This window comes from Pinus tabuliformis, chromosome 2_1, assembly GCF_031772625.1.
Source record: "Pinus tabuliformis cultivar Carrire ecotype Pingquan chromosome 2_1, CPIR1, whole genome shotgun sequence".
NCBI classification, from domain to species: domain Eukaryota; kingdom Viridiplantae; phylum Streptophyta; class Pinopsida; order Pinales; family Pinaceae; genus Pinus; species Pinus tabuliformis.
Genome location: NC_142299.1, coordinates 649,342,002 through 649,630,359, shown reverse-complemented (window position 1 = coordinate 649,630,359; position 288,358 = coordinate 649,342,002). Strand labels below are relative to the sequence as shown.

General features: G+C 38.3%; 1 protein-coding gene across 1 annotated transcript; it reads right to left on the bottom strand.

Annotated features, from left to right (window-relative positions):
• Nucleotides 1–65,975: 65,975 nt before the first annotated feature.
• Nucleotides 65,976–172,019, bottom strand: LOC149202256 (uncharacterized). The gene is made up of 6 exons (XM_089399924.1): nucleotides 171,494–172,019; nucleotides 119,573–119,831; nucleotides 119,334–119,370; nucleotides 119,107–119,212; nucleotides 91,169–91,279; nucleotides 65,976–66,356 (listed from the first exon to the last, which is right to left on the bottom strand). Exons 1-6 carry the CDS (start codon nucleotides 171,644–171,646, stop codon nucleotides 66,207–66,209), a joined length of 816 nt encoding a protein of 271 aa, XP_089256050.1. The 5' UTR covers nucleotides 171,647–172,019; the 3' UTR covers nucleotides 65,976–66,206.
• Nucleotides 172,020–288,358: the final 116,339 nt, after the last annotated feature.

Here is a 288,358-nt window from a genome sequence, read left to right as displayed (position 1 = left end):
ATGAGAGAACATCAAAACTCAAGGAAACAAGGGTTTCATGAACCTGGGGAAGTGCTTGAAGCACAGGGATTCTTCAGACTTGATCAGGGGATAATCTCAGTATAGTAATTCTATCATTTCTCTCCTCCTTAAGGCCTTCCCATTGAAGTCTTTTTATACTTCTCCCAAAGTAGTTTTTTAGTTGGGAAATAGTTGGGAATAGTTGGGCCACGGCCACTAATAGGTAATCAACAGATAAAACCTGTGATCTCTGCCCATAATTAAGGAAATTTAATTTTTTTAAGTGTTTTAAGACATATATGCGGGTTGGGTATATACTGGCCCGCGTGTACACATGTTTAATGCAGGGCAAAGTCGCGTACAGGGAGTAAAACACTATTTTTTAAATATTTGGACCAAGTCTAGAAGGAGAGGTTGCCCTAGGCCATAAACCAAGCATCACAAATACCAAGGGTGATATTTGGAGCTATAACACTACCCAAGTTGTACAGGGCTCCAAGAACTAGTATCTCATCCCACAGCTAAATCAGGGCTCGAGAGCCTTTGTGCCAACCGGCGAGCTCCAGGAACTAGTAACTCAACCCAAGTTGTTCCAAGGCTCTAGAGCATTTCTTCCAACCCACAACCATAGGGAACCTGAGCCCTAATCAATAAAACAATTGGGAAACCCACAACACCATGGCTATCCAGGAAATGGCAAGGTAGGGATGAAACCATTGTCAATGATAACATATAACCAAGGAACCACATGCATATACCATGCATCAAAAAACCATCAAGGAAATCACACATTCAACCTATTACCTGCAAAGCAATCTAGTTGTAGTTGTTGATCTAACTATCTCCTTGCGCTCCCTTGCTCTCATTTTCTTTTTTTCTGCAATCCAACTTAATGCTAGAGTGCTCCAAGCATGCTCCTAGAATGCTCTAAGTGTGCAAGAGTATGAGAGAATGAGAAAATGAAAGGATAGAGCCAAAACTGAACTAAAAAAAGCTAGAACGGACAAAAATTGTAATGACCAAAAGCTGTGAACTGATTCTCTGATGCCTTTTTATCATTGATGCCTCATTTTTCTTCATTTTCCTTCATTTTTTCTCTAATTTCCCTTGCATGCAAATTTGTGTCTCTTCAACTTCCTTTTCTCCTATTTTCCTTTATTTTCATAATTAAAAGCCAATTATTGCCTCTTTCTTTTCCTTTGTCAATGTATTTACCAATTTCCATAGTTATTAAAAAACCACAAGTGATGCCCACTATAATGTTTTACCTACCATTCAACTTGGAATATGTGTTCCTTGACCTTGGAATTATTTTATTTACATGGAAAATCAACCAAGGGTTGTTACAAACCCCTCCCCCTTGGGGGAACACCATCCTCAATGTTCAATAATTCTTATAACCAACAAAATATGTTTCTCATGAGATTTATAACACAACTCGATGCAACATTTACATCATACCAAATTGCTGAACCCACGAACACCATACTGCTTATTGGAACTTTATAACACAACTCAATGAAATATTTACAACATATTCCTTATTGGAGCTTTATAACACAACTCATTGTAGTATATACAATATGAATATACATATATAAACATAAACCAAAACACATAAATCAAACACATCTTCTCAACCAACAAATAAATAAGGATACAAATCCCACATATAATCAACCATCTCCCATGTAGCTTCATTGGGCTCAGTTATGGAGCATGAGTTGTTTCCGTTGTAAAATGCACTAAGGTTCCGTTTGAAATTATCCCTCTGGTTCCACCTGCAATACAAACCAATCAATTTCATGATCAACATCCTAGGCATATCTCTTAATCAATGAAACATGGAAAACATCATGGACTTTCATTGTTGGCACCAGTGCAATTCTATAAGCCACTGGTCCAATCTTCTCAAGGATCTCAAAAGGCCCACAATATTGAGGTACCAGCTTGGCACATGACCCGATCCTCAAGGAGATCCTCTTGGGCATGATGTGCAAGTACACATGTTGCCCAACATGAAACTCCTTGAATGTTCTATGTTGATATGCATAACTCTTCTTCCTGTCCTTTTCTTCCTTTAAGTTCCTTTTGATAACATGCATCTCCTGCTCCATCTCAACCAACATATTTGGTCCAATTAGGACCCTTTTCACTAGATCACTCTAGCTGATAGGAGCATTACAACTCTTCCCATAAAGTGCCTCAGATGGACTCATCCTCAAGGAGTCTTGATACCCATTATTATATGAAAACTCCACTAGTGGAAGATACTACTCCCACTTCCTCTACTGATGCATGACATACATCCTCATCATATCCTCAAGAATCATGTTAACCCTCTATGTCTGTCCATTTGTCTACATAGGATAAGTTGTATTGAAAGTTAAGTTTGTCCCCAATCCTGCAAAAAACTCCTTCCAAAACCTGGAAGTGAACTTCACATCTTTGTCTGATATAATCTTCCTGGGAACACCATCAAATGTCACTATCTCCCTAATGAATATTTGAGCAACCTCACTCGCTGAATTTGTAGACTTCACTGCAATGAAGTGAGCTACCTTACTTAAACTATCACCACAACCATGATGTAATCATGTTGCTTCGATGTTTTTGGCAAACTTGTAATGAATTCCATAGAAATGACATCCCATTTCCATTATGGAATCGGAATCGGTTGTAATAAAACAGTTGGGTGCTTACACTCAACTTTCACCTGTTGACAGTCCAAACATCTTGCAACAAAGTCAACCACTTCTTTCTTCAAGTTCGATCAATGATAGAACTTCTTAATTGTTGTCAAATTATTTTGATATCCACGGTGACCTAAATACGACTTGACATGAAACTCCCTCAATATAAGCTTCTTGAGCTCATTGTTATCTGGCACATAAATCTTATTCTTGAATTTGATCAAGCCATCTATCATGAGGTGATAGTCCTCATCTCTATCACCTTCACCTTGTTGTTGCAACCTATGCTTCAGTTGTTGGTACTTGTCATCATGTTTCCCTGCATACAAGATCCACTCCTATAAATTTGTCCCATATGAACTCACAGCTGAAATGTGATTCACCTACACTCTCCTACTAAGAACATCTACAACCTTATTCTCCCTACCCTTGATGTACCTAATCTCAAAGTCAAACTCACTGAGGGTCTCAAACCATCTAGCTTGCTTGGGATTCAAATTGGGTTGGTCATCAGGTACCTTACCCTACTATGATCACTCAACAAGATGAATCTCTTTCCAAGAAGATATTGTCTCCACATTTTCAATGGATGAATGATAGCTGCCAACTCAATATCATGAGTCACACAGTTCTGCTCGTCCCCATTTAGCTTCCATGACTCATAGCATGCCACCTACCCTTCCTGCATCGAGACTCCACCAAGTCCTTCCTTGAAAGCATTTGTACATACCACAAAATTCTTATCAGGATCCACAATCTTCAAGACTAGAGCATTCATAAGCAAATGCTTCAACTTCTCAAAGCTAGTTGCACACTCCTCAGTCCATTCAAACTTCTTTCCCTTTCTTTACAAAGATGTAGTAGGATAACTAATATGTGATAAGTTCTTGATGAAACTCTTGTAATAACCTACTAATCCCATAAATGATTTGACATCATCCACATTCCTACGAGTTTTACACTCCATGATAGATTTAATATTTTCTAGGTCCACAGCTATCCCTTCATTGGAAACAACATGTCCCAAGTAATAAACTTCAATCTGAAATAAACTGCACTTACTAAACTTGGCATACAACTAATGCTCTCATAGAAATCTCAATATTGTTGCCAGGTGCTCCACATGCTCTTCCTCATTCTTAGAGTATATCAATATATCATCAATAAACACTATCACAAACTTTTCCAGATAAGGACACAACACATTGTTCATCAAACACATGAATGTAGCTAGAGCATTAGTAAGACCAAATAGAACCACCACAAACTCATAATGCCCATACCTGGTATGAAATGTAGCCTTGTAAATGTCTTCTTCTTTGATGTGCAACTAATGATATCCTCATCTCATATCAATCTTCGAAAACATTGTTGCTCCCTTCAGTTGATCAAACAAATCAACATTTTGTGGCAATGGACACATGTTCTTGATAGTCACCTTGTTCAACTGTTTATAATCAATGCACAATATGAGAGTACCATATTTCTTATTTACAAACAATATTGGTGCACCCCAAGGAAATACACTTAGCCAAATTTATCCCTTATCAAGCATTTCCTTAAGTTGCAACTTCAATTCCACCAACTCTGGAGTGATCATCCTGTACAGTGCCTTAGATTTTGGTGTTGCTTCTAACATCAACTCAATAGAAAAGTACACCTCTTTATGAGGAGACAACTTTGAAATATTTGTAGGAAACACATCCTGAAACTAAAGCAAACAGGATACTTCTTCAAGTATTCATCATCCTCAACATCCTTCCCTTTATAACTGGAAATATAAGTTGCAAACAATACACATCCCTTCTTGTAACTGCGCTTTGCCTGCATAACTGTAACCATTCTCGCTAACAAAGGCTTCTTCTTTCCTGCAAGAATATTATTTCCCCATCATTATCCAGTCACTCAATAACCTTATCATAGCAGTCCACTTAAGTCATGTGAATGTACAACCTAGCCATGCCCAAAAGCATAATGTATGAACCCAAAGTGTTAGAAATTAATTAACGGCACAATGAAATACACAATATTACAGAAACACAAATACAAAATGTATAAAACAGGGGAGACACAGACATACGTGGTTCACCCAATTTGGGTTACATCCATGGAGAAGTTGTCAATCCTTCATTTTATATTATCTAGCAAAATGAAGAGATACAACCTAGAGCAGATCCGTTGTAATTTCCTCTTCGCTCTCACACAGTCTCTTCTCTCTCTTTCGCTCAGAAAAATGATCCACAATTGTAATATAATTCTCTCATAAAAATGAGGGGGTGCCTTCTAGGGAAAAAACCCTAAATTAACATAACTTATACAGTCAGATAATCCTCCTAATGAATGGCCCAGATTGACTACGAAATTACAATATTTTACAAGGTAATTTTTCATCTATTTTTAGCTTTGGAGGCACTGCCCCCAAACCACCACCAAGGGGGGATCATAAAATTAACGTCACCCCCTCTAACACCGATTAAATGAGCATTTTTTCCACCTCGTTAGGAACAGGGATCCAACATGGCTAAAACAAAAAACCTCTGAACAATCAAGAAGATAATCAGGCTTCACACCCAACAATATCCTACTTGGAGACTGATTATATAAACTCTATCATTGCTTCACTTGCTAGACAATGACTCCACTTGGACCTCGTTGTTTCTCATCTTCACCGTCATACTAGAAGACCGATTGAAAGTTAAAAAAATTTCATTTTCTCCCTGGTTACAACTTTTGTTAACATATCTATAGGATTTTGGCTAGTGTGTATCTTTTCTAACCTCAACTGTCCATCTTCCAACACTGAGCGTATGAAATGGTACTTCAGTTGTACATGTTTAGTCTTGGAATGAAATGTTGAGCTCTTTGCAAGATGGATGGCACTCTAGCTATCACTGTATAATTGGCCCATCTCCTGCTTCTTGCCCAATTCATCCATAAACCTTCGTAACCAAATCATATCTTTACTAGCCTTTGTAGCAACAACATAATCTGCTTCCGTTGTTGAAAGTGCAACAATGTTTTACAATTTTGAAACCTAATTGAACGATGTTCCACCTACAGTAAACACATACCATGTGGTTCTCCTCATGTTATATTTATCACCTGCCATATATGCATCAACATATCCCTGTAAAGCAATGCTTGAACCTCCAAAGCATAATGATTTATTTGTGGTGCCTCTCAAATACCTGAGAATCCACTTCATTTCCATCTAATGCTCTTTTCCTGGATTGTTCATATACCTTCTTACAACTCCCAATAAATATGAAATATAAAGCCTTTTGCATACCATTGCATACATTAAGCTTCCAATTGCTAATGCATATGGAACTTTAGACATATAATCCATCTCTACCTGGGTCTCGAGATACATCTCCTTACTCAGTTTGAAATGGCTAGCCAAAGGTGTACTAATTGGTTTTTCATTCTTCATATTAAATTTGTCCAACACCTTTTGTATGTACTCACTCTAAGACAACATTAATTTGCGATTTTTCTTGTCTCTAGTTTTTCTCATACCAAGGATTTGTTTTGCAACACCCAAATCCTTCATTGCAAATGAATTTGTGAATTTTCCTTTGAGCACATTTATTTTTTGCATGTTAGACCCTGCAATAAGCATGTCATCTACATACAATAACAATATAATATAGCTAGCATCATTTTGGTTTTTAATATAAACACAATGGTCAGAGTAACATCTCATATAAACTTGTTTAGACATAAACCTGTCAAATTTTAGATACCACTGCCTTGGAGCTTGTTTTATTAGGACATACAAGCTCTTCTTCAACCTGCACACTAATTTCTCCTTCCCTTTGACTTCATATCCTTGTGGTTGTTGAATATAGATATGTTCCTCCAAAACCACATGGAGAAAGGTTATCTTGACATCTAACTGCTCAAGATGCAAAACTTCTGCTACCACAATACTTAAAATAGTTTTGATTGAAGTCATTTTAACAAAAGGAGAAAATATTTCATTAAAGTCTATACCTTTCTTTTGTGAAAAACCCTTCACAACAAGTCTAGCCTTGTACCTTTGTTTACCTCCATCTTCTTCCTTCAACTTGTAAACCCATTTATTCTGCAATGTTGTTTTACCTACAGGCAACCTAACTAAGTCCCAAGTCTGGTTATGTATCAAGGATTCCATCTCTTCTTTCATGGCTAGCTCCCACTTCTTCTTGGTTTCTACCTGCATTGCTTCTTCATAACATTCTAGTTTGCCATAATCAACCAACAATACCTGATATAATGAAGGAGAGTATCATTTAAGGGGTCTACTTATCCTGGTAGATATTCTAACACCACTTTCAAGTGTTTGAGTTGTTTGTTGTTGTTGTGGTTGTTTTTGTTGTTGTGGCTACTAATCATTATGATTTTCAGACACCTTTACTTTTTTTGTGATCTCATCAAGCACTGTGTATTCTTTGTTTTATTTTATTTTTCTTTCCCTGCATCTGATCCTGATACAAGACCTTTTCGTTGAAGATGACATCTCTACTCCTAATGCTTTTTTTATTTTCATAATCATATAAGTGATAACCAAAATCATTTACACCATATCCAATAAAGGTAAATTTCTTTTATTTTGCCTCAAGCTTTGTTCTATTTTCTTTATTTATGTGGAAAAAAGTTTCGCAACCGAAAGTCTTTAAAAATGAGTAGTTTACCTTTTTACCTATCCATGCCTCCTATGGAATACCACCATCCAACAACAATATCTACAACATCTGCCCAAAATTGTAAATGAAATCCCTTATGCAATCTCATACATCTTGCACACTCCATGGTTGTCCTATTCATCCTTTCTGACACAACGTTTCCCTGTGGTGTTCCTGGAACTGTCTTCTCTCTACGAATTCCATGCTCTAAAGAGTACTTATCAAACTCTTTTTTGCAGTATTCACCTCCATTGTCTGGTCTAAGACACTTCAACTTCTTTCGTGTCTCATTCTCAACCAAAGCTTTCCATTTCTTGAAAATATCAAATACATCATATTTACTATGAATACAATAAATCTAGGTTTTCCTAGTTGCATCATCAATAAAAGTAACATAATAGTGAGATCCACCGAGAGATGACACTTGAGCAAGTCCCCATACATCTGTATGCACAATATCTAATCTTTTGCTCTTCTTTTTCTTCCCAGCTCTGATAAAGCTGACTCTATTTTGTTTTCCATAAACACAATTCTCACAAAAATCCAAATCAACATGCTTCAAACATGGAAACAAATTTCTTGAGTGAAGAATTTGCATCCCTTTCTCACTCATGTGCCTAATCCTATGATGCCACAATGTTGTATCTTCTCCTATGGAGGTTAAAGCATTAACATAATTAGAAATACCATTGCATAAATACAATGTACCAACCTTTTCTCCTTTTGCTATTATCAACGCTCTTTTACTGACCTTCCAGGTTTTGTCTATAAATGTAGTTACACAGCCTTCACCACCTAAATACTCCGTTGAAATTATATTTTTATTTAGATATGGAACATGCCTTGCCTCCTTCAATATCCATTGTTTTCCATTCTATTGCTTTATAAAAACCTTACCCATTCCAATGATTTTACAGGGTTTATCATCAACTAGATGAACCTATCCAAAATCTCCTTAAACATAGTCATGAAAATGTTTCATATCAGGTGTGGCATGGAATGAGGCCCTTGAATCTACCACCTAGGCATCAATAATATTCTCTAATGAAATAATCAAAGCATATTGAAACACATCACCTATCACATCCACTTCATAATTGTTCTCTTGTTGTCCATCTCCTTCTTTTCCCTTCTGATATTTGCAGTCTTTCTTTAGGTTTCCTTTCTTCCCACATTTCCAACACACTATCCCTAATATGGATTTGGATCTACCTTTTCTTGAATTACTGTGATTTCCTAGGCTCCTTCCTCTTTCCATTTTTCTTCCCCTAGTCTCTGCAGTCAAAACATTTCCTGATGTCTCACTGGAGATATTCTGTCTCATTTCCTCGCTATGGATGACACCAAAAATATCATTAAACTTTAAGGTACTAGATCCAAAGACAAAGTTATTGATAGAAATAACTAAGCCATTCCAACTTTCTAGCAATGAACACAGAAATAAGAGAGTCCTAACTTCATCATCAAAATTTACACTTACAGAACTTAGCTGACTGATAACCATGTTAAATTCATTTAAATGATCAACAACAGATCCACCTTCTCGCATCTTCATATTAAATAGATGCTTCATAAGAAATACCTTATTTGAGGCTGAGGGTTTTTCATATAGTTTCTCCAAGCCCTCATTAGACCTTTCGTTGTTGTTTCCTTCGAAATGTTGAAAGCTATTGATCCTGTTAGGCACAGTCATATTGTTCCTAGTGCTTTTCTATCAAGAATTTCCCATTTTTTCTCTGACATACTTGTCAGCTTCTTTGTCTTTTTGGTCAATGGTAGGTACATATATTTTTGATACAAATAATCTTCCATTTGCATCTTCCATAGCTAATAGTTTTGGTCGTTAAATTTCTCAACCCAAAACCTACCATATTCTGCCAATGCTCCCACTCGAACCAGGAACCCTTCTCTCCTACGAGTTTAACAGCCAAATAAACCTTTGGATCTAATACCAGTTGTTAGAAATTAATTAACGGAACAATGAAATACATAAAGTATTGCAGAAACAAAAATACATAAATGCATAAAACAGGAGAGACATGGATATACGTGGTTCACCCAATTTGGGTTGTGTCCATGGAGAAACAGACAATCCTTTTATACTATCTAGCAAAATGAAGAGATACAACCTAAAGAAAATCTGTTGTAATTTCCTCTTCGCTCTCACACAGTCTCCTCTCTCTCTCGCGCGTAGAATAATGATTCACAACCACAATAAAATTCCCTCACATAAACTGAGGGGGTGCCTTCTAGGGCCAAAAACTCTAAATTAACACAACTTCTACCATCATATCATCTACCTAATGAACGACCAAAATTGACTACAAAAATTACAATATTTTACAAGGCAAATTTTCATCTATTTTTAACTTCGAGGGCGGTACCACTGAACCCCCGCCAAGGGGGGTCTCATAAAATCATCGTTGCCCTCCCCCCCTCCTTACAAATATTAAATGGGCAACGTTGCCACCCCATTAGAAATAGGGATCCAACACGGATGAAACAAAAAACCTCTGAACAATCAGGAAGATAATCAGGTTCCACACCCAACACAAAGGAAGCACATTTAGATGTGTTGATGTATGCATACCATTCAACTTAAATGCACAAGATCTCACCCAATGATGAACTCTTCTCTTAGTCTCTATAGCCAACTGCGCCAACAAAAACTATGCATGCGCTTCTTTATTCAAGCAACACTTATCCACCAGGTCATGACTGATATAACTATAGTTAGATCCAAGATCAATCAAAATATAAACAAATTGATCACAAAGCTTACCTTCCATCTCAATAATGGATGTATGATGATCAGCCTTCCTATTATCCACTACTGCATAAATCCGAGGAATACTTCGCCCAACATCTCCAACTATATGTGCCTCCTTAACATTGTAAATTTGAGGCCTGCCACCCTAGTGCAACGGACAATCTCTCCTGCGATGCTCTCCACCACAAGTCCAACACTGCAAAGGCTCTTGCCATCAACCTTATTATGCTCCTCATCCTGAAATACATTTCGTCTATCAACTGCATTGAACTTCTTATAAGGTTCCACATTCTCCTTATCACTTGCATCCTGAGGTATTCCTCGCTTCCTAGCCCACGTTTTTGTAGTCTTTTCATTACCTTTCCAATCCCTCTTAGGCTTGACTTATGCTTGGACTGGTCATAACAATGCTTCAGATTCCCAATGACTTCCTCCAATGACCAAGGCTCATCATACTAAATTTTATCTTTAAATTCTAAAGGAAATCCATTGATGAACTTTTGAACCTTTGTCTTTTCATCCTTGAGATATGGCACATACCTCAACAACTCTAGAAACTTAGTCATTTACACTTCATTTGTCATGGAATCCATCTTATGCTCATAGAATTCCTTGGAATTTCCATCATAATACCTCTCAGATAGGTAATTCTTCCTAAATAGTATCTTAAACTCATGCCAACTCAACTTTTCTATCTTGATGCCTCTAACATGCTTCATATTTCCCACCAGAAATATGTTTTTTTCCCTTGAGACTGAAGATCGCTATCATGGATTTTATATTATCTGAATAATAATGCAATTTGAAGAACCTCTTCATCCCAAGTATCCATGCTTCTTCATCTTCTGGTTTCTTCACATCCCCATCAAAAGTAGGAGGCTTGACATTCTTGAACTCTTCTGGAAAATACTACTTCTCACTTCTCCTATAAGGATGCTGGTAGTAATTATGGTGATGTCTCTAATAACCGAAACTATAATAAAATCCATGAACACTACCTCTCATGTCAAGTGTATCCAACCATCTACCACCTATGACTATATCATATTTGTCCAACCTATATCCTAATCAAGCCCTGCTACTATATGCCCCATTAGTCATTTCCTCTTGTCCATGCATAATCCTCAGTTGTCCCTGCTTATGCAAATCTAAAAGACTCTGAAGGATCACTGTATTAACTTCTTCTTGCTTTTCCTAAGCTCTGGAAAGTCTTTCCTATGCCTCAACCAACCTGCTATTATCTGCCTTACAACCTCTTATCTATCCCTTCAAAATTATCAGTGTATCTGTTATATGAGGAGAGTACTCATCTCCTTGCTACTTAACAGATCTATAAGGAGAGTCACATTAGTTGTAATCCACCATTCTACTTGTCATATACGATCTTCTATCTCCTGCAAACATGTCATTTTAGATAAAATAAATATAGACATAATCGTAATCATACCTCAGTGAAGTTCAGGGGAGGTTATCTCGTTTGCACAATCAATTCAAATTAGCACAATATATATATATATATATATATATATATATATATATATATATATATATATATATATATATATATATATATATATATATATATATATATATATATATATATATATATATATATATATATATATATATATACATAATGACACCAACATCATCATGATGGTACAAACTTCAATAATGACCACCACGATGCATGTCTGACCTACTATACATGATAACCATAATAATCACGATTCATTCACAACAACCACGTCTAGCCCATCCAATCCAAGTGTCTGAACCTAGAAGCTCTGATACCACCCTATAACGCCTCCCACATCTACCCACTTTCACAAGCTCATCAAGGTAAATAGGGTATGAGTGTCACTATGATATGACCTGACCTCCAAGTTCCAGTTATGGAAGTGGGTCCGACACACCGACAACTCACATACATCCCTCAGGGACTACAAGCCACCCAAGAGTCTACAAACCACCCCAAGTGATCAATCCCTAAGTTGTACTTTTTTTCACAGGGAAACTCCCCAACTGCATGCAAAACATAATGTTAGTGCAGTTATGACGTCCCAACTGTGCACATAGACCTGCTTCCATGCGGTTATGACCCAAAAACAATATTTGTGTGCCAACGATACAAGATCTGAGCCACTTTTTTAGGCTAGCCTCCAAACCGTTGCCCAAAACTGCTTGTAACTTTCTAGAAACATATCAATATGATGACAAGGCCAACAAATCAAAACTTAAGCAATAACTTGACCTGGATGTGCCTAATCCATGATAGACATTTCATCAAACATAAACGTGAAAGCTATAGGTAATGATGCATATCATGATCATAAACCTCTAAATTTCATTTGAGAATCACCAAGAAGGCTCCAAGCCCTCTCTAGCTAGCTACAATAGCACTTGTTAGACCATGTACTCATCAACCATTCAATAACTTATCAAAACATGTCAAGAGCCATAGATAGAATGCATCATATAACCTGCATATAGCCAACAAATTAACATAATGGAAACCATGGAAAATCAACCATGAAATCACTAGCATAATCACTACAAATGCTCATAGTTCACAATAGGAAAATATCTCATATTAACATATGAAAATGCCAACCAAGTCAGGGACTTCCATGTACCACCCGACCATAGATTGGTCTGAACTAAATCTCTCTTTCATCCAACCACCCTTGCGCCATATTCAAAGCTTGAATGTGGGATCATAAGGGTTAAACAAAAACAAAACAACCCAAGGCTTCCAGAGGCCAAACCACCTCAACCCTCAACCACAGTGATCTCACCTATGCGGTCCAAAAATCACTAACATAAACCAGATCAGTCCCTACCCAAACTGACCAAGGCTCTAGGAACTAGTAACTCAACCCACAACTAAATCAGGCCTCCAGAGCATTTGTTCCAACATGTGGCTCCAGGGACTAGTAACTCAACCAACAAGGCTCCAAAGTGTTTGTCCCAACTAATAGGCTCCAGGAACTAGTAACTCAACCCAAGTTGTTCCATGGTTCCAAAGTGTTTATTCCAACCCACAACCATGGGGAACCTAAGCACCAATCAGAAAAACAAGTGGGAAACCCACAACACCATGACTATCAAGGAAATGGTAAGGCAAGGTTGAAATCATTTTCAATCTAGGCAAATATTCATGTCAATGACAACACATAACCAAGGAACCACATGCATATACCATGCATCCAAAACCAATAAGGTAATCACACGTGCAACTTGTTACCTGCAAAGCGATCCAGCTATAGATGTTGATCTAATTATCTCCTTGCGCTCCCTTTCTCTCCTTTGCTTTCTTTCTCCAATCCAATTGAATGCTAGAGTGCTCCAAGAATGCTCTAAGTGTGCAAGAGTATGAGAGAATGAGAGAATGAAAGGAGAGAGCCAAAATTGAACTAACGAAAGCTAGAACAAACAAAATCTGTAATGACCAAAAGTTGTGAACTAGTTCTCTGATTCTTCTTTATCATTGATGTCTCATTTTTCTTCATTTTTCCTCTAATTTCCCTTGCATGCAAATTTGTGTCTCTTCACCTTCCTTTTCTCCAATTTTTCCTTCATTTTCATAATTAAAATCCAATTATTATGTCTTTGTCTTTACCAATGCCTTTTCCAATTCCCATAGCCATTAATAAACCACAAGTGATGCCCACTATAATTTTTTACCCACCATTCAACTTGGAATACGTATCCCATGACTTTGGTATTATTTTATTTACATGGAAAATCAACTAAAGGTTGTTATACTTTAGTACAATTTGTAGAATATTTATTGTTCTTTTATTCATGACTTTTTATAACACTATTGGGAAGTCCTCTAAGGAACAATCACCAACTCTACATATATAAAAAAACATTATATTGGTTATTTCCTTCAAGGGACAATCAAGACTTATTGGTCAAATAGACAAGTATAAAAATATGTTCTTCCTTCAATACCCCATCCCCATCCTATATCAACCATTATATCCACCTCTATAGCCTCCTCTACCTTAATAGCCACCACTTTATCCTTGATACCCATTACCTTTACCTTGGTATCATTCTCCCCTATTACCTTACTCCACATTTTGGTTGATGTATCTTTATGGAAAATTGTATGATAATTTTACTTATTTCTACCAATAATTTATAATTCCTAAGTAGAGTGACTCACCTCTCATAGACCTTAAAATTACAACAATAATGTTATCCTCATGTTGTTCTCAAATTTAAATTTCACCCTAGGGTCCGTATAAACTTAAGAATTTTCGTGCACCATATGTGTAATCCACACTTTCCTATACCTCTAATTCAGCTATTGATCCAAACTAATGAAGGATAATTCCACTTCAATGGATTAGGTGAAAGGAAATGAATCCATGATTGGTTACCTCAATTCATTCAAAGAAAATCATATTAAGTCAGCTTTATACTAATCGTGCTTGCGGTTAAAGAAAGAAGCTAACACTAAGTTGCATAATTGGAAATACTACCACTATCTTGCAAAAATAGAAATATTATCACTAATTGTATAAGTAAAGATATTATTGCTATACTATAGAAATAGAACCATATAATTTGCAAAATTCATAAATTTATGAAAAAACATCCACAACTAAATTCAAACAAGGATTGTCTAATTTTTATTCATTTCCCATCAAACCATGTTTCCATGTGCCATTAATATGCAATGAAATGAAGAAAAACACAAAAGGAAGAATTGGGGATTGTTCAACAGGTAAATTAGTAGAGCTATGAGAAAGCTTGTGGGATGACAGGAAAGTCCTCCAAAAGATTCTAGATTGTAATTTTAAAAAGCAACTTGTTATTCTATAGAAAAATATTTATCACAGATCCTAGATATTACGTGTAAAAGCATAAGAATCACTGAAAAAAAAACCAACACTAAGCTTATCATCTACAAGAATGTGAAAAACACATCATTTATTACTCTACTGCAATAAAGAGAAATGTTATGAACAATTTAACATAACAAACATGTAAATGACAAGGAAAGAGATACACAAGAGTATTTAGAACTCCTATGGATGGACCCTCCAAAAGGTGCTTAGAGACCTTCAAATATTCAACACTAACTAGTCAGAAAACATGATTGCTTCTTCATTAAATTGTTGAATGAAAATATGTAGGCTCTTGATACAAAACTTTGAAAGTCTGCAAATAAAAAGGAAAATGATAGCAAAAAAAATTCTTACAAAATTGAGGCATACCCTTGATTTATATTTATACACTAGTATGGGGGAACAGTCTCCTTGATATGAGAGATGATTTCCTTTCGAAAATCCTAAAAATATTGGGTGGTTTGTCTCCTGAGATTAGTTGCACAGGGAAACTCAAGTCTTCTACTATTAACTTGTCTTGGAACTTGAGCAGCCTTAAATTCCATGCTAGTGTGTAGGGAATAAGGCTCCTAACTTCCTTCAAAGTTATTGGTGGGCTATCAGTAGGATATTCCTTGTACAAAGCCTATCATATAAGTGTGTTATATTTCCAAATATCACAAAAGAACACAAGTATGATCATATTACCTAGGAAACTTACTTAACTTTAGATTTAACACATAAAATATAAAAAATGTTTTCTAAAAAATATTAACTCCTTATGGTTGAATGATTTTGACTTAATGGCCAAAGGATTTCATTTATGTATAATTTGACACATTCATGCAATATTTCAAAATACATTGGTGCTCACCATTAATCTGACAATAGCAATTAAATCCACATTTAAACTCTTGTAGTGCATTTGTTGGGTGGAAAAATGTGTAGTATTTGAATGTATCTAGGGTACACCAAATGTCAATTTTGTTGAATTTTGTAAGTAGGGTTGGTCTTCAAAAAAATTATTTTTTTCCCTTGATGTATTTATATTGATTATTATAAAGCACGTTCTTCATGATGCTAGAGTCAAAGAAAAATATATTTTTGAGTCATGTCTAGTTGGACTTCTTAAAAGAAGAAAATTTGAAATTTTGAATTTGAAATTTTCACTCCAATGTTATTCAAGTTGGCCTCCCTCCAAGTCAATTCGGCCCAGGCATAAGACACACCCATTCGACCTAGAAGAACACTATATAAAGACAGTTTGACCTCCTCTACAAGGAAGCAATTTGATCTCTCTCATCAAGAATCTTTTGGGCATCCAAGCAAAGGACAAGGAGGATAAAAAGAAGGATGAAATTCAGCTCTTTATCTCTCTATGTAGATTGCACATGTGGAAAGATTCTCTCTCTCCAATTTGCACTATTTTCTAGGTAGTTGCATTGCAGGGGCCAAAATTTCTGGGAAGTTGTAGGGCAATGAAATTTTAGGATTTTGGTAGTTTTTGGGAGGTCAAAATTTGGCCTAGGGTAGAGCTAGAGGGTCAAGTTGCTGGATCAATTTGAAGGCTTGACTTGGAGAGTGAATACTAGGTTTGACTATAGAATTATCGAAGGTCAATTTGACCTAGTTGTTGACTAGAGGTCTTGGTGTGTCTCTTATTGAACAGAAGAATTTCTCTATTGAAAAGGTTGTTGGGTTTTTCCCCTTAGTGGGTTTTCTCAGGGTAAATCTTGTGCTCTCTTTGTGCATTGTGATCTCTATTGTTCTACTTCTTTTATATTGTTGAATTTCTGAAGTATAATTGCTTAATGATATACTAGAAAATTAAAAGAAGATCAATATCATTAGAAGTAATTATCAGTTTTCAAAAATATTGTGCTTGTATCTATTGCACTTGAAAAATCAGTATTCAGATTTAGATATGATATATGGGAAATTTCACTTGGTATCCAAGAATTCATAAAGATTAAGAAGAAGGATTTTTAAGAGTTTATCTGGATGTGAATATAAGGAGTATAACAAGTGAAACACAACTAGCATCCAGGTACCATTACTATTATAACTTGTTTAAAGATCTAAATCCAAATATACTTAAAAATTTATCATGGAACCAAATCCACAATCTAGATTTCTAGGATGTTAATATTGTGCACACTTGTGCTTCTCCAAGATCTACAAGACATCTAAATGTGTCCTTGAGTTGGAAATGTATCTAGGCAATTGGTATTTGGGTAGTCATGTAGTGCACACTAACTGCTTTCTCTTGAATCTAGATATATAGTCAAATATCCAAGTCTGACATAATATTTAATTTAGAACATGCTTTTGAATTAAAGTTTAATTCTTTCGAGGAAAAGCCATTTGGGTATCCTGCATCTAGAAGTTAACGATGTAAAAGTTCTAGGTCCAAAATATAAGATATAAGAGTGGGGAGAATTCTATTTGAGATCTGGACATTCAAGATATTTATAAAAGGTACACGCCACATTCTCTCATTCTCATATATGCTTTAGATAAAGAGATGATATAATAAATAAATTTTAAATAATATATTTTTACTTAAGGTTTTGTGTTTTTGACAAAGTGATCTGATTATTTGGCATTTAGGTATGAACAGTGGATTGCATGTATAACATGTTTTGCATAATGGATACAATTGTGAGATTGAGATGAAAAATACATTTAGTTCTATATATCCATGATCCTAATGTATTAAAACATATATTTTTTCTGATAAGCATGTATTTAGTTATGGCATACCAATTTCTTTAAAATATATATATATATATGGTGAAATAACTTCACTAAATGAAAGATTTATCAAACAAAACATTTTGATGATTAGGTTATATGATCAAAGACATATGAAGCCATATTTATTTTAAATGTACAATTGAAAATAAACTCCAAAATAAAAACGTTAAAGTTCAATAAAATGAAATAAAAACAAAAAAAAGGAAAAAATTGTTAGTGGATCCATTATTTTATGAAAATTTGATAAAATAATGGGGGTTGTTATTCAGTGACAGCACCAACATTCCAACTCACCGATGCATAGAATTTTAATATTATTTTATGAAACCTTATGTGTCAGAATCTTTCTTCCTTAACCATACCCTGTTTGGGTATTCAATATATGTATTGAATTGAAAATATATCAGAAAACTATGAACTCAACATGAAGGAATTCTTACTGAATTCTTTCAACTTACCAATTGTTGTAATATGGTTGATTTCCTTAGATAGCTTCCATTACCTTATATACTCAATAGATGGTTCCTCAAGGAGTCCATTTGGATTCCTCTTAAGCCTTCCTTGACAAGCATTCTCTTGTCATTGTCCTCAGGGTCCTTTTGAAGACTAAATGCACTTCTACATCCTCAAATTTCATTTCCAATAAGGGATATTTTAATATCAAATTTCTAAGAATAGTCTGCACTCTTTTTTCCCAATGCATAACCTCATTCACACATTAGTTGTTAGTCAAATTAAATAAAGCATTTGTCACAACATTTCTCATTTAGCAGTCAATTTTATTTTAATCATTTACTTATTTTAAATATATTTTCACCATCGTCCATGGGGTCTTGGATAGACGGTGATCGGGTGCTCTGTTAAGGCATTCCTTGATGTGAAGTCACCGGTTCAATTCCCTGCCCTGATCGGGGTGATATATTGGACATGTTGAAGATGTAGTCCTGCCAATATATATATATATATATATATATATATATATATATATATATATATATATATATATATATATATATATATATATATATATATATATATATATATAGATATATGATGATGATGATGATGATGATGGTTAACGTCCACTGAGACCAAATTGGTCTATCGGACCTACAATTTTCTTAATTTTTACTTGTCTGGCTCCTCGTCTTTCTTGGCGAGATTGGTGTTGTAGCTTTCTTTCTTTTCTCTACGGTCTTCCAACTTCCTTTGTCTTGCATCTCCTTCATCTCTTCTGGTTCTTGGGACATTGGTGTCTTAGCTTCGCGATCTATAGTCGGAGAAGTTTGGTTCAGGAGATCTGCTTTGCTGTTAAATGAAGATTTATTTTCTGCGGTATTCAAATCCTCATAACTGTTGATTTGTTGGGGCGGGCTTTCTCCTTGCTTGCTTTGAGAGTTGTTTCCTTCTTCCTTGATTTCTTGTGACTCAGAGTTTTCTCTAGAATATTCTTCTTTGATGACGGTGTAGTGTTCTTTTTGTGCTCCTTCCCACCATGTAGATCTGTGGTGGTTTTTTCTAGCAAAATTTTTCTCAGAGGCTTTTGGGCAATTTTTGGCTAGATGCCCCGTCTCAAAGCACGATCGACATCTAAAGAGGACACTTTCATAATCAAGCTTTTGGTTCCACACATAGTCTTTACTTGTTAGGTTTATTTCAGCTGGGAATCCGGCGCTGAAATCCATTTCCACACAGATGCGTGCATAGGTGGTTCTGGCATATTCCTCTGTTTCTGGGCACCTGCAGTAAAATTTCCCAATTGCATTTCCGATGGCTTTTAGCGAGGAGAGATTCCAGAGATGCAAGGGTAGGCTTGGCAATCTCACCCAAACTGGTGCTGAGGTTATCACTGCTGTAGAGGGATCGAATGATGGGTTCCATGGCTTCATGAATAGGCCTGATTTTTCCCAAAACCAAGGGCCGGAATCTAGAATACATTGTCTGCTTTTAGGATTTTCAAAATCTACTATAAAGAAACCTCTAGCACAGGGGTAGATATTAATTTCATCAGAAATGATAGGCTTCCATACCTCCGAGATCTAATTGTGGAGTGCTATCAGCCGCGGCCAAAAACCATTGAATCGGCAAATTAGGGCACTTTCGGAGAACTTCAAAGCTTCATCGAGTGAGTCCTGGACCACTTGGATAGTGGGAGCTGGGGCTTCACTCACGATATGGGCAGGAGATTGCCCTCCAGAGGCGGATGAGCCACCAGTTATTTTTGCGAAGCTCGGAGCCATATTTTATGCAGATCTGCACCAGATCGTGCCCACCACAGAGATGAGAAGATATCGAGCCACCGCAAAGACGAGAAGATATCGAGCCACCGCAGATCTATCGAGCCACCGCAGATCTAGGGGCTTAAGAAATTTTAACGTGAAAAAGACAGCTGGAAAATACAACCTCGAGCCACCGCAGATCTGAAGATATCGAGCCACCGCATAGACGAGAAGATATCGAGCCACCGCAGATCTATCGAGCCATCGCAGATCTAGGGGCTTAAGAAATTTTAACGTGAAAAAGACAGCTGGAAAATACAACCTCGAGCCACCGCAGATCTGAAGATATCGAGCCACCGATCTGAAGATGAGAAGATATACTGAGAGGGAGTTACATAAAATGATTCTCTCGGGCCGCAGATGAGCCGCAGAGAGCCGCAGAAGAACTCGACCCAAGAACTCGGGCCATCAGAGAGCCGCAGAGAGCCGAGTCAAGTCCATCTTGTTTCATTCTTAAATATTCAAATATGTCCTCTTAGCAATCAATTTTTACTCAACAAAGGCACTTGAAAATTTCATCTAAAACTTAGCACATTAAACATATGCAACAAAATTTAATTAAAGTTTCCTTAATCAATCTATGGGAACCCTCTCCATGCACACATATACATATAGATTGCCTGAATATACATTATATAAATGCCATTGATTGTCATCAAGTTTCCTAATCATATCATGGGCCTTCTTTTAAGTATCCAATCATATTAGAGAGCTTCGTCATTTCTCGCTCTCTTTTTTTAACCTCGCCACCAAAGGTAGGTGACTTTTCCTTTTTGAGTTCCTCAAGCAAGTAATTATTTGAATTCCTTTTCCTACTTTCCTTAAGCAACCACAACCTAGTTGCATCATCAAAAAGTGTGTCTAAACTATCTATCTCCTCACAAGAGGTATCTGCTAAGGTATCATCACTAAGTGTCTATTTCTTGACACCCTTATGCCTCTTCCTTGAAGAGATTTTTCTTGTGAGTTGGTAGCTATCCCATATTTCTAAATTTCTCATAGGCTTAGCATCCTCTTTAACATATGCTTATTCACATTGTTAGTCATTGGTCCATGTTGCTTCTACCTTTGTAAATCTAATATGCTCTATAGTAGCACCACATTTATCTCATTCTACTCATCTTGGGCTCTAAGGATCACCTTATATTAGCCTTGTAACTCTCATGGTCATCTTTAAAGATTTTCGAATCCTCCACCAAATTTTGAGGAATTTCAACAACCTTCCTTGTATCTGATTTATCATTCCTAACGTGTGAAGTTTCCTCAATATTGTATTGTGCCATTTTTCTAAACCTTCCTTATTTCCTTATTGTTTTATGTCTTCTTACATGTTGAAACAAAGCACCAACATTATTTTATTAAAAGGATTAATTTCAATCATAACCAATTGCCATGACAATATATGCATTTGCCTATAATGCCCCGAAGATGTAATTCAATTCCAATTTCAAGTCACACATTGGTTAGTATTCCAATCAGTAAAACTAAGTTCTCGAAACTAGATTAATTTAACTTAACAAATTATTACAACAACCGCGTAGGCACATCCATGGATGAATTTTCCTCTTTCATAAGGAAATCTAATATACACATCAACATTACTCACCTTCCAAGTGATTACTTACAACCATTAATTTAAGGATATTATTTTCTTCATTAAACATACATCCTCAACAAGACCAACATTTCACAACTTGACGTTATTAGCAATAGGCTTACATCCTACTCCACACAAGCATCAACATTCATATTATTGTAATGTATCCATACTATGCATCATATGAGGTTCTCTAGGCACCTTTAGGTTTTCCTTACATAACCTTACATGCACATACAAACCCCATACGCATCATCTTACACATGATATCTAACTCAAACTTCAAAACAAATATGATTTGTAGGGATCCACCTTCCTGCTTACTCATTTAACAATCCTCAAGGATACATTTCCAACATCATGACTCTCTTTGCGCTAAGAGTTTTCCCTTTCACACTTGCTCCTGTGAGAACCATGTGCACCTGGCCTCACATTGAAGCAACCTAGGGAATACTACCCCTTCCCAAAGTATAACAACCAACCTCATGATTACTCCTCAATTTAGCAAATCCATTCTTCTATCTGCATGCAACTCAATCAATACAAATAGACACATTCCTTTCTAGGTGTAATCTTCCTCATCAGCTCAGAGGTGCCCATCATACACATATCCACATGCATTCAATGTCATCCACTACACCTTCCAGCTTTAATTATACCTATATGACCCCTAGATCATCATAATCCATAGGAGATAAACTCCTTAAAATATCCTTCTTCAAGGTGCAACTCTTCCAAGCATGCCTCTCTTTTCCTAGAGAGCACTCTTTCATTATTCAGTTGCTCAAATCCAAGCAACCAAACCAATCCAAGGTCATCGTAGGTAGTGCTAATGTCACCAAAACATACCCAAAAATCTCTTTGACTTGCTTCATACTCATCTCTATGGTGTACCTCTAGCTCTCTTGGCCTATTGCTTAAACCACAACTCTAATACCATTGTGTAACATATCCAACCCCATAAGCCATCTTAAGGAGGTAGGGTTATCAAAAATCATCTTCCTTTAACCACCTTAAACTCATTTTTAATTTTACCATTGTATTTTTCTCATCGAGAGATGTCCAATAATACCAATTTCATCCAAATCCAAGCTTTGGACACAAAGTTATGCCCAATTAAATATTTTACCTTCAAAGCACCACGCCAACATCCATACTAGTGCTACATGGCAGGCATTTTGCAATCCTTTACCACCATGTCCCTATCGTACAATGCTATGTTGTCAATACAAGGATGAAATGTGTTAGTCCTCTTCCCATTTGATCCCACTATGTTAGTCCATGTCCTTACCAAACACATTAGAAACACTCCCCTTTAACACCTTGTTGACAGTGTTAAACCCGCCAACATTTAGGGGATCTCCTCAGTATGAAGCTCCAATTAGACCTCGCACCGTTTGGTGTAGGAGTCCCATCCGGAATACGAACTGGTTGTTGATGCAATGGGTGCTAATGATATGCCTTGGATGCAATTATGCATAGAGTGATGTATAGTGAATTTGGTGAGAACAAGTGTGTGACCCTATGAAGAGTCAAGTGTGGTGCATGAAAGTTTTGCCACACGGAAGGGAAAATAAGTGAGTCCCATAAAATCCTATAATAGTACGCAGCTTGAAAGGAACACACGGGCATAATGACATCACAAGATAATATGTGGAATAGTTCACAAGTTAATAGTGATGAATTAATACAACATCACGCATTCAACAAGATTTGTACCAATGCAAACGAAATAATTCATAAGCATAAGCATAAGTTAAATAACATACATTGCAAACATAACAAGAATAGTCCTACTACATTTACAACATATGCATGAAAACATGTCAGCTCTGAGCTTTTTATTAACTAAAAGTTCCAATCATACATACACCATTGACGGACCACTAGCCCCAATAGTTGAACGTGAAGTTAAAATCACCTGTTCCTCCAAAGAAACATACTTCCTCTATGCTATGGAGAAGCCAAGGCTCTCACAAAACTCCCACGCTCCCGACTCTAAGCCTAAGCCTAGCCAAAAGCTTGGCTCCCCAAAACCCCCTCACATGAGTTATGAGGTTCTATTTATAACAAGAGGGAGTGACTCTTCAACTCCCCTTTGTGACTTTTGGACTACCCTCGTGACTCTTCAACTTCTTTATAAAATAACTCATTACAATACATCATGACTTTTCACGTTCCAATATTGACACTTCAAATTCAACTAACAAATTAATTACAAATAATATTACAATTTACACTCATAACCATATAAGTTAAAATAAGGTAGATCCAACTAGACAACCTAACAAGACAAAACACTATCATGCTTGAGTTTGGGAGAACTCAAGCTCAGCAACTTCCACTTGATGTTTCTTAGTCACATATCGGTGCCAAGATTAGTATTGCACAATGACATCCCCAAAATATGTGATGGTGTCTGGCTGGAAGCATGCTCTAGCCTCATGGCATCTGGGTAACGATTTGGAACCCGTTTCAACTTCCTTCTAAATCATGAGCAACATTATCTGCACTTGGATAGGGCCACCAATGTAGTTGTGCATGTTCTGTCTATTCACTTCCAAGTCCTCCTTTGTGGAAATCTATCCCATTTGTTCCAAGTATTCTTGTATCTCCTTTCTGACCTAGTTCTGTGTTTTGGCCTCAGTGAGTGAGCCAACTAATGGGATCCTGTGGCTCTTCACCAAGAAATCCAGACTGTTGTATAACTGTGCATACAAGGCCTGAATGTTACCAGTGAATGAGGCGAGTTGTTTATTGTTTTGGATCGACATCTACAATCCTTCCTTCTCCATCTCTTCCTATGGCTTCATTTTCTTACACAAGTCAAGTGGTGCCCCTTTGCATCACATTGTCCATTCATGCACAACAACGATTGCAGCTTGAACATTTCTAATAGTTTTGACAAAGTATTTACACTGTTGTTGCAAGCTATGCAGGGGGACAGCTACCTTATGCACGGTAACAAGCTCCTCATAGATATTTTGCATGGTCTCTCCAAGTGTCGATATTTCACTAAGTATCAATACCCTCATTTCCTGCAGATGGACCTGTGCGGAAGTTGCGTTATGAGCTACTGCATGGAGTTTTTTAAGCTCTTTCCTGGTAGCCTATAATTTCTTTTCCAATTGCTTATTCTCGAGCATCAGATACTGAGTGTTTTACTTTGTTACACCTATGAAGGCCAAGTTAGCTGAGGCAACCGCTACGGGATTCCTCCTGGTGTCGGACACAATCACACTTTCTCTAATAAATGTAGGAGATGCAAGATCATCTAGAAAATGCTTCTTACGCGCTTGTACAATATTTTTTTGGAGTTCATCATATGAAAAATTGTACGTGTCCATAACTGGATCATGGTCAAGAGGAACAACTTCCCCTTCCTCGCCTAGAGCTAGCTTTGCTGCTAGAGGTGGTGGAGGTTGAATAGTGACATGTTGTGTGCTAGGCATCAGGTCAAAATCTTGATTTTGCGGCTCTGGTTTCGCCTCTGTGTCATTAATCTCTATCAACTCTTCAATTTACTGAGCTAGCCCCTGATCCTGCATCTGTCCGCTCTCCTCCTTTGTTGATTTTTGATTATGTTCTTTCTCTTCAACTTGTTTCTGAATTGTTTCTTCTCCTATTTCTCTCTACCTTCTCTTCTTATTCTTTCTTCTGCTTTTCCTCCTCCAATCTCCTCTACTCTTCCCTCTTCCTCCATTCTTCTCTCTGCATTCTATATTTTTTCTTTGCCTCTGTTGCTAAATCCCCTTTCATAATAGTTGGATTCGCTTTCATCTTGTAGCTTCGTTCTCCCCCTAGACTGTAAGCAACCTTTCTCTTTCCCTTATCCTGCGCAGGGTTTCTCCCTTCTATTGGCACTGCTTCCGAAGTAGCTTCCTTCTGCAGAGTCACCTGTGAAGTTCCAGCAAAACTAACCACCTCGTGGGTCTTGGAAGCATTATAGCAATTCTTCCATGGATCCTCCTCTTGCCAATTAAATGTATTGCAGAGCCACTGAAAGTGAATTCTCGCACAGTGGTCTTTGTAAATACTACGAGGATCGTATAGATTAAAGTCTCGAGTACCGAATATAAACTTCTTTATCACCTTTCCTTCGGTATCCGTGAATTTTAGGTTCTTTATCTCGTACAATCCAATTTGCATAAGAAGAGTTGGCCAAGGTGCTTTCTTCCTCCTATGCAAAATTGCTGACAACCCTGTGCTGAGATGATATGACACTTATTGCATGACAAGCTCGTCAGTGGCATACCTTGGCAAAAGATGTAATGACTTTTGACCGTCGAACACTCTGAGGAATGTGCCATCTAGTGAGGCAAACAAATCTACGATATATAATACTGATTCCATTGCCCCACGTGACATGCAAGGTGGTTCTTCCTCAAAGATCATCTTGTATAGCAGAAAGAGGAAGTGGTCAGTTATCTTCTCGAGAATTCCTTGATGGCTGCAATCTGAGAGCGGCTTGCAATGGATGTGCACGACAGGGTCTCAAGGTGTCCAAGCCCAATTCCTGCCAAGGAATGCGTTATGTGCATAGATTGCATCTAGTAAATATGAAGACATATAAAATCTTGCTTGTCCTCCCTTGGGAAGATTCAGGGAATTACCTACATGGATATTTAATTGTCGAGCCAACAAGTCTGACTAGTTGAATGGCTTCCCCTCATTCACAACCTGGTTCAATAAGATTTACCACCCTTTCAAAAAGGTCTCTATGCTCTACTGACCGTAGATTCTGCAAGCTAATATTATCAACAACTGATATGCCCTCCTGAGAGACCTTTTCTTATATGTGTTGGTGGGTGTCTCTCAAAACTTTGATGGCTCTTTCACCTAGCTCTTAATAACATCCTTCGTGCCCAAATAACTATTGATGGCATAAAAGTATGAATCCATCAATGCTTTTGGTTCAGGAAAATGGTACATACGTCGATAATCTATTGCCAAAAAAGTAGCAAGCCTCCATCCGCTGGAACTGATCAAATTCATGGTCTTCACATCAATATGTGAGACAATCCAACTAATCACATCTGCACATGGGAAGGTTGGATATCTGCATGCAACCCTGTGTAGCCCTTATTTATGTACATTAATGTATCCCTGTCGGTCCTCTAGATCTACTTCGAAGCTCTTTACTGAAAAATATTTGTTCACTTTTTACCATGTAAGATTTGATTCCTTTTGCACATACAGTTGAGTGTCTGAGTGTACTGGCAAGTTTACTGGTGTGCTCTCAACGGCTTCCCTGGTACTACTTTATGTGGTATCTTTTGAAGCAGCTCTCTTGGGTGCCATGGTAACAGTGACTGTTGGAGAGAAGTGTTCAACAACTATGGTACCTATGGGAAAAACCCTCATGGAAAGTATAAATTAGCTTTTGCAAAACCACTTTCAAATCAAGATTAGGCAGCAAACTAGTGCATTGATGATCAAGATTGCGCAATTTTGATGAACAAGGGAGGGAGACTAGCTGAGGGAACTATGCATTGCACAGTCTTAGCAGCGAGTGAGGCAGCCTGAGGCTTGAGACTACGCAATGCACAATTCAGCCTGGGCAGTGACAGGGAGAGACTGTGCATTGCACAGTCTCAGTGGCAAAGGGGACAGGACTGAGCCCTGGAACTGCACACTATGCAATTGGTCCAGCATGTACTACGCATTACACAGCCTCAGAGGCTAAGCCTTAGCTTGAGCTTTAGACTTGCGCAATGCCCAACTGGGCAAGGAAATGCATGGCCACTAGAAGTGTAGATCTGCCTAGTGAAGGTGTGGGAAACAAGCAGATATAAGAGATAATGTAAGTTAAAACATGGATCTTACTAATTATGGATAGATCAATGTGAATCAAGTGCAGAAAATCAACAAACGGAAGGAAAAACAAATATGTGAGGGGAGTTGTCGAAACGACGTTTGTCGGAGTGCAAAAAAAAGAAAATCGATGCGATACTTATGAAAGGCGAACTAAAAACTAAATCAACACTTCTACAAGCTAATATAAGTTAAGATTCCAACAACCATAAAGATAAACAAGAAAAACAACACTCATGAAAGTGAAACAACAAAAAGCGACAAAAAAAATGGCAAAAGAAAACAAAAGCAAACTCACCCGGAAAAGCGACGCAAACTCTACCAAAGGCTCCTTGCTCTCCTTGGGAATACTAGGGCTCCAATATATAATGTAAAAATGATCTCTAGAGGCATCTATTAAATATATTTGGGCGGATTGGGGTTTATGACGCGCATGCCTAAAATCAAGGAAAAAGTGACACTTGGCGGAAATTTCTAAAAATAGGAACTGTGCCACCTTCAGGAAACTAATGATGAATCCCTATTTTCTAGGGATTGCTTTTTCATTTTTTTCCTTTTTTCTTTTTCGGGAAACTTGTCATGCACACTACCAAGGAAGATTGCACAATTCTGGGGAATGGGAAACTTCCCAATGTAGTGCATTTCACAATTTCTAAGCTCAAGGAATGGATTTCACAATTTCTGAGCTCAAGGAATGGATTGAGCAGTTTCTAAGCTCAAGGAATGGATTGCGTAGTTTTTGAGCTTAATGTTAGGCTGTCATCCATGACTACGCATTTCTTATGCTCAAGGTTGAGCTGCCTGTTAGGATTGCACAATTTCCATCATCAAGGCTAGCTTTCCTTCATGCATTGCGCAGTTTCTGGTGGCAAGCCCAGAACTGCTGCAAGGTCAAGTCGGAAGGTTAGCTTGTGACTCAAAAGATCAGAGAAGTACAAACAAACACAAGAACAACATAAAAAAATTAAGTCAATCAAATCATGAATACTCGACGATAGTCAAAGATAAGCTCGTGTAAACATAAAGGAAGGCTCAAAAATCAAAGCATAGGCAAAATTTTGGAGGGTGGTTGTAATCGCTAGAACGCATCTCGATATGAGATTTGTGTTATCTTATTTATAAAAAATTATTTATTTTCATATTTTTTATGCATCTAGGATATCCAAAACATCTAAATTGATTAAAATTTGAGCTTTCATTTACTCACAATTATCGATGGGTTGAGTTTACAACATCCAGATCTTGGAATTCCCAAAAGTCTCATTCAATTTCATCTCTATATTTTTGGACTTTCACTAAATGAGCTTCACTCTCCATGTCACCTATAGAGCGTTTCCACCTAGTTTCCACATTAGTGCCAAAGCACCTCAACTCCAATTCACCTCAGGGCACATCACAATAATCAATGTGAATCAAATCCTGACCTATTTGGATATTTGACTTTTTATTTTTATGGATTCATTTGGATCCATCCATATCTGATAAAAAAAAAAAAGGTCCCATTCATAATTTATTTATATTTCCATACTTTTGAATTCCACCTCACATGCCATGTCAGCTGCCACATCAACTCCTCCATACTAAGTTCACCACATCACCACCCCACACTAGCATGCCATGACCGTGATAGCTCAACATGCTACATAACCATGACATGTCAGTGTTTTCCTATTCATAAGGCCTGGAGTGCTCATGTGGACTCCACATATCCCCCATGCGGCCTATTGTGTTAGCATTTGGATCCATTTTTTTCAAATGGTAGACCTTGTAACTAATCCCTCAAGGTTTTTCCTCATAGTGTTCCAATGCCTTGGATTCCACCATCCGGCCCATATCAACCATAAAACCTTACTTAATAGAGGGCTTGTTGATGGTGATGGATACTGCCAACATACATGGGATCTCCCCGATATAAGGTCCCAATTAGACCTCACACCATTTGGTGCAGGATTCCCATCTCGAATACGGTCTGGCTGTCATTTACTTAAAGATCTACCTTAGCTTTAGTTTTCAGCATGAGAGAGAAGCATGTATGTTCTTTTGAATGAGCAATCGAGTGTGACTTGTGACTGTTTGCTTGCATACGTATCAAGGTTCTTTCAATGTGGAGGGGAAACAAAGTGAGCGTCCAAGAGAGAAGTAATAGTACTACCCTAATGGAGGCACACAAAGAAAGAGAAAGACTCATCTAACATCAAGTGAAATAGTTCACATACATGTGACAATCATTATAAACATTACAACACAGTTCCAATAAGTTAAGAACTGAAGTCACCGAAAAAGTTCAATTACTCTAGTACAGGTACAAACAAATAGTTTAATTACTCTAGTACAGGTGCAAACAAACATGAACCATAAACATTCAAAGAATAGTATTAGAAACATTCACAATCCATGTGTGAAACTGTGTTGGCCTAAAAAGGCTTCAATATTAAGCAAAAGTTCCAAGATACATAAATACAATGGACATCATTAGCTCCAATAGTGGAGTGTTAGAGCCACTACTTGCTCCCCAAAAGTACTAACTCTATCTCTCTAATGCCTTGGGGAAGAAGCCAAGGTTAAAAAGTCCTTTACGTGAGAAATGAGGATCATTTTATAACTTGAGGTATGACTTTTCACATCCCCATGACTCTTGACTTTCCAACTCCTAATGACATTTGGAATTCTAAACCTTTGGACTTGCAAACGGATTTTGGAATTACCTATGACTTTTGGTATTACATGTCTTTTGGACTTCCATGACTCTTTTGTCCATACATGACTCTTGGACTTCCACTTATTTGTCCTTATAATGATTACAACATTACATCATAACTTCTATATCATCATATGATGAAGACGTGATGTATCACTTTCCTTGGTGACTGGGACTAATAATGACTGATGACATGGACTTTATTCAATGGTGACATGGCTACCACTCTTGTTTTTGTTCTTCGTACGACTTCTAATCATTAATGACTTCACCCTCCAAAGGGTATTTGATCTTTGAGTCTTTAGGGTGCTTCAATCATTAAGATTTCATTGTGTTCTTTATCCTTTGAATTCTTCCTTTATTTGTATTCTTTGCCAGATCTTCCTCATGTGTGCTTTCCATGTTGTTTCTGAGATTCCTATGGTTGCAATCACTCATGACAAGCAACCATCAACCTGAAAATCTCCTATTGTAACATGTTTTATGCAAATTTTATGTTCATTCCTTTTCAATGAGCTTAAAAGGGACAAGGAGAGATTTTGGGCACATTGGCGAAATTTGAAGGATTGAAGGGCTAAAGAGGGAAAGCTTTAAGGCTTCAGCATATACTCATGTGCTCAAGGGAATGAGAAGGACAAGTTAGGGAGCATGGAGCAAGTCCAAAGGGCGAAGGAGAAGGCTTCGAGCTTCCCAAGTGTATTGTGTGCCCAAGGGAGAGAGGGAGGGCACAAGGTGCATTCTTTAAGGTTGAAGGAAGAAGGCTTCAAGGATTCGGGGTGCAATCATGCGCTCAAGAGGCCCCGGGGGGTGCATGGCACAAGTCTAAAAGCTAAAGGTTGATGCTTTGTGCCTTCGAAGTGTGCTCATGCGCTCAAAGGGTCCAAGAGGGCACATGGCACATTATGGAAGGCTGAAGGGTTGAGCTTAAGGCCTTTAGGGTGCACTCATGTACTCAAGGAGGGCATACTTCTTTGATTTGAAGTAGTGTGCTCAAAGGAAGACTTAGTCTCTTGAAGGGTGAAGTTCAGAAAAAGGAAGGGGAAAGGGCTTAAGGAGTATGCTTTGCGCTCCTGGAGGCACATGGTGCACTTCTGAACAACAAAGGATTCTTGATCAAGGCCTTAAAGTGCGTTCATGTGCTCTTGGCCTCAATGGGTTTGCTTTGAAACCAAAGATTTGTCTAAGTTAGGATGATAGGACGAGGGGTGAACAGCATGAGTTTAGACATAAAACCATGTACAACTCATACCAACTCATCGATAAAACTTATACAAGCTTGAAAAATCATAAATATACATCAAAACTCCACTTTATACACATTCCCTAAGTACAACGAGTGAATTGTGTGCAACTGTGACCAAAAAGTGTCGTTTTACAACAACAAAGATTTTACGACAATGAAGTGCATCTAAAGATGTTCTAACCAATGCGATGACACTTGAGACAATTCAAGGACATTTGAAACACATAGAATAACATGAGATGACACTTGATGATCAAGGTGACGGTGATAGTAGGATCCAAAATTCAAATGTAGTGAAATTTTGGAGGGTGTTGTAACAACACACTAGGCGGACTTCAGCTTCTTTGTCTAGGAATAGCTTTCAATTAAAGTTTATACCTTCAGGAAGTATTGATTGCCTCAATTTCCCCCTTTCGACCTAATTTTATACATACCATCTCACTTTTCTCTACTTGGTTGAACACACACAAAGATACACCATATCACAATCATTTCAATCCAGGAAACGGTAATATACGCAGCGAATTTATGATATTCAGAGTATGAGTTTTCATCTCTGGTGTTGCTTCGTTGCCAGCAGGCCTGGATAGTACCCCGATGGAGTCACTCTAGGAGCACAAATGTTTCTTCACTGCTAGCGAGCCTAGACAGTACCTCAGCAAAGTCACTTGCTTCACCTCCCTACGCAAGAAGCCTTTCTCTTCTTTCACCCTTTATTTATTTATTTAATAGGATTGTGCATCAACACTTATTATTTTCAACAAGTGAAAGAGGGATCCTGACATATTGAGAGCATAGGAGGTTGCCCCTTCATAGAAGTATTTTTAGACCTTTGATATCAGTTTGCTCGCTTTAGATTTTCCCCTTATCCCTTCTCTACTAGATTGGACAAGCATTAACACATAAGAAGATTTTCACCAAGTTGAGTAGTTTAGCTACTAGCATAGGTGTGTACATAATAGGTTCCCTCAAGGTTCTCCTATTGGACGAATTGTATTTTCCTTCTGGACTTAACTCAACCTATCGAAATTTCCCTAACAAAGAAGGAGAATAACAAAAATCCAAGCATTATGGTTGTCACGCTTCTCCTTTATTATGCCACAAAGTATTTTGAGCCATGCACTTTTACATAAGGTCTTATTTATGTACAATGACCAACAAACATGACAGGACAAGACACGTATGAATAACACAAACAAAAGGAAACAAAACAAAACAACTATAAAGGAAGTGCAACTTGTAAATGTTATTGAAAGTAATGTTTCAAATCTCAGTTATTTATGGGAAGGGGGTTAATCCTCTCGTCTAAGGATTTCAGCTTGAAAGTATTATGACAGATCTTTTCTTCAACAGTGAATGGTCAAATCCACAAAGTTTGGAACTTCGTGTGTTTGTCCTTTTCTTCGTGGGGTTTATCCCACTTTAGTATTAGGTCACCCACATCTTTGTCCCTGTGGACTTCTTATCAGACCAACGCTTTACATGGTTTCGATGCACAACAAATCTATCCTTAACTTTGAGCCTTTCTTCCTTGAGTTTGAGTAAAGTGTTTATCCTGCTCTGAACCAGAAGGAAAGGTCTACCTTGTGACTCTTGGGAGAGTTACAAGGCTGAAAGATATAGGTTTGAGGGCAAGATAGCTTCTTTACCATAAACTAGAAAGTATGGCGAGTGCTTCAAGTAAGGCTTAGGAGTTACACGGTTAGCCCATAATGCATTAGTCAAAGAAGTATTCCACTTCTTCTACTAGGAGAAAACGGTTTTCTTGATTATGCGGATAATATTTTTATTTGTCGATTTAGCTAAACCATTTCCCTATGGGTAATAATTAGATACATGTTTTAAAACAATCCCATATTCTAATGCGAATTCATAAAGTTTTAAAGATGAAAAGTAAGTTGCATTATCAAATACAAGTGATGTAGGAACACCAAACCTGGTTATAATGTTATGTTGTAAGAAGTGGATGACTTACTGGTCATTTACTTGTCTGAGGGGAACTGCTTATGACCACCAAGTAAAATAATATGTCGTTGTTAGGATATATCGGTGTTTCTTTGATGAGTGAGGAAATATTTCTTTGATAACATCCAGGCCCCACTGTTGAAATGATTCCTCAAATGCTACTGGTAGCAGTGGGGCGGCTAATCTTTGTTCACAACTAACGCATCTCGAATGAGCTTGGCACTTATGAATGTAGGTGTGAGCATCCCTGAATAGAGTAGGCCAATAATAACTGGGCCTCATAACTTTATGTGTTGTAGTGTTGCCCGCATAGTGACCACCTACCAGTCCAGTGTGCAAGTCTCTGAGTACCTTCTTTGTATCTTGCAGCTCAAGGCATCTTAGCAAGACACCATTTTGGTGCTTCCAGAAAAGCACTCCATGAACTAATTGATAATATATGGCTTTTAAATAGATTGACCTCTTTTGTTTATTCGATAAGTGTGTGGGAAAGGTGTCATGCTCTAGAAATTGTCGTAAATATGGATACCACGGCATTGTATACATGGATTAAGGAACATGTTCAATATTGTACATTTCTATCTCCTGCTCCCAACCTAAAATATCTTGCTCAAGAGAGTCTCTTGCTTTGGTTACTAGCTTATAGAGGCCATGACCCTTTATGGTATGAACTGGTTTGAATTCTAGATCATATTCTTGTAAACAAATCATCTAGTTAGCCCTCTTCTGACCCAATTCTTGTTGCGCGAGCAGTGTTATTACTACTAGATGAGGTACAAAAATGATTGTGTGAGCTTTTAATAGATAGGGCCTGAAATACTTAACTTCCTTGTATATAGCATATGCTTGTTTGTCAATGGCAGGGTAATCTAATTATGGACCTTGCAAACTAGCGCTCATAAAATAAATAGGATTCTCATTTCCTTCAATATCCTTCTGAGTCAATATGGCCACTATCAATGAATTTGAAGCAAATATATAGAGCAAGAAATATTTGCCATTGTTTGGATTTAATAATGTGGGTGCATTAACAATAACATGCTTAATCTGAGCAAAAGTGTCCTTCTCCCGTTTATCCCATTTGTATATTGCATCTTTCTTAATCATCTCCTATATGGGCTTGACTATCTAAGCATAATCAAAGATGATTTTTCTCAAGAAATTATGTTTCCCTAAGAAAGACTACATGACCTTCTTATTCACTAGAAACGGGATTTGTGTGATAGATTCGACCCTCTCGGGGTCAATTTTAATTCTTCTTTTACAAAGATGTGCTCCAAGAGAATCCCTCTAGACACACCAAAGACACTCTTTTTGGGATTAAGAGAAATCCCATACTTCCGACACCACTTGAATATTTGTTTCAAATGACGTATGTGATCTAATCTTTTCTTTGAAAACATAGTAATATCATCCAAATATACAACCATGCTCTAACCTATAAGGCCATGAAAGGCGATGTCCATCGCTCTTTGAAAAGTTGCACAAGTGTTGATAAACCCAAATGGCATCCTCTTGAAGGCAAATGTTCCCCATTTGGTCTTGAAGGTAGTCTTCAATATGTTTGGTTCCGCTACTAGCACTTGATTATAACCAGAGAAATCATCTAATAGCAAAAACATCTCAAACTTAGATACTCTCTGCAAGATATGTTCCATGGATGGCACTGGGTAATTGTCTTAATCAGAAGCCTAGTTGAGATTGTGAAAATCTACACATAGTCGTATTTCATTAGACTTCTTTCTAACTGGGACCAAATTGGAGACCCAAGTGGAATGTTTGACTTTAAAAATGATCTAATCATCCAGCAACTTTCTCAATTCCTTTTGGATAAGGGGTTCTAGTGTTGGATGAACTTTTTGTAATTTCTGTTGGAAAGGCTTTGCCCCTTCTTTTATAGGAATAACATGTTGGATAATACGAGTGTCATATGTATTTAAATCATCGTATGTCCATGAAAATACATCACGGTACTATTTGAATAAGAAAATAAATGCATGTCGCTCCTGTGGAGAAAAGCACGTACCAAGATTTACATACTTTGGATCTTCTTGTGTTCACAGATTGACTTGTTCAGATGATAACTTTGAGCTTTGAGTCTTTGTGTTGGTTGGTCCTCTAAACCAGTTTTGTAGGTCATATAACTTCTCCAGGGACACCACACCCTTAAGCATAGTGTTTCCTTTCATTGTGTTGGATGCATCCTGCAGATTCTGATCGTGCTCATCCTCAAAATGATTTATATATAATTTCAATAGAAAAACTATTTTTCAATGGCGACATCCTAGCAACTGCATTTGCTAATGCATATACTACAACATTTCTAACTCTAGGAACATAAATAATATTGAAAGTTTTGAAATGATTAATTAAACACCATACCTGCTACTGGTAGTTTTTTAGATTCGGGGAAACATGGTGTATAGTATCTCGTACCTGACGAGTGACCACCTCTGAGTCGTTGATTACCTTAAGAATATCTACCTATAGGTCAATAGCTTTCTTTAATTTGAGTATGAGTGCTTCATATTAAACAGTATTATTAGTACACTCGAACTCCGGATGGCATGAATGGATATGCTTCTTGTTGCATTGGTTTATAAGTATGCAACCAGCTCCAAATCCATCCTGTGTCTTTGAACCATCAAAATATAGATTCCAAATATTATTAGCTACTAGGTTGCTCCCTATACTACTATTGCTACTAGTATTATGTACATCTATTTTACATGATTCATTTGCATCGACTAGAGAATAAGGAAGGAGCTTCAGTTGTATATTTGGTGGAACGGGTGATGGTTGTGCCTGATAATATCCGAGGTCAATTTTTAGGAAACAATTCCCAAAGATCAGATAAGCAAAAGCAACAAGCTCATTGTGGCCCTCAAGTGGTGTCACGATGTGTTTTATATATGGCACACTTTCCACCCGAATTTGGATATTCTTGCACCTATAGTGAAGCGATAAATGTGACCTGTCTATCGCAAAATACCCTTGTAATTTGCTAGACCAGTCTCTACTGAAAATAATATACAACCATCATAAAATATTCATAGTATGTGAATGAGGTTTCTCCACAATAATGATATGATGCACATCCACATCATGATGTATCTAGAAAGGGTCTTGACATGGAGGATTTAATGCCAAACAAACTTATTAGTAGGCATGTCATAATGGGGTTGTTTGGATTGTTTTTGGAATATGGGAATAGAGATAAAACAGACATTAACAACCTATTACCTCAAAAGCAGTACATGGAGAACCAAAATAATTTGAGTAAAATAATGAGTTTGGAAATTCATGTTACCACAAGGTCAAATTAGTAGATGTAATTGCAATCTCATAAGTTGTACGAATGTGCGATGTGATCTCATTTTATAGTATGGAAAAATGTTAGGAATTCCATGGTAATTCATAGTCAATCAATGATTAGATTATGGGAAATGGAGAGCTAGTTCAAATGCAAAAAGAAACACAATTTGACTTATGAGATATGTGGATGAAACACGTGATTTTAAGCATTCTCATCAATGTCCTAACACACTATCATTTGAGTAATTCATATAGATATGAAGAAAAATCTAATATTATAATAAAGAACTAAAAGTCGCCTCCTTTGCAAGTTTTCATGAATGGGAGGGTTCATTCATGTCCGTGGTAGCATTCACATTCTTCCTTTTTCCTTTTAACCTATTAACCTCTTAAAGAAAATCATATGAACTTAGGAAACAACCACAATGAATGCACGTTCAATTGAAGCTTGGCCTTATCTCAACATCAAATCCAATCCTAAACATATAAGCCAAGATTAGTATTCCTCCTCGCTAAAATTTATGTCAATGGGACTAAAATTTGGTCATTATTATATGTTTAATAGACCCTGAAGATATAGAGTATCATGTTGAACCATGCCATAAAATGAATGGAAACGAACAATGATTCACAAGTCTTTTTGTTTTGTTTTTTAACCCTGGGATCATATTAATGGCTACAATATTTTCCATATTTTGAGCATTCAGGCCCAATTGTGCTAATGTCAATCCATTTCCATTTTCCTTTTCTCATATTTAATTTATTTTCATTGCATCAATTAAATACATGGTTGAATGATGATTTTTGTATATCAAGGAACCATCTAGAGTTACCTTGAAAATGACATCTAGACCATGTATATGTTTATTCTAGGATTAAAGCTCCTAGTAAATATGCAACCAATCCTCTTGTTAATGATCGAGTTTTATCTATCATAAGAGTTCATATTGCAATCTGCATTGTAGTACCATAATTGCACTTCACCATTATAAAAACTAATAAAATTGTTTGTTAACTATGCAATTACACAAAGCATCAAACATTTATGAATTAGATAAATATATGTTAGACATGAAATAATTGCCAACCAATGTGAATGTAATCATACATATCCAAATATCATAGGTTTATTAGGAAAAATATATGTTAACTTACTTCAAGTGCTCTTAATACACACGAGGAGGTTACCCTACAACCTAATGGGTGGTTTGGATTAGATAATTGTGACTTGAAATGGAATTGAATATTTAACGCTTTAAAAGTATCTCCAAAAAAATTATCTAGCTTTTTCATTCATTATAGAATTTCACTATTGTATGTATGTATGTTGATTAGTTTTTAATCCAACAATTTATTACTAGCTTTTCAAGTGGCTAAATAAACTTAGCCACTTGAAAAGCTTTACTTAGCCACTTGAAAAGCTATTATGATACTTGGATTACAAAAATTATATAATTTCAACAAATTTAGATTAAAAAAAACATTAAACTCTTACCTTATCAAAGATTACTTATAATACGTGTAAACTTCAACTAAATAAATAACTAACATTAATAATAATCTCTTATTATTAATAAAGACTAAACATTTTTTTAATTTTAAGTTAAAACAATTTCAACCTGAATAATATATATTATACAGTTTTCCAAAATCTTATTTGATATGTAGAAAAAACTTGAACTCTATAAATAACATTAAGAATGATCTCTCTTATTATCAATATATATAAAAAACTTATATTAATGTTTACCTAGTTGAAAACTCTATAACTTAAATTATTATTATTATTATTATTATTATTATTATTATCCAATTTTAAGGTCACTAATAATATATATTATACAGTTTTCCGAAATCTTATTTGATATTTAGAAAAAAACTTGAACTAAATAAATAACATTCTATCTCTCTTATTATTAATATATATAAAAAAAACTTCTATTAATGTTTACCTAGTTGAAAACCCTATAACTCAAATAATTATTATTATTATTATTATTATGGAGTTTTAAGGTCACGGCCAAGCCAAATAGCAAATTGGGATGGAATGTGGGACAAGGGACCCACCTCTGCGTGGTGATTTCCCTCTAGTTTTGAACTTGTGGCCTCTTAGGAGGAAACACATGCTCTTAACCATGATTTCCCTCTAGTTTTGAACTTCTGACCTCTTAGGAAGAAACACATGCTCTTAACCATTAGACTCACTCAAGTTGTATTTTTTTTTGTGGGATTACATCTTCATCATGTCTAATATATCACCCCGATCAAGGTGGGGAATTGAACTTGTGACTTTACATCAAGGAGTACCTTAACAGAGCACCCGATCACCATCTATCCAAGACCCCATAAATAGTCTGAAAATATATATCATACAATCCAATATCTTCTTAATCCTCATAACATATTAGAACAACTCCTACTTGAATATATGATACAGTTTTTGAAAATCTTGTTTACAACATTAAAATGATAATATTAACACAGCTCATATATATCATACAGTTTTTTTAAATCTTGTTTAGAAAATTAAAATGATAAGTGGGATATTATGAACATTTATGTAATAACTTTTTCTGCTTTGAACTTTCACATAGCCCCTAGGATATGTGACACGCATATAATGTTGGCCAATATTATGACTCATTTACATAAACACTTATTAAAGGAAACACTTATTTAAATAGATTGAGTAAATGCATCCTGAACTGGATTTGAGCCCTGCAGGAGCACTTTGTTGGGTTTAGTTTTGTGCGTGCAACTTGTGGTTATTGGTACTTACCAAAGTGCATACAAAATCGGTGAAATCGGTGAATGTGTACATACAAACCGTATGAAGACCAGACAGCTGCAGGCTTTTTGCTTTCGGTATCTTGTCTCGTCTCACTCATCTGACTCTACTCCGCCTTTCGATAAAATTCCCCTAGTGACAATTGATATCAAATTTCAATGAGAGAGATTTCATATAAAATTTAGTTCAAGGCAAGGGGCCGTATATAGTAAAGGACGTAAGGGAGACAGTTTGAAGGGACTCGACGCCTGGAGTCTGGTTTCTGGCCGCAGAAACAGAAGACAATTAAACAAATTGCAAGTGCATGCAGTGTCACATCACCTTGCGTCAAATCACACCCGTCACCTAACGTCTAATCTGTCGCACTTACATGCATATGATTGGATGTTTTACTGTTTTGGATTTGATTTCGTTGGAGAGCAGTCTGTGTGTGCAGAGAAAGCAGGAGCATGCCTTGCATTAGTAGCTAATAACGCAGGGGCATCTTACTCTATCGACTAAGATGTGGCCACAGGTGCTGCCTCTGCCACAGTACTCTTTTTAGGTAGTAAATGAGAAATGTACGCTTCTCAAGGGTGGTACAAACGCGATATCGCACTAAAACCTAACGTAAGGTTAACGATGACAGAAACGAGCAAGTATGCCAGTTGGCCTACTGATCACAAATTGATAACGAGTAATGAATCATGTCAGGTCTCTCTGTTAAGGATAGATACGACGATCAATCTTTGTAATTTTTAATCTAGTGTTTTAAGGCATGCAGTAGTTTACTCAGTTTTCATCTCTGTTAAGGATAAATACGACGATCAATCTCTGTAATTTTTAATCTAGTGTTTTAAGGCATGCAGTAGTTTACTCAGTTTTCAAATTTGTTGGAAAAATTATAAAAATTCTAGTAATATTTTGATCAAATTTAGTAGGAATTTTTGTAAATCTAGATTATAGCTGTCAAATTTTAAGATTTTGGATGTTCAAGGGTTTTTGATGATATTGAATCCATTTCAACCATTAAAAACTTGATTCAAGCATTTTTACTACGAGATTTATTTATTTTTAAATTGTAGGCACCTACCATTTTGGATAGAAGACTCTGTAAAGCATTAATAGGTCATGACAAAATACAAGGAGGCACTGTGACAAAGTCATGACAAAATACAAGGAGACATTGCCACAAGTTGGTACACTCAATTCAAGAGTACAAGTTGGTTGTAATAAACATTACTGAGATTTCAATTTTCTAATTATATATATATATATATATATATCAATGAAAAAAATTAAAAAACAAAGTAATGTAAGTTGTATTATTTGTTATAATTGGCATAAATTTATTTGATAATTATCTTGTTATCAAAAACAAATTTGTAGTGGAGTTTCCAAAAGAATTACAAAGCAAAAACTCTTTAGTTGTTCCAAGTACTAACAAAGGAATCCTAGATCACCAATATGGAATTATCAAACAAAAATACTTGCTAGTGTGAATGTCCTTTAAGGATTTTGTCATCTAAGAGTGAATTTGAGCCCAACAAGATCTCACAAAGGAGCATTCCTACATGATTTGCTTCATTAATTATGACTTCAAGCAAAAGGGGAAAAGACCATCAGAAATACCATTTTTTACTAGTTGGACTTTGGATGGAAGACTTTGATAGATCACCACCCAAGCAAAATCCCAAAGGTTATAGGAAACTCAAATGGACTAGACACCATCCAACCAACAAGTCCAATAACTTTTCGCATCCTATGAAATCCAATTAGCATTCAGAATAGGACCTAACTCATGTCGTTGATGCATAATGGAGTATAGCTTATGGGAATCACAGTAATTCAAGGGATATCCAAAACTCCATTCCCAATCTCGTGAAAAGGGACTAGTCATATCAACATTAATCTTAAAAAGTTCTTCCTAGTGTATGAACCTAATAATCTCTATAAAGGTAAGTCGATCTCTATAAGACAATGCAAAATCCCTAGTCACTGAATACTAGTTCTTCTACGAACGAGAATGGAATCTCAAATATCTCTATAGAAGAAAATATTGTTTCTATTAAGCCTCCTTACCTAAAAATGAGGGAGGTTAAAAATGTAAGTACCCTCTTACTTCCAACTCCAAATTGGTCTCCTAGCCAAATCCCAAGTTGATTAACTATGTGTACACTACCAGTGGACCAAGCCTACCACACTCCTCCATGTGACACAAATACTCCTGAAGATGAAGGGCCCTAAAATCTAGAAATTATAAGCAGAAATAATATCAAATAAAATGAGTTACCCCCTTATTTTTCCAAAATGCTAAGCTAAAATCAATATGTGCCACATCAAGTCTTATCAAGGGGATGAGCCCTCCAAACATCTAACCTCCCATTTAGTAGCCAAAATGTTTCCTTGGGTCACCACATCAATTAGACCATCCCATCCCCACCCACTCGTTCCTTGGGCATGATGCAGAGCACACATAGGACCATGGGAAGACCATGAGCCCCACCATACTTGGCCCACAAGTACATGTGCAAAATCTATTCCAATCAATAAAATCATGTCATACCAACAAGCCAACAAGACACATAGTACATGTGGGAAGTTTGAAGTATCTTGCTCACAACTGTCAACCTCACAACAAAGTGAAGATCCTTATATTGCCAAAAAAGTAACTTATTTTGCAATTTTTCCAAGCATCAATCCCACATAGAAACTAGTGAAAGGTCTACACCAAATGGTATACCAAGATAGCACACAATTACCCTTAGATAGATAAACCTCCAAGTAGCTAACAACCACATTGGTTGATCCTCAAGGCCAGATAACTAATAGTTTTCCTTATGATCACTAACAATCACACCCAAAGGCTCACAAAGTATAGCGAGATAATACCTAGTAGCTTAGACTAAACTCTTGATCAACAAAAAAGAATCATCTACAAAATGATTGTTAACCATCCCGTCACCCCTAGGGAGATAAATAACTCTTAACCGACACTAAATATGGGTCATCTCTAGTGAATAACTAAGAGCATCAATTATCGAAAGACAAAGGGACCAAAGCATACCCTTTGTCTAGTAGACCTATGGAGATGGATGTAGGGAGGTGACACATTATTCATTGGAAACAAAAGCAAAGACACATGTAAACATGGTGTTAATCATAATAGCACAATGTTAGCCAAGCCTAGGGAAAGTCATCATATTAGTGATAATTGTCTAGTCAATATGATCTTATGCTTGGTCAAGATCAATTTTTAGGAAGAGTCCCCACCAAACTCTTGGGCCCAATCCATAGCCTCCCAAGAGAACAATATTATATCCAAAATAAACTGTCCCTATAGAAAGTCTGTTTGCTCTCAACAAACACTTTTTCTTGGACTCTCTTAACTACGAACATAGATCCATCTTAACTCGGATCTATGAAGTGCCAAGAGGGATCAAATCTCACAATATGCAAAAACCTAAGTTTGAGTGCAAAACTTGAGGAAAGGTTTACACCTGCTCAAGATATTTGATTCCTCTCAATGCTTGGTAGATCTGGAGTTAAGATAGATTTATGTTGGTTCTCAATAATATTATTTATATTTATATAAAAAATACATCTTTATGTATAGAAATATTCTTATTTTTAAATTCATTAAAATCTTGATACGTACGAGTTACATGTATATGAGTTTGGCATTTTTCTTTGACACGTTTTGTAATTTTTTGAGAGATTTTTCAGCGTAAATCACATGATATTTCATTTGTCGACGCGTTTCGAACCAACCAGTGTGGTTCATCGTCTAGACAAGTTGAAGAATCAGATCTAGATTGCATGTTAAATAAGCATAGCAGAACCTCCAACAGCTATATTTTTTTACTAGGCAACGACTATATTAACTAACGGCTATATTTGACCAGGAAACGGCTAGTAGGACCAAACCTAGGAAAAAAGGGGGGCAAAACTACATTTAGAGACACTACCTTCAACGAAGGAATTTTGATCTTAGGACTGACCATTGTGGGCGACAACACATATTCACTCAAGACCACTTAAATGCAAGGCAAAGACGATTGTCTGAGCTAATTATTGAATATGATTTTGATATTACTTACATAAAAGGAACGGTAAATAGGGTGGTTGATGCTTTAAGTAGGAGGCCTCAGATATTTTCAATGATTCCCTTAAAGACAAATTTGAGGGAGAAACTGTTTGACTTACAATTTAAAGACACCTGGTACCAGGAGGTTAGCAAAAGCTTGAGGGAGAATGAAATGAGGGTCCCAAAATATGAAGAATAATCCCTTGATAATGATGGGCTACTACGATTTTAGGGAAGGATATATGTACCACCGAATGAAGATATATGCCACTTAATCTTGAATGAAGCACATTGCGCAGTGTACATGGCACACCCTGGTGTTAAGAACATGAGTGTGGACCTAAAACCACTCTTCTTTTGGAAAGGGATGAAGAAGGACATCGTAAACTTGGTAGCAAGATGCTTAGAGTGTCAACAAGTAAAAGTTGAACACAGACATCCAGCAGGGTTATTGCAACCCCATGAGATACCAAAATCTAAATGGGAAGTTATATCAATGGACTTCATTGTGGGACTACCAATGACCTCAAGAAGACATGATTCCATATTTGTAGTGGTGGACACATTGACCAAGAGCACCCATTTCATACCAGTTAAGACTACATATAAGGCACCAGAAATAGCCAGATTTTTTATTGATGAGATTAAGAGATTACATGAAGTGCCTAGGAAGATCATATCAGATAAGGGAGTAATGTTTATGGGAAGGTTTTGGACTAGTTTCCAAGAAGCCTTGGGAACCCAGTTGAACTTCAGCACTGCTTATCACCCTGAGATAGATGGGCAGACAGGGAGGACTAATCAAATCCCTGAGGACATGCTTCGGATGTATGTGATGGACCAAAAAAAGAGATGGGAGGAGTTTCTACCCCTCATGGAATTTTCTTACAATAATAATTATCAGAATTCCATCAAGATGGCACCTTTTGACTTCTTGTACAGAAGACCTTGTAGAACACCTCTCAGTTGGGACCAACTAGAGGACCAGCTATTAATAGGACCATAAGTAGTGCAAGAGATGGAAGAAAAAATGACTATGATTAGGGGGAGGCTAAAAGAAGCACAAGATCGACAAAAGAGCTATGTTAATGCTCATCGGGTAGACCAAAGTTATGAAATGGGAGATAGGGTGTTGTTGAGAGTAAGGCCCCAAAAAATCTCTATAAGATTTGGAAAGGGAGAAAAATTATCTCCACAGTTTGTGAGACCTTATGAAATCTTAGAAAGGAAAGAGTCGATGGCACATAGGCTTTCCTTACCTCCATCTTTAGCGGGTATGCATGATGTGTTTCATGTTTCTGTTTTGCGTCATTATATTTCATATCCTTCGCATGTTATTGACTTAGGTCATTTGCAGGCTTTGGACAAGGAAACTGTAATGGTCGAACCAGTTCACATACTAGACCAACGAACTTTGCAGCTTAGATGACGGTTAGTGGACCAGGTTAAGGTCCAGTGGGACAATTAGAGTCCTAGTTCAGCTACTTGGGAGGACGCGGAGGAGATGCGTCACCATTTTCCTTAACTATTCCAAGGACTTCGAGACAAAGTCTATTATTAAGAAGGGGTGTATGTAGTGCCCCACTCTAGTTGACTGACAGCGATATGAAATTAACATGTATTTATCCCTAAGGCCCACACTTTATTCTTTGAGGACTTCAAGTTGAGGATCCAGACACATGACTCTATTATTAGTGGTTGTGATATTAGTGGTTGTGATGTTTATGTATGTTCTCCATTGATATTATGATGATTGTAGCATTAATGGTTATGCATGTTCTCTATTGATATTATGATGATTGTAGCATAAATAGTTATGTTCGTCTCTATTGAATTTATGATGATGATAGTAGTAAAGGACATGTATGCTCTCTATTGATATCATGATGATGATAGCTTTGATGGATAGTTATGTTTTCTATTGATGTTACGATGATCATAGCTTTGATGGATATGTATGTTTCCATTGATGTTATGATGATGATAGCCATGATGGGTGTGTCACCTATGTTAGCTACTTACATTAGTTCTAGTTCACAATTGACAATGATGTGAACGATTAGGTGATGTTGATGATGTTATTATGACAATGACTAACACTGAAAAACCTTGTTACTGATGATTATTGAGTATGGAAAGAAACCACCAGAGGCACTCACATATGATGAGTTGACAACACCTGGTTTTATGAAAATTAATATTTTGTCTTTAAAATTCTAAGTCAGTTTTGAAACTTGTTTTATGTGTATATCTATATTCTGATGATATGTTAGTGGTTGCAAACACATATTAGTTGCTTGGCCGAATGACTCACATATAGGTGATGGAGTTGTACAATTGGATGGAACTACATAGGAGGGGTGAGACAGTGTCCCTGATCTCACCCACTAGCACTCTCGCTGTGACTTGGGTTGGAAAGGTTGAAACACCTTCGCCTTAAAGATCACGATGTCGTGGGGCCAAGTCCCAAAGTTGGGTCACTCATGAGGATTTTTACTGGGGGCGCACATCAAGGCGGATTCCCTGATCCCCGACACCATTAGTCTCACTATAGTAGGCAACATAAGAGATGATAGTGGTCTTTGTCATTGCACCTTTACTTTCCCCTCGTAGCCACTGAATGCTTGAAGGGCAAGTGGCGTGGCACCCTTGGAACTTCAAGGGAATTTCTTGAAGTGCACGACCAATTTGGCACGCTTGGCATCACAGATAAATTGTTAGGCGTGACACCCTTGGAACTTCAAGGCAAGTTATTGAAGGGAAAGACCAAACTTGGCACCCTTGGAATCATTAAAAATATATAAATTAATAAATATAATCAAGATATGAAAACCGTGTAAATTCACATCAAGTGGTAAATGATGTTAGAACCAAGGTAATTAAATCAAGAATAAAACTTGGGTTAAGGGGATCATAGGAAGAAATAAAATATTTTACCTTAAAAACTCTACCCTTCCCATGTTGGAAAATATTAGGTAAATAATGTAACTTAATTAGGTAAAAAATGGGAAAGAGGGACATAAATGTAAGTATAAATATTAATCCTAAAATAGTTAAACCTAATTAAGAGAAGAGGGTGGTGAATTAAAATAAGATTAATAAATTAAATTTTAGAGAAATTTAGAGAACCTCCATGTGGCAACAACCAACATAAGAATATCCATCTAAGAGGCAACTTGAGTTAAATTAGGGAGTAGATAGGGGATCAAATCTGTGACTTATCAATTGACTTTAGTAATGAACACAAATTAAGGAGTAGAAAAGGGGGATCAAGAGACAACTAGGAGAAGAAATAGGAAGTCTTGTTGAAGTGAGGAAAATTATTATTTTTAAATTAAAAATTAAGTAAACAATTTTGGAGATATTTGATGAGAGAGTGACACATGGGTGGGTGAATAATCAAACTATTGGATTAACAAAAATAGTGAATTATGCATGAAAGGCCAAGTGTCACCTATGAGGACTCCTATAAAAGAAGGGGCGGGCCATGGGAGAAAGGACTTTTTCTTTACCCTATTGTTGGATGGATGAAACTATGTCAAAGTAGTGACTATGAGCTATAGTGAGTTTGGTGAGGTCGAGGAATTTAGGGAGGGGACTCTTGAGCCAAAGAGTGATCTCCTCTACCAGTTAATACATTCCTCCATTGTACAACCCCATTGCAACTCAGGGGTCCGCGGGGAAGGAGAGTACCTAAGGAGTAGGTTGGGAGTTCAATCGGTGGGTCATTGTATTTGGATTAAGCACATCGACATTCACACTTGGAGGCGACCGACAACAAAGGAGGGTAAGTAGAGGCAAGTCAAGATAGAGTCTCGTCTCCTAGTGAACAGTACCGATGTTATTATAATATTTTTTTATATGAATTCAATATGGATTTAGTTAAAAACATGTAAAATAGATGATATGTTCAATGCAGTGAAATTCAGGGAAGTTCTATATAGTACTTAATAATTTTTGAGTTCCCATTGCTAGTTTTTTTTTAACTATAGGGTTGGTCCCTACAACACGTAGCAAAACTATCGGGATAACGAGGACCAGAATGACGTCTTGAGACGGGTGACGTGTAGAAACTAACAAGTTAATATAGTGGGGACTCAGGTCACAAGAGTTGGTCGCGTCATATTATAAAAAAGGAAGCTTAACCATCAAGTGTTAAATGAATAGGGTTGTGCTAGTGCATATATATGTGTGTGTGTGTGTGTGTGTGTGTGTGTGTGTTGGTCTCGGTGGCTATTGTTAAACAGATCTCAGCTGTGGTGGTTCTTTTATTTTGGAAGGACCTATGAGTTTTGGGTGGTATTCCCATTCCTTTTGGGTTATATATATTTTATATATTTGGTTGAGGCTATGGTGGTTCTACCCAAAATTAGGGTTGCATTATTATTTTATTTATACAGGTTTTGGACCAGTGACTACTTAATGGTTAAGTTGGGGTTAAGGAAACACCTTTTTGGCCATAAGGTTGGATTGTGGGAATATTAGATTGGCATATTGGTACAGCGAGTATTAGGCCAACATCAAATCCAATGTACCTTCCTCAATTCCACCATGAAATGGTTCAAGGTATTCACAACAAAGCATATATTCGGCCTAGTGTTGACTGGACACATAAAATAATCAATCAATCCCTATATAAGGTGGTATCCACCAACTCTAAATCTGAAGCACTCAACTTCTCTAGATTACTCATCATAGTGTGTTGTCATAGGCCTACATTCCAACATCCCAGACCTCCTTTGAATATTAATTGCATATTTCCCTTGCCCAAATAAAATCACACATAAACGTTGTCACACCTCCAACACCAAGAAGTAATGCATCATGGTGATGTCCTTCATCTCAAACTCTAAAGCCAAATCCTATTTTTCACATCTTAATGAGCTTCTATAACCCTAAGCGAAATAAACCGTCGACATAAAGTATTAAGATGAGTGTACCATCACCAACAAGTATGTGTACATGTTGGGATCTGCCTCACTCTTCATGGAGTCCATGCTCATCAATTACCCAACAATCCTTGAGTACCATGCTTTAGGTGCTTACTTGAGTCTATATAAATCTTTCTTCAACCTGCACACATGAGAATCCCTCCCATATCTCAAATCCATGAGGTTGCTCAATGAAAAACTCCTCCTCAATAACTCCATTTAGGAAGGTTTTCTTTGCATCCATATGGTATAACAACCCAAATAGAAGTATACTTGGTGATTGGAGAAAAATTTTCCTCATATTCCATTCCCTCTTTCTGGGAGAACCTTCTCACCACAATCCTCACCTTGTACTTCTCTATGTTACGATCTGCAACATGATTGATCACATAGATCTATCTAGAGCTCACAACAAATTTCCCCTCTAGCCTCGATACAACATCCCACACATCATTCTTCATGATGGAGTTATACTCCTCCATCACAACATCCCTCCAAACCTACTTGTATGTTTCCTCCTTAATTGGTAGTCTTTATATCAATGATGCTACTCATGAGAGAAATGTAATTAGGAAACTTCTTTGCAAACATTCTCTCCCTGAAAGTACTCCTAAGAGCCTCCGCATGCTCCTGAGTGTCTCTTAGTGTCTACTCTAGCCATCTCAACCTCCTGCTGAAAAAAGTGGAAGGAGCCTCCAACTATTCCTCCTGAATTGAAGACTAAGTCCTTGCTACAGGTAGTGATAATACCTCCTTATCTTGAAATCCTCCTGCTCCTTATCGTCTATCACTGGTAGAAGGGGCTCATGCAACTTCTTAAATGCCCAGCATTCCTTAAACCTCACATCCTAACTCACCACATGCTTCCTCTGTTTTGGAATATGCCCTATGTGCCTTTGAAATCTTGTTATACACCACAAAGATGCTCTTCTCTACAAAGGGATCTAGCTTCATCCTCTTCTCCAAAGGTACATGGACATATATTAGACAATTGAAGATGTGAAAATGGGCAACCTTTGGTTTCACTCTAATGAATTCCTCCTTAGGAGTACTATCACCCAAGACCTTACGAGGACTCATGTTATGCACATACATTTTCGTATTGTGTGCCTCTACCCATAGGAACATGAACAACTCCTAGTCATGAATCATTGCCTTGGTAGCTCAAACAATGGTCATGCTCTTCCTCTTAGCAATGCCATTCTATTGTGGGTTGTAAATAACTATCAACTGCCTCTTAATTCCTCCATCATTGCAAAAATTATTTAAGTCATTGGAGGTATACTCACCCCCATTATTCGAGCTCAAAACTTTGATCTTCCTTCCTATTTGATTCTCCAAGAGAGCCTTAAACTATTGTAACTAACTGGAGACCTCTTCCTTGGTCATCATGAAGTAGATCCACATACTCCTATAGAAATCATTGATGAAGGTCACCTAGTAACTGCAAGCACTCAATGATGCCAATAGAATAAGAGCACACACATATGTATGTACCAAATCCAAGATCCCCTTGGACCTATTCTCAATGATTGGAAAAGCATCCTCGACATACATGCTTAGTGCACATCTTTTGCACAACCCCCCTAGTACTCACACTAAATTCCAATAGACCAGTGGCAATCTCTCTCAACATCGGTACAGCTCTGTGATGCAAGTTACTTATCAACCTATGTCACAACTCACACAGGTTGTCACTATCATGAACTAGGGCTTGCATAGGTTGATCCTTCCGCATGTACAAGTTAGCCTTTATACCTCTAATCACTCATCCTTAGTCAAGGTTATCTTCTCTTGCTCTGACAAGTACCACTCCATCCCGGAAATAGACCACATAACCCTTATCCTCCATGGATGATATTGAGAGTAAACTCTTGGTTAGTCATGGAACATACAATACATTTGTCACCTTTAGCGGGCATCCTAACTCTAGTTGACACCGGATGGTCCTAACTTTGTAGAAATTATGGTGTAGAATTGCAACTGCTCATGAAATTTTAATTGAAATCACAAGACATGATCCTACTCTATTATTCTGTGGAATTCAATTCAAAATTTAGAACATCAATCACAAACATGCAATGAGAAATAACACACATGCACACAGTATTTTTCCAATGGAAAGTAATCTACTAAAAACCCCTTTGCCTACTTGCATTAATTTGATGAATAGAGATGTACTACAATTGCTTTCTCAATTTCCTCTCTACTCACTAAGAAGATCTGACCCAGACTTAGTCAATTTTTGCCTCTGCTTGAGCCCCTATTTCCTTGTGCAATTCTTGAGGAAATTAGGCCCCCATTATTTAGGAATTTCCTCCAAAATGCGTGCGTGATTCCCAAGGTTGATCAATTGATTGCATGCAATACCTGTGCACTCAAGACTAGTCTACAAATGATGTTACACTACCTTGGAATCTCGACCACAATTGGAGAACTCAAATCCTCTACATGAACTAGCTATTTTGGGTTGATTGATCAGTTAAGTGGATGGTCACTGAGTTAGACTGTTGTCCCACTGCAAAACTGACCTTCCACTAGTTCCTCCAACAGTTAGAACTAGTTTAACTGAAAACACCTTGAAATAACTAACCTTTATTGCTACAAATTAGCAATCACACATGCTTAACTGAACTCTAACTCCTCTAACTCGAATTTACTAAACTAACTGAGTGGCAAGATCCATGTCACACAAATTAATTGTATCCAAGTTGTCTACTGATGTGGAAATTCAAAATTTCTCAATTTGACCAAGGAAAAATCAAATTGAATCTTTCTTGTTGCACTTCTCAACACTCCCTCTCAGCAAGAAAGGGATTATCAACCACTCGTATCTTGCACTCGTGGAACTCAAACTTCCCTCTTGACAATCCTTCATCAAAATGTCAACATCTTGTTCCTCTATTGGAATGTATTGTAGTAACATTATCTGCCTCTGCGCACAGTCTCATAAATGGTGATACCTGATATGTATATGCTTGGATCAATCGTGAAATGCAGGATTCTCAAAGATTTTGATGCAACTCTAATTATCACAATAGCTCACAATTAGATCCATCATCTAACCAAACATTCCCATAAGCATATTTCTCATCCAGATCCCTCACATGTTGCTTGACTAGCAACCATGTATTATGTTTTTGTCGAGCTAAGTGCCACAAATATTTGCTTCTTGTTGTACTAGGAAACAACTCCGGACCCAATACTGAAAATTCCACCTTATGTACTCTTTCAATCAAATGGACTCCTTGCCTAATCTGCATCTATGAAGCCACCCAGCTTCAATCCCTCTGTCATCTTGTACCATAGTCCAAACTAGGTAGTGCCTTTGAGGTACCATAAAACATGCTTAGCTTCCTTCCAAAATAGTTTGGTTGGTCTAAACATAGCTTGGCTCAACTGGTTGACTGCATAGCACATATATAGTCATGTGTTCACAAGATACATTAGTGAACCCACTAGTTGTCAATAAATGGTAGCATCCACTTCCTCACCTGAAGTGGCATCCTCCTTCCTCTAGTTGGTCATTAGAGGTGTCTCCATGGGTTTACAACTCTCCACGCGGAATCTATGTAGTATCTTGTTTGCATACTTTCCTTGAGACACAAGCAGTTTCCCATTACCTTTGCCATACTTCCAACCCAAGGAATTAGTGCATGAGACCCATGTCCTTCATTTAAAATTTCCTTGCAAGATTTGATCAATTGCTCATCACCAGTTAATATCAAATCATCAACATATAAGACAATAATAAGAAATTTACCTTCTTTCAAGATATGATAGAGGTTCGCGTCCACTTCATTTTTGGTGAAGCCCAAACCAGTGAGATAGCTATTAATCTTGGTGTACCGAGCACGGGGTGCTTATTTGAGACTGTACAATGCTCGCTTGAGTCTACACACATGAGACTCTCGATCAAATGTCTCAAAACCTTATGGTCGCTTAATGTACACCTCCTCCTCAATAACTCAAATTTATTGAGCTAACTGAGTGACAAGAGTCATGTCACACAACTTAATTGCATTCAAGTTGTCTGCTGACTTGGAAATTCGAATTTTCTAAATTTGACCAAGGAAAAACCAAATAAACTTTCTCTGCACCAACTTGACATTGCTTCCAATATCCAGATATAGATTTGAGTCATCCTCTCCCAAATTGGTGAAAATCTCTTTTCCTCCCAGCACCAATGTCCACAAACCAAGCACCCTTTGGCTATAGTGCCAAAAAGGCAAGACACCAATGAGAACTTCTTGAATTTTGTAGCATACTCATTGACTTGAGTATCTGCAGAAGCTATAGCCTATTGCACCTTTCCCTTACCCTTTCTCTTGTTCGAAAATTATGAAGCATAATGATTGTGTGAAAATTTCTCTATTGAAATTCTACTGCAGCAACTGGAATTAATTCTTGTAACTGTTAATTTATTTAGCAATTTATTGCTATGAAAACAACAAATTAATCACACTACAATCTTCACAAATCAAATTATTGTGGAAGATAAACTAGAAACTGAGAAAATATTGGCACCCACACAAAAATTATGACACAGTTATTTTGGACTAAAGTCCCCAGGAAAACCCAACTTGGGAAAACCGATGCAGCAGCTAAGGGTTTTTTTATTATTAAGCAATAGTGAGAAATTCTGAGTACAATTGGATGTCGAAATCTAGCAATCCTACACAGAAAACACTGCCAAAAATATTATGAGGAATTTTCGTCACCCCACAAGGAATCTGGTCTCTAACTGCCAACTCCAAGTGAGGTGTCCAAACTGATATGCATAGACCCTGCATCACCCTATCACAAAACTAGTATACGCACTGCCTAGAACAACTGCTCCTCAAGCCATCATATATGTTGCTGGATGAGAAATCATCTCTTTGGTACTCAATAAAATATTCCCGACTCTGGAACTGAAAACGAGCTTCTCTCCAGAAAAATCAAATTGCCCTCTAGACTTCTATGTCAACCTCTCTATGGATATATCTGCCTCTCTGCAAGCTACTCGTTGGATCTAGAAAACTTTCTCCGAACTCATTGTCTTTGCCCCTCTTTATCGTTGCTTCCCTTCTCTGGCTCGAACTCTTCTGGCAACTGTTGCTGCTCTCTATAGAAATCAAACTACCCAAGGAAATCATCTTAAGTGTATTTCTCCATCTACCCATCGACTTCTTCTTATAATCTCATTGTGGGACTCCAATGGCCAAGATTAAATCTTCAACAATGGACAAGATTATTTCCTATTTGATATGTGTAAGCTTTTAGAGAAATCTCATCTTCCTCAATTAATTCCTGTTAATTAATATTTTTCCTAACTTGAACTTAGGAAAAATTTAATTATTGATTAATTAACTTAATTAAGGCGTCTCTAGGTTGATTTTCATGAAAACTTTTCTGGGTTCCATGGTCCTAGTGTTTCTTAGCCTCTCTAACAACTGTTGAGACTAAAACACCATTTGATGCTACAAAAACTTACACTCTCTCTTAGCAAGGAAGGTGTTCTAGTGTTGCACTACTCCAACACCCTGTCTTTGCACCATCCTTTATACGTTGTTGATCTCTGGACACTGTGAATGCCTGCCACTGCCCAACAAATACAGCAAAACTTTGATGTTGCATCTATGTTGTTGTTGACACTGCTATGTTACTGCCACTCTGCATTTGTACTGCAAATCCTCTCATAGGTTATTGTTGCTACTACAACTTTTGCAACTAAGAAGCATCTGAAAAATTGAATCTATTGTGTCTCTATATTTAATTTGTCCCCTAAGCATCTAATTGCTATTGCCTCTGCACTATCCACTAGGGAATTTGCGCTGCTACTAAATCTTCCACTAAGACTCTTGCTTTATTGTCAACATTGCATCTGCACTCCTTAGTACCTAACTACAACTAGTCTGCAAATGTCACTCTGGAATCTGACTACATCAATTGACATTGATCCATCCTGCTATTAAATATTGTGGGCCCCTGTAGCAAGGTAATGACCCATGAGGAGGACACCTCAATGGACCCTGCCCAAATATTTGTGATGCTCTAGGACTATAGCTCCATACTGCCCCACCTCACCCCTAGAGGTATAGTTGCAAACATGGTAAATTCCATAGTTCAATGCCAAACATACAAGCTCTGTGTCTCGAGGTGCCTCCCCAACTACTGCAAGTTGAACCCGAATTTCTTGAATTTTGGTGACAAAGGGATCAATGCCTTCACTCTTGTACATCCTGAGGTTTCTCAGCTTTTCCCTCAGGAACATCTTTCGTTGCTCTGAACAATTCTAATATAGTTGAGCGAGAATATTCCACAACTCCTTGGCAGTATTCTTGCCAGATATATCTGAGACTATATGGTCTCGGACTCCATCCAAGTTCATCCACTTCGCATTAGCCATTTCTTTTCATGTCTTCTTACAGTTGACCTACATCATTCAGTACTAGCACAACATTCTCTGCATAGCTCTTCAGGCCAAATTCATCTAGAAAGAAAGACACCCAAGCCTTCCAAATGACATAGTTGGAGCTCCCTCCAACCTATCCTAATCTCTAAGCCCAATTGTGGCCATCTCTGAAACTGGAATGGAAAATTTCCTCTTTCACTTGCTCAGTTGTTGAATCTGTGATTCGCACTCCCTTCTAGAATGAGACAATCTGCTTGCAGATGCCGCTGACTACAATTAGAAATTTGGATTTCTGGGCTAGAAACCCTCTTACAAAAATTTCCCTCTGTGTGTGCACTTTCTCTTCCACCCAGCGTTGATTATGCTCAAGCAACTATTGCAAAACCCTTATGTGCCCAAACAAGGAATCTGCTTAGCGAAAATCTAAGCTACAGTTAACCCTCTTCCTACTGGAATCGCTCACACTAGTGAGACAAATTTTTCTACCAATCTGCACTGAAAAATTGAGTTGCCCAGCAATTCGTACTGGCTAGCTTAGGCACTACACAACCCCTATAAATTCGTCCTAATACTCCCTCTGAATAGCGAATTTATTCTTCCACTTCTGAGCTTCCCCGTCTAATCAAAATTGCTTTGATTGCATGTGAAAATTTCTCTATTGAAATTCTATTGCGGCAACTGGAATTAATTCTTCTAACTATTAATTTATTTAGCTGTTTATTGCTACAGAAACAACAAATTAATCACACTACAATCTTCACCAATAAAAATATTGCGGAAGATAAATAGGAAACTGAGAAAACACTGGCACATACACAAAAAAATTATGACAGTTATTTTGGACTAAGCTCCCTGGAAAAACCCAACTTGGGAAAACCAGTGCAGCAATTGAGGGATTTTTATTATTAAGCAGTAGTGATAAATTCCTATTACAATTGGATGTCGAAATCTGGCAATCCTACAGAGAAAATACTAGCAAAAATATTATGAGGGATTTTCCTCACCCCACAGGGAATCAGTTCTCTCACTGCCAGCGCTAAGTGAGTCGTCCAAATTGGCTTGCACAGACCTTGTGTCACCCTAGCATAGAACTGGAATACGTACCGCCTGGAACAATTTCTCCTCAAGTTACCATGTCTGTTGTTGACTGAGAAATTGTATCTTCGGCACTTTGGAAAATATTCCCAGCCTCTAGAATTAAAAACGAGCTTCTCTCCAGCAAAATCAAATTTCCTTCTAAAGACTTCTGCGTAGCCCCTGTGTCAACCTCTCTATGTTTATCTCTGCCTAAGCTACTCTCTGGATCTGGAAAACTTCCTCCAGACTTACTGTCTTTGTCCCTCTCTGTCTCTGCTTGCCTTCTATGGCTCGAACTCTTTTGGCAACTGTTGCTGCTCTCTAGAAAAATTGAACTGCCCAAGGAAATCAATCTCAAGTGTATTTCTCCATCTACCCATTGACTTCTTCTTATAATCTCAGTGTGCGACTCCAACGGCCAAGATTAAATCTTAATCAATGGCTGAGATTATTTCCTAGTCAATCTATGTGAGTTTCTAAAGAAATCTCACATTCCTAAATTAATTCCTGTTAATTAATCATTTTTCCTAAGTTAGACTTAGGAAAAATTTAATTATTAATTAATTAACTTAATTAAAGCTCTTAATTAATCATTTTCCCTAAGTTAGACTTAGAAAAATTTTAATTATTAATTAATTATATTAAAGCATCTCTAGGTGCATTTTCTTGAAACCTTTTCTGGGTTCCAGAGTCCTAGTGCTTCTTAGCCTCTCTGACAACTGTCAAGACTAGAACACCATATGATACTACAAAAACTAACATATTGTTGAGAAATGTAACTAGTTTTGGTCTTCATAATTGTTGTATTCATTTCAATATGTATCCTATGTAACAAACAAGAAAAGAAAAAGTTATTATTATTAAAGCATGGGTTTCATGTTCATTATTGATGATATTCTAGGTAAAAGCATGTTCTTCATGCTTCTAGGGTTTGTTGGGTCCTATGATTTATTGTCTCGAGTTAAAGAAGTCAACACTGTGTTTGTAAGACCCTTCTAGGAAAAATATCTTTGTAAAAAGAATTACTATTGAGACTAGAAATTCCTGGAAGCTCCAATAGTACAAGTTGGCCCTGGGAACATCAAGTCAACCTGAAGGAGGGACTTCGACCCCTTGGCTATATAAATGAGAAACTCAACCTCATTTGGGACACACTCACTACACAAGTTCGATCTATCAAGAAGGAGTTTGATCTGACAATTGGAAGCAGGAAGAAGAAGAGTGAGGGTCTAAGAGAAGCTAGAAGGATGAAATTTCTTGTTTTTGGGCTCTATCTCTCTCACACATCTGAAATTATAGGGTCTCTGGGTTGCAGGAAGAGGTCAAAGTTGCATGTTCGAGTTGCAGGAGGACGAAGTGTGGTAACTTGTAGTTGGAAGAGAGAATACTATGTCTAGACCTCGTTGACCTTGGGAAGAATTGTCTTGCTCTAGGAGGGTCTCAACATAAGGTTCGGTTAGGGTTTTTGAGGAAGCTGCAAGTCTGACATTCCAAGGTTGAAGTTGTAGGACGAGTTAGAGTATTGAAGCTGGCAAGTCAAAGTTGTAAGACGAGTTACAATATTGAAGCTAGCAGGTAGAAGTTGCAGCGTTGAAGTTGGTTGGTGCAAGCAGCTAGAAGAACTTGAGGAAGGGGCGACTTTGTACTAGGAGAAGAACTTGAGATAGGGCTTGGGTCTTTCTATCTCATTTGAAGTAGATTCTAAGAAGAGAAGAGTTTTCAGGTTTTTCCCCTTATGGGGGTTTTTCCCTATCTAAGATCCTAATATTTGTGTCCTCAATTGTTACTAATATTGTTGATATTATTTGATGAAAATATCTAACTAAAGAACTAAAGAAGATAAGTAAGATTCAAAAGCAAATATCAAGGTTAAAGAAAAATAAGATTAATAGTTGCCACTTTCCATTTTCCAACATGGTATCAAAGCTAAGGTGAAAAAGGAAGGCAGCAGGAAGGACACTAAAAGGAGTTACTTGTCAAGGGGAAAGGAAAATGAAACTCTCAAGAAAAGACTAAAGAAGAAGAGTTCGAGAAGGATTGAAGACTAATTGGTAAAAGACCTAGAAGTATGGTTTCTACTGAAGAAGATTGAGACTACATCAAAGGAAAAGTACAAGAAGGGTGTTGATCTCTCTTAAAAGAAAATATATTTGGAAAACATCTTTGAAGAAGGCATCAAGGATCTTGGAAGTTGTTGTTCGAAGAATCTTAGGAAACATCTAAAAACATTGACGTTGAAGACTCTTCATCTTGAAGGCATCAAGAAGGTTGAAAACATCATCAAGGAGAATCTTGGTCATCAAGTAAGTATCATATTATTACATTATGTCTGAATATTCAAGTCATATGGGTTCTTTCTACAAGGAGAGCAATAAGCTCGTTGGGACATCAAATTATCTATCATAGAAGAAAATAATTGACTTGATACTCACAGAACAAAAAGTAATGGAATTAGTTACTGGGGAAATTATTGAACCAGAGAAAGATAAGACACAAGAACTGGAAAAAAAAAAAGGGGGAATTAAGGGCACAGAGGATCATAGTGGAATCCACTAAAGATTATCTTGTTCCATTCGTTGCAAATTTGATGACTTCCAAGGCTATGTATGACAAGCTAGTGAATTTGTACTCAGTAAGTACAACAGGACAAAAGATGTCGTTGAGAAACAAGTTGTATAGAATGAAGAAATCAAAGGATGATGATGTGGCATCCTTTCTCATGATAGTCTCTCAACTAAGAGAGCATCTGCAAGGATTTGGGGAACCAATTATTGATTCTGAAGTAACCATCTATGTACTAAATGCATTGCCACTAGAATGGAGTAGCTTTGCAACAAGCATCTACTCCAAGAAGGATTCAACTCCCTTCGATGAGTTGTGCGATTAGTGCATATTGGAAGAATGAAGAATCAAAGTAAAATATGATATTGGAACAGATGAGAAATGTCAAGCCTTTCTAGCCCAAGTCAAGAAGTTGAAGAAGGGAAAGTTTGGTAAGTCCAAGAAGAAAGACATGTCTAAGGTTCAATGCTTCAAGTGCAAAGAGTTTGGACACTTTAAATGGGATTGTCCAAACCAACAAAACAACAAGAGAAAGGAAAGGAGTGAAGCTCATGTAGCCAAAGCAATGGGAGAACCTAAGAAGAATGCAAAGAAGGAAGAAGAGAAGGATATTTATTACTAAAGAAGGTTCACTAGCTGTCAGGTTCTTTATGAAGGTAAATGTTTTAGGATAGTATGGTTTTCATAGCATCAATGAAAGAAGCATATGATAGTAGCATGTCTAGAATTTACATGATTAAGTTTCTTTGAAGAGATCATCTAGATAGATGGCTAGATAGACCATTTTGAATATTGATCATCCAAGCATTAGCTAACATCATATTGGAAGAAGTCACCTTGCTTGGGTGGATCATCATGATCCAGGAAGAACCATAATTATGAAAGGTTCTTGAAAGAAGCACTATGACAAAGGTTAGTAGACATTTCATGTAATGTGGAATCAATACTAGTAAAGGGATGAAAGAATGCAATGGGTCAAGATGCAGGCTCTTTGTGAGATATATAATAGCTAGATGATCGGATAAAAGCATAGGAATGCATGTTGGATATAAAACTTTGGATAACATTCATATGTATAGAATCTTGTGGAGAAAAAGTTGGTCATAAAATATGCTTAGGTATATGGATATATGATGCTTGAAAAGAATAAGATTTGACTTACTTAAGGATGTATAAAGATTAAGACTTTCTCTAGAATGTGTAAGATAAAGATTAACATCTAGTATAGTCTTCGAAATAAAAAGTTGTAACTTGCTAATCAAGTTCGATCCTTAGGCCTTCATATGCATAAAGGAATATTCATATGGAGATGGACCTTGAGGATGTTGATGGAACAAGAAGGTCATCATAATGAGGTAAGTTTGATTTTCATTATTGTTGGTTATCTGATTAACATATTATTTTGCTACCTGGTAGAATGTTGCAGGGATACATGATGACAATTGAGGCAAGTTCAACTGTATGGATGAAAATGTATGAGGATTATTGAGGGAAGCTCAATATCTAGTACCTAGCAACTGTGAAGTCAAGATGTGGACATCTTGGGATTAAAAGGTAGCAATGCAAGAAGATAACTTGAAGGTCAAAGGAAGATCACTTTCAAGAAGAAGTTATGATCAGCTTGAAGTTTGGAAAGGCTCAATGTAATGCCTTCATATTGAAGAAGAAAGTGATGAGAAAGAAGATTGGCCTAGAACCTATCACAAGAGAGAAGGTGGCTCCATGATACCTCGAAAGAAAGAAAGCTCGATGATGCAGAGGAAAGAGGGAGTCGAGCAACTATGAATAACTGGTAGTTGAACTCTTATGAATACAAGTTGTAAGGATTGTGATCGTGACTTCCCACATAGAAAGGAATTTTAAATCTCCTCTGATTTTTTAGAGGGAGTAAAGGAATCTCCTTGTGCAACGTTATATTCTCAAAGGAGAATAGGGATGTCCTCTCTGGTTGAGAGGGAGTGATATGGGACATCACATGTGCATTCACCTCTTTAGGTGATGAAGAGAGAATGGCAGAGGATTGGATAAGCATTTGCGGTATCCTTGAGGATAAAACATCCAAGAAAGGAAAGGTATCGACACTCTTTGAGGATGTGATAGGTATCTAAGAGAATAGTGGTCAAAGAGCACCGATATTCTTTGAGGACTCAAGATTGGAGATCCAAGATAAGAATAGTCCTAAAAGGACATATCTTGTAGACATTCAGATGGGCTATGTACCATGTAGAGGTAGTGCGGTATCACACGTAAAGCCTCCCAACATAATTCTCTTGATAAAAGAAAAGTTTGTCCAGTTAGACCTCAGAGACAATGCTAGTCATGATGATGATGCTTGCAGTATGGCTTACCAATCTGACTCTTCTTATGATAACTCTTTAGTTTGAGATATGATGTTGTATTGGTTATACAATTATGAATACCTCCTTAGTTAAGAGGAAGTGTGAGAAATGTTACTAGTTTTAGTCTTCATAATTGTTGTACTCATTTCAATATGTATCCTATGTAACAAACAAGAAAAGAAAAGAAAAAATTATTATTATTAAAGCATGGGTTTCATGCTCATTATTGATGGTCTTCTAGGTAAAAGCATGTTCTTCATGCTTCTAGGGTTTGTTAAGTCTAAATAGTCATTGTCTTGAGTCAAAGAAGTCAACATCATGTTTATAAGATCCTTTCAGAAAAAAAATATTTGTAAAAAGAATTATTTTCTAGTCTAGAAAGTCCCAAAAGCTCCAACAATCCAAGTAGACCTTGGGAACATCAAGTCGGCCTAAAGGAGGGAATTTGACCCCTTGAGAAGGTTATATAAAGGAGCAGTTCGACCTCATTTGGGACACACTCACTACATAAGTTCGATCTATCAAGAAGGAGTTCAATCTAAAGTTGGGAAGCAACACGAATAAGAGTGAAGGTCTAGGAAAAGCTATAAGGGCAAAATTTATTATTTTTAGACTCTATCTATCTCACACATGCGAAATTCTAAGGTTTTTGGGCTGTGGAAAGAAGCAAAAATTGCAGGTTCGAGTTGCAAGAGAATGAAGTGCAGTAACTTGTAGTTGGAAGAGAGAATACTATGCGTATACCTCATTGACCTTGGAAGAGTTGTCTTTCTCTAGGAATATCTCAAGAGGAGGTTGGATTAGGGTTTCTGAGGAAGCTGCAAATCTGAAATTGTTGAGTCGAAGCTGCAGGACGAGCTAAAATATTGAAGCTGGCAAGTCGAAGTTGTAGTATTGAAGCTGGCAAGTCGAAGTTGTAGTATTGAAGCTGGCAAGTCGAAGTTGCAGTATTGAAGTTGGTTGGTGCGGGTGGTTGGAAGAACTTGAGGAAGGGCCGACTTGTTACTAGGAGAAGGACTTGATCTAGGATTTGGGTCTTTGTATCTCATTTGAAGCAGATTCTAAGCAGAGAAGAGTTTCCAGGTTTTTCCCCCTGGAGGGGTTTTGTCCTGGCTGAGAGCCTAATATCTGTGTCCTTTGTTGTTACTATTATTGTTCTTGATATTGTTTGTTGAAAAGATCTAACTAAAGAACAAAAGAAGATAATTAATATTCACAAGCAAATATCAAGGTTAAAGAAAAATAAGATTAATAGTCGTCGTTATCCATTTTCTAACAATTACCACTCTTATGGCTTGCAACGTATTTCACTTTCCTTAGATATTCCTTCTTTCCAGCCTCTAAAGTATACTCTTTACCTGTATCCTTCTTGACCTTCCCCTTGCCCTTCCTTGCCTGACTAGCAAAAGCAATATTGTCATCATCACCCTTATATTGGTCTCCTAACAGAGATTCCTCCCGAATATGAACTTAACTCACAACTTATTCCAATCAAGAAGATGATCTCATGCAATGATACCTTTCATTAAATGAGCCCATCGCTTGGTGAAGCCTTTCAAGTTCATCCTTACCATCTCCTCATCTATCACATCTCCCCAACTATAACCAATCATCATGAACTTGTGTGATCTTGGTGAGATAAAAGGTCACAATATATGATCTAGTCATTTTGGTACCCCTAGGTTTTCAAGTTTATCGCTCTAGTATAGCTTCATCTCCAACATCTCCCTTGCTATTTTATTTTTAGATAGGTGAGGAATCACATGATCCTTCACCATATCCAAAATAATCCTTCTAGATTTCATGCCCTTTTGGATAAAGGTGGTCAGTTCTATAGCGTCAATAGGTTGGGTGAATCTGCTTTAGAAAACTCCCATATGCCATTCTCCATGAGAATCAATGAAACCCTAGCCTTCCAGCAAATGAATTTTGATGCACCCTTCAACATGTCTTCAAATCTTAACCCAATTGTAGTAATCTCCCAAACCATAAATTTTACCTTTACAAAAAATGATTGTTATTGGAAATATAGATTTGTTGCAAACTTGTATAAAATCTTGTTTCCCCTTCTTCAGAGTTGATGCTCTAATATCATGTTAATTTCTTAATTCAGGTCTGGGTTTAGTTCCTAGAAAAAATTTATACCCATAAAAATATTTCTACAATTATTGAATGAAAAACACATTGGAATTTTTGATAGAAAAAGTCAATAACAAAATCACCCACAGAGTAAATATTTTACACAACAAATAACCCTCCAATTACTCTTCATTTTCATTATCTAAATAATGAGGGCTCCCTTACAAGGAAAATGGACCACAAAAAAATACATTTTTTTTACAGTAACAGAACCTGGAAAAATTAGTTTCTTGAAAACCTTGGTCTGCACCTAGCTAAATTTTCCTCCACTCATGCAACCTAGCTCTTGATACCCTTGCATGTGTGGTCCACCTCACGTGAAGCCTCCACATGTGTGGCTTGTACACTATTCTCCTCACTGATGTGGCCTCTGTGTAGCTCAATTCGCTCACGTGTGGCCTTCAATAATTTATGGTGCTCAGAAAATTAATTTGACCTTTGCCACTAGTTGATCCTCTCTTCGAAATTCTTCGTCACGACTGCAACACGTTTTTCCTCTTCGACCTTGAGCATCACTCTCTCTTGTTGTCTTTCTCCTCTCCTTAACCTTGCTTTCATAACTCCTCATTGAGATAAGTCCCTAGCCCTAATCCCTAAAGTGATCGATGGCTAAGATTAAATCCTAACCCACTTGAGATCAACAATTAACATTAAAACAAATTCATTAAAGTAAATATTTTATTTTTCCTTAGTTTATTTAGCTCAATAGCCAACATAATTAATTATGTGATTTTCCTAAGTCAAACTTAGACTAATCACAAAAGAAACTTAATAAATTGAGCAAGTATCTTAGGGAGGCTTTAGATGACTCCTACATGCTTGACGCTTAGCCAATGCATAAGTACCTATTCACTGCTACAATGATCAACAAATATTATGACATCAAATCTAAGAATAGTCATTTATAGATAAATATTGATTAATTCCACATTGAAAATATCTTGGGATAACAAACTGAGTTGGACTATTATGGTACATTATTTCTCATAATGGGAAATTTCAAACACATTAGATCCCAAGAATGAAAATCATTATGACCTATATATCATTTATTATAATTATATGGTTTTATAGAAGTTAACCCATGTTATTTCCTTACATGTGCTTAACATGTGTCCAAGTAGTAGAAAATCCAACTAATAAGGGAGGATGTATCATTATTTCTTATACCTTAAGGAGCTTCAAGGTGTAAATGTGTGCATTATGCTAAATATTGGAGTGGAATGATACAGAAACCATTAGGTTAGATTTTGATTTATGGTGGGAGATCATAATACTATGACCAATCCTGGGTGAAAAAGTGAGTCCATAACAAGCTCAATTTTCCATATAGCATGACCCTAGATGTAGGATCATTCACTATGCAAATGATAAAGAATTTAATCATTAAAATACTCTAGTGACTTAATAGACCCTGCAACCATCTAACTCTCTCTCACACACACATCAAAGATATGGTGAACATCTCTAACCACCAACACCAAAGAGGAGAGAAACCATTATGACTTGTATATTACTAGTTATTACTAATATGAGTTTATAGGCATTATCTTGTATTATTTCATTCTTTGTGCTTGCCACATGTTGAGGTAATAAAAAAATCCAAATAAAAAGAGAGATGTAAAGTGTTTCTCTTATCTTCTAGATTATCTTGGAAGGGGATTCTGAAGTGTAGTTATGGACATCATGTTATATATTTAAGGGGTAGAATATATATTTAAGGGGTAGAATGTTATAGAAGCTATCAAGATATGGTTTAACTATCCATAGAGCATGTCCCTATGTGTAGGATCATTCACTATGCAAATGATTAAAAACTTCAATCATCAGAAAACCCTAACAATTGAATAGACGTACATCCACATTGGCTATCTAACTTTCCCCCTCTCACACACATAAGATATGGAGAATGTCTCTAATAACCAATAATAAAGAGAGAAAATTCCATTTCATGAGCATTGAAATGAAATCACTCAAAATCTTAAAATGTAATATAACAATCATCAGTTGTTATGATAATTTCTACTCCAACAAAGTCTATAAAGAAAAACAAGTGATAGATAAATTAAATTGAAAAATAGAATCATGCTAATTATGGTGGATAGACTCTCACGCAACAAGATAATTGTCTCACTCAAGGTGACTAAAGAATATTACAAGAGATAAATGTAGTAAAATTGCTTCTAGAAAGGTAAAGAAGCATGTTAATTATGGTGGATAGACTCTCATGCAACAAGAAAATTGTCTAACTCAAGGTGACTAATGAATATTACAAGAGATAATAAAATTGCTTCTAGAAAGGTAAAGAAATATGTTGGTCATTGCTACACCTTAATTCCATTACCAATAAATGAGATTAAACTTTAAAATTGCTCAAAATTTGACTTGTTTCCCTACATTATAACTATATGGCTATCATCATTTGCACGAAATCTATGTACTTCAACGAGAGCAGATGAAGTCAAGGGTGAATTGATATGAGTCGAATAAAAGTTTTCTAATGCTCATAGTAAGCTAAATGGGAATTTATTATATTATTCTATGGTCATGTGCCTTGCTAATGATCGAAATTTACACTACCATAAACATTAACATTATTGTATATGCCAAAGTGATGTCCGGAAGCTCTAGTATTAGTCTAGTGCATTGACATTAAATTTCTATGCTCGTGATGACACAACATAGATTTCTATATCCATTGTAATGAAAAGATTGTAGACCAAAAATATGCCAAAGGGATGTGTAGTTGATCTAATTGGTCCAATGTATTGCCATTATAGCTCTAAGTTCATTATAACAACACAACTTAGATATACAAAATAAAAATTTTAAAAATAATAATAAAATAAAAAACGATTTATGTTTCCAACATCACTAAGAATTAAATTAGTATATAATTTGCGACAGAATCAAAATAAAATCATTTATCACTGACAAATAACCAACTCTAATCTCATTTCTAAACATTTTCTTTCATTTTTAGAAGTCAAGCATGTCTTCTCATTGGAATAAGAGAGAGGAAGAATGTTCCCAATAAAGGAAAAAATATGTTACATACAAGATCATTTGCTAAAATTGGATATACATTACTTTAACAAGTTATTCTAAATAGTTAACATTGAACATTTTCATTGTTTTAAATATATTTTTGTTCTTGTAAGAAGTTGAAATAAATTTGAGGAACAATTTATGATTTCAGTACAAACACTAAAGAACAACTAGTATACTTCAATATGATCATCACTATTAAAGTTCTTCTAGATTCCTAACATGAGGTTATTGGGGGCCAATTTGGTACAACACAATCATCTATTGGAACTAAAGGTAATTTCCCTCCATAGATTTCAGGTAGTTGATTTTCATCAATATCCTTCAGTAATGTTTCTTTGACATATTTATCGTCAGTGAAAACAATCTGCAAACAAATAAACGCATTAGTAAAGCAAAATGTACACAAGAAAAAAGAATTGAAAGAGCATCATTACTGCAATAAAACTCTTTATCATTACTATAAAGAGTAGTTTGTCTCATGAATATAGCATCAAAGAGACATGCCCAACTTAACAAAATCTTTCTCTAAAGATATTTTGACTACAAACATTTGTGCGTGTGAGTACCTTTACTACTATATGTATTCATGGTAATATCTCTTCTTTTTTCCTGGCAAAATACTTTACAAAATTTACAAAAAATATCTACATCAAGGAAAAGCAAAGCGTGAAGCATATATATAATGGTATTTACATCCTCTTCCTTAATGCAACAAAAATAACAATAAAATCTTAATAGGCAGTACAGTCTTGGCAACTTGGCATTGATCAACAAAAACCCTTTTTGCCAACAATTGTGTACATACCTCTTATCTCTAGAAAAGACATGGTAGATAAAGAGCTAACCTCATTCTCGAGAACATATTTGCATGAAAGCTTCTAGAGAACAAATGAAGCAAAACTTCTCAAGCAATACCAAATACCCCTAAGTGAAGAATGAACCGCAAATCTAGAGTCACCCAATAACATTGCACACCAATGAAAATGCCTTTAAAGGATAGTAGACAAATCAATCTGACATGCTCCTAACACAACTTGGCCAAAGGAAAAAATAGATGCTTCATTGTTTCCCCATGAGATAACAAAGCAAAGTTTTTGGGGTTTTATTGATGCCAATGTTAATCTCTGGTATTTTATGGTAATAATGTTTTTAATGTTCTGTTGAATATTACTTATAAATTATCAATTAAGAGCTTTTGTAGAATAATCTATTGCACAGGGATCTTGTATAGTTTATTAGATCTAAAGTAGCAATTGTAATTTGATTGAATTAGCAGGTATCTCTAATTCTTGAAGATTATATTGTTAATTTATATCTCTATCGATCTGACAATTTGATCTAGTGTTTGCAAAATTCATTCGTACTTAAGAAATTTGGGTGTTTGGGGAAGTCATTGGTTGGACCAGCTGACTCCTAAGGCATAATATCTTAAGAGCCCACTTGATTGAAACCTCAGGATTTATATAATGAAGCTTCTCTTGCAGGGTTTTTTGGGCTAGTACCTCTTTTAAAATTATTTCTCTCTTAAAAATTGTGCTAAATAGCTAAATAGAAATAGCCTTAGATCTACATATTTTGGAGCAGAGTTGGACTCATACTCCTCAGATCTGATAAATCTGTAAATTATTTGTATAGATTTGTAATTTACTTGTGTAGATTTGAAATTTTATAACATAATTTTGAGTTTTAACACTTGTGTTTTTGGCATTTTCTCTATTTTTGTATATATCGGGTATTGGGTTTTTCTCTTTTCACTCGTGCGGGAATAGATCTGAGAAATCAGCCAAAGAAATCTTCAGATCTGAGCCAAATCTAGACCGTAGAGGGCAAAATCTGGGCTCAAAATTTGTTTGCAGGAGAAAAACGATTAGATCTTTCATTGAATCATTCACATTTGGGGTTTGTAGGCAGAAATATCTCAGTTTGGAATTCAAAATAATATTGGGCCAAAAATTTCTCTAAATTAAAATTCAAATTTCTTTAAAAGGCCTAGAGGCCCAGCGTTGCCTCTAATTGCCTAACGCAACCTTTCCTTAGCCTTCTGCTCAGCCCTATCCATGTTGTGTTAGCCCTACCATACCCTCTTCTCCTCAGCATGGCCCTTTCCTCTGGCCTACAACCCCTCCTTTCCCTTCGTCCATCTTTCCCTTCCTCTTTTTTCTCTCGCTGCTCTCGTCCGATCCTTCCTTCTCATTATCACAATCATCCCTTCCTCCTCTCCTCTGCCCTGTTACCTTACCTGTTGCCTGTGGCAGCCTCCTACCCTTAAAACAACCCTTCTAATCATTAAATATGCTTCTAAACTCTCAGTTCTTAACCCCTTCTATCGCTGTGGTAAATTTTCGAAAATACTTTTTGTGAGTTAAATCAGAGTTTTGCCATTCAAATTTGAACTAAAGGAAAAAGATAAAATTTTGGGTTGATATATTTTTCAAATTTTAAGATAAGTGTAGGCAGAAACTGGTGTTTTTCAGATTGCTCATCATTGTGGTAAGAGCTTTAAATTTTGAGTTAATCTATCATCAAGTTTCTTGGGAGAAGATTCATGTTTCAGGTGGCACACACTAGAATATTTTGGACAAATTGCTTCAAGACCTAGGGCCTCAGGTTTCGTTATCTAAACCTCTATTTCTATCATTGTCTAAAACATCAAGCTAATAAAAAATATAAAATATTTGCAGGAAATAAATGAAAGCTTTAATAAGGAAACACCTCGAGGGAGATAAAGGCAAGCCTTTCTGGGAAAAGCCAATGCAAATGGATAACCAATATCCATAAAAGCAGGACACCGCTAATGGAAACCATATCATGAAACAAATTGCATCTTCAGTTTTGGTTATTCAATGAAATAATTAAACTTAGGATTATCAAACACATTTGGCATTTGACATTAAATTCCTCACTGCTGCCGAAAAAAATATCTATGAAATATCAGCACTATTAGTTTGGTGAAAGAATGATTGTTTGGCATATTTGTTCACTGATTTAGCATTAGTTTGTTATCTAAAATTCACTGTTGTCATAAGAAACTTTATTGCTATCCTGAGGAAAATTTTTGAAATTTTTATCCTTTAAGGTCATTTCAGCAAGGTTTTTATTGGCATTGAATTTAATTTGCTATCTCTTGAAATCACACACACATATGCTCATTGTCTAAAGAACATTTGTCTCGCATATTTAGTCAAGAAGATAGTTGTAAGGACTTACTGGCATCTAACTTTCTAACTTGCTCAAAGTGTTCTTGTTCCATTTAATTGTGAATGGTAATTGTGCTTAAATCTGAATCTCTTTGAGTTAAAGAAATTTACTCTAAGTTGCATTTGAATTGGATCTATTTTGAACATCTTTGGACTAATTAGTTTTGAGTTTCAAATATTTATCATTGGTAATTTCAGTAAGATTGAATAAGTATTCTATTTTGAATTGGTGGCAAATTGTACATTTCAATCATTCATTTACTTTGTTGGCACTTCAGAAAATTGGCATTTATCTTTGAGATTGGGATTACCTTTCGAATCTTTGCTTAAGTACTTAGTGTATAACTCAGATAAAATTGTAATCCAAGTACTTCAAGGCTTTAACATCTCATTTCACAAATCATCTTCTAATCTCACCGTGCATTTGCATCCTGAGTTAATTTTGCATTTATTATCGGCTAGTTGATCATCCATCAAGCAGCATTTGTTATCTTGTGACTTGATAACCCTTTCAATCCTGCAAGTTTATTTCTCTGGGCATTGTAATTAAAGGCACTGGTCTTATAACTTTAAATCAAAATTGTCGAATCTAATTGAATATCCTAAAACATTGCTCAATTAATCTTGCTTGCATTTAATTTAAGTCAAGTTAATAAGATAACTCTCATTGCATCTCCTAGAACTTGTTGGTTTCTAACAAGTTTTCCTTCATCATCCATCTTTCACCCCTTAGAGACTACCCCCCTTAGCTTGTCTAGGAGATAGCTAGAACACAGTGGGCAAAGATTAGAGTGACAACCTTTGCCCTGAGCATTGTGGCCTTAGTGTACACTTTGGGTGACAACAGGTTGAACTTGTATCATTACAGTACAATGTGAAAATTATACCATCCAAGAAAACTGTGAGTTTCACTGGTTATTTTGGAATAGGGATTCCAGAATATTAATTTAATTATCAATAATTATGAGGTGGATGATACAGATTTAACTTTCACGTAATATTTTAAAACATTCTTAATAGTATACACAAATTAAAGACTCAGAGTTATTTTGAAATAGTTATGTATTTTTGACATTTTAATTAAATTCATTAAATAAAAAAATGTCATACAAACAAGGGTCATATGAAATGAGTTAATATTGATAAGTCATAATATTGGCCCATCATAATGTAACAAAGCTGATTTACAAATTAAAAATCTCGATGATAAAAGTGAATCAACATAATTAAAAATAATATTACAAAATATTGATATATGATTTTTTTTAAATATACATATATTTAATTTATATATTAATTATTTTTATCATTAATAATTATTATTATTATTATTTTAAATAAAGTTATAATTTAGTTAATTTATATGATTTTAATTTTAATAAAAATAAATATTTTAATGCCAATTATAAATTTCATTTATATAATTACACTAATTCATAAAAATTATAATCTCAAATCCCAAGACTAATTATCCTCTGTGTTTCATTATGCTTGAATTGTTGAATTAAGGAAGTTGCGTACAATTATTTTTTTTTCAGAGTGAAAATCTGTATATGGCCGCAGCCCTCATAATTACATTGTGGCCGAAGCCAGTCATAATATGGCCGAAGCCCAGTCATAATACGGCCGAAGCCCATACATGTCAGCAAGCTGACAGTCAACACATCATATCGAAACTCGATCGAAACAATCACCATCATATACGCTGCAGAACGTGCAGCCCTGCAGGAATCGAACACCATATGCTTATACTTACACCATATGCTTATACTTACACCATATGCTTGGTTGTTGACCCTTGAATGGGGACTAAGGAAGACCATCACAATAATAATGTGAATTACTATAAATCTTAAAATTAAACTACTTAGGTTAAGACATTCTGGATTCCATGCGTTATTCTAACAAACTATATATATATATATATATATATATTTATATATATATATCATGCTTGAATTGTTGAATTAAGGAAGTTGTGTACAATTATACTTACACCATATGCTTGGTTGTTGACCCTTGAATGGGGACTAAAGAAGACCATCACAATAATAATGTGAATTACTATAAAACTTAAAATTAAACTACTTAGGTTAAGACATTCTTGATTCCACGGGTTATTCTAACAAACAAGATGGCTTCGTTTATATATATATAGCCCCAAGGGTTAGCTCAGTTGGTCAAAAATCGTGCCTCGCCATCGGGAGGTCACAAGGTCGATTCTGCCCAAGGCCCTTGGGGTTAGGTCTTACCAATAGGCCGAGGGGCGATTAGCCCAGATTTTCCCGTGGACTTAGCAACCACTCATTGACCAGGTTGTTCGTGAACCACACTATAAAGAAAAAAAAACAAAACAAAAAAAACAATATATATATATATATATGACATTAAAAAGTGTTTGATTCATTATATTCTCGTGACATTAAAGTGTTTGATTCTTGTTGTAATGATTTCCTTTGAACTGGCCGCAACAGACAACATCTTCCGAGAAAGGTGTACCAGCACTAGGATGGGATGGATCATCGCCTTACCCTTGTCTTTCTTTCACTTGAAAGGACTTGCTAGACCTGTTAACTATTACAGGCAGGAGGTTCAGTCATGAAAAGGGGAGTCGAAGGCAGTCCCTAGTCAAGAGATCGAATGCTACCTTCCTAGTTCATATTCTCATGCTGCACTGGATAATGGGGGCTGCTGACTGAAAGCGGGATTTGAAATCACTGCTTATATACCTGGTATTGACCATAATTTACAAGAACATTCTGTAGTACACAGGTGTCGAGCTACTTTTTGTTGATTTAATCACTACGAAGAATAAATGAATGAATGATATTTTAACGTCCACAATGTTGAAAAACAATAACTAGGTTCGGTCTTCATTAAATGTATTTGTCAAAATATTTTTTATTATTGTTACAATGACTTATTAAAGCATGGGTTTCATGCTTGGGTCATCATTTTATTAGTCAAAGTCCCCATTGTAGACTCCTAGGATTAATAAAGAGTCATTAGAGTCGTTGTATATTTTATGAGACCTTTCTTAGGCTTTCGATCAATGTAAAAAGAATTATTTTTAAGTCAAAAATGAATTATGTGACCTCCACACCAAGTCGGCCTCAAGAAGATCAAGTCAGTGTCAAGGAAGGCAATTCGACCTCATTGGAAGGCTATATATACAAGGCAGTTTGACTTCATTTGAGCATCTCACTCTCTCAAGCACAGTTCAATATCTGAAGCTGGAAGTTGGACGCTGGGAAGAAGTGTGAAGTTGAAGGAAGGGGCTAAAAGGAATGCGAGTTTGGTCAAGGAAGAAGGGAAGAAGAAAATCAAAGTTTTGCTCTCTCTCTCTCTCTCTCTCTCTCTCTCTCTCTCTCTCTCGTGTGGGCTGGTTTACGAGATTGAAGTCTCCTAGTCAAGTTCGAAGTTGTTGTTGATGCTAGAAGCTGCTAGGTTGAAGTTGCTAGGGTCGAAGTGTTGTTTTTGTTGCTAGGTCGAAGGTTGGATCAAAGAAAGAGAGGTTGGCATGGTGTGGAGGAGGTCTTTGCCTAGGTTGAAGAGTTTCAAGGAAAACTACTAAAGGAAGATATTTTTTACTGGGTTTTCCCCTAGATAGGGATTTTTCCTAGCAGAGTGCCTACATCTTGTGTCTTGTGTTTTTTGTGATCTTCATGCACACATAATTTGGTAATTGTTTGATGAAGATAATATAACAAATAAGTAAAATAAGCCACCATAATTCACAAGTAGTTATCAAGAAAGAGAAATCTAACCCTAATCCTACTAATATTGATTTCTCAACATGGTATTAGTGCTAAGGTCGAAGAAGATTGAAGATCACCTCGCTGGCTTGAAGGAAATGATTACTCCCTCTATGATAAGAATGGGATTCACTTCTACAGGAAGATGGATCAAGAAGATTGTCTACTACTTATTCAACAAGATCAAGAGTCAAGGTTTCTTAGTTGCAATTACAGGATCACTTAATGATGATAATGCATGGATCATTGACAACGGAGCATCAAGGCATATGATAGGGGAATGTAAGCAACTACAAACTCTATCAAAGGAACCATCTTCCCATGCAGTTGAATTGGGAGACAACAAAAGTTATGTTGTTAGAGGCCTGGGATCAACATCTTTGAAGTTGGGGAATGGAGCAAAACTACATCTCAACAACATACTATATGTTCCAGGTTTGAAAAAGAATTTGCTTTCAATTTCTTACTTAGAAGATAAAGGGGATAGAGTTGCTTTTGTTGATGGAAAGGTATTGGTTTGGGGAAAGGATTCAAGTATTGATAAAGCTAGGGTTATTGGAGTTCGTGAAGGAAGTTTGTATAGATTCATTACACCACCTCCTCAAGCCCTAGTTCATATGGAAATATCTCCTATTGAGCTATGGCATAGAAGATATGGTCATCTTCACTACAAGGTCATTCCTACTCTTAAACATCTAGTTCATGGCCACCCCGATATCAAAGAAGATAATGAAGGAGTTTGCAAGGGATGATATTTGGAAAAACATACAAGAAAACCATTTTCAAATAGTGAAACAAGGTCTAAAGAAATATTAGACCTCATACATTCTGATGTGTGTGGGCCCATGTCTGACAAATCACTTGGAGGTCATCTTTACTATGTAACATTTATTGATGATCACTCTAGAAAGACATGGCTCTATCTTCTCAAGAAAAAGGATGAAGTATTTGAGAAATTCAAGGAGTTTATATGTGAAGTGGAAACCCTAACCGAAAGAAACATAAAAACTTTGAGATCCAACAATGGTGGGGAATACACTTCTAAAGAATTGATTGCGTATCGTGAAGAAGCAGGAATTAAGAGGGAGCTTATTGTTCCCTACTATCCTGAACGAAATGGAGTGGCCAAAAGAAAGAATAGGGCAATTGAAGAAGGTGTACGAACAATGCTACTTGATCAAGACTTGCCAAAGTTCTATGGGGAGAAGCAATAATGACAGTTGTATATATTCGAAATAAAAATCCTCAAAGAATTCTCAATAATATGACACCCGAGGAAGCATTCATAGTAAATAATGCCAAGTGTGGACCATCTCTGAATCTTTGGGAGTCTTGCATATATCCATGTTCCAAAAGACAAACAAAAGAAGTTGGACTCTACAAGCATCAAAGGGACCTTCGTTGGTTATAGTCTCTCCTCAAAGGCATATAAAATCTACATCAAGGAAGGGATACACATTGAAGTAAGCAGGGAAGTTATATTTGATGAGAATCAAGCCTACAAAAGATCGAAGGATATTCCTATTGATTCCGATGACGAAGATCTACCCATATTTGAAGAAGAAGAAGTACAACTCAACAACCCTTCTACAATTCAAGAGGAAGAAGAAGGACCAAGGGAGCCTATTCAACATGTGGTCATACCAAGCACAAGGAAGAGGCCAAATTGGTTAAAATCCACTCTTGAGATGTTGAAGGGCATGGAGTTGCGAAAGGAAACTTTAGGGAAAGCAAAAGGCCGAAGAGATATTCTGGATACGCAGCATATATGACAAGACTAATTGAAGTAGAACCATCTACATTTGAAGAAGTTGTTCATCAAGAAGTATGGAAGAAAGATATGCAGGAAGAATATCAATCCATCATGAAGAATGGGGTTTGGGAAATCGTTCCTAGACCTAGTGACAAATTGGTTGTAACCTCAAAATGGATCTACAAGATCAAACACGTTGTTGATGGAAGCATAGATAAATACAAGGCCAGATTTGTTGCAAGGGGTTTCTCTCAAAAGGAAGGCAAAGATTATGAAGAAACCTTTGCACCCACTGCAAGGTATACCGCCATTAGATCTTTGGTTTCGTTGGTTGTTGCAATGGGATGGAACATCCATCAAATGGATGTGAAGACAACATTTTTGAATGGGACCATCGATGAGGAAGTATACATTGAGCAACCCGTACACTTTGAGGTAAATGGCAGGGACACTCATGTCGATAGACTCAAGAAGGCCCGGTATGGTTTAAAGCAAGCTCCTAGAGCATGGTATGCAAGAATGGATGCATACCTTCTAAGAATTGGGTTCGTGAAGAGAAGAATACAAGAATGAAAGAAGACGCTGACAGTTGAATTTGAGATGAAGGATCTAGGACTGATGCACTATTAACTAGGTTTGGAAGTATGGAAAAATCCTGGGGGGATATATTTGGAGGCAAGGAAAGCACATCATCAAGTTGTTGTGGAAATTTGGGATGATGGATTCCAAGCCCATGACTTCTCCTATGACCACCAATCACAAGAAGTTAAGGAGCTCCTACCTCCTATCATCAGTTGGTGGGTTCTCTGATGTATCAGGCAATTACTAGGTCAGATATATGTTTTGTTGTGAACACACTCAATCAGTTCAGTTGGAGCCAAGGTTGCATGAAACGGGGAAATGGGTACGAGTTTCCAAAACGGGAACCGATACGAAATGCGACCTCCCCAAATTTTGGAAACAGGGAAACACGAATATATATATATATATTAGGACATTTAAGAAATATGTGCAATCACAAAGCATATATGATACATTCTAATTTATTACATTATGATAAAATTGTCAATTGTCAATGCATAAACTATAAGTCTCTAAATTTACATCACATTTACTCATGAATGATCACATAATGAAAAGAGAAATATCCCAAATCAGCCACGAGAAATTTCTAATTTCTTGTCTCGTGCCTGATTGGAAGTCTCCTCCTACATAGTCGAATGACCTTAGTGCTCTTGATTAAATACAAGTTTCATACCCTAGTACCCTACATGCTCTTGATTATTGGGAGTCTCCCCTGCATAGAGGGCTTGGTTCTCTTGATTAAATACAAGTTCCATACCCTAGTACATGATAAAATCCAATGGAAACATTGCAATCCCCACAATCCTGAAATCCTGAAAAACAGATAAGTCTGCTAGATTTTGAGTGAGATCTAAAATTCTACTTTCTCCATATGAAATCCAATGAGGGCGAAACCACTTTCAAACATCCTGAGTCATTTCATGGTCATGTTAAAAATTTAAGTAAAAAGATGAAATGAAAAATAAAGGAGAATATCACTTTTATTTTAAGAATTTAACATTACCATGAACTGCATATGCCTCAAACTTCCTGATGAACTGCATATCAACACTAGGGCAAAAGTTCACTTTTATAACTTTAGACAGGCATTTAGAAGCAACTAGAAGTCATTAGGAAAACCTAATAATAAATTAGAAAACAAATAAATTAAAAAAAAAAATTAAAAAAACACAAGTTACAAGTGGAAACGTCCGTCGTACGGCCGTGAAACGCATTTTCAGCCATACTAGCCACATTTCCGCATCGAGAATCATGCCAATACAGTCGGAAATGTGTTTCACGGCCGTACCACACGCGTTTCAGGGTTTTGTTTCCGTTTCCGTACGGAAACGGCCTCCTACCCTACGTTTCCTGCAACTTAGGTTGGAGCCTACTTGTGATCACTAGATAGCATAGTTTTAAAATTCGGTCGTTTCGAAACGGAAATGGCCGAGTTGATCCGTTTCATTGCCCTTAGGATTGACTCGGTTGAAGAAACGGCCCGAGTCATTGAATGACTCAGCCGAGTCATGGCTGACTCAGCCAACTCGGCCGTTTCTGTATTGACTCGACCGAGTCACAAACAGCGGCCCATAACCCAAGTAAAACAGCGATTTAACATTATTTTAATGAATTTTTAAGTTGTTTTCTGATTGGTTTGGACTCCAAGGTGTCATATGAATTAGCTAAATGTTATTTGGGGTCCATTTCCCCCTCCCAAACCCTATTTAACACACTCAAATGCTCTCATTCTCTCACAGCAATCTCATGCATTTGAGTGAGAACTTCTTTGAGAGTTAGTGAGCAGTTCTTGAGCTTGTTTTTGGAGCAACAGTGAGGAGTCTTGGGGGAGCATTGTAGCTGGAGTGAGGAGCTTCTTGGGCAGCCATTTGGAGCAGCATTGAGGAGCCGATTCTTGGAGCAAGCTTGAGGAGGTAGTTTGTGCTTGGAGATATTTTTTTTCACCTCTATAAATCTGTTTTTGCTTATTAAATTTTAGATGCATATCTAGAAAGCCTAGAGAGTGGTTTTTGTCAAAGAAATGAACATTGAATCAATGTTTTTTTTTTTTCATTTTCAGATTGTTTGCTTTCATTTCCTAGTCAAAAAATGGCACCTAGAGCGAGAGATCCTGCTTGGGCATATGTTGAAATGGTTGATAGTCAAATGCAATGCAAATTTTGCCATAGGAAAATTAAGGTCGGTCCTGGGGGCATTAATAGGCTGAAACAACACTTGGCAGGGATTAGAGGCCAAATTACCCCATGTACCTCACCAGAAATTGGGGAGATTAGGAAGCAATTGTTGGCCAGCTTTGAGAAATTTAAAGATGATAAGGCTAGGCAAAGAGACATGCAAGCTGAAATTGGGAGGAAGAGGGAGATACAAAAAATGATGGCTACCAACCCCCATTATGATTTTGAGGGTTCTTCCTCTATCCCTCAAACTGATACATCCAACCCTTTCCGATATGTTCCTCCCTCTTTTGGTTATGTTCAAGATAAAGGAAAGGGTAGAATGAAAAAGGGTGATGTGACTATCAAAAGTTATTTCACTCCCTCCTCTCCATCAGATGCACATGGTCCTGAAGTTAGTAAAAGTCAAATGCAACCCACTTTATATGACCACTGGAAGAAAGAATTGATGGAGACTGCTTGTGAGTACATAGCTAGATGGTGGTATGATGTTGATATCCCCTTTAATGTTGCTCATTCACCATATTATGAGCCTATGTTTGATGCCATACATGCTGCTGGAAAAGGCTTCAAAGGCCCTACTATGCATGAGCTAAGGGGGTATCATTTCCAGAAAGAAATTCAATCCATTAATGAGTATTTGAAAGAGTTCAAGGACTCATGGGCAAGAACAGGATGTACCATCATGTCAGATGGATGGACTGATCAAAGAAACCGTACCATCATAAACTTTCTTGTCTTCTACCCACGGGGAACCATGTTTTTAAAATCAGTTGATGCATCTGATAAGGTAAAAGATGGCCACTTGTTGTTTAACCTATTGGATCAGGTTGTTGAGGAGGTGGGGGTGGCTAATGTTGTTCAAATCATCACAGATAATGCTTCTAACTATGTTCTTGCTGGTAAACTGTTAGAGGAAAAAGTTAAAAACACAAGACCATCTTTTGGACCCCATGTGCTGCACATTGCATAGACCTCATGCTTGAGGATATTGGAAAAATAGATTGGGTCAAAAACACTATAGATCATGCCAAAAGTATAACAAAATTTATCTACAATCATACATTGATTTTGAGCCTCATGAGGAAACACACTGGGGGCAAGGATATTATTAGGCCTGCCATCACTAGATTTGCTATTTCCCAACATAGAAACTTGCAAAAGATGTTTTCCAGTGATGAATGGAATCAAAGCAATTGGTCTAACAAACCGCAAGGAAAAGAATTGAAAAGGAAAGTCTATGAAGAAACTTTTTGGAGAAAGGCAGCAGAGATTGTGAAGCTTGTTGAGCCACTAGTTAAGGTGTTGTGGTTGGTGGATGGGGAAAGGTTGGCTATGGGCTTCATTTATGAGGCTATGGATCAAGCAAAGGAGCAAATAAAGACGGTATACAAGGATAGAGTGGCAAAGTATGGGCCCATTTGGGCAATCATTGATGAAAGATGGAACAATCAACTCCATTGCCCTATACATGCAGCTGGGTATTTTTTGACCCCACGGTATCATCATAAAGCTAAGGAGTCAGGAGCTTTGAGGGGGGAGGTCAGAGATGGACTGATTGCATTGATCGCATGATCCCATTGGAGTCTGATTAGCTGGAGATACACCGACAGGTCACAACCTTCAGCAATGCATCAAGTACCTTTGGGAAGAACCTAGCAAAGATTGCAAGAGAAGCAGATGAGCTAGGTAAACAAAAATTTCAATTTTCAAATTCTTAATAATTTTACTTTTTTTTTAAGTTTGTTAAATCGTTTATAATTTGAAAGTTAAATATAATTTGTAATTTTGTTGAGCTAACTCATTACACTCCTATGTTTTTTGCAGCACAATGGTGGGAGGCCTTCGGTGGCCATTGTCCTGAATTGCAAAGGTTTGCAATTCGTATTTTGAGTCAAACTTGCAGTGCATCTGGGTGTGAGCGCAGTTGGTCTGTCTTTGAGAGGATTCACACAAAGAAAAGAAACCGTTTGGATCAAAAACGGTTAAATGATCTAGTTTATGTCCAATACAACCTCCGGCTCAGACGAAACCATTTACTGAACAAAAGCCCTGATTTAGATCCCATTGTGTTGGAAGACATTGATCCAACATCAGATTGGGTAGTGGAGAGTCGTCCAGCAGAGTTTGATCCTGATGAGGATCTTGATTTAGATTTAGATATCGAGACATCAGTTGAACATGAACATGTTGTTCAGTTGAATGCAGATCCCAATCCACCAGCGTCAGTCTCACAGCCAGCAAGGACTCCAGTTGTAGGTGCTTCCTCTGCTCAACCACGACAGAAGCGCAGCCGCATATCTACTCTATCTCAGCTTGCACCTGCTGCAGTTGCACAGCCTGCTAGTGGTACCACTTCTACAGTTGCAGTTGGAGATGATGATGATGAGGAGGAGCCATGGGGCCCCCTATCTGACTCTAATGATGATCCAAAGATTGATCGACATGATCTTGGCTCCTCTAGCAATAGCTACTAGCCAGTAGTACTAGTACTGGAGTCTAGTCACAGTTTACTTTTGTTGTAGAGGCCATTTCTAGCCTCCTTGGTTATGTGTTTTTTGTTTTGAGTCTTTGATCATGTATGACAGTTGAGTATGTATTGCCATTGGGTACCATTTTGATATAATGGATTGGTTCATGAGCCTACTTTGATCATATGTTGTCTTCCATATATATTATAATGCTATGTGTTTGGAAACATGAATGAAAATCTTTAAAATTATGTTTAAAATCTTTAAAATTATGTTTTTTTATAAAAAAAATAAATATTTAATGTATTTTTTACAACGACCGAGTCATTGAAATCGAGCCGGCCGAGTCATCACTGTTTCGGAGTCGGAGTCGAAGTCGATCCTCGGCCGAGTAGGAGTCGAAGTCGGAGTTTTAAAACTATGCTAGATAGTTGTCAAGCATATATTGAGATATCTTCGTGGTATGATACATCACTCCCTAAAGTACAATAGCAAGGAAGTCAAGTTGATTGGCTTACAGATTCAGATTAGGGTGCCAGTGGGACTGATGGAAGAAGCACTATCGGAGGATGCTTTAGTTTGGGATCTGCCCTGATCTCATGGATGAGTAGCAAGCAAGATCACGTTGCTTTGACTAGTGTTGAAGCAGAGTACATGGCTGCATGTGAAGTAGGAAAGGAGGTTGTATGGTTGAGGAAGCTTCTGACAGATTTGTTCAAGAAGCCTCTAGATCCTACTGTGATTAATTGTAATAATAAAAGTTGTATCAAGATGTCTGGAGATCTTGTGTTTCATGCCAAGACGAAGCATATCAACAATAAGTTCCACTATATTAGGAACTTGGTGCAGGATGGGATCATGAAGCTATAGTATGTCCCGACAGACCATCAAGGAGCTGATATACTAACAAAGTCTCTTCCTAATTAGAAATTGAGTATCTTAGAAGCATGCTTGGTTTGGTTGATATTGTTGATTTTGTTGATGATGATAAAAGTTTGGAAGAAATTTGTTGAACCCTTGTGTGTGAGACACATTGCCTTGGAGGACATTTGGTCGGCACTATGTGTTGTCTAGTTCCTGAAGTAGGGAGGGTGGTGTTGGTCATGGGGCTCTGATCTCGAATACGCACCTAGATCCCTGGGTTTATGCTTAGCAAGTAAGCCTGATGGTACCTAGAGAGGCTGAAAGCTTTAGTCCATCTTAGTCCCACTTGGATAGATTGCCCTGGTCAGGGATCTAGTTTGTGGCATTGCGATGCCTAAACTGAAGACAGACCTTGGATAGATTTCTATGGTCAGGAATCTAGTCCATAGCATTGCGGTGCCTAAACTCTTCATAGTTCATATAGTTTGAGATGGTCCGTATGAATACTTCCCTAGTTAAGAGGGAGTGTTGAAAAATGTAACTAGGTTCGGTCTTCATAAAATGTATTTGTCAAAAGAATTTTTATTATTGTTACAATGACTTATTAAAGCATGGGTTTCATGCTTGGGTCATCATTTTATTAGTCAAAGTCCCCATTGTGGACTCCTAGGATTAATAAAGAGTCATTAGAGTCATTGTATATTTTATGAGACCCTTCTTGGGCTTTCGAACAATGTAAAAAGAATTATTTTTGAGTCAAAAATGAATTATGTAACCTCCACACCAAGTCGACCTCAAGGAAGGCAATTCAACCTCATTGGAAGGTTATATATACAAGGCAATTCGACTTCATTTGAGCATTTCACTTTCTCAAGCATAGTTCGATATCTGAAGCCGGAAGTTGGACGCTGGGAAGAAGTGCGAAGTTGAAGGAAGGGATTAAAAGGAGTGCGAGTTTGGTCAAGGAGGAAGGGAAGAAGAAAATCTAAGTTTTGGTGTCTCTCTCTCTCTATCTCTCCTGTGGGCTGGTTTGGGAGATCGAAGTCTCCTAGTCAAGGTCGAAGCTGCTGCTGATTTTTGAAAATAGCAACAAGAAATGTTAAAAATAGCATCTAGAAAATCGAATTTAATTTGTCCTTGAATTAAATTGTAATTATTTTCTAATAGTAACTTGTAATAGTTAACTAAGTTAAGTTGACTTAGCTAGCTTAGGAATTTCGAATTGAAAGTCTATCTGGAGTCATGTAAGTATGATCCCTAAGTTTTAGGGGTCCAAATTGAGTTTATTTGAGTTGTAATTAGTTAGAGAGAGTCAAACAGAGTTATAGACAGTTAAACTAGTTCTAACTGTTGGTGGAACTAGTAGAGGTCTAGTAGTGAGTTGGTGTATTGGTGCATCCTCAATGCTACTCCAGCTAACTGGAGATTCACTCAAGAATAACTCATGCATGCCAGTTCAGAGGAAGACCCAGTTGATATTAGAGTGCAGGGATAGGGTAATATTAGTTGTATGATTTACCGAGTTGTATAGATCATGCATGCAATCAATGAAGGACCTCAGTTTGGATTGTGCAGTTATGGAGAAGGATTTCCTCATTAAATAGAGCCTAATTCCTCTAGGAATTATGCAAGGAAATAGGGGCTTGGAGAGTAGCAGAATAGGCTAAGGTTTGGCTTGAGCTCGCTTGTGAGTAGAGAGTTGATTATACTTGTGCAGGAATTGTTCTGGTGAGAAAAAGCTTTGTATTTCACTCAGATTTCTGATTAATGCAATATAGATAGTAGGGGTTTTGAGCTGTGGCTTTCCCCAGATAAATATTGTGTTATGTGCCATTGATTATCTTCCCCTTGTTGATTATTGTCTTCATCGATCATTGGTTTCCACTGTAAGGAGTAGAGTAGATTCTTGTCTTGTGTTTTAGTACATTACATGATTTGTGAATCTACAGGGAAATCTACACTGATGTTGGAAGCTGCCAAGTCGAAGTTGCTAGGGTCGAAGTGTTGTTGTTGCTAGGTCGAAGGTTGGATCGAAGAAGGAAAGGTTGGCTTGGTGTGGAGGAGGTCTTTGTCTAGAGTGAAGAGTCTCAAGGAAAACTATTAAAGGAAAATATTTTTCATTGGGTTTTCCCCTAGATAGGGGTTTTGCCCTAGCAGAGTGGCTACATATTGTGTCTTATGTTTTTTGTGATCTTCGTGCACACATAATTTGGTAATTGCTTGATGAAAGATAATATAACAAGTAAAAGAAGCCAACATAATTCACAAGTAATTATCAAGAAAGAGAAATCTAACCCTAATCCTACTAGTATTGATTTCTCAACGCACAAGACTAAAAATAGTCTATGGGATCCCAACCACCCTGTCTTTCGCCTTTTGCAATTTAATAATTTTCTTATTCAAACTGATGATGAGGTGGCCCAATCTTCTAACAATCCCGTTGTTGAAAAGACAATCCTAAGGGGCAGATGCTAACATATTGCCATAATTGTCCCTAATGTCTTTGAAAGCATCACATTCTAAAATGAAATGTTTTTCCGATTCCACTACCCCAGAAGTGCAAAAAGTACACACCCGTCCTTCCCAAGCTTCTTTAGGTCTTTTCCACTGGTCTGTTTCACACCAAAGTTGATGCGATTTAGTTCTTAATTGAGGATTAAGAATCTTTGCTCTCCACGAAATGCTAGCTCCAATGTACTCATTTTGTTGGAGATCACAAGTGGGGTTGAATTCCTCAACATAGTACTTCTTCTTTTTGCCCAACTCTTTTCCCCATATATGCTTACGAAACTTCTCCATAACAAAATTCTTTAACTCCTTGCTATTTGAGAGACAAGTTTTGACATAGATATCCCATTTTTGCATCCATTTGTTGTTTTGTCTCATCCATGTTTTCTTTCTTTCACTCATGCCTTCATTGAAGATAACTTTAGGCCATCTACCTACTCCCAGTTGCTCAATTCTTTTTAGATATCTTATAAGACACACCATAGCAATTGCTTCGATGGGAGTTGCTCCTATTTCACTCAACCTTATCTCATAAGGAACAAAACTTTTTATTTGAACTTGCTTGTGATCAAGCATTTTTGGACTTCTCAATTTGTTTCCATTTTGAGACGAGGGTACTACTAGCCCATAATTCACACCCATATAATATCATTGGAAAAACTAAGAGTCTAAAAAGTACTTTAGTCATTTTCCAATCCCATAACTCTGCCTCTCTACATTTGTTTTGAAGAGCATATAATGCTTTCCACACTCCTAAAATTCTCTTCTTTCTGCAATCCTCCCAATTAAATTTGTTGTTGAAATCAATCCAGAGGTAAGTACAGTAATAAATAAATTAGAATGTGTTATCTCCTCCAAAATATGATGGAGATTGATTAAATAGGATCTCTCCTTTGAGACATAATATTATGTTACCACCTTTAGCTACTGAAAAAAGGATACATAACACTTGCAAATATATGGTATCGCGTATGGCCTTCAGATTCAAAGTGATGCTCAACACAATTCATCCCAACCGGAGAGAAGATCAACTATGTGGCATGGAGTGGAATATATGGAATTTATATCAATGGACTGTTAAGAATGTATATAAAAATGCAATATGGAATATGAGTTAAAGGCTTATATTTGTTTTCTAACGTGTTATGATATATAAGTGTTGTAGGTTATCGTATATATTTTCTTTTATAATATGTTCCCTGATTAACATATGAGGTATATGTTAATATTTATAATTGTTTTTATAATATGTCATTATACACAAGGGTTGTATGTCATAGTATGTATTTTCTATTCATAGTATGTATTTTCTATTTCTAATGTGTTATTGATTATATATAGGAGGCATGGGATAATGTGTTATTTTCTATTTCTAATGTGTTTTTTATTTTTTATTTTTTATTTTTTTTGTAACCCAGAGGAATTGGTAATTGATTAGTCTCTTACTCGAGAATTCACACTCTGAGGCAGGAAAAGTCAGAAGTCTGAGGCAGCCAGCGAAGGGATCTCTGAGGCAGCAGACAGGGTATGTCTGAGGCAGAAAGGAGGAGCGAAGTCTGAGGCATAGAGGCTTCCATGTCTGAGGCAAGAACCATGTACATCTGACACGTGATATCTTTGCATATTTGTGGAAGAATTTCTGAGTGAAGAAGAAGGATAGACTAGAGCATGCACCAGTTGACTTGACTAGGAGGATGGACCAGGTTTGACCTAGTTATTGACCTAGATGTATCTCTGTTGAATTGAAGAATTCTCTATTGAAAAAGATTGTTGGGTTTTCCCCATGAGGGTTTTCCTAATGTAAATTTCTTGTGTTCTTGTGTGGCTATCTATTTGTGATCCTATTGTCTTAAATGTATATGGTTGATGTCTTATATGTAATATTGAATGATGGAATAATGAATAAGAATGTGAGAAAGATCAAAATTATCAAAAAAAAATTATCAATATATCAACATGGTATCAGAGCATGGGTGGAAGAGAAGCGCTAAAGATCAAGCCAAGTCTTTGACAGAATCCTTTCAAGTCTCAGTAAGTCTGTATGGTAGCCTAAAATTCCTAGAGGACCGAATGCCTCGGAAGGTCAAATTTCAGTAGGCCAAATCTCAGTATCTGAATCTCGGAAAGCCCTAAACCTCAAGAGCCGAAATTTCAAGAATTGTTGCAGCCTCAAGTTGACCGAGAAGGCCTCATGTCAAGATCATAAGGCAACAAAAGGGTTCTCAAATGTCCACAGAGAATTTAAGGTCAATAGAAAGGATATGACTAAGGGTCGAAAGCAACCCTAGTCTGAAATCCCAGGTAAGGTCGAATCCTTCAAATGCAAATTGCAGAGGTTTAAAAATCATTGCAGAAGGAGCCTACCTCGTCTGAGATCATATGGATAAGATTTCCAATTTTTGTATTAGGTCAAATGACCTCCATATATTACCAAGGGCCTCAGTTGGTCAAATGACTCAAACCTTGAAAAAGGTCAAAACCTTATAAGGAATCCTTAATAAGTTATCTCAAAGGGATCAAACCCTTTGTTTAGGATCAGCTGAAGAAAACAAATTATTCTTAAAAATTACCCTCCCATGTTTTGATCAAACTCTCGCAGACATCATCGAAGCATACCTGTGCTCTCAAGAAGAATTCATGGCCACAAGTCTTCTGATTCTACCATAACTTCAGAAGCTTGAACAGAAACTAAGTGTGATCTCAAGAATTATATCCACAGTAGCTGACCTCTATTGCCACAATTTTGAAAAACTAAATTAAACAGGAGCTCGAATTATCACAAGGATTAATATCCTGATCTCAGAATTTGTTACTGTAGAGCAAGTCTTCTGAAGGAGCCAAATCCTTAAATCAATTCAGAAGTCAATTTGATGTCAACTTAAAAGGGTCTTTATTCTATACATAAAAGAAAGTCAAAATGCATTGCAGAAAGCCAACCTGATTGATTTCGGAACTTACCTGTCTGGTATGGGTATGTATCTTTGTGATCCTCATGGATCTGCTATGCATCTCTGCCTAAATAATCTTGTATTCATAATGAGGACCAGAAGGCTAGAGATCCGCGTTGCAATAAAATCTAAAGATTGACATATAAGGCATGTATTGTCATAATTCTAAAGATCTCAGTCATCCTGTTTGGAAACATTGTCTTGACATATCTTATGTAGGATTCCTTGAGGACAAACATGAAGAAGTCCATCCCTTGATAAATTGATATGGCAAGGAGAAATGACATTATTGAGACCTGTGAAATTACTAACATGACAAAATTATGATAAAAGGGTCAAGTCCTCCTTCAAGTTTTGAAGGCAAAAGGTATTCTCAAGAAGATGAGCTTGCATGTATCAAATCTTTGAAGACCTGAAGTGACATGTACCAAGTTTTTAGAATGCTTTCCTTGGAAATATTGCAGACCATTGTCATATACGATCATCTTAGGCCATGTCCTTTTTTAAATTTAAGCACAAAAAGGTCTCTCGAGAGGCACAAGTAATTGATAGAACTTATGGGTTTAAGTTGAAAGGCTAAAATTCAGTAATATTGAGGCAATACTCAAGTATGACGGATATTTGAACATTGGAATTATTTACTCCTTGTACATTGCAAGAATTGTTGCTACAATGTTTTGAAGAAGTCAAGCAATTTAACTGAATAAGATTGATTGATCTATGACAAAGACAACATGTCATATTTAGGGTTTGCAAACCCTATGATGCCAAGGGGTTTGAATAAGAAATTCCTAGGATTGGTTGTTTCCGCTGAAAGTAGAAACCCTAGATCTGACAAGAAAGAAATGACATCGTGATGATGATGTAGATGAAGCTGATAAAGTTGCAAATGGATAAAAGGAGTCCAAAGGTCAAGAGGGAGCTGACATTCTTCTCAAAGGTAAGTATTTTACATCTCTCTTAATTAATTGTTGCTATTGTTGTTTTAATCCCTTGTCTTTTAAATTCTTTGCTTGGTTGTGATTGTTCTTCCTTGGCCTCCTAATGAGAATTGCAGATACATAATAAAGGCTGCCAAAGCTTTAGTAGCAAATGGAAGAACAAAACAAAGAAATGACAAGAGGACTCTCCCAAAAGCATGGATTTGTGATGAGAGATGAGATCTGGATTCAAAGGGAGCAAACAGATCAACAAGATGGAAGAATACCTCGATCTATGCCGAAAAGAAGTCAATGGTGACTTCCAAGACAAAGTATGATTGGATGGTGCAAAGCGAAGAATTACCTCAGTAAGAGGGAAAAAGACTATGAAGTCAATGGTGACTTCCAAGACAAAGTATGATTGGATGGTACAAAGCGAAGAATTACCTCAGTAAGACGGAAAAAGCCTATGAAGGGACATTTTGTCAGGTACACTTATGTTGATATTTATTTGTGATTTCTATTAAAAACTACATCAGATGGGATGTAGAGATCATCTTCCTCGATGAAAGAAGAAGTGTGCATAAGAACTACCTCAAGCTAGTGAGGTACATGAAGAAGTCTTATACATGTAAGCAAAAGGAAGGCTTTGTACAAACTCCTCTGAAATATATGGATCAAGGTTGATCCTATGTGATTTGTTCTCCGTCGAAAACAGAGGAGCTCATGTGTCAGAAAGAAGTTGCATTGAATAGAAGATTTGCTCTAGAGGTAGAATTCAAGGCTTCTCCAGAACCCCTTGATCAACTTTAGAAAGAGTTGGCCTCAAATGAAGGATCTTGACTAGATAGTTGATAGCACCAATGACAAAAGGCGCAAATCAGGAATACTATGGCAAGATTTGTTTCAGGAAGAATACCCAATTAGGATGATGAATCAAATAAAGGAAGCAGATCAGTTTATGGTTGAGCCAAAGAATATAGCTCAACATGTGTTGAAGTACCAACATGGTACAGTTGGTCATGGTACAATCAGTTATGGGTTGAAAGATGTCTCAAACAGAGAAGTACAGCTGCAAAAATTCAAATTGGGCAAGGAGTGTTGAAAACATAGAGAGTTTGTATATCGCTTCTAATTGGGCTCCGATCTCGTGGATAAGCAGGAAGCAGACATCTATTGCACTCAAAGGTCGAGTATGTTGCAGTGTCAAAGATGGGTTATGAAGTAGTAAGACTGCAACTTGCAGGATTGGTTGATCAGGTGCAGGTGACAACAGGATGAGAAGTCAGGGCACCTTGAGATCTAGTACCAATACATGTTGCAAGAAGAGAGTCGTAAGGCTCGAGTAAATCTCCATTGATGAGCAAACAACGGATATCTTGACGAAGTCGTTGCCCAGAGAGAAGATTGTGTACTTCAAAGACAACTTGGGGCTTTTGCAAATTACCCCTCATTGAGAAGGAGTGCTAATTTGATACCAGCATGGATGGACATTCTCTTGATGGGGAGAATGGTCCAAGAGGCCCAGAGTGCTCACCAAGTAGGGTAGAGTGAGTGCCTCTCGGTGAGGAGACCCGATTACTCACCATGAAGGGTTGAGTAAGGTCTGGACCCGATCACACACCAAGAAAGGGTGTAGCGAGGTCCTAGACCTGATCACGCACCAAGGAAGGGTGTAGTGAGGTCCTTCAGTTTCTGGACCCAATCACACACCAGGGAAGGGTGTAGTGAGGTCCTGGACCCAATCACACACCAGGGAAGGGTGTAGTGAGGTCCTTCAGCATCTAGACCCGATCACCAACTAGCAAGGGTTTAGTGAGGTCTTGGCCTAGAGTGCTCACCAGGAAGGGTTAGTGAGTGCTTACTAGTTGAGATCTCAACGTTTTGGCTTAGTGAGAGGCATTGAGATTTGAGGAATGATCACTCTGGAGGAGTGAGTTCTGATATGTTTATGCTAAAGCCTTAGGCTTGGTACCACCCTGGATATTGCCACTAACAGATGTTGATAGTAGAAGATATCAGTTGATGATGTCAGAGATGCTGACAAGTTTGATGATAATTTGTTATAACCTTTTCATAGACAAATGTTGTCAACATGAGAACATCGAGATAGTCATTATGAATACCTCCCTAGTTAAGAAGGATTGTTGATTTTTGTAACTTTGGTCAATCTTCATAGTGTATGTTTGATTCATTAATGAATTTTTAAAGCATATTTTAAATGCTAAGAGTCAAAAGAAAAATATTTTGTGTCAAGTCCCATTTGGACTTTCAAAAGAAAGAAATTTGAAACTTTGAAATTAAAGTTTTTGGCTCCAAAATAGTGAAGTCGGCCTCTTCCTAGTCAGGTCGGCCTTCTCAAATTAAAATTCGGCTCAGTTGAAAGACGCACCCATTCATCCACCAAAAGGTATATATATAAGAGGCATTCGACCTCTCTTATGCATCAATTCATATCTCTCATCTCAGGCAAGTAGCTCGTTGATCTGAGGCAGATAGATTGCAATTTCTAAGGCAGATAGCTCACATTTCTAAGGTAGAGAATTCACACTATGAGGTAGAAATAGTCAGAAATTTTAGGTAGCCAGCGAAGGGATCTCTTAGGCAGCAAATAGGGTATGTCTGAGGCAAAAAGGAGGAGCGAAGTTTGACACATAGAGGCTTCAATGTCTGATGAAAGAAGCTTATACAACTGAGGCATGATATCTTCCATAGCTGAGGCAAGATTTTGAGGATGAATTTCTTAGTGAAGAAGATAGACCAGAGCATGGCCCAGTTGACTTAACTAGGAGGATGGACTAGGTTTGACCTAGTTAATGACTTCGGTGTATCTATGTTGAATTGAAGAATTCTCTATTGAAAAAGGTTGTTAGGTTATTCCCAATGAGAGTTTTCCCAGGGTAAATTTCTTGTGTTCTTGTGTGGTTGTCTCTTTTTAAGTTTTTAATCCTACTATCTTAAATGTATATGGTTGATGTCTTCTACTTAATTATTGAATGATGGAATAATGAATAAGAATGTGAAAAAGATCAAAATCATCAAAAATAATTTCTAGTATAGAAGGCCATGTAAAAATCAACAACCCATTGGGATTATACAAACACATATAGCCAAGGGTGGGTTAGCTCAAGTGGTTTGACTCAGCATGACAAAGCCATAATGGCCAAGGAGGTCACGGGGTTGAATCCACCTCGGTCCCCTAGGGTTAGGGGTACATGTTGTTAACCACCAGCATTTCCCTCATATGCCAGTCATGCAATGTGAGAAAGAGTGTGTGTGTGTGTGTGTAGACACCACCAGAAATTCCTTTAGATGCCATTCATGGAATGTGAGAAAGTCTGTGTGTAGAGAGAGAGAAAGAGTAGGTTAGCTCAAGTGGTTTGACTTCCCATGCCAAAGTCACAATGGCCAAGGAAATCACAACATTGAATCCACCTAGGTCTCTTGAGGTTAGGTATACATGTGTCCCACCACCAGCATTTCCATGGATGTCATTCATGAAATGTGAGAAAGTGCCTAGAGAATTTACCCAGGGAAACTTTCCACGGATATATATATATACACCATGAACTAGAAAAATAGGAAACATAGATCTTCAAATATATTTCGCTCCAAATTGCCCTAACAAACTCAGAAATACAGACAACTGTCAAAAACACAAATTCTTATGGTTTAGAATGGGGGAGGGGCTATTTTATAGAAAAAATTTAGGGCTTTTGGGCCACAAGTGGATCTAGGAAAGATCCTATCAAATCCTTATCCTGATCCGCATCTGGATCTTTCATAGGCAGATCCGGCAACATAGCTTTATTTTAATGAATTAATGTGTACTGTGATAGTAATATTTTCATTATGAACTTCAATTGTTTGCAACCAACTGATTGCAAGTTGCTACATATCTACCTGATTTCAAGTGTCTTCAAACAGTGAAAAAAACAGAAAGGAAGTTAAGCAATAACATCACAGTCATTTCAGTTATCTACTATTTGAGGTTGAATTACCTTTTGCCTTGTTACTTTGTCAATAAAAGGAGATACTATCTTCCATGCTGCCCAAAATATGTATGGTCGATTAATAAGGTACACCTTCCCTAAGCGCTCTGGATAGAAGTCCTGTAACATTTTAGATACATTAATTTCAAACCAACAAATGTCTATAATCATGTACCATGTTCTCTTTGACTTTCTCAGTTATGGTACAAAAGCTACACACCATGGTAGAATAAACTTTATTCCAAGCAAGAAAAATATGTAGATTCATTAAACCACCGGAAAGAAAGAACAATTAGATTTTAAATGCCTCCTTAATAGAACATAATAGCCTTAGAAATACAACATAAGATGGAAACAGATCCTTCAGATTACATTTCAATGATAAATGACACTCTCTTGTTTCTACACATTCAAATGTAGTTAAGACTTTATTAGACTTGCACCCAAAAGAATCAAGTAAAGGATTTCAGGAAATGAGTCTTATTGTTGACAAAATATATTATATAATAAATAGTATGGACAAAATCTTCTTTTTGTCCTCAACTTATGGCTTGAAGTGTAAAGTGCATAACAACTCCATTGTGCATGTTGTTGTTATCATCAAATTTTGTCCTATAATGTCTATGATACGCAGGACGCAAACAGATGTTCTTAGGTGATTTACAAAATATCATGGCAACAGAACAACCAGGCATTAAGAATTTGTGTTGTTCCAATCAAAATTACAGTGATCTGCATGAAATTTAAAGCATCCTCAAAACAAAGATCCCCTCATACCTTTCACTAAGCTCCACCAAGTGTACAGGGCATAAAATTCAAGTGATGGACAGTAACATGGATACTACATTGATTAAACCATCATACCCTTTGCTAGCCTCCTATATTTGTGATCAAATCTTTGTGTCGTAAGCAAGGGTTTGTACTACAAGTACGTATGTCTAATTTCTTATGTATCTAGACGCATCAAAGAACAAGCAGACAACAAAGTGGAAAACAATATTAACTACCCTATGTCTTGAAAACTTTTTCGATACAAAGGAATCTAATACGTAGTTTATTTCATACTCATCCAAGTATTTTCCCAACAGGCACTAGCATATGACTATGATACAACACTCTATTTACTTCTAGCTACAATTTATATCTTGAGAAATTAAAAAAGGCCTCTCAATAGATAAATGGAAATTTTCTATTGAATCTCAACAATGACTCTTCTTAGTTTTCGTTAGGACTATGATCAAAACAAGTTAATAAAACAGTTTGTTGTGACAGGTTAGATTGAGTCACAGGAGATCATAATAGAAGGTTTTGTAATAAAAAGTAGATAATATTAGATTTGTGATAATGTATTGTATTAAGCACATGGTAATATGAACAGAGGTGGATATCATTAACTTTACTAGGTCTCCTAAAAGCCTATAAACAGGCCCACATTGAACTCATCGGGCATCAAATATGAAAATTGCAATATTTATATTCTGCAACAGTCTCTCCACATTGTTGTCTCTACCTTATGATCAGTGGTAATTCTAGACCATTCTCATTTAATATTGGGTACATTGGGTATTTGTCCTCTATGCAGCCCATATCACCCAACCACTGATCCTTGTTATTCATGTTGATATATTTATTATTTATAGCCATTAGCTCGACTTCAGCTCCTATATATCCAATTTCTTCATTACTTGCATTCATTCATGCACTTTCATTGTGCTCTTGCACCTATTCTTTTATCCTGCACGATTTAATAACCAGAAATCAGGGTTAGTGTTAAGACATTGTCATTTAGATGATCTGTGTAACTAGCAGTTTCCACTTGTATATGAAATATGTAAAGGAATCTCCAGATTGCATTCTTGTGTTTTATCAAATAAAGGTCATATGTCTCTTCTTCTTCTGAAGTTCCGAAGAATTCTAAAGAAATTGTCCAGTGTCTAAGCCATCAAAATTATTCCCTTCTGGATTAACCTTCCAACAACTTCACCCACACCCAAATTGAGCTTCTAAACTGGGAGTTATGGCTATATACAATCCTTTCTCCTCATCGACATTGTGTTAAACACTAAACATACAAGCTGCATTTTCCAAAATTTTCATGTGCTAACTCAAAAATTCAATTATTGTCCTTGTATCTTTCATGGAGATATCATAGTCAAATCTTTCAGTCCTTGGATGTTGATTGCCTTCTCCATAGTTTCATTTTTCATGATCTCTTCCTTTCTTTCTTCGCATATTTTCTTCCAAGAACTTCCAATCAGAGTTCCTCTAATTTTGTCAACCACCTTATATTTCATATGAGGACATATTATGTTGATTTCATCTAGTCAATGCCTTCCTAAATCATTTCAAAGGGGGAGATCCTTTCTTCTGATCATGCTCTCGAAGTAGAGCATTCATTCATAATATCTGCAACCATATGACATGACTTAATATATATGCATACATACCTCATTTCTTCCTTTAGGTCATCTAGACTTCCTTCAGCAGCTTCCTTGATTAGAAGAACTTCAATCCCTTGACCTGCTTCACTTCTTTCGACATCATACCATCATCCCATGAATTCCTACAAGTAGGAATTATCGATGAAACACTTGCTTCCTTTTAATCGGTGAATCTTCTAATGAAGACTCCAACAAAGGATTTTGAGTATCCTTATCCAGCAATTGTTTCCTTTTGAATGATGTATGATGAGCTTTGTACTAGATGACATTTTCTTCTTTCATAAGTACCATTTATGCTTCTAAAGAGGTTTCCCATGAGTTACTTCCTTTTATAGGTGACTTCTATTTCAACTATCTTTCATGCTCCTCTATGATGATGTCACAAGCTTTTTCTTTCAATGCTTCTATGATGCCATGGTGCATCCTATCATGCTCCTTTGTAAATTCCACCATGATAGTTATACAATAGAAGAACTTGAAAAATAGAACTTGAAAAGAACTGGGAGAGGAAGACTATCTCAATCATAGTAGAGATCTTTTATTTCCTCTTTCTTGGATTTCTTCTTTTCAGATTCCTCCACTTCTTCAGTGATATGGGCTTCTTCTCTTCCCCTTTTGTTATTGTCCTTCTTGAGTTTAGAACAATCTCTCTTGTAATGCCCATATTCTTGACATCCATAGCATTGAACCTAGCCATATTCTTCTTCTTTTTCTGAGGACCAAATTTTCCAAATTTTCCTTTTCTTTTTGTCATTGTAGCATATGTTTGATTTTGCTCACTTTATCCTACATCAATTTTTGCCTTCAGCCTAGTTTCTTCAATCTTGCATGGTGACCATAAATCCCTGAATGGAGTAGCTTCCTTCTTCCCATAAATGCTTGATGTAAAGTTACCCCATTCCTCTGGTAGTGCATTTAGTACTATGGTATTCATCTCTTTGTCAAACATTATTTCTCCCAGATCTTGAAGTTGATCCCTTATTTCAGATATCCTCATAAAGTATGAGGCTATTCCTTCTTATTTTGATATCCTTAGCTTGTAGAGTTCTTGTCTTAATGAGATTACTTCCTGCAATGCTTACGGAAAGCAACTCTACCAGTTTGTCATATATTTATTTTGAATTTTCTTAGATAAATAGGGAATGAGGGGATCCTTGATGGATTCTATGAGAATCCTTTAAGCCCTCACTTCCCTTTTCATATATCTTGCAAGTGTTTGAGCATCTTCTTTTGGAGGTTTGGTGATTGAGCCCTTAACATGTTCCATGACCTCATTTTTTTTGAGATTCAGATCTATTCTTTTTTTCCATGCAAGACAATTTGAATCCCCAACCAATTTGTTACTTTCCTTGCAAAACGACATTTTGACAGATTTAGATGTAGACATAAATATACTTACTTGTGAAGATGCTTCTTCAACTTGTTGCTTCCTTGAATTTGATGATGATATAGATAATAGAAAAATTCTCCTTGATGAAGATAGTTTTCTTCAAAAGTGATCCTTTTGCTCCAAAGAGAGGGAGATCACCTTAGAGCATTTGATTATGATGACAACGTCCTTGTTGATGATGATGACAACGTCCTTGATCTTGATTCTCTTGGATGAGTAGACTTCAAGCTACTTTGATTTGTAGATCTTTTCAGCTTGAGCAGAGGTAGGGTCTTTGTGGTCTCTTAGCTAATTATTCTCGCTTTGTAGTGATGAATAACTAGCTGAATTTTTTCACTCGCACACCTCCAAAGTTGGAATGATGAATTGATGATTGAGCCTTCAACCCGTCCTAATGCCCAAAGTCGTTGTATATTACCATACTAGGACTTATCTGAAGTGTCGTGAAATTTGATTAGGGTTTTATTGGAATTTTTTTCATTTATTAAAAATTTTCACAAGACAAGATTTTTAATTAAATTCCTGATAAAATTGTAAATAGGTGAGCCTAGAAGATGTTAGGGGCATATAAATACTTAAAAATCATGCTCTCCATCCCAACATTCTTCTAAGGTCCACTTTGAGGGTCAAAAATTGATTTCTATCCCCTCAAGGCCCAATTTTCTTATGTGAGTGGCAAAAAGTAGCATAAAAAATGAAAAAAAGAAAAGGTGGACATAATAAATATTTCACCAAGTGGGAATGACATGGAAATTCAAATTGAAGTCAAAGACCAAGTGAATGATGATTTGGAAGGCCACATTGGAGGTCAAGTTCCCAACCAACCTAGCCACGATTTAATAGCTAGTTATGGCCCCACGAGTTTGCCTACTCAGTAGGTCGTTTTCCTCTTGATTCCTCACAGATTTAGCAGCATGTTGGGAAGCATTTTTTGTGGGAGTTTGGTTGGAGTTTTTTGCGGGAGTTAACTCCCCTTATCTCAGCTCTTCTTTACACCTATTCACACTCCATTCCATACAACAGTACGTTGGCAATGTGCACTCCTACGTAGGCCCAATCTAAGATCCTATACACACCATCCTGTACACATGTCAATTGATGTGGCAGTCATGCACATATTTTGAGGTAGTTTGTCTCCCATTCACTTCAATCATCTATACACTTGGCTAGCAGTCAAACCAATGCAGGTCTGAAGGGGATTCACGCTACCAGCAAGGAGACTTGACAACCAATTTGTGACCACACCTACAGCTGTTCAAAGTCCACTTGGCCAAGCTTTATTACACATGGAGAATTCGACCCTCTTTGGGATTTTCACCACTATGCCACATGTTTAATTTACTTTCATTGGGATTTCCTCCCAATTGTGTATAAAGAGACCCATTAGACTTTATTATTTTCATGGTTGAGAAGCTCATGCTTGGGAAAACTCTATTGCATTCTACACTCTTTCCATTTCTCTAATAAAATCAAAGACTTGGGAGGTCAAAAGGTGCTCTTTCTTGTTAGTTCTTGTAGCATCAGACAGGTATTCTAGTCTCAATTTGTGTCTAAGAGACTAAGGAACAAGAGATTTCCAAAACCCAGAAAAGGTTCGGGAGAAAACACCAAGAGACCACTTAATTAAATTAATTGATCAATAATTAAAAAATTCCTAAGTCTAACTTAGGGAAATCAATTAATTAATGGGAATTAATTGAGGATGATCAAGAATGCTCTAGAGACTCACATGGATCGAGTCTACGATGATCTTAGTCATTGATGAGGATCTAATCATGGTCATTGAAGCTTCAACGAGAGATTATAAGAGAAGATTGATGGGATGAAGAGGGACATAGTTGTGGAGAGCGAGTTTCCTTGGTAGGTCGAGCTATCCAGTTGCAGCTTCAACAAGGAAGAGAGTTTGAGGCAAAAGGAGAGCAACAAAGAGAGGAAGCAGCAGAAAGAAATTCTGGAATTTCCCAATGGTTTTCTATTGTTGAAGAGACAAGAAAAGGGAGGTCGAGTTTTTCCGAAAAGAAGTCTTCCAGGAAGTGCGAGTTAGCCAGTCCAATTGAGTAAATTGTCGGGAGGAATTTGTTTCAATTTCCAGAGATTGGGAAAGTCTTCAGAAAGGCAAATTGAATTTTTCTAGTGGCAAGAGGAGGCCAAGCTGCCCAATTGGAGGCAGTTTCAGAGACCGTCCAGACTTGCGCAGGCAAGCAGAGCGAGCACCCGGAAGGCAGTGCAAGCAGGCCAAAGAGAGGCTGAGCTACTTTGCAGAAGGGAGAAGTTTTCTCCAAAATATTTGGTCAATTTATTTGTCAAAGGATTCCCTGTAAGGCATCCAGATTATTTTACTCAAATTTTACCGCTCCATAATAATAAAATAAACCCTCATCTGCTACACTGATTTTCCCTTTGGGGTTTTTCCGAGGACACTAGTCCAAAATAACTGTGTTAATTGTGTGCATGAATTTCTCAGTTTCTAGTTTATTTTCCGCAACATATTTATTTTTATTGTGAAGATTGCAGTAGTGAGTTGTTCGTTATTTGTCGTTAATTTAATTAACTGAAGACAAATAAATTGCATCAGTTAGGAGAATAGTTCCCAGTTATTGGAATCATGGATTTTTCACATGGTATCAGAGCGTGTTGATCAGATACGAAGCTTAGAAGCAAGAGAAGCATATTCGTGTAGTTTCATAGGGAGATCTGAGCACAATCTCTCCAGATCTGCACAGGCAAGCTAGTGGAGCGAATTGCAGAGGTAGAGGGTTTGATTTCTAGATCCAATAGCAAATCTATTAGGTATGGGCACAAAGATTTGCAACAATTGCAGATCTGTGTAGGGCAGGAAGAGAAAAACACACAGTGAGATCATTTTTAGAACTCTCAGAGGGTTTCCAGATTTCCAGTGTAGTAAAGAAAATCGTGATTTCCAGCATAAAAGGGTCGTATAGACTAGCCAGTCCAGCGAATGTGAGATACCTAGTGATATTGCAGGCAATGTGAATTCCGGGAAGTGTTCTGGAGGCTAGTGCAGGATCTCTATAGCGAGTGTAGGAAGAGATTTGTGCATTCCAGTAGGAGTGTGAATAGTAGAAGAGGCCAAATTGATTTGTCGGAAAGAGAAAGGTTATTGACCTCTAGCTTATTTGAGTTTTGCAGAGATGGCCACAGCAAGTTTCAAGAATCAAGAAAGACTAGATAGATCCTCTAACTTTGGCGTATGGAAGGCTAGAATGTCGTTCTTGTTAGATGAGTATGGTTTGAAGGAGTATGTGGAGAACACTATCGCCATACTAGCAGATCCTCAACAACAACCAAAGTACAAGAAAGAGATGGCCAAGGATAAGAGGATGATCCAAGATGGAGTTCGGGATCATATCATTCTGCATGTTGCTACATTAAACACAGCAAAGGAAATGTGGGATGTCGTAGTCAAGGTGCAAGAGAATCCATCGAAGAATTGGAAGATGATTCTCAAGGAGAAGTTGAGGACCACTAGAATGTAGAAGAAATAAGGCATTACGCCCTACCTTACCAAGATTCAAAATGTCAGAGATGAACTTGCGGCGGTTGAAGAAAAACCATTAGATAGCGAGCTAGTCATAACAGCTCTCAATGGTTTCACCAAGGAGTGGCATACTTTCATCCAAGTTATTTTTGGGTGAGATATGCAACCTGGATGGGGTCGTCTGTGGAGTGATTTCACTCTGGAGGAGATGAGACTCATCCTTGCGAATGGTTCTACCAATAACAACAGTAAGGAACTGAAGAAGGAGGAGGAGGAGGAGGAGAATGTGACCCTTGCCGGCAAGGGAAAGGTGAAGGAAGGTCCCAATCAGCGACAAGGCTCAGGAGGAGGCGAGAGGAAGAAGAAAAATATGTCGAAAATCAAGTACTTCAGGTGTGGTGAGTATGGCCACTATATCACCTAATGTCCTCAAATGAAGGAGGACAAGAAGGAGAAGCAAGAGCAAACAGCAGCTTCGACAGATATTGATGAGCTAATCATCAGATTGGAGGAGTTTGCACTAATAGCAGACATATCTCCAGGTGGAGGAGGAGGTTGATACCTGAGCATGTCAAGTTGGGCAGGATCCAAATGCAGCAAGGAGATCAAGGAGATCAAGGTGATCAGTTCCAATTGTTGCAGTAGGATCATTATCATTGCTACAGGAGCCCACAGTGTTCAGTGGCAGGATTCAGTATTAGAAGAACTAGTTGCAGTCAGATGCTCGATACACAGTTGCAGTAACACAGTATCAACATGATGCAATCAGATAGACAGTAGCAGAGTTGGTTGCAGTGAGATGATCAAGAGACAGTTGCAGGACTAGTTGCAGTGAGACAGGCAATGTGAATTGCAAGTGTAGTTCTAGCCAAAAGATTCCCAACGCAGAGCTACGCAGTCAGCAAGACAGTGTGAGTTGTCAGGAGGGAGCAGAGATATTTCCCATAGGGAGATCGACTCAGAGGAAGTCTAGCTTCAAAGGGAGCAGCCCTATGGAAGCTAGCACTTCAGGATCTGAAGAGATCAATCTCATTATTGCAGTAGTTACAGCAATAGTGCAGAGGTAGCAACAAAGCAGTAGCAGTGGCCATATGAGTAGATTACAATTAGCACAGTAGCGTGATGGGCAACATTCTCTTCACAATGATTTTTAGTGACAGGAAGAATGGTAAGCTTGGAGAAGTGAAGGAAGTTAGTCAAACATTAGCAGCGCAGGATAGTCCAGGTGTAGGAAAGTATAGTAGTGGAGAGAGAGAACACCTTCCTTGCTAAAAGGAGTGTTAGTTTTTGTAGCATCGAACAAGTGTTTTAGTCTCGATTTATGTCTAAGAGACTAAGGAACATGAAATCTCCAAAACCCAGAAAAGGTTTTGGGAGAAAACACCTAGAGACCACTCAATTAAATTAATTGATCGATAATTAAAAAATGACCAAGTCTAACTTAGGGAAATCTATTAATTAATGGGAATTAATTGAGGATGATCGAGAATGCTCTAGAGACTCACATGGATCGAGTCTAAGATGATCTCAGCCATTGATAAGGATCTAATCATGGTTGTTGAGGCTCCAGCTAGAGATTATAAGAGAAGATCGATGGGATGAGGAGGGACACTGATGTCGAGCGCAAGTTTCCTTGGCAGGTCGAGCTATCAAGTTGCAGCTTCAACAAGGAAAAGAGTTCAAGCCAGAAGGACAGTGAGAGAGAGAGGGAGCAGCAGAGAGAAATTTCGAAGGAATTTCCCAGTGGTTTTCCATTGTCGAAGAGACAAGATAAGGGAGGCCGAGGTTTTTTGCAAAGAAATCCTTCATGAAGTGGGAGTTAGGCAATCCAGTTGAGTGAATTGCCAGGAGGAATTGGTTTCAGTTGCCTGAGGTCAAGAAAATCTCCAGAAAGGCAAAGTGAAATTTTTCCAGTGGCTGGAGGAGGCTAGACGGCCTAGTTGGAGGCAGTTTCAGAGGTCGTCCAAACTTGCGCAAGCCAATAGGGCGAGTAGCCAAAAGGCATTGCGAGCAAGCCCAAAAGAGGCTGAGTTACTTTGCAGAAAGGATAATTTTTCCCCAAATTATTTGCCCAGATTATTTGTTGGAGGATTGCCAATAAGGCATCCAGATTAGTGTACTCAAATTTTACTGTTGCATAATAATAAAATAAACCCTCGTCTACTACATCGGTTTTTCCCTTCAGGATTTTTACAGGGACATTAGTCCAAAATAGTTGTGTTAATTGTGTATATGAATTTCTCAGCTTCCAATTTATTTTCTGCAACGTATTTATTTTTATTGTGAAGATTGCATTAGAGAGTTGTTCGTTATTTGTCGTTAATTTAATTAACTGAAGACAAATAAACTGCATCAGCTAGGAGAATAGTTTCCAGCTATTGCAATCATGGATTTTTCACATTTCTTGCCTGTTGATGGAGGTAACTTGATGTTTTGGTCTGTTTCATAGCTTGTATTCACTCAACCCACTTCCAAAGGGCTGCCATATTGTGATCTTTAGAGGAATTTTCAAGGGGGCTCCACTAGCCCCTATTGGATCTCCTTCCATCAATTTAAGTTCTAAACAAACTTTGGTTACTTGTTTGCATCTAAATTGAAGATCTAGAGCTTGTAGGCTCTTCTAAGGGGTTGTTGTGTTAATATCAGCCCCATTTTTCAAAGAAAATCAATAATTCCTTGTCTCTCCTTGGGCAAACAAATTTTCCTTTCCCTTTGCCTTGAAAATCAAAATCGATAAATTAACAAGGCTTAGGATCTAGAGTTACTCATGTTTGTTTTGGATTTTTCTATAAAGCTTGAGCTCTGCTAACTTGGTTCTTTGGCTGCCTTATTTCACAGGTTTGTAGGGCTGAATTGGAAGCATAGATAAGCCTTTCCTTGAACCCTCTTAGGACTGTCTTGTTAGGAGATATTTTGGGCGGCGAAAAGGCTCTCTCTAGGACTGATTTTTGGGCAGTGAGAGACTTTCTAGTGGGCAGATTTGACATCATTCTTTGGACTGATATTGTGTGATTGAGCTAGCAGATTTTAGACCTCTTGAGCAGAGTTGTAAAGGCTGTCCCTTGAGGCAAGCCTCACTGTCTTTTAAGGCAGACTTATGATGCATGTTTTGTAAGCATTTGGCATGTATATTTGAATATATCATTAACCGACACTTTGAAGGATTCATAGCCTTTTTATAATTAGACTTGGAGGAGGTATATTTTCCCTTTTGAGGGACATTTTGTAAACCTTTCCAAGGCACCTTCAACATCCCTCATCCAAAAAGTGGGACTTAACTCTAATAAAAATAACATTTTCTCTTGGGAGCTTGGGCACTGTTTCCCCTTGGCATCCCACCCTTCAACTTTTGGGGAAGGTATCTTGCTTGAATGGTTGGATGATTTGTTTTAGTTGCTTTCACTCTCATTCACTTTTCGTTTCATGCAACATGGCTCGTGGTCTCTCATTCACTTTTCGTTTCACTTGAATGAATCTTATGAACTAACTCCACTCTTTTTGTTTTGAGAATTTATAATTTTATTCTCCTTGCAATTAACTACTGTTGTTCACAGTTTTCTCTATTGCAATATTTCCCTTCTTGCTAGAAATTCCTCATAAGTTGCTCTTGTTCTTTCTTTTCAAGGCATCATCTATTTATGCAAGGCATTTGTATCACAAGTTTGGCAATTGCAATCCTTTCATTTCATTTGTACAATTAGATTAGCTTAGTCTTTTAGCTTTGCTAGTTCCATTAGATTTGAGTTCTTTTTCATTTAGAGAAATTAACCTCCAGCTTAATTGGTTGCATAGTTTAATAGGGCCCCTTATCACCCATCTCTTTTTCCGAGTTTGGAGACAATAGACACTCGACTTGCTAAATCAAGTTGGGGAAACCCGTGTTCGATCTACTTGCGAGTGGGCTAACTTATGAAATTAGGTGGGTACTCATTGAAGCTAAGCTTCCCCACACTGGATCTCCGTGCAGTTATCCTTATCTTTGCTAAGATCAAGGTTTGGAGGAAAAGTTTCACATTGGATTAGGTGCAATCTCTCTCCAATTTACATTAACTCAAGAGATAACCTAACTAATTCCTAAATTAACGAAGAGGCAATTCATCAAATTTGCATTGTGTACTTGATTGACATATCATTTGCTTTCGCTTTACAAGTTGTTTACAAATTGGCAAGTTCTTATTTCAAGCAACTTTCATTTCAAAGCTATCCTTTTCAAGTACTTTGCTTTCAATTCCTTTCATTTCCAAGTACTTTACTTTTCTTGCAAGCAACTATTTGGATTATTGGCAATGTTCCACCAAGGTTCCAGGACAAGGGGGCGAGGGAGCGAGGATACACGGGAGCGGCCTATGCAAAAGCTCCCCACCAATTTTTAGGAAACGTGGGGGGACGTCAGGGTCTTAAAAACTTATAAATATAAAATATAATTTATAAATTGAGTCCACTATGACAATTGGGTTTGAATTGAAAAGCTGCAAAGCATGATCATTGATATGAATATCATTATCTAATATCATATAAATTTAAAATTCTAATTTATAATCATACATCATACATTATGATTAAAGTTTAAACCATATTGATGTTCCACTTCCTACTATGAACATTGAATACTGAACAGTGAATATTGACATAAAATTATAAAAGTCAAGTCTAATACATCATACATCAAGAGTCAAAATTTTATAGAATTATAAAAGACTAAAGTCAAGTCTGATACATCAAGAGTCAAAATTTTATAGAGTCAGAATAACATAAGAACATCAACATATCAAAAGATAAACGAGCATAATTTTGCTCAAGCCTCAAGGTAATGCCCCGCTAGTCTCTGCATCCAGCTGCTGCATGAATAAATCAGGATCAACCATATCACCATCTGAAACACTAGCATTCTCAAACATGCTAGGTGGCACACCAACCAACCCCATCTGTGTCTCATCAAGTCTCTCCTCCATATCTACCTGTGCATCATCCTATGGATCAACATCCCATCATGTTGCTGGTCCCTTCAAATACTCAAATGTCTTCTTATGCTCAAGACGTAGGGCACTGTGCACAACAACTAATTTCTCCGCTCTTTTAGAGGTAAGCTTGTTCCTCTTGATAGAGTGGATGAAGCTATATGTGGACCAATTCCTCTCTGCTACAGAGGAACTAGGAATGTCTTGCGAATGGAGTGAGGGGCCATGGCGAATAATGAATTAAAGTGATAAAAAAATGAATTTAAACCCTAAAATATTTAAACTAATGTTAAATTTTAATTATAAACAAAAGTTTATTTAAAAAAATCGGGCCCCTCGACCCCCCACGTCCCCCTTCGACCCCCCACGTCCCCCTTTTAGGAAACGACTCCTCAGCACAAGGAAACAACCCCTTGGAACGTCCCCCTGCGTACCCTATTTTCTGGGAGCGTGGGGAAACAACCCCTTCTCATCCCCAAGTCCTCGGAGAGCAGGGGAGCTAGGAAACTAGACCCCTTGGGGGGGGCGCGTCCCCGTGGAACACTGATTATTGGCACTAGTCTCTTTATTGATCATACCTTTGCATTGCTCAAGCATTTTATTCATTTGTTTGGCACTCTTACATATGTTTTTTTGTCATGAATGATATATGATGCTTATGCACTTGTGAAATCATTTTTATCTTCTATCTTGAAGTTCATGTGATGGTCTATCTTGCTAAAGGTGAATTGTAAATTGGTTGAAATGATATTGACTCCTAGAACTTGTTTAGCACAATACTAATCAAGCCTTCGTTTTCTTCTTTAGGGACTAACCCCCTTGGCTTCGCTAGGAGTTAGCCTAGACAAAGGAGTTGGGAAATGGGTGACAGCCCCAACTTGCAACTTGCCCCCAAGGCCACACCAAGTGGAGTTAGAGACTTTCTCCACGATAATCCCAGGTGTGGATTTAGGCGGCAACAAGACTATCACACCCCTATCTAGTCTAAAATAGTTAAAAAAATCTATGGAGTTTGCTTGGAAAGATCCTCCCCCTAAGATGTTTGTTAAAATTGGCAACTAGGGACAAATTCCACTGTAGACAACTCATTTGATGGAGATGATGATTGCATTAAATTCCTCTTTTCGAGAGGACCAAAACTGATATAAAGATCATCTAATTTGGACAAGCAAAAGTGTGTATTTAAATTTACGCCCACGCATGTGCAAATTTTTCAGGTCGGCCACATCATCATGTAGGCTCATGAAGCCCAATGGACGTGTCACTTCACCCTCAACGATTTGTATAAATAGTAATACAAGTGACCTTTCACCTCATTTGGCATCATCATCACTCACACATTCTTCTCTCTCCTTCTCTCATTGGTTCATACATCTATTGGGCATTCTCTTTCTCTCACACGTGTGGCAAAGGAGGACGAATTTCATATAAAATTGCAGGGCCGAATTTCAGGACTGTTGCAGGGGTTCGACCAGCGTTGACCAGACACTTTGACTCATCATTTGGCTGCGATTATAGTGGGAAAATTTTGTTTTTGGCAGGCCATATAGATTGGCACAGAGATTGAGGTATTTTGAGCACTTTGACCACAGGGTTGACCACAGAGTTGACTGCAGGATTTGACCAAGTTTGACCACAGATTTTGTGACTATTTTGCGCTGACTTTGACCACTGTTGGAGGCCGAGTTTGACTGCCTTGGACCGAGCTTCAAAGGGGAATTTTTGCTACTGCATTAGCCATCTTTGATTTTTTGGTTCGGGCTCAATTTCAATGCAATTGACTGCAGATTTAACAGGGTTGTTTTGACGTTGAATTGGCAAATCAACTTTAACTTTTGTACTCACCCTCTCTGTTGAACATTTGATATAATAATCAGAAGAATTGATCAAAGGGTTTTCCCTACATTGGGGTTTTTCCTTGGCATTCGCCAAAATCTGGTGTCCCCTTGTCTTGGCTTGTCTTCTACATTTTATTTTATGTTCTATCTACAGTTACTGTCAATGTGATTTATGATTAATGTGATTGCTATTGGAAATCTAAATTGGAAAGTGTCATTGGGTTGCTAAAGGAACATTGAAGTAATTGTGCTAAGCATAGAACATACCATTGTTAACTAAAATTAACAATGTCTCCAATCACTGAGTTAACAGTGACAAAAAAATAATGCCCCTCTTGCACCGAAGAAATCCCCTATAAGAATTTGTCCAAAAGAATAAATAAGAAAACACCTTTTCCAGCAAAAGAGAAGTGAGGACAGCCTTGACCCCTCTTTCCAAGTGTCTTGTTTGCCCTCAATGGATCAACCTAGTAACCCTGCAATAATCCTTTAACCTGCAACTATTTTATGAAACACAAAATCTATAGCAATTGACCAAGAACAGAATGCATAAAAAATCAATCCACAATATTTGCTTGAACAATGAGAAGTAACTTCAACAAAATTTTAGCATTGCTTTCCCACAATTCAACAACAACCAAAATGGGAGGAGCAAGCCTTTTGTAATTTTTCTAATAATAGCTAGCTAATGTCCAGTTTTTGCCATCCACAAAATAATAGTTGTTGACTTGTCATCTACAAGCCAAAGACCAATTCATTTTACATAAATAAAAAAAAATCCAGCAAAGATTGCCCACCCAAGGGGGTCAAGTTGCCTCACTCGACCAAACAAATATTTGATGATAAAATATGGAGCCCACTTTGACCATGAGACTACTACGATTTGTTTGTGAAATATTCCACATGAATCATGAAGATTTTCAGCGCAACTTGTGTCTTTTACCATCAAAGAATGTGATTTAATGAAGTGAGGGCTTACTTGCACGATTTGATGTTAAGAAAGTAATTGTGGGGTCAAACAACCTAATGTTCCTCTTTGACTATGCCATCATTCCTATTTTTGTCCCAACCAATACCTTTGACCCACTCCCACATGTGGGCAAAATAACAATGGAATAAACATTTTAAACTTGACAAGTGGTCGCTTTGCGAGTAAGATGACTAGCACTTGATATGAAGGGCCAGTGCTTCATTGTTCATGTTCAATGTCTTTGACTTTGACCATGTTAGACCGTCACATTGCACTTTACCATTTAATTTTCTGCAGTTTAATTTTGTTGGTCTCGCTTTAGGTTGCATGTACATAAAAATTCCATTATTGAATTAATGACAGGAAAAATGTATTTGGTATTTTGATAGTCTCATGTTTTGATCCTCAACCAAGGATCATCTTCAGGAGTCTATTTAATATCAAAAGAAGTTGATTTGTCTCATCTGTATTATTAATAAAAAGTCAATGAAACCCTAATTTTATGCTTGTTATCATAAGTCGGCTTCTAATTATGAAAAGGTTGCCAGGAAGCTTGAAGAATTTGCAATAAGTAAAGGTTTCCATCTTTCCCTTAGCTTATTACCTTTATTTAAATTTTCTGGGGTTAGCTCAATTTCTATCCTTTCCCTTACTTTTCATTTGGTGTAGTTATCAATCTTGGCAGTGATTCTAGCATTCTCTAAGAAAATGTGGTGATTAGTATGATGTGAATGTTCTGCCAAAGATTATTTCAGATGTCTATTATGCCTTAGATCAGCATTTTGTTTCTTAAGTCTCACATCCAATGATTTGTCTGTTTCTCCAAGACAAGCTTTCCTGCAAGAACAAAGTATGTAGTAAACACCTTTGCATGAATTAGACATGATTGGATCCTTCGAATAATCTGTTGGACACCTAATTTGCTAAGGGTTTTGGGTGTGGAATGTGAACAGTCAATGGAGTCCAAGAGACTACTTGGAATATGAAAACCAAGGGTCATTACACATTAGTTAAAAATGTATATCATTGTGAATAATATGGATTCAATGATTATCTTACTCGTGTTGTCTATTTTTTATGTGTTGAACATGGTATTAGAGCAAGCGATTTCCTTCCCTGCTTAAGTTTGAGCCACTGGTTTTTGTGGCCTTTGTAGACCTATGCTCTCGCTCCAGCAGGCTTTCCTACAAGAACAAAGTATGTAGTAAACACCTTTGCATGAATCAGACATGATTGGATCCTTCGCATAAGTTGTTGGACACCTAATCTACTAAGGGTTTTGGGTGTGGAATGTGAACAGTCAATGGAGTCCAAGAAACCACTTGGAATATGAAAACCAAGGGTCATTAGACATTAATTAAAAATGTATATCATAGTGAATAATATGGATTCAATGATTATCTTACTCTTGTTGTCTATTTTTTTATGTGTCTAACATGGTATCAGAGCAAGCAATTTCCTACCCTGCTTAAGTTTGAGCCACTAGTTTTTGTGGCCTTCATAGACCTGCGCTCTCCTCCTTGTTAATTCTATGCCTTTCTGAGCATTTGTAAGAACAGACATCGTTACCTCTCTTAGATCTGCCATTTCCCCTGTGAATTTCATGTCAGTCTCTTTGCTCAGCACTATTTTTGGACATATGTTCACTCGACTTTCTCTCATCCCAAATGAAATCCTGACTTTGTCATCAATCTTGCCTCCCTCGGCTCTGCACGTAGACCTGGACACTCTCAGGAGTCTATCAAATCTACGCCCCGTGGTCCTTGCTTCTGCCTCTTGTCAAATTCATTACTTCATCAACACCTGAATCTGCAACATCTCTATTATGTAATTCAATCAAATACTAATGTAAATTTTTTGAAAAGGACATTTTAACTCTTGAGCACGAATGTAATGGCTTGTTAGTAAAACTGATCAAGAATCACCTTTGACGGAACCAGAGGGTATGGAATGGATTGAATTCTTCAAAGAAAACTCCATCATCAAGTGAAACGATCGGATCATATTCGATTTAAATGGTATTTGTAAGATTCTGCTAGTTGGTTTTGGCAGGTGTGGGCTTTAAGGGGTCGGAGAACCAAACATAAATCTATAGCATATGATGCATAATCTGTCTTTGCAAGTGGGCGCATGAAATGAATGTTTGTCTTAAGGGTTGTTGTCGAAGAAATCAGCACAAATCTTAAGCTTCCCACCAAAAACACAAATTTGGTATCAAAGGCCTGCAATCTCTTTGTGTTACACTCATTAGTCTGGCTTTGCGAGCAGGCACATGAAATGAATGTTTTTCTTAAGGGTTGTTGTTGTTGAAGAAATCAGCACAAAATCTTAAGCTTCCGACCGAAAACACAAATTTGGTATCAAAGGCCTGCAATCTCTATGTGTTACATTCATTAGTGAGTAGTCAGTTATGTGTGTATTATCCATAAGGAGTTTATATATGCATTGGTATTTGATGTGAAGTATATAGTTAAGCCTATGCATGTGTTGGACATTCACCGAATATATAAAATCTGCATGGGAATGGAATGCTCAATACAACTTTGCGGTGCATTCAATCTTCGGTTGAATACTCTCTCCAAGGAAGACTTACATTGTGGTGCATTGGTCCATTTCTGACTCTATGTGTTGAATTTCATGGTATGTGTACTGAGCTTTTGAAGTTTGTATGTTGAGCAATTTGTCATGTGTATCGGTTGCCTATGCTCCAGAGTTGATTTATGATATACGTTGAATTATATGTGCGTTGATTGAATTATGCATGCATTGAAACTCATGTAATGTGTGTTGACAGAACTGCGTTGCACTAGTATTCATTTGAGACATTTTTAATATATGTAATAAAACCTTTATAAATATATACCTTTGCATTGTATTGTATGAATAGAGAGCGTGAATCTGCATTAATTGGTGTGTTGGTGCATGTTGTTCTGAGTTACATTATTTGTGCAGTGAGTAATGTGCATTGAAAAGTTGTATGTCATATTGGTATATTGGTGTTTACCTTGAGAGTAAAAGCATTTACATGTGTTTGTCGTGAGGGTCCCTTTCATTTATGTGTCGCAATGCATTGTGAGCCTGAGGCCTAATTCCAAGCATTGATTACTGTAATTTATTCATTCTTGGGAGTAGTACTTGTGAGATTCACTTGATTTGTTCAATAAAAATGACCAAAATTAATACAGTATTAGAGTTCCTGAAGACTTTGATACTCTGTTCTACTGATGACACAGTCAAAATCAGCAAAACCACTCTTGTTGATATTCAAATTTGTTTACAAGATGCACACGAAAAGATCAAGTTTCTGCAGCTCGAATCACAACTACAACAAGATGAGCTATAATAGCGTAGTCATCATTCTGAATTGGTTTTTATTCAAAACAATCCTCTATTTGAGATTGAGACAAACTCCCATCAACAGGCAAAAACTAATCAAATCAACGAGGTTGAGGTTGATTCAGTGCCCAGTGCAAGAGCATATTTGCATGCAGATGCAAAAGTTCAGTTTGCACTTCCCAAGCCCATCATTAGACCTTGGGAAGAGCTTGTCAACAACATGAAAAGAACCGGTCTTGGATATGACAAGGATGTGTCCTCTCATATTCCATACTACAAGTGTTGGGTTTCTTCATGATAGCTCAATTTCACCTACTTCTCCTCTTCCACAGCAGCCATAAATTGTCAAATGCCAACACTGTGATCGAGTTGGCCATGTGAAAGATCATTGTTTTGATCTTCACCCATGTGAGCATTGTGCTAAGCACACTCATCATTCAAAGGTGTGCAAAAAGTTCAAATAAAATCCCAATAACATCGAGAACTCCCAATTTTTTCAACACACTGATTTTATCGGCAGAGTTTTTCACGATTTTTTCAAACATGAAAAACTCGGGATTTAATCATAAAACTCGGGATAAAATCGAGTGTTTATCCAAAACTCATGAGTGAGGTGTCGGGCGCGTATATGTTAGGAAGAGGTCGAGTTTTCCACTCATTTTGCACTCTCACCTTTGTGATTTGTGCCTATGGAGAAAGGAGGTGTTTGTCACTGCCGAAAGATCATTGTTTTGATCTTCACCCATGTGAGCATTGTGCTAAGCACACTCATCATTCAAAGGTGTGCAAAAAGTTCAAATAAAATCCCAATAACATCGAGAACTCCCAATTTTTTCAACACACTGATTTTATCGGCAGAGTTTTTCACGATTTTTTCAAACATGAAAAACTCGGGATAAAATCGAGTGTTTATCCAAAACTCATGAGTGAGGTGTCGGGCGCGTATATGTTAGGAAGAGGTCGAGTTTTCCACTCATTTTGCACTCTCACCTTTGTGATTTGTGCCTATGGAGAAAGGAGGTGTTTGTCACTGCCCAAGAGGAGGAAATTTACCAGATTGTGGGTGAGACAACTTCAGAAAACCCTTGACATGGAAACCATCTCATTGGACCATATTGACATCACTGCTGCATGGAAGGTTGAGACTGGGAGCCTATCATGGACTCAGTCCCTGATTGGTTAGAGGTGGATCCAAACACACCTGAGTCCAAGGAGGTAGCAGTTGTAGGGGAAGGAGAGGTAGAGGAGGAGGAGGAGCAGGAATAGGAGGCAAAGCACGAGGAGGAGGAGGAGTTGACACCATCTAAGATGCGCAACAACAAAGGACAGAGGCAACCTCCTATTTTTGCTTCTAGAGGATGACAAAGTCCATTTATAGCCCCAAGGGTAGGTCCTTCTTCATATAGAGGAATAGGCAAAGCCATTCCCTATTCCCGTAAAAGGGGTAGAGGAACTCAGTGATTGATTAGTTTATGATATCTAGATGACTCATGATGATGAATCACGATATACATCTATTATATTTTTTGTTGATATTTTGACTCTTGACACTGAGTTAGGACTTAGGATCCAGGACTTGATTCACTATCGATATGTGATGTAGCACTAGACTTCTTATACGTCTTACATATTAGCTTTTTTTCATATTTATGTGGCAATGCATTTATCTGATGTTGTTGATACTTTAGATGCTTAAAAAAATTTAAAAAGTAAATGAAATTGTATTTTTTTAATTTTGCCAACTTTTTGACGATTTTTTCAAAAACGTCCCAACTTTAATGACTTTTTCAATTTTTGGATCTTTGCCGATTTATTCTCGAGGTCGAATTTTTCCACTTTGATTCAAACAGATGCTTAAGAAACAAGCCTCCTACAAAAACGAAGATTCACCTTGGATGGATCGCGTCTTGGCAATGGGTTTCAACAGCCAAGAAGATATTTCGGTCATACCACAAAATTTGTTCTCGGGTATTGACACATCTTGCAATTGAGATTTCTTCATCTTCTCACCTTGTATCTATCAAGAGGGGAATTGATGGACGTCTACAAACTTCAAAGATGAATTAAGCGAGCTTGAGCCACAGCGTGAACCTATTGCTTGAGCCTAGAGCCAGAGTAAGCCATACCCAGATTCAGAGTTGTAGCCAGAAACAGAGCGATGCCCCATGAGCATGCACTTTGGTTGGCGGCCTTTCTTAAACCACTGTAGGTTGAGACCTCAATGGTCTCTTTTCAAGAATATTAGGGAGCATTTCCACCAACAGAAGCCTTCAGCTTCTAGCCATATTCAGAATTGTTCCATAGTTGGTTGAGACCTCAATGGTGTCCCACCTCTTTTGGGTTTGTGGTATTCCTTAAAAACCACCTTTCAAAGCATTAGGGAGCACTTCCTCTAGCAAAAGACTTCAACTTCTAGCCAGATTTGGAATTGTTCTAGGAATTGCACTAAGTGTTCCAGTGTTGGTGGTCATCCTTAAACCACCATCGAATGAGACCTCGAGTTCTCCCACCTATACCATCATTTCAAAGAGCACATTCATCCAATTGTTGCCATGCATTTTTTGCATATTTGTATTAGAGCTCTCTTCTTGGACTCATATATACCCCTTCGGATTAAGGGGGTAATCCACTAAGGGTTTTGGGCGTGGAATGTGAACAGTCAATGGAGTCCAAGAGACCACTTGGAATATGAAAACAAAAGGTCATTATACATTGTATAATATTGTATATCATTGTGAATAATATGGATTCAACGATTATCTTACTCTTGTTGTCTATTTTTTGTGTGTTTAACATAATCTAACATTCTCTTAATGGAGTTTGAAGGAGCAAAAGTGACCATGATGTTCTTTTTAAGAATTTTAGCCAACTTATCAGTTGTACCTTTAACGTGTGGTAGCACAATTTTTGTCCTATTTTCTTCATCATCAACTTGTTGTCTTAAACAGTGTCTCCCTGCCCTTCTGACTACCTTGTTGAATTATCTATCATAATAACCATTCCATTTGAAGACTTTTTTGAGGTTGTCTAACTCTTTAGTCAAATGATTTTCATCGGAGATCTTCATAGCCCTATTCACCAATATGTTGATCACACCAAGCCCTTCTGACTACCTTGTTGAATTATCTATCATAATAACCATTCCATTTGAAGACTTTTTTGAGGTTGTCTAACTCTTTAGTCAAATGATTTTCATCGGAGATCTTCGTAGCCCTATTCGCCAATGTGTTGATGACACCAAGTGTTTGTTGAGGATAGAAATGTTGAGACTACCTAGAAAATTTAGATAACAATGGGATGTTCTATGCTTAGCACAATTACTTCAATGTACTTAAAGCAGCCCAATGACAATTTTCCAAATTAGTTTCCAATAGCAATCACATTAACCATAAATCACATTGACAGTAATTGTAGATAGAACATAAAACAAAATGCAGAAGACAAGCCAAGACAAGAGGACACCAGATTTGGCGGATGCCAGGGAAAAACCCCAATGTGGGGAAAACCCTTTGATCAATTCTTCTTATTATTATACCAAATGTTGAGCAGAGAGAGTACAAAAAGTCAAAAATGACTTGCCAAATCAAAGTCAAAGAGCCCTATCAAATCTTCAGTCAATTTTAGCCCTAACCAGAAAGTAAAAGATGATCAACACAACTGTCAAACTTGCCACCTTGAGCTCAGTGAACCTCAAACAAACTCGTCCTTCCTTGTTGGTGAAAGTCATCCCAAAACAGTCCTTCAATGTCTAGTCAAATTTGGTCGAAGGAGAGAAAGTTTGTTGTAACTTTTTGTGGTCAAAGTTGCAATTAACCTTAAAGTCAACATTAGTCAAAGTGCCCAAATTTTCTTGATATTTGTGCCCAGTAATGCGACCAAGAGAAACAGAAATAATCCTACAAAAATTGCAATGAAAACTGGTCAAAGACTCCCTAGTCAAGGTTGGTCAAACTTGGTCAACTCCTGAAATTTTCGGCCCTACGATTTTGTCCAAAAATTCAACCTCCTTGTGCCACACATGTGAAAGAGAGCATGCCTAATAGTTGTATGAACCAATGAGAGAAGGAGAGAGAAGAATGTGTGAGTGATGATGATGCCAAATGAGGTGAGAGGTCACATGTACTTATACAAGTCATTGAGGGTGAAGTGACATGTCCATTGGGTTTCATGAGCCTACATGATGATATGGTCACCCTGAACAATTTGCAAACGTGGGCATAAATTCAAAAACACACCACTGCTTGTGCAAATTAGATGATCTTTATATCGATTTTGGTCCTCTCAAAAAGAGGAATTTAATGCAATCATCATCTCCATCAAATAAGTTGTCCCAAGGTGGAATTTGCCCCTAGTTGCCAATTTTAACACTCCCTCTCAACTAGGTAGAATTCCACTTGCCAATCCATCCATCATCATCGATCATCATGCCATCCTGTCGTCATGAACCATCTTTGTATCTCATCTCATCTATGTTATGTTTAACACTGATATGAATAATGAATAAGAATCGATCGAGAGTGAGTCACAAGACCTTACCACTCTCCATTGACAAAAGTCAGTCCAGAGGTAGAACCTTAATCAGACTTGATCCTAGATCAAGTTGTTGAACATCATGCATCCTAGTCATAGGGAGTACAGCAATACACGATGCATCCATCGGTAGTGCTTTGGTCCCTAACCACTTTTCCCAACTCATTGGCCAGATGAGAGGTACTTCCCATGAGTCTCAGACTACATTGGTAAGATGTATGTTGGGGCATCAATAGGAGAAGGTGAACCACTCATCCTATTCATATGCCATAGGAGAAGGTGAACCACTCATCTTGTGCATATGTCAATCATAGGGGAAGGTGAACCACTCACCCTACACACATGTCAATCATCATGGGGTGTCACAAGGGAAGGTGAACCACCCACCCTATACACAACGCACCAATAGGAAAAGGTGAACCACTCACCCTATGGTTGCTCATATCTCCAAGAAGTACCCCAAGCACCCAAGAGCTCCCAGAGCTTAACGTCCAACTCAAGAGGGACCCTCATTAGAGGGTCTTTCCACGACTCCATATCTCTCTCGGAAGGCTAAGAATTTGAACTTCCCTAAGGGCTTCATGAGGATGTCTTCGACCTGCTCATTTGTCCTGATGTGTTGGAGCCTTATTGCTCCCCACTGTACCATATCCCGAATAAAGTGGTACTTGATATCAACGTGCTTGGAGCGGTCGTGGAACACAGGATTCTCTGAAAGGTGAATCCCACTCTGGTTGTCGCAGAAAATCACAGCGATATCCAACACGTGCTCAAATAGCTAGCTAAAGAGCTTCCTCAACCAAACAGCGTCACAACAGGCCATACTAGCTATAATGTATTCGGCCTCGACAGTGCTTAGAGCAACCAATTTCTGCTTCCATCTCCTCCAAGAAATTGAAGTAGAGCACAATGAGAAGTAACATCCAGACGTGCTTTTTCGATCCACCACACTACCAACCCAGTCAGCATCAGCATATCCATGTAGCCTCAAATTCACGGTAGTGTATCTTAGTCCATACTACATAGTTGATTGTGCCACGGGGATATCTCAAGAGATTCTTAGCAACAATCCAATGTGTGCAATGAGGCTCAACCATTAATTAACTCAATGTATTCATAGCAATGCATATGTTCGGACGAGATTTTACCAAGAACATCAAGTCCCCCACAAGTTGTCTATATTCATAAGGTTTTGCCAATTCAGGTCTAGCAGCGCTACCACATAGCTTCTTGAAGTTGAGTTCCATCGGAGTAGAAACAAACTTGCAATCCACCATCCCACATCTCTTGAGCAACATCACAATGTATTTTCCTTGAGAAAGGAAAATATCCACTGGCTTTTGCCAGACCTCTAAGCCTATGAAGTAGTGCATTAGTCCTAGGTCCTTCATCTCGAACTTGAAAGCCAACTCCTTCTTCCATTGAAAAATGAGAGGGTTTGCACCTATTAGAAAGAGATTATCTACATAAAGGACCAAGATGAGAGACATGTCCTTTTGAACCTTGAAGAATAGGTTAGGATCAACATCGCTCCTCATAAATCCCAACTTCATAAGATAGCTATCAATCCTCTCATACCAAGCCCTAGGGGCTTGCTTCAACCCATGGAGGGCTTTCTTCAACCTGCATACATGTGTCCTTCGATCTTGTACTTCGAACCCCAGAGGTTGTTCCAAGTAGACTTCCTCCTTAAGCGAGCCATGAAAGAAAGCAGTCTTAACGTCCATTTGATGTAGGCTCCATCCTTGAGTGGCAGCAACAGAAATAATCGATCAAATAGTGGTATATCGAGCAACTGGTGCAAATATCTCGTCATAGTCCACGCCTTCCTTTTGAGAGAAGCATTGAGCAATGAACCTGGCCTTGCACTTCTTAGCACTCCCATCTGCTCCATGTTTGATTTTGTATAGCCATTTTGAAGTGACTATGGACTCGTCCTTCAATCTAGGCACCACATCCCAAACATCATTTTTCATGATAGATTCATACTCTTCGTTCATCGCATCCTTCCATACTTGGTTCTTTACAGCGTCTTTAAACATACATGGCTCAGTTTGACCAATAGTACTCACGGCATCTAAGTACCCTTGATACCTGTTCGGCCTTTTACTTTCACGGAATGTCCCTCTTGGAGTAATATGTCTTTTAGCATCTTCGAGAGTATCTTTAAGCCACAAAGGTCTTTTCCTTGAGACAGAGGGATCACCGGGAGGTGGATCAATGGGATCCATCAAGCATAGGCTCATCTGTCGGAGGTTCATCCTATCTTTCTGCAGCATCATCATTATCCTTCCTTGGAATGGGGAGATCTCTAGCTTTCCCAAGGGTGGCTTCTTCATCGAAGGTGACATCATGGCTTACTTCCACATTTCTTTGACCAGGCACATAGATTCTATATGCCTTTGAATTTTCACTGTAGCCCACAAATATACCTTTCTTCCCAGATGCTTCCAACTTGTTTCTTTTCTCTTTAGGCACATGAAAATATACGGGACAACCAAAAACTCTAAAATGAGAAACATTAGGTTTCTTACCAGTGAAAACTTCTTCGAGTGTCTTGAAATGCAATGCTTGATGCAGACTCCTATTTTGAACATACACTGCAGTGTTGGCAACTTTTCCCCATAAGAACTTCGGTAGACCTTGATCATGCAGCATGGCACGGGTGGCTTCCATGATTGTTCGATTTTTCCTTTCAGCAACTCCATTTTTCTTAGGAGTGTATGGAACAGTTATCTCCCTCTTAATGTCAACCTCTCTGCAAAAGTCATTGAATTCATTTTATTCATATTCAGTTCCATTGTTGGTCCTCAATATTTTGATCTTCTTCCTTATTTGATTCTCCACCGAGGCTTTCAAAGAACAGAACCATTTGAACACTTGATCCTTCTTCTTCAAGAAATAGATACAAGTTTTGCGAGATAACGCATCCACAAAAATTGCATAGTATAGGTATCCTCCCAATGATGTTACGGGCAACATATCAGATAGGTCAAAATGGACCAATTGGAGAATATCAGTAGTTTGGCATTCACTTGAAGTTAATGGTCCCCTTGTAAGTTTCCCAGCTACACAACCCTGACAGACTCCTTCATGATTCTTGTTGCAATCAGACATACCTGTGACCATCTTCCTTACCCCAGGTAAGGTTTTGTAATGTAAGTGGGCGAACCTTCAATACCATAGCTCAGATTGAAGTGAACCATCACAAATCAAGGCTCCCAAAGGACTTCCTCCATCTTGATAGAGACCATCAACCCTAAATCCAAGTGTGAATGCATCTTTAGGGTTTCTTTGCCAAATACGTACCTTTCCGCCAATGAATGCTACCTTGAAGCCTTTATCTTCCATCACAGAAATAGACACCAGGTTATTCTTCAAATCGAGCACATACAATACTTCTTGTAGATGAATGGTTTGACCTTGATTCAAGTGAAGAGTGACAATATCTATCCCTTTCACGGGGTAAGTGGCATTATCTCCAAGAATGATCTCCAAATTAGTCTTCTTTTCAATCAAATTTGAGAGGGCCTCTTTGTACTCAGTGAAGTGCCTTGAGACTCCACTATCAATCAACCAATGATCCAAAGTATCCGGAGGAGAGGCAGTAGATAGAGCGGAAAAAAGATAAACTCCTTTTCTTTCTACAACATTACTTTCCTCATACCTGGAATTTCTCGATCTTTTGGGAGGTCGACCATTTCCATATCGAGCAGCGAGAGCATTCCTTTTTCGTTTATTGTTGAACATAAACCAATGGTTCTTCCAAACCATGTATCCAAATAGATCCATGTCAAATCCTCCAATCATATTCAGGAAAAAGGAAGTCAGAATGGCAAACCATTATATGCCTAGGATACCATAATACATAGTTAACAGAGGTCTACAAGACTTAAACTTGCAAATCCTTGGTCTTACAATGTTGTTGACCTGAAAAATGCATATAGGTATTAGCTACCTCCCAGGAGGTAATAGTTACATCGTAGAATATCCTACCACTTACTTGTTCACCCATAATTATTCAAAGAAAGCTATTTGAACAGAATCAATAAAGTGCTCACAATATGTTGTCAACATGTTGTACATCTGGAAACTAAATACTATTTATGGGAAGGTTGCATACCCTTCATAGTTAAAATTTAAACACAATGCATGGCATCTTTGGCCATATCTTTTCAAGAGCTGTCCTAAATGATGCCAATCCACCTGGTATAGCGGCTTACCACCTCAACTGCCCTTTGGAGATTGGTTTCCTTGAGAAATGGATCGTTTTAGGAATATCTGAACTCTTTTCGAAAGTTTAAGGTTCCTTTGTATCTGCCACTAACATTTCAATTTATTATTATTATTATTATTATTGTGTGTTCAGCTTCTATTATTTATTCACTGTTGCATGCAATATGACTTTGAACAAAGAATATATAACCTTCTGTTGATTGCAATTTAAATGCATCACAGTCGTCAAGCTAATATAAAAATCAGAATATGTAGCTGGAAGAAACTAAAAGTGGCTCAAAATGTTAAACCTTGGCCTAGCAATGAAGCTAGAATAATTTATCTTTCACCAAATTAATGTTACCATGTCCATCTGCATGTCAGCTAGTAAGTAAAATCATACAGAGCATTTCATTAGATCACATTGTCAATTATACCATAGTCCGTGATTTGATTACAATCACATCTTGAGTTTAGAGCTAGATAAGAAGCAGATTAAGTATTTTGCTTCTCAAATTTATGGCTTCAAATATCTCACATAAGTTGCAATTAACATTTACAAAGAGTTGACCAGAACATGAAATTGTGTCAACAAGAAAATTACCACGGAAATTATTACTTGCAGCATTTGCACATAGTTCACCCATTTCACATGGTACATGTATGCATTTCATCGGACAAATCTCACTCATCATGTTTTAAAGTGCATAACGTGAAAGCATGAAATTGTAAAAGGAAGAACAAATAAGAAATTTTATAGAAGACGCAACCTGCAAGGTTTGAACAGCTGCAATAGTGCCACGAAGGTTTACATTCTTGTATGCCCAATCAGCAAAATCTGCTATAATGGAAAACTTTGTCTGTCCTTTTGTAGCACTGTAGTGATTGAATAAAAGCAAATACACAATTAGAGGGTATGGAATTTGGAAGTTAAAATAGTGATTCTTTAAAATAAAATAACAAACAAAAGAAATAAATTTCTTAAATGACAGAATACCTAGCAGACATTTTATCAAAGGCATAGACAACAAAACCTGCATAACAATTGCAAAGACTGCATTAAGATTGTGGAGGGCTAAAAACTTAAAAGCATCAATTAACTAACATCAGAATACCACAAATGAAAATCATCGCTTAGAAGTCAACTTGGAAGTGTTTTAATAAGTAGACACAACAAATTTTAAGATTGCAAATACCTAAATGACTAGATAATCAGAATATAAAAGAGTGACATACGTTTAAAATCCTCCATGTTCGACTGGCAAGCAATGTGCCTTGCCAGAAGAAGAACCATTATTGGCCTTCCCACTTTGTCAAATCCTTGCATGTAGACAAATTTGTGCTTGAGCTCATTGCCGACCATTGTTTCTGGGATGTATCCAAGGGGTACGTAAGTCTGTCTCCATTTTCTATACTTTGCAAACATCTCACAAGCCTTTTCCACATTTGATTCCCGAGCATAAAAGAAACGTAGAAGAGTAGCATCATCTGTAACCTGTGCATCCTCCCATTAGATTAGATTCCCCCCCTCTTCAAAACCAATGCCTCCGTTTATTATTTATGAGAACAATAAAAATGCATAAACTATTATGGAGTCTTCTGTCCACATTAAAGACTATTCAAACAAAAATCTAAACATCATAAACCAACCATTTTGCATCAGACAATGAACAAAGCATGGACACTATCTAGGCTTGTCATTACTACAATTGTTTTTAAATGATGCAGCATTTTCCTGTTGTTGCCAGCTTTAAATCAGTGCTTGCTGGGTCCCAAAAAAAAGATGTCACTCTTGTAAGGTGCCACACCTGGGACCATTAAGCAACAGCCTACAACGTGACTCCTAGATTAGGTAGAGAAATAGCATAGCAATTGCTATGATCAAGTACAAGATTCTTCAGTACAATGAGGAGGGTCATAAACATTCCTTTAGAAAGTTGGGCAGAAAGTGCATACCTCAAGGTAGTTGAAAATCCAAATTATGGACATTGAAATTTGGACAGGAAACAACATTAAATCTGCCTATGAAAATAATTGTGATCGTACTTCTTGATGCAATGGATGGTGGAATAAATATGCCTCGATGATTCTATTTTGAATTGAAATTGTTACATTCAATGGCTTTCTCAGAATGCACAGCTTCACCCTCTATGGCTATTACCATCAAGAACATTGAACACGTTGTGTTTAGTAAGGAATTATTCACTTCCAAAAGGGACATAGATAACATTTCGAGAATGCAATTGTTGAGAAATAAAAAATGTGGTTTCTAAATACTTTGCTGAGTCCCTTAATTAACCTGTTGCAACCAGGCAAGGCAAACTTTGGAAATATCTAGTAGAATCAGTGATATTCTAGAGAAAACCATCTTAAAACTGTGAATGACACTCTGGAATCTGTAGACAACCGTAGCAAAGAAACAGCTCTGAACCACTCACAAACAAGGTTAGGTCAGTGACAGCAAGATCAACCTGTCTCTGACACAACGCATGAAACCCTAGGACAAAAGGATCAGTGGATTCCTCATCCCTCTTCAAATTCATCGAGGGTGAAGTCAAAGCAGAGAATATTATCAGAATGGCGCAGCGGAAGTTTCTGATGGCCTACCTAAAGATCATTTCATTGGGAAGTTCGGATCTAAGGGTGGAAGGAAAGGCGGATGCCTTGGTTGCAATAAGTTCAGCCATTATGCGAAGGAGTGTCCGAATGGCAGAGACACATATCTTGATGAAAATAACAATCATTCCAAGGACATATTCAATGATCAAAGGAATGACAGGTAATGCAGGTCATCAAGGAAATAGTTGACTCTTCAAAGAAAGCAAGGAACCCCAGGTATGAAGAATCAAATGTTGTTTCTGATAAGATAAAGAAGCGTTATCTTGTATTGGCCCTCTCCTTCAGATTCTTTGGGAATCTGGCTTATTGATTGTAGTGCTTCAAGGCACTTCATTGGATAGATGGGTGCACTCTCTAATTTGGTAGAGATGGAAACAATCATGGGATTATACTTGGAGCCGATGCCACCTATCCCGGAAAGGGTGTAGGGAATGTTATCCCTCAATTGAATGCCGGTAACTCAATTCATTTACAGAATCTCTTTTATGTACCTGATCGCAAGAAGAACCTAGTGTCCATTTCAGCAATGGAAGTCAAAGGTTTCAAGGTGGCACTCATCGATGGAAAGGTACGTGTTTGAAAATAGCATTTTCAAAGATGTTTTTGAGTTCAGGGATGTATCAAATTGCAGGAAGTCCATTGGGGACCATGTCCATTGACACATAGCACTGAAGGTCTGTGAGTCAAATGGTGACAGGGATGCCTGAGTTCAGAAAGAGCATGAAAGTACATGTCTGAGATGTACCAAAGGAAAAACTTACAAGGGGACCATTCCCCTCATGTAGCAGGTCCACAGGTATGGAACAACCAGAGGAGTTTGAGATTCATGATCGGGAATCTCATGTATACAGGTGGAAGAAAGCCCTCTAAGGTTTGAAGCAAAACTCCCCGGGCATAGTGTGAGAGGATTGATAGCTGTCAGATGAAGTTGAGATTCACTAGGAGTGAAACCAATCCAAACCATTACTCGAAGGTTGTGGATGATAGACCTCTCATACCGACACCTTATGAGGACGACCTATTTCTGACAGGTGCAGACCCTCTCATTTACAGAAGTAAGAGGGAGTTGGATTCCGAATGTGGAATGATAAACTGCAAGCCTGTGACTACCTCGAGGATATTAACTTTCAGAAGTTATATGGTAGTGATGTCGGACTAGATTTGGGAAATGCCTCTGAGTTTCATAAACTCATTCACGTTGATGTTCTTGGTGAACTTCCGTCCGGACATATGTTTTGCAATTAGCATGGTGAGCTCATATTTGGTTGAGCCTCATTAGATTGGTGCCAAGAATCTTTTGAGATATCTTCGGGGCACAATCTCTCATGGATTGAGATACACTGCCGGAAATATGAAACTGCATGATTATTCGAATGCTGAGTGGGCAGGCAGTGTGGAGGATCATCAGAGCACTTCTCAGTGCTCGTTCTCTTTGGATTCTGCTTCGACATCATGGATGAGCAAGAAGCAGAATTCAATTGCTATAAGCACCGCCGAGACTGAATACACAGCTACGAGTATGATCTCGTGTGAAGTTGCATAGTTGCAAAAGCTCTTAAGTGAGTTGTTTGTACACATGATGAATACCACTGTGATTCTCTGTGACAACCAGTGGTGGGATTCGATTATTGAGGAATCCCTTATTTGATGATTGCTCCAGCAGATAAACATCAAATATTGCCTTATCTAGGATATGATAAGTCGATGAACAAGGAGGCTCCATCACATTGAGACTGATGTACAGGTTGCAGACATTTTTTGTCAAAGCCCCGAGGAAAGGTCAAATCTGTAACTTTCCCGAACGACTTGGAGTCGTTGAGAAACCTTTTTATAAGGGTCATGCATGTTGCATGCATTGAGCTCTGGGAGCTCTGGGGGGCTTGGGGTACTTACTGGAGCAACATACAACCACAGGGCAACTCACCCTCCCCTAGTGGTGCGTTATGGAACAGGATGATTCGTTCTCCTATGGGCCAGGATGATTCGTTGTCCATGGCGACTGTGGAACAGGATGATTCGTTCTCCTGTGGGCCAGGATGATTCGTTCTTCGTGGCGACTGTGGAACATGATGATTTGTTCTCCTGTGGGCCAGGATGATTCGTTCTCCGTGGCGACTATGGAACAGGATGATTCGTTCTCCTATGGGCTAGGATGATTCATTCTCCATGGCGACTGTGGAACAGGATGATTTGTTCTCCTGTGGGCCGGGATGATTCATTCTCCGTGGCGACTGTGTAACAAGATGATTCGTTCTCCTGTGGACAGGATGATTCGTTCTCCTGTTGAGGCATCCTACCCATGCAGTCTGGGACTATGGGAAGTACCTCTCATCTAATCAATGAGCGGGGAAATGAGGATAGGGACCATAGTAGTTCTATCGATGGACGCATCGTTGTATCTACCATACTCCCTATGCTAGGATGACCTCCATTGATCTGGGATCAGTATGAGTGGTTTGAGACACTCTCTTGTGATATTGATCTGGGATCAGTATGACTGGTTTGAGACACTCTCTTGTGATATTGATCTGGGATCAATAAAACTGACTTCGGGTCAGTAGAGAATGGTATGAGACATTCTCGATCAATTTTTCTTCTTCATGGTTCAGCAGAGCAAAGCAAAGTAGAGCAGAGCAGAGCAAAGCAGAGCTCAGCAGATCAGAGCAGAGCAGAGCAGTGCAGGGCACTGATGGCAGAGATAGTACAGTCAGACATATGGATCAGCAGATGGGGTTCTCCCTAGTTGAGAGGGAGTGTTAAAATTGGCAACTAGGGCCAAACTCCATGTGGGTCATCTTATTTATGGCAGCTGATATTTTTCTTGGATCCGTCTCATCGAGAGGTGTAGGATTGATCTAAAGGTCATCCGATTCCGATAAGTATTTATGCAAGAGGTTCGAGTTTTGTAAATGATTCAAGTTTGTGGTGACAAGCACGTTCTGAGTTCAATATGATCCAAATTTTGTGATCCATGGTTCTGATGTCAAGTCGCTCAAGTGAGGTCCGAGCTTGCATTACACTATCCCTGTAGCATTCAAATGGCATCCTAGTCCGAATGAAGTTGTGAGCCTATGTAATGTGTCTCTAGACGATTAACTTCTCTCTGTGGTATAGAAGGAGCCAAGTCTGAGTTTGCTAAGTCAAAGTTCTGAGCAAAGCTCTGTGCTCATATCAAATGACTATGGTGATTGTCTAAGCCTCTGTATCTCTAAGATTGAGGTAGAGTTATAGGCATACGAGTTAGAAAGACTCCACTGTGATTGAGGATGAGTTCTGAGCATACAAGTTAGAAATACTCTCTAAGAACAAGGTCAAGTTTCTTCTGTTACCAGGCCGAGAGACCTATAGTAATGTTGGACAAAGGCAAGGTACTGTATTGTTAATCAAGGTTGTAATTGATGTCTATATGGCATTTGTGGAGATGGAAAATATTCTTGAAGATGCCAGGAGATGAATACAACTCTTGTGCCCTACCTCCAATGATCTTCATGAAGACAAACCTCCAATAATGTTGAAGGAGACAAGGTGATGAAGAAGGCAATCAAGGACATGATGGTGTCCCTACATTGAAGAAGGCAAGCATGATGGAGTCCCTATATTGAAGAAGGCAAGCATGATGATGACCCTACATTGAAGAAGGCAAGGACATAAAAATGAGGACCCTATGAAGACAAGGACACAATTATTAACAAAGGAATCACCATGAAGAAGCCCTAGAAATCATGATGATGTCCTTACTCTTGATGAAGGAGTCCTTCTCATTGATGCTCGTAGTGACTCTTGATGAAGAAGCTCTCCTTGTGATGATCTAGCCCTTGCTCTAACAAATTGATGAATGTTGCATATGGTTAATGACATATCGCTGCACACATGATGACATATATGGTGACGTTACATTTGATGGCATGGACAATGAAGGAATTGGAGATCACTTGATGAATGCATGATGACATGGATGACTCACATACACTATGGTGAAGAACTTAGAAGCCCTAATGACCTCTTGCTGTCCTAATCACCCTCTGCACTAAATATTTCAAAGAGCAGTCACAAAGAAAATTATTTTTTGACACCTTGGAGGCATCTTTCCACAGTGAGACCTATACCATCTTATAGAGTATATTTTTCCCTTTCTAATGAGCCCTTACTCACCCTCAAACTCCCGGTGGTTGAGGAGATAATGAATTTTTAAGTTAGAAAAAATTATTTGGCAGCCTAGCCGACCTAAAAAACAGTTATTCAAGTCGGCCTGCTCCCAGAAGACGTGTCCCTTCATGTCTAGACGAAATCACTATAAATATAAGTCAAAACATTTCATTTCAGATCATAAAATTCGGTGATTATTTCAGAAACAAGACACAGAACAGCAAGGAAAGTTCACATCTCGTGAACCAAGGCCGAGGAGGATTTTTAATCACAGTTTGGGCATTTAAGATATCTCCTATAATTTCGGATCTGCACCTGTGAGTATTGTGTGTGGACAGCATTGCTAAGGGACAGATTTATGACAGTCCTGAGGAAGTAAAGGCTCGGATCTGTTGAAGAATTTACCTCAGATCTGTATATATGCTACATACCTCGGACCTGTGGTGAACAAGGTACTGTGGGTAGTGACTCCTGTGGTAGCCCAGTGATTACCCTCGGTCCTGTTGCAGAGTTACACTACAGCCATCTGTGGAGGACAGATCTCCAAGCTCGGACTTGCAGCAATCTCAGAACCTGTGAAGTGTTAGGAGCTTTGGGCAGTAAAATATATGGAACTTTTGGAGAGTGATTACACTTCAGAGCTGTGATTGTCTAACAGTGAAAATCATAGTGACCTTTGATTGGACTGTGGATCTATCAAGACTAACATATCTATCACAAAGGTAGTTTGAAGAATATCTCTCAGGCTTGTGGTTGTCATCAGAATAGTGGAAATCATTTTTTCAAGATCTGTGGTGAAGAAATCACATTCAGATCTCTGTTGAAGGCTTGTGGACCTGTGGTGACATATCTTATTGTGCAGATCTCTGGTAGCATATCCTTTGGACCTGTGAGGAGTGATTACACTTCAAAACTTTGAAATAGTATTGGCAATCTATTGCAGACTTTGGAAGCACAAGTACTGATAGTATATTACAGATCTTAGAGGCACAATATTGGTTGTATATTGAAAGACAATTGAAGGAAGCACTAAGAGACCACTTGAAGCATCATTTGAGGAAAAACTTCTAAAGCTACCTTGAGCATATTTTTGGGCTTATTCACTTGGACCAGACATTGAATAAATATTGAAGAACCCTTGAAGTCATTGTGAAGTTGTGCTTGTTTGGCAACAAAGATCTTGAAGTCAGGATCCTAGAGAAGATAACTTTGGATCAATTTGTGTAGCAGTGGAAGGCTAATTGCAACAGCATATTGAAGATCAGTTGAAGATTCTTTTGAAATTGAGAATTGGGTATGGAGACTATCAGGGAGGAGCATGATTGAAGCATTGATGTAGTACCTTAAGAAGTTTTGTTTGGGTAATATGAAGAGCAGTGGTGACACCTTCTAAGAAGACAAGGTTGTCATTGATGAAGTGATTTGGAGAAGGCATTACTGAAGATTGACAGGGCTCGGTGAAGACGATTCTGGGAGTCGTGAGTTACTGCCAAACATATCTTGACGAAGTATTGTAGTGGGTTGGAGCCCAAGTGGTTGGAGCCTTGAAAAGACAAGGTTGGTGCCTTGGAGGATAGGGTTGGATCCCTAGAGGATTGGTGTCCTCAAGAAACCAGGTTGGAGCCTGTACCAGAGAAGGGTTGGTGCCCTAGGGGTTGGAGCCTCTAAACACAAGGTTGGTGCCTTGAGAAGATAGGGTCGGTGCCCTAGAGGTCGGAGCCTCACAAAAGTCCAAGTTGGTGCTTGGCAACAGGTTGGAGCCTAGGAGATTGAAGATTGGTGTCTTCATCTAGGGTTGGAGCCCTATATACATTGTACTTGATTTATTGTGAAAAAGAAATTAATAAAAGCATTTATTCTTATTGTTCATTTTGTGTTCTAAATATAAATGATCTAACTAGTAAAAGTAACAATTGAAAAGGAATACTGATTCACCCCCCCTCTCAGTATTTCCAACAAAGAACAAGTCTAAGCTCCCTCGGAATGATCAAGTTTGAAACCATCTAAAATACAATAACATTATTGCGTTCCTGTGGTGTTGTTCAAGGCAAGAACATAATCCTTGATTCATGATGTAGTATGATCCATCTCTTAATCTGAGGATCACTATGGAGGAAGCCCGAATTTGTAAGAGGTTTGAGTTACCTTTGTTGTCTCTATATTAAAGTCTAAAGTGAGGATCGAATTTCCTATGTGGTTGAGACCATTATCTTTGTTCTATATATATAAAAAACAGATAAATACACCTCATTAGGAAGCCAACCTGAAGTTGAATCTATTCTTCAACAAAAGTCTTTAAGAAGACGTTACAAGCCATCATGAAAGAAATTCACTTCAATATGCAAAGATCTATGTTAGGAATGATATCAAAGGTCTTTATGAAGAGTCTAGCAATTGTTGGTATTGACATCTTAGTTGATGACCTATTTTGTAGCAAGATCCAAAAATTGTTTTCTTTGTTCTTCTGAAGTGAAGTTTGAAATGGGAAAGTCTAAAAGATTGATCTGAATACCCCAACAATGTTGTGCTACTATGGTTAATTTGGATCAGCATATTTGAAGTCATTTGAATTGTAATGGCAAATAAGGAAGGTCACATGAAGTCTTGCATTAAGACTAAGTCTTGTATGATGATATGTATATTGCCAACACTGTTGATGATTCTCTTGAACTCTTTCCTGATTTGAAGATAATGCAACAATGGGTGTTGGGTGTTACATATCTAGGGTTTGTAAGACCCTAGACAAATCTTGAAGAATTTGAAGATTCTTTGGCATCTAGGGTTTAGTAGACTGGACTAGATTCTAGAGTTTTGAACATTGGATTATCTAGGGTTTGTAAACCCTAGGTAAGGTTTGGAGAAGAGAGCCTAGGGCTCATGGACCCTAGGATTGTTTGTTGTTGCTAAAAGAAGAAACCCTAGCACCAACAAATGGGTGTTGGGTGTTACATATGTAGGGTTTGTAAGACCCTAGACGAATCTTGAAAAATTTGAAGATTCTTTGGCATCTAGGGTTTGGTAGACTGGACCAAATTCTAGAGTTTTGAACATTGGATTATCTAGGGTTTGTAAACCCTAGGTAAGGTTTGGAGAAGGAAGCTTAGGGCTCATGGACCCTAGGATTGTTTGTTGTTGCTAAAAGAAGAAACCCTAGCACCAACAAAGAAAGATTAACTCCCTGATGATATGGACAAAGTTGACTCTTTGATGATGTGGAAAAAGTTGTCTCCCTAATAATGATGTGGACAAGGTTGTCCCCTTGTTGATGTGAACGAGTTTGATTGGATGCAAGAAGACTAAAGATCAAGGGGAAGCTGACACATTCTCAAGAGATGAGTACTTTCTTGTTTGTTTCTATTGTTGTTTCATTATGAGTCTCTTGTTTTTGTATATCTTGCTTAGTTGTATTTTCTCTTCCATGGCCTCGTAGTGAGGATTGCAGGTACAAAATGAAGACTGACAAGGTGTGCCAATCGTTGAAAATGGTTGGAAGAATAAAGTGACAAGAAGACTCATGATTGGATGAGCTTTGGACTCAGAGGGAGCAGACAAGATTAGCCTAATTGAAGCATATTTTGATCCATGATGTAAAGAAGTCAATTGTGACTTCAAATATGAAGATGGCTAGAAATCTTGAAGAGTGATGCTAATCTAAATCTGATGAAGATGAGCCCGTGACTTTTCTGCTGTATGTTGATGATGTGTTTCTAACAAGGGTTGAGGATCTCTTCGTCTAGTGTAAGAGCGAGTTGATTTTGGCACGATGGGTTGTGAAGAATTTGAAGATGTTGCAAAACTTTGTTGTTGATGGATCACTCTGATTAGAGAGAGAAAGAGCACTTGCGTGTTGAGTTGGTCTAAATGACATGGATGTTTTTATTGCAAGTTGGAAATACAGCTGATTTGTGAAGCAGTTTGGCTTCAAAAGTTGTTTGTTGCTCTGTGTGATCATGTACTAGAATTGACAATGGCATACTTTTATGTTGTTGAGCAAGTTGTTGATGTTTTGAGAAAGCCTAGTGTAGCTGAGTTTACCTGTCTTGGAGAGAGGGGGCATTGATTGGATAGCATCATAACAATCTTCCTTAACCATTGGCTAGGAGACATTGGTTGTGGTCAAGAAGATTGTCCCGGTTGCTCGCTTAAGTCATAGACTAGGAGACTTGTGTGGTCGGCAATTTTCATTCTAGGGTCTGAAGTGATCCCTTAGGTTTTTACCAGGAGAACAATGAGTTTGGTCAGGGACACTAATTTTGTTATCTCTCCCTTAGGTTATGACTGAGAGACCAATGGATTGGTCGGGGAAATTGATCTTGAGTTCCCTTCCTCAAGTCGTTGACTGGGAGACCTTAGAGATTAGTCGAGAAGGTTGATTGTTGAGTTCCCTTCCTTAAGTCGTCAACTAGGAGACCTATGAGTTTGGTCAAGAAGGTTGAGGGTTGACTCATCTCTCTTAAGTCATAGGGCATGATTGAGAGACCAATGGGATGATCGAAGAGATGGATTGTGATTACTCTCTTAGGTCATGTTGACTTAGAGACCATTGCATATGGTCGGAGAGATGGATTGTGATTACTCTCTTAGGTCATGTTGACTGAGAGACCATTGCATATGGTCAGAGAGTATGGCCTCATGAACAATGTTGATTGATTTGATGTTATTAGCTTTCCTTATGATGAGACTGATCTCTCCCTTAGGTATTTACCGGGATACCTATGGTTAGGTTGAGGAGATTGATCTTGAAAGAGAATGAAAAAGGTTGTGTTACAGTTGTCGTCTATTTATCTTTTCCCCATTTTTGCATCTTCTTCCCCTCCTTAGAAATGTCCTATTACTCCTTCTGCCTCGATCCACTTGATTGTGCTTTCTTCAAGCCTAAGTTCTCTAGGTATTGTGCCTGTACACAAGCCTCATCCATCGATTTGGGATTGAACATCATCACTCGCTCCCACAGATGGCAATGTAGACCCCCCCAAATACTTGAGGAGTACATTTGGGTTCTTTGGGGAGATACCCAGCATTATGGCCATCTTTCTGAACTCTATGGTGTACTCCTGCACGCTTTGCCCTGGCTTTTGCCTGAAGTAGTGCCACCAAATCCACTAGTCCTCTACATACCCAATAGGGTAAAAATGTGACTTAATGAGGGTTTTGAAGTCCTCCCACTTAGTCACTGGAGGCTCTCCCTCCAACCTCAAGGTCTCCATGTGGCTTTCCCACCAAGTTAGGGCATGGCCCTCTAATTTCAGCCACGCAAATGAAATATTTTGTTCTTCCTCAATTTGATGGACACTGAAATACACTTCCAATTGTTGCAACCAGTGATTTAGCTTCAGAGCGTCGATCTCACCATGGTACATCTCGATATTGACCTTCGCTTCCATTTTGAACAATGGATGTGATTGATTTACAATAATCGAACTAGGTTGATCTTTTTCGGGTCCTTTCTTCGGCTGGTTCTTTATATCTTCCTGATCTCCTGATCCCCCTTATGATTTGTCATTTGCATTAGAACCCCCATCTTCTCTAAATATCCCAAGCTGATTGCTCAAGGCCACCATGAGGAGATTTAAATTATGATTTATATCTGCAACTTGTTGCTCCAACCGCGAAAACCTCTCCTCTGCAGAATCGTGAGGGTTATTCACAGATTCGTCGGCCATGATTAGGTTTTACAACTTTTGGTCCCGCCAATCTAGATCCCTTGCAAATCTCAACAATATACCCAAAGAAACCTGGCTTTGATACCAATATGATCCGTATACTATCATGGATATTCCACTAGACAATTTGTCATGACAAATATGATAAAAACATGCTTAAAAATCCAAGATCTACAAAATTACATTTTTATTTCTCTTTAGATTTATAGATCTGTAGATTATTGCTAATAGTGTATGCATGTGAATTAAAGTTATGCAGAATATAGAGAACAGTGAAACAAAAGCTCAGACATACATTTGACATGAGATATGACCTGGGAAACCCTTTTGGGTGAAAAACCCAACTGGAAGGTGAGGTCGCTTTACTCTCTTTCTCTTAATGGAAATATGGCTACGAGTACAAAGAAGTATGGCCTAGCGCCTGTGGGCTACTACAATGCACAAATCCTCTCTGTGTGCTCTATCTCCTATCCCTCTCAGTTATTTTTGCTCAGCGATGGAACAAATTTACTCGAAAGAATGCAACCCTTTTTCCTCCTAATGGCTCAGTTATAACACAGCGTGATAGCCTACTAGTTGTTAGGTTTGACTACCTCAATTCTTAACCAAAGTTACAATATAGACTCTTCTAGAGTCTTCTACATCATAATCGCGTGGCTAGCCCCTTTTCCAAGAATAATGGGGGTTGACGTGGCATCCTCTTGAATTATGGTGGTGAAAACAAGATGGCCAACTTCTGAGTGGCATAACTTTTGCATACGGACTTTGATTGACGTGATTCTTGTGTCGTTGGAAAGGTCTTTGTGTGTAGAATAGGAAAAAAAGATGTGACGCTAAAGCAGCAAAGTTTTACCCCCAAAAAATGTCGTTTGATGCCTCAAAATGCTCCCAGAAGATTTCAAACCCCAATTTGCCAAACTAGGTCCCGCCGGTAAAAATAGTCCTAAGAGATGATTCCTCCATGTTTTCCACTCTGAAAGCATTGAAATGGATGACAAACAATATAATGATCCAATCCAAATCACGTAATGTTACTTTTAGATAACAATGGTATGTTCTATGCTTTAGCACAATTTACTTCAAAGTTCCTTTAGTATCCCAATGACAATTTCCAATTATATCTAGTAGCAATAACATTAACTTAAATACATTGATAGTAAATGCATATAGAACATAAAAACATGTGCAGAAGACAAGCCAAGACAAGAGGACACAAGATGTGGCGGATGCCAAGGACAAACCCCAATGTGGGGAAACCCTTTGATCAAATCTTCTTATTATTCTTCAATAGTTCAGTAGAGAGAGAGAGTACAAATATCAAAAATACATGCCCAAAACAGTTCTGCCAAATCAACAGTCAATGCAGCCCTAACCAGAAAGTCAACGGTGGTCAAAGCTGCCCCAAAAACATCCTCCAAGCAGCTCAGTCAACAATAGAAGAATGTGGCCTACCAAGGGAGTCAAAGTCAACCCAAAACCAGTTCGGTCAACACAGTCAAAGTCTATTGTAATTCTATAGTCAAACCAAAAAGTCAACGCAATAGTCAACTTGGTCAAACAGTCCCTAATCACCTCGAAATTCATGCCAAAGAATGTGGCCTGCAGAAATCGAAATTTTGCCCACAAAACAAAAGTCAACGTTGGTCAAATACTCCAAGTCAATGCTAGTCAACGCATGCCCTAATCCTTGAAATTTTCGGCCTTCCAAAACCAGTCCAAAAATCTGCCTTCTTCCACACGTGCAAAGTAGAGAGCCTCCAAGTTGTACGAACCAATCAAGAGAGGAGAGAGAAGAAGATGTGATGAGATGAGTGATGTCCAAATGAGAGAAGGGTCACTTCTATTTATACACTTCGTTGAGGGTGAGGAGACACATCCATTGGGCTTCTTGAGCCTACATTTGACTGAGGTCAACCTTGACAATTTGTCCATGAGAAAGAATAAATTCAAAATTCCATTTCTGCTTGTCAGAATGAGATGATCTTTATATCAAAATTCCACCTCTCGAAAAGAGGAATCTAATGCAATAATCATCTCCATCGTGAGTTGTCCTATGGTGGAAGTTGGCCCTAGTTGCCAATTTTAACACTCCCTCTCAACTAGGGAGAATTCCACCTGTCAATCCATCATCATGCCAACCTGTCATCCTGTACCATCCTTGCCATCACTGCCCTGTACTACTCTACTCTGTTGAACCATGAAGTAATAATGAAGAAGAAGTGATCGAGAGTGAGTCATAAGATCATACCACTCTCCACTAACTAAAGTCAGTCCTTGATCCCAGATCAAGTTGTTGAACACCATGCATCCTTGTCATAAGGAGTACGGCAGTACACGATGCGTCCATCAGTAGTGCTATGGTCCCTAACCATCTTTTCCCAACTCATTGGCCAGATGAGAGGTACTTCCCATGAGTCTCGGCCTTTATGGGTAGGATGTGTGTTGGGGCATCAGCAGGAGAAGGTGAACCACTCATCTTACTCATATGCCAATCGTAGGGGAAGGTGAACCACTCACCCTACACACATGTCAACCATAATGGAGTATCACAGGGGAAGGTGAACCACTCACCATGTATGCAACGCACCACTAGGGTAAGGTGAACCACTCACCCTATCGTCGCTCATAGCTCCAAGAAGTACCCCAAGCCCCCAAGAGTTCTCAGAGCTCAGTGTCCAACTCACATGGGACCCACATAGAGGGTCGTTCCACGACTCCAAGTCTATCTCGAAAGGTTAAGAATTTGACCTTCCCCAAAAGCTTCCTGAGAATGTTTGCAACCTGCTCATTTGTTCTCATGTGTTGGAGCCTTATTGCTCCCCGTTGTACCATATCCCAGATAAAGTGGTACCTGATATCAATGTGCTTGGAACGATCGTGGAACCCGGGATTCTCTAATAGGCGAATCCCACTCTGGTTGTCGCAGAAGATCACGTGGTATCTAGCACATGCTCAAATAGCTCACTGAAGAACTTCCTCAACCAAACAGCTTCACAACAGGCCATACTTGCAACAATGTATTTGGCCTCGGCGGTGCTTAAAGCAACTGATTTCCGCTTCTTACTCATCCAAGATATAGAAGCAGACCCCAAGGAGAAGCAGCACCCAGACATGCTCTTTCGATCCACCACACTGCCAACCTAGTCAGCATTTGTATATCCATGTAGCCTCAAACTCCCGACAGTGTATCTCAATCCATAGTGGATTGTGCCCCGGAGATATCTCAAGAGATTCTTAGCAGCAATCCAATGAATGTGATGAGGCTCAACCATATATTGACTCAACGTATTCACAGCGAAGCATATGTCAGGATGAGAGTTGACCAAGAACATCAGGGCCCCACAAGTTGACAATACTCAGTAGGGTTCACCAATCCGAGCCCAGCAGCACTTCCACATACCTTCTTAAGGTTGAGTTCCATCGAAGTAGATACAGACTTGCAGTCCACCATCCCACATCTCTCAAGCAACTTCACAATGTATTTTTCTTGAGAAAGGAAAATCTCACCTAGCTTTTGCCAGACCTCCAGCCCTAGAAATTAGTGCATCAGTCCTAGGTCCTTCATCTCAAATTCAGAAGCTAGCGTCCTCTTGCATTGATGAATGAGAGAGTCATCACCTGTCAGAAAGAGATCATGCACATAAAGGACCAGAATGAGAGGTCTGTCCTTTTCAACCTTGAAGTACAGGTTTGGGTCAGCATCGCTTCTTGTAAATCCCAGCTTCATAAGATAGTTATCGATCCTTTCATACCAAGCCTTAGGGGCTTGCTTCAACCCATAGAGGCCTTTCTTCAACCTGCATACATGTGTCTCAAGATCTTGAACCTCGACCCCTCGGGTTGTTCCACATACACTTCCTCCTTAAGAAAACCATGCAAGAACACAGTTTTGACATCCATCTAGTGTAGGTTCCATCCTCGTGCGTCAACAAGGGCTATGATCGAACGGATGGTGGTATATCGGGAAACCAGTGCAAATATCTCATCATAATCTACTACTTCCTTTTGAGAGAAGCCTCGAGCTACAAATCTGGCCCTGAATTTCTCAGCACTCCCATTAGCTCCATGTTTGATCTTGTAGAGCTATTTCGAAATGACCACTGACTTGTCCTTGGGTCTAGGAACCACATCCCAGACATCATTCTTCATGATCAACTCATATTCCTTGTTCATTGCATCCTTCCAAACTTGGTGTTTCACAGCTTCTTCGAATGTACAAGGCTCAGATTGTACAATGGTACTCATGGCAGCTAAGTACCCTTGGTACCTATTCGACTTCTTGCTTTCACGAAATGTTCCACTTGGTGCAATATGTTTCTCAGCGTCTTCAAGAGTATCTTTGAGCCACAAAGGTCTTTTTCTTCAAGTAGTGGGTTCACTAGGAGGTGGATCAATGGGATCCATTGAACCTTCCACATCGGGCATCGGTTCATCAAACAGAGGTTCATCATGCTTTCATGCATCATCATCATCTTTGTCCTTCCTAGGGATAGGAAGATCTTGTACTTTCCTAAGGGCGGAATCTTCATCAAAGGTGACATCATGACTTATTTCCACTTCCCTTTGACCAGGCACATAGATTCTATATGCCTTCGAAGTTTCACTATAGCCCACAAAATGTTATTTTTTCCCAGATGCATCTAGTTTGTTTCTTTTCTCTTTCAGCACATGAAAATATACGGGACAACCAAAAATTCTAAAATGAAAAACATCAGATTTCTTACCAGTGAATACTTCTTCAGGTGTCTTGAAATGCAATGCTTGATGTGGGCATCATACACGACAGTGTTGGCAGCTGCTCCCCATAAGAACTTCGGTAAACCTTGATCCTTCTATGATAGTTCGATTCTTCCTTTCGGCAACATCATTTTGTTCAGGAGTATATGCGGTAGTGGTCTCCCTCTTAATGTCAGCTTCTCTATAATAGTCTTTGAATTCGTTTGACTCATATTCGGTTCCATTATCAATCCTCAATATTTTGATCTTCTTCCCTGTTTGATTCTCGACCAAGGCTTTGAAAGAGCGAAACCATCTGAACACTTCGTCCTTCTTCTTTAAGAAATAGATCCATGTTTTGCGAGAGAAGTCATCCACAAAGATAGCATAATACAAATACCCACCCAAAGATGTCACGGGCAACATACATGATAGATCAAAATGGACCAATTGAAGAATATCGGTGGTTTGAGTCTCACTTGAGGGAATGGTCCCCTTGTATGTTTTCTAGCTTCACATCCCTGACAAACACCTTCATGATTTAAGTTGAATTTGGGCATCCCTGTGACCATCTTCCTTACATCGGGTAAGGCTTTGAAATGAAGGTGAGAAAATCTTCGATGCCATAATTCGGATTGAAGAGAAGTGTCACAAGTCATTGCTCCCAACGGACTTCCTCCAACCTGATAGAGACCTTCAACCTTGAATCCAAGAATGAATGCATCTCTTGGGTTCCTTTGCCAAACACAAACCTTCCCATCAATGAATGTCACCTTAAAACCTTTGTCTTCCATTGCAGAAATAGAAACCAAGTTCTTTTTCAGATCAAGTACATATAGCACTTCTTGCAAATGAAGAGTTTGACCTTGATTCAAGTGAAGAGTAACAGTCCCAATTCCTTTCACGGGATAAGTAGCATTATCCCCAAGTATAATCTCCATATGTGTCTTCTTTTCAACCAATTTTGAGAGGGCCTCCTTATACCCAGTGAAGTGCCTTGAGGTACCACTATCAATCAACTAATGATCCAATGTATCCGAAGGAGAGGCAGGGATGAGGACAGAAATAAGATAAAATTCCTTTTGCTTTTCACCTACATTAACTTCTTCATACCTGGAGTTTCTCGACTTCTTGAGAGGATGACCATTTCCATATTGAGCAGCGAGAGCATTCCTCTTTCCTTTGTTGTTGAACCTATTGTTCCTTTGATTTCCATTGCCTATGTAATTTTTGTTATTGTGGTCGTCATCTCTTGGAGTATCCTTCTTGTGACGACACTCTAGCAAAGTGGCCAAACCTGATGCAATTGAAGCGTCTTCCTTTTCTTCCTTCTTTGAATCTCGGCTTGAACCATTGAGTTTTCTTGGACTAGCATTGTTCTTCCTTTTAGCATGAGCGGAGAAGGCAGTAGAATTGTTTCCATTTGAGGGCTTGTCTCTTTCCATCATCCTTATTCCTTCTTGAGTGTGTTGATCTAAAGATGATCTAAGGTTGTCATTGATGTCAACCCAAGCAGCACCAGGGGCTACCCTGATCTTGCAAGGGAATTTTGACTTGACAACTTACTCTATTTTGAGTCAAGGATCTTCTAAATAGATTCTACTCGTCGAGATGTTTCCATTGATATATGGCACGCCAAGTAATTCTTCACGGTTTGAGAGATATTCATGTTTGAAGTTAGTAACCCCAATTAGTGGGCTAAAACCCTATGGGGTTGTGGAATGGCACTCATAATTGGTTTTGGTCATTGAATAGTCATTAATTAATAATTTTTTAAGCTCCTAAAATCCCTCCAACATTCTCTATAGAAGCCCCTCTCAACTCTATAAAAAGAAATCTCATATATCCTCCAAATGTAGTGATCGTGGCATTTTCGCTATAATTTCATTTTTGCGAAGTCTTATATTCTGAAATTAAAACCCATTTGATTCGCAATCCTGATGAACGTCGTGACCAAATTTCAGATCTTGGTTCGCTATATTTTCGAAGATATGATCTACGGAAGTTAAAGTTTTTGCAAGCTGCCGAATTTCATCTCAAAGAAGTGACCTTGGGAAAATCATCATAACTCTCTCTCAGAGAAGAGGATTGGAATTCTATAAAAAGTGGCGGACAGTGCATGAATTTTAGTTTTCTGTGTATCAATTTCAGAGCTGAAGGAGGAAACATTGACACGTGGTACGTTGTACAAGTTCGCTCTACCGAACTAGTCCATAATTAGGTCATTGTGAGAGATTGGGCATAACTTTGTCTTGAAGAGTCCAAATCGTGTCAAACCAATGGCATTGGAAAGAAGACTCAGAGGGCTTATACAGGAGCGAAGATCACATGTTGGGGATCTGATATCGCAGAGATATATCAGATTAAATATCGTGCTCCTAGAAGGCAAGAAAAACTAGATCAAGTATTGTCAAGAGGTGCAAAGGACCAGACTTTCTAGGGCAGCAAAGAGCAAGGTGCAGCAAAATGATGCAGCAGAGGTGAGTTACAGGTAAGTATCTTCTGTATATGTATGTTCATCTCCGAATTGCATTAGTTTCTTTGTATTCTAATTTGTTGTTTTTGTTTAGCACTGACATATGTTCTGCAGGATGAGGTAAGTTTTGCTATTATCATGTCATGGGTATTTCTTTGAAGACTTTTTGCAGGTATTATATATTCATTAAGAGAAGACTCAATTCATAATATAATGTTCTAAAGAGTGAGAAAGGGTAGAATGACAAGAGCAGCAATCAAGGTGCAGAACAATAGCCAGAAGTTCAACACATGAAATCTTCAAGTGGGCAACGCTGCATACAGTCATTGTAAAAGCATCATTGTAAAAGTTGTACAAGTGTCTATCTACCAAGAGTTGAAGAGGCAGTGTCGGGAGGCCTAGGATCATCATTAGGTGGTTGTGTCATAGTTGAGGTTATGGTCTAGTGTGTCTTCTTCTTCTACATCATTCTATATCATTGTAAAGTGGACCATTTTCCCTAGTATGGGAGTCCATTCTTCTTTTATTCTTCTATAGGGTGGTAGGGTGGTGCTACACTGGTGCATGAAGTCACCAACAGGTTCAAACCTGTGAAAACTTCAGGGCGGTAGGGTGGTGCTAGGGTGAGTTGCAGCTCATTAGGTGTTGGGGCATCCGTTCAGTTGACTACTAAAGAATCTTGGGCGTTGAGCGTCCATCCAGTGGGAGCTGGAGAAGAATGCTTTTCTAGATTCTAGGAAGTTGGAGCTTTCTTTTCAATTGGAGTTGAGGATTAAAAAATTATTAGAAGAGCATTCGGTGGTTTTTGACCCGGAGGGGGTTTTCCACCTAAAATTTTTGTGCCTCCTGTGTTCTTTTATTCACTGTTGTTACTGCATAAACATTAATGATAATTGAAGATTAACTAATGCTCTGAAAAGATTTAAAAGTGCTAATTGCTAAGGAACATTGATTCACCCCCCCTCTGTGTTTTCCAACAGAGTGCATCTAGCTAATAATTCATCAAATCCTAGAATCTTGTCATTGTTGAGGATGGTAGTATTAAACACATCCCATTCTCTTGTAAGGCCTCCAAGTGCAATAAGAGTGAGCTCCCTGTCACCAACAACTTCTCCAATAGATAGGAGATCATTATTGATTTCGGTAATCCTCGTGAAGTAGGATTGAATGGATTCTCCTCTATCAATCTTGATGTCTTTCAACATGTTCTTCAGAAAGAGAACTTGATTTGCATTATTTACTTTGAACATCTCAACCAGCTTGTCATATATCTCTTTAGATGTTTCCAAATCATAAATATAGGCAACCAAAGGCTTGTGAATAGAATCACCAATAATTTTCTTAGCTTTGATGTCACCTTTCTTGTACTTTGTTTTTGCAGCAACGGGTGCACTTGAACTAGGCTCCACCACTCTTCTTTTGACATAGTCCATAGCATCATTTTCTTCCAAAGTCAAATCCAAAGACATTTTGCTCTGATACCATGTTAATTTTAGATAACAATGGTATGTTCTATGCTTTAGCACAATTTACTTCAATGTTCCTTTAGCAACCCAATGACAATTTCCAATTATATCCAGTAGCAATCACATTAACTTAAACACATTGATAGTAAATGCAAATAGAACATAAAAACATGTGCAGAAGACAAGCCAAGACAAGAGGACACAAGATGTGGTGGATGCTAGGGACAAACCCCAATGTGGGGAAACCCTTTGATCAAATCTTCTTATTATTCTTCAATAGTTCAACAAAGAGAGAGAAAGTACAAATATCAGAAATACATGCCCAAAACAGTTCTGCCAAGTCAGCAGTCAATGCAACGCTAACCAAAAAGTCAACGATGGTCAAAGTTGCCCCAAAAACATCCTCCAAGCAGCTCGATCAACAACAAAAGAATGTGCCCTACCAAGTGAGTCAACGTCAACCCAAAACCAACTCGCTCAACCCAGTCAAAGTCTGCTATAATTCTGCAGTCAAACTAAAAAGTCAACACAACAGTCAACTAGGTCAAATAGTCCCCAATCACCTCAAATTTTGTGCCAAAGAATGCAGTTTGCAGAAATCGGAATTTTGCCCACAAAACAAAGCCAACTCTGGTCAAATAGTCCAAGTCAACGTTGGTCAACACATGCCCTAAATCCTTGAAGGGTCACTTCTATTTATACACTTCGTTGAGGGTGAGGAGATACATCCATTGAGCTTCTTGAGCCTACATTTCACTGAGGTCGGCCTTGAAAATTTGTCCATGAGAAAGAATAAATTCAAAATTCCATTTCTGCTTGTCAGAATGAGATGATCCTTATATGAAAATTGCACCTCTCAAAAGAGGAATCCAATGCAATAATCATCTCCATCATATGAGTTGTCCTAAGGTGGAAGTTGGCCCTAGTTGTCAATTTTAACACGTAGCCTTTTTGATAAGGGCAGTTGGTTAGGGCCGCAGTGCTAAAGAAGTTGTCCAAGTCCTAGTCTGAGGATTGGACAATGTTTTGTATTGGCCGCAAGAGCACCAAACTGGCCGAGGTCTAATCAGACTTAGAAGAGACCCTCACAGTTGAAGAGGGGGCTATATCTAGTAGATCTAAGGGCTAGTAATGCATGTATGGTTGGTCAAGGGTAGATCCCATGTTGAGGAAGGCTAAGGCCTAGTTCTGTAAGTTGAAATTGGTAGTAGGCTTGGTAAGGCCATCCGCAAACAACCCGCGTTTTTTGAGGCAACAAAGGCAGGTTGTGTGCTGCCTTAGCCCTAGAAGCAAGATTGCAGTGCATCTAAGGAAGGTTGAGGGCCTCAGGATCACAAATCAGGTAGACCGTGGGCAATTTGTGGAGGGCAAAGGATAGGCCAAGGACCTCAAAATAGCAAATGGATCACACCAAGGTCTGTGAGGAGTCTGATCAAGAGAAAAGGGGGCACTCGAGGTGAAAAGGCCTCGTCGCAGGTCTTGGAAAGCTTGTTTGTGAGGGTCGCAATCAATCTGTGGTTTGGCCGCAACCCTAGCAGAAACTCGAGGGCCTCAGTGACTAGCCCAAGAAGGTCGAAAGGCCTCAAGATCAGAACAGAGCCTTCTGAGGGGGGGTTGAGTACCCTTTGTTGGGAAATGGATAAAGATGGCAGTTAAATGATTTCCCTTATTAATGACATTACCTTGTGATGATTTCGTTATAATTATTAGTTCTCATGATTTATCTCTTGTTATCATCAAGACTAATGCCAAGCAACAAAATAGAAAGAACACAAGATGTAGGCACGATGCCAGGCAAAACCCCACTCTAGGGGAAAACCCAATCAAATATTTCCTTCAGTAGATTCAAGATGAGACAACCAAGACCCTTACAAACTAGACTAGACTCCCTCCATCAAGTCATCCTTCATCCTTCAACATTGCAACCTTATCACTGTCATAATATCCAGACCTTGAACCGAACCTTGAAACCATATCATTGTACTAGCATCAAGACTGATCACTGTGGTAGCACTAGAAATCATCAGAACATCTTCACAGAATAGTACCGAACCATCCACGGAATTTTTGTCTTTTTCCTTCACTGAAATCCGCATCTATATCACAGAAAGTAGGTTGATATTATCCCTGTGATTCATACGAATGCTTCTCTGAAAACCGAACTTCTTTTCTGAACTTGTCTTCTGAAATTACCACCGAAACTTCCTCTCTGAAATAATGTGAGCTTCTGTACCTATCATTCTATGCAAAGTCTAGGTCTGTATATATAGTGGTTTCCCAATATAAATGAGTTGACATGAGTATGTGAAGAGGTGTGTCGCTATAATTAAGCCGACATGAAATTTACTTGATAATTATTCCTTTGAGGCTAATTTGAAGAGGTTGATTTGGAGACTTTGATGAAGAGCCCAAGTAGATGACTTGATGGAGGAGCCTTTGACCAAACAATAAATGACTTTACCAACCTAAAGCCTACAATGGAGGCTTGACCTAATAATTGACCCAAGCATGAAACCCATGCTTTAATAAGTCAATTCAATTTAATGAAAATTCTTTTCACTTTCTTTTGACAAATATATTACATTTGACTCAAGTTCAATAATGAAGACCGAACCTAGTTACATTTCCCAACACCCTTAGGCATGCGTAAGGCCACTAGAAGGTTGTAGCAAAACTAAGGTGGACAACAAGCACAAGGGCTAAGAAGTGAAGTTTGTTGGGTGAAGGGAAGACCTAATAGGAGGGAGCAAATGTTCGTATTGTACAGTAGACTAAAGGAGGTGTCTAACTGTGAGCAACAAGTTGACAGTGATCAAAAGGAGTTGATCTCTATGTGAGCATTGGAGACAAAGGACAATCAGGTACAGAAGACAAGAAGGACTAAAAGGGTTGTTTGTGAAGGATCACATCAACAAGTAAGTCAAGTTATTTTGTCTCTTGCTTTGTACGCAGTTGAGGGTCTAAAGGATTAGACCTCAAGCCCTAGTTGTATACTATGCACTATAGCTTCATATCAGGGTTTGTAAATGGCCATGATCCCTACTACAAGAGCCCTAGTGTTTTCTTATTAATGGACTAATGAGAAACGTGATTTGGGCCAATAAATTATATGTACTTGTATTGATTTGTTTGTTGTCATATTCTGTTGTGCAAAGTTGTGTTTTAGTTGAGCATTGCTAGTGTGTTTAGACCAGAACTAGGGTGCAAGCAAGGGAAATTTCAACATGGTATCAAAGTTACTTTGAAGGGCAGCGAGATCAGAGTGTGTACAAGTATTACCTTGTTAACCACTCAAATTGCATTTGAAAATTTGCCAAAGGTTCCATGATCAAAGCACACTTCAGAGCATTCTAGCACCATCATATCATTTAGAATTCTATACTTCATCAGGGTTTTTAAAGCCCCTTTCCTCTTCTTCTCATCAGTCTATTGTTCAGATTCCAGGACCCTACAGGGTTATTGTAAAGATGATTCTAGTATGATGAAAAAGAGTCATGTAAAAAGCCTAGGTAGCTTAGGACTTTACTAGCAAGTGAGTTCACTCTAGGGAGTTTTTTTCCTTGGCTAATTATTTGTGTTTTTTAACACTTATAATTAGTTAAGTTTTTCTCCCAGATATATCCCAAGGCTAGAATACAGCTTGATGGTAAGGTCCTAGTGTCTAGAATCAACGTATATTACCATACTAGATCATCTCTAAAGTTTCGCGGAATTTGGTTAAGTCTAAGGGTCATTTTTTAATTATTAAAAATTCTGGATGGGACTTTTAATAAATTTTTGATGTAAGATGTAATAAGTGTTGTCTAGAGAAGTTGTGGGGGGTATGAGTACTCAAAATTAGACCTCTACACCTCAACTTTATATTTAGACACACTTGGGAGGGTCAAAAAGTGATTGTTCACCTCTCGAAACCCATATTTTCTAATTTTTGGCAAAAACTGGCAAACAAATTGGCCGGAAAATAAGAATTGGGAGAAAATAAAAATTCTCTCCAAGTGAAAATACTAAAAAATGAAGTGGAAATTCCAAAAAATTAAAGTCAAGGAAAAAAGCGACAGGAATTCCACTTACCAAGGAAGCTATGACCCAGAAAAAATTCGATGTTCCAAAGGCTCAATGACTGGGTCTAGAAAAAACACACTTTCCAAGGAAGACAATTCGAGCTCCAAGATGTGAAGGGGATTTCGGTTAAGTTTTGGTCAAAGATGAGTTGGGGAAGGGCCTCCCACTACTCCAACATTCAATTACCACTCCACCCAACTACTTCCGAAGTGAAGACGACTACCTGTCTTGGGGATATGCACAGGGAATCAAGGAGAAGATCGAATTCCTTGGAGAGATCTAGACGTTTCTCCTTGGGATCAAGACGTCTAGATTGGGATCAACAATTGGCACTTGGAGATGAGTTATCTGATTGGGATCTATTCCATTTTTTTTTATAAATTGAGGCTTTTTCTCCTCATTTGAAAAGGATTGTAACGCTTGGACGAATTTCAAGGCTAGTGGATCTGCCATATTTTGTACTCTATTTTTCAGATCTAATAAAGCAAAGACTTTGGGGTTTAGTCTATGTGGTGTTATTATTTTCCTTTTGAGGTATAGTTGTTTCTATTTGTGCTTAATGCTCTACTTGTTCTAATCAATTTATTATTTACATCTGCCAGGTATTGGATTAATTGATGCAAGCTATCTTGTGTTAGTTTTTGAGCTAGATGACCACTTTAGAGGGAGAAGCACTAGTGGGTTTTTGGTTGAACCCCTAGCCTTCTTTTTCATTGAGTAATTTATCTCCTTGTGGGTCTAATAATTTTTTGTCAAGTGTGTAGAGATCTTTATTTTCTGAAGCATATCTTGAGCATGGGGTAAGTTTTTGGTTGAATGAACCCACTCCCAATTCGAAAGCAGCAAGAGCCCATTTTGAGCTACTTCTCTCAAAGTCTGATCTAACGATTGAAAAGGGAGTTTCTACCCATATCTCTAAGATATCTCATTTTTTAATTCCAGATCTACTTATTTTATGCACTCTTATTGTTAGATCTAGCTTTTAGAGCGTTATTAGAGAGTTAATACCTTACTGCTTGCATAAGAGTGAAGGTGTCCTCATCCTCTTGTGGCTCACAATTTGTATTTTTAACTGCATATTCTCTCTATTTTGTGGATCGATTTTTCTTGCATCAGATATGATCTTCCTCTCCTTGCTTGCGCAAATTTGTGGGTTTTGAAGGCATTTTGAGGATATCTACAGGTGGAGGCTTGAAGGAATAACAAATCTATATTTTTTTAGACCCCGTCAAACCCGAATCTGTGGAGAAGAAGTCTTATATCCCTCTCCTTCGCGCAAATCTGGATTTTCCTCTTGAAAATTTGGAAGTTGAGCCATCAAAGCTAGATTTATTGAAGGAAAAATTAGATATATTGGAGGAAAATCAAGTTCCTCATTTAGGAACTCTCTCATTGTAACATTAAGTCATTGTAAATATATTTTTCTCATTTTCTTGAATTTTAGAAGGGTATTCTCTCTTTGAAAACCCTTGTTGTAAACCCTCCTCAAAATCTAAAATCCTCATTTCTCTATAAGAGGGTTCCTCTTTAATTAATAAAATATTTTTTGTTCTTGAGGGAGCTTGGGGTTTTCCCCTTGGTATCCCTATCTCCTCATTTGAAAGGAGGATTTTTAGATAGTTAGTGACTAACCTTTTTTTATTTTCTTTGCTATATTAGTTATTTGCTCATCTCATCATATAATTGTTCATCTAATTGCCAGATCTAACCTCTAACTCACATATCTCATTAAGCTATTTAGCACATTGAAGTGGACTAATTTTCATAGCTGATTTACTAGCCTAGCTCTGATCCATTCACTACTATTATAGTTCATTTATTGTTGGTATATTAGCTTATTTTATTGATCACTTCATTGTCTAGTTGGTTTGCATTTTAGGTCTAACAATTTTATACAAGTGTCACTCTTTGTTGAGCTAGAATTGATAATATCACATCATAAGCACTTGTATTAGGTTCATACCTTATTGTGCATAATTTTGTTTCTCTAAAATTTACCTCCAAACATAACCTTGGTTGATAGACTTAGTAAAAGTTCCTCAACTGTCATTCAATCTCCCTAGATTTTATCTCTTTTTTTGTATGCAGTTGAGGGTTTGAAGGATTAAACCTCAAGCCCTAGTTGTATATTGTGCATTATAGCTTTGTATCAGGGTTTGTAAAGGCCCATGGTGCCTGGTATGGGAGCCCTAGGGTCTTCTTATTGATGGATTAATGAGAAACGTGATTTGGACCAATAAATAATGTGTACTTGTATTGATCTGTCTGTTGTCATATTCTGTTGTGCAAAGTTGTCTTTTGGTTGAGCACTACTAGTGTGTTTATGTGCTAGTCTAGTCATAGGGCAGACCTAGGGTGCAAGGGAAATTTCAACAAGAGATGGGCCGAAATTCTTCAGGCCAAATTTCTTCAGAGGCTAATTTCTAGTGGGCCAAAAATTCCTAGGGCCGAATTCATCCAGTGGGGCCAAGTTACAAGTTCTAGTCAATGCATATTTCCTTGGAATTTCTTTGTGGATTAAAACCCTAATTTTCCTAAGATTAACTAATGAAGGAGAATTATTGTGGGTGTTATCTGTTGTAATTTGTGATTGATCTCTCTTATTTTATTTCCACTGCATATAAATTTTTGGAAATTAAAATACCAGTGATTTTATTTTTCCACAATTCAGTATTTGTTTGGTTAATAAAATAAATTGTTGGGAATAAACAATTGTTGTGATAAAACAAATCTAGGTTGGTATTAGGAGATTTAACATAGTCTAGTGTGACCTTCCTTAGGCTTTTCTTTCACTATCTAGGAGGGGTACAAATAAGAGGATGAGATGATGGTAGTGTTCCATGATTTCCATACTTAACATCTTCCATCTTCCCCATGTATATGCATCCCATCTTTGAGTTGATCATTCTTGGTCATTGGGATTGGTTTCCTCATCTTTCGAGTAGGGGCTTGGAAAATTTTCCCTAAGACGTAAATAAAACAGAAAGAATAGAAAAAGCATGAACCAAATGTTAAAATGCAAAAAAGTGGTAGGAATAAAAGAAAGTGTGTGGATAAAAGTCCAGCCTGAGCTCTACCCCTCCTCATTATCCCTCACCCAATTCCTAGCTAAAATGACCTATATTAATGAAAGGAACTTTGAACAGCCCAACCTCGATGAGCAAGGAACCACTTCATCTTTAAGGGGTCAGTTATAAAAGAAAACTTGCAACCCAAGCTACATATGTAAAATAATGATGAAAAAGTCGCACATGAGGGGCGGTAAAAATAGGTCAAGGAAAAGGGTAAATCAAGTCCCAATATTGCTCCCTCTTCACATCACAGTGCTCAAGGATGCTATGGACTTCATAGCCCAGTGCAAGACAATGGCATCCTCCATGAAATAAGCCCTTGATCACAACGCTCTTTAAACCTATTTTCTAAAAGAGATGAGCTAGGAACTATTCCTCCCCTTAAGGTCAAAAAGAACCTAATAGGGCCTCATGATAACCCTCACATACTTGAGCAAGGTAACTTGTTTACAAAACATAAACTAGAATGGCATTCAAAGATGATGTTTGTGTAGAGTATTTTGATGCCTTTTGCATTGGATATGAACCACCCTGATACTCTTATGGTTCTTGCACCTGTGATACTGATCTCACTCGATTTTGTGAGTATGTGTTAGATATTTGCTCCCAGGTACAACGGTCATCCCTTGAGGGATTGTATGATGCTTCTCCAACACTTTAAAGAGGATGTCAAGCCTCACTTGATGATTCCACTAGGCACTTTGACCTAGGGCGTTGACCACTTATTGAGGAGAATTGACATTGGGATACTTGAGCACAATTGATAACACCCTCACTTACCTCTAAGACTTTGGACAATGCCTTACAAATCTAGGATGTTGCCATGAGAGATGATGTAAACCAAATTTGAAGGCTAGTTGAGGTTTGATTTTATGTCTTATCATTGATTTGGCTCTCGTTTGGGGTCAGTTTGTGACCTATCCAACTTGCAATTACAATTTAATATTATTATACGCTAAATTATGGAAATTCAACTCGGTTGTCCTCGTAGAAGTAGATGGACATCAAATTCCTTTCATTCATTGACACACTTGGAGATAAATTCACATTACTTGTCTAATCTCTCTTGTGCGATATGGAGCACTAGTGTAGCAAACTTCTTGGGGAGGATATTTTGTTGGATGGTTCTTTCTCGTGGATGATTATTAGTGATTTTTTAATGTTATATGTACTGATTTATTGTAAGTATCTTCTTCCATCATGTACTTGTTGAAGAATTAGTTTTTAATGAAATTTTCACCAAAGTTTTGTTGATGTTTTGTGGCTCTAACATCTCCTTGAACAAGGTCTTCATCAAATTTCTCTTGAGGAACCTACATTTAGCTTGCTTCCTTTGAATCTCCAAAGAAGACAGGAGGACGCTTGGATTTAAGGGATTGAAGAACACAAGTTTGTCTTCCTCATTCTCCTTTAAATCGCTTTTATCAATCCTCTTCCATAGATTTATTCACTCTGTTAGCCCTTGATATAGCACTAGTCTTATCTCTTATGCCAATCCCATAAATAAATAAATAAAACCCTAATTTTTTCTATATTTTATATTTTAAAGGTAAAAGAGGGCTAGGTTATAGCAAAATCATCATTTTTCAGCAGCTATGCCTTAGACCTTGTTGTCCTAAAGTTAGGACTTGCATGCATTAATTTGCTAAAGTAAAATATCATTTTACATGCATTTTTCTTGTTGTTGTATGTGTTTTTCACCATGGAAAAGTGTTGCAATTTATTATCTTTTTTATTCATTTATTAACCTAATTTTCCACTTGTTTATTATTGATTTTGTGGCTATTTTATTATTGTTGTTATAAATATTTGCATGTTGTAAATTTTTTATTGAAATCCTCGTTTATGATAGCAAAGTGTAGTTTTTTTATTACATGTGTTTGGGTACCTACTTGGGCCTCTTTACATCTAAGCCCTTTAGATTTAGCCATAGGATCCTTCAAACTCGCTCTCTTGGAATTATACCTTCAACCACAGGAAACCCTAATCATTGAATACTTGACCTTTTGGTGAATCTTGTAGTAGAACCCTTAGGGGGTATTTAGCCTAAGACCATTTGGGTTACTTGATCCCTAACATTTAGTGGGGAAGCCTCCCTTCTAGGGATTGTATCCAACCATAGAAGTGAGGTGAGTAGTTGCTAAGGCAACAGTGGTAACTCTTCCATTATTGCTCTCAAGCTAGATTTGCTTGGTGAGGCTTTGCACTAAGGTGCTAGATTTTGCAATAACATGGACCATTTACCATTTTTGGAGGTCAGTTATGGAGCACTCTCCTAGGAGGAATATTTTATTTTTTCTGTTCTATCTCTCATGCAACTTGGAGGGTTCACTTTGTGAGCTTTCTTGGGTGCACCCTTGAGCACATTCTCCTAGGTTGAACATTATTTAATTATATTTTGCATGCATCCATTCTTGGAGGGCAAATTTCATGTGGCCATCTTGCATGTTAACCTAGCTCTCTTAATTGTATGCCCTGTTAAAATTTTCTTAACTCGAGATGACTGTTGTCCTATGTTTCTTTATCAAATAACCCAAATCTTGAATTACTTCAATAACAGAATTAAAATTCTGAATTTGTTGCAATCACATATATCGCTGAAAATATAAACAACAGAAACTAACTTTTCAAGTACACATGAATTTTGTTCTTCAAATCAGCTTATTGTAAATGATCAAAAACTTAAAAGGACACCTCAAAACTGAGATTTTCAGTCTTCTAGACACTCAAATTTGCTAGATCTGATTGCTGTTCACTTAGATCAGCACTCAGATTAGCTAGATCTGCTTGCTGTTCACTTAGATCTACACTCAGATTTGCAAGATTTGCTTGTTGTTCACTTAGATCTGCATTCAGATTAGCTAGATCTGATTGTTGTTCACTTAGATCAGCACTCAGATTAGCTAGATCTGCTTGCTGTTCACTTAGATCTACACTCAGATTTGCAAGATTTGCTTGTTCACTTAGATCTGCATTCAGATTTGCTAGATCTAACTGTTGGATATGAACGTGAGTACTTTAAAATCTTTAGAAATAAAAAAAGAACATGCATAAGTAATTGGAATAAACTGTTAAAATACTCAAACACATCAATACACAAGATTTACCCTGGGGAAACCCAATAAGGGAGAAAACCCCAACAAAGACCACCTTACTTTATTGCTCTTGAACAAATTTGCAGGTACAAAACCCTTCTTGAGGGCGCTACAGTACAGTTCACTGGGAGAGAGGACGACTGGAGACAAATGAAGCCTTAACTGACTTGAAACTTCTTGCATGCAGGTGCAAATGACTTAGATCAACTCGCCTTGAGCCAAAGATGTCAGATCTGAAGCAACCCAGACTAGATCTTAGCTTGTATGAAGTAGATTTGAAGATTACTTGGGTGCACTGCAGAAAAATAGACCAAATCTGGGCGAAATGACTACTGAACTTTGAATGCTTATATCTAACAGCTGAAAACTTGAAACCTTGGGCGCTCAAGAGGGATAAGTGCACCTTGGAGAGTAGATGAAAAATTGCAGAAAAAAACTTGTGCGTTGAATTGCTTTCTCTTGGTCCTTTTATCATTTCTATTGGCTAGAATGGAGCGCCCAGATCTAATCTTGAATTGACATTGGATAAGATTCATGATCCTTCTAGAAGACTCCAAGGAGATGGGTTATCAACTTAAGTTGTTCTCACTAGACACAAGTGTGCCCCCCTCTCTTCTAATTTTACATTGACATCTTTAATATAATAATGCCTTTATAAACTTAGGCAAACTTAGGCTTTTAGCCTTTACATCATAACATTACATTATAACATCTCAACTAGTCACTAGGACTAGGAGTTTACATGACAAACACTTTTACATGACTCAAGGCTTTTACATAAACATTTTATATAGACATTTTATCACTCTCTCAACCAGCATGGTCCATTCACCTACAATTACATTTAAGTACTTATGTTCAAGATAACAATAAGAAGGTGGTCTTTTCCATGTGATCATTTAGTACTACAACTTGGACACTTGTTGGAGTAAGCCTAGGAGGGGCCAGGTTCTAGGTAGTCACATCACAACAAGCCAAGGAGTCCATCACACATGCCAGTACTAGCTCACAAGATTTCTTCATTTGCCCTGACTTAGTCTTGATTGTTGCTCAAAGAGCTCACAAAACATTGCCTTGGATTTTGCACATGGCTCACTAGGCAGCCACTAGCAGCTCCTTCATCCAGGCTCTTGTCAAAGCTCACAAGTCTTCTGCCTTCGCCTTGAATTTTGCAGTCACTCACATGATTTATCGATTCTCCAAATCTTCCCTAGCTAGCCTCAGGGTGGCCATTTAAGGCCTGTCATTGGAGAATGACTTCTGATGTTGCTATTTTCAACATGCCCTCTCTTGGAGACTTTTGATGTAGCTTCTTTCCTATTTTAGGATCAACGAAAGTTCCCATTGAGACACTTGTGTCCACATGTTGTGACATATCAACCTTGGATCAAGAAGGGATCTAGCTACTCCATTGCTATATTATTTATTTGGCTTATCATGGGGTTCATTACAAAATAATGAATTTTTATTGTATGAGAAAAGAGACTCACTCTATAAAGAGGAGCTCTCTCTCCACTGTAATGGTTGTTGAAACTTAAGAGATTGAGAAGCTCTACCCTTGGTCTTCATTTGTAAATCATAGACTTGAAGCTCCAAGGAAGATTGGAGGTATAATATTTATGTGACGCTTTCAAAGTGTGATTTAGTTTCATTTGCATATTTTTGTATTAAGAAACATTTATATCATGTTGTGATTGCCTTGTAATGAGTCATGCTTCTTCATTTGGATAGAGTAATGCGAGGATGTTATCCCTCTTATTTCTGTTCTTGGTATGTTAACCTGCAATTTAATAAACCTGATTTTTGTTAGATTGTCATAACCTCACCTTCATGTACATATTTAAGTATGGCACATCTAGCCTTTCAAGTTGATTTTCTGCTATAAAAATCAACAAGCTAAGGTTGATTTATGGCATGCATAGCAAATCATACAGCCTTACATTTTCATGCATTTTCCCTCTTTGATTTATTCTTCTTTGACTCCAATTTCCCAAGGTGTAATTAGGCACTTGGTCTCAAGGTTTCTACTTTCATCCTTATTTCTCACACCACTCATTTTTCCCTAATACTACATCCATTTGTTTTGCTTAGGCTTACTCTTCACTGAATCACCTTATGCCCACACTCTATAGCCTTAGCAATTCTATCTTTAGGGAATCCCCACTTCTCATTTGGTGCCAACTTCAAAATTTGTTTTTTCGGGTTCTTTAAAGAGGGCCTTATGGTGTGCAAAGGAGGTGTCAGGATGCCAATTTTGAAAATTTTCAACATGTGAACTTCCATTATCATCAGATAGAGTGGTTGATTGATTGCACAACTCATAGGCAGGCTACAAACATCATTTACAACACTCTTAATCAAAATAAGTTTGTATTTTGAGGTAAGCATTAGTTTTTCATGTGCCCATTAAGGGAAGGTGTAGAGTTAGCTTAGTATGACAATCATATGATAATGTATCAATATATAGTTTAGTACTTTAGTGGTAGGTGTTTAACAAAAGGTAATTGTCTTAAGTCAATATTACTTCTCATTTGGTGCCAGCTTCAAAATTTGTTTTTTCGGGTTCTTTAAAGAGGGCCTTATGGTGTGCAAAGGAGGTGTCGGGATGCCAATTTTGAAAATTTTCAACATGTGAACTTCCATTATCATCAGATCAAGTGGTTGATTGATTGCACAACTCATAGGCAGGCTACAAACATCATTTACAACACTCTTAATCAAAATAAGTTTGTATTTTGAGGTCAGCATTAGTTTTTCATGTGCCCATTAAGGGAAGGTGTAGAGTTAGCTTAGTATGACAGTCATATGATAATGTATCAATATATAGTTTAGTACTTTAGTGTTAGGTGTTTAACAAAAGGTAAATTGTCTTAAGTTGAAAAAGTCATATGTCAAAAATAATATTAAAGCAATGTCTTAATGTAATCAGTTGGTTGTATAGAACCATATGTATAGGACTTCTCTTTTATGAGACATAATATGTATTAACATTTGTACATCTTTATTTTGTAAATCAACCGCTTGTATTAATTCATAAAAAATTTGCATCGTGGTGGGCACAACTTCAAAACAACTATGGCCTCACTCCTACTAGATTTGTTGGCCAACAGATAAAGAAAAAAGGAAACCAACATCAACAAAAGAAAAGTAGAAGACCCAAGACTGATTGCCCACATGGACCAGAACTGTCCCAAAACCAAAATACATCCCATCCTCGTCCTTAAGGCTTAAACATTCATATTACCTTTATCCGAGTTAGTAGGCCCACCACCCCCTGGGCGGTGAAATGCTTCATGAGCATGACACTCCATATGTGTCATTCTCCCTTCGAAGTTATCCAATTGCACTTGGAGCATTTTATGCCCTCTGCAAAGCGAGACTAGCCAGTCGAGAATATGCCATTAGTTGTGTTGTATATCATTCAGGGAATTGATAACGTCATTGTGTCGATCTCTAGCTAGTTGTTCAACTGCTATCATCACTTGTCGAATTTGCGCCTCCAGGGAGTTGAAGGTTGGGGGTAGGTCCACACACCCCATGGAGGCAGCTTGCTGCTACTTCAGCCCCTCTGTTAAAATGGGCAACTAGGGCCAAACTCCATGTGGGTCATCTTATCTATGGTAGCTGATATTTTTCTTGGATCCCTCTCATCGAGAGGTGTAGGATTGATCTAAAAATCATCTGATTCCGATAAGTATTCATGGAGTTATGAATATATTTGTGTTATAAGACAATTCCTCAAGGTTGGCCAGCAACTAAATAACACCCACATGTGCTCAACGTTTTAGTATAAAAGGAGATGACATGAGATTCATTTCACACTCACTTCTCTGTTATGAAACCAGCTCAATAAAAGATAGAAAAGATAGATCAACGCCTTAGAATTCAGCGTCTTCGAGGGGGCAACCTCCTTTACATTACATAAATGAACAATTCTTGGATGATACAAATGAAAAGACCTCCTTTCTATATATAGGAGTCTAAGGGGTTATAACATAATCAGAGCCGACATAACAATAATAATGTAAGGGCACAATAATAACAATAGTGGGCTTCTATGGGGCACAATAGTAACAATATGGGCACTACATGGGTACATCAATATAATAAGTGGGTTATACTAATAACAATAAGGGGTTACACTAATAGTATAGGGGCCTAACATGCCCCTCTCCTTCAAAAAGCGTTATCCTCAACGCTTGAGTAGTTCTTGATGCTTCTGTATAAAATTCTTGTCCTCCCAGGTGGAATATTCAGCGGGTAAGTTCTTCCACTTGATGAGACACTCTGAAATTGATCGATTTCGTAGCTGTCGGGTTCTTGTTTCTGTCACTGCTCCAGGTTCCAATATGATTTTTCCTTCCTCTTCAATTTCTGGCAATATTGCTTGAATTGGGATCTTTTGCAACTTTTGAATAAGTGGCCATACTTCTTCGTCCTTCTTCCATTCATCCCTTGCTTCGTTTATCCAATCTGGTTGGATAATATAAATAGCACAAAATAATGCTTCCACATCCTCATCCTTGAAGAGTCTTCCCATTCGGTAAGGTCGCCATTTTTTAAGTGCATGTAGTATTGCCAACATTTCCTTCTCATAAATAGCTTGCTTGAGATGTAGCAGTAAAAATACCCAATCACCTACATCAAAACATTTTTCACTACGATGTTGATCTACCTGTTGTTTCGCTTGATTTTGCACCGAAGTGGCGTTATCCTTTAAAAGTTGGAGAACTTGCTGTTGATGCTCGATGTGATCTTTCTCTGCTTGAACCTTTTTCTTCTTGATATGTCCTTCTATCTTTTGAGGAGTGGTAATTTCTTCCAGTCCTTTACAAGATATGGTCGGATTCATTTCTTGATGCTCGATGTGATCTTTCACTTCTTGAACATTTTTCTTCTTGATGTGTCCCTCTATCTTGATAGTTTGAGGAGTGGTAATTTTGTCCATTGAATTACAAGATATGGTTGGATTCATTTATTCTTTCTCGATGTGATCTTTCACTTCTTGCACCTTTTTCTTCTTGATATGTCCTTCTATCTTGAGAGTTTGAGGAGTGGTAATTCTTGCCAATGCTTTACAAGATATGGTCTGATTCATTTCTTCTTTCTCTGGGGTGGTGTCCTGGCATATATCCTCTTCTTTTGATGTTTCTTGATCCTTTTGTTCCTCCTCTTCATATTCTATGTAAAATAATTTCTTCTCAGCACACCTATGACCTTTAGTGCATTTGCTATCACAATTGTAACAAAGCCCTTTTTCTCTCTTTTCTTCCAATTGTTGTGGTGTAACCCTTGTAGGTTGTGGAAGGTTGGGAGAAACAACACTTCCATCTTTATATTTGTGAGGGGTATGCTTCCTGGTTTCCATAATTTTGCTTTCCATTATGTCACAAATCCCTTTTACTCTTTCCAATTGTTGTGGTGTTGCTCTAAAGAAGGTGTTGCTCTTTGTATCCTCATAATGTGCTATCATTTCCTCCGTGAAAATTGACCACGTAACAAGTTTTTTACGAGAACAAAGCCCTTCATACCATAAAAATTGATCTGGTTCTAAATATGAAGATGCAATACATACCTTTTGTAATAGTTGTACACCATGTAGATCAAAATATTGCTCCATCTGAAGTATCCAATTTACCGGATCCTTTCCATCAAACTTCCCCATCTTGCTTGTTCTTGATTTTTAGGAGCTCAACCTTGAAACTACTATAACTCTGTACTTTCAGATCTTTAAGTTCTGAAATTGTGAACTATAGTATCCCTCTGTGTCCTCTTTCCAATGCCACCAGTCTGATCCAAATTGGATTCTCTAAGAAAGAGTTATGCACAATCTCCCAAGATGACCTGATTATAGACCTTTCCAGAAGAGCGAAATTGTATGAAGTGCCACGTGTCACTGTTTCAACCTTTGGATCTGAAAAATGCATACAAGAAACTACAGTCCGTCCTCTTTCTGTACCTTCTTACGAAATTTCAATCCGATCCCCAAAGAGAAAGTTATGACGATTTTCCCCAGGTCACCTGTTTTGAATGTAATTTAGTAGTCTGCAAAAAGACCAACTTCCTCAGATCATATCTCCGCAAATATCGCGTGAAAAGCTCTGAAATTCGGACCCAAGGTTCAGCGTGATTTCTTCTCAAATGGGTTTTTTTTGCGACTTCTGAAACATCACAGAAAAAAAGTTATAGCGAAAATTCCACGATGACCTGTTTGGAGCAGCGAAACCCTAGAATCCAAATCTCTGATACCAAATGTTATGAAACCAGCTCAATAAAAGATAGAAAAGATAGATCAACGCCTTAGAATTCAGCCTCTTCGAGGGAGCAACCTCCTTTACATTACATAAATGAACAATTCTTGGATGATACAAATGAAAAGACCTCCTTTCTATATATAGGAGTCTAAGGGGTTATAACATAATCAGAGCCGACATAACAATAATAATGTAAGGGCACAATAATAACAATAGTGGGCTTCTATGGGGCACAATAGTAACAATATGGGCACTACATGGGTACATCAATATAATAAGTGGGTTATACTAATAACAATAAGGAGTTACACTAGTAGTATAGGGGCCTAACATTCTCTCTTGATTTCTCTCCACTTGTCTTGGGTTTTAGTGTGAGAGAAATCTAGGACGAAGAAGCCCTAGACGTTGGAGGAAAGGAGGTTGCCCTAGCCGCAACAAAGAAGACAGGCCAGCAAAGCCATGGAAGGAACCTCTACGCTGCCCTAATGCAGACCTAAAGAAGCCCTAACCGCAGTCCTAAAGAAGCCCTAACCGCAGTCTTAAGGAAGTCGTAGCCACAGTCCTATGGATGCCCTAGACGCAATCCAATCAAGTGCAACGCATACCTTGGAGAGCAGCTCGTTGGAAAGGAGAAAATCTGGTTTGGGCCGTAGCAAGGGAGGCAAGACCAACGAAGAATTCAAGGACTGTTTGGCCGCAGCAAAAGGAGGTAGGCCGAAGTTGTTGGTTAGGGCTAGACTGCCCAAAAATTGCAACGTAGGGTCTCCTTCCCTCTTAGAAGGACAACCACAATAAAGGAGGGCACTTCTGGGCAAATTGAAAGGTTGTTAGGGACTATGTTTGAGTACCCTAATTAGTCCTGAATTGCAGCAGTCAAAGGACCCTAGAACAGTGAACTGTAGGCAGTAGCATGCATTTTAGGTGCCTGTTGTGTGTGCAAGCTAGGTCTGTGGTAGGCCGCAGGCCTAGCCACTCCTAAATAGGCCAACATGGAAGTGTTAGGGGCTACCATATACCCAGAACAGCAACATGAGGAGGCAACCATGTTCAAGGTATGTTTTGGGCATGATTGTCGGGTTGTTGTAGGTTAATGGGACAACAAGCAATCATAGGAGCAACCATGACTAATAATGGGACAGCAAGCAATCATAGGAGCAGCCATGACTAACAATGGGACAGCAAGAAATCATAAGTACAACAGTGCTAAACATTGGGACAACATGTGGGACAGCAGCAAGGTACAGTATGCCAAATAGGACAACCAGGCAATGGTGCTTGGTAATGGGACAACAAGGCTATGATGTTTGATGGAGCATAGCAAATGGGACAGCAATATGCCAAACATGGGATGGCAATGTCACTAATAGTGGAACATCAGTATGCCACATGGGACAGCAGTGGCTAGCATGGTGCAACAATGACACATGGGAAAGCAGTGGCAGCATAAGGTGCAGCAGTATAATGTGTGCAGCATGGTTATGAGGTCTAACATAGTGATGATGGGTGCAACATGTTGCAGCACGGTGAAGTGCAACAAGATGATGAGGAGCAGCACAATGATAGGTGCAGCATGGTGATGGAGTCACCTGGGAGAATCAGTTGAAGCAGCTTGTCTTCAACTGAGTTCAGCTACCTCATGTATCATCTACCTAGAAATGATCTATGCTCTTATTTAGATAAGTCAAAGTGTTGACTTTTGTTGTAAATGTACTATCTCTCTCTCCCTCTCTCTGTTGAACTATTGGAGAACATATAAGCAGAATTAATCAAGGGTTTCCCCACATTGGGGTTTGTCCCTAGCTAGTGCCACATCTTGTGTCCTCTTGTCTTGGCTTCTCTTTTGCGATCTATGTTTATGTTCTATCTACAATTTACTTTAATGCTGATGTGATTGCTAATCTGGAAAAGATATTGAGCTAACTGTAAAATTGAAATAAATTGCTCTAAGCATAGAACATACCTAAAATTAACACCCTCCCCATCATCCTATGGGTATATGATGCACAACTCCCTTGTTGAAAAGTGTAACTAGTTTTGGTCTTCATAATGACATGTAATTGTGACTTTTGTAAATGATGTAATAAAGGAAATAAAATTATTTGTGTAAGCCTTGCTTCATGGGTTTCATGAGCAAGTGGTTTTATTTTAGGTGGCTCCCATTGAGAGCCTTAGGAATTGTCATTAAGGTCAAAGAATTAATGTCATGTATGAAGGGCTCTTCTTGAGCATATGTAAACTGTATATGAGTCAATCTAGTGTCTAGAAAGCTCTCCAAAAGACAAGCACAGTCCTCTTGACTTTATGTCGGCCAACAATATAAAGTAATAACTTATGTTGGCTCACCCAAAGTGTCACACCGATTCAAATGGTCATGTCCGCTTTAGTACATGGACGAACCACTATATATAAGAGGCTAGGCTCTTCGCATAAACATAGAAAAGATCTTCGCATATCTCTGAATTTCGAAAGAAGGAAAAGAGACTCGGATTACCTTTGTTTCGGTGAAGGCTACAAGGAATACAGTTCTGTAAGGGAATTCAGATCCCTCTTATCTAGAGATCACAGTAACAGCCTATGAAACCGGATTCGTCCAAAACAGGCCACGTGTTCAAATCCCACGATTCGATGGGAATTCGAATCCAAAAATGGGACACCACGTGTCCGAATCCCACGATTCGATGGGAATTCGAATCCAAAAATGGGACACCACGTGTCCTAACGGGACACCATCGAATCCCGGTCGTGTCCCGTTAGGACACATCGTGTCCCGTTAGGACACATCGTGTCCCGATTTTGGGATTTGAATCCCAAAAAAGTGAAGGTTTATGAGGGTTTGTGAGGTTTGTGAGGGTTTATGAGGGAGGGTTTGTGAGGTTTGTGAGGGTTTATGAGGTTTGGGAGGGTTTATGAGGTTTTTGAGGGTTTATGAGTTTTGTGAGGGTTTATGCAAATATTTGAATTTAGTATGTACTATGCATGCTATAATGTTACTAACTTACTTTGTAAACAGTAAAACTAACATCTAGATGAAAATCTATGTTTGAAATCAATGAATTTGTATCATTAATGAGAATTTGTGTAAGAAATATCTAATTTTTAATATATACATATATATATAACGAATCCTACGTGTCCTATTCCGGAGGGTCAATGTGCCCGAATCCAGCACTCGAATCCCAAATTCTCGTGTCAGGTGAGGTAACAGCGAATAAGAAGTTTTGGTCTAAGGAGAAACTACAGTTAGAATTCCAGTGGCCTCTCATTGTGATTTCAGTAGACAAGGACAGTAAGTAATTCAGATACCTCCATTCAGGTGGCCTAGTGCAGAAGACAAGGGGAATGCAGTGACACTGTTTTGATGTTGAGGAGAGTCCATTGTTCGTAAGATAAGAAGACTATGTTTTGGATCAAGTTCTGTTTAGACAAAGAAACCTCGGTGTTGCCACAGAAAGAAGGATCTTGTGCTAAACTCGCTCAAGTCACAGTCTCAATGATGCTGCAATTTGGACATGATTACAAAACAATGATAAAGTCTCTAATGATATTACAGTGATGGATTTCGGAGCTCTCTCATTGCTATCTCAGTGAAGGTCTCTAGTGATGTAGCCTCAGTAGTGGAAGAAGAATCTAGAAGACAGAAGCAGAAGAGGACTCATGTCTTGATCATGGAGTGGCTAATAGGTTAAGGGTCTTGGTCTTGGCATTCGTCAATTGGAATCTCTAAGAAGAATTTGTGCCAGTTTTCCTCAAAGAGAGTGAGAGGTTTTGGCCCTGGCTCATAACCTACATGTTGTGTCTCTTGTCTATTTATGTTCTTACATTGGTTATTGTTTGATGAAGAAGAACACTAAGAATCTAACGTAAAGAAGATCCTAAACTAATCATGTAAAAAGCATTCACAAGCAGCCACCAAAGAAGAGAAATCATCTAATTCTAATGCCCTTGATTTCTCAACATGGAATCAAAGCTAAGGTGTTGAAGTCAAAGGAAGGGCATCTAATCAAAGAGATACTCAAGGGTCGAGTTTCAAGAAAGGCATCTAAGTAAGTCAAAGGCTATCAAAGCAAAAGATCAAGATCTACTTTGGAGAATAAAACCCCAGATCCAAGAAACAGTTTACAACAGCAAAAGTTCCTTTTTGATCCACTAGTCGTCAATCTACAAGGCAAGATAGCTTGAAGGACTTTAAATATGAAGATCAAATCATCTTGAAGAAATTTGAAACCATAGAAGCATCTTTGATCTACACTACAAGAGAAGTCGAAGTATATTTAAGGCGAGAAGGCATTGTCATCATTTTCAAGGTTATAAAGCAAGCAAGGATCCTCTCCTTGCCCTTGAAGAAGATCATCTAAGGAAGAAACAAATACATCTTCTTCAACCATCATCGAAGTAAGAAGATTTCATCTTCTCTTGTCAAAGTAAGTATCTTTCATTCTTTAATCAATTTGGTAAAATGATTTCATGTTTGCAAGGAGATCTATAAGTTGGATAGGTCATCGAAATTCCTTGCATGGAAAAGGAGGATAGATATAGTCCTCGAAGAAAGTGAAGTCATTGAACATATCAATGGAAAGGTCTCCTCTGAATTCATGGAAATGGATTCTTATGAAAGGTCCCCTCATATAGCAATATTGGAGACATCAAAGAGATGTATATAAACTCGTGAGAATATTCTCTGAAGATTAGGTAAAGGAGGTCACGTGACTTAGATCTAATCTACACAAAAATTAAAGGTATCAAAGGATGAAGGGATGTCTTCATAGGATCTCAACTACGAAATCTAGACAAGATAATAAGAAGATAATCACCAATGATCTAAAATGCACTAACTAATGAATAAGGTAACAGATATCCATGAGGATAAGAAAGTTACCTCATTCGACAACTTGTGGTTTCTATGCAATATAGAAGACAAGTTGGGGGCAAAAGTGTTGAAGGTTAAAGAACTCAAGCATTTGCTGGAAGGAAAGGAAGTTTGGAAAATTTTGTCCTCAGAAAAGAAAGAAAAGAAGCCCATATCACCCAAGAAGTGGAGGACGTTGAAGAAAGGAACTCCAAGAAAAGAGGAAGTAAGAGATCTCGACTGAGATAGTCTCCCTCATAAAAGTTCTTGTCATAGATCCTAAACCTTATAAGATATGGCTATAATAAATAATAAGATGCATCGTGTCATCATGGTAGCATTAGGAACAAGAGCTCGTAACATCACCATAGGAAACATGAAGGATGTCTGATAGTCAACTTTGAAGGATAAAGCTCTTGGTGACCTCATTGAAAGATCAAAGGAAGAAGTCATCCAGGACAAGTCTCATCATACATCTGTTTAAAAGGAAAACATTTGTTGAATAAGGATATGCGAGATGGAATCCTCGTTGGAGGATTCACTGGTCTAGAGAGAAAGCAAGTGTTTCATCAGAAACTCCAATTTGTGGAGTTCATGGGATGATGTTATGATGACATGAGAGATGAAGCAGATCAAGGGGTTGAAGATCTTTTCAATCAAGGAAGTTGTTGAAAGAAACCTAGATGACCTAAAGGTAAATAAGGTATGTATGCTTGTATTTAATATTATAAAGTCATGTCGTATGGTTGCAGGTAACAAGGATCACTACTTCTATTTTGAAGCATGATCAAAGGAAAGAAATCTCCTCCTATGAAAGAATTTTGGAAGGCATGAGTCACACTAGATGAAATCAACACAATATGTACTCATATGGAGTATGAGGTGGTTGACTACAATTGAGGAACTCTGATTGGAAGCTCCTGAGAATGAAGTGTGTGAAGAAGATAGGAAGAGATCATGAAAATATGCAACGATGGAAGAAGGCATTCAACATCCGAAGTCTAAGAAGATGTGGCCAGAATATCTCCCAAAAAGATGTGAAGACTCTGATGGAAGTCGGAAAAAGATAGAGAACCTTGACACTGAATATCTGTGGGAGATGTGTCAATCTGCATGTAGGATGTTGATACTTACAGGAAGATGTCATGGTGAAAGATCGTCACAAAGGTAATTTTGATTTGAAGTGTTCATTGATTATTTTTTAACTAACATTTGGTTGTTCTTACGTAGGACTGTCAAAGGAAAGATCTGTGAATAACTTCCAAGAAGGCCATATAGAAGGATGTAATGTCCTTCTGAAAAATATGGCATGAAAGCAGAATGACATGAAGCAAAGCCAGATGGAAAATTTGATGGATCACTTTCTGATGAGTTAAGAACATGACTAACTCATGGATAAAAGTGATGGATGATCTATGCCCTATGTAGAAGTTCCCAAAGATGAAGACTCCTTGACGAAGAAGAAATTCATGACATCGAAGGAAGGAGCTCTTCAAGCAGCTGGTTGTTTCAGGATCTCCACATGAGGAGTTGCAATAGGTCCCTGGTTAAGAGGGAGCCTGAAAAGAAGTTTCTTACTTGGAAGAAACTTGGAAAATTCCTAAGCAGGGAGCTTAGGTACATTCCTTTGTGATAGGAATGAGTACATTCCTTTAATGGAATATGTCCTCCTGGTTTGAAAAGGAGAGATAGACACGTTGTTCTGTTCTTCACCTGGGAAGACAGAATGGAGGATTGTGTAATCATTTGGCATTTGATGCTCTTTGAGGATGAGATAGGGCATCCAACAATAAGAGTAGTCGTGGAGGACCGATATTCTTTTTGGGACTGGGGAGTCCAAGAAAAGAATAGTCCTTATGGAGCATATCCTGAGTGAACCCGGGTGGGGTATGTTCCTAGAGAGACAATGATGAGTATGTCTATAAATCATTGGTCTCGCCAGCATTGTGCTCTGATCTTGTGGAGAGATAGAGTTGTTAGTCAAGGCCTTGCTATATAACAATGTTGGTTGATATGATGCTATACAAATGAGTTACAAATCCAAATTCTTCTTATGAGAAATTCTTTAGATTGAGAATGACCAAGTACCATTATGAATACCTCCCTAGTTAAGAGGGAGTGTTGAAAAGTGTAACTAGGTTCGGTCTTCATAATGACATGTAATTGTGACTTTTGTAAATGATGTAATAAAGGAAATAAAATTATTTGTGTATGTTAGGGTCCCACCCTAACCCCCTTATTTATGTAATGGGATCGAGTCATAGTCAAGAGTCAATAAAGCCCATATTAATAATTGTAAGTGGTTAACCCGCAATTAATGACGGGACCACAGTTAGTTGCAAATGGGTCGTAGTATTAGATAGATGGTATTAATAAAACCCATGGTATTGATCCTTGGTATTGCATGTATGAGTCATATATAAAGGACAGAGACTCCCTGCGAGGAGCATCGTGTCTTATTTTTGTATCGAGCTCTGCTCTATTGGAGGTTGCCCCCTCGAAGAGGCCAGTGAACATTGCTTTCTGAATAATAAAATATTTGTTGTTGTCTCTCACTGTTCTATGTTCTGGTATCTTTCTTCGCATATTCTGTATTTGGGTATCTTTTGCAGGTTAAGAGCATAACAAGTGGTATCAGAGCTATAACAAGTGGTAGTAGTCTTGATTGATAGTGGAAGTACACATAATTTCATCCATCAAAAAGTCACAGAAGTAGTGCATTGTTTTGTACGAGCAGTTTCTAACTTCCAAGTCCAAATTGCGGATGGGGGCACAATGAAACGTGAAGGCCGCTGTGAAAATGTCAAACTTCAAATGGGGGATTATCAGTTGAAAACCCACATGATTGCCATACACATGGGAGGTTGCGACATTGTCCTTGGCGTTGAATAGCTCTGCACTCTTGGGCCAATCACAATCGATTTCCAGGAGTTATATATGAGTTTTAAGCAGAACAACTACACACATACCCTCTGTGGACTCCAGGCGGGAGCTCCCTCTATCATCAGCTCGCATAGGATGGAAAAATTGCTAAAAAAGGGCCATCATGAAGTTATAGCTCAATTTAATGCCATCCAGGCAGTAGAAACCAAGTCTCTGCCAATCCATCTTGAGATGCAACAAATTTTAAATAACCATCTGCCGGTCTTTAACAAGCCTCATGAGCTTCCACCCTCGAGAGGGGAACATGATCATAGCATCACCTTAGTTCCAGGGGCCCAACCCCCAAATGTGCGCCCATACAGATATCCGTTCACCCAAAAGAATGAAATAGAAAAAATAATCAAGGAACTTTTGGAAGCAGGTGTCATTCGTCCCAGCATTAGTCCTTATTCATCACCGGTGGTCATGGTGCTCAAGAAAGATGGGGAGTGGCGGATGTGTCCAGACTTCAGGGCCCTCAATAAGTTGACAGTCAAAGATAAATTTCCCATCCCGGTGGTTGACGATTTGCTGGATGAACTCAATGGGGCTCAATTCTTCACTAAGCTGGATCTTCGCTCAAGCTACCACCAAATTCGCATGAAGGAAGTCGACATTCCAAAGACTGCTTTCAGAACTCATGAAGACCATTATGAGTTCCTGGTCATGCCATTCGGTCTTTGTAATGCCCCCTCTACTTTTCAGAGCCTTATGAACCACATTCTCAAACCATATCTTAGGAAATTTGTCCTTGTCTTCTTCGATGACATCCTCATCTATAGTTGCACTTGGGCCGCACATCTTCAGCATGTAGATCTATTCTTGCAACTGCTCCGCAAGCATAAATTATTTGTCAAGATGTCCAAGTGTTCGTTTGGCATGGAAGAAGTGGAGTATTTGGGCCACATTGTGGGGCGTGAAGGTGTCAAGGTGGACCCCAAAAAGATCCAGGCAATGCAGGATTGGCCTCAACCTAAGACCTTGAAGAGCTTGAGAGGATTTTTGGGTCTCATTGAATGTGATGCTTCGGGTACAGGTATTGGGGCGGTCTTAATGCAGGAAGGGCGACCTTTGGCCTTCACAAGCCAACAACTAAGTAGGAAGAATCTGGGCCAATCTACCTACGAGAAGGAAATGATGGCCATCTTACATGCAGTAGAGACCTGGCAACCTTACTTATTGGGGCGACGTTTCCAAATCCGCACAGATCATCACAGTCTTAAATATTTTTTGGAGCAACGCCTATCCTCCCCACAACAAAATAAATGGCTCGCCAAAATGCTCGGATATGATTATGAGATCATTTACAAGAAAGGGAAAGACAATAGTGTAGCAGATGCATTATCTCGCCAATTTGAGGAGGAAAGTACTCTGCTAGCAATTTCCCTCCCCATTCCAGAATGGATTGAAGAGGCTCGCAGGGAATGGTTTTCACATCCCGGGCTCTCCCAACTCATTTCTCAATTGCAGGTAGATCCAAATTCCACCAACAGCTACTCGTGGCAGGATGATATTCTTCGCTACAGGGACAAAGTCGTAATATCACCAACATCCACCCTCAAAAGTCGCATTTTGGCAGAATTGCACTCATCCCCCATTGCAGGACATTCAGGCTTTCAGAAGACGTATGCTCGCACCAGAAGATCATTTTTTTGGACAGGCATGAAAAAGGACATCCTTACTTTCGTAGCAGAATGCAATGTCTGTCAACGCCACAAAGGGGAGACCGTCAACACACCAGGCACATTACAACCGTTGCCCATCTCGGCATCAATTTGGACGGAGGTTTCTATGGATTTCATTACAGGTCTTCCAAAGTCAGGAAACAAGTCAGTCATCATGGTGGTTGTGGACAGACTTTCGAAGTATGCTCATTTCTGCGCCCTACCCCACCCGTTTACACCAACTTTGGTCGCTCAATCTTTCATGGATCAGATCTTCAAATTGCATGGCATGCCCACTTCTATTGTGTCTGATCGCGACCCGATCTTCACCAATAATTTTTGGCAGGAACTCTTCAGGATACAAGGCACTCAACTAAAACTCAGTACTTCCTATCATCCGCAAACGGATGGTCAAACTGAAGCCGTCAACAAATGTCTGGAAACCTACCTTAGGTGTTTCACTTCAGAAAAGCAACATCTTTGGGTACAGTGGTTACCTCTGGCTGAATGGTGGTATAACACCAACTATCATGCCACCACCAAAATGACTCCCTATGAAGCAGTATATGGTCAACTCCCTCCTTCCCCTACTTCTTATCTCAAGGGGTGCTCAAAAGTACAAGCAGTGGATCAACTCCTACAACACCGCGCAACCATGCTCGCCCATCTTAGAGAGAATCTTGAACAAGCTTAGAACTGCATGAAGCAACAGGTAGACCAGCATCGCTCAGAGTGCCAATTTCAAGAAGGGGGATCAAGTCTTTTTGAGGCTGCAACCATATAAGCAAACATCACTCAAAGACAAGGGTTGTCAAAAACTATCTCCAAAATTCTACGGACCATATCAAGTACTTTGGCGCATTGGAGAAGTGGCTTACAAGTTGGCTTTGCCACCTACTGCAAAAATCCATCCAGTTTTCCATGTCTCATGCCTCAAGAAAGTGATTGGGAACAATTGCAGAATTCAAACCAGTCTACCTGAAATTTGAATTGGACGAAGAAGGGTCAATCTGGCTCCAACCTGAACAGGTCCTAGACACACGAGACAGGCACTTGCGAGGCCGCATCATTAGGGAAGTCCTCGTCAAGTGGAAAGACACCTCTCCGGAAGATGCAACTTGGGAACCAACCACTATTCTTCAGCAGTTTCCGCAGCTTTAGCCTTGAGGGAAAGGCTAGTCTTAAGGGGGAGGGTATGTTAGGGTCCCACCCTAACCCCCTTATTTATGTAATGGGATCGAGTCATAGTCAAGAGTCAATAAAGCCCATATTAATAATTGTAAGTGGTTAACCCGCAATTAATGACGGGACCACAGTTAGTTGCAAATGGGCCGTAGTATTAGATAGATGGTATTAATAAAACCCATGGTATTGATCCTTGGTATTGCATGTATGAGTCATATATAAAGGATAGAGACTCCCTGCGAGGAGCATCGTGTCTTATTTTTGTATCGAGCTCTGCTCTATTGGAGGTTGCCCCCTCGAAGAGGCCAGTGAACATTGCTTTCTGAATAATAAAATATTTGTTGTTGTCTCTCACTGTTCTATGTTCTGGGTATCTTTCTTCGCATATTCTGTATTTGGGTATCTTTTGCAGGTTAAGAGCATAACAGTCTAAGCCTTGCTTCATGGGTTTCATGAGCAAGTGATTTTATTTTAGGTGGCTCCCATTGAGAGCCTTAGGATTTGTCATTAAGGTCAAAGAATTAATGTCATGTATGAAGGGCTCTTCTTGAGCATATGTAAAATGTATATGAGTCAATCTAGTGTCTAGAAAGCCCTCCAAAAGACAAGCACAGTGCTCTTGACTTGAGGTCGGCCTGCAACATAAAGTAATAACTTATGTCGGCTCACCCAAAGTGTCACACTGATTCAAATGATCATGTCGGCTTGAGTACATAGGCGAACCATTATATATAAGAGGCTAGGCTCTTCACATAAACACAGAAAAGATCTTCGCATATCTTTGAATTTCGGAAGAAGGAAAAGAGACTCGGATTACCTCTGTTTCGATGAAGGCTACAAGGATGCGTACTACAATTCTGTAAGAGAATTCTGATCCCTCTTATCTAGAGATTACAGTAACAGCAAATAAGAATTTTTGGTCTAAGGAGAAACTACAGTTAGAATTTCGGTGGCCTCTCACTATGATTTCAGAAGACAAGGACAGCAAGTAATTCGGATACCTCCATTCAGGTGGCTTAGTGCAGAAGACAAGGGGAATGCAAAGACATTGTTATGATGTTGAGGAGAGTCCATTGTTCGTAAGATAAGAAGACTATGTTTTGGATTAAGTTCTGTTTAGACAAAGAAAACTCGATGTTGCCACAAAAAGAAGGATCTTGTGCTAAACTCGCTCAAGTCAGTCTCAATAATGCTCCAATTCGGACATGATTACAGAACAATGATGAAGTCTCTAATGATATTAGAGTGATAGATTTCGAAGCTCTCTCACTGCTATCTCAATGAAGATCTCTAATGATGTAGACTAAGTGGTGGAAGAAGAATCTAGGAGCCAGAAGTAGAAGAGGAATCGTGTCTTGATCATGGAGTGGCTAATAGGTTAGGTTAATGGTCTTGGTCTTCGCATTCGTCAATTGGAATCTCTAAGAAGAATTTTTGTGGGTTTTCCTCTCACTCTTTGAGAGGTTTTGGCCCTGGCTCATAGCCTAAATGTTGTGTCTCTTGTCTATTTATGTTCCTGCATTGGTTACTGTTTGATGAAGAAGAACACTAGGAATCTAATGTAAAGAAGATCCTAACCTAATCATGTAAAAAGCATTCACAAGCAGTCACCAAAGAAGAGAAATCATCTAATTCTAATGCCCTATATTTCTCAACATCCCTAGCTACGATAGCCTCCCCCAACTCTCTGAGCCCGCCCTATTTGGCAAAGCATATGCCTACCAAGTTCCAAGCTATCTGAACAGATGACTCGCCCCCAGGTCTGAAAAGTTTTCGTCAATGATACTGCCAATCCCCACATCAGAGGCTCAAACTCCAGACCTTTCCCGGCCACCCAATAAGTGTTTCGCCCAAGCACAAAGATATACAGCCACTAACCCTAGACTGTGTGACAATCCTTCCAAAAGCAGACCCACTTTTCACTTACCTAGTCACCAGCTCTTCGGGTGAGCCGAACACTGCACACTATAGCCTCAGGGGCCTGTATAACTCCTAACTCCAGACTGTCTACACAACTCCCCTCCCTGGATGGGATACACCCACCAAATAGATCCTCCACCCCTCTGAGTCTTTGAAATCTACAATTGACCTCCCTGGTCTAACCCCAAAGCTTCCAACTCTTCCAGCACTACTCTCCAAGAGCCTAGAACCATAGACACCCCAATATGCAAACAAGACAACAACAAAAATGAAATTGCCACAACTAAGAGAAAGGGGTGACTACTGCAATTAGGCCACCAATATCACCAGCGAGTCGTAGAAATTCCCTAATTCACCCCAAAGCCTACACCATGGCTCAATTCAAACACTGAATACTGATAATTGAAACCTACAAAGTGCAAACAAGATAGAATTAACTATGCAACGACACGATTTGTTGTATCACTACCCAAGCTAATGACAAACCATTCTTCGAGTGTCATTACCCACCTGGCCAGCGTGAAGCTAGCCCTTTTCTCAGCAATGCACCGGGAACCAAGGTCCCAAATGGTGTTCTGCATTACTTGTGGAGCCAACACCACACCAGAATCACCCCGTCCATTGTTCGCACGCACCAGCTTGATACCAGAAAAAGGGAATGGCTCAACTGGAAAGCCTCCCCTCACACTTGAATAAACAACACCCCCCGCAAAGCCTCTCCTTCATCTCCCACCGCTTGCAAATACGTTCTAACACCAAGACCAAGCCAATTAAACCCAGGAGCTTCTCCAGAACATTCGCCCTGAAGCGCCAAGCGAAACTAGTTGAATAAGCTTCCACATTCTTAATTATGCATGGTGTTTGCATTAACACCCAAGTCTTTGGCTTCCATTCGGGCAGTTGGGACCCCCATCAAGGAACATTTGCACATTAATAATCAAGTAACATGTCACTTTTCTATCTATGCAACTTTTTTGAGTGTGCTGTGTGCAATTTTAACAATCTAGAGGCCCCAATTCTTGGTTTTCAACCTCCTCTTCTTAAAAATACCCTTTTCGATGTCCAGACCTACTCTACTAGGCAGCATGAAATCACCACTTACTTGGTGAGCCACAAAGGCACTTTACCTAGTCAACCCAAAAGGTTATCCCAATTAGGATTTGCAAAACTCTTTCTCCATCTACAGCAAATATCAGGGATGATTTCCTCTATGCAGGGAGGAATAATTGATGAGACATAGTTTAGTAGATATGTTCACACATGTATTATATTTGTGTTTTCTCTATTGTGTACTTTAGTGCTTATCTTTTTGTATCTTTTATATAGTTTGTCAATAATGATCACTTTCCAACATTTTTCCATTCATAGGTTTCTATATGATGTTACGCAATATAGAATGTACAATATGTATACATCACCGATAATTTCTTCTTTTGCATTCACAGTGATTTCTTATAAATATCTTTATAATAGAGTGTTACGTCATAACATTGACAACCTAACGGACAGAGATCAAGAGGAAATGCAAAGATAGCCGAGTTAACCTTGACAGTGCACATGCTTATATCTTTTGTTATACATACATTAAGAGGACTATTTTTTGGTGCTTAGTCTTTTAGTTGTATATTAAGACACAGTTAATTCAAGTTTTAAATGGTGTTGACTGATATCCTTCATTTTTGTTTGTGTGTTTTTTATTTCAATTTTCAGTCCATTTACGCTGGGCAGGTTAGAGTAGACTACAACCCTTGTAAACCATTGCCTTTAGCAATCGTGTTACTTGGTAAAGGCTTAAGATTCCTGGAACTTCAACTTGGTAATTTTACTGGGCAGGTTAGAATAGACTACAACCCTTGTAAACCATTGCCTCTAGCAATCGTGTTACTTGGTAAAGACTTAAGATTCCTGGAACTTCAACTTGGTAATTTCAAACATGATCTGTATAATATATTTTTAATAAAATAAACGATAAAGCAGGATTCAAATAGGATCTATTATTGCTGTGTTTGAATAAACAAGGGAACTTTTTAGGGATGAAATTTAGGCAATTGGTTATTTTCTGTATATTCTTTTAAATATTTATGTATTTCGTTAAACAATTAGTTATGTTATATATATATAGATGATTAAATTAATGATTTGGCCAAAAAATTACCAGTTTAGATAGTAAATTTCATGTTTTTTTATTAAATATTCACTTAAATATTCTATATGTATGATTGAATGATTTTTAGGATCAAAATAGTCACTTATCATATTATATATAATTAATAATTATAATATTTGAATCCTTAAAAAATACCCTGGAACAAACTTAAAGAAAATTTCAATGGAACTCATATTGCTGCCTCCAAACAAACTTAAGAAGATTTGATTACGAGTTCTTGCAGTATGTAGCAGACATCTCCAACAACTTGCCATCAGACCACACACTGATCAATTGTAGTCCAGCTTATACTATAGTAGAGTAGAAGTTTAAAAAGGTGATTAAGTACGATTAAAGACAGTAACAACATTAAACATAACGAAGGGCATAAACTTGTATCCCTGCTTTAAAAAAATAAGTATGCTTTTTAACGTATATAGAGAATTTTGTCCACCAAAATAGAGTCAAATGAAGTTGTGGAGGGTAACTCTACTTCTAAGAGTATCACATATATACAAAAACATATATAATTCCCCAAGTTGCCATATTCACTTTTTGTTTTATTTGATTATAATCTAGTCTAATTTTGTAAGACTCTTTTTGTCCCATTGCGTTCTACCCGTCCTTATGGAATGCCCGTAAAAGCCAAGGGCCTAACCCATCAGAACGGGGTGCCAATAAAAGAAAGCCAAGTGTGCTAGAAAATCAGTGTTTGTAGAAGAGCATTTCATATAGTTTTCTATTTAATCAAGACTGGCATGGCATAAGACCAATTGAAGCAAAACTTAAACATTATATGATACATTTCCTGCACTGAACAGAAATTTTACCAACAGAAGAAAATTGTGTGTTCACTTGAATTTCAGAAATAAAACAATGAGAAATCAACAAAACCCAATTACAAACCTTGGAGGCGGGATCTTCCTTCTCAATTCTGTCTCTCATAAGCCGCAGCTTGTCTCTGACCGCATCGGAAACTGAATAGTCGAGGTTCGAATCTCCATTGCTCTGCTTCTCGACTGAATTGCACGTGGTTTGGCCGCTGATCAGTCGATCCATTTTGCTCACCTGTGAATCCCTGGTAGTACTCCCAAACTGAAGCTGGAGACACCCTGGAGTTTATAGTAATTTCTCTCTCTTTGGTTGATATACCAACTCTCGTTTCCGTATTGATGAGAGAAAATGAATAGAAAGTTGGAAAGCGATAGTGCTCGGCTGCCATCTGGTAGTAGGTTTCTCGCCTCTCTCTGGGAAAAGAAACATTCTATGTAATGGTAGGCATTGATTCAATCCCTTCTTGAAGACGTTATAGTTGGGTGCAATGAAGGCTGCCCGCGCAGGACAGCTAGCCACCCCTGTAGTTGGTAAAGAAATTGAATGTAGTTGTTGTGGCAATAATCTCCAGTAATGGAAAACAAAGGTCTCTGTTAGCTAGCAAAGAATGTTTGTTTGGATAAATTAGATTGTTCGTTTACCAATGAAAAGACTTTTTTACCTATTTTTATATTTTTATATTTTTTTAATAGTATTATATATAATTTATTGAATTTTATAATTAATAAAATTATAATAATCTAATATTTTTATTTTATTGTTTTTAAATATAAAAATATTTTTTATGAAAATATATTTATTTTTTTGGTTTATTAAAATTAGTATATAAGTTAAATTGAATGGTTGGTAAAAGTTAATATGCATTAATCCATTATAAGTATCAAAACTCTAACTTCAACATACATTTTACATAATTGTACATAAATTTTATGAGAAAGTTAGCACTAAAATTAGAACTAAGGAAGGCTTTTCTGAATGTTTTGGTAGTGGTATAGGGGTTAAGCACAGGTGCCCTCTTTCCCTATGCTTTTCGGTCTATATATTGATAAGCTAGAAGAATGGGTGAACAACACTAGTCGAGAGGGTGTTCAATTAGCAGGATAAGTAGTGAAGTTGCTTTTGTATGCAGACAATCTTATTCTAATTAAAATTTGCTTATGGTTTGAGAGAGCATTTGAAGGCATTAGAGCTCTTTTGTTAAGAGGTGGGGATGCAAGTAAATACTAGCGAAACTAAAGTCATGGTCTTCTCTTTGATGCAGAAAAAACAAGAAGTTAGCTTCATTTTTGACGGAAAATCCTTGGAGTTAGTCGAAGAGTACAAGTACTTAGGAATTGTTTTTCACAACAGGGTCAATTAGGAGACATGCAGAACTGAAAGGATTCAAGGGGGATGGAGAGCATCTTACCTTCTTCAAAATAGATGCAGGAAAGCATAATTATGGGATTGGAAAACCAAGAAAACTCTTTTTGGATTGTTAGTTACTCTGGTTGTCCTCTATCGGTGCGACGTTTGGGGGAACAACATGCCAGATAGTAAATGGAGACAAGTAGAAAGAATTCAAAAACACTTAATCACTAGTAACCTTAAATTCAAATCAGTTATCCCATATGAGATCTTGCTAGCAGAGGTTGGTTTGTTTCTGATGGAAGCTTTAGCAATCATTCATTTGTTAACGTATTTAAAAAAGGTGGATAGCATGGATGAACATCAGTGGCCCAAGTTGATCGTGGCAAAAGAGTTAAAGTGTAGGAAGAAAACTTGGAGGAAGCAGAATGATAATTGGATGGGAAAATGGGGAATCAATTGGCAAGATTGTCCCAATTCTAAAGTGGAAATAAAAAATTGGGTACTTGAAAAATTTAGGACCACCATGTGGGAAAAACAGGTTGGGCATAAAAAATTGATATATGTCAACAATTTCAACCCAACATGGTCGCATAATGAAAAGATTATTTGAGTGTCGCAACTAAGGGAAAGGCTAAGATTTTAATAGCATAGCTAAGGACTGTATCCCATCATCTTAGATGCAAAACAGGTAGATGGGCAGTTTTATGTTAGATCTAAGACTTTTGTGATCATTAATTCCAATGTTCACCTATATTTCTCACCAACAGCTAATTCTCAACGGCTAACTCTGGGTAATGATGCATCCTTGCTATTTATTCCTTTACATCAATTGATTTCTCACCTTGTCCTGAGGATGAACCACATTAGTTGGTTTGAAACATCGACCAAATCCTAGCTATGTGATTAATCTGGAAGACTTGTATCTACATTATGGATCACAAAAGTCTTAGATCTAACATTATTACCTTACACAGAAGGGAAATGGCTGATGAGGCTCGTCAATTTGAACGAGCTCGACTGTAAGTCGTTAAGAAGAAATCAAATCTTACGTTTCTCAAAAGATGTAGGAATGCATCATTAATTCCAATGTTCACCTGTATTTCTCACCAACAACTAATTTCTCAACGACTAACTCTGGGTAATGATGCATCCTTTCTATTTATTCCTTTAGATCAATTGATTTCTCACCTTGTCCTGAGGATGAACCACACTAGTTGGTTAAACGTCTACGAAATCATAGCTATGTGATTAATCCATAAGACTTATATCTACATTATGGATCACAAAAGTCTTAGATCTAACATTATTACCCTACATGGGAGGGAAATGACTAATAAGGCTTGTTAATTTGAACGAGCTCGACTACAAGTTGCTAAGAAGAAATTTGATCTTACTTTTCTCAACATATGTAGGGATGCATCATTAATTACAGTGTTCACCCGTATTTCTCACCAACAACTAATTCTCAATGGCTAGCTCTAGGTAATGATGCATCCTTGCTATTTATTCCTTTACATCAATTGATTTCTCACCTTGTCCCGAGGATGAACCACATTAGTTGGTTCGAAACGTCGACCAAATCCTAGCTATATGATTAATCGGAAGACTTATATCTACATTATGGATCACAAAAGTCTTAGATCTAACATTATTACCCTACACGGAAGGGAAATGGCTGATGAGGCTCGTCAATTTGAACGAGCTCAACTGTAAGTTGCTAAGAAGAAATCAAATCTTACGTTTCTCAAAAGATGTAGGGATGCATCATTAATTCCAATGTTCGTCTGTATTTCTCACCAACAACTAATTCTCAACGACTAACTCTGGGTAACGATGCATCCTCGCTATTTATTCCTTTAGATCGATTGATTTCTCACCTTGTCCTGAGGATGAACCACATTAGTTGGTTCGAAACATCGACTAAATCCTAACTATGTGATTAATCTGGAAGACTTATATCTAGTTCCCAAGGAAGAGTGAGAAGAAAGAACTTGTGCCTTTTGTGAGGAAGGAATGGTTGAAACTAAATGAAACTTCATCATGGAGTGTTCTGCCTATAAGGACATATGTAGTCAGTTTGAAAATGACCTGAAAGTGGACAATATGTGTGAGTTATTTGTGGAAGGAAAGCTTCATAAGACCATAATTTTTTTTTATCGTGATTCACGCTAAGAGGGTTGTTATGGAGAAAAATTTGATTGTAGGATGTTGGTTGGATATCTAGGTACCTTAGACTGTTTTTGTTATGCTCTTAACCTGCAAAATGATACCCAAGTACAGAATATGCGAAGAAAAGATACCCATAACATAGAATAGCAATGATTTTATTATTCAGAGAGTAATGTTCACTTGCCTCTTCAAGGGGGCAACCTCTAATAGAGTAGAGCTCGAATACAAAATAAGACACAATGCTCCTCGCAGGGAGTCTCTATCCTTTATATATGACTCATACATGCAATACCACGGGCCAATACCGTGGGTTTTATTAATACCATCTATCTAATACTACGGCCCATTTGCAACTAACTGTGGTCCCGTCATTAATTGCGGGTTAACCACTTACAAATATTAATATGGGATTTATTGACTCTTGACTATGACGTGATCCCATGACATAAATAAGGGGGTTAGGGTGGGACCCTAACATGCCCTCCCCCTTAAGACTAGCCTTGTCCTCAAGGCTGAAGCTGCGGAAACTGCTGAAGAATAGTGGCTGGTTCCCAAGTTGCATCTTCCGGAGAGGTGTCTTTCCATTTGACGAGGACTTCCTTATTCATGCGACCGCACAGGTGCTTGTCTCGTGTGTCTAGAACCTGTTCGGGTTGAAGCCAGATTGACCCTTCTTCGTCCAATTCAGGTAGACTGGTTTGAACTCGGCAATTGTTCCCAATCACTTTCTTGAGGCACGATACATGGAAAACTAGATGGATTTTTGCCGTCGGTGGCAAAGCCAACTTGTAAGCCACTTCTCCAATGCGCTGAAGTACTTGGTATGGTACGTAGAATTTTGGAGAGAGCTTTTGACAACCCTTGTCTTTGAGTGATGTTTACTTATATGGTTGCAGCCTCAAAAAGACCTAATCCCCTTCTTGAAATTGGCGCTCTGAGCGATGCTGGTCGACCTGTTGCTTCATGCGGTTCTGAGCTTGATGAAGATTCTCTCTAAGATGGGCGAGCATTGTTGCGCGGTGTTGTAGGAGTTGATCCACTGCTTGTACTTTGGAGCACCCCTTGAGATAAGAAGTAGGGGAAGGCGGAAGTTGACCATATACTACTTCATAGGGAGTCATTTTGGTGGTGGCATGATAGTTGGTGTTATACCACCATTCAGCCAGAGGTAACCACTGTACCCAAAGGTGTTTCTTTTCTGAAGTGAAACACCTAAGGTAGGTTTCTAGACATTTATTGACTGCTTCGGTTTGACCATCTATTTGCGGATGATATGAAGTACTGAGTTTGAGTTGAGTGCCTTGTATTCTGAAGAGTTCCTGCCAAAAATTACTGGTGAAGATCGGGTCGCGGTCGGACACAATAGAAGTGGGCATGCCATGCAATTTGAAGATCTGATCCATGAAAGATTGAGCAACCAAAGTTGGTGTAAACAGGTGGGGTAGGGCGCAAAAATGAGCATACTTCGATAGTCGGTCCACCACCACCATGATTACTGACTTGTTTCCTGACTTTGGAAGACCTGTAATGAAATCCATAGAAACCTCCGTCCAAATTGATGCCGGAATGGGCAATGGTTTTAATGTGCCTGGTGTGTTGACGGTTTCCCCTTTTTGGCGTTGACAGACATCACATTCTGCTACGAAGGTGAGGATGTCCTTTTTCATGCCTGTCCAAAAAAATGATCTTCTGGTGCGAGCATACGTCTTCTGAAAGCCCAAATGTCCTGCAATGGGAGATGAGTGCAATTCTGCCAAAATGCGACTTTTGAGGGTGGATGTTGGTGAGATTACGACTCTGTCCTTGTAGCGAAGAATATCATTCTGCCATGAGTAGCCCTTGGTGGAATTAGGATCTACCTGCAATTGAGAAATGAGTTGGGAGAGCCCGGGGTGTGAAAACCATTCCCTGCGAGCCTCTTCAATCCAGTCTGGAATGGGGAGGGAAATTGCGAGCAGAGTACTTTCCTCCTCAAATTGGCGAGATAATGCATCTGCTACACTATTGTCTTTCCCTTTCTTGTAAATGATCTCATAATCATATCCCAGCATTTTGGCTAACCATTTATTTTGTTGTGGGGAGGATAGGCGTTGCTCCAAAAAATATTTAAGACTGTGATGATCTGTGCAGATTTGGAAACGTCGCCCCAATAAGTAAGGTCGCCAGGTCTCGACTGCATGTAAGATGGCCATCATTTCCTTCTCGTAGGTAGATTGGCCCAGATTCCTCCCACTGAGTTGTTGGCTTGTGAAGGCCAATGGTCGCCCTTCCTGCATTAAGACCGCCCCAATACCTGTACTCGAAGCATCACATTCAATGACAAAGGATTTGGTGAAGTCAGGTAGTGCTAAGACTGGAGTGGAACACATGGCGTTTTTTAGAGCGGTAAATGCCTGTTGTGCTTCCCCGTTCCAGAAGAAGGAATTTTTCTTTAGGAGTTGAGTGAGGGGTTTCGCTATGCGGCCATAGTTGCGGACAAATTTACGATAATAGCCTGTGAGACCCAAAAATCCTCTCAAGCTCTTCAAGGTCTTAGGTTGAGGCCATTCTTGCATTGCTTGGATCTTTTTGGGGTCCACCTTGACACCTTCACGCCCCACAATGTGGCCCAAATACTCAACTTCTTCCATGCCAAATGAACACTTGGACATCTTGACAAATAATTTATGCTTGCGGAGTAGTTGCAAGAGTAGATCTACATGCTGAAGATGTGCAGCCCAAGTGCCACTATAGATGAGGATGTCATCGAAGAAGACAAGGACAAATTTTCTGAGATATGGTTTGAGAATGTGATTCATAAGGCTCTGAAAAGTAGAGGGGGCATTACAAAGACCAAATGGCATGACCAGGAACTCATAATGGCCTTCATGAGTTCTAAAAGCCGTCTTGGGAATGTCGACTTCCTTCATGCGAATTTGGTGGTAGCCTGAGCGAAGATCCAACTTAGTGAAGAATTGAGCCCCATTGAGTTCGTCCAGCAAATCGTCAACCACCGTGATGGGAAATTTATCTTTGACTGTCAACTTATTGAGGGCCCTGAAGTCGGGACACATCCGCCACTCCCAATCTTTCTTCAGCACCATGACCACTGGGGATGAATAAGGACTAATGCTGGGACGAATGACACCTGCTTCCAACAGTTCCTTGATGATTTTTTCTATTTCATTCTTTTGGGTGAACGGATATCTGTATGGCCGCACATTTGGGGGTTGGGCCCCTGGAACCAAGGTGATGCTATGATCATGTTCCCCTCGCGACGGTGGAAGCTCATTAGGCTTGTCAAAGACCGTCCTATGGTTATTTAAAATCTGTTGCATCTCATGATGAATTGGCAGAGACATGGTTTCGACTACCTGGATGGCGTTAAATTGAGCTACTACTCCATGATGGCCCTTTTTCAACAATTTTTCCATCCTATGTGAGCTGATGATAGAGGGGGCTCCCGCCTGGAGTCCACGGAGGGTATGTGTGGAGTTGTTCTGCTTAAAACTCATATATAACTCCTGGAAATCCATTGTGATTGGCCCAAGAGTTCGGAGCCATTCAGCGCCGAGGACAATGTCGCAACCCCCCATGTGTATGGCAAACATGTGGGTTTTCAACTGATAATCCCCCATTTGAAGTTTGACATTTTCACAGCAGCCTTCACATTTCATTGTGCCCCCATCCGCAATTTGGACTTGGAAGTTAGAAACTGCTCGTACAAAACAATGCGCTGCTTCTGCGATTTTTTTATGGATGAAATTATGGGTACTTCCACTATCAATCAAGACTACTACTGGGCGATGTTTAAGAAAACCCCGGATTTTGAGAGTTTGAGGGGAAGAAATCCCTGCCAACGCATGTAGCGAAATAACTGGTTCGTCAGAGACATTCTCCTTTGGGTTGTCTTCTTCTAGCGCCTCATGTTCCTCAAGTGATGGATCTTCCTCTGTTGAGTTGTAGTCAGTGGCATCTATTTGAAAAAATTTGGGCTCCTTGCATTTATGACCTTGGGAGTATTTTTCATCACAGTAGTAACATAGTCCTTGCTTCCTTCTTTCGGCCATTTCCGCAGGTGACACCTTTTGGACCTTAAGTGTTTGAGTCGTGTTGTGAGCTTGTGGGGGACGACCTTTAGCGGGGAAATTTGGGCGACTGTATTGGGCTGCTAATGCACGTTCCACCTTACGAGCTACCTGGCAAACCTCCGTCCACATGGGAGGGTGGTGAAGTAGAACTTGAGCTTTGATGGCTTCTTTAAGACTGCTGATAAAACATTCCGTGTAGAAATCATCTGTGAGACCCCTAGTGCGGAAGGCTAAGGCTTCAAAAGCGGCAATATATTCATCCACTGTACCAGTCTGTCGGAGCTTAGTGAGACGACCCAAAAAAGAGTCTTCCTGTTCAAAGCGATCTCGAAGAGCTTTGGTAAATTGGGTCCAGGTCTTAAAAGGTCCATTGCAACGTTGATGCCATTCCCACCATTGCCACCGTTCATTGTCTAAGTACATGCTCCCCAACATAAGCTTATTCGCATCATCTGGGATATGATTCAATTTGAAATACTGCTCCATTTGTGCTAGCCATGCGGACGGGTGAGAACCGTCAAATTTATGCACATCCAACTTGGGAGGTCGCTGACTGGGTGGTGGATGGGTGTGCCAGACGTGAGGAGAGTGGCTAGACTCACCCTCATTGTATTCATGGCCATTATACGCCTCCTCGTGGGCTTGCTCCTTGCCCTTCGGGAGGAATTGCTGTATCTGGAGACTTAGTCCGCGAATCTCAGTTTGGAGGGAGTTCATCTCAGTTTGGATGGAGTTCACAGTGTCTTCAAGTTTGTCCATCCTTTCATTGGCCATCGCTTGAGCTCTAGTTTCTACCATACACCAACCTGATGAAAAATTGGGACCGCCTAAAATTTTTTACTAATAAATTGAATGGTACCACCTTGCTCAGCTCGTCGTCCTGATTCTGATGGGCTAGATCACCAATAAGCACCCCGGAAGATCTCAGACTCTTTTTTTTTTTTTGAAAACTCCTAACGGAGTTTTACTCCTTCTTGATCAATACTGCAGTCGCCAAATCCTCAAAATGTCAATGCTGCCAAAAGTCCTGCGAAAAGTATACCCCGGTATAGGAACCCTTCACAACAACTCCGATCTGGTGGGTCTGAGAGATCTGAATGGCGGAACAACTGCTGCGGCAGATCTGATGGATCTGCGGGACTGATGTCTGCTGCTGCTGCACCTCTTTACACACGCGGATCGGGAATAGATGATGTGTGATCCCTCGATAGAAAAGGAAACTATGGTCGTGAGGAGTGTCAGGTGCTACAGATCGCAATATACATAAGGGTCTGGCAGTAGTACTCGGCCCAATGTTTCAGGGCTCTAACTAAGGAGGATCGACCGTACCCTTAGCCGTACAACCCGACTTCCCTATTGTACGGGCGAGTAATCTCTCCGAGTGCTGTTCTCGGTGTACTGTAGCCACAAGACGGCCGACGGTTTATCTATGGCGAGGTTTCAAGGGAGCCTAGGGGGCTTCCGATATACCCAGAGGGTACGTGGAAAACAGTCCGTGCGCGGTTCTGTCTAATGCGCTACTACTCGAAGGGGTACCCACAGGGGTTACAAGGGAGTCCAACAGACGTGACCACCTCTTGTATTTCCTGCGTGCATGCCTCCCCAAATCCGCAGTTTTATGCGCTTAACGACAGATCCCGTGGTTTAAAGACGCCGGAACACGTCTCTAGCCGAAATTTTTTTTTTGCTAAGAATTGGAGATCCCACCGGCCCTGGAAAGTGCTCTGATACCACTTGTTATGCTCTTAACCTGCAAAATGATACCCAAATACAGAATATGCGAAGAAAAGATACCCAGAACACAGAATAGCAATGATTTTATTATTCAGAGAGTAATGTTCACTTGCCTCTTCGAGGGGGCAACCTCCAATAGAGCAGAGCTCGAATACAAAATAAGACACAATGCTCCTCGCAGGGAGTCTCTATCCTTTATATATGACTCATACATGCAATACCACGGGCCAATACCGTGGGTTTTATTAATACCATCTATCCAATACTACGGCCCATTTGCAACTAACTGTGGTCTCGTCATTAATTGCGGGTTAACCACTTACAAATATTAATATGGGCTTTATTGACTCTTGACTATGACGTGATCCCATGACATAAATAAGGGGGTTAGGATGGGACCCTAACAGTTTTGGTCTCGTGGGCATCATTAAAATTCTTCAATTCAATTCAACATTGCTAAAATTTAAAAAGTCATAAAATTAACTAAGTCATAACTTTATTTTAAATTATTATTACTATTAATTATAAAAACAATTGGATCCAATGGTGGAAAGCTAGGAGTTTTTTACCATTGGGTAAGGTTCAATTTCCATTAAAGCTTCCCTGAAGCCATGGGAGCACCTTGATGTAGTGGTCGAACATGTAGTTGCACCCGAAGAGACATATTAAATGGTTTTGTGACTCGTGCACACATAAGTGGATCAAAGCCCACCCCCATGTCCTCCTTTAAAAAATCCAATGGTGGAAAGCAAGGAGTGTTTCACCATTGGGCAAGGTTAAATTCCCATGAGGGCTTCCCTGGAGTCATGGGGGCACCTTGATGTAGTGGTAAAACATGTGGTTGCACCCAAAGACACCATATTAAATGGTTTCATGACCCGTGCACACAATAGTGGATCAAAGCCCGCCCTCATGTACTCCTTTCTTAATGTCAAAGGATCTTAGCTTAAGTGGTTGGTGAACAATTAGTTTCTCAAGAGACATGTTGTAGGTGGCATGTTTGTGGCATTTATAAAAGAGTTGTATCTAGTGTAATAGTGGCAGTCGATCTTTCAAAGTTATCAAAATAGTAATGATAATAATAACAATAATATATAAGTTAAACATATATACAATTAAAAAACATCTAACAAGATTCTTAACCACATAAATTCACCCTCTACTATGGATATTCTTAATCTATAGATACGCTTTGTTACAATACCATGACTTATCAAAACCACATACCCAAAATACCATAAGTCATTTCATATGGCACTTGTTCTCTTCACCGAAACATTTAAAAACATGTAACAAGATTCTTAACCATGGAGATTCATCCCACCTTACTATGGAGATTCTTAATTTGTAAATATGCTTTGTTATAATACGATGACCTATCAATACCACGTACCAAAAAAAACATAACGCATTTCATATAACGCTTGTTCATATGACATATTTTTTAATTATTTAATTTAATTGAAAGGGCAAAAACAGGCATCACTACTTTGGATATAGATCTGAACCTTATTTGTGAATACTACTAAGAATATTCTAGAATATTCTGTGCAGATTAAATCGCTACCATCTGCCTAATAATTATTGATAATTAAATTAAAACTCTAAAGCCATATTCCAAAATAGACATGCCTACATATTTAGGTGAGAATCTTTGTCAGAATTGTAATTTTGGATTTGATGAAATTAATGATTTTAATGTAAAAATAGATTCATCATCTTCAAATACCCATATTCTGACACTATTGTGTCAAATTAGCATTTGACGTGTGCAATTCCACCAATATGAAATTATTGGATTTTAGGTTGAAAATGTTGGTTTCCCTCGTTAATTTAAGATAATAAAAAAAGGAGGGGGGAAGGGGGGGGGGTTTAATTCATTAAACACTTAGATTATAACGATGGTAAACACCATCATCATAAAATAGTAAGGTTGTCCAACTTGAAATATTCAATGATGTAGATATGTCCCACGAGTTATGAAAATCACACATTGCTTAAGAATCCATGAATGTGAAATTTATTTTGTCAAAATTGCTCAAGACTTGCACATGGCCCTACAAACAAAAGCACTAACAAATGCACAAGCATAAGCATGAGCACGACATATAGTTAGAAAATCTTGAACCCTAATGAAGTTGTAACAACTCCATTTTCACCAAGCTAACAATCCACCATTAACAATGATTATCAATTACATTGAATATAGATCTCACCATTTCCTACAACTTGGTTTTGTGGAGAAATATCACATCTTCTTACCTTCTTTTGTATATCATGAACTTGGATTAATGTATACAAAGCAAACCACATACAACATCATTAAAGAAATACATGTACATATAGCAAGTTTAATAAAAGCCATGAAACTTTAAGATCCTTGAAAATAATATTTGATTTGCTTCTATTTCATCTAGTTATAGTCTCACTTCGTCTCCAATGGGGTGCTTTCTTAGTTTTGCACACATTCTCATTATGTCAACATGCAAATTACTTTTATCCCACTAATAGATCATGTATTGATTGTTGTGTGCTTTAATTTTATAGGCAGTTAGAAATATTATACAAATTAATATGCAAAATATCACTAATAATTGACCAATCAACTATTCAATAAACATCCAAGTTTGTGTGATCATATAAAAAAACAACACTAAGCATACATAATCAAAGTGCGCAAAAATTAAGCAGGTTAAATAATGTGATAAACAAAAGTTAACCATAAAACTCAAAGGATTCACATATGAAGACACATATAAGGTTGGTTGTAACCAGATAACGATCATTAACAATTTTAGTTTGGGATAAAGAAGAAGATACAAAGATCTTACTCAATTTCCATTTAGCATTGATAACTTCAAGTATAAATAACCAAAACACCTCAAAACCTATCAACTTGATCACCCTAGAGCACTTTCTTAGGTCCATGAGTTGGAACATATTTTACATAATACGCAATTATGTACGCATCATCCTAAAAAAAACATGTCATGTGATATAATCCACAAAACATGTTTGCAAATCACAATGAAACCCTTAATAAGCGCACACAGGTATTTTGCTTAAGGGTGAGTACATGTCTAAGACTATGCTTAATGTTTTATGGCCCTAAATGTGGACCATCAAAGGACTTGCATCTTGACAACGAAATGTTTGTTAATTATTACATGCTTTGACCAAGGCACCTAAACAAAATATACAAAATAATATGCAAATCGTCACTACAAATTCGACTAATCATTCAATAAAGAACCAAATTTACATAATAGAATAGAACACACTAAGAATATTTAATCAAAGTGCATAAGGATTGTCCCATTCGATTATTGTTATAAACATAAGATAAGCATAAAATCCAAAGAAATTGTACTTGGGGACTTATATATTATTGGTTGTAACTAGCCAATATAGATCATGCCTAATAATAATTTGATACAAATATAAGCATACAAAACTCTCACTTGATTTCTAAATTGTTAATATAAATAGCAAAAAGGTTCTAACAAGTAAAATTTAATCACTCTTAATCACACTACTTGGGTCCATATGCCAACCCAAGCAAATAAACTACTTATGTTTCATTTAATACATAGTTATGCACGTTGTCCTTAAAAAGCAAGTGAATTGCAATAAACTTGAAACATTAGTGCACAAGAATGTAATGCAATGCTTGATAAGTAAAATGTGGGATTTGTCTAAGGGCATGTATATATCCAAAACCAAGGCTTAAGTATGTCAAATCCCATGCTCTGGGTCAAAGCAAACATCTATGGGTGGATAGTGTTCCACCTAGATTTGGACATGTATATTCCCTTGGATAATTATTGGAGATTCTATAAATCTTCACATGTGCTCCATACACCTATTATTTTGGATTGTATCACAAATATACACTTTTAAGGATGACATATATAATTGTATATTAGATGTGAAAAAAAACATTGGTTTATGTCAAGTTATGGACTCAACTAATGTGGTTGTGATCAAGTTGTATACCCAAAATTATTCATTATTTGTCAATCAAGTGAGAGCTCTATATATTTTTCTTTGTACGAGACTACAATGGCTAATTATCTCTATAGGATAGTTAGAACCAATGATATATGTGTCCTTATGTGTGATAGTGTTGAGTTTATGCTTGGCGTTTTTTATCATACTAGTTGAATGGCTTGGTTCATGGATACATTGATTTTGTGTGCTTAGTGATGTCATCCCCTACGATGTAGTTTGTGTTGTTTATTGGATACTAAATCAGATTTGTAGTGATACACTGATATTTTGCCTAAGCTAGAGCATGCAATGGTAAACATTGGCTCTGGTACCAAAATAGTGTCATTTCTTATTACATGTTGTATGGGTCTATATGTTTCCTTGTGATGATAGAATTACAAGCCATTGGTCCTCATTATATTCATTCTCATACTTCTTCTCTATCAATCCTAAAGCCATAGTTTAAGTGTTTTCAATGTTGGGAGTAGGAACAAAAGAATTTCAAGAATCATTTTCCATGTTCACAATAATCCTTCATGAAGGTGTGCAATTTATAGATTGTTACTTCACTTGCAATTTATATTTATTTTATGTACTCTTATTCCATTAGATACTACTTGTTAAGGAGGATTTATTATGTTTATTTATAAGTGGTGATTAATATTCACTAGTGACTTGATGAGTCTCTAGATGACTTTGATCATTGATTACATCATACTTATGACAAAAGTTATGAAGGTGTTGCTAAAGTGTAGTACATTCAGTGGTTGCTCTATTACCATGCTCAAGTTGCTTACATCATTGCTCAATGTATGAAATTTCCTACTTATCAAGATGCTTTACAAAAAAAAATGTAGTATTGAGATGGTGTGGTAGAATCCTTCATGCCTACTAATGGTCCAACTATTTGCCCTAAACAACAGAAAATAGACATTGCAATGATAAGTTGCATAAACTATTATTTGGAAGCCTTAAAAGATATTTTGTCACCAATATATGTATATGCATTTTCCAAATGAGAATCGTTTATAGGACAAGGTTGAGTGTTAGGCCCCACTATGAGAGTCTTAACACAGTCATAAATATTTTTCATTTTTAGTGCATAGGACTTCGTCTACACTAGTGCGAGTTCTTTTCCAATTTCAAAATATATAAACTAATTAAATTTTATAGTGGAAATAAAAGACCTATGTTTTTAAGAAATTTGATAGATGTCTTGTAACACACCCAATCTACTCACTCTGAGTAGGAGGGGTGGTCACTATGCAAGTCCATATTCATCCTGTACAATCGTGTGAAAAAGGACCTTAAAATTTTCAATCATCTCTCTCTCTAGGTTATCATCATCATCATCATTATTGTTATTATTTTAATCTTTTAATTTGAAACCTAGAGCTCACACGCCCCTTCTTTACCCATTTCCTACTGCCATGTGGAAACCCACCATAGGCCCAAATGACAGATCGGGTGTGCAAATGGTCAAGCTACCTTGAACGTTCACATCCATCTATCTGAGTTCCTGAGCTTCATCCTGGACGGAGTCGGTCCTACCACATGCCTACCATAACCTATACGTGAACGACCTGACCCCCGATTTTTGACCTAATCAGGGTCGGCATTAGCATGCACATGCCGTGACCTTTACCGGACAACCCGACCCCCGACCTCCGTCTTAGTCGAGGTCAACGTCAACTTCATTCCGTGGACCCCTCTCCATGGCCACTCATCGTCCGACCCCCAACCCTTCGAGCTTATCGCTTCATAAAGGCATTCCACTTGGATGATATCTGACCATGCGATCTTTGTAGCCAACCATTGATTTCCAAGCTTAGGGTTCGCTCCTCTAATTGGATAGGGTTTCAAATTTTGAGGGTGAGTTGCATCTCATGGATGCCCATCGAGGAAACTCTTTGCCTTCATCATGATTTGACTCAAGGGTCTCGCCCCATCAGTTTGCAATGCATTCCAGAAGGCTACCTTTATCCCATAAAGGAGTTCTTCTCCTCCTTATGCTACTCAATATGAGTTGATCTCTTAAGTTATGGCACAGACTCAAAGGTCCTACTCTCCTCTTGTCTTTCGGCAACACTTGGAACTAACAGTAAGAGGTCATTAACCTGCGTTACAGTGCTATCCCTATTGAGCTTGGGCAATGGATTTTCTAATCTGTCTTGACCCCTACTAGTTTCTCTGATCTCGGACATGGGATTCCAGGCATGGTGGTGCAGGCGCTCTTTTAACCATTACCTACTAAGGGCTTGGGGTGAACTCTTGAAGGGGTTCCACCTCTCTTTCCACACGCCAAGGATGCTAGGATCCTTTTCGAGACCGCAATCAACTCCATGGCGTTATGCAGAACCTTCTGGTTCCCCATCGTCAATGCAAAAATTCCAACGGTACATTTTCCACCTGCTGAGGATGCAAGCCTAGATATGCCTTCCTAGAGAGGCCTCAACTTTTCCTCTCTCAAGAAGAGAAAATTCAATTGGTCAGACTCTTACTTCAACACACTGATATGATAACAACAACTAACGGTGATTTAATTCACTCAGACCCTCTCCACACTGGTTTTCTATTGTAACTTCTCTCATTAATAAGAAAAAGGGTTTACGAGCCCTCTGTTACTTTTAAGCTAACATTCAGGCCTTTGCCTCTTGTTTAAAGACGTGTTGTTCTTAACAAATTTTGGCATATTGTGTGGAATATTATCAAGTTCTTTATTACATCTTACTATATATTGTCTTGTTGTTTGTTATATATTAATACATTAAAATGTTCCATCACAAGAATCCCGGCAAGTTGCTCACACAACAAGGGTTCATGATTCAAGGGCTCATACTCTAACATGCCCAATGCTTGGGTGCATTTACAAGCATACATTTACATGTTCAGTGATATGTATATGAAATACCAACACAAATCCAGAGCATGCATTATGATCCATTAACATTTAACAAACACTTAGTTTTAAGTTTTGAAGGGCAACTGAGTCAGAGACAAGGACACTCCACCCAATCGTAGACAGATGCAACCATAGTTACTTGTTGTTGTCACCCCCGAGCCAAATTCCAAAGTCTGGGAGGGATGCTTGCTTGAGGAAGTATATTTCAGCTACCAACTAGTGTAGGGACTCTAGAGGAATTCCTTTCTAAATCCCAATAGTTATCTATCATCCTTTACAAACACCGAGGGTCCAAAGGTGCTCCACCTCAGCCTGAGTGTGCACACATAGTGATTCACTCCTTCCAGGAGTTTAGATCCACTACCACCACAGTATTCAACCAAGTATAACTTGTAATTTGCTTCAGGATGGTCTCTTCCCAAGTTGTTACAAGGCTCTAGAGACAGTTATCTCAACCCACAACCTCTAAGGGACCCAAGTTGTTACAAGGCTCCAAAGATTCTATCCCAACCCATAGCCTCCAAGGACCCAAGTTGTTACAGGGCTCTAGAGACCTTTGTCTCAACCCACAACCTCTAAGGACCCAAGCTGCTACAGGGCTCCAGGGATTCTATCTCAACCCACAGGGTCCAGGGACCCCAAGTTGTTAAAGGGTTGTGGAGACTAGCAGCTCAACCCACAACCTCCAAGTAATTCGAGAACCAATCCCCTTCTCTTCTCTTTGGCCATCTCTGTTGATTATCCTAAATGAAATTGGATATCATAACTATTCTCTCTACTTATGAATTCCTCTTTGTATGGTCACTAATCTTCTTTCCTAAGTTTTTCTTGGGTGACCTCCTGCTCTCCTTATCTTTATGTGTCAAATGCTTCTTTTTTTCTCTTTAAAGAAAAATGCTTGCTACCTTGAAATCTGCAACCCTGTTCCTGGACCTTCATTTTGTGTCCTCTTCTTCTTTTTACCATTGCCCAAGCAACATGGGTTATGAATCATGTACCTTACGCTACATTTCATTCAATTTTGAGGGTTGATTCATTCATTTTATGCACCAACAATCTTAATGGTTGTCCAAATAGCTCCATATTTCTTGTACTAATTCACAACATCCCAAGCAAGCCATCCTCCTTCCCAACTCTGGAAGTTGTGTCCCTTGACTCAAGCCACACTAGCCCCAATAGTGGAACATTAAGTCACCACTTGATCCTCCAAAGAAATATCTTCTATCCTATGACAAACTAGAGAAGCCAAGGTGAAAAGTCCAAAGTACCTTCTCTTGAGCTATGAGGGTGTATTTATAACAAATGAGGTGACCTACACCTCCCATGTGACTCTTGACCTCCCTCATGACTCTTGAGCTCCTACTATGACTTTTCAAATTCCTAAGTAACCTTTGAGCTTATAATGACTCTAGGACGTTCTAGTGACTCTTCATATTCCATGTGGGGCCTTCAAGCTTCCACACATTTTACATTTCTCCTTTTTTGCAAATTACATAATCACATCCCACAAATGATGTAGTGAAATACGTTGACAAATATGACTTTGTAATGACAATTAGACAAGCCATGACTTAGCAATGATGAGATGGACTCTATTATAGAGTGCCAATGCCAAGATTTCTCCTTGTTGCTATGACTTTCATGATGGACCTTTCCTTGCTCATATTCACCCCCCAGAGGGTCTGGATAAGTGTTATAACTTTCCAAGTCAACATGATATGCCACCATTTTGTCATGGTCCAGGATTCCTTCATGTCCTTCATGATGGTTCTTTCTTTTGCCCCTTCTTATCAAGTACTCTCTTGTAGCCTTCCCTTCATGATCTCCCTTTAGGATCACCTTGCCATGTTGAAATTATAACACCTACAAATGAAGTCCACTCATGAAAAGCCAAAATCACTCCAGAAACCACCTATGTTACTTCTGCTTTGCTCATGGAATATGATGATTGCAATGAGGCAAAAAAGAAGGGTTTTGAGAGGAGGAGGATGAAATTATGTAGTTAGGCGTCACCAGGGCTGATGGATGACCTCACTGTCCACTAAAACTGCACAATGCACAGTACGCGGAAAGACAAGGTTAGGGATTGCGCAGTGAGGGGTTTCAGTAAGCAGGAGTGGCAAGACTGACCAATGTAACTGTGTAATGTGTCGTGATTGAGGGATAGGCTTAGTGAATTGTGCACTTGAAAGTTTTAGTGACCTAGATGTGACTTATTACTCATTAGAATTGTGCAATGCGTAGTAGGAGACTCACCAGATGAAGGGACTGCGTAGTTGTGCAAGTTAGTGACACAGGGAGGCAAGGTTACACACTGTAACTACATAATGCATAATAGCTAAAGAGGAGGTTTAGGAGACCACACAGTTGGGAAAGTGTTGAGAAATGGCAACAAGAAATTCCAGTTTAATTTGTCCTTGAATTAAACTGTGAATTAAAATAGAATTATTTTCTCATAGTAATTTGAAAATAATTAATTAAGTTTAATTAACTTAATTAATTTAGGAAATTCGAATTGGAAGTCTTTTAGAGGACATGTATATGTTCTGCCTAACTTATAGTAGTTCAGGATGAGTCATGAATGAGTTGTTATTAGTTAACTCCGTTTATTGAGTCAAGTCCAGTTAAATTAGTTCCAATCAGTTTCAGGAACTAATAGTGAGTGAACAGTCAATTGGGATGCTGTTGACCTAATTAGTGCTACTCTAGTTAACTGAATATTCCACCATCAGAAACTCATGCATGTTGATTTGAGAAAGACCCAGTTGAGACTAGAGTGCAGGAACAATGTACTATTGCTTTTTATTTTTTTGAGTTGCACTGACAGTGCATGCAATCAAGAACTGGTCCTTGAGGGATTGCACTATTTTTAGAGGCTTTATTTCCCTTTAAATACAAGCTATCCTTCATAGGAATTACACATTGGAATAGAGACTTGGAGAGCTTGTGAATTGGCTAAGCTTTGGCCTTGAGCTTGATTATGAGTCAGAGATTGAATTTGTTGAGTGCTGGTATTGTTCTAGAGAGAACAAGCATTGTAATTTCATCTTGATTTTCCTGATTAATACAAAATAGATAGTGGGGTTTTGAGCCTTTCCCTGAATATTTATTGTGTTATGTGCCTTTGATTCTATTCCTCTATTGATTATTGTTTGCTTGATGTTTATGGGTTTCTGCTGTAAAGAGTAGAAGTATATTCTTGTCTCTTGTTTTAGCAAATTTCATTTGCTTATGAATCTATAGGATTTTCTACATGGTATCAGAGCAAGATGGTTTTTTGGGCCGAGATTTTTTAGAGTAGACCTGAGAATTTATGTGCAAAATTTTCAGAAACAAATTGCAAATTTGGAATCCTTGGGAAAAGATACCCAAAAAAAAAATGGTCGAATCGGAGTTCGGATGAGGGAGATATCGCTGATTTAAAATCAGCTCTCTAGAGGAGATTTCGAAGTTTTGAGTTTCTGGGTTACAGGTGAAAGTCGAATTTGCATACATACTTCAGGATCGGCAGATGGTGTTCCATGGGTTGAGGCTTGAGTATGCCTTGGAAGGCAGCTCGAATTTTATAGCCTGGAGGGACAGGATGGAGGCTGTGCTAGAAGATAATGGCTTGAAGGAATTCATTGATCAAGAAGTCCCCAAGCCAACAACTACAGATGCACAGAACTTGGCTGAATGGAAGAAGTGTGTGGCGAAGGCAAGGTGGATAATCCTTGAAGGATTTAAAGACCACATTGTCTTGAGTCTCCATGGCAAGGAAACTCCACATGCTATGTGGAAAAAACATTGATGGACTTGTATCAGAATAGAAATGATCAAAGGAAGTTTGCACTGAAGGATAAACTTTGTAAAATCAATATGGGAAAAGGCGAGACAATTGGAAAGTACTTGACCAAGTTCACTCAATGTCGGGATGAATTTGGAAGTGTTGGAATCACATTTGTCGAGGAGGATATGGTGAGCATTGCTCTTCTTGGACTCCCAAATAGTTGGCATAGTTATCGAGACTCTGTCAATGGTTGGGAGAAGCTGCCAGATTGGGAACAATTATGGTCAGATTTGATGTAGGATGAGATCAAGAGGAACACCAGGGATGGCTCTTCATCAAAGACTGATGATGAAGAGAACTATGCCTTAACGATTAAGGCAAGGAAGGGGAAAGGTAAAATTTCTCGTTCCAAATTAGATTCTTGTCATGGAGGTAAGAAGAAGGACATGACAAAAGTTAAATGTTTTCATTGTCACAAGATGGGTCACTTTGCTAGAAATTGTTCATTGAAGAAGTCTAAGGAGAATTCCTCAGGAGAAGTAGCGGGTGAGGCTTTGGACTCCCAATTCGAATTGGACTTTTCCCTCATTGCATGCATGGTGTCTTCAATGATGGGAAGTGTCTGGTACTTAGACAGTGGAGCCTCTTTCCACATGACTGGCGACAAAGATTTATTCAGTGAACTGGAGGAGAAAGATCTCAAGACGCATATCGAGATGGGTGATGATGGTAAGTATAGTGTTACTAGTGTGGGCACCATTGCATTTCAGAGGGAGCATGCGGCTCCACTCACCTTGAAGAATGTTATGCATGTACCTGGACTGACGAAGAACTTGGTATCCATTGCCATGCTTGAGGATAGAGGCTATGATGTGATCTTTTCGAAAGGAAAGGTGTTCCTTCGACACATAGCCACGGGTCAAGTAAAGAAGATAAGGGTTCGAGTTCAGAATCTCTTTAAGATAGAGGTAGATGATTATGTTTCTTTGAGTTCAAAAGTGGAAACGATGTTGAGCCGAGATGTTGGTGAGTTGTGGCATAGGCGATTGGGCCACTTGCATCATGGGGCTTTGAAGACATTGTAGCAAAACTCTACCGATCTTCCCAAAGGTATGCTTGAGCAAGTTGATACATGCAAGGGTTGTACTTTGGGAAAATACATCAAGTCTTCCTTTGGAGATAGAGATAATTGAGCAGAGTCTATTATGGAGAGAGTCCATTCAGATGTGTGTGGACCATTCTCGACAATGTCCACCACCAAACACAGGTATCATGTTATATTTATAATGACTATTCTTGTAAATGCTGAATATTTTTCATGTAGAGAAAGGATCAGACATTCACAAAGTTTTGTGAATTCAAAGCATCGGTCGAGAAAGATTCAAGAAAGAAGGTTAAATATCTATGAAGTGATAACGTTGGAGAATATGTCTCCAATGAGTTTAAGAGCTTCTGTGCAGCGGAAGGGATTAAACGAGAGTTGAAGACACCTCATAACCCTAAAAAAAATGGGGTTGTCGAGAGGAAGAACAAGAGCATAGTAGGGGCAACAAAGGCGATGTTGCATGATCAGAGCCTACCACTACACTTGTGGGATTAGGCATGCAACACAATGGTTTATGTTCAGAACCGTAGCCCACATCAGATACTTGAGAGTAAAACAACAGAAGAAGCTTATTCCAGTAAGAGGCCAGATGTTGGTCACTTCAGGATTTTTGGGTCATCGGTTTATTGCCATGTGACCAAAGATGCATGGAAGAAGCTTGAGCCAAAAGCTTGAGCCAATGACAATGGTTCGCAGGAATGTCAAGTTTGATGAGGAGAAGGCCATGCGATTATCCCTTGAGAGGGAGCTTGAGCTACATGCGGAGGAGGAACTTTTAGTTCCTAAGTTGAGGAGCCTCAGATTGATGTGGAGTAGCGACATGCAAAGATTCCAAGAGTGGAGACATCCACTCAGGTAGAGTCTTCCAGCGCACTAGAGAGGCTGACACATTGTTGTATGATGCACAAGAGAATGTGGGAGCACCTTCTTCTCAGTGCAGACAAAGGAGGTCACGAGAGAGGTACACTGGATACATGGCACTTATGGGTACATGTGTTGTGACAGAGCCATCTTCCTGTCAGGAAGCAGTGCAGCAACCAGTTTGGGTTAATGTGATGGTGGAGGAGTATGACTCCATAGTTCGAAACCGTGTTTGGGATGCGGTCCCAAGACTGGAGGACAAGTTAGTTGTGAGCTCCTGTTGGCCTTACAAGGTAAAGAAAGATGCAAATGGTAGTGTTGAGAAACATAAGGTGATATTTATGGCCCATGGCTTTTCATAGGTAGAGGGGATTGACTATGATGAAACCTTTGCTCCTGTTGCAAGGTACTCATCTATCAGATCTATTTTGGCACTATCTACACAAATGGGTTGGAGTATCCATCAGATGGATGTGAAGACTTCCTTCCTTAATGACATGATTGAGGAAGAGGTGTACATAGAGTAGCCTAAAGGTTTTGAAACCTTGGACTGTGAGTCACATGTGTGTCGAATCAAGAGAGCGTTGTATGGACTGAAGCAAGCACCCTGTGCTTGGTACACCAAGATAGATAGCTACTTCACTGGGTTGGGCTTCTCAAAGAGTGAAGCGGATGCGAACCTGTATCACATAGTGGTGGAAGGTAAGTTGTTAATCATTGTATTTTATGTAAATGATCTCATACTGACAAGTGATGAGAAGCTCATCAAATCTTGTAAGGAGGACCTTGTAAGAGAGTTTGAGATGAAGGACATGGGGCTCATGCATTACTTTCTTGGTATGGAGGTATGGCAGGGAGATGGGGAGTTGTTTGTTTCCCAAGGCAAGTATGTTAATGAGATACTCAAGAGGTTCTGCATAGAGAGCAGTAAACCATGGAGACTCCTCTAGCTGGTAACTAGAGGAAGGAGGATGCTACTTCAGGAGAAGTAGTGGAAGATATTGCTTACAGATAGCTTGTGGGTTCGCTCATGTATTTTGTGAACACATGACAAGATATGTGTTATGCAATTAACCAGCTTAGTCAAGTGATGGTTAGGCCTGTGAAGCTTTATTGGAAGGCGGCAAAGCATGCATTGAGATACCTCATAGGCATTACTCAGTTTGGGTTGTGGTACAGACGGACAAAGGGAGTGAAGCTTCAAGGCTTCACCGATGTAGATTGGGCGGGGAGTCCATTTGACAGGAAGAGCACATCAGGAGGGATCTTTAGTATTGGGTCAGCGGCAGTTTCTTAGTACAACAGGAAACAAAGATCGATTACAATCAGTTTGGAAAAGGCAAAGTACATGGCTGCAAGTCAAGCAACATGTGAGGCTATATGGATGAGGAAGATCCTGGTTAGTTTGTTTGGTCAACAGATGAATTCGACAATGATTTATTGTGATAACCAGAGTTGTATCAAACTCTCTGAAAATCCATTTTTTCATGATCTTTCCAAGCATATAGATACTCTGTATCATCATCTCAGAGATTGTGTATTGAGGCGGATCATGTCGTTAGTATACATTCCCATGGAGCAAGATGTTGACATCTTGATAAAGGCATTACCAAGATGTAAATTCTAGTTTCACAGAGACAGGATCGAGGTAGTGGATAATCCCTTTCCTGTTGAGAGGGAGTGTTGAGAAATGGCAACAAGAAATTCTAGTTTAATTTGTCCTTGAATTAAACTGTGAATTAAAATAGAATTATTTTCTCATCGAAATTTGACAATAATTAATTAAGTTTAATTAACTTAATGAATTTAGGAAATTCGAATTGGAAGTATTTTAGAAGACATGTATATGTTCTCCCTAACTTATAGGAGTTCAGGATGAGTTATGAATGAATTGTAATTAGTTAACTCAGTTTATTGAGTTAAGCCCAGTTAAATTAGTTCCAATCAGTTTCAGGAACTAATAGTGAGTAAACAGTCAGTTGGGACACTAGTGACCTAATTAGTGCTACTCTAATTAATTGAAGATTCCACCATCAGAAACTCATTCATGTTGATTCTGAGAAAGACCCAGTTGAGACTAGAGTGCAGAGACAGTGTAGTATTTATTTTAGATTTTTCTGAGTTGCACTGACAGTGCATGCAATCAGGAACTGATCCTTGAGGGATTGAGCTATTTTTATAGGCTTTATTTCCATTTAAATACAAGCTATCATTCATAGGAATTACACATTGGAATAAAGACTTGGAGTGCTTGTGAATTGGCTAAGCTTTGGCCTTGAGCTTGCTTATGAGTTAGAGATTGAATTTGTTGATTGCTGGGATTGTTCTAAAGAGAACAAGCATTGTAATTTAATCTTGATTTCCCTGATTAATACAAAATAGATAGTGGGGTTTTGAGTTGTGGCTTTCCACGGATATTTATTGTGTTATGTGCCTTTGATTCTCTTCCTCTATTGATTATTGTTTGCTTGATGTTTATGGGCTTCCGCTGTAAGAGTAGAAGTAGATTCTTGTCTCTTGCTTTAAAAAATTGCATTAGCTCGTGAATCTACATGATTTTTTACAGAAAGTTAGTGACATAGGGAGACTACACTGTCCACTACAACTGCGCAATGTGCAATCCAGAGTAGAAGGAATCATGAATTGCAAAGTTGACATAGCTAAGCAATTAGAGTAATGGTCCAAATTTTGAGGTTCCAAGAGGTAGAGGCTGCTTCACTATGACCTAAGACTGCATAATGTGCAGTTCCAGGAGGGAGAAAGGTTAGCTATTTGCAAAGATAGAGAAAGCCCTGAAAATGACTAAGTGTGAGATCAGTGAGACAAGACAGAACAAGACATGCAAAAAAGTCCTAAAATAGTTGTCTTACACTCAAATAACATCAAAACAAGAGAAAATAATGCACAACACTAAGAATCAACATGCATACCTTGAAATGACAACAAAGTGACACTTATTTATAAATGCGACGATTGAAACGTAGCTTTGCGACACTTAAAATACAAGTTGCGACACAAGTGTCGACTGCATCCAGAAAGTGTTCTAAGTTGTGGGAGAGTGTCTACTACATATTCTTATCATATAGGATCATATAATGCAGAAGAGTGTGCTAGATATTCCCCTAGTAGTGCGCTAAAGTGAAACACGACACTTTCAAATGTAAGAAAAGTGAAAACGACACTTGAAAAAGCTAAAGAAAGTGAAAGTGACACATGCTAGAGAAAAGAAAAAGCAAAAGAAACACTTGTTAAAGTGGAATCAATCAAAAACAAGAATCATGAAAGTTAAAATGATACTTCTGAAATCATAGGTGTGTAAAAGTGATAGTTGAGAAAAATCACTCAAATGATGATACAATTGCAACTAAGAGTGAGAGAGTTTGTCAATTGGAATTGTGGACTGACTGTCCCAAGGGATTGCACAGTCTCTGTCTCTAAGAACTGCATAATCACGATCACCAGAGACTGCACAAGCATTGTCTTTCAGGACTGCGCAGTCATCATCCACAAGGAATCCATAATCATTGTCCTTAGGCACTGCATAGTCACGGTCATCAGGATTTGTGCAATGACTATCATTAAGGGTTGCACAATGCTTGACCTTCTAGGGTGCACATTGAATGCTAAGCTTGCTAGAAAGGGGTGTGCTTATGAATGCATCAAATTCTAATCATGTGAAAGCAAGCAACTTCGACGGCTAGAATATCACAAGAAAACTTAAGGAATTAGAGAAGCATCAACCAATCATGAAGTGACTATGGAACGACGTATCGAAAGATCACAAGGAGGCTCCAAAATTCAAGTGTAGACGAAAATTTGGAGGGTGTTTGTTGCATTGATAACATGATGTTACAAATTTCATTTTGGGCATGGAAATTAAAAGAGATGAAGAAAATGTGAAACTCTAATTAAACCAACGGAAATATCCTAAGACAATATTGCTAATGGTTTAATATGTAGGAATGTAAATCAATAAATATCTCCATTATTGTAGTAAAGTTATCTGCAAATCAATGTCCTAAGACACAATAAGAAGACATGTCCCAAGTTCCTTTATGAAATTGTGGTTAAAAATATGATGTATGTAATGGCCTCTTTAGGTATGGAATTGCATATATAGTGGGAGTATTAAACATGTATAGGTAAAAAACAAGGAAGGAGCATTTGACAATAGTAAAGATGGTTTTAAGGTATTTGTGTGGAACTATTGGTTATGGATGGTGCTAATAATGGAGATCGAGATTTGACAAAGTCTTTGAAATACATGCCTTTGTTGATGCAGATTGGGTTCGAGATCTAGATTGCAGAAAATGTACAAGTCAGTATGCGTTTAACCTATTTGGAGGAGAAATTAGTTGGATGAAAAAGAGACATTATGTAGTGCCACTCTCAACTATAGAAGTTGAATACATGGAAACCACTCATGCAACCACAAAATTATTTTGGTTATAAAGAATGTGTTCAAGTATTGGGTTGATACAACAAGATATAAGGATAGATTGTGACAATTGGAGTGCAATCTTCCTATTCAAGAACCCAACTTATCATTCTTTGACAAAGCATATTGATCTTCATTATCACTTATACAAGGAGGTGTTACTGATAAAGGTGGACACTTTGAAAAATTCTTTTGATTCATTAACAAAATTATGAGAATTAAGAAGTTATCTTACTGTAGAGAAGTAACGGGCATTATTATGCTAGATTTTTATTCATCTACTCCTACAACCCTCCATGTGCAAAGAAAATAATAAGTGGGATAATGTTAGGTATGTGTTATATTATTTGCACGAATATCCCCATTTATGATTCGTATATGTGTTAGACATGGTGGGGATCTCACAGGGGGATCAAAAAGGGTTTGGTATCCCCCCTTGCCCATGGTGTCAAATGGGGGTGAGAGCCCCCCGCCATGCAAGCTATAGGGAAATAACCCTAGAAAAAAGGTGGTTTTTGGCATCCAATTTTGGTGGTTTTGGCACATAATGTTCACTTTTAGTGGTATAGGGTGCATGGTAGTTCAACCCATGGTTTTGTAATTTTGTTTAAGGAAATACTATTGTATTCTAATATAGGATTAATGGATTGGGGGTTTATAGATGTTGTTGTTGTAGTGTTTTCTTCTCAAAGATGTACGAAAAGAACCCACTTAAGATTGTGGATGACAAACAATCTCAACAATATAAATGGCTTCTAAACATTGTAGATCTACAACAACTGATAGAAACAAAACCTGCAAAAGTCTGGATCTATGCCACAATCATTGTTAAACAACAAAAATAAAGAGTAATAACTCCAATCATCCAATGGAAACCATATATACAAAGAATAATTTTATTATAACATCTGTGAAGGGAAAAAATAGATGTTACCAGTCCCCGTCTATGGGTTGGGTTCTTGGCTATCCTCAAACGTCTTCAACTTGTGTAGTCTCTCTCCTCTATAATGTGTAAACCCATCAATGGTGTGCGACAATGAAAATAATCAGAATTACAACAGTGAGTGCAACAATGAAAATAATTAAAAGTGAATAATGAATGGAAAAACCTTTTATTTATAACAAAATATTGAGTTATCCTCAAGTAATGAGCAATAATAAAATATCGTTGATCCCATTCTTGGAATAACCACCTGGAATATTTTTTTATATTTGTTTAGGAGGGAAAAAGTATTTAAACTTTTATTTATAAATAATAAATAAATAAATGATTTATTTATCATCCCAAGGAATTAGTTAAGGAATAATAAACAAATAATGATTTATTTAATTATTCCTAAGGGATTTAGTCAAATTTGACAAAGAATAATAATTAATTAGTGATTAATTAATTATTCTTAGAGAAAAATAAGATAATTAATGATTTATCTGTTTATTTTTCATGATTGGGTCAAATATGACAAGGAATAATAATTGAACAATGGTTTAATTAATTTTTCCTAGAAGAAAATAAAATAAATAATGATTTATTTAATTATTTTTCGTTTAACTATAAATTATTTAACAAAGGTGGTTTATTAAGTAACTTCTCACAGTGAAAGCAAATTTACTATGGTAAAATTGGCTTTACATGGTGTACTTCGATCCATCTAGTAAATTAGGCTAGATGATCATTTTTTTGGTGATAATAGATTGCCCCCCAATGTACGAGTGTTAGGAGCAAAACGTATGACCGAAGTATGTTGTAAAGACACAATCACTAGACAACACAGTGCAGTCAGAGAGAGAGAGAGAGAGAGAGAGAGAGCAATAAAGCTGAAGCGAAAGAGGATAGGGACAGAGGGGGCGAGACTAATGCAAGTCTCCTTTTTTGTTGTGGTATCGAACCTCAATGAGGCAGGGGAGGCATACCCATACCCGCCGAGATAATTTAGTACAAAAATAATGGTGCGCCTATAAACATAAAACTGACAATGAAGTACATGTTGAATGGTACATGACATGCTGGCATAACAGAGCCAGTAAATAATACAATGTGTCCCATATACATAATACATATGGAAAAAAGCCAGGAATGAATACAATAATATATGAGTACATGATATACAAATTCCCTTCCCTAAAAAATGGGTGGGAGGGAGGGTAGAACAACTGGAGAAGCCTTGCTGAACAAGAAAGGGCTCTGCAAAACTGAATGGATCATCTAGAGGAGATGTGCATGCTATGGACACTACAATCGGTAGGAACCGAACCCATCAACTCTGCGGAACTGCATCTGAGCCTGTAACATCATAGGAATGCATCTGGGCATGTGGGGGGCTACCTGAAGGGCCACCCCCTCATGAGGTCTGAAACATCTCACACATACCCGAGAATCACTAGTACAATCTGCTGCATCATTGGACCATCAAGTGTATGAATCACGGACATGAAACAACCAAGTCAAAGGGAAATAATGAATCCCTCTGCTTGATTCAAGGCGTCGAACAAGAATGGGAGCTAGAACCAAGATACACTGCCCTCTAGGCTGTTTTTCTGGAATAAATGAGCTGATGTCGACAGAATAGGGCCCACGATAGGTGAGGCAATGAGGATCCTCAACTAAGGCACGAGGGAAAATAGTAATGTGACTAATGGATTGAAACCAACGATAATGGGGAAAAGTGAGACTGAGGGAAAATCAAACGACTTCCCTTGTTAGAGCATAAAGTGCATGGTTGACCTGGCAACGACTGACTCAACTCCGGAGGGGATGGGGACAGTATGAATCGAGGCCAAAATGGGAAACACAGGATAAAAATGATGCAAATATGGATGGAATACTGTGACATGATATAATGGGGCATGAAATAGACTCCAAGAATGCAAGGGTGACTCATCGTGGATGCTCTGAACAAGGGTGGCTCGATGATGCTGCCACCTAGACTAGGCCCGGTGGGGACCATCAAAACATGAGTAAATGGTGGTTACTCATGACAAAAATAGACATATGGTACGACAAGTATTAAGAGGAGGTGGACCTGGAAGTAAAATTGTCGCTTTATGAAGAAATTTGATTTTGACAGGCGACGAAGTGAACCTTCTTGGAAAAATGGCTTCCTAGTGAAGTGTCAATTTATCAAAAAATGAGGAAGACCCATTACAGAACTCGATGAGAGCTTTCCAATGGTGTTGACGGTTCGTCAAAATGAGCTGTAGTTTGGTCGCAATGTGCTATAGAAAAACTATGGGTTTTCCTATAAAAGGGTGTTTTCCCTCCAATTTGAGAGGAGGATAAGGCCCTAAATCTTGTGGAGATCGTAGCGAACAAACCGACCATCGAAATTGGGATCTATGACTTTCAGGCAAGTGGCCTTACCTATCTAAAGATGCTCTTATTGCTTCTTGTATCGATGCTTCCTGGTGAAGAATTAAGGGAAGAGGAAAACGAGAATGAACTATTAGAGGAGGTATAGAATCACCCTCACCCACTAAGTCAAACATGGGGACTAGGTTGTAAAGGAGTAGAACATTCGAAGATATGGTATCAAATGTCTACGATATGCTATATGCGTATGGCTCATGGGAGAGGCAGGTAGGACAAATTATCCAAGGAATGGGAGGATAATCAACCATACCTAGATCCAGTGGGATCTAGGCCGAGACTTATGTTAATAAATTGAGAAGATGGCCAGGGGAAAACCATATTACACCCAAGCATGAAGATACTTCCTGCAAACATATGTGATGGAGGGGACTGATCTGGGATGTAAAGGTGGGAATGATGCCCTCTAACAAGAGGAGTTTGTGGAGCGCGATTGCGTTCCGAGTGTTAGAAAATTATATATTAGAGAGCAATGGAACACATAAAATATTGCAGAAATATAAACATAGAAACACATAAAACAAGAGAGACACAGATATACGTGGTTCACCCAGTTTGGGCTACGTCCACGGAGAAACAACCAGTCCTTCCTTTTATATTATCTAGCAAACTGAAGAGATACAACCTACAATAGATCCACTATAATTCCCTCGTCTCTCCCGCTCAATCTCCTCTCTCTTCTCGCTTAGAATACAAATATACATAGATGCAATACAATTCCCTCATATATAGCGAGGGGTTGCCTTCTAGGGCAAAAAACCATAAATTAAACATAACTTCTACTGTCAGATATCCGCCTAATGAACGACCCAGATTGACTATGAAATTACAACATTTTAGAAGGCAATTTTATAGCCGCCCCCCGGACCCCCCCTGCAGCGTATATTTTATGGGCGGCTTTGCCACCCCATTATGAACTGGGGTCCAATGCAGCGATACCTTTGAATATAGAAGATAATCAGGCTCCACACCCAACACCGAGTGCTTGAAAAAGGGATTCAAGCATCTGGACCCAACTTGGCACGAGATCCTCCAAAGGAGATGGAGAGGCCTATGTGCCCTCTAGTATGCTATGGGCGTACTCGATATATCTAGAGTTATGGGCTACAAACACTTATATGATACATAATATGATTATGCATTTTATATGACGATGATGGTTCGCCATTTGTTTTGTTTATGGTTATCTTCTGTGGTATACATGTGATAAATGCCAATCTAGAATGTTATTTGCAATGGTATCTACATAGTTATTTTGGGCTCTAGGAACATGACTAAACATAACGGTTTCAAATTCACGTATCAACAACTTAACTTGTAGATATTTTCTAAATAGGACTTGGTTATGCACATCATACACACTATTCAGTTGCATGACAAGTAGCAAGGAATCTAAATGAACATGAAGATGAAGGATGTGATGAGCAAGGGCATCGACTAACAAACCTATCACTGCATCATATTCGGCCTAGTTATTGGTGGTAGATCCAATGCACACATCGTTCGAAAGGACTAATGTATGCAAGGGAGTAAAAATGGACTAGGCTGTCGAGGCTAGATTCCGGGAGAAGCGACTAGAACCGTCGGCATGACTGATATATGGTGTGGATGATGGATCCATCTGAAAAGTGCAAAAGACAATGGATGAGATGATGCAATCTACCCAACTTCATGGCGGAAATAAAGATACACAAATCAAAGGGATGTGATATGAGTGAAATTTCTTGAGGTAGAGTGAATTAAGAGAATTAGGGAGGAAATGGCCTTCAAAATCCTCTGAAGGAATGTTCCCTTGCATAAGTGCAAGGGTAATCAGGGGTAGACATAGCTTCCATGATTTCCTCATGAGACTAGAAGATGGGAAGATAGGAGCAAGACTACATGATGCGATGATGTTACCTGGTGCATAAACTTGAGAAAGAATGTTCACATACGCATCATCTAGAATGGTAGACGATGAGTTGGTAGATGGAGGATCTACGGATGTTGAGACCTTGGATTCTGTCGAAATAGGTTCGATAGAAGCGCACGCAAAAACCTCATAAAGGTTTGTCTATGAGGAAATCAAGGATGACAATAGGTAAACGATATGGCCTGTGGTGTCCGTCATCTCGACATCGAGGGGAGGGATCACGGTGGTGGGACCAGAGTCCCCCTGTTCTGGTAGATTAGTGGTACCAGAATCAACGGGTAGAGGAGTAGATGATCCACTACGAGTGGCCTCATATTCATGAAGCACCCCAAGACCATCATGAAATTCATCGAGACGAGGGCAACAATGGGAATAATGACCATGATGATCACACAGGGCACAAGGGTAATTTGTGCATAAATTTTTGAGTTTCTTGGGTGGGCCTGACAAGTTAACATGGACTTCCAGGATATTTGACTTAGGGAACGCTTCATGAACCAAAGGTTTAAGTTGAGGAAGTTCGGGACAATTATTGGTGACATGCCCAACAACTATACACAAAGCGCATGGGGGTGACATATTTGGGGCCTTAGGGGCTAGAGGAGCTAGGGGAGCCTTGTCCTTGGGTTCTTTCCTCTTAGCTTTGCCCCCTTGTTCGGATGCTTTCACAACAAGAGTGGTTTCCTGTTGAGGTTGTGATGAAACTGGAGTAGCGGCAGGGGCTGTAGGCACCGTTGAATCGGGGTCAATGCATGATAAGGTCTTAGCTGATCAGGCAGAATGTTTGTAGGCGGATCGATGTACCATACTAGGATCCCCAGAGTCATGTTAGGAAGGACCAAGGAAGCCATGACAGGGATAGAAAATACTCCCAGAGGGGGGAATAAGAAAAGGTATCTAGCATGCAGGATAATGCCCCCGTGGAATAGCTCCTTGATGGTTGAGACCTGGAGGAACAGTTCCTAGTGGATACGTAGGAGAGGCACCCACAAACGGAGGAGGTTCTCGGGGGGTGGATCAAGAGGGCTTGGCGGGAATGGAAACAACAGGGTGTTGAGGAGATGGTTGTTGATCAAGTGTACCAGATTGCTTAAGGGCAGCTTGTGACACTTGTAACATGAAAACACTCATGGAGTTAGGCTCTAAGATGGGAGGTGGAGGACCAGGGAAAGAACCCAACAAAGAGGAATATTTATAAACTCCAGGTGAAACACCGGTGAGAGGAGGTGAAGACTGCTTATTTGACATTGAAGATATAATGGACTTGAGGGAGGTCACGGATGTCGGCTCGTAGTAAGTCAACTGATCGATGGTAACAATCTTCCCTTCATGGGGGAAGCACATCTTACAGAACACCACAGACACAATGGATGACATGGCAAATGTGTAACGACAACCTAAGAGAATGTTGTAATCCAAAGGGCCATCGATGACTTCAATGTCGACATGGACAGTCTTGCCCACAAGGGTCACTAAACAGTTGTGGTACATGCCAAGGGGTTGGGAGGATTGTCCATCCCAAGCAGGCAAAGTGGTGGTGGAGGGGGACAACTCAGGTGACTTAAGTTGTTTCCAAACAATAGCGGACATCACACAGGTGGATGCAAGGGGCTGAGGATGCATGGGAAGCTGTGACGTTAATGCTTGAGGGGTTGGAACGCTCGGCTGTGCATAAGGAGGAGCAACAATTTGGTAGACAGGTTGGGGTCCTAAAAACGTGTTGCTAGTAGGAGAGCATAAGTGTTGGAGGAACTGGTGCCCTCTTGCTATAGCCATAACTTTGTTGAGTATATGGCGAAGGGTGTGAAAGGGCTCCAACGATACTGTCGGTAGCGTGAGATGCCCTTGGTGCATTGGCACTTCCAGGATGAGGGAGGTCTGGAATGATGGTATAGACATAACCAGATTGCGTATAAATCAGGTCATATCTCAGAGCGGTTTGGAGAGCTTCTTCCTCAGTCTGAGGAAAATGGGATGCGACATCTTTTCCAATGGGTGCTAAAAGGCTCCTAAGAAACCAATCTAGATAGACATGGTCTTTGAAAGGCGGGGCATGGCATGTGCTCCTCCTTCGACACCACTCTTGAACATGGTCAGATAGGCGAGTGGCAGAGGACTGATGGAATGAGGTCAATAGCTCCATACCAGTGTCGTACCAGAGAGGTAACTAGAAGGATTAAAGGAACGCTTTAGCAAGCGTCGCAAAAACGGAATGAGATGCGGAGGGCTGGTCTACATACCATTTTTCAGCATCTGCAGTGAGCGTGCATTGGAATAGCCGAAGACGAATGGAGTCATCGATTATGAAGTTGGGCGAACACCACATGTGGAAGGATCAGACATGGTTGGTAGGATCCTATCTAGCATTACCCTCAAACTTCGGGATGTCTGAGGGAAGCTTAGTTGGCATAGAAGGTCAACCAACATCATTGTGTATGGGTCGGTTATTAATTGGTTAAAATATGGTAGACTTAACCTAGCCATAAAGGGGAGCATGGGGGCTGTTGAAAGGGTTCTTGAGACTGTTCCGCTTGATGTGACCACCGCATAGAAACGGAGTCAACACCAGGTTGGGTTCCTACACTAGTTGTGGGTCCAGACATGGTGATGATATGCAGTGAAGGAGGCTCGAACTCAAATGAGGAATCGGGTGAACCAGTAGAAGAGTCGGTGTGGGGATTTGGAGGGCTATGAACTTGAACCCGATGGAGAGGGGTAATATGCCCAAGCAGAAAATGGGGGTGAAGGCATAATAGTGTTCGCGACAAATGCCTTGGTGGCGCAATGGTGGTAAGACACACGTGACACTGAAATGGTAAAGGGAGATCAACAATATGCCTTTGTATCGATGAGGGGAGATAAATTTATTATGTTAAGTCTTGGCTTGGTGGTGTAAACCAAGCGCCCTTTGCTTAAGGTTGGCTTGTGTGTGCGAGTGTATTTATTGATTAAGCCCAGATCGTGTTTGTAAAAAAAGAAAAAAACCTGTTGAAAATAAACTGAAATTAATAACGTAAATGAACAAAAAAACAATTAACTAAACCCCACCCAAACTGGGTTTGCAAACACTGTACTGGTTGGTGGATAAGTCGATGGAAAATACACTAAAATGGTTAAGAGATCTAAATGTCGATGTGACTGGGATCAAGTGACACTAAGCTGTTGGAAAGTGGTGCAGCAACAGTAAAAAACCAGAGGGGAAGATCACTACAAAAAGATAGGGAGATGGGTGTAACACCTAGGGAAATCTATGGGACCCTAAGGCCAATGACCAGACAAGTTTAAATGTGAAACTATGGATGGTAACAACCTATCTTAATAGATATGAAACAGAAGGGTACAAATCTAGAAAATGTGGCTGAAAGTGCTACAGAAACTCAGACTACTCACTCAGCTAAACTCCTCCTAGAAAGGTGGAAGCGTACTAGAAGCCCTAGGGGAGGCTAAATTCAACTTTGACAAGTAAATCAAAGTGGATCAAGGCCTAAGTGGGATGAGACAGATGTCAGACAACCCAACAGACAACTCTCTGCAAAACCTAGAAACAGATCTAAGAAAAAACCTAAAACCCATAAATCGCAGGTACTGACTTGTTTTCCTATAGGGATCATACTTTTTGGGTTGATAAGTGCGCTCTGTCCTCCAAATCGCACTTTTTGGGCCAAAAAGTGTGATTTTTTCTCTGTGGATCCCATTCAGAAAATCTTGGAAAGAAGTGTCGCCTTTGTCGCAGTTGGTTCCTGTGACCTGCGAAAACGACCAAAAATCTTACGGAAGTAAAAAATTTAACATATCTAGGGTTAAAAAACTAGGAAACATTAAGAGAATTGAAAAAAAAAAAAAAAAAAAAAAAAAAAAAAAAAACCTAAGCTGAAAACCAAAGGTCACCCAGGTTTCTGGATCTGAAGTATATAAAACCCAGCGGAGTTGACAATTTTGTTGTAGTGTTTTCTTCTCAAATATGTGCGAAAAAAACCCACTTAAGATTGTGGATGACATAAAATATCAACATATAAATGGTTGCTAAACATTGTAGATCTATAACAACTGATAGAAACAAAACCTGCCAAAGTCCAGATCTATGCCACAATCATAGTTAAACAACAAAAAGAAAGAGTAATAACTTCAATCATCTAATGGAAACCAAATATACAAAGAATAATTTTATTATAACACGTGTGAAAGGAGAAAATAGATGTTACCACTCCCCCTCTAAGGGATGGGTTCTTGGCTATCATCAAACGTCTCCAGCTTGTGTAGAGTCTCTCTCCTCTGTAATGTGTAAACCCAACAGAAAGATGGTGTGCGACAATGTAAATAATTAGAGTTACAATAGTGAGTGCAACAATGAAAATAATCAATAGTGAATAATGAATGGAAAACCCTTCTATTTGTAACAAAATATTGAGTTATCCTCGAATAATGAGCAATAATAAAATATGGAGTTGTTTTTAGTGCAACTTTTTGGAAGCTTTTACGGTGGGTTTTTCCAGTCAAATTTCTCTAAAATTTGGCAGGAATTTATTGAAATCACAAGCTTGATGGGTAATCATGTGCAATCGAAGCGCCCTAGGCGTTTTCCAAGGTGTAGAATCCATATATACAGTAAAAAAACTAGTTTAAATAATGCAAATCAATATTTATTTATTCATGGATTATAGACCAAGTGCATCAATTAATTGTGTATCACTTTACACAATTAGTCATGGGTACAAACATCCAATTATATATAACAGATATGAACCAATCGATACTCCAACCGTTGCAATTGACAACACATTCCCTCCCGACGAAACCCCTTCTTCGGCAGACGTGGAGAGAAAAAGTGGATTAATAGCTCCTGGAACTTGCTCCCACTTGGCCATCCGTACCACCCTCCTTTACCTCAGTTGCATCTATCTCCGTTGCAAATCCTGGAATCTCAGCAGTCTCATTTATGTCTACTAAGAGATCGCACAAGGTATGCTACTTCCTAGCTCATTCAAAGCACAAGAGACCAATGGAGACCATTAGAAACAAAGATGATCTAAATAGTGTACTTAAATGAAATTAAGTTTTTATACAAAAGCATTAGAATGACATGTTCAAAATTATCTTCTATGTTGAGGTATGTGGATTGTCATGTTAGTAATTTCTATGCATATATATTCATATGAATAATGTTTTTCTAATGCATTTACATATGACCATGATTGTTTCAGTGCATGTGTCTGACATTATTTCCCTTCTCAGTGCCAAGGTTATGCAAACTTTCAATGGCACATGGGGGCTTCTGAATAAGAACCCTAATTCTTGATCTAAAGTTGTGTGTACAAAGTATTACAATAATAGTTCCATTCTATAAACATTGAAAGTGATGAAAGTATCATTCCAATGCACTTTTACTTTTTTTCCATGATTCCAAGGCACTTACAACAAGTTCAGATACAATATCATACAGACTAAAGGCAAGCAAGCTTCACTTCTCCTACACCAATTCACTCAATAGACAAGTATGCAAGGAAATACAAAAAATTAAAGGGCAATGAAACTCCATCAAATTATTGATCAACTCTCATAATATAACTCTCCATTTGTTCAAAAAGATATGTGATTGTGCTATAGAGAGTTTCTTATATTAGAGAAACATAAGAAATACTTAGAATAGAACATGAGAAGAATAAAGGAAGCTCCAAATATATACATGAAGTAGGGCATACTAAATCTAACTCAATGATAGAGGAAGTTCATGAAAAAGCCACCAATCACCTGCCATGAATACTCTTTAAGTGAAGTGTTAATATCTAATGAATAGATGTAAAAAGCAAGGAAAGTCTCATGAATCTTTTCCAAGGTGGATGCCTTCTCCCATGCAAAATAATTTAAAAATAATGCCCATAAAAGCCTCTAAATGGAGCACTCTTTGGAAACAAGGCCCATAATAGCCTCTAAGTGTAGCGCTTTCCTTAAGTGAAAGATATATGCATTGAGAATGGATAAGATAAAGTTCCAAAGCTAAAAATAGTTCTCATGTAAAGTGCCCCCCTCTTGAATTAGTCAACACATGAAAATGAAACATGGGTCATTTGCTTTATTAAGTTTCGAGGTTTAAAATAGACAAGCCAAAATAAAAAGGAAAAACAGGAACACCATGAGCAGCACTAACTTTTAGGAAATATTTAATAAATGCATGATTGAAAATTCAATGCAACCACCTCTTCACTCAGGGTGCACTTCTTTAGGAAACAATAGGAAGTAGATTGAGGTACAAGCTAAACCACAAATAAGACTTCTTTGGTTAAAAAATTACTCATAAATAGACCTCAAATGGAATTATAAGTCAATTACAAATTCCAAGGAAGTTTCTACATGCAATGCATAGAGATATCCATGCATGAATCAATTTCATGAATTGAGGGTTCTTTTGCAAATTCAAAAAGTTCATCTATTTATTGGTTTCACATATCTAACCCTATGAAATATTAACCTCGGGGATGAATTGAAATATAAATTACAACATCAAAAATGATATCATATTCCAATGCACGTCAACTCCAATACACTAAGCAATCCAAGAGAGAAGACACCAAATATATTCCAACAAGCTCAAGCCCTTTAGGGAAATATTTTTCATGCATAAAATATATATGAAATAACCATAATTAATGCATATATATAGCAAAAAATCCATTCCTCATGTCAAAATAAATGTTAAATACCTTCATGTTATCATCCTTGATTTTTTCAAATTGACAAGACACATAAATGTTGGAAATTACCAAAAGTACAAATACTATGATAACTTAAGATGAAATATACAATAAGACCATTTTGGATAGTCAAATAGTTTATATAGACAAGAGGTGAAGTTTAAGTAAATACTCTAAATGTCATATCACAGTTTGGTACAACCCTCTGAGCTCTATGAAACCTTAGCTAGGGAAAACCAAGAAAATCCTTAGCTCCACTAAAGATAATCCAGAAATCTAGAATCACCACTACCAAGTTCTTCTTGGACTCATGCAAAGCATCTCATTTTCTCTTCCTCTTCAATAAGTATAGCCTAGGGTTTATAACCAAACCTTAACTTCATTGTTTCCTAAGGGATCAAATGCTAGCCTTATACTCAAGTTTCTCTAAGAACATTTAGCGCCTTCTAACAAAGAAAGATAAAGTACAAAGACTATTGAACAAGAGAGAGAGGCTAACATTCCTCCTCTTACAACTCTAAACCTAGTGTAAAAATGGAATAAGCACATGTGATTCCTCTATTTGTATGAGAGGTAAGGGAGGTATATAATCAAAATTGGACCTTGTTAGAGAATCTGGGTTAAAGTAATGTTGTGATGATTCTCCGAGACTTGATAACAATTTGTGAAGTCCTTTTAAAATTTATCTTCTTCTTCTTATTAGTGTGTGTGTTTCATCAAACTACTACCAAAAAAAATAACAAGAACATAGAATTTGGCTCTCTGTAAGGGACAAACCCTCTCCACTCTTGAGAGGAAAACCCTTTGTAATATTTCTCTTATTGAAGCTTCTTATTTGAACAAATGCCAAACCCTAGTCCCTTGACTAGGATATCCTCCAAGCATTAGTTAAATCCTTCCTCTTTCTGCACTGTCACTTTCGGCACATCTTCCAACACTTTGTCTTCTAGGTTATGAAACCCTAGAATATTAGGGCTTCTTTACTTCGTTATAGATAGAGGCTCCTTTGTTTTCCTTTAGATACCTTATAGGTTTAGGTATACATCTGAATGAAGATATTCATGTTGCTTCCTTAAACTGCTGCCAAACCCTTCCTGCACCTCGCAAGTGTGACTAGTCCTATCTTCTTTGATATTGATATTTCTTCCTTCGTATATGAGCACTTCTCCTTCGCTTGTAGGAGGAGGCCTAATAGACCTTGTTTGCATCCAAAACAGTAACATATATTGACCTGTCCTTTTCTGCTGCTATGGCCGCATTCAAGCCTTCCTTGACCTTGCACGTGTGGCTATAACAACTTCAGAAATGACCTCCTTCCCTTCATTGTCCTTGTTACCCTTTTTTTGCCTTGTCTTCGTTCCTTTTCGCCCTCCTCTTGTATGTGTATTTTAGAGTGAAGTTATTGTCCTTTTGAGGAGTGCACAACCTCTATAAATAGAGGTTTGTCCGTCCTCTTCAAGCCGACATGACTATCCTTAAGTTTGACTTACCGTTTTTCTCTATAATTCAATTTTACCCATCTTTTTGTTTCTTTTAGACTTCGTTGCTGCTAGAAGAGGATTTGACCATGCTTGGAGGTGTTCCCATGGCTTTGCATGATGACTTACATGATGTAACATGCCCTCAAAGGGTCTTATCATAATTACATTTTGACTTTGACTCTCTAGAAGCACTTCAAAATGTGCTTGACCTATTTTCAATGAACAAGAAACGCATTGACAAATAATACAAAAATAAATTCTCTTTTCTTGAATAAATACAAATATCAAAATTACATTTATGAAGACCTAGCCTAGTTACATTTCCTTCAACACTCCCTCTTAACTAGGGAGGTATTCATACAACATTACAAGGTTTTTGGAAATTTTCAATCTTGAAGAATTCACATAAGAGAAACTGGATTTGAATCCATTTGTTATAGCATCATATTCATCAACATTGTCATAGTGCAAGGCCTTGACTAACAACTCCATCTCTTTACGAGACCATGAGCTACAATGCTGGTGAGGCCAATGATTTATTAAAACCTTCATCATTGTCTCTCAAGGTACATACCCACCTGGGTGTTCTCGGAGTATGACCTTATAGGACTATTCTTATCTTGGATTCCCAACCCTCAAAGAATATCGATCCTCTTGCCTACTCTTGTCTTGGATTCCCTACACATCCTCAAAGAGTATCAGATGCTAGATGATTACCTAATCCTCCCATTGTTTCTTCCCAAGTGAAGACAAGAATGTTGTGTCTATCTTGTGTCTACATTTCCATTCATGGCCTTCATGTAGACTTACGGTTGCTAGTCCTGGTCTAGTGCATGACCCATGAAATGGAAAACACATCTGTCACTCCTTTGTAATCAGGGGTGATCCAAAAACTCCCTCTTGATCAGGGACCTATCATAGCTCCCTCTTAACTGGGGACACTTCATCAGTAGCTTCTTCTTCATGGGTCCTTCGGCTACTTGATCTTCTTCCTTTCTTGATGTCATGTTGTCTTCGATCGAACTTCTTCTTGGTAGGGCACCATCAGTCGATCACTTTCCTTCTTGGTTTGTCATGTCATTGCTTCGTGGAAAGTGACTATCAGATTTGTCATCTTGGCTACTCCTTTGTCATCTTGTCCATGCTTTGGAATACTTTCCTCATGGATGCTTCATAGCACTTGCTAGCTTACATGCTTCGACCTAGTAGTCCATTATGAGATCATTCTGATATTGCTTCAACATTGTTTTTTCTTTGGTTGGATGGCTTCTTCATCAAGACATCTTTGTAGAGAAGAATCAATTATCTACACCTTTTATATCTCCAAGACCTCCAAAGGTGTCAAGGGTCCTTTCTTCTTTTATCAAAGTTGTCCTGCCTTCTTTCACGAGATGTCTTATCAAGGAATTTTGTCAAATAGTGTTCCTTGGTGATCATGGTGTTCTTCACATGCTTGATCTCTTTATTCATTTGCTTCTCCTTAGATAGATAGGTCAACCATCTAATGCTTCTTGTGAGAGCATTCCTTCATTGCTTGCTTTCTGGACTTGTCAGCATTTCTTCTTACTTCTTAGTCAACAATCTTATGCAACTTATGTGAGCATATTCTTTTGTTGACCTTCACTGCGTCGTGGTACATGCCTTCGAGCATGTTCTTGGTGAAAGATAGTCTTTCATGAGTGATCATGTTGTAGAAATATACCCATGACTCAATAATATACAAATGATAACTTGACTAAACTTTAATGCATACATACCTCATCTTGATTCTTATTTGATCATCCTTTGGTGTGGCCTTTCTTGCTTCATCTTAGCCTTCCTACATATCATCCCTTTTCTTGAATCCATGAATGGGATTCCCAATGAGACATCTGCATTGGTTCATGAATCTTATTTTTAAGATTCCATGATAGGATCTTGAAGATCCTCGCATTGCAAATGTTTCCTTCCTTTGATGTTTTAGGTCTTCTAAGATTCTTATTATGATCAAGTTTTCTTTCATTGCATATGAGGTCTTATACTAGGTATGCTCCTTATACATGAATAAATCGAGCTATATTTTCCATGCTCCTATATTCTAGAATATATTTCTAGTTATGCATTTTTGTTCTTATCATAAATGCTACATCTACATGAGTGTTTAGAACTATATGTACTTTATGCAACTAGATTCTAGAGGGTGATTCTAGCTATGCAATTTAATTTATTCCTACATGCTCCTATTCTACTCAAAACTTTGAAATCGGTCTAGAAGTAAAGAGTTTGACCTAGTCATAGTAGAGATCCGAAGGATATTCCTTCTTTTTCTTCTTTCCTTGTTCTTTCACCTCTTGAGTTATGTGAGCTTCTTCCCTCTTCCTTTTGTGATTGTTGTATTTCTTAAGCTTAGCACAATTCCTTTTATAGTGTCCATATTCTTAGCATCCAAAACATTGGATCTTGGACATGTCTTTGTTGTTTGTTCTTCGTGGACCAAACTTGCCTTATTTACCCTTCCTTTTGGCCATGGTAGCAAATGCTTGCTCCTTTGATCCCACATGTTCTTTTGCCTTAAGTTTGGTTTCCTCTATTCTGCATAGAGACCACATTTCACTGAGAGTGGTTGCTTCCTTCTTGGCATAGATGCTAGATGTGAAGTTTCCCCACTCCTCAGGTAGAGCATTGAGTACTACAGTTGTCATCTCTTTGTCAGACATGACTTCCCCAAGCTCTTGAAGTTGATTTCTCATTTAATAGATTTTGATGAAGTAGGGAGTTATTCCTTCCTTTGTTATCTTCATCTTGTATAATTCTTTCCTCGAGGATATTACTTCTCCGGTTGTGGATACCGAGAATAGCTCTACTAGCTTATCATAAATTTCTTTGGATGTCTCAAACTTGGAGATATAAGGAATGAGATAGTCTTTGATTGATTCTATCAGAATCCTTTGAGCTCTTGTCTCATCCTTATTGTACTTGGCTAAGGTTTGAGTCTATTCCTTTGCAGGGATAGTAATATTCCCTTTGACATGCTCTAGGAGTTCATTCTCCTTGAGTAGTAGATCGATCCTCTTCTTCCATGCAAGAAAGTTATTGGTCCCTACCAATTTATTGCTTTCCTTTCAAAAATACGTTGATGTATATTAAGAAGGGGACATGTACTTACTTGATAGATTTTGAGATGTAATGGAATTTTTTCCTCCTTGAAGGCTTGGTGGCTTGTCTTCCCTCGATCTTGATGCTCTTCAAGTTGGCCTTTTGCTTCATGATGAGAGTTTGCTCTTCTTTGTAGGTGCCTTTATGTAAGGCTCTTCTTCTAGGTTTGATGCTACAACTTTGTAGATGTTTCCCCTTGATGAGTGTTCTTGTGTTGCCCTTTCCTTTTCTGTGTCACCTAACCTCTAATACCATGTTAGAGAATCTAGGGAAATGTAGTGTTTTGATGATTCTCCGAGACTTGATAATAATTTGTGAAGTCTTTTTACAATTTATCTTCTTCTTCTTATTAGTGTTTGTGTTTCATCAAACTGCTACCAAAACAAAATAACAAGAACAAAGAATTTGGCTCTCTACCAGGGAAAAACCATCTCCACTCTTGAGAGGAAAAGCCTTTGTAAGATTTCTCTTATTTAAGCTTCTTATTTGAACAACTGTAAAACACTAGACCCTTGACTAGGGTATCCTCCAAGCATCAATCAATTCCTTCCTCTTTCTGCACTGTCACTTCTGACACTTCTTCTGGCACTTTGTCTTCTAGGTTAGGAAACCATAGAATATTAGGGCTTCTTTACTTCGTTATGGATAGAGGCTCCTTTGTTTTCCTTTGGATACCTTGTAGGTTTAGGTATAGATCTAAATGAATATATTCATGTTGTTTCCTTAAACTGTTGCCAAACCCTTCCTGCACCTAGCACATGTGACTGTTTCTAACCCTAGAAATAGTCCTATCTTCTTTGATCTTGATCTTTCTTCCTTTGTATATGAGGGCTTCTCCTTTGCTTGTAGGGAGAGGCCTAATAGACCTTGTTTGCACCCAAAACAGTAAGATATATTGACCTGTCCTTTTCTACTGCTATGGCCGCAGTCAAACCTTCCTTGACCTCGCACGTGTGGTTGTAATAGCTTTAGAAATGACCTCCTTCCCTTCGTTGTTTTGTCTCCTTGACTTCGCTGTCCTTGTTATCCTTTTTCTACCTTGTCTTTGTCCCTTTTAGCCCTCCTCTTGTATGCAGATTTCAGAGTGAAGTTCTTGTCCTTTTGAGGAGTAGACAACCTCTATAAATAGAGGTTTATCCCTCCTCTTCAAGCTGACATGACTGTCCTTAAGGCCAACTTACAATTTTTCTCTATAATTCAATCTTACCCATCATTTTGTTGCTTGTAGACTTTGTTGCTGCTAGGAGAGGATTTGACCATGCTTGGAGGTGTTCCCATGACCTTGTATGATGACTTACATGATTTAACATGCCTCAAAGGGTCTTATCATAATTACAATTTGACTTTGACTCTCTAAAAGCACTTAAAAATGTGCTTGACCTATTTTCAATGAGCAAGAAACTCATTGACAAATAGTACAAAAATAAATTCTCTTTTCTTGAATAAGTACAAATATCAAAATTACATTTACGAAGACCTAGCCTAGTTACATTTCCTTCAACAGACCTAGTCCACTTTAAGAAACCTACAAGGGAAAGGTAGCTCCACACATGTGACGTGATCTACTTTAATAGACACATGTCAAGCTGCAAGGTGATGATGATCAGCAAGGCTCTAAGGCATGTGTTCTACTCCCCAATGTTCAACACTTCTCCTCCAAGTTTCCATAGCTCTAATGCATCTCCAAGGTCATGCTCCTCCTTAGGGGTGACCACACTGACATGTCCACTCCCTCAACCCAAGCATCCTCAAGTCAAGTGTAAGCATCCATGCAGGAAACCAAGTAACTCCATGTTGGATAAGGTTCAATTCCCTCCTTTAAAATACCTAATGTTCCTCCTCCAATATAATACATCCTCTAATAATGCAATCTCCTTCCATGTGCTAACCACATAAAGAAGTCACCAAACTTTAGAGGTCTCCAACACACTAAGTAAAAATGCATGCAAGCGTCCATATAGGGTTTAGAAATTCAAAAGTGAGCCACGTCCAAGGTGTGAGTCCATCACAAAACACCAAATATCAACTATACACCATGCACCCCACATATCATGAACCAAGACACTCCATGTTATTTACGGCTCAATGCTCTCCTTTGAAATTCCCTCTGCTCCTCCTCTAATTCAAGGCATCCTCCAAGCATGAAACCTCGCTCATTTCTACATAATAGTAATATTTTTTGATGAAATAGTACGATGATGTGACTAAAATTGGTTGCATCGCTGAAAATTATAAAAATTAATGTCGATTTTTTTCTTTTTATTTTTTAAAAAGCTCAAATTTATCGATATTCCGATGACATATCTTCACATCGTCATAATTACAATGTTATTCTCCATGTCGTCACAAGGATGATGATATCCTATGGTTGTGGAAATACTGACGAAAAACCCTTTTTTCTATACATTGAGCTATTAACGAACTAGTGGGTCATTTTTTGACTTGTCAACTTTGACTTGGTCAACTATTGTCAAAATTTCGATGGTACATAGATTTATAAATATGTTTCTTTTGATAAATGTTGCGACATGTCCGCTACAACTATAACGGTTCTAAAAGGTTATTAGGTCTTTTTTGTCAAGTGAAAAAATATATTTATTTATATATATACCAAATGCATTACAAAATATAATAGATCTAATATGTCACTCAATTTTATAACATAATCACCCCATAATTTTTTTTGGGGAAGAATGTCAATAAACATTAGTAGGGGAAGAAATCAAGGGGATGATGGGAGATGTTATTACCCTTGCACTAAATATGGGGGCTTACGTCACATAAGAGTTTTAAAAGAAACAACTAAAATAAATTGTAGGAGACATGGCACATTAAAGGGGGACTGTCGAAATATCATCCCTTAGTAAGTTATATATTCATTATTTACTGTGTTTATATTAATTGTATTTGTAAAATTTTATATTGTTATAATATTTGTTATGTAGACTAATTTTGCATGGTTGTAATTATAAAGTCAAGCTAGCTCCCTAGCCTATGTCAAGATGCCCCAAATAGTAGTATAAATTTTGTTGTACAAGCTGAGGAACATGGAGCAAATATTGAAGATCAAGATGGTCCAAATAAATTGATCCAAGACTTGTTTTCTCGACCAGTAATTAATGATAAGGATGAGAATAATGATGATAATACTCTTGATGAACCTCTATTAGAAAAGGCAATGACACCACTTTATGAAGGCCAGAGCAATTCTTCTCTCTACTTCATTAATTTTGTTGGACGTAAAAGTTTTAAATGGTTTGTCAAACACTTGTATGACATAGATCCCAAGGTATGTAATATGTTCCATCACATATTATACTTAAAGGTTGTTTTTTTCTCCCTTTTTTGTGTTAATTAATGTGTAAAATAAGAATGGAATATTTACGATTAATGTTATTTACACTAACTAGTGACTTTTTGTTGCTGTAGATTATTAGGTGAATTTCGATTACCATCATCAAATATTTTACCTTATACGTACCGAGATTTATATGTCATTATGAAAGAAATTGGAATGGAGTATCAAGCTATAGATGCATGTCCTAGTGACCATATTATATATTATGGACAACATGCATCGAAAACAAATTTCCCACAATTTCAAAGCAGTAGATATCGAATCGATCAATTAACAAAAAATGCATCTAAAAATCTTATTTGTCATATTCGAATTATTCCACGTTTGCAATGATTGTTCAAGTGTGAAAGCATATGATAGTTTATTGATTACCATGCACGGAAGAGAAGTGGAGATGGTGTTCTTCAAATGCCTGTAGATGGTTATGCATTTAGGGAAATTGAGGAAAAATGGATGCATTTTAAAGATGAACTTCGTAATGTTAGGCTTTTATTGGTAGTTGATGGTGTTAATCCTGTAGAAATTTTGAATAATATGACACATATTCAATGGAGATTATCCTGATCATGTACTATTGCGGAATACATACACAATACATAAACTCCTCTACGTTGATCATCAATTTACAGAAGCAGAAACATTCACAGGCGCACATAGAAGCATCAATCAAGCTTATTAACACAGTATGTATCCCGGGGAAAGCATCTCGCTAAAAACCCCAACTATCTGTATATTATATTGATTGAATCATGTAACATTACAAAGTACAATGCTTATCACAAGCAATCGAGTACCAGCTCCACCTGTTACACACAATACAACTAAGATCTGATCTCCAAATCTATTCCACTGCTTGCCTGCCTCCACTGCTCAATACCTGCTCAAGAACTGATGAGAATGGCTTCCCAAACCCATATTTCACCTCAAAATAATCACTCACACTTTGTTGGACGTGAGCAAAGGCTACAATACTGGGCAAATACGTGAGCAAACTCATTGGCATACTCAATCCCTTGATTGTGTAAGATCTGGTGCACAACTATAGTCACAACTGATAGCAATCTGATTCTCTACCACCTGTCCCTGTTGAACTGAACATGCACTGACATGCAACTGAGTTAACTGATGTATTCATTAGTTGCATCATGAGTTAATAATTAGTTTAACAACTCATCATTAGTCTATCTGCAGTTAGACTAACTACAACTAGTTTAACCAAGTCAAACTGAACACAACTCCATCAACTCCACAATCAACTCCACCAAACTCAACTGATTGAGTTCTAACTGAAGTCATACATGCAACAACTCAACTGACTCATAAGAAAAGCGTATTTCCTTCTGACAGCTGCATGTGCCACCTCTGTAGCTCAAACTGAAGTGCTCCAAGAGAATAAGATCAAGTTTATAGTCCAAATATTATTATGAGACAATAATATTTGACTTTTCTATTTTTGACAGCCAGTCTAAAAATAGACTTTGATCACTCACACTGTGATCACTCACACTTTCATCAAAAATAGAAGTCCATATATTTTTCCCAACTTGACCAATCATCCATAAACAACAACCTACAATCCATAGACATGATCCATATGTCTAAAAATAGACATAGTCTAAAAATAGACTTGCGCCAAAAATAGCCTGCAGGCCCACTTAGTGAAGGCGACTCTTTTCACTAAGCTCCATCATCTTGTTGCATTCTCAACAAGCATTTCTTGTTTCACACTTTTCAACACTCCCTCTCAACAAGAAAGGCTTCCTCTCAAACCCGATCCTGTAACTCTGGAATGTTCTCCATGCAACACATCTGGCCGGTCCACTTGCTCTATCATCAAAGTCTCTGACTGCTATTGCCTCTGTCGACTGAAACTCTGCATCTCTGTGCTCTTCAGTATCTGACTGCTCTAGCCTCTGTCACTTTGATCTCTAACTGCATCTGTGCTGCTGCTGGTTCTATCTCCCAGCATTGCATCCGCACTGCACCTCCCAACTGACCTCCCTGTTGGGATAGAAACATCCTCTGATGCTGAAGCTCTACCTGCTACTGACAAGTGCTCCCTCTCTGACATCTGTGCTACTGCAACATCTCCATGCATCTCGCACCATTGCACACCTCTCTGTGCCACCTAGCACTGTGCAAAACACTTGTGCCTCTCGCATTGCTGCAGCCTGCTAGCTATGCGCTGTCCTAGGATTCCCTGCACTGTCACTCTCTCTGCCGCTCCATACGCATCTGTCTCTACCCAATCAGTTAGTTCTTGCTACTACACATCGGGGCTCCCGTAGCAAGGTCTGAGGTTGGGTACCTCAAGGATCCTGCCCCTCCTCCTTGGGACAATCAATCCACATCACCCCACCTCCTACCTGGAGGTATGCCTGCATGCGATCCTTCAGTCCATCTGGCTCGAAGTTTCCCCCTACTGGAGGTCTCTGGATGAGTAGATGTCTCTACTCGATCTCCTCTCAGCTTCCCCTGTTGTGGCTCCTCCACAATCTCCTGAAGCTGCTGCACCAATCGTGGCTCCTCCACAATCGTCTGAGACTTCTTCTGGCTCTACATGTTGAGAGGTAATATACGCTCCCTCTCAACCACCAAGTCTCCATCAGTTGCCTCGCTGCTCAAGGCTTTGCATGCATCTTGAACCTCAAGAGCATACAGGTTCTTGACCCGTGAACCAATCTGCTTCACCTGTCTAGTGATGATGTGTCTAAGGAAAACCTTTCCCTTACTAAAGACCACATCATAGCCTCTGTCTTCCAACATCGCGATCGACACCAAGTTCCTCTTCAGTCCTGGTACATACTTGACATCGGTCAAGGTAAGGCGAGCTCCATGCTCCCTCTGAAAAATAACCGTGCCTACACCTGAGACACTATACTTCTCATCATTACCCATCCCTATGAGTATCTGGAGATCTTTCTCCTCCAAAGTACTGAACAAACTTTTGTCACCGGTCATGTGGAAAGAAGCTCCACTGTCAAGAAACCAACCACTTCCCACCATGGATGAAACCATGCATGCGAAGAGTGTGAAGTCCAACTCAAACTGTGAAGCAAGTGAGGCTGCCTCACCTTCAGATCCTTCCCCGGATCCCTTCTTGGACTTCTTCTTTGGGCAATTAGTAGCATAATGACCCAACTCATGACAACGAAAGCATCTCACCTTCGCCTTGTCAACCTTCTTCCGATCATTGGAAGAACTGGATTCGGAAAGAGAAACATTCCCCTTCCCCTTCTTCGCCTTACTCGCTAAGGCACAATTCTCCTCATCATGCATAGATGAAGAATTGTCTCTGGTGTGCCGTCTAATCTCCTCCTGCATCAAATCCGACCATAGTCGTTCCCAATTTGGCAGTTTCTCCCTTCCATTCACCGAGTCCTGGTAGCTATGCCAACTCTTAGGAAGGTCAAGGAGTGCTAGACTCACCATCCTCATCCGACAATCACCCCCACACTTCCCAGTTCATCCCGGCATTGAGTGAACTTTGTGAGATACTTGGGCACACTGTCTCCATTCTCACACTGAAGGTTTCTGAGTTTCGTTCTTGCTTTGGAATTAAATTCGAATTCCACCAGCTCAAAACTCAACCGCTTCCGATCTAAAATTCGTGAGAACAAAGTATTTCTCGTACAGAGATTGACTGTATGGGCTTTTACCGGATATCTCACCTTCCAAAAGAAGGATGAACCCAGAGGCTACCTAGCCCGATTACAGACTCTGCCTGAAGAAATAAAATGTAAACACTTTCTGAATAATATATCCGATGATCAATCCTCTCTTGGTATCCTGTAAAAATCTCTTCTACAAATCAAGCAGCTCTGATACCATGTAGAAATTTTGAATAATATGACACATATTCAGTGGAGATTATCCTGATCATGTACTATTGCGGAATACATACACAATACATAAACTCCTCTAAGTTGATCATCAATTTACAGAAGCAGAAACATTCACAGGCGCACATAGAAGCATCAATCAAACTTATTAACACAATATGTATCCCGGGGAAAGCATCTCGCTAAAAACCCCAACTATCTGTATATTATATTGATTGAATCATGTAACATTACAAAGTACAATGCTTATCACAAGCAATCCAGTACCAGCTCCACCTGTTACACACAATACAGCTAAGATCTGATCTCCAAATCTATTCCACTGCTTGCCTGCCTCCACTGCTCAATACCTGCTCAAGAACTGATGAGAATGGCTTCCCAAACTCGTATTTCACCTCAAAATAATCACTCGCACTTTGTTGGACGTGAGCAAAGGCTACAACACTGGGAAAATACGTGAGCAAACTCATTGGCATACTCAATCCCTTGATTGTGCAAGATCTGGTGCACAACTATAGTCACAACTGATAGCAATCTGATTCTCTACCACCTGTCCCTGTTGAACTGAACATGCACTGACATGCAACTGAGTTAACTGATGTATTCATTAGTTGCATCATGAGTTAATAATTAGTTTAACAACTCATCATTAGTCTATTTGCAGTTAGACTAACTACAACTAGTTTAACCAAGTCAAACTGAACACAACTCCATCAACTCCACAATCAACTCCACCAAACTCAACTGATTGAGTTCTAACTGAAGTCATGCATGCAACAACTCAACTGACTCATAAGAAAAGCGTATTTCCTTCTGATAGCTGCATGTGCCACCTCTGTAGCTCAAACTGAAGTGCTCCAAGAGAATAAGATCAAGTTTATAGTCCAAATATTATTATGAGACAATAATATTTGACTTTTCTATTTTTGACAGCCAGTCTAAAAATAGACTTTGATCACTCACACTTTCATCAAAAATAGAAGTCCATCTATTTTTCCCAACTTGACCAATCATCCATAAACAACAACCTGCAATCCATAGACATGATCCATATGTCTAAAAATAGACATAGTTTAAAAATAGACTTGCGCCAAAAATAGCCTGCGGGCCCACTTAGTGAAGGCGACTCTTTTCACTAAGCTCCATCATCTTGTTGCATTCTCAACAAGCATTTCTTGTTGCACACTTTTCAACAAATCCATTTGGAGTGCTTTGGTCTATTTACTCAGTGTGCCCATTTTTTGTTATCAACAATAACCATCCTCCTTGGATGTCAATAAAAATGGAGCACACAATTGACAAAGATTGTTCCAGGTATTTGTTTACATTATTTTTTTGAATGTAACATTTTCATTTTGTCTTGCTTGTTGCATAATATATATAACAAATTGCCCACAATGTCAGAGAAATAGATATTGAATCGATCAAATAACAAAAAAGTTGTCTAAAAAGGTTCTTTGTCATATTCGCATAATTCCATGTTTGCAATGATTATTCAAGTGCGGAAGCATATAATAATTTATAGATTACCATGCACATAAGAGAAGTGGATATGGTGTTCTTCAAATGCCTGCAGATGGTTATGGATTTAGGGGAATTAAGGAAAAATTGATGCTCTCATAATGTTAGGCTTTTATTGGTAATTGGCGGTGTTAATCCATTTGGAGAGATTTGATCTATTTTCTAAGTGTGCCCATTTTTTGTTATCAACAATAACCGTCCTCCTTGGATGTTAATAAAAATGGAGCACATAATCGACAATGATTGTTCCAGGTATTTGTTTACATTATTTTTTGAATTTAAATTCAATGTAATTTCAAACAATTAGGTAAGTACTAAAGTTATGGGCCAACATCACTATATATGACATCTGTAAACCAATAAGACAAAGGCAATTTCAATTCCATGGAATACTTATATGAACAATTCATGATGCCCCGCGACTAACACATTTTTGTGGTATGTAACATTCCAATATTTCACTTTGATAGTATATAATTATTCAAAGGTATCATGCATGTTTTTTAAATAGGCCCTTTGTATATTTTTCATTAAACCATCTCTTGTAGGTCTTCAAACAAAGGGTAAATTTACATATCCAATTTGTGGTCCTAAGATGAAATCTCATCATTCAAAAAATTTAGGAAAGGAGGTTTTTGATGAGTATAGGTACTTCCTCCCCAATAACCATATGTATAGTACTATTGAAAAACATATTTTCAATGGAAAGAAGAGACTAGATTAAAGCCACAAAGATTGACACCTCACCTATTGAAGTTGGAATATAACAAAAACAATCAAGCTATGCAATAGTAATGTTTTGAATTTTTATTTTTAAATAATTTATTTTACTGCATTTGATCATTATTGTTATGATTTCTTCTATGCTTCATCATGAAGATCATGAAGGTATTAATAATGAGTGTTGGGCTTCCATGAGAAATGAAAAGTTATCCCACTCAATTAATGAGGTTGCCCTATTATGAGGATCTAATAATATTTCATTTGTTTGAAACAAATGCATATTGGGAAGAATGTGATAGAAACATTATGGTGAATAATAGATGGTAAGAGGGATAAGGAAAGAAACATAAAAATTTGTAGTGACATTCAAGAAGCTAATCATGCAATGTAAAGTTGGATCCAATCAAATAGCGATGGAGGCTGAAATAACTTTCCATGGTTAGTAACAGAGAAGCAAAGCAATAATTAAAGAGGTCATTCGAAGAACTAAATTTCCCCAAATTTTTTCTTCAAATATAAAAAATATCTTAACAAAGAAAGCTAAATTTGGTGGAATAAAAACACATGATTGCTATACCTTCATTAAGGTAATTATTTTGTTTTATATATTGGTATACATCTTCATGGTTTTTTTTACTACTTTGGATTAAACAAATAACAATACATTTTTATTGTTATAGTATGTTCTACCTCTATCTTTCCCAGACAACTTCGACAACAACGTCAAACAAATTATATATGATCTTGGAAAATACATGAGGTAAATAGTGATTTATATGCAAAGTGGTTTTTTTCAATTTGTTGTTCAACTTAATGACATGTGTTTTATTTGTAATGTAGTATATTATGTTATGTTCAAACATATTATTTGCTTGCATCATCTATAGATAGTTGTTTTGAGGCCTCAACACCTCCTCTTAATTTTTCAAAATCATTGGGCCCTCCATAAGAATTTTGTCAATGTCATATTTGTTTTGCTTTGGGTTGCCTTGTTTTGAGTGACTTTCACTTCTCTTTTATTTCAATTTTTCATTGCTCCATTGCTTTAGTTTTCATGTCAGCTTTCCAATGCATCAATTTTGCGTGATTCCACTGTAGGATTTGAAAGATATGATTGGTCAAAGTTTGGTCATTTTTCGCTGCCTAAACATTAAAATATGTATTTTACAATGTTTTATAAATTTAAATTAATTTAAAATATTTAAATAAAATTTAATCAATTTAGGTAATTAAGTTAATTATCCATTTAATTAATATATAAATATATCTTTAATTTAATTATTTTGTTAATTGTTTGATATTTAATTAAATCTTAAAGCACTATATTTATTTAAAGAAATGTGTGTGTGTGTGTGTGTATATTGCGTAACATAATATAAATAAAATAAATAAAAAATATTAATAAAAACCATCGAGTTCAAGCTCTTATATTCAATGACATATATATAAAAATAACGACCATGATGCCACCCGAGAGGAAATACCTCAGAGATTTCATTTGGGGCATATTTCAAAAGCCTTTGAGGTTTTCCTTTGGGGTGACTGTTTGGAAATTGTAACTAGGTTTGGTCTTCATTTAATATAGTTGAATAATCATTAAATGTACTTGTCAAAAGAATAAAGAATTTTTTTATTATTATTGCAACAATGACTTATTAAAGCATGGGTTTCATGCTTTGGTCATCATTATATTAGTCAAAGTCCCCATTGTGGGCTCCTAGGATTAATATTGAGTTTATAGAGTCATTGTCTTTTCAAAGAGACCGTTATTGGGCTTTTGAATCATGTAAAAGGGTTTATTATTGAGTTAAATATATATTATGTATCCTCCACACCAAGTCGGCCTAGAAGAGATCAAGTTGGCCTAAGGACACTAATTTGATATCACTTGGAGCCTATAAATAGAAGCAAGTCGAAGTCATTTGGAGCATATCATCTCAAGCTAGTTTGATATCTCAAGAGAAGTTGGAGAAGTGCAAAGTAGGTTGAAGTGGGTCTAAGGAAGCTAAAGGAAGTGCAAGTTTGGGGAAGTCTAAGGAGAAGAATAAAATCAAAATTTTGGTGCATCTCTCTCTCTTTGTTTCCTTCCCTAGTTTGGGAGATCAAAGTCTTCCAAGTTTCAATGATGCCAAAAGTTGTTGCCTAGTCGAAGTTGCTGGAAAGGAGGTCAAATATCTGGGAGGCTGACTTGGTGTGGAGGGAAGGTTTGGTCTTTGTCTAGGGTGAAGAGTCTCAAAGAATACTATTGAAAGGAAGAATTTTCTTGACTGGGTTTTCCCATAGAGGGGGGTTTTTCCTTGGCATAATGCCTACATCTTATGTCTCTTGTTTTTGTGATCTTCATACACACACAATTTGGTAATTGCTTGATGAAAGATAAGATAATAAAGAAGTAAAAGAAGCCAACACACGCACAAGCAATTATACAGAAAGGAGAATCAAACCCTAATATAATTGCTTTGATTTTCCAACATTGGATCAGAGCTAAGGTCAGGAAAAGTTGAAGATCACTTTGTTGGCATGGATTCTCCCTCTTTGATAAACTACACAAGAATAGGTATCAACATTGCTGGAAGCTGGATCAAGAAGTTCATCTACTACTTACTAAACAAGGTCAAAAGTCAAGGATTCTTGGTTGCTCTTACAGGTTCTCTTAATGATGACAATGCACAGATCATTGATAGTGGAGCATCGAGACACATGGCAGGAGAAAGTAAAAAAAATCATACATTATCAAAGGAGACATCTTCTCATCTTGTGGAATTGGGGGAAAACAAATGCTATGTTGTTAGAGGCATAGGATCAACATTGTTGACGCTGGATAATGGATCGAAGCTTCACCTCTACAACATTCTATATGTTCCAGATTTGAAAAATATTTTTCTTTCTATTTCTTGTTTAGAAGATAAAAGGGAAAGAGTTTATTTTGTTGATGGAAAAGTTTTGGTTTGGGGAAAAGACTCTAGCATTGATAAGTCTAGGGTTATTAGAGTTTGTGAAGTAAGCCTTTATAGTCTCATTACACCACCTCCTCAAGCTTTGGTTCATATGGAAATGAGTCCCATTGAGTTATGGAATAGGAGGTATGGTCATCTACATTATAAGGTCATCCCTACTCTTAGTCAATTTGTTCATGGTATTGCCAATATGAAGTTAGATAATGAAGGTGTGTGCAAGGGATGCTCTTTGGGCAAACATACAAGAAAGTCATTTCATAATAGTGAAACTAGGTCTAAAGAAATATTAGACCTCATTAATTCTGATGTGTGTGGCCCATGTATGACAAATCACTTGGAGGTAATCTCTACTAATGTGACATTCATTGATGATCATTCTATAAAGACATGGCTCTACCTCCTCAAAACAAAAGATGAAGTATTTGATAAGTTCAAGGATTTTAGGGTCGAAGTGGAAACCCTAATTGAAAGAAAGATAAAAACTCTAAGGTATTACAATGGTGGGGAATACACTTCTAAGGAATTGATTACATATCATAAGGTAGCAGGTATTAAGAGGGAGCTCATTGTTCCCTATTATCCCGAACAAAATGGATTGGTCGAAAGGAAGAATAAGTCAATTGAAGAAGGCATTCAAACTATGCTCCCTTATCAAGACCTACCAAAATTCTTATGGGGAGAAGCAACAATGATAGTCGTATACATTCAAAATAGAAGTCCTCATAAGGGTCTTGATAATTCAACACCCAAAGAATAATTCACAGGAAAGAAGCTTAGTGTGGATTACCTCTGAATCTTTGGAAGTCCAACATACATCCATGTTCCGAAAGACAAGCGAAAGAAGTTGGATTCTACAAGTATTAAGGGAATATTCGTTGGATATAGTCTCTCCTCAAAAGAATATAGAATCTACATCAAGGAAGGCAGATATATTGAAGTAATCAGGGATGTCATATTTGATGAAAATCAAGCACACAAGAAATCAAAAGACATTCCTATTGATTATGATGAAGAAGAAGTTCCCATATTTGAAGAAGAAGAAGTTCATCATGAAAAATCTACTACAAATCTCAAAGAAGAAGGACCAAGTGAGACTATTTAATCGGTGGTTATCCCAACCACAAAGAAAAGGCCAAATTGTTTAAAAGCTGCATTAGAAGACGTTGAAGGGCATGAAGCTGCGAAAGGAACATTTAGGGAAAGAAAGAGATTGAAGATATATTTTGGTTATGCTGCATATATGATGAAATTGATTAAAGTCGAACCATCTACATTCAAGGAAGTTGCGCATCAAGAGGTTTGGAAGAAAATAGTGCAGGAAGAATGTCAATCCATCATGAAGAATGGGGTTTCGTAAATCGTTCCTAGACCTAGTGAAAAATTGGTTGTCACATCCAAATGGATCTATAAGATCAAACATGTTGTTGATGGAAGTATAGACAAGTACAAATCAAGATTCGTTGCAAGGGGTTTTTCTCAAAAGGAAGGCATTGATTATGAAGAAACCTTTACACCCACAACAAGGTACACTACCATTAGGTGGTTGATTTCATTCGCTGCTACAATGTGTGTAATATACATCAAATGGATGTGAATACCACATTTATGAATGGGACCATTTATGAGGAAGTGTACATCAAACAAACCAAAGGCTTTGAAGTTAATATCAGGGACTCTCATGTTTTTAGATTTAAGAAGGCCCTATATGGTTTGAAGCAATCACCTAGGGCATTGTATGAAAGGATGGATGCACATCTACTTAGAATTAGGTTTATGAAGAGTTCTCTTGTTCCAAATCTCCACCTCAAGGTCGTGAATGACGGGCCCGTCATTATTCTACTATATGTGAATGATTTATTCATCACAGGTGTGGAGAGAAGAATTCAAGAATGCAAGAAGATGTTGGCAGCTAAATTTGAAATGAAGGATCTAGGATTGATGCACTATTACCTGGGTCTAGAAGTATGGCAGAGACTCGGGGAGATATATTTGGGGCAAGGAAGGTACATCATCCAGTTGTTGCAGAAATTCAAGATGATGGATTCCAAGCCGATGACTACTCCTAAGATCACCAACCTCAAAAAATTGAGGGACTCTGACTCTAGTCTCGTGGATCCTACCTCCTATCGATTGTTGGTGGGTTACCTAATGTATCTAGTAAATACTAGGCCATATATAGGTTTTGCAGTAAACATTCTTAGTCAGTTTCAGTTGGAGCCCCATCATGATCACTGGATAACTGCCAAACATATATTGAGGTATCTTTGTGGCACTATATACCACTGCCTAAAGTACAATGGTAAGGAATTCAAGATAATTGCCTTCACAAACTCTAATTGGGGTGGCAGTGAGACTGATGGAAGGAGCACTACCAGAGGATGTTTTCGTCTGGGAGCCGCTATGATCTCAGGGATGAGTAGAAAGAAACATCCCTTTGCTTTAAGTAATGCCAAGGCAGAATATGTGGCTGCATGTGAAGTAGGAAAGGAGGTTGTTTGGTTAAGGAAACTTCTGAAAAATTAGTTCGAGAAGTCTTTGGGTCCTACTGTGATTAATTGTGACAATCAAAGTTGTATCAAGATGTCTGGAGATCTTGTGTTTCATGCTATAAAGGAAAATATCAATAATAAGTTCCACTTTATTAAGAACCTGGTTCAGGATGGGATTGTGAAGTTGGAGTATGTCTCGAAAAATGAACATGTAGCATACATACTAACAAAGGCTCTTCCTAATAGTAAGTTTGAGTATCTGAGGAACCTACTTGGTTTGGTAGACATTTCTGATTGTATTGATGATAAGGAAATGGAAGAGATTTGTTGAGGCTGTGTGAGTGAAACATTTCCTTGGAGGACATCTGTCCAACACTTTGTGTTGATGTCTAGGTCCCAAAGTAGGGAAGGTGGCATGGGTCGTAGAGCTCTGACCATGGATACACACCTAGCTCCTTGGGTTGGTGGTTAGAAAGTAAGCCAGATGGTACATAGAGGCGCTGAAAGCTTGAGTCCAACTTATTCCCACTTGGATAGATTGCCTTGGTTAGGAATCTAGTTCGTGGCATTACGTGCCTAAATTGATGAGAGACCAATGGATAGATTTCCCCGGTCAGGAATCAATCCATGGCATTGTGGTGCCTAAAGTTGTTCATTGTTCATATAGTTTGAGATCTTCCATTGTATTTGTATATAATGACTACCCCCCTAGTTAAGAGGGAGTGTTGGAAATTGTAACTATGTTCAGTCTTCATTTAATATATTTGAGTCATCATGAAATGTACTTGTCAAAAGAATAAAGAAAAGAATTTTTATTATTGTAACAATGACTTATCAAAGCATGGGTTTCATGCTTGGGTCATCATTATATTAGTCAAAGTCCCCATTGTGGACTCCTAGGATTAATATTGAGTTTATAGAGTCATTGTATATTTAAAGAGACCCTTCTTGGGCGTTTGAATCATGTCAAAAGGTTTACTATTGAGTCAAATATAATTTATGTATCTTGCAAACCAAGTCAACCTAGAAGAGATCAATCTAGCCTAATCACACTAATTTGACCTCATTTAGAGCCTATAAATAGAAGCAAGTTGAAGTCATTTGGAGCATCTCATCTCAAGCTAGTTTGATATCTCAAGAGAATCTGGAGAAGTGCGAAGTAGGTCGAAGTGGGTCTATGGAAGCTAAAGGAAGTGGAAGTTTGGGAAGTCCAAGGAGAAGAAGAAAAGTGAACCTTTGGTGCCTCTCTCTCTATTTTGTGCCCTAGTTTGGGAGATCAAAATCTTCCAAGTTTCACTGGTGCTGGAAGCTACCTAATGCTGGAAACGTCTTTCGAGTGGAAGTTGTTGGAAAGGAGGTAAAATATCTAGGAGGTTGACTTGGTGTGGAGGGAAGGTTTGGTCTTTGTCTAGGGTCAAGAGTCTCAAAGAATACTATTGAAAGGAAGAATTTTCTTGATTGTGTTCTCCTCTCGAGGGGGGTTGTGCCCTGGCATAGTGCCTACATCTTGTGTCTCTTGTTCTTGTGATCTTCATACACGCATAATATGGTAATTTCTTAATGAAAGATAAGATAATAAAGAAGTAAAAGAAGCCAACACACTCACATGAAATGATCAAGAAAGGACAATCAAACCCTTATATAATTACTTTGATTTTCCAATAGTGACATGGATATATAATTCATTAAAGGTTCCTGGAAGCATGTATTAAAAGGGGACATTTGAAGTATATTTTGGTTTAGTTTAAATCATAGTAGAGAGGAGGTCCCACTCTCCACCCACATGGGCACATGTTGCAGCGGCTAGAACCACCCTCCAAAATTTTGGCTTGCACCCAATTTCGAAGCCTCCTTTGAGCATTTCACTTGATGACTGCACACACTCGGGTTCACTCCGTGAGCTCATGTGAGTCTTTACATTCGCCTTGCTTATTTATTGCACTCAAGTCTCTGCATGTCGATGTCTAAGTCATGCTTGTGACCATGTTCTGGTTATGCTCAAAGCCTTTGCTTCGTATGTGTTTTTTGTGTTTGCCATGAAGACATCTGTCGCACTCACACACGGAGTCACATTCACTGTCGCACAAGCGTCGTGTCGATCATGAATGATCAATCACAAGTGTTGCGCTCATTGCTTGCACCGTCAATTAGTCATGTTGAACATGTGTGTTTGATGTTTTGGTCGGTTCTTCGTCAAGTCATGCAAGTGTGTGTTCGTATGATCACCTATGTATCTTTCGACTATTCACACACTTAGTCATTTTTTGCTAAAGTAATGGTGACCAGACTCCTCATTAACAATCGGACCATCACCCTGCTTTCGACTTGATCGACTGTTATCCAGAACAACGCAGAAGCAACAAGCTAGTTATTTCAAGTTGTGATGCTCGCAAGAGATTCAATCAGCACTCATGTTGGCCACCCGGACAGTCGACCGACTGTTCATCTCAGAAATTGCGCAGTGTTCATGAGCAGGCCTCCCACTGCCCATCAGTTAGCTCAGCTGAGAAATTGCATAGAGATGATAAGCAGGCCGGCCTCCCAACCTTAATGCAATTTTCCTAGCCAACAATTCCCAGCAGTAAATTGCCTGTTCCCTCGAGGAATTGCACAGTTTCTGATGCCAGTGACTGAGTAGCCAACTAATCGTTCCCTCTGGGAATTACGCAGATGTGGCTGCTAGTGACCCCAGCAGCCAATTGGCAGTTCCCTCTGGGAATTGCGCATATCTGGCTACTAGTAACCCTAGCATCCAACAGGAAGTTCCCTCTGGGAATTGCGCAGATGTGGCTGCCAGTGATCCCAGTAGCCAACTGGCAGTTCCTTCTAGGAATTGCGCAGATCTGGCTACCAGTGACCCCAACAGCCAACTAGTAGTTCCCTCTGGGAATTGCGCAGATCTGGTTACTAGTCTCTCGTGTAGTTCCCCAGAAAAACTGCATGATCCCTGCTTGCTGACCTTTCCTGCAGCCCAACCCGTTCCTCTGGAAAATTACACAAATCTGGCTATCTAGCAATTTTTCCTCCTAGCTGAGCCAGACCTTGCAGACAATCATTGTTGACTCAAATCGCCTGTCTCCATCTCTGAGTGGCTCTTGTGTAGTTTTCATCAGTAGTTGCCTAGAGCCATCATCCCACATAATAGCCATGTTGCCTCTCCCGATCACTTGCATTCGAATGATCATGTGTCACAGTAGACTTGGAGGTTTTGGATTTGATGTTGTCTTGTCATGAGTGACTGCAGGTACAGGTACACCAAAAAACATGTCGAGACGACGAATGGGATGAACGAAGGGAGCACATGTAGATGGACAGGTTCACCAATGGACAAACGGGCGAAGCATACGAAGCGGACGAACATGACGAACATGCACCTTTGCGAACAAGTGAGCTTGTCAAGCCTTCCAGCATGAAAGCAAGGAACAACATGCTAAAGCTTCATCAAGCAAAACCAGGGCCATCAAAGACTCCGTGCACTTCGCCATGCAAAGGTGAAGCTATGGTACACCATGAAGACATCCTTCACTCAGCAACACTTTAGCTCGACATGCACTCTAGCAGCAGCACGAATGTACCAACATTTTCACGTCAAGTCATGAGCCATGTTGCCCACATCTCCACTATGGGCTTGATGTCAAACAATGTGATGTAACATGGAAGTCCAAGAGACCCACTTGTTGAACATAGAGTCATGTAAGTTGGAAAGTCATGGAAGTCGAATGGTCATGAGGGTAGTTGAACAGCCACAAGGGTCAATTTCACCCCTGGCTATAAATACCCCCCTCATTTGTACATGAAATGGATTTTCACCTCAGCTCCTCCCACATAGCCAAGAGAGTCTGTAATCTTTTCTTTGAGGAGTAAGTAGTGGCTCCAACGCCTTGCTGACGGGGTTAGTGATGTATGGTGTAACGATGTGTCATGGAAATTTCACTTGGTTCAGAAGCTTGTCAACATGCCAACACATTTTTACGCAGGTGTTGAATTTGTTGTAAGATTGATCTTTAACACTTTTAATGCATGTTGCTTTAACCATGTATTCTACATCTGAACTGATTCATTTGTTGTAATGCATAATCCATTAATGAAAATGTGTTGTATATGCTGTTAATTTTGTCCTGTCCGTGTCGACTGCTCTACCAGACATCAGACAGACCTTTCACATGAACCTTGTTATAACAACTGTTGCACTCATCTCAGACTGATCTATGAGTGTTGTATGTGTTATATTACCTTGTATGTGGTGGTTTCCGCATCCAAATGGATTGCTCCACCGGAAGTTGTGTATGTCCTTTGTGTTGTGTGTTCCTAACTGAGTTGGGATTGATCCCTTTCAACTTGGAACTCACCTTCACCTTTTACCCCTCACAATGAAAGAACCATTGACACGAGTACACTTACACTCACCAGGCATGCGAACCTCACTTCTCGAAGACAAAGCGAACCACTCTCTTATGTTGACAAGCAAGAGTTGAGGCAAATCCTTAAGACAATTGCAATCGGGCCATCATACCGGATGGGATTCCCACACCAAGCGATGTGAGGTCTAGTTGGGACTTCATATCGGGGTGAACCCCTGAATGTTGGCGGGTCCAGCACCGTCAACATTTCTAGTGCTAGAAGGAGGGCCTGATGACAAGTAGTGTCCTCTCATCCAATTTTTAACCTTTGCATATCTTTCATGGAATCTTGGATTCTTCTTCCCTCGAGGTGTTTTTCGAATCGTGAAGATGTCTCCATCGTGGGGAAGCTGTTTGATCTCTTGTCCACTCACACGTATAATGGTGAAGGAGAAGTGGCCTGGATTGAGCACTTACAACAACTTTCTTTCCATGATTTATGAGGAAGATGAGTTTATTGATGAATAGGTCGGGTTGCTGCTCACATACACACTTCACGAATCTCCATTTCGTTGGGTGCTCAGCCTACCGGCTGACACCGTGCACTCATGTGAGCACTTCTGTGATCTTATTGAAGACACGTTCTATCATTTTGATCCAGACCATCTTGACCGAAAACTTTTACAACAACGAAGGCCTCTGCATGAATCTATTATTGATTTTTGGTAGCGCTTCCGTGACTTGCAGTTTCAGGCTCCGAGGAGCTAGATAAAGTTCACTTATCTCTGGGACCGGTTCGAGTACTATCTTAAGAAATCTACCCATCCCAAGAGGAAGCTTGATGTCAAGCCTCGCTCAACCTTCTTTGTTGATGGAACTGGGCAATCCCATGTGGGAGCAGGCACTATCTCAACGGACTGTCTGCCTCCCTCTCATTCAATAGCTCTACCATCACTCAATGATGTTGAGGGCCGTGTTTGTGCACCGGTTCATCTTTCACACTCTATCAACATCACTTCACTCAATTTTCGCGCAAAGTTGGTTGTGAGTCCTTCAAGTTCCCATATGCATTCTTTTCTTCGACCTCCATCTTCGCACTCAGGTGTTCCTCTAGATGATGTTGTTTTGTGTTCGTCCATTCTGTACTCTTCACTTGTTATGAACGAGGAACAACTCACTAACGGAGTTGGTGTTGCACAACCAACATGCGCTGTAATTCATAAAGAGCATGAGTAGGAGCTTGAGCATTGACACTCGGTGAAGGATGACTCCCTTCCATTCAAGCCCCCTCCATTGCTTCCTAACCTCTTTGGTGAACCTACCATCCATGATTTTGCATGTGTGTCTTCATCCACTGATGCACCCATTGTTGATCAATCGCAGGACTCACCGGATGTTAGTCAATCATTCAAAAATGGAGAGGATAAGTCATTCATTGAAAATCCACTTGATCTTTCATCTACTCTTTCTGGAAACGCAGAGGGTGAACATCCTTCCTTCTCATCTACCCCTCTGTGTGATTCATCAAACCACGAGGATGTCGACCAACATCCTGAATTTTTTGATCTTGGTTGTCGTGATCTCTTCACCTCATCATCCGATTATGATGTTGATTCACTCGTTGTTAATCCATTTAAGCCACTGGTCTATGAAGATCTATCTGTCAACGAAGTGGAAGCCCCATAAACTATCGAGGCACTTCAACCCGAGCTGATGGTTATGTCAGGCCCTCATTGTCCTGAAATTGGTTTCACTTATGATCAAGAAATTGTTCAATCACCCAAGGCTCCTCATCACCCATATGTGTGCATTGAATATCCATCTCACACACAGATCACACTTCCTCCACTCAAACTGGACGATCCCGTTGCTCATGAATTGGAGGAATATTACATTGCAAGCACTCGTTCGCGACGCAAGTTATCTTTGTTTCTTTCATTTGCTTGCATGTCACAGTCAAGAGTGTGCTTATGCTTCAAAGTTGCACATAGTGTCACACAACACCATGACAAGTCCATAGACTGCCCATCATGCACTTGTACTTACTTATGTCTTGTGGGCACTTTGACACACGAAGTGTGGTTGTCTTCATTGTTATATCTTTCTTGCCTGCTGGTTCACACAACTGGGTTTCTTGCAGACCAAGCCTTCACCAACATAGGTCAATTTCTAGTCAATTTAGTGTCCTAAATTGCTCTATATAAATTATCAATCTGGGTATCGTAAAATGATGAAGTGCGGTGCAAAATATTTGCTTAGTTAACCTTTCTCTTACCTCTTTGTTTTATAGTTTATGTTGTTTTTGGGGGTTTTGTTTCTTATGCTTAAGGAATTTAATCTAAGAAAGAAAAGTTATGCTTCTAGGTGAAAATCTCCAAATGTTAATGGTTAACTAAATCTAATGACTTTCAATGTTAAAATCTAATTTCTAAAGAAAGGAGAAATGGAAATGAAAATTAGATAAAAACAAATCAAAACTTTGAACAGTTAGATTAATCTAAGCCAGCAAAACGTCTATGAAATGAAAGCAAAAAAATGATAATAGCTAAATGAAGTGTTTTATCACTTTGCTATACAATTTTGGGAGAACTACCTCCTTGTGATAGCATTTTTGATGGACTCCATACTTCATTGTTCTAAAACTGAAAATGAAATTTAAGTGAAAGGCTAAGACTGAAAGTGAAATTGCAACTAATCTACTGTAACATCTAAATGAAGTGTTTTATCACTCCACTATACAATTTTGGGAGAACTACCTCCTTGTGATAGCATTTGGAGGGATTCAATACTTCATTATTCTAAAACTGAAAATGAAATTGCAACAAAATTAAATACAAAACATGTAAAGAAAAACTAATCCACTGTGTGCTCTAATGCTCTAAGCACCAATTGGAAAATACTTTCTTGGACTATTTTGCTAAGCATAGATTAAACAGTTAGATAAATCTACAATCAATCTGTTGAACACACTTGCATGAATTAATTTGCATGAATGGAAAATCTAAACTATTAAACTTGAAAACAAACATAAAAATAAAATGACATACTTGAACAAAATCAAAGTAAAACTACAAAATAAAATCTACTCTACCTTACATTCTAATATGCTCCATGACATTTACTTCACATCTCCTTCCATGTTGGGAACATCAAAGCTTTATTCAAATTCTTCAAAATTATAAAAGTTTACAAAGCTCTCCAAAGCTTTCCAAAACTACAAAAGCTACCAAATGAAGGAGAGAGATCTCCTATTTATACAAAAAGATGAGAAGTCATCTCATTAATGAGAGTCCATGAATCTCTCCATATACCTCTAGAGTTCTAATCAAAATAGGAAATGATAAGACACATGTCTTCTTAGAGTTTCAATACAAATAGGAAATGTGACACATATCCTCATGATCCCATGATCCTCTCCACTCAAATTCGAATTTGGCCTTAGGATGCCACATAAAGGTCTTCTAGAAGCTTCCTTTTGACCTACACATGTCAAAAATCTCATCCCACTTGTTAGGTATAAGCATATGCACATTATTTTCTAATTTTTAACCACAAATTCACTTAAAAATACTAAGAATTAATAAAGTTTGGAAAAACATAGATGTGACCCAATAATGATGAAAGTGAGATGAATGTAGTGACATGGTAGTGAAATGAAGGTGAAATGGAGGTGATATAATGGACATGATAGTGAAAGTGTAATGGAAGTGAATGACAATTTCAAGACCCAACATACCCCCCAACTAAAGCTATTGCATGTCCTCATGCAATATATGTTACGTTAATTCTTTTGATCCTTGAGCTTTGGCTTAACTTTGCATAATATCGTTTTATAACTTCATATTTCTGCAAAGTGTTTTACTGGAATTGCAACATGGTTGGTTCTTGTGTTACAACCAATTTTGTTGTTGCATTCAACTTTGATTTTTAAACTTTGCATAATGATAATTTGATTATTGTTGCAAAGTATATTTTTATTGGATTGCATCATGGTTGGTTCTTGTGTGACAGCCATGATTGTGTTTGTATCCAATTATTCTTTAAGCACTTTTGAAAAGCCATTGTATGCTCATAATAATGTAATAGTTAATATATTTTGGAAGTATGTGGGCTTTTGAATATGATATGAACATGGCAAGATATGAATATGAATGTATTCCCCCCCAACTGATGGTATTGCCAATTTTATGAAATGAGAAAGAGAAATGTTTTTCCAGCAGTTATCATTCTAGCTTTTTATGGAATTGTATGGTCAAAAGTTAGAAAATAACGTACCTTAACTTACCCTTTGGAAATGGATGAATTGTATGTGTGGTAGCTACAAAATTCTGATCATAATATTCTTTAAGTGGCTGGCCAAAAAGAGTCATGGATAAAAAAGTGAAGATGACTTTTTATTGCTTCTACTAAAACTTGTTGAATCTGCTCCAAAATGCTGAAAATAATAGTCTTCATGTCTTCAAAACTCATTGGCACAATTCTTACTATGTGAATAAATGTTTTGATGTTGAACATAGCAGGAAATTGTTGACTTAGTGGCCATTAATGGATGCGACTAGTCAGCACGAGAACTCTCACCATTGATGGCAATGAGAGTCAAGATGCCCAAACACATCTTTCTAGGTACGAATAAATTTGCCGATGTCGAGTCACCTAGAAGATTCGATGAACAATGGAAATTAATGTATTCCCATTGTTCGTCAGCATGAGGACTTGCCATTAAGGCATGCAAGCCTCAAGGTGTTTTTGTAAGGAATTTAGACTCAAAGGACTATGGACTCAATAATCTGCATTGAAGTAGGGTTTATTTGTGAAATGAAAATGATAGGAAAGGGAAAATGAAAATGGAAGATGGCAATGGAAAGTAGTAATGGAAATGGACAATAAGCATGTAACTGAGCCTCTTGCTTTTATTTGTGGGTTAGGAGTGGACAAAAAGTAATGGAAAGTGTATGTGAATGTAAATGGAAAATATGAAGGGAAATGAGGTGAATGGTTTATTATGAAGTATGGATGTAATGGAGATAATAGTATCTCAAAGTTTTGAAAGTGTTTGGATCTGATTTTGCATTAGCATGTGCTCATGCATTGATGTTTCTTCTTTGTTGTTGATCATCCTCTTATGAAACAAATTGGTCTCTAAGAGAGACACTATTCACTTGTAGTCATCTGTCCTTCCTCCTGGAACCTGCAAAAAAACTAATACTTCTTTTGCAATGGAATGTAAGATTATCAAAAGAGAGAGGTGGCAAATCTCCCTAGTTATGATATTTACACACAAAACTAAGAATTCGTATTAATGAAACAAGTTCACGAAGGAAAACCAAAAGAATATATACCTTCTTCGGATTTAGTGCCTCAAGTTAACTGTTATATCTTTTGAGCAATTTCTTCATTTTTGATTGTTTCAAATTCTGATGATGGATTTCTCATTGTGTAGATCTCATTGATATTTTTCCAACGACACTTGAATCATCGAAATCTGATTTCGTATGAGAAAGTTAGGCTGATTTGAACATTGAGGTTTTTCAGCAGCAGAATTAATGTTCAGCTGCAGAATGGCTTTAGCTGCAAAACATGCACAGTTTCTGTAGCTAAAAATCTTGAATAGAAAGTTAGCTATCCATTTTTCATCATTAGTCCAAAATTAATCAATACCTTTCAGAACAGTGAGCAAATAATCTACTTATTTCATTGATATATATATATATATATATATATATTACCTGTGAACCTTTGGTTTTGTTTTTCATTTTGCTCCTTGAAGTCAAGAAGAATATGCGGCGACATAGTGATAACACACACCTTGAAAATAGTGATGGCTTCTTCATTTTGAGACAATGAACCAAATCAAAATTCATGCCCAGATATTTTCCAAGCTACCCATGTAGTCGTTTTTCCCTCTTGACACTTGAAACCTGCAGAAGCGTGAAAGTAGCTACGGAACAACCAATTAGTTGTGGAACAGTCATAAGTTTCTATAGTTGACTTCCCTTTGACCAGAGTCCTCTTCATCGTTCTAGGCGAGATGGATAGGATACCATCCATGCTCTGATGTTTTCCAAGCTACCCATGTGGTCCTTTTCCTCTCTTGACACCTGTAACCTACAAAAGCATGGAGATCGCTGTGAAACAACAAATTAGCTGCGGAATGTGGCTACGTTCCGTAGCTAAAAGACAACCAAGAAATCATTTTTTTGATTTAAGTTACGGGAAAAGAGATTTTATGCAGCCAAGTACCAAGGAGAAAGTCCAAGACCACAGCTGGTGCACATGATCAATCTTTCATGAGCCTCTGTTCTCTGCTATTCTTCAAATTTCCCTTCACTGTTTGCGTGAAGAAGACTGTGTATACGGTAGTGGTATATGGAAGCAAAAAATAGTTATAGATATGGGGATGAAATAATAGAGTATGTGGGAGGAAAACGATAGATATAGGGATAAAACATATAGGGTATATGAAACAGGGGAACTGTATTCATGAAATAGTGCAGAAGATGTATGGAATGGAGTGGCTACACACATCAAATGTGTGTAAAATGGAGTACTGCTAAACACAGAGAGAATCGAAAACAGAAGGAAGGATTTAGCTCAATGTATTCAAATGCTTGCATACTCAAGAAGACTGCGAAAGTAAAAGCAAGGAACTATGTGTAATAAAGGAAAAACAAGGTTGTGAAGAGCCGTATCCAATTAGGTTAGGTCATGTATTTAGCCGTTAAACCAGTGTATAGTGAAGTACGAGTTAAAATCAGAGATTACATGAACCAAGTTGGATTCTTAGACGCCATATGGATTGAATGCCACAGCATGAATTTGTTTTCAAATCGGAATTCCCTTCCTCAAGCGCGCCGTGTTTAAACAGGGTTCTGTTCATTTAATAAAATCCATTTTTCCTCACGCAGCATGCCAAATGGGGCTTTAGAGAACTGAAAAATTCTCCCAAACCGTTGTAGAATTCTCCAAACCATTTCTGGGTTATCTAATTGACCCCGTCCCCGAAAAAACCCATGTTTTTTTTCCTAATTCGTTTTCATTTGGCCGGAATGTGCAGTTAAAGTTTGACGTTTTTACAGTTCTGCGTTTTTCTGGAAGTATTGCATTCGACTTTCTGGGTTTGATTTGTTGTGTCAACACAGACAATAGCAAATGAACGGTGATCTGAACATTGGAACTTTTCAAGGACACCTCGAAGGGTTGCCCCAAATCTAAAGGTAGTCCCTTTCGATCTGTAATCTTCTGTAAACACATCCTCTTGATTGCTTTCTATCATGCCATTTTTTTTTAATGTCAAATACTTTATGGAATTTGATTGTTGTTGCAGGGTCGAGCAATGGCTGAAAAATGCAGTGACTGCATGACTGAAAGGAATACGGGTAGGTGAATGACCTCCAGACAAGAAATGCAAAGATTTACTATGTCCACCATAACTTCAAGAAATGCAGAGATTGTTTTATTATGTGAAATGTGGATATATATATATATATATATATATATATATCTATATCTATATCTATATCTATATCTATATCTATATATAAAATTACATATGTTATATTTTCAAAAATTAAAAATATACATATATATTTTACTAAACAAAATAATAAAATTTATTTATTATTATTTTTTTTAATGTATTTTTTTAAATTGATTTGTTAATAAAATTGTATGTTATACTTTCAAAACAATATACTTATATATTTCATTAAACAAAACAATGATTTTTTTTTTTTAATGATTTGTTATTTAAAATTATATATATATATTTTCAAAGATTTAAAAATATACATATATATTTTATAAAACAAAACAATTTAATGAAATTAAAGTTTTTCATTGAATCAAATGAAATGATGAAAATATATATATATTTTTTAAACATAAAAATTCTTTTTTTGATCCTCCAGATCACACAAAGTGCAGGAGGAGAGTATACTCGAGAAATTATTGATTTTTTTTTAGATGTAGGAAATAAAATCTCCTAATTACACTTCCCCGGAAACGGCGCCAAAATGTCTAGTCAATTTAGTGTCCTAAATTGCTCCACATATATTATCAATCCAGGTATCGTAAACTGATGAAGTGTGGTGCACTATATGTGCTTAGTTAACTTTTCTCTTACCTCTTTGTTTTATAGTTTATGTTGTTTTTGGGGGTTTTGTTTCTTATGCTTAAGGAAATTAATCTAAGAAAGAGAATTTATGCTTCTAGGTGAAAATCTCTAAATGTTAATGGTTAACTAAATCTAATGACTTTCAATGTTAAAATCTAATTTCTAAAGAAAGGAGAAAAGGAAATGAACATTAAATCAAAACAAATCAAAACTTTGAACAGTTAGATTAATCTAAGCTAGCAAAATGTCTATGAAATGAAAGCAAAAAAATTAACAGCTAAATGAAGTGTTTTATCACTTTGCTATACAATTTTGGGAGAACTACTTCCTTGTGATAGCATTTTTGAGGGACTCCATACTTCATTGTTCTAAAACTGAAAATAAAATTTAAATGAAAGGCTAAGACTGAAAGTGAAATTGCAACTAATCTACAATAACAGCTAAATGAAGTGTTTTATCACTCCACTATACAATTTTGGAAGAACAACCTCCTTGTGATAGCATTTGAAGAGATTCAATACTTCATTGTTCTAAAACTAAAAATGAAATTGCAACAAAAGTAAATACAAAACATATAAAGAAAAACTAATCTACTATGTGTTCTAATGCTCCAAGCACCAATTGGAAAATACTTTCTTGGACTATTTTGCTAACCATAGATTACACAGTTAGATAAATCTACAATCAACCGGTTGAACACACTTGCATGAATGGAAAATCTAAACTATTAAACTTGAAAACAAACATAAAAATAAAATGGCATACTTGAATGAAATCAAAGCAAAACTACAAAATAAAATCTACTCTACCTTACATTCTAATATGCTCCATGACATCTACTTCACATCTCCTTCCATGTTGGGAACATCAAAGCTTTATTCAAATTCTTCAAAATTACAAAAGTTTACAAAGCTTTTCAAAACTACAAAAGCTACCAAAAGTTACCAAATGAAGGAGAGAGATATCCTATTTATACAAAAAGATGAGAAGTCATCTCATTAATGAGAGTCCATGAATCTCCCCCTATACCTCTAGAGTTCTAATCAAAATAGGAAATGATAAGACATATGTCTTCTTAGAGTTTCAATACAAACAGGAAATATGACACATGTCCTCATGATCCCATGATCCTCTCCACTCAAATTCGAATTTGGCCTTGGGATGCCACATAAAGGTCTTCTAGAAGCTTCATTTTGACATACACATGTCAACAATCTCATCCCAGTTGTTAGGTGTAAGCATATGCACATTATTTTCTAATTTTTAACCACAAATTCACTTAAAAATGCTAAGAATTAATAAAGTTTGGAAAAACATAGATGTGACCCAATAATGATGAAAGTGAGATGAATGTAGTGACATGGTAGTGAAATGAAAGTGAAATGGAGGTGATATAATGGACATGATAGTGAAAGTGTAATGGAAGTGAATGACAATTTCAAGACCCAACAGTCAACCAATGTGTCGATGGCTGCATTGGAAATATCACTTCACGTGATCAGGCCCATGCACCGTTAGCTTAGGAGTAGGAGCAGTGTTTGTTTTCATTTTGCTTGCTGCATGCTTGTTTGCTTTCCTGTTTTGCATGTTTGTTTGTTTGTTTGTTTGTTTGTTTGCTTGTATGTTTGCTTACTCGCATTACTTTCACTTTTACTTCTGCTTTTTCTTTGTTTTGTTTATTTTGATTGCCATTATTTTTTACGTTCGTCTTGTTTGCTTGATATATTACTATTTTTGTTTCCATAAATACGTGCTGCCAACTACTACGTTATGGATTTTGAATAGAGTATGTGGCTGAGATAGGAAGAGACTTGTGACACTGCAGCACTTGGCCAATCTTGTGTCCGTCTTCTCTGTGCTTGGTTACAACCTTCGGTCGATGAAGTCTTGACGGAAAATACAAACCGTTTGCAAGGGAAGTTTTGGCCCAACCATGAACCTGTGTCCACACTGGGAAGCCCCAAGCCTATACTCAATTTTCTGCTCTATGTGTTTAAGCTCATCCAACTAGCAGAAACGGAGAAGGGGAAAATCTAAACGAGCAAACTTATGTCAAAGGTATTACATGCTTCTCTGAAGGAACAACCTCTTCTACTCTCAATAAGTCAGGATCCCTCTTCCGCCCCAAAAATAAATAAGTGCTTATGCACAATCCTCTTGAAAAATACAGAGGCGAAAGAAGAGAAAGGATTCTTGCACAGGGAGGTGCAACATACAACTCCACTGGGGTACTGACCAAGATCGCTGGCAATGGAGCAATGTGTGTGTTCCTGCGTGACTCTGTTGGGGTACTATCTAGGCCTACTGGCAGCGAGCAACGCCAGAGATGAAAACTTATACTATGAAATTTTCAACTCGCAAGCTAAACTACCCTTCCTAGATTCGAAACAATGTGATCAAGATTAACTTTTGATTGTGTTTGAATGAGTTGGAAAAAGGGTAAACCATGTATGTCCATGGGGTAAGTGAGGAAGCTGAAGTAACCCGCAGAGTGATTCAATACTCCCTGAAAGACCAAGGCCCTGTGCTAGAAATGAATCGAAATAGAGAAGTTGGATTTCTACCAATGTGTCGCCAAGTGTTATAGCGGATACAACCACCCTCCAAAACTTTGGCCTGCACCCAATTTTAGAGCCTCCCTTGAGAGTTTCACTTGATGATTGCACACACTCGGGTTCACTCCATGAGCTCGTGTGTGTCTTTACATTCACCTTGCTTGTTTATTGCACTCAAGTCTCTGCATGTCAATGTCTAAGTCATGCTTGCGACCATGTTCTGGTTATGCTCAAAGCCTTTGCTTCGTATGTGTTTGCTGTGTTTGCCATGAAGGAATCTATCACACTCACACACAGAGTCCCATTCACTGTCACGCAAGCATCGTCTCAATCATGAATGATCAACCACGAGTGTCGCGCTCGTCGCTTGCACCGTCGGTTAGTCATGTTGAAAATTTGTGTTTTATGGTTTGGTCGGCTCTTCGTCAAGTCATGCAAGTATGTGTTCATATGATCACATATTCATCTTTCGATTGTTCACACACTTAGTCATTTTTGCTGAAGTACTGGCGACTAGACTCCTCACTGACAGCCGAACCATCACTCTGCTTTCGACTTGATTGACTGTCAGCCAGAACAACACAAAAGTAAAAAGTTAGTTATTTCAAGTTGTTTTGCTCACAAACAATTCAATCAGCACTCATGTTGGCCACCTGGATAGTCGACCGGTTGTTCATCTCATAAATTGTGTAGTGCTCATGAGCAGGCCTCCCGCTTCCCATCAGTCAGCTCAGCTCAAAAATTGCGCAAAGATGATCAATAGGCTGACCTCCCGACCTTAATGCAATTTTCCCAGCTAGCAACTCCAAGTAGCAGACTGCATGTTCCCTCCAGGAATTGTGCAGTTTCTGCTGCCAGTGACTGAGCAGCCAACTGGAAGTTTCCTCTGGGAATTACGCAGATCTGGCTACCAGTGACCCCAACAGGCAACTGGTAGTTCCCTCTGGGACTTGCGCATATCTGGCTGCCAATGACCCCAACAACCAACTAGCAGTTCCCTCTGGGAATTGCACAGTCTGGCTGCCAGTCTCCTAGGAAGTTCCCTAGAAAAACTACGCAATCCCTGTAGGTTTTAACCCCGTATAGTAATTACCTGCATACGAATTCTAAGAACAGAAAATAAACAATGCGAGAGCAAAACACATAAAACACATATGCATAGAGATTTTCCCCTGGATCCTAAAACCGAGACTACCAGCTTGATTTTGCATTATGTTCCTTTCAATGTTACAATACATATTTATACATGCCGAACCATCCAATACCATGGACCGAAAACCATCGCGTCCAAAACCATGTGCGAAAACCATGCACAAAACCATAGGTAGGTCTGCCCAAACTAATATAGGGTCCAAAAAAAAATTCCCCTAGGTGCTGCCCCGGACCTCGTAAAGCAGGGCTACTCGCCCCCCTCAAACCCCTTGGACAGGGGGGGCTTTTGCCCCCCCTGTGACCCCCCGCTACACAATCGGCTCAACAAAGGTGGGGCTCCGCCCCCCCTCTAAACCCCCCGGTTAACTACGTAGGCTAGTCATGGAAAGAATATAACACAACCCAACAATCCCTGCCTGCTGACCCTTCTTGCAGCCCGACCCATTCCTCTTGAAAATTGCACAAATTTGGTTGTCTAGCCCCTGGTAATTATTCGTTATGGAAAATGTGCATAGCATGCCTACCTTTCCTTCTAGCAGCCCAGACTGTTCCTCCCAAAATTTGCACAATTTTTCCTCCCAGCCGAGCCAGACCTTGCAGATAATCACTGTCAACTCAGATTGCCTGTCTCCATCTCTAAGTGACTCTTGTGCAGTTTTCATCAGCAATTGCCCAGATCCATCATCCTGCATCACAGCCCTACTGCCTCTCCCGGTCACTTGCATTCGAATGATCATGTATCATGGTAGACTAGGAGGTTTTGGATTTGATGTCGTTGTTGGAAATAATACTGAGAGGGGGGGTGAATCAGTATTATCAGATCAATAAAACCTTTTCAATTTCATACTCAGAAACATATACGCGACTTCAGTTAAGTGAACCCGCGTGTACACGCGACTGTGTCTAAAGCAACTAGCGTATATGCAGATATCTTATGATTCAGTTAATCTTATCTTCAGTAAATGCATCAGAACATTATTAAGCAATTTAGCAGTAAACAGGTGCAGTATAACAGAACAGAACATCACACAAGAGCCACACACATGAACACCATGATATAAGGTGGAAACCCAATGTGGGTGAAAACCACCTGCTGCAATTCGTCTCTTTCTTCTTTAATGAGAAACTTCTTTTACAATATACTGGTGCAGTCCTTTACCAGTATGCAGGCTACAACCTGCAGAGGGCTACAACCCTCTCTCTCGTTTTCCAACTACTTTTGGAAGGGAGCTACAACCCCCTCAGCTCTTGTACTAGCTGATCCATTTACTAGTACGTAGGTGCTGACCCTACAACCTTCAGGGACCACGTTTCATCAATTTTCAGACTGGATCCAAGAGTACAAAGTAAACATTACCGCAATACAATCATCAACTTATACTTGCATCATAATTCATTAAACAACCCAATACCGAATCACTGAAACCCTGTCATCAAGAACACAGAACCCAAACCAGAATCTAGAACTCTGCAACAACCACCAGAATCAGCAACAACCTGAAATATCAACCCTTATCATGCATACGCTACTTCACTGTACCAAAACCGCGTGTATACGCGCTTTCTCCAAAGGCAACCCGCGTGCAGATCTAGAAATGATTACTTCTGCCTTTGCTGTCAGATCCGACCCTTGCCAAGCGTCCCGAACAGATAACCAGCAATACTAGATCCTCTCACTGCGTCAGACACCCACACACACACTTGCTCTTTGCCTAGTAATCTTCTCCTTATATAGCCTTAGGCCTTGTTCAATACCAAGAGCCAAAACCATAGAAACACAATACCATCAACTTCAAAACTAGGGATCGACACGCCCGTCGAGATACAATGGTCCGAAACCATAGGCACAACTTCCAAGGACTAACCGCCATGGACCAAAGGTGCTTTTCTACATACACGCGCTTTTTCTGAAGCCAACCTGCGTGTACACGCGACTTGGGCTTAACAAACCTGCGTGTATGAACTTCCTTGGCAAGCTGTACTAGGATCTGTCTTCTGAGTAAGTTGCCATCACCTGAACCAACTTCTGAGTATCTGTACCAACCTCTGAGTGAGTTGCCATCAAGGACAACACTTGAATCATAATGCCAACAATCTCCCCCTTTGGACTTGATGGCAACCACTACACCAAGTCACTCTCCCCCTTTGACATCAAGGGCAAAGGCGGATCAAGATATTCTCTTCTTTGGTATACCTTCTGCTGTCCATACTCCCCCTGAGTACTTGCTGAAATCTCCAACTATGCTCCCCCTTTGTGTATGCCAAAGTGTACCAATCTATCCATCCTGCTCTTGCTGAATTGTGCTGTTCATGCTCCCCTTGACTGTAGGCAAGATCTGCAAAAGATGTTCTTCAAGAAGAACAAGGACTTATACATTATAGAAGACCTTCCTATCACCAAAAGACTCAACATACATTCATCATTCATCCCAGGCATAGTGGGGAAACCAACATAGGCCGTTACATGACCTTGACACCATAAAAGAGATATCACAAGAGATATATGACATAGAGACGAAATATCTAGACCAAGACTTATGAAAGCCACCAACAGCATCATGATATAAGCATCAGCCTGCAATACCATTCCTAAACAGTAAGATGTATCATTTATAGACTTTATCAACAACTTCTAACCATAATGCCAACAATGCATTATTTGAAGAATATTCTCCCCCTGAGTGTGAGCCAACCATGTCTGAACCTGGGTCTGTTCTGCTGCCCTTTCTCCATATAACCATCTGTTCTGCTGCCCTTTCTCCATATACGCGACTTTGCAGCATGTAACTCGCGTATATACGCGACTTGTCTTCATTATCTCAGCGTATGCAGGATGGAATACTGAATCTCATCACTTTCAGATTCCCCTGTGTCTGTTATGTCAGCTGACTGAGTTATCCCACACCTTTCTGTCTCTGTCTTCTTCAATTCCTGCAACTGTGATGATGTATGGTCCCCTTGTCTTGAATTTTGAAATCTGCTTCTGCATTCCCTTGCTTTATGCCCATAGTTGTTGCATGTATAACACCTTATATTTTTCATGTTCCTTCTATCACAATCAATTGCTTTGTGTCCATATGCATTACAGGCAAAGCAATACCCTCTGAAATACCTGGGATGAGATGATCTTTCTTGAACCATTCTACTTCTGCATCTGGCTGCAACATGTCCAAGATTATGACATACATAACATTCAACTTTATTCAGCGGAGGAAATAATCGTCTATCACGTCCATAGTTAGGAGTAAAGGATCTTCCTTGAGGAATTTCTTTTCTTGGTTGTTCCTTGAGCATTTCAGATTTCTCATTAGAGTTTCTTGTCTCACCTTGTGAACTAGATTCACCTTCAACATATTCATGAAAACCAAGACCAGTCTTGATAGCAGGAGATCTTTGACTATTAAGAATATCATCCAAGACTTTAGAACTATCTTGAAATCGTAAAAGCTTATCCTTTTCTTCTAGTTTACCTTTCAAGATATTTACCTCAACTTGATGTTGTTCTTCCTTTTTCAGATACTGCTTCCTTAGGTCTTCTTCAACTTTTCTCCCTTCTTCTACTTGTCGCTTTAGTTTGATCACTTCATGTTCTTGATCTTCAAGATCTTCTTTTAGAGAGAGGATCTTTGATTCAAGTTTCTGAATAGTTGTGCTCTGATCTTTTGCTATATCCTGCAATTTCTCCCTTACCCTGGTTTCTGTTTCCAATAGTTCTTTTAATTTGGCAGCTTCTTCAGTTTCTGCATTCTTCTCTTCATGTGCCATGAGATTTTTAATATCCTCGCTATCATTGGATGAAGCATTCTTCTTCTTGTGCGCCATGAGACTTCTAATATCTTCACTATCATTAAATGAACTTTTAATATGGGAATAATAGCTTCTACCATCTTCTTCATATATCCTTTCTTTGTTATGAGGACATCTAGCAGCATAGTGACCAACTCTACCACATAGAAAACATTTGAAAGGCAGCTTATCTTTGAACCGTCCAGTTCCCCGTTCAAGATTCTTGACAAAATTTACCTCATCTTCTTCCTCTGACACTTCGAATGCGGCCTCTGGTGGTACCTCTAGTCGCATTTCAAAAGCAGTTAAGATCCCGTGAAGCTGTGACATGGTAATTTTTCGCACATTCTCCTTTTCTTCTATGGCAGATACTTTAGAATCAAATTTAGTAGACAGAGATCTCAAAACCTTTTGAACTAAGACAACTTCCTCAAATTCTTCACCCAGATCCCTCATACAATTCACAATCTCATCCATACGCAGGAAATAATTAGCTACGTTTTCATTACTTCGCATCTTAAGAGTTTCATACCGGATTCTGAGAGTTTGAAGCTTCGCTATTTTTACCTGATCATCTCCTTCGTAGCTTGTAACGATTTTGTCCCATATTTCCTTAGCTGATTTGAGATGCATGATCTTCATAAATTCTGATTGAGTCAAAGTACTCAATAGGACATTAACTACTTTGGCATTGAGCTCATATTGCTTTTTCTCTGCTGGATCTGTAGGAGTTGCTGATGGGAATTTGTATCCTCCTTCTATGAGTCCCCAAACTTCTGCTCCAAGAGACTGTAGATATGCAGTGGTTCTTATCTTCCAGTGAGTAAAATTGTTCCCGTCAAAGACTGGTGGCCTGATGTGTGCCTCTCTTTCTGGATTAGCCATTTTGATGGATCTTTTCCTTCAAGCGATCAAGCTTCCTCTGAAGGACCTGCTCTGATACCAATTGTTGGAAATAATACTGAGAGGGGGGGTGAATCAGTATTATCAGATCAATAAAACCTTTTCAATTTCATACTCAGAAACATATACGCGACTTCAGTTAAGTGAACCCGCGTGTACACGCGACTGTGTCTAAAGCAACTAGCGTATATGCAGATATCTTATGATTCAGTTAATCTTATCTTCAGTAAATGCATCAGAACATTATTAAGCAATTTAGCAGTAAACAGGTGCAGTATAACAGAACAGAACATCACACAAGAGCCACACACATGAACACCATGATATAAGGTGGAAACCCAATGTGGGTGAAAACCACCTGCTGCAATTCGTCTCTTTCTTCTTTAATGAGAAACTTCTTTTACAATATACTGGTGCAGTCCTTTACCAGTATGCAGGCTACAACCTGCAGAGGGCTACAACCCTCTCTCTCGTTTTCCAACTACTTTTGGAAGGGAGCTACAACCCCCTCAGCTCTTGTACTAGCTGATCCATTTACTAGTACGTAGGTGCTGACCCTACAACCTTCAGGGACCACGTTTCATCAATTTTCAGACTGGATCCAAGAGTACAAAGTAAACATTACCGCAATACAATCATCAACTTATACTTGCATCATAATTCATTAAACAACCCAATACCGAATCACTGAAACCCTGTCATCAAGAACACAGAACCCAAACCAGAATCTAGAACTCTGCAACAACCACCAGAATCAGCAACAACCTGAAATATCAACCCTTATCATGCATACGCTACTTCACTGTACCAAAACCGCGTGTATACGCGCTTTCTCCAAAGGCAACCCGCGTGCAGATCTAGAAATGATTACTTCTGCCTTTGCTGTCAGATCCGACCCTTGCCAAGCGTCCCGAACAGATAACCAGCAATACTAGATCCTCTCACTGCGTCAGACACCCACACACACACTTGCTCTTTGCCTAGTAATCTTCTCCTTATATAGCCTTAGGCCTTGTTCAATACCAAGAGCCAAAACCATAGAAACACAATACCATCAACTTCAAAACTAGGGATCGACACGCCCGTCGAGATACAATGGTCCGAAACCATAGGCACAACTTCCAAGGACTAACCGCCATGGACCAAAGGTGCTTTTCTACATACACGCGCTTTTTCTGAAGCCAACCTGCGTGTACACGCGACTTGGGCTTAACAAACCTGCGTGTATGAACTTCCTTGGCAAGCTGTACTAGGATCTGTCTTCTGAGTAAGTTGCCATCACCTGAACCAACTTCTGAGTATCTGTACCAACCTCTGAGTGAGTTGCCATCAAGGACAACACTTGAATCATAATGCCAACAGTCGTCTCGTCATGAGTGACTGCAGGTACAGGTACACCAACAAACATGTCGAGACGACGAATGGGATGAACGAAGGGAGCACATGTAGATGGATAGGTTCACCAACAGACGAACGAGCGAAGCAGACGAACGCGCCGAACATGCCCCTTCGCGAACAAGTGAGCCTGTCAATCCTCTAGCATGAAAGCAAGGAACAACATGCTAAAGCTTCATCAAGCGAACCCAATACCATCAAAGACTTTGTGCACTTCACCATGCGGAGGTGAAGCTATGGTACACAATAAAGACATCCATCACCCAGCAACACTCTAGCTCGACATGCACTCCAGTAGCAGCACAAATGTACCAGCATTGTCATGTCAAGCCACGTCGAGTCAAGTCATGAGTCATGTTGCCCACATCTCCAATATGGGCTTGATGCCAAACAATGTGATGTAACGTGGAAGTCCAAGAGACCCACTTGTTGAACATAGAGTCATGTAAGTTGGAAAGTCATGGAAGTCGAATGGTCATGAGGGTAGTCGAACAACCACAAGGGTCAGTTTCACCCTTGGCTATAAATACCCCCCTCATTTGTACATGAAATGACTTTTCACCTCAGCTCCTCCCATAGAGCCAAGAGAGTCTATAATCTTTTCTTAGAAGAGTAAGTAGTGGCTCCAGCACCATGCTGACGGGGTTAGTGATGTATGGTGTAACGATGTGTCTTGGAACTTTCGCTTAATTTAGAAGCCTGTCAACAGGCCAACACATTTTCACACATGTATTGTATTTGTTGTAAGAATGATCTTTAACACTTGTAATGCATGTTTCTTTAACCATGTGTTCTACATCTAAACTGATTCATTTGTTGTAATGCATAATCTATTAATGGAAATGTGTTGTATATGTTGTTAATGTTGTCTCGTCTGTGTCGACTGCTTTGCCGGACATCAGATAGACCTTTCACATGAACCTTGCTGTAACAACCATTGCACTCATCTCAGACTGATCCGTGAGTGTTGTACGTGTTATCTTACCTTGTATGTTGTGGTTGCCGCATTCGAGTGGACTGCTATGCTGGAAGTTGTGTATGTCCTTTGTGTTTTGTGTTCCTAGCCGAGTTAGGATTGATCCCTTTCAACTTGGAACTCACCTTCACCTTTTTCCCCTCACAATGAAAGAACAATTGACATGAGTACACTTACACTCACCAGGCACACGAACCTCACTTCTCGAAGATAATGCGAACCACTCTCCTGTGTTGACAAGCAAGAGTTAAGGCAAATCCTTAAGACAATGGCAACCAGGCCATCATACCGGATGGGACTTCCACACCAAATGGTGTGAGGTCTAGTTGGGACTTCATACTGGGGTGATCCCCTAAATGTTAGCAGGTCCAGCACCGTCAAAAACACCCTCATCCACTCCCTTGCTTCTATTCACATACTTTCACTGCATTCCATTAACATAAACCACATGAAACCATACATTGAACAACCCCCTCAACCCCACCCCCCCCCCCCTTTTCTTTTTCGTAATTTGTTTTATTTTTTTTTAAATTATATGCCTAGAACTGTTTGTAGACAAAGCATAGTTGGTTTAAAGGCTCTAACATTAGGAGGCAATATCTCAAGTTCTACTGCACCAAATCAAGCAAATGAGGGCCCATTAGAAAACTATTTCAGTAGAGAATAATTTGGAAATGGTTATTTGACCAAATCTATCCATTTACTACCCCAAAAAATTAGAAAAAATCAAGGTTGTGAATTTGCAACCAACAAAGATTTTCTGAGTTTGTTTTAGGGCAATCTCATTTTCCAATAGGTTATTTTTGTTGTGAATTCATTTCAGATTACTCATTCTCCAGAAAAATTAATAACATGAAGTAACACAAGGCATGGACTTTATTTTTATTAATTTATTAAATGAACTTTTAATTCGTTAGTCTGTTTTTCACAGATTGGGGACTTGGGTTTTGTGTGCAAATGCCATATGTTTTTAATTAAGTTTTTGTGATTATTTTGCATATATTGTTTGAGAAAACCATGACCTGGAGCTTCTTAAGAATGGGAGTGAAGCAACAAAGAGGAATATATGATTTCTATAACCTTCAAATTAAACCAAAAATATTGACTTAGCTATCATGAACACATAATTCCAGTTCTGGGTATAATTTTATAGATTATAAATATGGGCTCATAAATGAGTGTTAATATGGAAAATTTGTACACACATTTGTACAAGTCAGATAACACCCAGAGTCCAAAACAACATGTATAGGTCAATCTTTTCCAGCTGGAAACACCATGAAAATAAAAAAGAAAAGTTTTTCCAAAGTCCAATAAAATAGATCAACCCGCGTGGGTGCTTTAAAGGAAAAAATTCAATATTGTGTGACTTTTCCTTAAATAACCATGCAAGTCACTCAAAGTCGATTCAACAGTCCAAGACCACTCCACACGATTTGAGCTGAATTTTCCTGACAAGTACTACCCAAGGACATTTGATTTTGAGTTGATTTGGAGATATGCAGCCCCCAAAGGAATCCTTTTGTCCTTTTCTTAAGTCATTTTCTCATTGTTTAGCTAAGGGAGCGTTAAAAAGAGGATTTCAAATTCTATATATACAAGCATTATAAGACCAAGAAAAATAAGAAGTTTGTACATTGCTATGATGGAAAAATTGCTCCCAAACAATCTTGCATTCCATTGTTGAGAGGATTCTACCACTATTGAGAGTTCTCTTTGCTTCTTTGAGAGAGAAGGAGTTTGCAAAGGAGATTGAAGAATGTAAATCCTTGATAAGAGCTCTTGAGTGCCATTGCTCAATCATCTCTCTTCAAGTGTCTTGATATCTTATTTGTAGCTCTTCTACCACCAACAATTAATAAAGAGGATCATGTTCCTATATCTTTGTTGATGTGTTTTTGCTTCATTAAGCTTGTTTCATGTTGTTTGCTTTAGTTTTAATTTAATATTTCTTATGCATTGTTTCTATTATATTCAATGCTTTGTTGGTTCTTGTTTCAATAGTAACATCATCTAATTGTTTGTATGCTCCTTTTAGGAAACAACCATTGCAAGGAAGGTGCTTTTGGGAACCTCAGTCAAACAAACACCAAATACAAAATGGTGACTCCACTTTCTTGCCTTCTTTAGCCTAATTGGTTGTTTTGCAAGTCCTTCTCCTATGAATTTTGATTGTCTTTTTCATCCATAATTTTTATAGAATTGTGAAGGCCTTTGTAGGACTTGTTTGCGACCCCAAAGGTACCTTTGTTCATTTTCTTGAGCTAGTCTTGCAGCTTTTCCCAAAGACAGACGCACGGGTCGCGCGATTGTGTAGAGCATAATCAACGAGACACACAGAGAGGATAAAATTTCATTGTAGTTCCTCTTTCTAGAGTGTTGTGGCAGCCTTTAGTGAACTTCCTGCACTGCTACAATTTTTTATAGTTTAGATAGACTGCTAAATTGCTTTGCTAACCATTATTAGTAGCGAAATTGCTTATTTTTACTTTGAAAATTTTGCAACTCTCATAGCTTAACTAGGGGAAAGTAAGTGTCCCTAATCCGCATATCCTTTCAACTTGTTTGGCTCATTTCCGAATTCACATAGCTTAACTAGGGGAAAGTAAGTGGCCCTAATCCACACATCATTTATTTCTTGTTTTACTCACTCCAAATCATCACACTTATCTTAACTGGGAGAAAAGTAAGTGGCACTAAGTCCACACATCTTTTTTACTAACCAAAGCTTTTCATCTTTCAAATTATTATCTGGACCAGGACTAGGTGTTATTAAAGAAAGAGAGTATCCCCTACTTCCCTTGCGTCCTTATGATGATCTTGTGGTTGCATCTAAAATATTTATCAAAGCACTCAATTTACATCTCCCTCTATGATCACATAGTGTAATTAGGAAGAAAGTAAGTGGCCCATTATCCACACATGATTTCTTTCTTGCAATGAATAAGCATAACATAGTGTAATTAGGGGAGTTATAATGAATCATTGCATACCCATATTGCTTCACACCTTGTATGCTCACAACTTCACTTACACACTTTTGCACCTCACACACTAAGCTCATCTAAACTTTGCATCAAGGGTATTCAACTTTTGAGATCTTAATACTTAGTTTCTTTGAAGCTTACATTTTTCACACCCTAAGTGGAGATAAGGCTCTCTAAAAGCAACCCTAAACACACTAAATTCCCCACAGGGGTCATAAGATAATTTATAGTTCAGGTTAGGACCATGGGGTTAGGCATCCCATAAGCCTTCGTTAGTCATTTTTCATCTTGAAACATAGAAATTGTCTTCTAGGGAGCTTAATTTTTTACATCATCTAGTGCTAAATCCAGTAATGTATAGAAACCCGTGAAGGGGGTAAGGCTTAGGGGGAAGATTATCACATACCTTCATGTCATCTCCCGACACATGGCAGGGGTATTGGGTTCAAACTTGATAACCAGAAGCTGAGATTCCAACATTCCCACTAGACGCAAGTAATTTAGCGATCAAATCTTAGGGCATCTTTCGCTATAGGTTGAGGTGCAAGAGCATGAATACCTGAGATGATCTTGTCAAGGCTACTGGAAACATCGCCATCTCTTCGGTACATTGCCCCAGTACCCCCCATTATAACTCCTCTCTATACCTTGGTTGATTCTTGGCTACTGGAAGCATCACCAACACTTTCAAGATGTGAACCTGATACCCTACTACAAAATCCTTGCAAGGCTTAGTCATCATTTGAGCAGAAAGGATGTCTAGGTGTTTATAGGATTTTTTTATCATACAAAAAAAACACAAAAAACCTTTTTTTGTTTGATTGTTCACATAGCATAAAGTTAAAGGGAGAATTAAACATTTATTTTCGCTTTGTTTTATATATGTGGTTTATTTGCTTTGATAAAATTCACCTGTCACCATATAAAGTAACGGACACCCACACAGGAACAATAGGGGAACCAAGCGTTACCTATCACTCTCATCGCATTCTAAACCTCCCCCCTTTTCCAGGAGGTGTGCTAGGTCTCTGAATGTCCAGGCGTAGAAGACACCATTTAGCCTCTCTGATTGGGTCATAATTTATTGGTGGAACCTTAATTGGGACCCTCACTCTCAAAGTACTCATTTTTCTACCCCTTTTGGGGGTCCACATACTGCTCCCAAAATTAGTCCTAGTCATCCTCCCCCACACTGAAACTCTTTTCAGACTACATCCCAACGTCATTCCAATATGGAAAATTCTAGCATAATTCCATTTGTAGCTTCTTTAAACCTACTAGATCTAACTAAGCTCACAAATGATCCAATTTCCCATAATCCATAATGGCCCCCCACACCAACCAAGTTTCCTTCAAACATTCTTAAAATTGAAGGTAAACAGAAGAAGGATCTCACCAACCACATGATGACATTTCATTTGTGATGTTTATCCAAAACATTACTGAGGACTCAGTTCGTCTAACACTATTTCAACACACCCTCAAGGGTACTGCAGTGAAATGGTATGTGAGCGAGACAACTCGTTCCCATAACATGTTTGAATCTCTATCTTGATCATTCCTCATAATTTGACATCTCCTAGTACATCATGACACATGGTTGGAATTATTGATCCACTTTCAACAAACTACATCCACTCATATTGTAGACCATATGCATGAGTTGTGAAAGTGTTGTAGCCTCTGTAAAATGAACGTAACAAATGACCTCTGCCTCGATTTATTTTTGAAATCTCTTCTCTCATCAATTTCAAAATATGTGGCTACAACCATGTCCCATATAGAGGAAGAGGTTATCAGTAAAGATCAACAGTTTGAGATTATTTACACTTAGTCGGGGTACCTTTTCTCTTTACTTCTTGATGCCCTGAATTACAGTCATTCGAACAAGATAAACCAGGAGCATCAAATGCAACGGATGGTTTAATTGGAACCATCACCCAAAATAAATCTAGAAACACTTTCCAATAGTCGAGAAACATCTACAATGTATAAACCCATTTCCAATCATTAGGGGGCCCACCCAAATCCCGAATTCCAACCAACATGGGATATTATCCCAATGGTCCCATGCACTCTTAAAATCCTCATATGTAGGGTAACCAATACCCTGCGATGCAGAGTAATCACTACCCTAGAATTTAGGGTAACCAATATCCTCCCATAGAAGGTGGCCAGTTCCCTCCATGCGCCACGAAGATTGTGTCGACCTCCCAAACCACTTACACCAACTCAGGACAAGGGAACCCTTATTACCATTTTCCTGCAACTCACCAACCTAACCCCCCACATCAGCTAAACAAAGGGGTTAATTTTGTGTAACCTTCATTTCTTAAACAACAAAAGGAATTCAAAAGCCTCAATACTGCTAACCCTCCAAACACCAGCAAGAATAAAGGAAAGAACAAACAAAAATGGGAACATGGGTAGGGGGAAACAACCAACAAAACCAAACTCAATGTCAGGGTACCCACAAACCACAAAAGTATAAAAAGAGTGTTGGCCTTAGGACCAACCATGCAAGCACCATTTGTGAGGATTATGAGAATTACACCCAAAATTTTCCTCAACTCCTAGAGTTGAAGTGAATGAAAGGAGCTAGGAGGCATGGGGGAATGAACCAATAGCCTAGTCACATGTAGAGTCATTCCCCCCACCACGGAGTTGTGGCCATGCAACATGAGGTCGCCCCTCCCCCTACCAATATCCAAATGGGGGAAATTCTAATGACAACCAATAATGACATTTACATGGCCAAAGCATATGTTCTCTCTTGAAAATACAAAACCATGATTACGGGACTTGTCCATAAACCAATTCTTATCATCAAACATTGTAGTTACGGCACCTTTGATGATACCATGACCCCATGTTGAACCCATTATGAAAATTATCAAAGGACCATTACGTTGTACTTCCTATAACTCAAAGGAAGCCTCTATCTATAGCATATTTTTTGACCTCCCATAGTCTCCCTCAACCATGTTAGCGTTGGAGGTCTTGCAAACCTATCCAACTCAATGGAAATCCCTACTTTTAGCATTAGTCGCAAGTGACCCATCTAATTCGTGATTGATGGATTTTGATTTGGACAACGTTGCGTAGTGACTCCCATCTATAGTCTCCTTTCATATCCGAGTCATCATGTGAAACATCACCATCCATCGTCGCATTGGAAATGAGGGGGCATCCACTTGTAGTATGACAAAGTCAGTTTGGTAGAAACTAGGGTACCCCCAAGCTAACTACACCCCCTATTACATTAAAGGATTATCATGGACACCTCTCCGCACCCATCGGGATTTTCCAGAATGTCCCTGTGGAGCTTGCTAGCAAAACAATGCTCATAGACGTCGAAGTCCTTGAGGCCCAATTAGATTACAATATCTTGCTAGGTTGCATCTACATGTATGCCATAACTGCAATAAAATCATCATTATTTTGCGTCATAATATTTCCCCATAATGGGAAAATTGTCACCATAGACCAACTAACATACTACGAGAAATGGGAATATATAACCCACAACATTGTGTTACCTTTCATAGGATCCCACAATGGGTCAGTCCCTTCTTTGACCGAAATAGGCCCAAGGATGTTCAAAGCATTATCACTTCTTGGTATATACCAAGAAGACCCAATAGTAGTTGCACCTACTTCCACAACACTAGTATGCATGATGAGTTCATCGAATACTACCCAGTATTAAGAAACAATTCTAGACACACCTAACATTGTGACTACTAAATCATCGTTCCTACCATATGCAATAAACCAAACACCTTTCTTGTACCCCCCACTCGGTTTTGTCTCGCACCAAGTCATGGCAAAACTTATGTTACCCAACATGGCTCTTGTGATAACTATTTATTATTTTTCCCCACATGCCATGTCAACAAGTTCAGGTGTTACACCCCCTGGCGTCATCCTTATGAATACCCATCCATATTCCACATCTCCAGAAATTTTGACTGCAACAACACCAATATGTGCCAACAAAAAGGTAAGAAAATCGAAACCCCATCTAGTTCCTCTCCTAGGGTATCTCCGTCGTGTGCATTATGTGATGTATCGGGACACCATACCAACTTGTGCCCAAAATTGGAAGAGTTGAAATCTCTCCTTCACGCCCCACACGGATTAGTAAACCCACCTCGACATCTAGGAGATTAGGCCACGCCATCGCATAATAAGGGATTACATATCAACCATCCATGCGCTATATGCACATAGTATGGACACTACACACACCATTGCCTTCAAATCCCTCACTACCTAGACACATTGGTAGCCCTCTCCTCAACCATTACTATGACACCATCAATTCCTAACACCCTAGTGCTGGACAATGTGTCTTAGACCATTTATTATGTCTTCGAGGAAGAAGCTCCACACTCAGTTCATCCTTACACCCATTTCCATTCTACGTCACACTTGATATCAATCTCCTCTAAGATGATGAAGTTGCCTAAAACAACCTCACCAAAACCTACCCACTCATGTGACAAACTAGGGCATTTGATTAATAAATGCCGAGAGTTGAACAAAATCCAGGTCCTTTTTCTCTCGTTGGTCCACCTTCGTTAGCCTGTTCGCTCAAACAAGTTTAGACCCAAGCGCAACCATTGTTACATTTGTTCCCAAGTCTATCATGTGAGGAAATGCCCATACCTCCTTTGATTTCGAGAGGCAAGAGCAGCCTTGTGGAAAAATGATGTTGGGAAATCAATCTGTTCCCATGATGCCAACACTAAGATCAATGGGTGGCACAAACCTTTAACATATGCCCCACCTCTTGACTTTAGGCACCAGTCATCGTTACAAACCATGAGAGTTGTTGTTACATAGACCATCTCTTATATGGGCATAGGATCTGCAATACATACAATTCATCCTTATGACATTTTTACCAACACCTTTCATAGTTCTATGACATGTCCAATGTTGCAAAAAATTGGACAACTTATCATCCAACGATGTGCACAGAGGAATATTCCTTGCACCTAAGGACCCCGGTACCTTCTGGGGAACCTTTCCCTACCCACCATCTAGCTAACATATGAGAGATTCTCCCACCACCTGGTGCTGATGACGCCCAATATCACATACGATTTATATCCTCATCCACAGGAACCCTGATTCATTTTTTCTATTGATCATTTTTCGGTGTCGAGACCACTTCGCCCATTGCGAAGGTTTCACCACCCATGACAATGTAGACCCATTTAGTCTGTGCACTGTCAACATTGTTGGGTTCTACAAAAACAACTACTGAATCATTTTCTTGTTTTTCAACCAACACCACAAGGTGCCAATGCCAGCCTCATGACCTCTCTCAACCTCTATATACATTAAAAAATAAAAATCCTTCAGACGAAGATATTCAGGAGGCCATGACAGAACCAAAAAGCCCTTAGGATGCCATGCATCATCGCTATTTATTTTTACCAGAAAAAGCATTCTCACTTACTAAAGCACCGCGCCCTAATATTTTCTCAATAGAGACAAAGGACTTCCTACCACCAGGGCACATAGATTGGTTTAAGAATCCCATCATTGCATTAGATGTGTTTTAAGAGGGAAACATGTCCAATATCTCACCCACCATAAAGGTTGATATCTCCACCAAGCCCAAAATACTCAAAGAAATATCATTGGGGGCAAATTGTTCTCTGAAAGAAGTAGCCTCTTGCAAATCCCTATTTTAGGAATATAGGGACATTTTTGTGTGGTCCTATCCTAAAATGAAGGTATCAACCCTTCAATCATGGAACTTCAGATTGACACGTGGTCAGATGCCCACCTAGTTAAGCAAAAGAAACATCCACTCCACCCTTCCAAAGTAGAAGAAATTATGAAAGAAATAAATAAGCTTCATAAAGTCAGTATTATCTACCCCATCGCTTACACATCGTGGGTTTCTAACCCTATACCTATCATGAAAAAATAGGGCACCATTCGCGTTTGTATTGATCTCGAAGATTTAAACAAAGCATGTCCCAAGGACAATTATCATACACCCTTCATCGACCAAGTTATTGATGCCTGTGTTGGGCACAAAGCCTTGTCCTTCATGGACGACTTCTCAAGACATAACAAGATCCAAATATGCCACACAAATCAATATAAAATAACTCTCACAACCCCATGGGGTACTTTTGCATACCGTGTTATGCCCTTTGGCCTGAAAAACACTAGAGCCACTTTCTAGTAGGCCATGAATTATATCTTCCATGATTTGGCGCATCTCGTTCTAGCCTATTTGGACGACTTCACAGTTCATTCAAAAAATTTCTCAGACCATTTGGAAGATCTTTGCTTAGTTTTTTATAGGCGCCAACAATATAACCTTTGCTTGAACCCCCTCATGTGTGTCTTCTATGTTACTGCCATAAGATTGTTGGGTTTCATATTCTCCCAACAAGGCATCTGAGTCGACCCTCTGAAGCTTTAGGCCATTGGAGAGATCCCACCACCTAGAACTTTAAAGCGGTCATAAAGCTTACAAGGTAAGATCAACTTCTTATGGCACTTTGTTCTCGACTATGCCACATGTGTGCATGACTTCTTGCACCTCCTACGTCAAGAAATCTGCTTCCGATGGGATGAGCAGGCCCAAAAATAATTTGAGGCCTTGAAAGACACATTGTCTCAAGCACCACTGATTAGCCCTCCTCACCATACCAAGGACTTTAATCTCTACCTCTCATCCTAATATGTAGCCATCACAAAGGTACTAGTCGAAGAAAATAGTGACAATAGAGATCACGTTATCTATTACGTTAGCAAGAACTTCTCGAAGCATGCTTTGAAGTATGAGCCAACAGAAAAAACAACCTTAGCCCTCATACATGCATTCAAGAAGCTTCAGAACTACATTATTTTGTGGACTACCAATGTCATTGCAAGTATCAACCCCATGTGATACTTGCTCATGCGTCGAATGATGAACCACAAGAATGCTTGATGGGTGGTTATATTATAAGAATTTGATCTTCAGTTTGCTTCCCCCCAAGAGAAATAAATCTCTTATTCTTGTAGAGTTAATCATAGATCTCCCTTCGGAATCCAAAGGGTCCCCTATAAATGATTCTTTCCCAAAAAAACATTTATTTGTAATATCCACAGGTGACCCCTGGTATGGTGACATACTATTCTTCCTCTAAACTCAAAATTTCCACCCTCGGCTCACTCTCGATGATCGTAGGTGCATTCGACACCAGGCCCCCTAGTATCTCCTTATTGGAGATATTGTCTACTGTAAAGGCATCAACATAGTTCTTCGCTGATGCCTTACCATTGATGAAGCCGAGCAGATTTTAAATGACTACCAAAGCCAAGCCTACGGTGGCCACATCTCACGGATGGCCACTACCCAAAATATCCTTAGTGCTAGCTACTTTTGGCCCACTCAAGTCTGCAACTATATTCAAGTGGTCAAAAGGTGTGAATGTTGTCAACGATACGCCCGCAAAGCCTGAGCTCCTCCAAATCCCCTACATTTGGTCATCGTTGTTGGTCCTTTTTACAAATGGGGTTTTGAATTCATGACTTCCAATTTTCCATCTCAAAATGGTAAAAAATACATAGTAGTTTACCTTGACTATTTTACAAAGTGGATTAAAGCCATTGCCACATTCAACAACCTTGTTGATGTCATCGCACAAATTTTATTTAACCATGTCATCACTTGATTTGGTGTTCACAAGGAGTTAGTCTATGATCATGGTAAACACTTCGACATTGAGTTTTTCCAAAAATTATCCTAGCTCATTGGCTTTTCACATGAGTTTGCTTCTCTATACTTCCCTCAGTCTAATTACCAGGTAGAAGTTGTTAACAAAGTCCTTAAGATGATGTTGAAATGTATGGTGAACAAGCACAAAACCAACTCGCATGACATGATACTCTCCGCCTTGTTGGCATACTGCATGTCGGTCAAAACATCTATAGGCTTAATTCCTTTCCACCTAGTATATGGCGTCAAAGTCGTACTCCCCATAGAGTGCGAGATCCCTACTTTACACACAACCATCGAGCTTCTCCCAGACACTTTGGCACTAGAATAACAACTTGTATAACTGGAATACATCGATGAAATTCGACAAGAATCCCTCCTGAATAACGAAGCTCATAAAAAGAGAACCAAAGCCTCATTCGATCACAACGTCACCCCTCACTCATTCAATGAGGGAGATCTTGTAGTTTGGTATGATGTTTCCAAAGAAGCCTTAGGACCTGCAAGTTCGAAACCCTATGGAAATGACCTTACATTGTCAAACATTACCTATTAAATGGCACATACATGCTGGCAGATCCACATTGGACATGCCTTAAGGATCCTATCAATGGGCTCTACCGTAAAAAATTCTTCCAAAAATCCTCACTTTGGCCCTATGATTTCAATGTTATGTACCATGATTTATTTTTATGGTGTCCACTTCATCATTTGATGTACCCTAAACTATTTGCTCATCTTGTGTCGCAGATGGATTATCCGACAACCTACCACCATGGGTTTGCTGACAGTGCTTCTTGATGGTCGCAGAATCTGGTTACGACAACTTGAGCCATTTACTCCCCAAATCAGACGATTCTCCATCAGAATGGAATCTATATTGGGTAAACCACTAACAATCAAGTAGAATATGATGTTGTCATAGGTTTATTAGTTTATGCCTCTCACCTAGGCATCATTCATCTGCATGTGTTCCTTGATTCCCATCTCGTCGCATCACAGTTGTATCGAACCTTCAACGTTCGTGATCCTTTCTTTTTCTAGAAATACTTGCACGCACAAGTGTTAGCACGAGGTTTTGACCACATCACATTTTCACATATACCAAGAAATCAAAATTAGGTCGTTGGCCGCATTGGTAATCAAATACTAGATTGACACGCATTACACATAAGACATCGTCAAGACATATAAAGCATAAGCATAATCCATCACATCAATAAAAATGCATGAAAATCACATGTGTAGTTGCATCACACATCAAGACACATCATGAAAGATGCAAACAAATCACTCATATATATATATATATATAGGTATATACATACATGTATATATATATATATATATACATACATGTATATATATATATATATACATACATACATGTGTATATATATATATAGATATGTATATGTATATATATATATATAGATATGTATATGTATATATATATATACACATGTATGTATGTATATATATATATGTGTATGTATATATATATATATATGTATGTATATATGTATGTATATATATGTATATGTATATATCTATCTATATACATACAGATATATACATATGTATGTATATGTATATATATACATACATATATATATATACACACATATATATACATATATATATATATATATATATATATATATATACATATATATATATATATATATATTGATATATATAGATATATATAGATATATATAATCATCCAAAAAATATTGTGCATCAAATGGTCATTGTTAGAAAAATTAGTCTGGTTGTCGATGGTCTACCTCATCCATAACCAGTCTACCTAAATAGCACCCACGCAACCCAACACCTGCAAAAAAAAAAGCATGCTTCGTATTAACACAATATCCATCACAAATAAAGACATGTACAAATCATAAAAATGCAAAAAATATACCCACATACCTGCTAGGCCCGAAGTATCACCTGGGGAAATCCCATGTTCGAATCTCCATTGAAGTCAAAATCATCATAAAGAAATGGTAGAATCTATTGAGGGTTGGACATGAACCAACCCTCGACTATGGGTGTCCAGTATCACCCTACCTCCCCCCCACCTACTCGGGGTATCAAGGGTGCCCATTGCCAGATCCACAGCTCCCTTGATGGCCCAGGGGCCATCAATATAACCAGAGGCAACATCACAACCCTCTTGTAAAGGATGTTGCAGAGAATGTTCCCATAATAAAAGCTAGTCATCTCTCCACTAATCACCTACGTGAGCTGCCCCACCATCCTTCGGTAGAGGAAATCTTTCAAATCAAAAAAGGTGCCCACCTACACCCTCTCCAATATAGTGATCTAAATACCTAGATATGATTTGGGGGCGCTGACCCCACAAGGCACACAATTATAGATGCCATTGCTTGCATCACCAAGTCTAAGATAGAATAAATCTGGATGCTCCCTCCATCAAATGCATCCACCTTGCAATACTAGTTGGCCCAAGTAGTTAACCTAGGCCCTCCACGAGGGACATCAGTCGGTAGCACCTCCCCCCGAGGTACCAACCCTGTCATGAAGTAGATATACACCTCCCTGATGAATGCTAGGTCTGCCCCCCGGATATCAAACACCTGCCTAGCAGGCTGCCACCGACTAATCACAAATCCCAAGAAGTCCTCCTGCGACCTCAACAAGGGGTTTTGAAGATACTTCAGTAACCCCACCTCTCCAAATGAGCTCATGCATGAGCATTAGTAGCCACCATTACGCGTAGTTCAGGCCAATCCCGCTCTCATCATAACACCTTCCTGCCTCCCACATGACCCCATAGTGATCAGTCATCTTAAAAAAAAATGCAACCCAAATGCCAAAAATTTCACTTTTCGATAACTCGTGCGTTTGTTTCCAAAACAAGCGTGTGGGTGTCTCATGAATGTCCACCCAATACCCATGATGTCCTCATCTATACTTCCTCGTAGTTGTTTTTTCAACAATTTCTACACTCACAAGACTTCTCATCAGTTACCCGCGAGGTCCTCATAACTGTTTTCCCCACAGGCACAACACTCACATCATTGTTTCCCTTGAAATACGTGCCCAGTGCATCTTATATTCCCAAACTCACCCGACATCGCACAACTGTCATGCAATTGCTAGTGTGGGTTTCAAGATCTTTCCCTAAAAAGGCCAGTACAAGCCACTATGTATAGCCTACCTACCATAGACTACTAGATTGACAGAGGGGGTGTTAAGATGACTAACTTGTCTCTCTTTGGATGCAACCCGGGTACACTAGTTAACCACAACAACAGAAACAACTCGTGGGATCCACTCCAGAGTACATGTCAACCAATACAAAAGCAGTGGAAATATGGGCCCCACACCCTTATATATTTCCATTTATATCATTTTTACAAAGCCTAGTTCAGGAGCCCACAAGCTCCTTTCACAAAACCATTAGTGACATTAGGATCAAGACATCTGCATCTACATCATGGTACCCTAAGTTCAATCGACAAGCATTCTCATTTTTGGGCTCATCTCACATTTCAAAGTAACCACCAAGTGTGCCTTTTCTGTGTTTTTCAATACATCTTTCTCAGTATGCTTTGATTTTCATATTGTTAGATAAAGATGTTCTCACTTGGGGTATTGGATTTTGAACTTACAGGTTCCCAACAACTTCTTAGTAACCTTGTCCCCCCAGTGTCAATCGATAGTTAAGGTATCATTCTCCACTCAGCATGATAGGATTCCTCCAAATCTTTGCATATCTTGACATAATTTCTCTGAAATAAACCATAGGGTCCACCATATCAACCATATTTACCATCACCTTCCATGTGCACATGGTAAACATCCACGTCGGTTGATAGAGATTCACCCAGATGGATTACCCTAGTTCATAGTTTTGTTCACACTATCGGTATCCATGACCATTCCCCTAGGCCTGAGAGCCCTTTCGTATGCATGCCTTGAATATCAACCTCATGAATCTCTTCTTTGTTTCATGCTTACCAACCCCCTCCCTGACCAACATTATTGATGGATCATAATAAATGCACCACTACGTTCTACACTTGTCCTACCATCCATCCATCATGTAGTAGACCATTTGCATTATCACATTCATTTCCTTCAACTCACACTGGGACCAACCAATGGGGTTCCCATCTTATGCAAAAAAACCACCTGCATCATCATGCAAGCCACTGCTTTCTTGGGGCACCTGTCTTTGTGTTTCAATACATCCCAAACCACTTTCACATTCTTTTGGCAAGTGCAGAAAGGTTTTTTAAAAGGAAAAATATTCTCACCCATATTTTTGTGTCAGTAACCTAGCGACAGTGATCTGAAGTTATGTAGGAACACAACAAAATACATATATAAACATAAACATAGAGAAGCAATAGAAATAAAACTTCATTTCATTAATATCAAAGAATTGAAATATGTTTACATACATAATGGAAATAAACTAGCTCGAACGATGGTAGCTTATCTCTGAGAAGAGACGTGTTGTCTACATACCTCTAAATTGTGTTATAATGTGGCTTGAAGGCCTATTTATCATTGATAAATAATGGAAAACCCTAAACATAAAAAAATATAACCCTAGAAGATGAAGCGCCAAAACTATGGGCCCCATTGGGGCAGATTGGTACATCAACTTTGCGGGGTCATAACTTTGGCATACGATCTCCGATTGACGCGTACAATACCTCGTTAGAAATATCCATCTGAGGACTACAACTTTCAACTACAAATGTAGGTAACAAACTCATGTTTACCCATTTTCCAAAAAAAAAAAAGCTTCGTTTAAGGACTCAAAACGGCTTCGGAACTTCAGGACCCGAAAAAATGCCAAAAATAGTAAACTCTACTACAATTAAGGAAACTGAAATTGTGTTATAATTAAGGAAACTGAAAGAAACAATGGTGGGAGTCCAAGTTGAATAGGTGAGTGGCCACCAATATCCACCTAGATCAGTCCTTACCCCTTACGAAGCAATGGTCGCCATTGTGTTGAGTGCCTCCAGGAGATGGGGAAACATTTGCTGAACTTTGTCCCTAGTGAACCACTTCCCTTGGTGCAGGAGTTGGTTAGCTTTGACAACCCGATACATTGGATATTTTGCTAGAAAGTGTTCTTGATTTGCGTGTCCATGATCTGATCAGTTGTGGCATGTTCCATGCAATTTGGGTTTAGCTTGGTTGGTGTGAGTTGTTCTGCAATGTTTGATGTGTCTAATGGCTGAAGACAATCCACATTGAACACTGGGTGTAGGCCAAGGAATGGTGGGATGATGAGCTCAAAAGAATTATCTCCTACAACCTTGGTGATTGTGTATGGACCATATTGGACTGGGCGAAGCTTGTGGCTAGGCCCAACGAGGCACTCCTTCTGCAAATGTAACCAAACTTTATTGGCCACCTGGAAGTTGAGTGGCACCCAATGTTGATCATGACACTTCTTGTACTTCACATTGGCTCTATCCAATATGTCATGGAACTACTGGCAGATGTGTTGAATGTGCTCATTGAAGCTGTTAGCTCTATCAACTTCGAACTGGACATGAGCCGAATCTGTGTGAGTAGTTGCAAATGGTATGGCTACATCAATGGGACATAATGGCTAGAATCCAACCCCACTTGAAAGGGTTTGTGGCAAGTTGAGCTATGGAGAGTTCTGTTGTAGCTATGTTGGACATAGGGGAGACTTTCATCCCATGTGTGGGATGCTTCGAGTTGTACATGCACAAAATGTGCACGATCATCCCATTGACAACCTATGTTTGGCCATTAGTTTGGGGGTGGAAGGTCATGGACTTAGCGAGCTTTGTATCCAACATTGACTAGAGGCTCGACCAAAATGTACTTAGAAACTTGTTGTCCCGATTTGATATAATGGATAGTGGGATCCCAAAGTGTACCCACACTCGTTCAAAGAAGAGCTTAGCAGTGGCTTCGATGGTGATACTCTTTTTGCATGGTGCCAGAATAGCCATCTTAGATAATTTGTCGACAACCACGAAAACATAGTCATTGCCATGCTTAGTAGAAGGAATTCCCGACATGTAATCCATGGAGATGGATTCCCAAGGCCGACAAGGAGTAGGAAAAGGACTATATAGGCCTTTCCTCTTGATTGTCGGTTTGGTAATGGAGGAGGCAGTGTAGATCTGATGTACTTCCTGACACCCTGTCAAAGGTTCGGACAATAAAAATAATTTTGTAGCACTGCCATCGTTTTCTCAACTCCGAAATGTCTAGCGACATGATTGTAGAGCGCATCCCAAATCATCTTGGAACAATCACTTAAAGGAACACAAAGGTGTCCCAGGTGGCATAACAGTGTGCCCTGGAGGTGAAAATCTGGAACTTGCTTACCTTCCATGAGCATCTGGTATGTGTTTCTGAATTATGGATCGCTCTTGTAAAGATGCGACCATCCTAAAGTCTCGTACCCACAAGACTCGAGCACAAAGGTTCGCACCATAATCGGTGGTCGGCTGAGACAATCTGCAACATTATTGGTGCCGCCCTTCTTGTACTAGACATTCAAATGGAATTGTTGCAGATATGTGGACCATTTATTGGCGATCATTCCGCAACTTTCCTTGGGTTTGTATGAACCAAGGGTCGATGGTCTGCGTGGATGACTGTTTCCTTCCCCAAAATGTAATGCTTCCATTATCGGCAGACCTGCACAATGGAATACGTCTCTTTGTCATAAGTGGGATACTTTCAGACTGTATCTGAAAGTATCTCATTGTAATATGCCACCGGATGCCCCTACTGGGTAAGAACCGCACCAATAACATAGTTAGAGGCATTTGTCTCAATTTCAAATGGTTGTTGCAAGTTCTACAATGTGAGCACTGGTGTAGAACAGAGGTGATGCTTCAACTCGACAAACACCTTCTGTTGGGATTCATACCAAAATAAATTTGCTTTTGCTCCGCCCTTGGTTACTTGACTCAACAGCTAAGTAATATGAGAGAATCCCAACATGAACCTGCGATAGAAATTGGTAAGACCCAAGAAGCTACGAAGCTCTGTTAGAGTGGATGGGGCTAGCCAATCTCCAATAACTTGTATCTTGGCTGGGTCCACATGCACACCTCACTCATCAATGATGTACCCCAAATATTGAACCCGGGTCGGATATGGTGTATGTGCTCTTCCTAGCTTCGACTGAAGATCAAGATGTCGTCCAGGTACACTACTATGAACGAGTTGGTGAAGGGCTGCAAGATGTCATCCATCATTAACATGAAGGTTGTGGGGGCATTCGTCAACCTGAAAGGCATGACCAACCATTCAAAAAGGCCCTCCTTGGATTTGAAGGTAGTCTTCCATACATCAGGGGGTTCAATACGTACCTAGTGATAACCAGACGTCAGGTCAATCTTGCTAAAGTATTTGGCACGTTTGAGCTGGTCCAGAAGGTCATCAATTCGTGGGAATTGATACTTATTTCAGACAATGATCTTATTTACCGCTGGATTGTCAATATAGAGCCTCCAAGTTCCATCCTTCTTCTGTACCAATACGATCAGGCTCCCACAGGGTGATGAACTCTACTTGATATGCCCTTTCTACAACAAATCCTGAATCTTCCTTCCGATCTCATCATTCTCCAGAACAAAGCATTAGTAGATTTGTCCATTAGGTAGCAACGCGCCCGAGGTCAGGTCGATGGATTGCTTGATTTGACAGTGTAGGGATACCCCTGCGGGTGAGGTGAAGATGTCCTTGTATTCCTCCATGATCTTGTCCATCTGTTGATGCTGTGCGACGGAGCCATGTCTGAAGGCTGTGGAGGTGGACGCAATCTTCTTCTTGCCTTGAGGGCGAATCATGAGGAAGACAAATTTCCTCGTCTGAGAAATGATCTTACTGCAAAGTTTTGTAGAGATGGTGGTAGGAGGTGCTACATGTGGTATCCTGTATAAAGTATTTCCCAAAGTAATAATAATCGTGCGAGGGCTAGACTCATATACAACATGATGCTTCCACAAGTATCATTGGCCTAATAAAACATCACAAACTTCAAGAGGAGAAACATCACACAATACCTCATCTGTGAAGGGCTTGATGTTGTAGGGGAAGCGACACTGCTAGCTGACACATAGATCTCGTCCTTAGTGAAGCCACTCGATAGTGTACGCCTGTGGGTGAGGTGTGGTCAGCAGGCCTAGCCGCTTCATGAACTCTGCTGAAATGAGGTTCTTTTGGCTCCTGTTATCAACAATGAACTACAATGGGGAACCCTTCACCCACATCTGTGAGTGGAAGAGGCACTCTCAAATTCTTCTTATAGAGATTCTAATTGACGAATACCAAGACCAAGACCCTTGACCTAGTTGCCACTCCAAGACCAAGATACAATATCTCTTAATGAGATCCTTTGATAATGACAATCAACCTTTTGCTCTTTTTCCTTTTCTCGGCTCCTTTTCTTCTTCGACCTTCTTTAGCTTCAAACCTTCGGCCTTCCTTCTAGACTTGAACTTCTTCTTATCTCGACCTTCCTTCTAGATTTTACCTTCTTTTTTTGGCCTTCCTTCTGCTGCAAATAAACTCATATTGTTCTCCTCTTCTTTGCTACAAGTAAACTTGGTGGAGGTGAATATAAACCAATAAACAAACTAGAGAGGAGCTTGAATTATCCTCTTCTTTCCTCTGCTGTACTTTGTTTCACCTTTTGCTTCAGACTTGTTTTACCACACACTTCTCTAACCTCAAACCTTGATGTACCTCGCACTTCTCTAACCGCAGACCCTATTGTACCTCTCACTTGTCTAACTGCAAACCCCTATCGAAAATCTGCTCTAAAATTTCCGCATTCTCAGATTAGGCCAAGCTACCTATTTATAGTGGTTGGTGTCTCATAATTAGCTAACATGAATTCAACTGAACAAACATGTCCTTTTTATGAAAAAAAATATTATTTCTTTGAAGGTGACCTGTAAGAGGATGCTAGTGCTTGTATTGGAGGGTTGTTTGACACTTATATTGACTCATACAAAATATAATAAGCCCAAGAAGGGTCCTTCATACATGACATAGACAAAATTTTACTTTTATGACTAGATGAATCAATCTTAAAGGCTCACAATGGGAGGCATTACTAAAATAAAATTCTCCTCTCATGAAACCCATGAGACAAGCATTAGAATATTTTTCTTTCTTTCTTTCTTTTCATTAATTACATAAAATCACAATTGCTGGAAAGTAATTAGGTTTGGTCTTCATAATGACATGTGTAATTGTGATTTTATGTAAATGATGTAAAGAAGAAAAATAAAATTATTATTGTAATTCTTGCCTCATGGGTTTCATGAGCAAGGAATTTTATTTTTAGATGGCTCCCATTGTGAGCCTTTAGGATTTGTAATATAGTCATAAAAATCAAAGAGAGTCAATTTCATGTATGAAGAACCCTTCTTGGGCACATTACAAATATATATAAGTCAATAGGATTGTCAAGATGCCCCCCAAGACAAGCACAAGTTATCCTTCTTCAAGTCGGTTTCAAGATGAAATATAAAACTCATGTCGGCTCACCTAAATTGGAGACACATCTCTTCACATGGTCATGTCGGCTAATTTACATGGACATACTACTATAAATAGGTAGCTCGACCTATTCCACAGTCAACAAGTTTAGATTACCTCTAAATTTCAAGTGACTAACTACGAAGACAAATTCAGTAAAGGGGCTCAGATAAGGGTACAGGAACCCAAGATAATAATAGTGAATAGTTTATATGCAATTACAGTGAAATGTTATTACAATGAACAATTCAGATCCTATTACAGTGACTACAAAACTCGGGCTAACACAAAGAAGCAGAAGTTCAGATAATTTTTTGAATTACAGTGGAGACAGTTTGATGAAATTACAACGATTAAGGTTTGGTATTATCAGAAAGAAGAAATCTCTTTGTCCTGGTGTCATTACAGTTCAAAAAACCATAGTTTTAGTGCCATCTCAGTGTGACCACAGTTCGTTGCTATCACATTTTTGGTGACCATCTCAGTGTGCTCAGATAGGAGATGATCTCAGTGTGACCACGGTTTGTTTTGATGCTAGCATTGTAACTATGTCTCAGTGCTAAGAAGGTTGAAGTGGAAGATGAGTTGAAAAGAGGAAAAGAGTAGAAGGTTGACAGTCAATAGAACTAGTGACTTGGTCTTGGAGTGGAAAATAGGTCAAGGGTATTGGTCTTGGTATTCGTCAATTGGAATCTATCTAAGAAGAATTTGTGTGGATTTTCCTCTCAAAGAGGGAGCGGTTTTGGCCCTGGATGATAGCCTACATTCCGTGTCTCTTATCTATTTATGTTCATGCATTGGTAGTTGTTTGGTGAAGAAGAAAATTAATGACCTAAGTAAAATAAGATCCTAATCTAAAGAAGTAAAAAGCACTCACAAGCAATTACTAATTGAAGAGAAATCACTTAATACTTCATGCCCTATATTTCTCAACATAGTATCAAAGCTAAGGTAACAAAGTCAATAAAGGGTATCTAATCAAGAGACACTTAAGGATCAAGTTTCAAGGAAGGCGTCAAATCAAAGATCATCGTGAAGTCAAGATCTACAAAGGAAGCATCATAACCAAAGAATAATCCTAAAAATAAGTTGGTGGAACCCTGAAGACATCTCAAGAGACCACAAAGGCCCTACTCAAGTTGAAGATCTCATACATAAAGTTCCTTCCTAGAGAAGCTAGATCAAAAAGTCATCTCACTCCTTGTGGGGTCAAGGATAATTCTTTAAGAAAAGTACCTTCATCAAGGAGAGATTTTCTATCCTCTATATCATCATCAACATCAAAGAAGCAACAAGGAGAAAGGAGCATCCTATCAAGTAAGTATATGGCCTTATTTGAATCTGTCAAAATATCTTTTTGCAAGGAAATAAACAATTTGGTTGGGTCTTCAAACTATCTTGCATGGAAGAAAAGGACAAATCTAAATCTCATTGAAAATGAGTTCATGGATCATGTCAAAGGATCTATCACAAAACTAGGAGAGGAAGACGCTCAATCTCTTGCTAAATATATGAAAGGGGAAGTTAGGGCTCAAAGGATTCTCAAGAATCCATCAAGGATCACCTCATCCCATATGCATCTAAACTCAAAACTTCAAAAGAAATCTATAACAAACTGGTAGAGTTGTATTCTATAGGCACTGCTGGAGAAGTCATCTCATTAAGGAAAGAACTCTACAAGTTGAAGATGTCTAGTGAAGATGGAATAACTATTGGGTGTAATAAACAACTTAACATTTAATTGTCAATTCGGGAGTTCGTAAAATTGGAGGCTCAATACTAGAAATTCCAGAGAGTGACTTCAGTAACATGCGAAACAAGACCCTAGTTTGTGTAGAAATTGCTCACGCCACTAGTTAATACAATGACACCACACACTACGCTCGAAACTGGATTCTCACTCAGGAAATAACAGTCAAAGACTTAACCGGAAAAATAATTCTTAAAAGAAATAAATAAGATCAGAATTCATACCATTCAATAAATCAATTGAAAATCTCAAAAGATTCAAAAAGTAGATCTACTCCTGTACTGTGATTCCTATACTAGGAAAACAGAGTGAGTCCATTTTTGTTGTTATGACAATTTTCTTCCTGTACCAGAACGACCCTGTTCCTGTACTAGATTGATTTTGTTCTTGTATCAGAATGAATCTTCACTCAACAATCCTTCATTCCTTAATCTATAAATCAAAATGTTGTGTTGCCAAACAAGAATTTGAAAAGTGTAGAAAGGAAAACCTCAACTCAGGCGATAATGAAATAAATCCCAAATTAAATACAAATTGCAACTTGAAAATGTAACTTGCAAAAATAATTGGGAAACCATTGATCTAAGAGCAAACTGAAACTCTGGTATTTAAATTCAAAATTACTGCCTAGAAATATTCCTTACTCTTATATTATCTGAACTTCTATCACTATGCTAAGTACACCCTATGCATAAATGAATTCAACATTGAACAAAAAGATTTAACTTGTAGTCCTGAATCCGAATAATAACAGTCAATGATTCTTGTACTTTATACCCTTAAAAATCAAATGATTAATACAATAAGGAACACAGTATGAATGTAATGGTTTACATAAGTGGACTAATGACTCCACATAATTGCAATCTATATGGATTAGAGTACACTTGCTGGAAAAAAATCGTTAAGCAAAAACTTTAGATGTTCAAACCTTGCGACCCTAATCAACAAACCATAAATGATTCGAGAAGAATCTTCTCAGAAAAAGATAGATTGTTGTGCTAAGGAAAGTAAACAAAAATTCTTGATAAATAAAGAACACACCCAACACATGCAAACCCTCATATTTGAGATCACTTAGCGGAAAAAGGTAAACACACAAGGGCATTAACAATCTACACAATCACCGTTAAAAGGAAATCCTCACACCATTCATTCCTCAACTAGAACATAGTTAGAAACTTTGGGAGAACGAGCTGGGTTGGCTGGGCCCTAGCCAACTAGCTTGTTTCCCTTTAATGAAAACACTTAACTTATGATAGCAAGATTAATATTACATGAAATAAGAATGAGATGCATGAACCTCACATTCAAATTATATTAATGAAGTTTAGTCCTTCAGACTTCAGTACATCTTGAGCTTAGTTATCTAGCTCAAATTGATCTAAGGAAGGGGAAGACCCCCAACACTCAGATCCACTGCATGAAAATACAAAGAATGATTTTCTAGCTAGGCTTGGAGCCATAGCTCTGTTTTTATAATCTTTTTACATTACAAGTTTGGCTTTAGACAAGCCAATCCTTTGCAAACAATATGGAGATTGAATCCCAACAATATTCCATGGATGGGAGATCTATTTCAGCCATGATCCAATTAAAGAAACACAAATCTAAAATGAATTATGCAAATCTGGGCATATTTTGGAATTCTGGAAAAAAAATTATTTTTTATAAAATGCCTCAAAGAACCTCGTGTAATTCTTAGACCAATGCGAATCTAAGAAATCTGTTTGGAGGAAAACTATTTTTTCATGTTTTCGACAACAACCTCTCATGGAATTTTCATATTCATCTCCATTTCCTCGTAAATTGTGCCCTAAGTTGACTGTTTGGCTACTTTTGCAAATCTGGGTTTTACTTGATTTCTCTACAAATATGCCTCAAAGACCCCTTCGGATCTCTGAAACCATGATGAATTTTGGAAAACATCCCTCATATTACTCAATTCCTATTCTAGGATAAAAACCCTTATTCCATAATTTTCATATTCCACTTCATCTACACGCAAATATAGGAGGAAGTTACCCATTTGAAAATTGTTGCGAATTTGGGTTTCAAACATTAATTATCCCCTAAAAATACGTCTGTATAACCTGGGTGCATTTTGAATGATGTGGAGGTGTCCAAACAATATTTTTAACAAAAATGTTATCTGAATTTTCCCAAAAATGTGTTGATGTATGAAAGCCTCAAATTGGTTTCTCTCTAGTGCAAGAATGTTGCTCTTTAGTGCATGAATAGTTCAATGAAAGATAAGTCCACCTATAACAATCTAAAAGGATACAAGATCATTACAAATGCATGTTTGTACTACCAACTAGCATTTTCCTTCATGGCAAGAAATATACTTTAACTCTGGTGCGAGATCTCTATTGAGTGCAAGACCTGTATTAACAACATTAATGAACATCAATCCTAATAAATGCATATAACAAAGGTATAAAATGAAAACAAATTTAAGTCTTCGCTATTGTATCAAAGGAATATATAAGTGCAAGATAAAGCTTCATAAACTGGTAAAACAAGGGAATAAGTGAGGCATCAAATGGGAGAAAAGATGCATTAGATACAACAATCTCGGGGTCTGACAATAACCTCATACTTTATAAGGATATCTGACATCTGAGATCAACTACAAGATCTGGGAAAAGTCATGTCTGATAGTGAAATGACTACAGTTGTATTAAATGCACTATCATAGGAGTGGGGTAACTTTACTTCAAGTATTTATGGGAAGAAAGAAGCTACTCCATTCCAGCATCTATAGTCACTATGCAATATTGAAGAATCTAGACTAAAGGACGAATATGATGTGGGAGCAGGTGAGAAAAATCAATCTTATGCTGCAATGATAAGAAGAAAGGGACAATTTGGAAAGTTTGGTCCTCAGAAAACGAAAAAAAGCATGGCTAAAATCCAATGTTGTGGGTGTCAAGAATATGGACACTACAAAATAGATTGTCCTAAGAACAAGAATGAAAATAACAAAAGAAGAAGAGAAGAAGCCCACATTTCCGAGGAAGTTGAAAAGACGAAATCCAAGAAGGAGGAAGTAATAGATCTCCACTATTGAGATAGTCTTTGTCGACTAAGTTATTTTCAAGCTCCTAAGTCTTCTATTGTAAGATATGGCCATGATAATTCACTAAAAAGGGATGCATCAAGGCATCATAGAAGCATTGAAAGAAAGAGCTCGATACATCATCATAGAAGAGCATAAAAGATGGTCAGAATCTATGGAAGTCAAGGATATAACTCTTAGGAATCTCATTGTAAACATAAGTGGCAAGGTCATCTAGTACAAGGTTCATCATACATTTGAAAAAAGGAAACATTTGCTAATGGGGATAATTTAGATCCTAAATATTCTCTCATGGAATCTTCATCAAAAGGTTCACCGATCAAGAAAGGAAGCAAGTGTTTCATCAAGAATTCCAAACTTGTGGAATTCATAAAGATGGTATGATGACATAAAAGTGAAGCAAATCAAGGGATTGAAGTTTTTTCAATCAAGGAAGTTGTTCTAGGAAGTCTGGATGACCAAAAATGAAAATGAGGCATGCATGCTTACATTTGATAACATGCACAAATGTTGTGTCTTAAGAGCATGATCAAAAGAAAGGATATCCTTCCTCAAAGGGATGCAGGAATGCATGGGACACACATTCACTAGATGAAATCAACATAATATGCCCTCATATGTAGTATGAGGTGGTTGACTACAGTTGAGGAACTTTGATTGGAAGCTTCTGGAAATGAAATGTGTGAAGAAAGGAAGGAAGAGATCGTGAAATATGAAACCATGGTAAAGGCAATCAACATCTAGAAGACCAAGAATATTTGACTAGGATATCTCCATGAAAGATATGAAGACTCTATTGGAGTCTGAAAAAGGAAGAGACCTTTGACCATATATATATATATATATCTTTGGGAGATGTGTCGATATGTATGCAGGATGTTGATGCAAACTTGTAGATGTCATGATGAAATACCATCACAAAGGTAATGGTGTTTTTAATGTTCATTCCATTATTTTTGAACAAATATTTGGATGGTTTTATGGTCGCTAAGGGAATATCTATTAGTGTCTTCCACCACTGATGCACATGTAGTAGGATGAAAGATCCTTAAGTAAACATGACATGAAGGAAGGTGAGATATGGATCGATGGATCACTTTCCAATGATGTCATGGCTGACTCATGGATGAAAGTCATGGATGGTTGGTGCCCTATGTAGAAGTCCCAAACATGAAGACTCCTAGATAACGAAAATAAGATCATGACATAGTGAGGAGGAGTTCTTCAAGCAACTGGTTGTCCCACCATCTCCACTTGAGGAGCTTTTGTAGGTCCCTATTTAAGAGGGAGCCTGGAAAAAAGTTTCTTACTTCCAAGAAACTTGGAAAATTCCTAAGCCAAGAGGGAGCTTAGGTACATTCCTTATATAGGAATGAGTACATTCCTTTATTGGAATAGAAATGTCCTCCCTAATTAAGAGGGAGAGATAGACACATCATTCTTGTCTTCACTTGGGAAGACAGAATGGAGGATTGGGTAAGCATCTGAGATTTGATGCTCTTTGAGGATGCATTAGGGCATAAATGATAAGAGTAGTCATTGAGGACCAATATTATTTGAGGAATAGGAATCCAAGATAAGAATATTCCTAGTGGAACACACCCTGAGAGCCTAGGTGGGGTATGTTCCAGGAGAGACAATGATGAGGGTGTCTATAAATCATTGGGCTTGCCAGCGTTGTGCTCGAATCTCATGGAGAGATAGAGTTGTTAGTCAAGGCCTTGTTGTGTGACAATGTTGGTGTATATGATGCTATACAGATGGGTTACCAGTCCAATTCTTCTTATGAGAAATTCTTCATATTGAGAATGACCAAGTACCATTATGAATACCTCCCTTATTAAGAGGGAGTGTTAGAAAGTAACTAGGTTCGGTCTTCATAATGACATGTGTAATTGTGATTTTATGTAAATGATGTAAAGAAGAAAAATAAAATTATTATTGTAATGCTTGCCTCATGGGTTTCATGAGCAAGGAATTTTATTTTTAGATGGCTCCCATTGTGAGCCTTTAGGATTTGTTATCTAGCCATAAAATTCAAAGAGAGTCAATGTCGTGTAGGAAGAACCCTTCATGGACATGTTACAAATGTATATAAGTCAATAGGATTGTCAAGTAGCCCTCCAAGATAAGAACAAGTTATCCTTCTTTAAGTCGGCTTCAAGATGAAATATAAAACTCATGTGGACTCACCTGAATTGGAGACATAACTCTTCACATGATCATGTCGGCTAATTGACATGGATAGACTACTATAAATAGACATCTCGACCTATTCCACAGTCAACAAGTTCAGATTACCTCTAAAATTCGGGTGACTAATTATAGAGACAAATTCGGTAAAGGAGATCAGATAAGGGTACATGAACTCGAGATAATAACAGTGAACGGTTCAAATGCAATTACAGTGAGATGTTATTACAATGAAAAATTTGGATCTTATTACATTGACTATAGAACTCGGGATAACACAAAGAAACAAAAGTTCAGATCATTTTCTGAATTGCAGTGGAGATTGTTCGATGAAATTACATTGATTAAGGTTCAATATTATCACAAAGAAGAAGTCTCTCTATCTTGGTGTCATTACAGTTCAGAAAACCACAGTCTCAGTGCCATCTCAGTGTAACCACAATTAGTTGCTATCACAGTTTTACCGGCCATCTCAGTGTGATCAGATAGGATATGATCTCAGTGTGACCATAGTTCATTTTGATGCTACCATTGTAAGTATGTCATAGTGCTAAGAAGGTCGAAATGGAAGAGGAGTCAAGAAGAGGAAAAGAGCAGAAGGTTCACATTCAAGAGAACTAGTGTCTTGGTCTTGGTATTCGTCAATTGGAATCTCTATAAGAAGAATTTTTGCGGGTTTTCCTCTCAAAGAGTGAGAGGTTTTGGCCCTGGCTGATAGCCCGCATTCAGTGTGTCATGTCCATTTATGTTCATGCAGTGGTAGTTTCTTTGATGAAGAAGAACACTAATAACCTAAGTAAAAGAAGATCATAATCTAAAGAAGTAAAAATCACACACAATCAGTTACTAATTGAAGAAAAATCACTTAATACTTGATGTCCTAGATTTCTCAACAACAATTACACATGTCATTATGAAGACTGAACCTAGTTACTTTTCAACAAATTCTTTGTGGTAGATGATCTTAAATATATGAGTTAACTATGGCAGAAGATCTATGTGAGTTCTTTGTAGATGATCTAAAATAAAAGCAAGTCACCTGTGGCATATGAGCTGATATTGATGTTAGTTTCTATGGTTGAGATTAGCGTTAGACCGATGACTTCTATGCTCAAGTTTATCATTTTGGTCTTTGGTCTACTATGCTCGATTTTATCATTAGACTGATGAAACTTGATCCATGGGGTTGTCAATAGAGTGACTCTTACTTTTGTAGGTGTTACGCTGACTCGTTTCATCGAAGGATGTGTGTCTTTCGTATTAAAATGATTCCTTCTTTCACTAGTCTTATGACGACAAGTTTTGTTGAAGGACATACTCTTTCAATGGTGGATCGACTCCTACTTCCATTTCTCTTACAACAACCAAAAGATCATCCTTTCGTCGGTTTTTCGACGAATATCAAGTGTCAAAATTACAACAAATTTGAAAATTGTTGATAATATGATTGTACCATGTTCTACATTTAGTGAAACCTCCTTTTGTCGTTATAGTGACAAAACATCATCGCAAGAACAACAAAGGGCCATCGAAAATTGGCTCAACTTGTATTAGTTCCTCCATTTGATAACTACTTAAAAAAATCACCAAGCTCTAGAGGTCTCAAACACACCAAATAACAATTCCATACAAGCATCCATATTGGGTGTAGCAACTAAAGAGTGAGTCGCCTCCAATGTGCAAGTACATCATGAAAAAACAAGGATCAACCATACACCATATACCCCACTTCTCATGAACTACCCCAGACATGGTATAAACACTTTTAGATTAACTGCAAAATCTAATGCTCCATGTTTACAAGGAAACATTTTCATTAACACCTTCCATTTCCATCTATAACTAAGTTAAATTACATGCCATCTATAGATATACATTTGCTACAATCTTGTAGTCAACCCGAATATCATCCTTTATCAAGGTATCACATCTCTCCTCCTTAAAACATCTGTTAGGATCATAAGAGGAAGAAGCTAATGCAACATGGCTATAATGTCTCATAGGAGATATACTTTCCCTCATAAAAGATCTAGGTGCTCCTACCTAAACATATGCCTCTTGTAATTTTTTGGTAAGTCATCTTAACTTTTTGCATTCTAGAGTGGAAGGTGAACGTATATTCATCCCCAATATCACCTTACCCACCTATAAAGATACTATTTAAATCAATTTATGGAGAAATAATCTCCTTGTTCCCATGAATCTTTGAGGGAGAGCACCACAAATTAGAAGTCTTTGCATCGTCCTCGAACTTCCCATCATTTTTTACTATTGTCTTCCACTATGTTGAAATGTAGATAATATAAGCTATAGAAATATTATTGTATCCAACAATACAAGGTTCCATCACAATATCTCAAATCTCCAAATAATGTTGACCACTTGTGAATTTGAAGGGACACAACCTGAATCATCAGAAGCCTACCAAAATCCATAGTTAGTATCATGGGCCAAAACTGCCAACAACCCATGATCATGGGTATCTTTCCCATGTACTTCAAAATCTTTGGCCACTAAAGCAACAACCTCGTCATGGTAAATTGCCTCACCTTGAGGGAATCCTTTGATAATTGGGGTAAGAGTATCATCAAGGTCAACTCTGTCTTCTTAGGAGAGTCCGACAACTATGCCACTATATTGTACAACACCCCAATTAGCTACAAGTGCAAAATCAACCCATAATTCCATAATAGGTTCTAAATCTATTTTGTGCCCCCTTAAATCTATAAGGCTCTTTTAGCTTCTTCTTCGAAGGCATAAGTGCCACAAGATTAGGGAAAATTGTAGGCACTAATATTCACAGGTGGGCTAATTTTCCATGTTTTTCAAAAAAAAATGTTTCACTAATTTCCGTTTCTTCTAAAAATGATTCGCCCAATTTTTATAGTATAAAATTATTTTACATTATAATTCACCAAAAAAATTCATACATACTATATAAAATCATTATAAATTTAAATATTTTTACAAAAGTATTCCAAACATTTTACAGTTTGCATCTTAAGGATTGACAAAATTTCTAAACTTTAAAATAAATTCCATAAATTTTTCCTTACACAAGATTACCATGCAACTTGTAAAGTCATTCCTGTGCCTCTATTAGACACTGTAATCCTTCAGGATTATAGTTAAAAGTAATTAGGTATAAAATTAGGTCATGTAACGGTCCAACAGATGGTTGGGTAAACTGATTGCCCACATGTAGATCTCCATGTAATAAATATGTTTCATTCCTTAATGAATCACATTGGAGCTTTTCGCAAGATCCTCCGTCTGTCATGGTATTAGAGATGAGTGCTCCATGCGCTGGAGAAAAAGGACATGATAATTGTGCTCGGGAGTTGTGTTCAAAGATCCACGCAATAATAGTGAAGGTTAAAATTTCTATTTTTGAGGGTAAACTTGTTTACAAGTGTGCCTTTTGTTCATCATATTTTTATATTGATAAAGTTATTCTGCATCGTTTGTAACACTGCTTAATCAATTTGTTTAAGCACATTTTTGTAAGGTTGTTTATCAATACGTTGTTACAAGGAACATATCCTCTAGAAGCAAACAATGACATTGTTGCAAGTAACGTATCTTCCACAAAGCAGTAATGCTTGATACCTGGCTGTTCGAGAATGGGGATTTGAAGTTATGGCATCCGATATTGGTCGTCAACCATTAGAGCCTCCACGTGTTCAACATATTTCACGTGAGTTCATGGTGAAATCCAGGCCCAAAAAGAGCATCCATAATAAACTATTACTTTGATCATCTACAATGAAGATGATGTCGTAAAAGGTAATGAATCATGACAAACCACCAGTAAATAAAGGTGGCGGTGGCGTGTGGTTGACCAGATTGATTTTGTTCCAACAGCTTCCCTAGTTTCAATCGTGATTATTGAACCAATCCCATATCTTTTCGGAGATTGAATTGTTTACCCAGTAAAGCTTCATGCTATTTACGTAGTTTCACCACCAAAACTAAGTCAGAGGAGTTTGAAAGGTGTTCAGACAATGAATCACTGGACAATGGTGATTACGGTTTATTGCAGTATAGTCATGGGAATGCCCGATCGTAGGCTAGTAGGCAACACAACTTTCTGTTTCGAGTCTGGTGAAAGGGCATTCTAAATAGGCATGGGGACTAACACGTGTTTTTCTTGTATGGTAGATCACCGCCATCCTACCTACACTCTCACGGTCAGCCATGGGTCATGGGCATTACTTTGGTAATATATTGAGGTGTTGATTTAGAGAGATCAAAAGATTATTATTTGATGAAAGTTAAAGCATGTGTTGAAAATTTGGAGGTTTATTAAAATTATTAAGTTAAAGCAGGTTTGAATTCAAAATGTATTCATTAAATTCAATATATTGTGTAATTTTAACTCGCAATATATTATGTTTATTTGAGGGAGGAGATCTTTCCTTTTGATCATGATTTCAAGATAGAGCATTGATCCATGCTACGTGCAACCATATGACATGACTTATACAATATCAAATGTAAGCATACATGTCTCAAATGACTTATACAATATCAAATGTAAGCATACATGTCTCAATTTTTTTTTCTTTCAGGTCATCTAGACTTCCTACAGTAGCTTCCTTGATTGAAAGAGCTTCAATCCGTTGATCTGCTTCACTTTTATGTCATCATACTATCACCCCATTAGACCATATTGAGGATCTAAAGTATCCCCATCAGCAATTCCTTTTGTTAGATGTATGATGAACCTTGTACTAGATGACCTTGCCACTTATGTTTCCAACGAGATTCCCAAGAGCTATATTTAACTTCCATAGATTCTAACTATCTTTTATGCTTCTCTATGATGATGTCCGGAGCTCCTTCTTTCAATGCTTCTATGATGCCTTGATGCATCCCATTTTGTGAATTGTGATAGCCATATCTCACAACAGAAGACTTAGGAAAATGAAAGGAACTTAGGTGAGTAATACTATCTTAGTCATAGTAGAGATCTCTTACTTCCTCTATCTTGGACTTCTTCTTTTCAACTTCATCCACTTCTTTGGTGATATGAGCTTCTTATCTTCTTCTTTTGTTATTGTCCTTCTTGATCTTAGGACAATCTCTTTTGTAGTGAAAATGAAAAGAACTTAGGTGAGTAATACTATCTCAGTCATAGTAGAGATCTCTTACTTCCTCTATCTTGGACTTCTTCTTTTCAACTTCATCCACTTCTTTGGTGATATGCACTTCTTCTCTTCTTCTTTTGTTATTGTCCTTCTTGATCTTAGGACAATCTCTTTTGTAGTGTCCATATTCTTGACACCCATAACACTGAATTTTAGCCATGTTCTTTTTCTTTTTTTGAGGGCCAAACTTTCCAAATTGTCCCTTTCTTCTTGTCATTGTAGCATAAGCTTGATTTTTCTCACCTGCTCCCACATCATATTTGGCCTTTAGTATAGATTCTTCAATCTTGCATAGTGACCATAGATCCTGGAATGGAGTAGCTTCTTTCTTCCCATAGATGAAGTTACCCCACTCCTTCGGTAGTGCATTTAATACAACTGTAGCCATTTCACTATCAGACATGACTTCTTCCATATCTTCTAGTTGATCCTGAATATCAAATATCCTCATAAAGTATGAGGATTTTCCATCTTCCCAAGACATCTTCAACTTGTAGAGTTCTTGTCTTAATGAGATGGCTTCTCTAGTAGTGCTTACGAAATACAACTCTACTAGTTTGTCATAGATTTCTTTTGAAGTTTTGAGTTTAAATACATATGGGATGAGAGGATCCTTGATGGATTCTATGAGAATCCTTTGAACCCTAACTTCCCCTTTCATATACTTTGAAAGTTCTTGAGCATCTTCTTCTCCTGGTTTGGTTTGGTGATAGATCCTTTGACATAATCCTTGACCTCATTTTCAATGAGATTTAGATCTGTCCTTTTCTTCCATGCAAGGTAGTTTGAAGCCCCAACCAATTTGTTGTTTTCCTTGCAAAAAACATTTTTACAACTTTAGATAAGGTCATATACTTACTTGATAGGATTATCCTTTCTCCTTGCTGCTTCCTTGATGTTGATGATGATATAGAGAATATAAAACTTCTCTTTGTTGAGGATATTTTTCTTCAATAATGATCCTTGATCTCATAGAGAGGGAGATCCCTTTTGATGGTAAAGTCTTGTTGATGAGGATCAATGATGACTTCTTGCTGATGTCTTCAATGGTAAAGAACTTTCTTCAACGAGAGAGAGTATTGATGACACCACCTTTTGATATAGTTTCCTTTGGATGAATAGTCTTTAAAACACTTAATCTTGAGTAGATGTAGGGTTTTGGCCTTATTTTCTTGATGATGATCCTAATATTCTTTGTAGACTTCTTGACTTCAAGATGATCTTTTCTTTGTTTCCTTCCTCTAGATTTGATCCTTGAGTGTCCCTTGATAAGATTCCCTTCCTTGACTTATTTACCTTGGCTCTGATACCAAGTTGAGAAATATAGGGCATCGATATTAAGTGATTTCTCTTCTATTAGTAACTTCTTGTGAGTACTTTTTACTTATTTAGATTAGAGTCTTCTTTTACTTAAGCTATTAGTGTTCTTCTTCATCAAACAACTACCAATGCATAGACCATAAAGAGACATGAGACACAGAATATAGGATATCAGCCAAGCTCAAAACCTCTCACTCTTTGAGAGGAAAGCCCGAACAAATTCTTCTTATAGAGATTCTAATTGACGAATACCAAGACCAAGGCCCTTGACCTAGTTTCCACTCCAAGACCAAGATACAAGTTCTCTTGATGAGATCCTTTTATAATGACAATCAACCTTCTGCTCTTTGTCCTTTTCTCGACTCCTTTTCTTCTTCGACCTTCTTCAGCTTCAAACCTTCGGCCTTCCTTCTAGACTTGACCTTCTTCTTATCTCAACCTTCCTTCTAGATAGTACCTTCTTTTTTTGGCCTTCCTTCTGCTGCAAATAAACTCGGATTGTTCTCCTCTTCTTTGCTACAAGTAAACTTGGTGGAGGTGAATATAAACTCATAAATAAATTGGAGAGGAGCTCAAATTATCCTCTTCTTTCCTTTGTTGTACTTCGTTGCACCTTTTGCTTTAGACCTGTTTTACCACACACTTCTCTAATCGAAGACCCTGTTGTACCTCTCACTTTTCTAGCTGCAAACCCCATACCGAAATTATACTCTGAAATTTTTGCGTTATGAGATTAGTTCGAGTTGCCTATTTATAGTGGTTGGTGTCTCATAATTAGCTGACATGACTTCAGCTGAACCAACGTGTCCTTTTTATGAAAAAAATATTATTTCTTTGAAGCCCTTACTTATGAGATCTTTATCTAAGCAAGCCAGATTCCCCAAGATCTATCTATTCCGATTATCCAAATTAGACTATTTAGAAGGTCCTCTTTTCGCTGAGTAAGGCCCATCAAATCCCCTCTAGATGGGTAGACCTCCCCTTAAGGTGGTTTCTTCTTATCTCTTCTCGTTCAAAGCTGTTGTGCTTCCTGGTTAAAAGAGGACTAAAGCTGAACTCACGAAGTGCTTCTGGAAGTGTTTCCGCCATCAAGGAGGGATCATCTCTACTTTCTTTTTCTTCTGGGCAAGTTTAGGAGTAACACGCCCCTTGGGGTGGTTTCGGTTCTATGGGCAATTAGTTCCCTATCCAGGCTTGGCCATTCATCGGATTCCCCTCCTGGTATACTGACACCCTCCTACCTGTAAGAGGATGGTAGTGCTTGTATTGGAGGGTTGTTTGACACTTATATTGACTCATACAAAATATAATAAGCCTAAGAAGGGTCCTTCATATAGGACATAGACTAAATTTGACTTTTATGACTAGATGAATCAATCCTAAAGGCTCACAATGGGAGGCATTACTAAAATAAAATTCCCCTCTCATGAAACCCATGAGGCAAGCATTAGAATAATTTTTTTCTTTCTTTGTTTTCATCAATTACATAAAATCACAATTGTTGGAAAGTAACTAGGTTTGGTCTTCATAATGACATGTGTAATTGTGATTTTATGTAAACGATGTAAAGAAGAAAAATAAAATTATTATTGTAATTCTTGCCTCATGGGTTCCATGAGCAAGGAATTTTATTTTTAGATGGCTGCCATTGTGAGCCTTTAGGATTTGTAATATAGTCATAAAAGTCAAAGAGAGTCAATGTCATGTATCAAGAACCCTTCTTGGGCACATTACAAATGTATATAAGTCAATGGGATTGTCAAGTAGCCCTCCAAGGCAAGCACAAGTTATCCTTATTCAAGTCGGCTTCAAGATGAAATATAAAACTCATGTTAGCTCACCTAAATTGGAGACACAACTCTTCACATGGTCATGTCGGCTAATTTACATGGACATAATACTATAAATAGGTAGCTCGACCTATTCCACTGTCAACGAGTTCAAATTACCTCTAAAATTTGGGTGACTAATTATAGAGACAAATTCAGTAAAGGAGCTCAGATAAGGGTACGAGAACCTGAGATAATAACAGTGAATAGTCTATATGCAATTACAGTGAGATTTTATTACAGTGAACAATTCAGATCCTATTACAGTGACT

What these genes read in the sequence shown, in the direction of transcription:
- LOC149202256 (XM_089399924.1), bottom strand. Translation starts at nt 171,646, where the DNA reads ATGGATCGACTGATCAGCGGCCAAACCACGTGCAATTCAGTCGAGAAG. An exon ending in CAGCTGTTCAAACCTTGCAG is followed by an intron (nt 91,280 to 119,106) that starts GTTGCGTCTTCT and finishes AAAATGTTACAG; the next exon opens with GACTTCTATCCAGAGCGCTT. An exon ending in ACAAAGTAACAAGGCAAAAG is followed by an intron (nt 66,357 to 91,168) that starts GTAATTCAACCT and finishes ATTTGTTTGCAG; the next exon opens with ATTGTTTTCACTGACGATAA.